At 35.2% G+C, this 288,358-nt stretch overlaps 1 protein-coding gene across 1 annotated transcript; it reads left to right on the forward strand.

The window, feature by feature from the left end:
* The first annotated feature begins 64,158 nt into the window (after nucleotides 1-64,158).
* On the forward strand, nucleotides 64,159-205,195 carry LOC309667758 (zinc finger protein 133-like). Its single transcript, XM_082476691.1, has 2 exons — nucleotides 64,159-75,848; nucleotides 200,851-205,195. Exon 1 carries the CDS (start codon nucleotides 71,514-71,516, stop codon nucleotides 72,678-72,680), a length of 1,167 nt encoding a protein of 388 aa, XP_082332817.1. The 5' UTR covers nucleotides 64,159-71,513; the 3' UTR covers nucleotides 72,681-75,848; nucleotides 200,851-205,195.
* Nucleotides 205,196-288,358: the final 83,163 nt, after the last annotated feature.

Raw genomic sequence — 288,358 nt, forward strand, 5'->3', positions numbered from 1 at the left:
GACACTAACCCAGACTTATCTGGGTGCAAGTGCTCCATATTCTAATCCTTGCTAGAGGTATCAAAATATACGAAAGATAAGCATTCAATTATTTTTAGTTATTTAATTTCCTTTAGGACCACGAGACTTATAAGAAAAGAGTCTTATTTGGAAATTCTCCACATCTTGAAACTGTGAATTAAAAGTAAAAATGTCAATTGTTTAGCAAGATTTCACAATATTTATGTATACACACACACACACATAAACCTTGGAAATGATATACAATATCCATGATTATCTTCAATCAAAACAAATTTCAAACTTGTTCTTTTATCACAGAAGTTTATTCTATAATGATGACATATGACTTCATGTTTGGTATGGGAAGAAGGTAAATAATAACAATTAGTCATTTGGCTTTAGTCTGAATCTTTATGTTTTGTTCATTCCTCTGACAAACTGGTATGCTATCTCCTTGCTAATAATAATTATTTAATTTACTATTCAGTACTTTAACTTTCATGATGAGAAATATGCCTTCTTGATTTTTCATTAGTCCTAGGTTTCTACCTCTAACTCCTTCATTTTAAAACATTTTGAGATTTGTCAAGCACAGAGAAAATATAGAAATTATATAACAAAGAATGAGATACTGAATTTCTATTCTGTTTGCTACTATTATTTCTAAATATATCTTCTTTTCCTTAGAGGGAACTAGTATCCTGAAATATATGTTTATCATAGACATGTATGTTTTCCCACTATTAATCTACATGTATATATGCATAAATATATTATTTTATCAAATATAACACACCAAATATAAGATATACCATCATGTCATGTACTACCTAAAATAAAAACACTCTGAAATTAAATTATGACTTAAAATCTCAGAATTCAGAGATGTCAATGTGAAAAATATATCTTATTTCTATGAAGAATGGAATATATTATGGTCTGTGTGTTTAATTTTTTCATGCTATCTTATATTTTTATCACATCATTTATCATCCTGTTATATGATTTTCAATTTGCATTTTCTCTCTACATTACACTCATGAAATATATTCTTATCTGCGTTCATATACTTAAACGGATTTTATGAAAACATTTATTAATTCCCTTACGAATGAATAGTTAAACATTTCTTGCTTTTTCTCTATTATCAGCAGTGCTTCAACAAAGATGTTCTCTATGCTCCGTTGTACACATATTCAAGATATTTTCTGGAGTACAAACCTAAAAAAAAAACTGCACATTTTCTCCACGGAACTCCCGGACCAAATAAGGTCACATTCTGAGGTACTAAGGATTAGGACTTGAATATGTGAATTTTGATGGGAAACAATTCACCCCATAATAGTGAGACTAGGCTTACTTGTCGTACCTCCTTGCCATCCTCCCTCTCCTATACCAGGGCCCAAACCAGTGGCCTTTGAGCCCTCTTAGAAGGAAAGAACATAGTAGGTTGAGTTTGCAGACATCCACTGTCACAGTGACAGTAGCCTTTATGCTGTAGGTTTGACACCCATTCTGGGATACCTGCCCTTGGGAAGATGCCCAACCAGGTACAAATGAGATCAATAGGCAGGTACACACAAAAAAAGAGCAAAAAAATAAATGCACCTCTTGATTTTTCTAGATACTACACAATTGTTGATCAAAGTACAAAAGTCCTTATTTGTATCTTCACTGATTTTTAAAATCAATCTTGTCAATCTTGATAGAGGTTTGGATATTTTGTAAATAAAACAAATTTTGGATTTGATTTTTAATTTCCAAATATGTGGAGATTTTTAAAAACTTTTTACTCCTCTATGTTTTATAATTTTGATAACACATTTTACATCTTTTTATGCATCCCTTAAATAATTGTTGGAATTTTTAGTTAATTTTACACTTTTGTCTCTTAACCTTCATGCCTGCTTTATAAGTGATTGATCTAAACCTATTATATATTTACCTTTTCCAGTGAGATTTTAATTTTTGTATGTTTTCCTTCTACTAATTAGTGGCATTTCTTTTCAGCTTAAAGAAGTCCCATTAACATTTCTTGTAGAGCCAGTTTAATGTTGGTGAACTTTTTAATCTTTTGATTATCTGGGAAATTCTTAATATTTCCTTCAATTCTGAATGATAACCTTACTTGGTAGAGAATTCTTGGTTGGAAGTATTTTTCTTTTGGCACTTTGAATATGTTATGCCACTCTCTTCTGGCCTGTAAGATTTCTGCTGAAAAATCTGCTGATAGCTTTGTGGTGTTTCCTTTGTATGTAACACATTGTTTTTCTCTTGCTGCACTTAGCGTTCTTTTTTTATCTTTAACTTCTACCACTTTAATTGTAATGTGTCCTGGTATGTGTCCTTTTGGGTTCATCTTATTCAGAACTCTCTGGCCTTCCTGGTTCTGGATACCTGTTTCCTCCCCCACATTAGGGAAATTTTTAGCCACTATTTTTTCAAATAATTTTCTGGCTTTTTATCCCTCTCTTCGGGAACCCCTATAACGTGAATGTCATTCCACTTGATGCTGTCGAAAAGGTCCCTTAAGATATCTTCATTTAAAAAAATAATTTTTATTTCTTTATATTTTATTTTGTTGGTCTGTCTGGGTGAGTTCCATTTCTTTGTCTTCCAGCTCACTGACTTGTTCTTCTACCTCATCCAATCTGTTGTTGAACCTCTGTAGTGTATTTTTCAGTTCAGTTATAACTTCTGTTCGGTATTTTAAAAATATCTTCTATCTTGTTGTTGAAGTTCTCACTGTGTTTGTCCATTCTTCTCCCGAGTTTGGTAAGTATGTTTATAAACCTTACTTTGAACTCTTTAGGAAAAAGAGTGCTTATCTCCATTTCATTTATTTTTCCTCAGGTTTTATCTTATTCTTTTGATTCAAACATATTCCCCTGTCTCCTCATTTTGCCTAATTCTCTATATTTGTTTCTGTAAGCTACCTCTTTTATAAGTCAGCTACCTCTCCCAGTCTTGATGGAGTGGCCTTATATAGGAGATGTCCTATAGGGCTCAGAAGTGCAAACCCACTTGGCCACCAGAGCCAGGAGTTAAAGGGCTGGCCCTTATGTGGGTTGTATATGTTCTCCTGTTGTGTCAGGGCTGCTGCTGTGTGCTGGGGGGTGGGGCTGACCCCTGGAAAGGCTGCAGGCCTGGCTTCAATGGCTGCCAGGCACTAGTGGCAAGGGTTATCACCTGGCCAACTGTGAAGCCTGGCCAAGACCTAGGAGGGAGCAAAGCTCTCACTGGGGTGTGTCCACTGGCAGTAACAGGTTAGATGGAAAGTTCCAAAATAGTGACCACCAGCACAGGTAGTAGCAAGTTAGAGATTTAAAAATGGCTCCTGCCACCATCTCAGTCTCCAGGGAGCGTCCCAACTGGTTCCTGCCTCTTTGTCAGATGCTTCAAGATTAGTAAGTGGATCTCCTTTACCAATGGTCCACGTGCTTTTCAATCCATTGTTCTTGCACAGGTTTTCAGGTCAAGTGAGTGCATGCTTACTCACGCACTTTGAGTGGATTTTCCATTCCCTGTAGTTCTGTAGTTTTCCTGGACTTATTCCCTGTTGGTTTTCAATACCAGATATTATAGAGGCTCATCTCTCCTGTGCCAGATTTAAGGGTTAGGGTGTCTTATGTGGAGCTCGAATCTCTCGCTCCTCAGGAGAAATAACTCTACCTTTGTGATCTTTCCCACGTGTGGATTGCTGAGGCTCGTGTGCAGTTTTTTTTCTTTAGCATGACTATATCTGTTTCTCCTATACATCTCAATGCTGTCGTTTTACCCTTTGTTGTGGAGACTCTGCTCATTCAGTTCGGAGGTTACCTTCAAAGGGAATTATTCCATATGTAGTTGTAAATTTGTTGTGTCCATGGGATGTGAATTTGAGATTTTCCTATGCTGCCATCTTGAATACTCCTTTTACTTCTTCAATCTTTATTAATTTTTGTGGGTATCTATGGATTAAATATGAATATAATTTATTCTTACAAAAATAATTTCAATTCTGGCTCACGCTTTAAAATTTTTCACTTTCAGATATAGCTGTCTATTAAAAGCAATAACATTGACATTTCTACTTTGGATCACTTTTTCCACATTATATTTGCAAAGAATATAGCTTCCTAAAAAAAGGAAACTTATTAAATGTTTATTTATTATCTTAACTGTAGGTTCAATACCTCTTGATGGTTTAAGAAGAGAAACTTTTTATCTTTGTTTTTGAAAGAAGCAATGATTCCATATTTGAATTTATTTTTTAGAATTAACATTTTTGAGGAAAAAAGCAAATCTTTCCCACTGGCTCTGTGGGCCAATTTCATATTCAGAACATTTTACATAGATTGCTCCAGGAATTTTCAATAACTAACTGGGGGATATTTATTGTTCTGCTAAAAATAACCAGATGTTACTCATAATATCTCAGCATTTATTGAGAGCATAAAGGTTATCAAAATTAAGTGCTGAAAACAACTGAATTTGAAAATATTTCTATTGGCAAAATTCAGTAGTTCAATAACTGAACATGAAAGAAATGCCCTATTTTTCTTTCTGAAAGATTATAAACATCCTGACAAAGTAATTTGGAATAAATTTAACCTTAAAAACAAACAATACAAATTCCAAGTCAATATGAAAGCTGATTACAAAATATTTATATTACTCTCTTGCCTATATTTACCTTTTGCTCTTTTGATATTTTTGGAAGGAACTACCTCAAAGTGATTTGCTTTGCAGAAATAATAAACTGTTATGTAAAATACTGTAAAGAATTGCTAATTATATTGATAATGTACTAGTGGTACATATAAAATGGTACATTTGATTTTTTTATGCTGGATGGAGGACTCCTTTGGAGAAAAATAAACTGTCCTTTTCATTTCACTGCTAATATCTTACTGCCCCTTGCAGTATCTATAAAGTGAAAAGCCCAGCACCCTTACATTTACCATTTACCAAGGATTCTATGTGAATGGATGCCTTCTCGATCGTGAGAGGGCTATGGGGCTTTCCAGGCAGGTTACCCTATTCTCCCCATGAAATTCAAATACCACAGATATACTTTTTATGTACTGTAAATCTATCTATTCTTTATATATAAAAGAGTAAAATTGTGTTCACCTCCCTAGGAATCAATTTTTATACCTTTAAGGGAAGATATCACCCCATTGTAAATATAGGGCTTAGAAGGATGTAAAAATATTTAAATCAAGGCTTTTTGCAGTATCATTTTTAGACTTAAACAAGAGGGACCCCCTTCCCTGGTTTCCGAGCTTTAGAGGGTTTTGGTTTAGTTCTCCCCTGGCCATGCCTCTTCTCATGGAATAAGGAATCCAAGAGATTCAGGGATGTGCCATCCAATTTTCCACTTCTGAACTGCACTACAGAATCAGGTAACCACGATTCTCAGCCCAAATGGGCTTGCTACTGCTTCTAGAACCTACTTGAGCCTCTTCCTCAGGTCTATATCTGAATATGTGGCAGCATGTACAACTCTGGGGATAAGTGAAACTTTACAAGGGTCTTTAGATAGAATTTGGATGTGCCAGCTAGGATATCTATATATGTGTGAAAGAGGTCTTTTTTGATGCAGGACAGAGCATGGAGAAGAAAAGTTAGTGGTCCACAGCCCAGAGCATGGCAGTCAGTTTTCCTCTTGTGGCCATTTCTAACACAGATCTCTAAGAAGCTCAAGAATTCTAAATTTGAATGTGGCCTTCAAGAATGTTCTGAAAGATTACTTATTAAAATAGGATAGGCTATATTTTATTTAACAATTTGTTAGCTTGTTTTGTTTCAAATATTGTGACAAGTATTAGGGTATACAGACCTCAGATTATATTTTTATTTTTGAAAAGGAATGAGCTTATCTAACTCCAGAAAATACACATTTCTAATCTTTATGCTGAGTTGCTACTTTAACTCAAAATGGACAAATGTATTGATGAAAATAGCCAAGCACTGAATCTAGCATTCCTGTATTGAAGGGAAAAAATGTCCTCCCTCATCTGCATTTTATTTATCATCTGTTGGGAGAGTCTTTGTAAATTGTATGTGGTCACAATAAATGATGGAATAAAGGGAACTGTAAAGACTGAGGATGGAGTTCCAAGGATGCATGAGGGAATCATTTTTTGAAGTCATCAGTGGTAGCTTTGAGAATGGTGTCCTAAAATGAAGTCCACCTGAGATATTTCTGAGATCTACTGACTATTCTGCTACCCCTACTTTTTTCTGTTACCATCACTATTTTAGATGATTATTATTAGTTTTTTCTGTGCCCATCATGGTTTATTGTTTCTGGAACAGTGGCCACACAGTTGGGGTGTGGCCTATGCAGCTGTTAATGGTTAATTAATTCAGTGATTTTCATTTACTAACTTGCCTTCAAAGTATTATTTGTGAGGTTTGGCAACCATGCCTATGAATTTTTGTTAGTGTATTTTAATGGAAGATATTAGAAATTTTTCTAGATATTCCATCATGTTGAAAATCCATCTTGCTCAAAACCTTGCAGTTAAAAATTAGTACACGGCTACCCTGAAAAATGCTTCCAATTTCCAGCAGAACACAACTTCAAAATATCAATATTATATAAGTTCTGTGGTTAGCAAGAATTTATGAAGAACTGAAAACAAACATAGCAAGAACAGCCAGAGAGAATAAAAAAGAAAAGACATTTATGCAAGGGTGAATTTTCTTAATAAGTAGAGAGCTCCCAACCAAGAAAGAAAAATATTTTCATTAAAAAGTTAATATACCTCAATTTTGAAAAATGCTCTTTGAAACCCTAGTTACACATGAACAGAAACCCAGTTGCCAAATCCTGTGAAGGGAAATTATAAGCTCTGAGAAAAGAAAGTATTAGTATAGAAAATGCTCAGAAATTTTTCATATTCCATTAATAAGTCTTCTACCTGATCATTTTTCATAGCTCTTCTATTACAAGATTGTGATTTTATGAAACTAAATGGAAAGGTTGTTTCTATCTAGGTCTCTGAAAATTATTCTCAGTTATATAGGGGAAGGTCAAAGTGGAATGTTTAATTAGATTTCTGCTTTTTCTTCCCCTAAAGTCGTGGCTCCAGCATGCTGCTAATGCAAGGTCCCACCCATTTCACTATCAAGTCAAAACCTGTTGTAATGATATGGAAATATAACTTGTTTTCCTAAGTCTCAGTCTTTACAACAAGAGATATCATGCATCTTTCTGTATTGTGTAAGAATATATACATTTCAAAGTTCACCTTCTCAAAACAACTCTTTCTATTTTTAGCTTGAGTATTTCTTGATATTTAATACTGCAAACAAAAAGAAAAAAGAAAAAAAAATGAACAAATACCTGTCTGGTCAAGCACAAACATCTGTAGGAGAAAGGGGGAAATGCAACAGTTATTTAGATGGCATGTTCATATTGTCATCAGAATCTGGAAGTTTAGACAAGTGTAACATGATATGCATTTTTCTGCCATATATTATGAAAATATTGACCAAGAAGAAAAGAAAACTACACACATGGTGTAAATAGTAAAAATAATTTTGTTACCTAATTAACATTTAGGAAAACAGATGGTGGTAGAAATGTGGCATACTCTCTAAAAAATTCCAGGTCTCTGAATGCTTCTAATTTGAGTTATATTATTGTTAATCATTTGAAAAGTGAAAAATTCATATAAACTCTAGATATTTTGGCTAACTTTGTATCTCCCCTGAATCAATCAATTTGGGAACTAACTAATATCATTTACAGCAATGCTAAATTGCTGGTGGATAAATGATACTCAAAGGATAGTTGAGGAAATTGTCATCCATTAACCCAAATAGCTGGTTATTGTAGTGTGTAATTTTACACCTGGGAATGGCATAAATACACATGGATGGCAAAAGTCAGGTCTGCTAGGATCCATGGTGAAGAAAGAATAGTTAATGACACTGTAACTTATTTTTATTTCCTTGTTCTTTGCCAGTGACTCATTTCAACAAATCTTTGAGCACTTGGCGGTGTCACTTTTAAATGGTAAATGATATAAATAAGAATAAATTCAGATGTGCTTGAAAATGTAGTTTACTAAGAACAAAAATAATATTTCCCTTTCAGAAATAGTGTCATATTAAATCACAATTCCAACAATCCTAATGTGCACTAACTGCTGGATTCCAAATGTAACAAGATACTGTCCTTGACTTTGAATTCACAATTTATATATTTAATGTAATCATTTTGCTATTTAAACACAATACAGGACACAGAATATTAGCCCCAGCTCATGAAGGTACTGTTTCATAGGCAAATTTCTCATTGTGGGTTAGAGAGTGACATCTGGGCTGGACATATTGATGCCTATATATCTATGTATTTATATATCTGTATATACATATATTCGTATATGTAATGTTTTGACAGTAATGAGTGTGACTATATATTGTAGTGAGACACAGTTAATGTTCATACCTTTATTTCTTCATACTAGACATGACATCCTCATGTCTAGTATTTGGGTTCTTGTATCTAAATTTAAGAATGGAAATTATCCTTAATTACCCCTATCTTTAAATTTACTGCTATTCATAAAAGCAAACACAAATAGATGATGTTTACTATGTGCCAGACACTGCTCTAAGCACTTTAAATATATATACTTATTTAATATTTTTAATAGCCCTATGAGATAGGTAGATCCTGCTATTGTTCTTCATTTTTATAGATAATTCTAATCTATTTTAGTGTAATCAGTTTCTTCATAATTTAATTAATTTATTCCTTTAACAACTACTTATTGAAAACCTATTCTATACCAGGCATTGTACTGAGCAGTGAGGGCACAACAACAAATATACACGTTCTCTTCCTTCACAGAGTGTATAATCTAGTGGAAGAGAGGAAAACAAACCAGAGTCACAGCATAATAAATTCTGTTTAGGTGTAAACAGAGAATGTATTTGAATCAGTAAAGGGACCTTCTAAAGCAAACTCAGGAGGTTTTAGAAAACTTAAGTTAAATCTAAAGGACCAAGTAGGAGTTTATTAGAGGGAGAAGTTGGTGTGAAAGGACAAGGGGTTTAGAGTAGGTGACTCCAAAATATGCCGCTTTGGCAGACTGATTATTTGGAATTAAAGTTACTTAAGAAACAGCCAATGCAAGAGCACTTTGACCCTCCTTTATCCCCCTGGAAGCAAGAAATAAATCTCCCATGTGAAAGGTACCCCGCCATACCAGAAGGTGAAAAGACATCTTTATCTTCAGAAATAGAGAATTTGGAGCTTAGAAGGCTATATAAACAAAGCTTGTTTCTTATTAATTTACTACCCAAAGCCCAAACTTCTTTGTCTTGTTAATTCCTCACAAATTTATTGTTTCTTTGTCTAAAAGGTATAGAAACTGCCTTCTTTGGTCACTTCTTTGGGTCTCATATTCTTATGGGGCTCCTGTATGTACATAATTAAAATTTTCTCCTGTTAATCTGTCTTATGTCAGTTTAATTATTCGTCAGCCAAAGAACCTAGAAGGGAAGAAAGAAAAAGTTTTCCTCCCCTAAAAGACAAAAGGTGTGTGTGTGCAGTGGTGAGTGAAGTGGCCATTCTAGGCAGAGGGAAAAAATATGTACAGAGAGATATTTAATTATTTTTAAACAAATTTTGACTTGTTGAAAACTGTAATTCTGATGAAATTTTAATTGCAAAGTGGTCATCTAGCTACCTAGAAAGCCTAGATAACTGCCTGGCAATGACATCTCAAAAAGGCTTTCTTGCACATTACTTGTCCAGTTCACTCTAAGTTGCATGATGTGATGAAGATTACTTCTAAATGAAGAATGGTAAATGCGAAGAAGACGGTTGTCTTGATAAGTGAGCATATGCCCCCAAAATATAATTCTTGGGGAAAGGAGGAAAGTAAGAAGGTCATTTTGGTAAAGTTGAGAATTTTTTAAAAATTTGAATTGAGGGATTCATAAAGATCATGAAAATTAACATTCTTGAAGGTTCTTTTTGACAATAAATTATCTTCTCCAACTTGCTGTTTTAGGGCCTAACTTGTTCAAGTAGTGTCAGTACAGTGTCTCTTTTCCATACTGTCTTTTGTTACTAAAGGACCTGAAGACATGCTGCCATAGTTAAATAGAACATTTTTTATAGTGATTTACATAAACTGTTGTGCTTATATTACTCTATGACCAGGATTATTGTTTCACACTGAGTACATATAAAGAGGCATATAACCAGAAGTTTAGAAGCACTGGCTTTCTATCTGTAAGTTTTTCCTTGCCCAATTCTGGTAGACCAATATCAACACTGAAGACCTGGCAGGAAACCAAAGCTGAAGCTCCTGGTGACCTCTTTTCTGGCTTTCTAGGTTTCCCCGTGGCTGGTGTCAGATCAAGTGCACAGTAAATTTTAACTTACTTGGGCATGGAAACGGCATTGGTTTTTTGTAATTCTTACTTCAAAAACCATATTTCAAAGCTATCCAAGTGGATCTCTGGAAGCCCCCTCACTAATGATGGAGAGAGAAGCAGCTTCCTCACACCCTTGTCTACATGTGGACTTAGAGCACAGCCACAGCTCTCTCTAGAAACTTCTTCATCAATCTCTCTCTCCACCTCCTTCACTCTCTTATATTCTAGAAGTGAATAAAGATGTTCAAGTGTCATGAAGCAGGTTCCTCTTCACCTCCTTTGCAAAAGATATAAGGACTCCCTTTTCAATTAGCTATATCTTGACTGACTAATCTGGCAGGGCATGCTAATCACAACAGGACAGCCCTCTCCAGAAACCAATAACAAAGCTCTTTGTCATCCCTTCTCTGTCTCATATTCATTTTTGTATGTTGACATTTATTTCCTTAGTGGCATTGTCAGACCTAAGACTAGACAATTCCTATTTTAAAAATCTTACTACATAACAGTTTAAAATTAAATAGGGATCATATTTAAAAATTCCCTTCAGAATTTTCCTTTAGTATATGTTTCTCAGAAACTATCAGGTTATTTTTGTCAAACTAGGGTAAATTATTTCGAAATTATCTTTTATAAATCAGCATTGAGTTCTAGACCCTGTTTCTTTGTACATGCAAGGATAAAACAAACACCAAATTCAATTTTTTCCAGGCAACTGAACTGGAAATTCTTAAAGGAGACATATATTTATGTCATAGGAAATCATCTATGTCCTCTTGTTATAACTTTGCTAAGATAACCCTATAATAATTGTTATTGAAGAGTTATCCATGTTATTCAATGTAACGTCAAGTTACATAGCACTGATATTGAAATGGTTAGACAAACTATAGCCAAAAGAACATTTAATTTGTTACAAAGGAAATATGATTGCATCAATATATCAATAGGAAAATGTTTCTCAGCATCAAACCAACCTGAAAAATAGGGTTCTTTCTTATACAAATTTACAATCTCTTATTTGAAACACTTGGAGTGAGATAGTTTTGGAATTAAGAGTTTTTCTGATTTACAATGTAAGAAGGGGCATATACCATATTTAAGAGAGATCTTGGCTATTACCCTGTAATCAAGCATAAATAATATTAGTGCAATAAAAGGTATGAATATTCTCAATAAATGGGATAAAAATCATAAGTAGCTCATGTAAGTATGTTTCAAAGCTATCCATGAAATGATTTACAAAATCTTTGGTTTTCAGACTTGCAGATTAGAATTGTGAATTTGTTCCATCTTGGGACAGAATACAGAGCCAGCTGACTATAAAACATAGATCATTTATGTCAATTAAGTTTTCTGAGAATCAGACACAAAAATGGGATAGGATGTACAACGTATTTATTGGAGGAGACACCTGTGGAGGATAGAAGGATGGAAGCAGGAGTAGGCAGAGTCTCTAGATGGTAATGTAGGTCTGACACTTGTGAAAAGAGAGAAGGAAGAAAGTGTTGAATAGGAAAATCCTCAGACAACAGTACAATTCTGAGAAAATCTTGGTGAGTCCAATCAGGAATCCCTAAGTCAAAGGTATTCTAGAGAAATACCATCAGGCAGAACAGCATGCTTGTCGTCCTGCACTGCAGTCAGTCACTGGCTGGAAACAGCCCTTAGGACGTGTGGCCTGGTGTGAATACCACAACGGATGCAGAGACATGGCAGGAGGAGGGTGTCAATCAGCTATGTTCCTTGCAGTAACTCCTATGAAGGGAAATCTAAGTGGGGCATTCCCATGGCTACTAGAGCTTATAATTCTGTCTGAGAGAAAGTCCCAGGATCAACATAATATTCCTATAACAGCAGCACTATTATCATCTCCATTTTACAAAAGAGGCAACTGAGGCAGAGAGTTTTTAAGGAATTTACTCAAGTTCACACGTCTAAATGAGTGTCAAAATATGGACCGGACAAAGAAAAGTCCAACATATGCATGAGAAAGAATATCCATGATAGACTGTGAATTATCTTGTGCACCTCTCAAGAAGCTGTTTGGATGCAGATGTATATATTTTACAAAAAACACTCTCCATCATAATTAGAGCAAGTGGGGAACTTCCTTAAAGTATGCAACAAAAGTTAAAAAAAAACTGAAAACTGTTTCCCTATAAGAATGTCCTTTTTAGGAAATAAAATTAATATAAATATCAGGAACAATTCTGAGTTACACAATTGTCTCTCCTTTCCGCCACTGCACCATCTACTGCATCACACCCTCCCTCCAATCCACAAAGATTCTCGATCTCTTGAGATCTAGTGCTTCCACTAGTGCATTAAATTTTCCACCATCCACTCTTTTTTTTTTTTTAAACATCTTTATAAAGATGTTTAAAGAAAATAAAATCACATAATTCTACTCATACACAACTCAATATTTTGAAGTATTATAAATGAGCATATAATCATAATATTTAGAATTTCTTATACAAAATTGGTGAGATTGGTATTCTTCAACATCCCTGCCATATCTGGTTCTGATGCTTGCTTTGTCTCTTCAAATTGTGTTCTTTGCCTTTTGGTATGCCTTGCAATTTTTTCTTGATAGCTGGACATGATGGCATTCTAACTTTCTACCCTGCTCTCAACATTACTGAATTCAGAAAATAAATGGTCTACTTCCAAAATCAATGTAATTATGTTTCTTCCTTTTTAAAAGAATTTTATGAATTGAAAGAACCTTTATTAATTTATATTTGCCTAGTGAACGCAATCAGATCTCACTATCCTTGCATGTAAACCTATCCTCAGTCTGACACTCATATATACTTTCCATCTTTATTTTACAAAATTGCATTTGAGGAACCTATTCTAACCAAGCTGATTCACTTATTTCTCATCACTACCCTAAAATATATCCCCTGATTTTGCTCATGTTTCTGAAATTCCTTTCACTTTCCTCTTTACAAGAATGTCCTGTTGTATAAATCTCATTTGGTTAACAATACACAGGTTATTTTCTTTCCTTTTTATTGAGATCTCAAGCTCCTAGAGGGAAATATTCCCATCCAGTCTTACTAGTGGCCAGAAAGCTGATCAGAAAAGAGTTTGTAATTTGTAATTCGGTTTGATACAGAGCAAATAGTTTCGAAATTATCTCATCTCTTACATACAATGAAAATGTCCTAGAAAATGTCCTAGGTTGACAGTTTGGCAGGGAGTGACCTAAAGCCATTAAACCATAAATGTGTACAAAGTTGACCAAGAAATGCAGAAGGCTGCAAATAATGAAAAAGAGTTTTTTTGGGGTTGTAAGATTGCAATTCAGGAGGTACTAATGCAAGTAGCAACTCAAATGTGCCCTGAGGGAAATAGAAAATGGTGGGGGTTATAAAGGCAACAAAGACATTCCAGAGAAGTTTTATAGGTTATTTTTACAGAACTACCATTGGTGCCCACAGGCATCCAGTCACCTGTCAGTAGCAGATTTTTTGCTAAGCTGCAGTCTCTAGGGAATAAAAAAACAAGTTCCAGGTGGCCTCAGAATGGCTGGGTCAAAAGTTTATATTGTGTCAGGGTGTGGACCTGTGTAGTTTTCACTTCCCTAATGGCCTCCCAGCTTCATTTTAGATTCCTTTGACTTAAGTTACTCCATTTTGTTGTTCATAGGCCACAACAACAAATATTTGTTCAGCACAAATCATGTACCAGGCACAATGTGATGTCCTTAGCTAACAAGGTTGGTAGTGAGGAGAAGTGATGAAGTGCCATCCAGCCCCTAAATATATGGGTTAATTGCTAATCATATAAGAATCCAGGTTGGCGCGACTACATTGAAAATATTATACAGATTTTCCTCATTTTGGAGCTTACAGAGGAAAAACCTATGGATTTCAGCACAATATTGTCATCCTATTTTCAGACAGAAAGAAGAAAATATATGGCAACTTTGAGAATTGTCTCCTTATTTTGTCAGAGTACATTTGCAAAAGGATAGTTACTTTCCATTTATATTGAATTGAATACATTTATTTTATTTGGTAAGTCTCAGATAAAATAATGTATTCTTGTGGCTGAAAATTTAGTATAAAAGATATTTAAGTGGCTATAAAATAGTTCACTTGTAAAAAAGAAAGAAATCATAAAAACTATAGAAAAGGAAATGATTATGGGCAAGACAAAAATGATAAAGGTCTTCAAGCATTCCAGTGAAAGGGAGGAGAAATATGGCTATAAAAAATAGGGTTTATAAGATAGCATAATGTCTGGAAGTTTCTTTATTGTGACTTAAAACCTGCAGTGGGAGGGAGGAGTAAGAAAAGAGAATGCCTTACAATTCATAACAATTTCCCAGTTGTTAGTAGGAGAGAGATGAATGGAGTTCCTTCAAGCCAATGGATCTACGAAAGAGAAGAAATGAATGATTACCAAGGGAGCTTCAAGGAAGTCACCTACTAGGAGCATGGAATTGCCAAGCCTCAAACCTCACAAGGGTTCTGGTTTGGGGGAAAGTAGAAATCTCCCCACTTAGTTTTCATTAATGTTCTGGAATTTTTACAGTGCTATTCATAGACCCAAAGACAATAAGCAATTTGTAAAATTTTTGTATTCAAAAGTAATCAGAGCTTTTTATTCTCTGCTTGATAATTAAAGTTTTATAATCCTGTGTTATATTTTCTTCACTTTAGTGGCTAATCTGTTCCCTATTCCAATGTGTGGAGGTTCTTTCCATACCAGCAAGCAATTCTTGGACACTCCCTGGGTGTCCTCCTATAATTCAACTCAATTCTGATACTATCTACCTGGAGATAGCCTGAGATCCCACAGGCTAAAGGCTCAGTTCCACAAGACTGCCCCCACTTCAGCCATAAGTCAAGGTTGTCACCTGTCCTTCTGACCAATCAGCTATAGATCAGAAGTTCCAATGACCCCCTCCTTGGGTTTGATTAATTTTCAAGAGCCACTCACAAAACTCAGAGAAACATTTTACTTACTAGAGTACCAGTTTATGTTAAAAAGATATAGCTCAGGAACAGCCAGATGGAGGAGATGCCTAGGGCAAGTTATGGTGAAAGGGTTTAGAGCCTCCATGTCTCTCCAGGTACCACTCTCCCCAAGACATGGAAACAACCTTAGTGTCCACTGACAGATAAACAGATGAAGAAAATGTGGTATATAAACAATAGAATATTATTCAGCCATAAAAAGAAGGAAATTCTGATATTTGCGACAACATGGATGGACCTTGAGGGCTTCGTGCTAAGTGAAATAAGTCAAGCAGAGAAAGACAAATACTGTATGATATTACTTACATGTGGAATCTAGAAAAGCCAAACTAAGAAACACAGAGCAGAATCGTATTTGCCAGGGAATACTTTAGTTTGTCATCTTTAAGCCTTACAATAACTCTTAACATTATTTGATGTGATAATTATTAAAACAAAGGGTTAGTTCTGTTAAAGATAAGTAGCTTTCTCAAGGTCACAATTTTAACATGACAGATGGGAACCAGGTCCCAGTCAGAAGCACGTGCCTTTCTCACTGTTCCTGTGAATAATGAACTAATGGTACTTTTAAATCCACTAAGCAAAGACCTATCCAAATTTTTGTTCAATGCCTATTTGTCATTTGGATACCCAATTGTTTTATGTAAATACACAATTACTAGAAGAACTCCATTAAATTATTTGTTTAAATTATTGTGGTTTATATTTCTTATAATCCTAATGCACATCCTATGTATTTCCAAAGAGTTAACATTAATCATCAGAAAACCTTTGTAAATATTACTATATTGTCAGTGAGAAATTATCTGTAAACCGCAGACAGACATTCCAATAAAAGCTGAAATGGAGTATATACCTCCTCTTCATCAAACCAAAAGACAATATTGACTAAACTCCAGGCTGATATTGAAGCTAATGGTGAAAAAGAAGCTGTAATTATTTGCAACCTCATTTATTTGCTTACATAGACATAACTGTATTTCCCATTCCACTCATTAGACTGTAAGTCACTTGAGGACAGGAATTGTCCTTATATCATTTTATCTAGAGTTTAACATATTGTCTCGCACAGGTATTAGAAGTTTAGTAAATTAATTAAATAAATTAATATTATTTTAGATACTTTTATAATTTAACTTGAGGAAAATCTATAATACTCTATGTAATAATAAGTGTTTTCTTTATTGACCCTGCTAATATTAAGATTCAGAAGCAAAGAAGTTACAATTTTAATTTACCTTAGTTTACATTTTCCCTCTATTCAGCTCAACCTTTTTTTAACTGTTATTTCCTGTGCTATGGAAACAACATTTTTTCAGCCCTCTGTCCCGTTCTTACTTTGCCCTTATCAGGACAAGACTTTTAATTCTTCTTTGTTATAATTCTTCTCCCTTTTCTTCCCCCTTGTATCTAGCATTCTCAGAATAAAACATCTATTTTATGCTGGTCCAAAGTATAATAGGTATACTGGCAAACACTGGTTTGTCAGACAGATCTGGATTTGAAGACCAGTTTTACTTCCTCCTGGTTGCATAACCCTGGGAAAATTACATAGAGTTTCACTTTAGTTATTAACCATTAGATATAATACATGAGATTCAAGGTATTTAGCTCACAGGAGGTCAACATTTTAAGGATAAATGGTGAATATTGTATTAATAGCTATTTCACCCAGTCTGGTGGAAAAAAAGTTCAATATATTTTCCTGTATACTATTTCTACTGCTATAATTATCTGTCTTAATACTCAGTTGATACTAACTTTGCCTTGATCATTATATACTGAGATTTTTCAAATGCACCTGTTAAGGATGAAATAAACATGGCGACTCAGGTTCAAGATTCTTTTCTATAACAGATGTTATGACAAAAGAGTGAAAACAAATCACAGAGAAGTTTCTGCTTTGTGGGGATTATTCCAACCCAACCTATTCTGATCACACAGGCAATCGCAAACTGTTACGGGCACAGATGTGGATTGCGGACTTTTAGCACTGTGGTAAATTCTGTTCTAGATGTCTAACCCGAAGTCTTTCAATTAGCAGATATCCCAGCAAATCAGTAACACCTTCTGTAGTGCAATTACAATAGTTTCCAGCTAAATCCTTCTTCTTTTTTAACATTTATTACCATGGCCCATGTGTACATAGGCTCCTCAAGGCTGAGTGGCCCTCACAAGATAAGCTTTACATCTGCCTTTCGATCATCTGACTCCACATGCGTTGTTCACCCTTCACCTGCCGTGATCCAGGAACCTGCAGAAAAATATCATGCCATGATTTATCTCCTTCATGTGTATGTCTCAGCTCTGCTGCTGCTGCCATCACTCCTGTCTTATACAGCATCCCAAATACGATGAAAGAAACAGCTGCAGAGATGTTAGTTGTCACTTCTGAGGCAGACATATCCTAAGTTGAACCCTAATGAGTCACCCCCATCATCAGTCATGTCCCTGTGTATTCCCCACTCCTTGAAGGAGGTCAGTATTTGTGACTTACTACCAGTAAACAGAATATGGCAGAGGTGATGGAATGTCACTTCCATAATTTCATTATATGACTCCACCTTAGTGGAGGAGAGAAAATTCTCCTGCTGGCCTTGAATAAGCAAATGGTCATGTTGTGAACTATTTATGGAGAGGATCACTTGGCAGAAAACTGCGGAGGCCTCTAGGACATGAGGGAAGCCCCTAGCTGAGAGCTACCAAAAAAACCCAAAACCGAAAAGCAACAAAAAAAAACCAGGGACTGGGACTTCCTTGGTGGCACAGTGGTTAAGAATCCACCTGCCAATGCATTGGACACGGGTTAGAGCCCTGGTCCGGGAAGATCCCACATCCTGAGCAGCAACTAAGCCCACGGGCCACAACTACTGAGCCTGCCTGCTGCAACTACTGAAGCCCGCACGCCTAGAGCCCGTGCTCCGTGACAAGAGAAGCCACTGCAATGAGAAGCCCACGCACCACAACGAAGAGTGGCCCCGCTTGAAGCAACTAGAGAAAGCCTGCGTGCAGCAACGAAGACCCGATCAATACAGCCAAAAATAAATAAATAAATAAATTAAAAAACAAAACAAAACAGGGACCTCAGTTCTACTGCCATATTGAAATGAACTCTACCCTTGGGGACTTCCCTGGCGGTCAGCGGTTCCAATGCAGGGGGCGCGGTTTCCATCCCTGGTCTGGGAACTGAGATTCCTGAGTGCTGTGTGGTGTGGCCAAACAAAACAAAACAAAACAAAACAAAAACCTCTGAAATGAACTTTCCCCAAAATTTGAAAGAACTTGGGAGTAGATACACATAAAAATAAAACAAAAGACATTCTTTTTCTTTAAGCTAGCTTTTTCCTTTTAAAGCAATCATGAACTATCCCATTCAGTGTCTATTTCTCTAATGCATCATGAAATAAATATCTATGGTTTTTTTGGGGGGGAGAAAATGTCAATAAAGGGATTGATCAGCCTCTCCAAAGCAGATAAGAGGAACATTCACTTAGACATAAATTATGATTTATCTCCTAATCATTTAGTAAATCTTTAAGATGTTGCAACTGTTGTAATAATTTTCAGGGAAGACATCACATTATTACCCTGGGCATAGGCACAAGATGGCAGACACCATCAACACTGATCTATGGAGCTGCCTCTGGAACTTGCGTATAGTTGCGAACACTTATGTCACTCTTTGAAGAATAGACTATATTGTTTTGGTTTTTTATATCACTAACTTTTGATTCAAATTTTGCAATGCATGTGATTGGAGGAGCCTGGATTTTACTTTTGAGCCTTTGTTTCAAGAGAGCCCAGGAAAGTGAGTACCTGATATTTTCTGCTTCTTTAGTGGGAAACAGACTTCACCTCATGAGATGGATATTTCCTAAATATAAAAAGGGGTTGAATTGTGAGTGGCCAAAACATGATAGATATTCATGCAGTAGACGAAGAGCTTTTTCTGCTATTCTTAATTTTTTCAGAATTTATCACTTGCTTAAATTAACATTTTCTGATTTTTGAGTAAAAACACATGTGAGTATGTAACTGACTTACAATGCACAAGGAAACATATTCAGAGATGTTAATAAGTTGCCTAAGATGAAAAACGATAAGTGGAAAGGTCAGGATCTAATGCAGGCTGACTTCAAAACTCAACCTCTTTCAGTCTTCCACATGTTTCTATTACCCTGTGGGACCAAAGACATACGTTTATGGAAAAAATGGCTATGATTAAATATAAAATCCATATTTAGTACATAATCAATGAGAAATAAGTCCATAATCTTAACTTTATTGCCATCATTATGAAATCAGATGAGCTGAGTGTGTGCTGAATTTGTAGCCCACTCCTTTAGACACTCAGGAATCTCCAAACCCCCTTCCAGCGGAACTCCACTCAGTGCCTTCTATGGAACTGACAGTCACATGTCTTGAGTTGAATAAATAGCCTATTATTGTAGTGTATCCTGTGTCTCCTGGGCCTGGGGTTGGAGAGGATGATGTAGCAATTATGGTATTCATAAAGGCATTCAAACTCCCTTGCAGAAAGATAAGGAAATCCATAAGAATAATTAGTGCCAGAAGTGAAAAAGGTAATGAGGCAGCAAGATCACATTTGAGAAGTCACATGTCACAACTGCTTGGGACTTCTTGGCCCAGTGGGTAATATAAGAGATCATCTTGTTGTGTTTTCATATGCAATTCTGACTACAACATAGCATCTTTGCCTTTTTCTGCTGGTTTAGGGGGAAAAAAAAACTCTTCTCCCCATCCCCACATTATGCTATATTCACTCTTTCAGGCCCAAGATAGCACTTCTTTGTACTCTTATAGTTTTACTTAGATTTTAGTCATTTATTTTTTCACTGTAGCTTCATCTCTCTAGAACTATGGGACATAAGTTCTTAGATTAGTAGGGAAAAGATATGGGGTCTGTCTTAACTCAGGCAGCTATAACAAAATACCAGAAACAGGGTAGCTTATAAACAATAGAAATATATTTCTCACCAATCTGGGGCCTGGAAGTCCAAAGTCAAGGTGCCAGCATGGTTGGTTGAGGTCCCTTTTCTGGGTCACAGGTTTCTCACTGTGTCCTCACCTGGTGGAAGGAGCAAGGGAGTTCTTTTGGGCCTCTTTTATAGGGACATTAATCTCCTAATTACCTCCCAAAGGCCCCACCTCCTAATATCATCACATTGGGCATTAGGATTTCAACATGCAAAATACATTCCATCCTAATGGCAGCAAAAGTCTTAACTCATTCCAGCATCCACTCAAGTGTCTAAAGTCCAAAGTTGAGATATCAACTAAACATCATCTAATCAGATATAGGTGAGACTTAAGTTACAATTCATCATGAGACAAATTCCTCTCCAGCTCTTAATCTTTGAAATTAAACAAGTTATGTGCTTCCAAAATACAATGGTGGGGCAGGCATAGGACAGACATTCCCATTTCAAAAGGTAGAAATTTTTAAGAAGGTATGACATGTCTAAACCTCAATAAGGCAAACAACATCAAATCTTACGGCTCCAGAATAAACTTTGTTAGGTTATCTGATGCTCTGCCCATCAGGCCTATAGGATGGGACCCTAATGTCATCAGCCCTACAATCTGTTGTAAACTAATCATTCTCCTGATAGGCTTGTGCCCTGTGAAGTGATAAAGTGAGTGAATCTACATGGTTGTAACACTGGGAAATGAAGTTAGTTTTTGGTGAGCTAGTCTGAGAGGAAAGAGATTCTCTTCTTGGTACCTTCAAGATCTACCATATCCTGTGGCAAGCACTGCATGATGGGCCATGGCAAGTTTTGAATACTCTAACTTCAATGACAAGGGAGGAGAGATCTGGAATCTTTGAACAAGAGTAAGTACTTGGATTTCTGCTTATATCAGGGGAAAATATTCATTAATTAAGACATACTGGATTCTTTTTGAATCTGAGTATAAGTGAATTACAGGTTCAACTGGAGTTTCCCATCTGAACCAGAGAAGAAGAAAATAATTCATAAGTTCAGAGTTATTTCTCAGTGATTGGCAGAGATTCTGCTCTTCAGACTGACTTTCCCCTCTTCCTTAGTCACAATAAGTGATTGTGTTGGTTTGCAAGGTCTCTGAGCTAAATACTACAAGACAGGCTACGTGACACAAGTTTTAAAGTGCTTCTTAGGAAAAAGCTGAAGAATCATGAGAAAAGTGGTTTCATAAAGGTGTACGGTTCAGTTAAAAACAAAAACAGAGTAATTAAGTGAGAGGTATATCAAAAGCACCACAATCACCTTTAGCCCTCAGACATTTAGCAAACCCATCCCCAGGGAAGAAGGCTCTCAGATCAACAAACTACAGATGATGTTCAACAATGAAGTCTCTAGCCGCATACACTGCTTCCTATCTATATATTTCTTATGTGAATTATATTACACTCAGACACATAGAATACTGAAAAATATTTCAGAATCTTGACTTTGACTCTAATTTGGTACTGGAAGGAAATCACGTTACTTTTTAATTCTAAGTTTTTGTATTTGAAAAATTAAGGAGTAGAAGGAGAAAAGGATGGGTGGAAATAATACAATATACTTTATAGGGTTGTGAGAATTAAATAAAATAATGTATGAAAAGAAATTAGTAGAGCCAGTCATATAATAACATCTTCATAAATGATACATATCACTTTTAAAATCATGGTGGCTATTATGCATCTCCTATGAACAATGCAATCAGTACATAACCACAGGATAAGCTCCATGCCCATAGAACTCACTCATTTATTCATTTTTGAGCACTCACTAGATGCATCTCTAATGGGGATTAATGAATAGAACATGCTTCCTACTACCAATCAGTCTACCAGAGGAGAAAATATTCAAATAAATAATGATAATGTATTGTGATAAAACTACAATCAGGCAAAATATAAAGTTCAATGAAAACACAGACAAAAAGGCATGAAGTGAAACTCTGGAGAGGAGTAGCATCTCGGTATACTCCCACTTTTATACATGAGTTGTGAAATGTTGAGAATATAGGGCAGAAAAATATGGTAGAGAAGCAGTACAATAGCAGATCCTCCTCTCTTTCCTTATCTTTCTCATCTAATTACCCCTTGTTGCCTCTGCTTTTAGTGTTATATCCAAAAACATCATTGCAAAGACCAATGTCAAGAAGCTTTTTTCCTGTGTTTTCTTCTAGTAGTTTTATGGTTTCACATTGGTCTTAGGTTGAAGTCTTTAATTCATTTTAAGTTGATTTTTGTGTATGGTGTGAAATGAGAGTTCAATGTCTTTCTCTTGTATGTGGATATCCAGTTTTTTCCAAAACCATTTATTGAAGAGATTGTCCTTTCCCTATTGATTGTATGTTCCTGGCACCCTTGTCAAAGATCGGTTGACCGTAGATGCGTGAATTTATTTCTGGACTCTATTCTGTTTCATCGATCTACATATGTCTGTTTTTATGTGAGTACCATACTGTTTTAATTACTATAGCTTTATAATATATTTTGAAGTCAGGAGTGTGATATCAGGAAATGTGATACCCTCAGCTTTGTTCTTCTTTTTCAAGATTATTTTAGCTATTCAGTATCTTTTGTGATTCCATATGAAGTTTAGAATTATTTTTTTCTGTTTCTGTAAAGAATCTCATTGGGGTTTTGATAGAAATTACATTGAATCTATAAGTCACTTTGACTAGAATGGGCATTTTAATAATACTCATCCTTCCAACTCATGAACATTGGTTGTCTTTCCATTTATTTGTGTCAATGTTTTGATCACTTTATCATTATATGATATCTTTCTTTTTCTCTTGTGACAGTTTTTGACTTAAAGTCTACTGGGGCTTCCTATTCCACCATCTTGCTGATGTAACCCACCAAAATATTCTAAATTTCTGATCATTTATCTTATTTATTGTTTATATAATTTATTTAGTTTCTTATCTTCATGGTTTAGATGAATAATTATGGAGAAGTACACTGGATAAAATAATTGGTCCACTGATTTTCTTTTTAATGTTTCTTATTAGCTCTCATAGGTGTAGTAAATGACTTCTCTTTAATTTCTTCATTTCTAGATATGCAATAAAAATACAGTAATCCAAATTTAAAAAGCTAAGAAATTAAAAGTCTGTGTGGATAGGTTAGTCATCATTGAAATTAACATTTCTGATTAGTTCAAATAAATTTTTAATTTTGAATTTGTACCTTAAAGAAATAGTTGAGAAGAAATCAACTTCCTTATACACATAGCACTCCTATTAAGCCTTGATGCCTCTGTGTGTGTGTGTGTGTGTGTGCACACACATGCAGTTGTATGTAGAAGTATGTTGAATTTATCTTAGAAAATTAATAGATGCATAGCTGAATTAATCTTTAGCAAGTTAATAGTTATTTAACCTTACCTTTTGCAGATAATATATTCTTATTATCTGATCTTTTAGCCTCTCCCAAACTTACCCTTTTCCTCCAAACGATGAAAATAAAGTTTTTCTTCATGTAAACCATGATAACTCAGAACAAACAACCAATTTATTGAATATTTACCCATGAGGAATCTAAAAAGATTTATTTTCTTGGAGGAAAAAAAGAAGAATACCCTACAATGTACATAAAATTTATATAAGCATGCACACCTGTTATTCAAATTACACTATCAGAATTCAATTTCACAATAGCTTTGAAGACTAATGTCTAGGAATAAACTTGGTGAGACTAAACAATACTATAAACAGTTTTCATTTACTACATGGTATGGAGGGAATTGATGCTTTCCTTTGCCAGTGATGTCTGAGATTAATATGAAGAGTATCAGCTCTGTTCTCAATTGCCTGAAGTCTCTGGATATAGTAAAATAGCATGCTTAAATATTACAGGAAGCAACACTACATTCAAATGCATCACACTAAGTGGAAAGATGTCAAAAGATTGAATGTAATAATTTTGTCTTATCTGAATTAAATGTCCTTTAAAATGACATACATAAGATGCAGTAAGCATGAGTACATTGCATAGACTCAATTTTGCAGGCAAGCTGATTAAGTGCACACTGCCTTTGAACACTGAATAGATTTGAATCCCAATAGTAACTCTTACTAGCTATGTGATTTGGGCACATTTATTTATCCTTTCTGAACTTTTGTTTCCTTAACTCTAAAATGAAAATAGTAACATTGACTCTATAGGGTTGTCATGAATATTCAATAGCATAATGTATACAAATTCCACAGTACAGGTCCCAGTGTTTAGTAGGGGCTCCAATAAATTGCAATTGTTATTTTAATCTGTAAGATAAATATAAGTAAGAGTTAAGTATTTTACAATTCATAAGACATAATAAAATTACTTGGGGAAATAATCTACACCTTAAGCTTCTTTTCCTTGGTATCTGGAAAATCAATTCTCTATTTTGATCATCAGGGTCATGGGAAACCATGAGAGGTTTGCAAAATGAGAGAAGAAAGACCATTCCCTCATGAAACTCAAAATCTGAGTTAGAGTTTTACATAAATTCTCTAATACACCGATCCATAATTGAGGTGTGGTATTTGGATAAATGAATGCTGGCAGAATGATCTGGTATAGTTTTACTTTAACAACACAGAGCCAGCCTGTTGAAAGACCTCTGTGATCGATAAACTCCTGCACTAGAAAAAAAAAGCCTGTTTTACTTACAGGAAAAAAAAAATCAACATAAAGGGATTGCTGTGTTCTGCTAAATATCCATAAAATCTTCAGTGTGTCTTATTTAAGGAGAGTCACGTGTGCTACATTTAACTGCATTTGCTATTCGAAAGACTAAAAAGAAATAAGCTTAAAGAACAGATGACAGATTCGTGCTCCAGTGAAATCAGGCAAAAATCTCAGTCTCATGAATATAGCACCCTAGTAAGAAAAATTGTACTTTGAGGACTTTATATGTTGGAGTTGAAGCACATGATGAGAAAATTTATGTTTGGTGTTAACTGGAATAAATAACAGTTACGTGGCTTTCATTGAAGCTGAAGTGCTTTTTTATTTTTCCAAACCTATAAACATACTGCTCTTCAGAAGCAAAAGATCATGAATTTGGGATTTGAGAATGACATTAATTAACTTAGAGAAAAGAACTAGATAATTTTAGAAGTGTATAATACCAAAATACTTCAAGATTAAAATTTGGACTATAATTTAAAATGAGATGCTTAGCCAAGACTTTCAACTATTGAATTCTTTTTAGTCACTCACCTCAGTTTCAGTCACTTAATAGCTTTGAGCAAATATTAATTCTCTCTTTGAGTTTTAATTTATCATCTGTGAAATGGAAATATATCAGCTCAGTTAAATTCACAATGCTTTTTAAATATCAGAGAAGGTATTAACATCCATTTAGGAGCTGATTGCTATCTTCCTTAAAGATATATAGTCAGTGTGCTCTGTAAGGATTCATGCATCTTGCAGTTTCACAGGGAGACATCAAGATCTGGAGATGGGTTGGGGTGAATGGTGAGCCAAGTCATCTGGAACATATATTAAAATGTTGAATGTACCAATATTGTCCCGGAGGGTTTATGTCACACAAAGTCATCAAGAGTTTTCTATCAATATTCAGAAATTAAATTACTATATCCAGCTTTTTAATCAGCCCTGACTATGTCTGTGACTGGTGGTAAGTAAAGAGCTCATTTTACTTTTTCATCTATATGGATAGCTAATTTTCCTAGTGTCATTATTGGCTAGGCTTTCTCTCTGTTAATGCCATCTTTTTCTTAATCTTAATCCTTTTATGTACTGCTGAAGAGTTCTTTTATCTTGGACATCTCATTTGAATTCTCACAGATCCAGTTTCATCTACAAACTGTGATTTGAGTTATGGTAATCTTTAGGTCATTTATAACATCTAAAATTCAGTAATTCTAACTTCTCTGTATTTGCTCTTTATTTTCAAAATGGAAATGTATGGAAGAGTGGTATAATAGTCTAAAATTGGTCCCCCAAATTCATACGCCCTCAGAACCTCAGAATGTGACTGTATTCAGACACAGAATCTTTAACAAAAATGAGGTTATTAGGGTGGGCCCTAATATAATATGATGCACGTCCTTATAAGAAGAGAAAATTTGAACACAAACATATACAGATGGAAGACCATGTGAGGACACAGGGAGGAGACGGCCATCTACAAGCCAAGGAGATAAGTCTCAGAAGAAATCAACCCTGCCAACACCTTGATCTTGGACTGCTAGCCTACAGAACTGTGAGATAATAAATTCCTATTCTTTAAGCCTTCCAGTCTGTGGTACTCTGTTATGGCAGCCCTAGCAAATTAATATAGGTGGCAGTCTTCAAATATGCTTAAAATGTGTTTTTCAAATTATCAAGTGGTATATAAATGCAAAGCAGATATGTTTAATGCAGTGTTGATAGCAATCATGAAACTACTGCAATATCCGGCCATCTGTTTTGTCTCTTGCTCTATATTTATATACAATAAAAAGGGAATAATTAGATTATGAATATCTTTCCTAAATGGATTCAAAGCATTAGCATATTTTTCCTGAAATGAAGTCTGAAAACTGGAAACTGAATCTCTCCCTTTGGGATTTTGGACTCTTTCCTTCTGATTCATGTCCTCCTATCATTACTGCTGTGCTATAGTCTTGAGCTGCCATAAAGAACCATCTTTCTTTGTTTTCAGGTGATTTCCCTGCTGACTGGAGACACCCTTTATTTGTGGCCTTTGAAAAACCTTCCATCCCTTCCCTTTATAACTCCACTCTGAGTGACATTTGATTAGTGCTCGATTTTATGACTGAAGTCCTGGGCATGTGCAGATCAGGATTGTCTTTGCTGGTGATAGTAAAATGGGTTGGAAGCTCATCTAATAAAGTATTTGTAGAGTTTGGAGGGTCTCCTGAAATGTTCCTGGATTTTAGTCTCAAGAAAACCTGTAGTTTAATGCAAATTCCACCTCTGTAGTGCCTGTAAACCAGTTACTTGGCTTCTCTGAGCCCCAAAGTTCTTATTTGTAAAATGAGAATTAAAAAAATTTCCATTTGGGGGTTATGATGATTAAATTAGAAAATGAATTGGAAAAAACTTAGCTGATTGGTTTTTTATTGTATATGCTTGGTAATTCTAAAAAAAATAATTCCCACTTATCTTCATTCTTTAATCTCTTAAAATTTTAATTTACTTTAAAAATTTTCTTCATAGCTTTCATCAGTAATTAAAATTATATTAATTACATTTTTTAACATACATTATCTCAATCTCCTATGAAACCTCCAAGAGTGGGGACATTGTTTTGTTCTTTGCTATATTCTCAGTAACTTGAAGTGTCATTTATTATCTTCTAAGTAGGTATTTTTAAATAAAATAATAGAAATATCATTCCCTAATTCTTAGAATAACTCTTTGAACCAAAGAATATAATATGATTATAGTTTGACTGTTGTCTCTCTGGTTATTACTAACATATCTAAAAGACCAGAATCTGTGCTGACCCATATTCACAAAACCAAGAATAATGAGGATCCAGAAAGACACTATAATGTCTTATTCTATTTGGCATTCCATATGCACTGGCATACAATTATGAGCTAGTTTAAGAGTTCTCATGTAGGGAAGAATTATACCATGGAAAAGAAACTATAATGTGTTCTAGTTCTCCATTTTGATTTTTCTTATATAATTACACTCTAAAATCATTGAATTTTAAACCTGGAAGGACCATGAATTTTTGTTTTCTCAATATCACCAATATTGTTAACCATTCACATGTTTATTGACCACTTACTTTATACTGATAGAGGAAAATCAAAGAAACACTTTTTTGTTGCCTTATTAAAGTTTATATTCTCTCAGATAGATATAGTTTTCAAGGAAGAAATTTTTCTTTACCTTTCTAGGTTCTTCTGGATGATCTAAGAATTAAATTGATTAACAGGAGAAAATCAAACAAAAGTTTAATAACATGTGTAAATGGGGAGACCCAGGAAAACTGAGTAACTTGCCAAAATGGCTGAAAACTTCACCTTAAATACCATCTTCATCTAAAAACAAAACAAAAAAGATGTTGGAGGTAGTGATTTGGAACTTCAAAAGGGAGGAAGGCAATTCACATAAGAGGAAAAAGCAAATGTTTGGTACATACATGTTTGCTGGGACAAGCAGAGACAACAAGACACAGAGTGGACCCTGATCTCTATGACGTGCTCAGTTTCCCTCACCATACCACCGAGATCGTATTTTTTGCAGATATTTCCAGTTGTAGCTCTATTCTAGGAACAGGCCCTTTATCTAAATTCTTCTAGGCAGTTAAGAGGGAGTAACAAGAAAACTTCCTAAATCTTATGTTTCTTAAAAATAATCAGCCTAAATTAATCTTCATGCCAAAGAGACACATTTTGGGGTGCCAAATTTTGCTCCCCTACATAGTCATTCATTTATCTAATATACATTCATTGAGTTCTTACAAATTTGGAGGCCAGGTTTTTCTGCTAGGTGTTTGAGATATGAAGATAAAAGACACTGTCTCTCTATGCAAAGAGCTCACAGTCTGAAGAAGGAACCATACAAGTAAGCCAGATACTATTCCACCACCAAATGGAAACAATGATAGAATACACTAAGTATTCTATCTGAATAGAACTAAATGGGGAAAGGACATTCCAGACAAAGGAATCACCTTGTATAAGAATGAGTATGGTGTGTTTGTTAAGCTGCAAGTAGCTTTGTAGGACTTTAAAAAAGTCTGTGCTCTAGATAGTGATAGCCGATGAGTCTGGAAAAATAAAGAGACCAGATCTTGGTCAGTCTTGGTGCCAACTGAATCATGATCTTATGGCCTATGCTATGGAGACATGTAGAATGTGACATGATCAAGTTAGTATTTTAGAAAAATCTTAGCAATGTGGGGAGAAGGATGGAACAAGTCATGAAATTACAGGCAAGATGATGACATAAACTCTCAAATAAGTACAGATGATTTAAAAACAAAACCACAGACAAAATAATATTTGAAATTAAATATACATGTTTTAAAAGACCATATTTGGCAAATAAATTATGAAATATATTTTCCATATTTCCCCCTTTGTTATTTCTTTTTCTTTGAATCAATTCAGTTTGATTCCAGAGACAATAATTTCTGTAACATAGTACATGTTCAATTTTTATATTTCCTCATTTAACTTTCAAATGAAATTTAATAGATATTGATGCTATGGCTTTGCTGAAAAATTGACTCAGTTAATAGGAATAAGATCCTGTGCATCTACCAGATTAACAGTGAATCTATATGTAGATGCTAAAATTCCCGTTATGATTCTTTCATTTCACTGTCAAAATGTAGCATGCCGAGGTACATATCATATCTCAAACTTTTATATATGATGTCTGGTGCATAAACATTATATGTGAAGTAACAAATAGTAATAAAGAAGGCCTGCATAGAAGTAGATCATATCTACAACTATTAAAATAGCTAAGGCACCAAATAAACTTCAAATTATACTAACAGACTCCTTTAAAGAATCACTCCTGAAAACATTATTGAATACTTCTGCAAAAATGGAAGAAATCTACAATTAAGTTGGCAACATAATAACAAACTTTTTTTCAAAGTATGCAAAATAATGATCTGCATCACATAGATACTGTATCAACATATAATTTGTGTTATATTACCCAAAGGAATCATCATTAATCTGTGAATGCATTTCTGATTACTTTTATATTATAGTCTTAGAATTATTAGCCTTCACAAAATAGGTTTTTATTAGGATGAAGGAAAAGAGCTAATGAGGTAATATTTTCTATGAATGCTACATAAGCATTTCAGATTTGAAAAAATTCCAGTGCTATAGTAAAGAGTGCACAATATTTTATTGATCAATTTTATAATGTTAGGCAAGTTATTAAACTTGTTTCTCCCACAGTATCTTCATCAGAGAGAGTATAATTTGAGTAGATTTGATTCTTTTTTAGTTGTGATTACATATGAATTTCTAAAATTTATAGTATTACTTAGATACATATTTATTGTGTTCAATATTACATAAGGAAGTTTATAGAATAAAACCGTCCCTTGAAGAAAGCTCAGAGTGGAACTTAGATTTTCATGATTTGCAATTATTTATGTTTTGAAAAAATTACTCTGGAGGTACTGTTGAAGGTGAATTAGATTTGGGATATCTAGAGGTTGAAAGACTGGAGACTAATGAGGAGATTATTAGAATATCCATCTAAGAGTTGATGAATGTCATTCTAATTATATACCCTTAAAGGGTATACCCTCATCCATCACACATAGTCTGAAGAAAAGTAAGAAGAAACAGACATCAAATTTTAAAAACATTAAAAAAATACAGCAGTCAAGAGTAATAGTTCAGAATTGCAAAATATAAACTTAGATGCTGTTGAAAAACATACACAAATTCTAAACCAGTAGCAGTCTGGGTCCCAGAAAGAAACAGATGACAAATTCAAACTGGATTATTTTGGTAAATTTAAAAAATATTATTTTCAATGGTTTGGGAGGTGATGGAAGTAATCATAGAATAAAATCATTGCTCCCAGGCTAGGAGCATGGGTAGAAAGCAGTTACCCGAATTCAGAGGTGGAGCTACATGGATAATGGGACAAAGGACACCTTGCAGGGAAAGGATAAGGGGAATAAATATCCCAATCTCACTTTCTTCGTGTGACTGGACTTTACCAGAAGCTAGACGGCAAGGAGGTCTGATATTGTCCTTAAATGTCAGACTCCTGGAGCACAGAGCAAGGTAGGGAAGGTGGATAATGTGTATTAAGGGTTAAAAGAAAAACATCCAGTGAAAATCATGTAAAATAGTCATGGGAAGTGGATATTATTAGGAGCATAGTCCTCTAGTAATTAAGGAAAGTACAGATGAGCATTTGCTTCTGTTATATTGCATTTTTAAGATCACAGCCATCAATAAATCAGGCTACCACTGAATTCCATGTGCCTGATACTTAGGAGGTGTACAATGAATTTTTCATGAATGAATTAATGGAACTCTTAGGGAGGAAATTTTTTCTTCCACCCTTTTAGGTTCTTTTGGCTGATCTAATAATTAACTTGACATAAGACAGATTAACAGGAGAAAAAGAAATTTAATTTCATACATATGGAGGCTTCACATACACATAAAAGGCTCCCAGACAGTCAGATTTGAGGCTTATATGCCATCCTGAGCTAAGGAGAAGGGGTTAGGGGTCTGGGGCTACAAAGGGAAGAAAGACAATTCACAGGAAGATGGGAAGAGCAAATGTTTGGTAAACAAAGGTCTGTCATGCTGCGCAGAGACAATGGAACACAGAGAAGACTCTGAGCAAACAGGTCTTGCTAAGCTTCCCCCAGCTCACCACAGCTACCTCACACTCTGCGTAATTATTTCTGGTGATAGGTCTCCTTCTGGACCAGGCCCCCTATCTAAATTCTTTCAGTCAGTTAAGAGGGAGAATAAAACTGGGTTTATTTGTTTGCCCAATGAAGGAGAATTCACACCTTGAAGAACTGCAGGAGTGTCTTCCTTAAGAGTATGTCAAACAAGACTGGATTTGAACTTATGTTTTAAGCTATTCTTTGGATTGATGCTGTCAGGCAGTAGGGGTAATTCTATGATTTGATATCTTTGGAATTCTCATCTAGAAGTAAAGAAGCATAAAGTAAATTTAAAGCTGTAATTTATAAAGAAACAGCAGTTACTCATATATGTAATGAATTATGGAGGTTTGGTGCTTTTTTGGGGGGGGTTTAGACAATTTTCCTGTTTTTTGATTGTATTCATACATGATTATTGTGTAGTCTTGCTTTTGTCTTTCTTCATCATGGTCACAAATGGCCTTGACTAACGTGCTATCTTTGACACTGTTACGTACAACAGCAGTCCACAGCCTAACTTGTGTACTAGACCAAGTCCTGGTTGTCAGAAGCTACTTTTCTTGTCACTAGTGAGTGTCAGAGCCAATCCAAATACAGACCTCTATGGAGCACTTGTAATAAAGGAATTTTGGGGGGTGTATGTGAACATGACTATCTCTAACTGCTGTTATCAACATCATCATCATCAGTAGAGATTATTAGTGTACATGTACTAATAATTAGTATGTACGTACTAGCAGTATACTTAGAGATTTGCAATCATTGGCTCATTTAGTCCTCACGGCAACCCTATGGACTAAGTGCTATTATCAACCTCACTTTGCAGACCATGAATCTACCTAATCCAACCACATAGCTAATAAGTGGCACTTTCTTCACTCAATCACCCTAATTTACTCCCTCTCTAAATTCAAATTCTGGCTCCACCAGCTGGGTAAAATCTTGAAGTGCTGTAATTTCTCTGAAATTTCACAAGTGTTAGGAGGCTTAAATTACCTTTAAGATATTTAGGAAATGTGGAGGATTTGGTACACTGCTTACCACAGAGAAGAATTCACATATGTTGATTCACGGTCCTTTCCCTTTAACACAAAATATTTTCAGTAATGCTGAGCATTTATGCTTTCCTAAGACACAACGCCTTAATCAGAATATTATAAAAGTAAAATAATCAAATTAATTAATCTCAATAATACATACTTTTTTGAGGGAATAATTTATTCAGTACTTTGTGCTAATATCTAAGAAAGGATTCAGGAAGAAACTTAAGAGCAAAAAGCAAACAACTCCCTGCCATCCATTATATTGAAGTAATTAAATTATCTAAGTCTGTTGGCACTATGACTCTGAACTCAATTTCACTCTGTATTCTCCGTCTAGAGCTTTTGTAATTTCTCTAGGAAAGAGGTATCTATATTACTAGCATACTGTTTTGAAATCAGCTGTAAAAAAGATCATAGCATTTCTCAAATAGAAATTGAATGAAGAGGAAATTCGAGCCTACTTGTTTAGATTCATTTATAGCTTTTAAAAAATAATTAGTTCATGCTCAAATAAACAAAGAAAGGGGGGAAAACAAAATATTCCAGGTAGCCACTATGTTGTGAGTTGCTACATGTCATTAATTCTTGTAGGCCCCATGACCCCTAGTACAATGCTTAACACACAGGAGAAAGCACTCAATAAAAAGGATGCTGGCAGAAGGGTTACAGTAGTTAGACTAGTAAATTGGATCTCATTGTTCTGTATCACAATCCCAGCTCACTGAACATGATTCAGGGTGACTTTGGGATATTACTTTAACTCCCTGTGCTTCATTTTCCATATACTATAATACTACTTGCTTTTATGTCCTACATACTTTGAGTGTCATAAAGACCAAGTTTTATTGTCAATAACATTTGTATTCAATTTTAACCAAAAGCTCCTTCAATCGGTTCTTTTCATAGAAATACATTCCCTATTTGAACTTTCTGATTTTTCCATGAATTGGCTAGTATCTCAGTATAACCCCAGCTAGCTATTTATAGTCAGCCTGATTTCCTTAGACAGCATGGAAATGAAGTACAGTGGATGTAAATGTAAGACTTATAATCAAATAAAAAATAAAGACCTGATTTAGACACGGACTGAAACGTTACATGGACTTTACAACCACTTGATAGGCTAAAATACAATAAAGGGAAATGTGCCTTTGATAATCCAATGAGGCAATGCATGGAAACATAAGAAACCCCACTGCTTATAGTCTCAAACTAAGATCATAAAAACAAAAACTCAACTGCTAGATAAGACTTAGTATCGTAACTGAACTTTGAGGACTCTAATTGAATGAACACAAGGTTTGCCACGGCAGTGAAATCACAAGTTATAAAGAGTGGAGAAAAAGTGAAATGAATTAGACATTACTTTCAAATTTCACAGAAGCCCGAAAGAATAGAGTAAAATGGAATTTTCAATGTGGTCTGGAAAATCTTCAAAGGCTGATAGGATATCTTACATGGGCCTTTGTATTATAAATCTGCATATATTATATCTCTTCGGATCCTCATAAAAGTCTGTGCCTGACCCTATCTTTGTTGTTTGAGAGAACATCTGCCAACTGGCCAGGCTTGAGACACACATGTACCTCTAAAAATTGGCAGTGATTTTAACCCAATTTAAAACACAAGAGGATCTAATGTACAGCATGGTGTTTATAGTTAATACGGTACTACATATATGAAATTTGCTAAGAAAGTAGATCTTGAGTATTCTCACTACACATACAAAAAAAAATGGTAACTATATAAGGTAATGGATATGTTAATTAACTTGATTGTGGTAATCCTTTCACAATGTGTATGTATATTAAATTGTCACATTATATACCTTTAAAGAATCGCATTTTACAACCTAAATTATACAATTTTTATTTGTCAATCATACCTCAATTAAAGCCACAAGAACAACTAACAAAAACAAAACAAAAAAAAACAAAAAAAAGTAAAAAACACAAGGACTAGGAAAGATGAGGATTATTTTTCCTCAAAGGAAAATCAATGTTTATTTTAGAAGTAAGATAATGGACACTGGACAGGCAAAAGAAAAAAAAAATATTTTAAGTGACCATTACATATATAATTTATATTTATATTTATGTATATAGTGTATATATTTATATATTACGCATATATAAAAACATATAAATATATATATGTTAAAATGTAAATATGTGAATATACACATATATGTATGTATGTACGTATATACCCACACATACAGTACACTAGCTCACTTCTTTCTTTCTCAGCTAAAACTATTTGGGGATCAGGTATTTGGTGACAATGATGTTTTTGTGAATGCACCTTTGGGTTGGACTTTGCTTGAGACTTCAGCTTTCACTTTAATAGTATGTGTAGAGGCGTATTTGGATGATCTGATTTCATGAGTCATATGACTCTCACAGTGTGACTCAAACCCCTTGCATATCTTAGTATGGACCTGTGGAGTAAAGACCACAAAGGTCCATAGCACACATTATTTTATTTCTAGGTTTTGTGAATGTGTAAAAAGAGATGCTGAAGCAATTGTATGACTCAGTGTACCAATGGAAAATTGATACAGTAAGTATTAATGCCTTTTTTAATGCCATTGTCACTGTAGGTTTTTCTGAGTAAATTTAATTAAAACAAAATAAAATAAAAACAAAACACAGATAGTATCTTCAGTAAAACCTGGAAATAGGCAGTTTTAAAGATGAGGAAAGTGGCGAAATGCCATATTTCATTGCAAAAATGCAGAAGAGCTTAAGATAAGCTTAGATAAGGTCTTGATTGTGTAGCTTTATTGTTAGTAGCAAGTATTATAGTTCTAATGCTAGCCACTTATAATATTTGTTGAAGATTAGTATAACTAAGAGGCTTAATGAAATAAGTTTAGCTCGCTAACTATTTATTTTGGTTTATATTAATATAAACATATATCAATGTGTACATATATGTTTTTGCATACATATCTTTGTATATACGCACATGCATGTGTATATATATATGCATGTATGTATAGTGAGTAGTATACATAGAAAGAGTCAGTTATCTAGAAGAAGAGTGATATGTAGAAAAAAATAGGACTGGGCTGAGCACATAGAATAACAACATAAACTTGTTATGTAAACAAAAATGTATACTTTTGGTGTTATTTAATGTTATATGCATTTTCATCTTAAATAATAGTGGTATATCTTTATAGAGAATGCATATCAAATGATTACCTTCTAAACTATCATTTGAAAAAGCTATCATTAAAAAAAATGCATTTTTTTAACCTTAGAGACAAAGTTCTATTTTATGCTTTGCTTTGTTTTTACCTTTTTATTTTGAAATGATGATATTTTTACATCAACTCGAAAGATATTACAAAGAGGTCCTGTGTATGCATCACCCAATTTTCCTTAATGGCTTCATCTAACATAACTGTCCTATAATATCAAGACCAGGAATTTGACATTAGTATAATGTGTGTGTGTGGTTTTGTGGTAGGTTTTTTTAAATTACCACCCAAAGATATATTTAATCCCTAATCCCCAGAATCTAAAGATATTACTATGTAGCAAGAGTTGAATATTAACTTCTGCAGACAGTGTGATTAAGTTAAGGATCTTGAAGGAAGGAGTTTATCCTGGATTACCTGGTGGGCCCTTAATGCCATCACGGTAAAAGAGAGGCCAAGGGTGATTATCTACAGAGAGGAGAAAGCAGTGGTGAAAAAGAAGCAAAAGAAATGTGATCACAAGCCAGCGAATGCTGATAGCCATCAGAAACTGGAATAGACAAGTAATGAATTCTCCCCTTGAACTTCTGGAGGGAGTGCGGCCTTACCAACACCTTCATTTCAGCCCAGCGACACTGAATTTGGACTTCTGTCCTCCAGAACTGGGAGAGAATAGACTTATGGTGTGTTAAGTCTCCCAGTTTGTGATAATTTGTTTCTGCAGCCACAGGAAACTAATACACGTTCCATCTCATTTTAATCACATGGACAGACTGATGTAACTACAACTGCAATCAAGATACAGAACTATCTCATCACAGCAAAGATCTCCCTCATGATAATTCTTTCGTAGTCTCTGCCTTTAAAATGCCTTATGTATCTCTTATGTATAAATTACAGGATTTGTATTTGTATTTAGTGAGAAGAATAGAGAAAATTACATCTAAGTGTAATTTTAAATGTAAACATAAATGAAGATGAAAGTCTCCATCTTCTGGAAGCAGAAGTCTCCAGTCTGTTTTTAACAAAGTGTGCTGCCATTTTTCCTCCCAAATAACATGTAATTCACATGTGATTTCATTTGTACATGCCTAGCTATATGTTACCCAAAAGCAGGTATCCAGCTTGCAAAACGACTCACATACTTTTAATGGTCTAGGTTATTAAAGGCATATGTCTGCTCTGTATTTATGTTTTAAATTGAAATCTCATTAAAAGACTGAATACGATGGTTAACAAAACTGCTCCCCTTCAAAATAAAGCTTTGAAAAGGAGAGGATGTATATTTGCTCTAACAAATAACAACTTGAAAAAAGAGATAAGATTTATTTTTTCAAATTTATTTATTTATTCATTCATTCATTCAAAATAAAGGTCATTGACTGCTGCATTTTTATAGGAAGTTTGGAACAGATAAAACAAGACACAAAACATAATAACCCCAATCCTGCAATTCCACCTCTCTGAGTTAATTGCTGATGTATTTTTGTTCAGTTATTGCTATGTCACGCCTCTCACCTGAGGAAAGGACCCCCAGTTATGGAGTTGGCAAATGTCATTTTGCCTCAGTTTATATTTCTGGATGCTATTCGCTACTGTTCCCCAATTCCCTCACCCTTTAGTGCCTTGATCAAAACAGTATTTTAAATGCTCTCTCTAGAACACTGTACTTCCAAACACTGTGTAATCAGATGAGAGACAACTGCCTGCAACTCTGAGCGTCTGTCTCGCAGTGAATTCAGTCTCACGTCCTGCAGAGTACTTGGCTTCAACTTGGCAGATTAGATCTCTCCTGGCCCCCCATCCCTTCCCCTCACTCTAGCCCTTCATTCCTCCCTATCAGCGGGAATAAATGATCAGCCTCGGGCGGGTGTGCAACCGCGTGACCAGAGCGCAGCCCTGTGAGCCAGGCGCGAGGGGTTTTCGCTGGGGACCCTTTTCATCTCCAGCGCGAGAGACACGCGCCCTCCGGGTTTAGGAGAAGCGGCGCCAAACAATCCAGGGCAAGGCTCTCCTAGGGCTACGGTGACATCACTCCCGCAGCGGATTCCCAGCTCTCAGCTCCTGGTTTCCAGAGGCGTTGGTCGCTTAGTCCGTCTGTGCCCGCCACTGGGAAGGGCGCATCGCCGCCAGGCATAGGGCCGGACACCGAGGAGCGACCCGACCCTCGTTGGAGGAGGAGGAGGGAGACAGAAGACAGAGAGGCAAGCAGGACCCCGGCAGGCGGCAGCGTGCAGCTCAACCCAGCGCACTACCTGCTGCCTCTCCTGCCGGCGCTGGTCCTCAGCACCCGGTGAGTCCAGGACAGTGCGTGACCTGAGCCCAGGGGCGGTCAGTGCGAGGCTGATCCCACCGCAGGTCACTTGTGGGGACCAAAAACACACAGTTCGGCATTATGTATCTTCTTCCTCCGTTAGAGGTTTTCTGTGATTAGGATTCTGATCTACATCAGCAGCAAAGGCCTTTTGGAGGAAGTCTCAGGACTGCTTCCTGTGCAGGGAAAAATAATTTTCCTTACCAAAGACATGTTTCTCTGCTGCCCTAATAGTGGTGAGCACGTGGTCTCTGGGTAACAGAGAGACCAAAGAAGCAGAATGGAATCAAGGTGCAAGGAGGAAATTATGCCCAGGGAATGCCCCTACAACGGCCTCCCAACACAGGTGTCTAATCTTACGGTGTAGGGAGCCAGAGAAAGCAGATACATAGGTTCTGGGATACCTGAAACCTTGTACCAAAGGAAAAACAAAAAACAACCCTGGATCCCTGAAATGACCTGTTTTAACTTCTGCTAAGTGGTGAACTAAACAAATAGCAAACAAGACCACTTATGGTTAGAAACACACCCAGATGCTCCCTCACTGACTCCACATGGGACACTTTAGAGGTATTATTTACAACTAAAAAAAATACACAAATTTTAAGCTACAAACTCAATTACTTTGGGCAAATATATGTAAATTTAGATACGGAATATTTACGTCACTCCAGAAATTCCGAGTGCCCCTTTTCAGGCAACACCCCCTCAAAAGTAAACACTTTTCTCATTTCTACTACCATAGATCAATTTAGTCTGTACTTTAAATTTTTATAAATGGACTCATACAGTATATTTGCTTTGTGTCCAGCTTCTTTCACTTAGTAAAAAGTCTCAGCTTTATCCATGTTTGCTCCTTTTTAGTGCTGAGTGATATTACATTGCATGAATAAACCACAATTTGTGTTATCCTTTTAGTTGTTCATGGGCATTTGAAATGTTTTCAGCCTTTGCCTTTTATAAAGTTGCTAAGAACATTCTTGTAAATCTTTTTTTGGATATTTGGGGTAAAAAAATATATGTATATTTATATTTTTATATATTTTTATTACATATATATAATAGGTATAGTTTAACATTATGAAACACAGGCCACCTGTTTTTTAAAGTGGTTGCACCATTTTTGACTCTGTTTAGGAAGGTATGAATGATCTAGCTGTTCCACATCCTTGACAACACTTGGTATTTCAATCTTTTTAATTTTAGCAACTCTAGCCTGTAGCTTGCCTTTTCATTTTATCTATTGTGCCCTTTGCGAAGCAGATTTTTTTTTCATTTTGATGAAGTCTAATGTATCATCTTTAAATAGTGCTTTTTTCTTCTTTATTTAACAAATTTTTGCATATCATAAGGTCATAAAACTATTTTGTATGTTCACTTCTAGAAACATCACTGTTTTAGCATTTATATTTAGGTCTATGATTCAACTCAAATTAGTTTTATTGTGTTTGATAAGAAATAGGGATCAGGTTTTTGGATTATTTGTTTTGTTTTTTATTTGCATATCCAGTAAGTAATTTCAACATGATTTTCTAAAAAACTATTCTTTTTCCATTGCACTAAAATGGGACCTTTTTGAAAAACACTTGACCATAATTGTGAGGTCTATATCTAGAATTATGATTTTGTATCATTGACCTATTATTTGTTTACTCTTATGATAATTTTTCAGATTATATTTTTAATATAGCTTTACAAAAATGCTGGAAGTCAGGTGGTGTAAGGTCTAAAATTTGTTCTCTCTGAAAATGTTTCAATTTTTCTAACTTATTTGTATATCTACATATATTTTAGTCTATTGGAAATTAATTCAGATAGCAACAGGGAGAGTTTGAGAAGAATTGACACCTTAACAATTATAAATCCTCCAAGTGATGAGCCTATTCGGCTTCCCATTTTCAGAGATAATCTTTAATTTCTCTCTGCAATATTTTATAAATTTTAGTGAATCAGACTTGCACAGATTTATGATTAAATTTAATCCAGTGCATTTTATGTGTTTTGGTGCTATTGCATATGGCATGTTTAAAATTTTATTTTCCAATTGTTTGTTGCCAATTTTTAGAAATACGATAAAATTTTGAATATTTATTTTATATCCTTCAACCTTGCTACATTTGCATATTATTTCAACATATGTTGTTGTTGAATCCTTAAGAATGTCGATATACACAATCATTTTATCTGGTAATAAATATAGTAATGTGTTTTCCTTTCAATTATTATGTTTCTTTTTTTCTTGCCGTATTTCACTGTCCAGGTTCACTAGTACAATGCTGAATAGAAGTGAGGAATATGAATGCCCTTGCCTTTTTCTTAATCTCAGGGGAAAATAATTTAACACATCACTATTAAGTATGTTGTTAGCTGTAAATACCCCTTACCAAACTAAGTTTCTTTCTTTCCTATTTTTGCTGAGTTTTTATGAATGGGTGTTAAATTTTATCATTTATTGCATCTATTATGATAATCATATATATTTCTCATTTATAGTGTTATTATTGTGACTTACACAGATTCATATTTGAGTGTTGAAACAACTTAGCATTCCTGGGATGAACTCAATTTGGTCATAATATCTTGTCATTTTTATATATTGCTAGATTTTATTTCTGGTGCCCTGTTAATAAATTTTGTGTTATGTTAATTAGCGGTATTGGTTTGTAGTTTTATTTTGTTTTAATATCCTTTCATATTTTGGTGTCAGTGTTATAGTGGTCTCAGAAAATAATTTGGAAAGTGATGTATTCTTTTCAATTTTCTGAAAGAATTTTTGTAAGATCAGTATTATTTCTCTATTAATGCTTGACAGAATATAGCAGTGAACCAATTGGCGTATAGTGTTTGCTTTGAAAGATGACTTTGACAACAATTCAATTTTTTAATAGACTTAGATATAGATGTTCTATTTTTTGCTGTATTCATTTTAATATGTTATGTTCATCAAACAAGAGTATCCATTACATCCTAGTTGTTGGATTTTTTAGCATATAATTGTTCTTAATATTTCTTTTTAAAATTGTAATATTTTTATGTACAATAGCCATATCCTCTCATTTATATTTTGAGTAATTTTGTTTTCCTCATCAGTCTTATTGTTGATTTTTCAACCTGTTGTTTTTTTTCTACTATTGGCAATGTTCATTTTCCTTCTTGTTTGTGGTTTATAGCTTATTTACTCCAACTCTTTTGCTTTTTTCTTCTACTTTATTTTGCTCTTCATTTCCTAGCTTCTTAAGGTAGAAGCTTTTAAACTGCTTTCATATTGTTTTACTTTCTAAGCAGTAAATCAAAGTATAAATTTCCTTCTAAACATTGCTTTAACTTTTCCCCATAAATTTTGATATTCCTGTTTGTTTTAATTCAGGTTGAAATATTGTCTATTTTTTTGTGTGCTTTCTCCTTTGACCCATGGTTATTTAGAAGTGTTCAATTTAATTTCCAATCATTTGGGAATTCTTATATCTTTTTGTTATTGATTTTCTAGTTTAATTCATTTTTTTCTACAGAATATATTCTCTATAATTTTAATTATGTAAAATATATTGAGACATATTTTATTCCTCAGCATGTGATCTATCTTGATGTATATTCTTGAAAAAAAAGGGTGTGTGTGTGTGTGTATGTGTGTGTTTTGCATTTAAGTATTCCATAAATTTGTTAAGTATTCCATAAATATGTTAAGTAAATTAGGTCAATTTCTGTGATAGTATAAATCAAAGTTTTTATATTATTATAAAAATATCCAACTATGGATTGAAGGCTTAGTACTGTCAATTTTTTTCTTCATGTTTTTTGAAGCAACTTTTTGAGGGGCATACTTAGGTTTGTCTTCTTGATGAATTGAGCACTTTATCACTATGAAACTTCCCTCATATGGCTGATAATATTCCTTCTTTTGAAGTCTACTTTGTATGACATTAATATAGCCTTTCCAGCTTGCTGCTTTTCTTTTCAAACTGGTAAAACTTTATTTTCAGTTTCTCTTACCAATAATGGTAGGACAGAGACTATTCTTTATCTTCTGCAGTACTTTCCACATGTATTTATTTCAATCATCTCTAGGCATCAAACAGAAAAAAAGTCACATAATGCACCTTTAACTGGACACTTATTGCTTAGAGTTGGTGAGTAGGGGCACTAGGGTAGGATGAAGAGGTTCTTAACCTGCACCTCAGGAATCTAAAAGTCAGAAGAGAGGGGCTGGAATGAGCCCTTTGAAATTGTTTGCAATTTCAAAGATTTTGTATGTGTACCTTTTTCTAGGTAGGAGATATTATCTTTCTCCAGACGACTTCTGACATTCCTAGCTAAGAAAAGGACATACTTGAAGAACATTCTTAAATCTGCAAATATGACTGCTGTGGACTATTTCTTCCAATCAGAACATGTAACTCTAGCTACTTTGCACCTAGTGTTATTCACTAAAAACTAATTTGCACTAATCCCGTAACTGTGCTTTATCATCAAAATTTTTGTTGCTACGGTTTATGCCACAGTTTTTACAGCCTCAATTAGCCTTTTTCTCTGTTATGAAAATTTTAAAATGCATTTCAGCAAGAGAAATTTTTAATAAGGCCATAACTGTCTCATGCTAACAGATACACATTAAAAATAAAATAAATTAGAAAAATACAATAATCGTCACATAGGGAGCAGTTTCTACCAAACAAAGAGCACCCGGGCCCTCTTATTTCATGCCCTTTGTAACTGTATGTTACAGTGTGTGTGCGCACTGAATTGGAAATCCTCCCTGAAGGACAGTATCAAGAGGACCCCTGGTGTGGATGTGGAGTCAGGCGACTAGAATTTGATATCAGCCTTTGCACCATCTTCCCTGGTGACTGTGGACAGGTCATATTACCTCCCAGTTTCCACATCTCTGGGACCAATGCTGTCCACTGGAAATATAGTGTGAGTCACACATGCAAGCACATAAGTAATTTAAAATTTTATAGTAGCCATTAAAAATAGTAAAAAAGTACCAGTGAAATTAATGTTAACACTATATTTTATTTAACCCAATATCAACAATATCATTTCAATATACAATCAATATAAAATACTAATATAAAATTTCATAATATTTTTTAAAACTAAAAGTCTTCAAAACCTATTGTGTACTTTGTGCAGCATATCACAATTTGGACTAGCCACATTTGAAGGGCTTAATTTCCACAAATGACTAGTGGCTACTGGATTGGACATTATAGGCTTGTATAAAATCACTGCTCTAATTCTATGAAAATGGAAGTTGAGAAAAAAAATCATCTTTAGCAGTTTGATTTGTGCCTTTTTTATATATCCTATATCTCTGATTAGTAAGGTCAATTATTCCTCTATATTCTTAAAGATATGAAGTACAACTGTAATAACTAATTTAATATCCTTACCTATTAATTCAATCACCTGTGACATTTCTGGCTCAGTTTGGATTGACTGAATTTCTTCTCATTATGGGTTGTGCTTTCCTGCCTCTTTGAATGCCTGATACTTTTTTATTGGATGGCATGCATTGTGAAGTTTGTGTTGTTGGGTAACAGATTCTTAGATTTCTAAAATTGTCCTTGAGTCTTGTTCTAGAAAGCTGTTAAGTTACTTGGAAACAGATTGACCCTTCCAAGTCCTGCTTTTAGGTTTTATTAGGTTGGGCCAGAAGAGTGTTCAGTCTAGGGTTAATTTTCTGCATTGCCAAGGCAAGTTCTTTCGTAGGATACTACCACGTGAATTATGAGGTTTTCCGCTCTGGCTTATGGGAACTGGTGTTGTTCATGGTCCTGTGTGTGTGCTGGAGACTGTCCCCTGTAGTCCATTTAGTTGATTCTTTCCTCAACATACTGTAGATTTCCAGCGTTCTCTGTGTGTGCAGCTCTCTCCTCTCTGTATTCTGCCCTGGAACTCTAGTAGTCTCAGCTTCCCTAAATTCCCAAGCTGAACTCTTTGATTTAGACAGCCTGCTGGGCTCTGCCTTGGTTTTCTGTCCTTACTCCATGGGGTAGAAGCTTTCTTCTGTGGGGCAATCATAAGACTCATCTTGTGTTTTCCCCTTCTCTCAGGGATCATTAGATTTTGTTGCCTAATATTCACTGTCTTGAGAGTCATCGTTCCTTATATTAAGTCTGGTTATTCAGCTGTTTCAATATGCTAGGATAAATCCAGTGTTTATTAATCCATTTAGGTGGAAGTATAAGAACCTCAGACACAGATTTGAGGGAAGGTTCCATAAGTCTAAGGGCTTCCCCTCTCTGTGGTTGTTTCCAATCCAGGATGCAGCCTCCACTCCACTTCAATTCTCAGCAGCTTTGGAGACCCCAAACTCCATCCTCTCCCTTATCAATCCAATGAGACTTTTCTTTGTGAGTTTGTCCGCTGTGCACTGGGTGGAGGGTGATTTTTGTTATTTGCTGGTATTTTCTTTTAAGTATTTGGTCAAGATTTTATAATTGCTATAATCAGAAAGCTTAGCCCTACGTAAGTTATTCTACAAAGAATGGAAGCTGAGTGTGCTTTGAAATTATTTAAATTCTGAATGCAAATGAGCTATGTTTATTGAAAATTTTAAATTCTATGACTGAAGAGCTTTGTGTTTCTTCACTTTTGATTAAGGACCAAAATTTGTGAGAAGTTTGTTTTCTTATTCAAAAGAAGGCACAGGAATTTGACCTATTTTATTTCCCAGGGCTGAGTCTTTTTGTTTCTGTATACCTTGTTATCAACAGAAATCTCTTTTTTGTGTGGTGCTAATCTGAAACAAACTAATCTTAGACCATAGAACTTGCATGAATAGAAACATTATCTACTTGTGCACTGGAGCGAGGAAGAAGGAAAAAAATAAGGACAGATATAAATATAAAATTTGAAGATAATGAGAAAATTATGTCATCTTTTAAGAAATGAGAATTTACCAGTATTTAATCCTTTCCTAATCCATATACCTGAGAAGAAGCAGAATATGCCTCCCCAAAATGTACCACTTTGGCATGTGGATTGTTTTGAGCTGAAGGCAATTAAGACCCAGTAGACTCAGGAAAGCTTTTTACCTCTTCCTTAACTGCCTAAAGGAATTTAGTTAGGGTGCCTGAACAAGGAAGAGAGCTATTACCGGAGATAACTTTCTTTACCAGAAAGACTTATCTGCATGGCAGGTAAATATTTGGTTACCAAACATTTGCCCTTCTCATTTTCCAGTGCATTGTCTTCTTCCCCTTTGAAGCCCCAGAACCCCATCCCCTTCTTCTTAGCTTAAAACACCTTTTAAAAACTGTCCTCTGCCTACTCATAATTACTGCAACTAAGAATCACCTCGTTTATTTCCACCATATTCTACCTCTCTATATCTATCTTTTTCGTGTCAGTCACACACACACACGGGCACTCTCATCCACACTCACACTCAGACTAATACTTAGGACCAACAAAGATGTTGGACAGAGGCTAAAACAGGAAAAGTCTGGGTCTCAAATTAATTATCTTGGTTCCTAAAAAGTGCTTCAGGAGTTTAGCTAGCCAGTTACATCATTTTCTGCCAAGTGATAGAAATTTTAATTGCTACATTTCATTAGGAAAAAGAATGCAATAAAGAATATTTCAAAATAAAACGCGGTTTGTACAGGCTGCACTTTGTAATTCAAGTCTCTACTACTGACCTATGACACTGACCACACAATAAAATGGAATGAGCCTGAATTAACCGGGTATAGCCCAGCTTGAAGGATGATGTTTGTTCTGTTGAAAATTCAAGCTTTGTTGAAATAGACTTTCAGCAGAGCTTTCCTATACAGACGAGACCTCCTTTACAGAATGATTCTACCCTGTCAACTATTGTGACATCTAGTTTAAAGTTCACTTATTCTATATTTTTGTCCCAATTCAGAAGTTGAATCTTTTATATAGACTCTAAGTAACTAAAGATGAAATGATAATCAATCCTTTTCCTCAGAACCACTGTACACAATGGTAGGGTAATGACACTTTTGTTGAGCAGAAAATAGCATAGTTTTTACTTTAGTTAATTAACTGCTTCATATTCATTGGTTTAGCAGTCAGGGAGGAAGCAAGCTTTCAACTGACATCACAGTTCCAAAATTAAATTTATCTACCATCTTAATTATTCAAGTTATTCAAATTTATCTACCATCTTAATTGTTATTATCATTTTTGAGATTAAAATGATAGGCAGCAAGAAGTTAGCCTTGTGAAAAGAATATGAAAGTCCTGGTCTCAAATATCATGCAATCTAAATGTATTCTTTGTTAATTTGCTGGACCAAAAATGAAGAATTTCATCCTTTTACATTGTTCCAGCGTTATGATCTCAAAGATCATTGAATTTTAGGCGTTTGAACCTAAATAAATGCAGTTTACAAGGCTTATGGAATAAGTTATAAGTCATGGAGCTGGAACAATTAAGTGACCTTGAAAAAGAGTACAGAATCTTCTTGTCTTTGCTAAACTGCAAGAATCCACATCTTAACTTTCAAGATTATTATATGAAGCCACCAATGAATAATAATCTCTGCTTCAGGGAATGTGTCCAAAACAATTGATAAATCAAATTCACCTCTGATTTAAAAGAAGCAATTATTATGATGCCATTTTCTGAATTATCTTAAACAAATGTAGACTCTGAAGGAACTATAAAGGTTAGTGAGCTCATAGAAATTAAGGACAGCTGCAGCTACCAGCAGGGACATCCTCTCCCATTCTTCACTGCCCAAGCAACGCTCATTGTCCGCAGAGCAATTCGACAAGTAATTATTTTTTAAATTTTTATTGGAGTATAGTTGATTTACAATGTTGTGTTAGTTTCAGGTGTACAGCAAAGTGAATCAGTTACACATATACATATATCCACTCTCTTTTTTTTTTATTAGATTCTTTTCCCATATAGGCCATTACAAAGTATTGAGTAGAGTTCCCTGTGCTATATAGCAGGTTCTTATTATTTATCTATTTTATATATAGTAGTGTATATATGTCAGTCCCAATCTCCCAATTTATCCCTCCCCACCTTGTCCCCTGGTAACCGTAAGTTTGTTTTCTACATCCGTGACTCTACTTCTGTTTTGTAAATAAGTTCATTTGTACCCTTTTTTTTAGGTTCCACATATAAGTGATTTTTTTCTTTGCATTTCATCTTGTCCCTATAGTTATGTATTTTATAATATACTTATGTAGTAGATGAACAAAGGCATAGATGGATAGATATATAGATAGATAGGTAAAGTTTGCTAGATGTAGTCCATAAATATGTCTCTAAAAATTATGAAGGCCCTAAAAAGACAGAAACATTTTAAATTGTATAATTCCAGCTCTCAAACAACTAAAATTCTTACTAACTTATTGATAAAATTTACAATCACTTTCCTTAAAATGTAGTGTTATATAATCTGAGCTTTCAAATGTAAAATCGAGAGTTATTTTAATGTAGAAAGTTCAAATATTACAATGGTATCTCACAATTTATTTTGGTTTTTCCTTTTTTGATTTGCAAGCATTTGAAATTACACACACACACACACACACACACACACACACACACACACACACACTGTCTTTTGCACTATTGCTTCCCATGTATTCACCATTATGATTTTTGGCTTTTATTTTTCTTTATAATTACTCAGGTTTTGATTAATATTTCAAAGATTTAACATTTAGAACACTTATTTATAATAATTACAATTCTTAAAGTTTTTAAATTAATGTATGAAATTGGATTTATTTATTCAGAGTTTGTTTTTCCACATGAGCGTAATTTATTAGTACAAATAGCATTTTCCTATTTTCAAGAATACATAGGTTGAAACACTGAACATTTTTTTATCTTTTAGCTTTATTTTATGATTTTAGCTTTATTTAGTCTACATTTTGTTAATCACACTGAGTAAAAGGATTCAGTTCTAGTGATGTCTGATTCCAAGTTGATGCATAATAATTGCTGCTACCCTATCATTATACAAAGAATTATATTACTTATATTTCAGAACTCATTCAGCTTAAGTAAAATGCTTTCAAAATTGTGTTTGACTGAACTGAGCCATTTTCACACCTGAAAGTTCTCCTATATATTAGGTCCTTTTCTTTCTTTGAGTCTTTTATATTTGGACTGTGTTAAGAAGTGGCGACTTCAGTATTGCCTTAAATTGGATTCCCCTCAAAACCTTTATTAGCTTAATAGATTTCAGTTTCATTAAGTCTTACCCAGATCCCGTTTCCCCTTTAGAATACTGTCACAGATAACTGATAATATTCAGAGTATTATCTGTTCTTGTTCCATAATTTTTTCCTGATATATGTATTTTTTTCAAATATAGGAGAATTTCTTCTACTAATCAGTAAAGTAAAATATGAACCTTCAATCTGGATTTCAGACTACTAGAAATGTATTTAAAGAGGCAAATAAAAAAACTTGCACCAACTTGGAAAAAAATCAAACAAAAACAGGAATAATTTAAGTAAAATGGAATATTAGGCAGTATTAAAAATGATGATAGGTACTGAAATGAGATTCCACAGTGTGAAAAGCTAAATAAAAGCATATACAAACATGCATTTTACATATTTTATTGAGCATTAAAAAGGTATATTACAAAAATGCATATGTCCATAATTAGAAAAAAATTCAAAATTGTGTTTATATTCCTGTATATTTCAATTTTCAGTATTAAACTTGTATTTCTGCATAATATAAATAGTAAAGATTAAAAAAATTAAAGTAATTTTCTTTCATTCTGGAAAGCTTGGATTATACAGAAAAATTCAAACAATGAAATTAAAATTAACCTAGTATCTAATAGTATAAGACCTTTTGACTTTCATCCACAATTGAGTTCTAGTTTTTCAATTTTTTCCAGAGTTTAAAAGTAGAAAAATAGGACACACTAAATCAAGACAGGTATCTCTGGGAAAAATCTTAGTCAATGTAGTAATTTTACTTTGTCACACAAACCTGCCAGAATGACTTGTTTTTAAAAATTTTCCTATATATCTTCATTTATAAGAGAGTTGACATACTAGATGGGTGTAGAATAGTTGTCTAAGAAAATTGATTAATCTAATATGAACAAAAAACCTGATGTGGCTTATTTTATTTTTAAGTAACACAGTTCTGAAAAGCTGGTCTTGGATTACTCTGCTTTGAAAACCTGCTAGAAACCACTCCAGGCTATGAAAATATTTGCTAAATACTAAACATACATCTATTTTATTTTCAAATTGGAGTAACTGTGTCCAATTGACCATGCCTTCTGGTAACAGATGTCCCAGCCCTCGAGGACCACCCTAAATCTAGTTGGAAGCATACAGAGCTGGCTTACCATTTCATTTGGAAAACAGACACAGGCATAGACACAACAGAAATAGCAATACTTCTGTAAGCCTTTCCATCTTATATTAAAGTAGATGTCTGTGAATGAGAGCAGTTATAGGACTTTAAAACTTTTGGCTAAAGTAACTGTTTACATTGCTGTTAATGGCAGTTTTATGTGTATCAGTTGGAAAATTCAGAATAATAAAAGAAACAAAATTGCCTCTGCTCAGAAGAGGGAGGATGAGAAGAAATCCAAGCACTGGTTTAGAAAATTCTATGAATACTATTCAATAATTGAACTTCTAAAATTGTGTCTGAATGATTTTTTTAACATTCAAAATATTATATGAAATATTTTCAATGATTTAGGGTTTATGGATACCTGTGAATCAATTGCTTTGATGTGCAATATATCAATCTCATTACACTGACTCATATGTGGTATATCTGCTGCTAATAATTCCTATAAAAGTCACTGTGGAGGAAATGTTTTCAAAAAGAAGCTGCATACATTTTTGATTTAAAAATATAAATCAAAACTATTCTTAAGCTGTCTCATTGAAGAATGCTTTTTGGGTTTTATTTTATATTACAAATTTTAAAACATTTACCAGTATTGAGATAAAAAGTTCACGATTCATATTATTTTTTAGAATTAAATTAATAGAATTATCAGATACTTAATTTTACTAAATAGACAAAATTAAGTATTGAAAACTACTCTATTACAGCAAAGTATTTAGACTCAAACAGTGTTTGAATTCATTGTTCCCCAGCTTCCTACCCATTATGGAGTCCCCTCTATGGAAACCAAAGATCCACGAAGCCTCTATCTGAAACTCTTGGAGAATTTTAAAGTAAGTCGAGTTTTTAATCAGCTACTAATTTGTTCTAATTTTTCATCTGAAGCAGGACAAATACTACTTTACTCCTTACGTGACATTTTTCAGTATACATTCTTAACTGGTACATTGATTTTTTCTTTATAGATATCCCAAAATAAATCTCAGGGTCCATTAATACTTAAAACTCAAAGATCTTTTTTTTCCTCACCCAGTGAGAAAACTGAAGAATAAATTAAAATTTCTTATCACTTCACTTCCCCGTGAGCTTTTGAATACAATTGTCCATGGAAAGTCTCCCTCCAGAATTGTAAGATTACTTTTATTGTGACTTGGTACTTGAATTGATGCCAAAGAATCATATTTAGATCAATTTTAAAAGCTATGAGAAAGATTATCAGTATGTGGTTGTGCCTCTATTGCTTCTACAGATATAAACACTAAGGAAAATTCAAAGATTTTCCACAGTTGTATCATAAGAGTGAGTCATTTGACACCTGCTGTCATACAGCTGAGACTGGCTGATTTTGGCTCTCTCTCCACTTTAAGTCAAAGAAAGATAGTTTGGACATGAGTGACTATGGCAATTGTTGCAATACCAGAAGGTAAATTAAGATTTTTTGACCCAAAGCAACATGAAACTTTTGAAAAGGGTAGATTGCATCTATGTTTATTGTATTGTAAATAAAGAGAATTATTTTAAGGAAGGTTCATGCTAAAGTATTCTTTTCGCTTTTTAAAGCCTTACAAAGGAAAAAAAATAGAACTGTTGATAATGATAAAGTAAAAATGTTGACATCTTATCTCAACTTGAATGGCATGCTAGTTGCTTTCCTATAAGATGAATCATAGGGTAAAAATATTTCTTGTTGGATTCAAATATGCTATTGTGTGTATTTTTTAATGTTTCAGATTGAGGAGGAATAATCAAGGTTGCAGAATGTTTGATTTCTCACAAAGGTAAGTATTATATTGGCAGAGATGAGAAAATGTTTCTTTTATCAGTCAGGTCTTCATAGAAGGAAACAGTGGTCTATTATTTAGGGGATGGACATTACCTCCATATACAGGATTCCTGAATTTAATGAAATTTTACTTATGGATACACTAAATGCAAAAAGATGTGAGTAAAGGCTGACATAACTGGGTGAAAAAACTAGTTATCCCTACTGCTTTATGTTCAGCCAAATTCTCTTTCATGCGTGATTAACGCAATAATATATATATATATATATATATATATATATATATATATATATATATATATAAAATATCTTGAAACTCATATCTGTGTGTATATCTTTGGAAAAAATCATTTGGATAGTAATAAAATATTAATAAACTAAATAATGAGTAAAAGCTTCTATAATGATGGAAAATTTTTAAGTAATAATTTTAAAAAATTTTTATGTCTTTGAGAAACTATGCAAAGGAAAAATTCCAAAATATGTCATGTGCTTAAGATTCATTGAGTTTCATAGATCTGTGGGTTTATAGTTTTTATCAAGTCAGAATATTTTTTGTGTTATTTCTTTAAATATTTTTCCTGATCCCCTTTGCTTGGGAACTCCAATTACGTGTATGTGCATGATGCTGTTTGAAATTGTCCCATGGTGTATTCATGCTGTGTTTATGGTTTTTTCCTAGTCTTATTTTGCTCTGTATTTCATTCTAAATAGTTTCTATTGCTATGTATTCAAGTTCACTAATATTTTCTTCTACAGTGGCTGATCTGCTTTTAATATCATCTATTGTATTTGCTATTTCAGACAGTACTTTTTCCATCTCTACAAGTTTGATTTAGATCATTTTTTATATTTTTATATTCTTTGTTCAACGTGTTCAATCTTTCCTCTAACTTCTTGAACTATATGTAGTTCAGGTTATAGTTGTATTGTTATAATAATTGCTTTCATCTTTCTGTTTACTAGTTCTATCATCTGTGTCATTTCTGGGTCCGTTTCCATTGATTAAATTTTCACCTCCTTATGGACTGCCTGCTTCTTTACATACAAATCATTACATACAGCTGCTGTGAATTTTGTTTTCTTGGTGTTGGGTATTTTCATAACCCTATAAACATCCTCAATCTTGTTCTGAGTCACAGTTAAATTATTTTGAAAAACGTTGAGCCTTTGGAGGTTTGTTTTCAAAATCTGTTACATGAGACCAGAGCAGCCATGAGTTTAGGACTAATTTTGCCAAACTACTGAGTCAAAACCCTTTTGAGTACTGTACTTAATACCTTGTGAATCATGAGGTGTTTTGGTGGGTGTTTTTGGTTTTTTGTTTTTTTACATTTTGGCTTGTAACAAAAATACTAATTTATGATTCTGGTTTTGTTTCAGATTAAGTGGCAATGCAGTTGATCCTTGAACAACCTTGGGGCTAAGGGGGCCAACTTTCTGTAAAGTCAAAAATCTGTGTATAACTTTGCAGTCAGCCCTTCATATCCATCCATGGTTCTGTGGATCCAATCAACTGTAGATCCTATGGTACTATAGCACGTATTTATTGAAAAAAGTCTGATACAAGTGGACCCATGCAATTCAAACCTGTGTTGTTCACGAGTCAACTGTACAATTCTTACCGGCTGTTTCACTGGCCTGGGATGGTTTCCTCACCATTACCTGCTGATCATTTCTCAGCTAAGGGCTCTAAGGTGACGTTTTTGCAGATCTCTGGGGCTCTCTCTGTATAGCCTTCTCTTCTATGGTATTCTGCAAAGCAAACTCTAGTGACCTTGACACCCAGTTCTGACTTTCTCAACTAAGCAAGACCACTAGGATCTACCTAGGTTTCCCCTACCTCTGTTGCAGCCTGAAACTTGCTCCAGGCAATAAAATGGGACAGCATGACTTATTTCATTAGTTTCTGCTCTCTCAGGGATTATTCTCTGCACTACATGATATTCAGTGTCTAAAACACCATTGTTTCATATTTTGGTTTTCAGTTGCTTCAGGTTAGAGTATAAATAAAGTCCCTTTTACTTCGCCTTGGTCTGGAGAGAAAGAATATTAATAGCGACTTGACAATATCTCCTATGATCCCGCCATAATATGAAGCAGTCTTTGTTGAAATTATGTGGTTCTTTAGATTCTAAATAATTACACTTTTACCACAAGAACTTTTAAAATTTCTTTTCTTCATGTTGGTTACATGTCCCTGATATCTTTTAAGTTTAGTTCACTATGGATATTGTCTCTGTTGGGTTCCTGTTACTTTTTAATTCAATGCACTACAGCCACTCTCTTGAAACCTGCATAATCCATAGGTAAAATATCACAAAGAGTTTTCGTAGTTTGTTATTCTGTCCTTCTAAAACTACTGCTTTTCTCTTGCTTCTCCATCACACAGTTATTCCTTGTTACATTATGTTAACATTTTAATTACTTTTTTATGATATTTTAAGCCAAGGGTAGGCAAACTACCACTCAAGAGACCAAATCTGGCCTTCAAACTTTTTTGTAAATAAAGCATTATTGGAACGCAGCCATATTCTTATGTTTACATATTGTTCATGGCTGCTTTCACATTTCAATGGGAACACTGAGTTGCTATGACAGAGAAATTTTCACTTTATAGAAAATGTTTGCTAACCCTGTTTGAATATGTAAGTAGTGTGTGTGTGTGTGTGTATGTGTGTGTGCACACACGTTTGTATTTATTTTTCACATATCAGAGCCAAAATTGTTTTGAGAGTTAGTATCTGAATCCAAATTTCAGCTTTAAAGCTTATCAGCTATTTGATTTTGACCAAATTATTTTACCTGTTTCAAACAACCTAAATTCAAAATGGGAACATTTATACCTTTAATACTTATAATTAAGAATAAATGATAAAATGTGTAGAAAGTGCTTCATTCATAGTACACATTCAATAAAGACTCTTATTACCTCCATTACTAGAACGAACCTCATGAAAAACAAAACAGAAAATATATACGTTTCATCATCATTAGAAGATTGGAAGTTTGTCTTCTTTCCTTTATGTCTAAGTGTATGATGTTAACCTCTGAATTCTTAAATTCTTGTAAGAAGCAAGTTTCTCATAGAAAATATTAAATATGGACCTAATGTTTAGATTGAGACTTTTGGGCAAATTAGATCACTTATAGCTGTGGGGTATTATGAAGAGTCTCCCTATAAGTCCAGATATGATTTATAGCAGGAATCATTTTTCAAAAATCCTTTGTTTAAATGTAGTCTTCTTTCTCCCTCTTTTTTTTGAGGTTTATTTATCATTCAGTGTGCATTGTGTTAGATACCCAGAGACATAACAAGTGAAAATGTCAGTTGTGAGCTGAGCTATATCATATCCATGCCCACACCATTTTCTGTACCATCACCCACCTTCACCTTTTAAGTGCTAAAAATCCATTTTCACGTTTGAGTTATTTAAGCAGGACATTTCCCTTAATGGCACCTTCTCTCTGTGTGAGAAAAGATGGGTAAAACTGCCCTAGTCATGAGTATCCTCTAGCTCCCTTGGGACTCAAAAGACTTTGAAAATATTTCTCTCTACAGTTCTGAAGAAGAAAGGTTTGGGGAAGGCCACACAGGCAACTGTTTTTCCTCCTGGCACGTTTGTTCTGTAGTGCACAGAAGACTGGAAGTTTGATGTTTTCTTTTCTTTGTAAACGTGATGCTCAGGTGCTTATGGCCGAGCTTTTAGCTTCTGTATCCAGTCTAAAGTGCCAACAGGGAGACCATGAAAAGCTAAACTGAGAATTGTAACTTCAGAAAACTTAAATCATTTGGTGGGGAAAGCTTTATTTTCTCCTATGCTGCTTTACTTTCCAATGTTCTAAAACTGTGTGCATGACATGATGTCAGGCATACTCTGCAAAATATATTTGTAGAAATAAAGACAATATTTTAAAATATATATTTATATTGCTCATGTATTTGGATCCAGACTAAGAGAAAACAAGAGAATGAATAGACTGATTTGTTTAGTCATGGGATGGCGACTTTTTTTTCTTATTTTGAAATGCCTTACTATGTTTTGTAATTTTAAAAAAAATATTTTACAAAGTGTACTTTTAAGATGAAATGATAAAATGTGAAATTGTTTTCTAAAGAAACATTGTACTCTATATTGTGCATATAATTTTAAAATACCAATTTAATTTTTATTAATAGAATTTATTTTTAAAGTTTTCTTTTTAAAGTTTTCTCCTCAGTTTCAATTCAGCCTGTTCGTAAATCCTTGGAAAGTAAAATTTGATACCTATTTTTTTTCAATAAAAGACAAAAAAAAAATCTTGACTTTGTTTCTTTAAAATATTTTACCAATTAACTGCTCACTTATTATTGATTTAATGAATGTCTGGGAGGATATCTGGGGTTGTGTACCAAAACCCATAAGCCTCAGCCATGGCTGTTCATTGCTTTCAATCAGGGATTATTAGATTCAGAACCCAAAGGGATGTTAATAGACTAGTAATTCCTTTGTCTTGTGTCTTGTCAGAAAATCAGCAATAATAGCCAAGGTAGAAGATGTGGCTTTGCATGTAGCATATACTGAAAACATCTTAGGCACCTTAACTGTGGATTTAGTTACACTTCAATGCAATTTAGTTGCCAAAAAAAAAAAAAAAAGAATATAATCCAACTGGGAATTAATAGATAAAACAGTATCTCAGAAAAGAAATTGGGACTCACTTGGCCGCCAAAGGTCTGTCTTTAGTATCCTATTCAGCTCTGGCTGATGAGTTTTAAGAATAAAACCAAAGCTGAACCCATTCAGGACAGTGAGGGCATTTTGAAAGTACCATATTGAAAAATAAATGTGGGAACTAGGCATGTCTACCCTGAAAAAGATTAAATGACAGGAGGAATAAGTTGTTGCCTTAGTCTCAAATATTTGAAGGATTACATGTAGCATAAAGTTGAAAACTGTTCTTTCTGGCTTCAAGATGGTATAATCAAGATCATATGGCAGAAGTTTAGGTAAATGAATTGTACTCAATAAGAGTTAGAATTCCTCTGCTAGCCAGGGGCAAAAACTGTAGGCTTTGATAAGTAGTAAGTTCCCCGTTTCTATTAGATCATCTCTTGTCAGGGATATATGTTCAGAAGAACTGAGAGATTGTCAGCTACTTTAGATTCTTTGAGATCCTTTCAAACTCATGGAATATGTAATCTTGAAATTTGTTCATCAAAAAAGAGCAAAAACTTAATTTATTTCTGCATAAAGTCACAGGCCCTGATTCTTCAGGTTTTATGCTTATTCCACCTTCAGTAGTAGAAAGGCACTAAATAAGGACATAATCACAGAATGAATGTCAATCTGATTGGATCTTGATTTTTAAAAATGTAATTTCTTGACTTTTCAAAAAACTCTGTTTTGTGATACAGTAAAGGGTGAAAAGGAAAACTGAAGGGGAGCTGGAGGCTTTAAAGGAGAATACAGGCAGGGGAGCTGGAGGCTTTAAAGGAGAATACAGGCTTGGATAGAGCAGCACCTCTATTCACCCCATGATGCTGTTGAGCCTAAGGTTGCGGCAGATATTGGTAAAGAACTTAGATTCTGAAATCTTAATGATATGAATTCACATTCTAGCTTTGCCTGTTTCTCACCGTGTGTCCTTAAGCAATCTGTCTCAGCAGTCTTAGCCTCAGATTTTATTCGTCTGCAAAATTGAAGAAGAAAATGTACTTCTGTATTGTTATTTTAAAAAAATGAGATATAACTTATAAAGGGCTTGGCACTTTTAGTCCTCAATTATTATTGCTATAGTACTCTTACACATGAACTATACTTGCCTTTATACCAATAAATTCTCAACTTTGATGATACAAATACAGTATTTACATTGGGGAGTGTGTGTGTGTGTGTAGACCAGATCAAAAATTATGAATTTTAGTGCATGTAGAGAGTGGAAATATACATATTTTTTTTTTTTTTGCTGTTGGTAAGGGAACTTGAACCTCTGCTAATCAGCAAGGAATAATCATTATCTAAAAGAATTATCCTATCTAAGTAGAAAATAAAACGATATTTTTCATGTTCCCAAAATATGCTGAATGCTTATTTTCAATTATTTTGAGGCAAAGTGTTCAGATTAAAGAAATGCATTCGTATATATGGCTAACCTCATCTTCCTGAGAAAGAACTGCTGTTTAAAAGTAGATATGATTACTTTTCTTTGAGTTTGTTCTTCCATTCAATCCATCTACAAGCTCCTGTTTCAGTCGTTTACTCAGTGGTGAATGGTGCTCTTTCAACTGACAAAATACATTCTAAATTAGTTTCAGCAGCATCAGCAAAACTGACAATACGAATCAGATGATTGTAAAAAAAAATCTTATATAAATTTCCAACCTCCCCCCTAAAAGGGTTAAAAGTTTGATGAAAAAAAAAAAAAAAAAGTTTGATGAAATAATGTTCTGTTATATGTAAGTCCTAACGAAAAACCATAACATCTGTCTTTTTAAAAAATATTTTCCCCTGTGCCTAATTAAGCAGTGTTGTTTAATTTAATAAATTATGAATGACCATATTACAGGGAATTCTAAAATGGCTAAGACCTGCCCTCAAGAAGCTAGTCTAGAGAGAGGGGAAGATAATTTACAAATATATACAGTTCAAGATATTATATCAGAAGGGGGAAAAACTAAGCAAAGTTATACAGATTCAGAGAAAGGAGGCAATGCACTCACTCAGTTAATTTAATGGAAGACTTCACGGGGGAAGCAGCAGAGGATGGACACATGAAAGAGAGTGTGAAATTTAGAGAGAGATGAAGGAATGCACTCTAGGAAGAGTTGAGTCTGAAAAAAGGCTTTAATGGAGAACTGTGTTTAGGTTACATCAACCATTCTCCTGTGGCTAGAAAGACTTTGGGAAGCCTGGAAAATTAGCAGCCCATACAAAACCCCTCTCCTGATTTAAGTAACGTTCATCTCTCTCATTAACCTTGTTTCCCAGGCCCGTTGAGGTTTTATTTTAGCTCACTACCCACCCTCTTCTCTTACAGCACCCCTCCTGTGCTTACTCTACACAAACATAACCACTCCTCCCTCTCTCCCTCTCTCCCTCTTTCTCTCTCTCTGTCTTATTTATTCTCTCATTTTCTCAATCTCTCTCTCAGGGCATATACTATTAATTTCACTTTCTTTCTGATCCTTCTGCCTGCAATGCTTTATATCCCTATCTATCCCACCAGCCTATCTTTCCCAGTTAATTGCTTTTTATTCTCTATGTTGTATGTTGTAGCTCCCGTTTGCCTGACACCCCATCTTAGATACCTCCTGTGTACTTCAGTCTATCAGGAATTCCATGATAGCATTTATCACACTCTTTTCTGATTTTCTTCTTTCCTGTCTGTATTCTCTATCAGCCTATAAATGCATGAGAGCAGGAACCCTATTTCGCTCTTGTTTCTATATTACCTAGCACTGTAGTTGCCAAGGAGTGTGTAGGTGCAGAGCAGTTTTTCTTAGTTCAGTGAATGGGTGACTAAATGAGTACTAGAGTAATTAGCATCTTAGTGTATTGAGAGTTATTAGCATATAATATGGACTATCCAAGCCCGTGGCGTAGGGACAGCATGGCTAGAGTTCCTGGGGCTGCTGAAATGCTGTCTTGATTACACACTGGTGACTAGTCAGTGAGACAACATCTCTTTGGAATTCACTCAAATGGAAGCAAGTGGTGAGTCTAAAATGTGAGAAAAAAGATTAATAGCAATATAATGAAAGGAAAAATATTTCTTCCATATTTTGTGCCAAATAAAAGTATATATATGGAATGTGATTAAATAAAGAATGAGCCTGTAAATTGCCTGAGTGCAGGGTTCCTGTCTGTTTCATCTTTTGACTCATGTCCTAACATAGAAAGAAAAGGAGTCCTATAAAGAAATGGACTAAAAATGTGCAAATAAAGAGGTTACGGTTAGGGTTAGGGTTTGCAACTGATCTCATAAGTTCAAAACACTTGGCTTGAGCTTCTCCCAAAACTAAGATTCCTTGCATAGACCTTGGTGGTACAAGGCAAAGACACAGGGGCTCTTAGGGAGCTTGCACCTGAGATATCTCTTGGCCTTCAGATAGAAAAAAACCTGCACTCTATTTCTCTTGCTGCACTGTATTACTTGCCTTTAAAAATTTTATACAAGGATGCCCTGAGTTGGTATATCTATGAAGAAGCCAGGCTTCATTTCAAAGACTTCAACAAGATTTTGAAAGTATGATAATCAGTTTATGATAATACTAAATTGGACACAGTTAGTATTTTTCTGAAAGGTAGGGAAAAAAGTCAAGACAGGATTGAAACATGAGAAAAGTAGTCCCATATATGGGGAATGAATTTTGGTGGGAACATAGTCATGATATTATGCTTACAGACAAAAGTGTGTGTGTGTGTGTGTGTGTGTGTGTGTGTGTGTGTATTTGCAATAATTGTCTAGGAATAAAAACAGTAGAAAAACAAACACATAAACACACAAAAAGTCTGAAACCAAAATATATAAAATTGTAAAGCTTTATGACATTTCACAATAATCATAATCTCTGTGAGAAAACCATTTCTGGATAAGAAGCAGAAAAATTATTTGTTCTAGTTGTATTTATAAGCTGTTAGTGCTAGAGTATAAAATTCTGAAAGACTGCTATAACTAGAGAAAATAGGGTAAGAATTGATTGTCACAATGGAAAGATGGAATGGTCCATGTAAAACTAGATGTCAGATAGGAACTCTCTCTCTACAAGTGAATAAGAAACTAGCATAACATTTTTATATACTAACAGGGGATTTGAAGGCACTAAACTTGACCATAATCTTTGTCTTTTTCTTTGTCTGCTTCGGAAAGAGAACACGTTTCAGGACAGACACCGTAGGTGTAAGGAAGGTCTAAAGTGAATGAGCATTCTTTTCATGCCGAGTTATGAGCAAGTGATTAAAGCCTCTTGGTTTCAAGCAGTTCTGAGATTCTAAAGATGAAATCCTGATATCAGTGGGCTTTTCTCCTCCTGAAAAATACATGAGGAAAGTTCAAAATTTCTCCTTCAAGCAGAATAAAGAAAAATCTGGTAGAGAGGGGTTAATGTTCAGTGTGAGAAACGGATGCCTTCAAACTAAGGGATGGAGTTAAAGTCAAACTTCCACTGACTGTGAGTCACCATGTAGGTGCTGGGGATACTGAAGGAATAAGGCACAGTTCATGCCTTCAAGACAGTTGAAGAAAGGTTCAGTTCCCACATCACTATATTTAGGTAAGCAGAAACTACAGTTATCTTAATATCTTTTGATAATTTTTCCATATTTTACAGATGTATCAACTCACATTTGACTCAGTACTAGCTTTCTTTTTTTCTGTAAACCAATACCTTTATTTTACATTATAAAGATTATGGTGACACATTTTAGATTTTGTGCACTGGGTGTCTCGATAAGAATAAGTATCAAATTGGGAAAATTTGAGAATTTGGTGGGGAGAATTCACATTTGAATAAGTCTGTGTCTAATCAATGTCACCAACTGCTGTTTGGAAGTGACTGACAATGTGAAAATTACAAGTGCAAAAATCAAACATGACAACAGCTCAACCAAATAAACCAGGAGAATACTTTTGTTTTTCTGGTGGATAACAGAGAATGAACTTTTTGAGTGAAATCTAGAAAAAGAACTGGCATAGCTGAAAAAGGAGAAAAAATGGTGGCAAATGCAGTTAATTAAGTAGTTGATTAGTTATTTGCACAGAGGTATGGTTTGGTTTGAAATGTTAAATACAAGAATTGTAATAAACATTCTATTTTGAACTTCCGCGGTTTCTTTGAAATGTAAGTGAAAATATAGCTGTTTAAACATAAACTAATTATATAATAGCTCACTAGAAAACAATGATTCAAGTTGAGAAAAGACCACTGAAAGTACAAGGATGAAGCTCTTCACAGAGCATGTGAGAGTCATACTTCAGACTCATTTTTTTCAGTTTGATTTGTTTTCTGAGGAGTCTCTTCAAATCATTAATACATTTACTACAGTAATTCTTTTTAATGCTTTGTTTATCTTAATGGACACTACTTATCCCTTTCTAGAGCCTTGTAAGAAGCCAAATATTCATTTAAAAGTCATGGTAAACTCATAATCTTTTTCCTTCCCTCCTTCCTCCCTCCCTCCATACCGTCCATTCTCTTTCTTTCTTCCTTCCTTCCTTCCTTCCTTCCTTCCTTCCTTCCTTCCTTCCTTCCTTCCTTCCTTCCTTCCTTTCTTTCCTTCTTTCCTTCCTTCCTTCCTTCCTTCCTTCCTTCCTTCCTTCCTTCCTTCCTTCCTTCCTTCCTTCCTTTCTTTCTTTCTTCACTTTCATGATAGCTTCAGCTTATCCAGTTTTAATAAAATTTTTTTTTCATTATTTTGAGATAAACAGGAAGGCTCACTAGAGATTTCTCAAAGGCCAAATTACAGAGCAAGTTTTGGAAAAACAAACTTTAAAAGCAATGCATCATATATGCCTGCCAATGCATCCAGCAAAATAACTTTATAATTCTTATATATTCATGGTTATTTGTATTGTTAGATTTAAGAATAAAAAGACATGTGAAGACACATAATTATACTTATCTTAAAATCAAGTCATTAAATATTTAGTTGCCTGATTTGCTTCTCAGGTGTAACATATCAAGTGGAAAAATTACAAAAAAAAAAGAAACAAAATCACTGCCTTTCAAATAGCACATAACAATAATTATTGTGATTCACAGACTGCAAATTCTGTGACAGGCATTGTGATAAGCCCTCTACATCTCTGTTCTTACTTGATTCTCTCACTTATTAAAATAATTATTGGTTTACTCATTTCATGAATGAAACTTTTCTAATTTTAAACTGAAATTCAGATTGGATTTACTATCAAGCTAATGTATTAATTCACCACTGCATTCAGCTAAAAGGAATAAATGAAGTAGCTTAAAATAAGGATTTCATTTGTTATCATAGAAAAAGAAGTCTGGAAGTAGGCATTTTGGGACTAGTACCGTGGCTCCCTGCTGAAATCAGGATTCGGGGCTTTGATTTTTCTATAAACCCATCCATGACTACTGTGCCCATTGTTTCATAGTCAAAAAAGTATTGCTTAAACTCTAGAATGTAGTCTTCCTTTCAGACAGAAAAAGGAAAGGGCAGAATTTGGCAGTTTCTTGCCAACTGAGTCCATGCCCCCATTTTAAGATCCATTCTCCAGCTCTTTCTAAAAACTTCTACTTAAGTATCAGCAGCCAGAAATGTATCACATAAGTCAGATGTAATTGCGAAGAAGGCTGGGAAATACAACTTTTTATCTGAGCATTTTGCTACTACAGAAAAAATCAGCATTCTAGTAAACATTTTTTAAAAATGAAGGCAAATGATATATTTTGTAGCAACCAGGAATCTATATTTATAAAAGAGCAGAACTAGGATTTGAAGCCAGGTTTTCTAATATCAAACTCAAGGCAGATAATCACCACGTTACAGAACTTCCCTTAGTTGTTCTGGTCTCAGACACATGATAAAACTGGAATGAAATGGAATGGAATGGAATAAAATTCACAATTTTGTGAATCTAATAACTGTCACAAATATCTGTATATCTACAAGTAGGGAGTGGAACAATTGGGGAAAGCTGCATAAATATAGTGGATCATAATGGACATATGAAGAACTTTCTTTTCCATTTTATTCTCCTAGAAGTCTTATAAAATATTTTCTCTTTGCCAGACTGACCTTAGTTAACTGAACTAGTTTTACTGTCAAAGAAGACATGTCAAGAATGAGAGAAATATTCTCTTGTAGGTGAAAGATACAATTTATTTTAGGTCCTTGCATGAAGTCCAAGGCAACTATAGCAATGTTAATTGATTAATATTTCCATTCTCAATTTTTATCAGGCATAGAAGCATATTTCTGCAAAACTATAGGAGCAAGCTTACTATAAATGCTCAAATTGCTCTGGTTTTAGCTTTTGATTCCTTTGCCCTACAAATCCATATTCCTGACCTTGATCAAACCCTAAATCATGGTGGTACTGAAATCATTACAGGATCATTAGGGCTATTTGTTTTTTCTTGGCCCTTGCTTATAAATCAAGCCACTTACATGATGTATTGAAAAAGTACACTAAGTAGCAAAAAAGTCATGTGGAATTAAGTTAGCTAAATGTATCCTAACTGCAGATAAATACATTTAAAAGAAAATAATTTATTTTTTTAAGAAAATCAGTTGTATGTTAGGAATATAGCAGTTTAGAAAATCAACTTCGAATGTTTACTTTAAAAAATATGAAGAATGTGGTCAATAATGAATGTGGTCAATTCCAAAACTAATTTATTTTATTCTAAAAAAAAAGAAAAAAACCTGAGAAATCTCTCAAGCACATGTTAAAAAATTAGAAAGCTATTAGTGGTGTTCATTTAAGCCACTGATATTGGTTTTTTTTTTAATATATTTATTTTATTTATTTTTATTTTTGGCTGCGTTGGGTCTTCGTTGCTTCAGGCAGGCTTTCTCTAGCTGCGGCGAGCGGAGGCTACTCTTCATTGCGGTGCATGGGCTTCTAATTGAGGTAGCTTCTCTTGTTGCGGAGCACGGGCTCTAAGCGTGGGGGCTTCAGCAGTTGTGGCTCATGGGGCCTAGAGCACAGGCTCAGTAGTTGTGGTGCACAGGCTTAGTTGCTCCGCGGCATGTGGGACCAGGGATCGAACCCGTGTCTCCTGCACTGGCAGGCGGATTCTTAACCACTGTGCCACCAGGGAAGCCCGAGCCACTGATATTGTTTAAGCACCATTTTTCTGTCAGGCAATAGACATATCCTAACAGAGACAGATTCTAATTTATAAGTTCATATCTACTCTACTCATCTACTAAATTCTCAAAAATTTTCTATAAAATACATTACAAGGAAAGGTTTGAGGCAAGACACATATGCTGTTCCTCATAGTTATGTTCGTAGCACTTAGCATAGTGGCTGGCGTAAAATAGAAATTCAATAAATATGAATAAATTAATAAATAAAAATATTAAAAGAAATTGGTGACAGGATGTGTGAATGGACATATTAAATGATATTTAAAAGAAGCACAGGATAGCTTAGTTGTTTCCATTTTATGTCTGTTTTATGATTTCAGCTGCCATATATCACCTAACGTTTAATCATGTTTGAGTACAAGTTACATATGCACATATCTTGAAATTTTTTCTTCTTTTTATTTAGTTCAATAAAACTAGTCAACTTATTGAAATGAAACTAACTTTAGGTTTTATTATATTCTTGTTCAGTTTAAGGACAACAGTCTTTATATCTTCTCTCTTTGCTTCAAAACTTCTCAGTAAGACAGAAGTAAGACAGCTGTGTGTCTGTTGCCTACAACATTGGGAAGATTTATTTTCCTTACCCATTAACTGTCATATCAGATAAATAGGCTGAGAGCTTATCCATGATAAATGTACTCTGTTTAATGCAATGAGACAGTCTCTTAATTTGAGCACCTAGCATAGTGTCAGCAAAATCCCCTCTGCTGATTTAATTAGCAAGAGCTCAATGTTAATTAATTTGCATTTAAACATTGGAGTCTCACAGATGAAAAATATATATAATCCACTTGCAAAATGAAAAAAAGTCCAGTAATACAGTTTGCATGGTTTTTAAGAGTGTGTAAATGTGTCAAACAGTTAATGAATTATTCAACACTGTACATTCTTGGAAGATATACAGATTTGAATAAGCCTCTCAAATTTGACTTTCATACCATCTTACATGATTTTATCCCAAGTTGTTTTTATTGAATAGTGTTCATTAGAAAGAAGTATTCATCAGTTTACCATATTTTGCAAATGAAGAAACTTACAATATTTATTTGTCAGGAATTCTTAGTGTAGTTTTTGTTCTAGAAGTCCTTCTATTGATAAAGATTTTTAAAACTAATTCATTTTACTGCCCTATATAAGGTAAGCAAAACATAAGTGGAAATCTCCTCATTTTGATTGTGCTTTTATCCAGAAGCTACTTGTCAAACAATTACATAGAGCCCAATTTCAAATATGTGTCAACACTCTAAGCTATTTTAGTATGCCTCACTTTTGAGCTCCTGGCTTAGACAAAGCTCAGTAAGAAAGAATGCTGGGTGTACAAAACTTTACTTTATCAAATTTTTTTTCAGAATGACAGAAAGCATCTCTTATTCTTTATACTGGCAAAGTGATATTGGGATGTATTTGGATGGTTCTAGCCATTCAATGCCAGGAAGAAAGGTTTTTGTTCTGCTTTTGTTTTTAATTTTGCTTGAAAAAAAAATTAAAGAAGGACAACCTCGAAATAACTGTGTTTAAGTACGTAAAGAGCTGTCACATCTCAGAGGATAGAGATGTACTCTCACATCAAAGGATCTGGAAAGCAATGCACCAAGGGGTTTGCAATGGATGTCTCCAGGTAGGAAGAATTTGGGGTGTCTCCTTGCTTTTTCTTTTTGTGTATCTACATTTTCTGCAATATACATGTTTTGTCTTTTGGAATAATATAGGTTTTCAAAAAGGCATAATCAGAGAATTCTAGAGCTAAAGGGTTGAGGAAGAATAAGTGAGTGTCTAAGAGGTACTATTTCAGAGCACAAGATCTCAGTATATTTTACCCTCAAATCCTCCTTGGTGATTATATCTCTGTGTTGGTTGCCATTTCTAAGTCGACTATTAAAAGGTCAACTGGTAGTGTATATATGTCAATGCTACTCTCTCACTTCGTCCCAGCTTACCCTTCCCCCTCCCTGTGTCCTCAAGTCCATTCTCTATGTCTGCGTCTTTATTCCTGTCCTGCTCCTAGGTTCATCAGAACCTTTTTTTTTTTTTTTACATTCCATATATATGTGTTAGCCCATATTCTACCAAATGTAAAATAGATAGCTAGTGGGAAGCAGCTGCATAGCACAGGGAGATCAGCTTGGTGCTTTGTGACCACCTAGAGGGGTGGGCTAGGGAGAGTGGGAGGGAGACACAAGAGGGAGGGGATATAGGGATACATATATACATGTAGCTGATTCACTTTGTTATACAGCAGAAACTAACACAACATTGTAAAGTGATTATACTCCAATAAAGATGTTAAAAAAATAAAAAAATTTAAAAGGTCAACTGGAACCAGTTAATGTCATAGTCTATCCTGGTGTAGAACATGGACCTGTGGGGAATCAGTACTAAAAACTAGGAGCAGGAATTCAGAGATATCTTCAAGAAAGAAGATACATCTGGGAGGGTGAAGATGGTTTAAGATGGGAAATAAGCAAATGATAAACTTTGTCCACTTAGTTTGGCTGAATTCAAGAGTTTCAAGGAAAGTCAATCCAGTGTACTTAACACTAGCCCAATGCTGTAATACTCCAATTTACTTTATTTTAATTTTGGAATTCACTTTCTTGCAGTAGTTTAAGGTCCCTATTAGGAACACTAACTCACTTTGTATAATGAAAGAATTTATTGTATAAGGGCTATATGAAGCAATGTTATGAAGTTATGAGGTAGCAGGTAACAGATTGATAATCTATGGGTTCAGTGTTTTGGTTCTGACTCTACTACTATAGTAAGGTATACAGCATAAATTTTCTTAAATGTCATTATCTATTATTTATCAGTAAATTTACAAGATGGAAATATAAAGACCATCTATTTCTTTAATCATGAGGAAGTGGAAAAGGAATATTTGAAGCTAGCCCAAATTCTTCCCATAGATTTATGGTTGACAGGTAGTGAGGATGTGAGAGCAGCTGAGAAGGCTGACCACATACGGCCATTTCTCTGATTTGATCAAGGGGGCCTAGGACAATAATGGCATGAAGAGCACTGAGTGTGCGTTCATAGAATCCTCTGTGGCCAGCTCTAGGCCATCTTCCATCCTTGGTTACTGGCCTTATTCTACAATTGGCAGAATAACATGTAAGCAAACCTCCTTAAAAGATACTCACTGTATCTAGATTATATGTTCCTACAGATACAAGATATTACTATGTCAATTCAAAATTAAAGCAAACACATAATCAATCAAACAAGCTGAAATTTCTTAGCTGTTAAGAAATGGTTTACTCTGTCCCCTTATTCTCTGCTCTGCATGGGCTCAGTTTCTTCTTATATAGCGGTTTGGACCCGTATTAGAGGGTTTATGTTGAGAGAGATAGTACATCATTTGATGAAGGTCCAGACACTGGAACCAGATTGCTCTGTTTGAATCTTTAGCCCTGTCTTTTACTCTAAGACTGGAAAGTAACTTAACCTCGTCATGTTTCAGTTCCTCATCCCTCAGATGGAGAAAATAATAGTATTTACTCTATGCATATATGTGTATATATATAATGTATGTATATTTTTATAGAAAATTTAGGACAGCAGATTTCACGCAGAAGGTACTGTGCGTTAGTGTTGCAAGGATCTTTGTCCAGGATCCCTATGATTCATTCTTAAATATGAATAAACTTTATTCCTTTGCAGATATTCTGTTATGAGAACGTGAACACTAGTTTCATTCTGTATTTTTACTTTCTTTCATTTTTATTCATTTCAATTTGACCTAGCTTCCACCTCTTCCCATACCCTCATCTCTCACCAGCCCCACCAGTGATCACTCTGGTCCCCTAGCTGAAATTCTGGTGCAACATCCATATGTCCTCCAGTACCTGAAATATATGTAAGCTGCTCTTTATATTTAATCCTCAAGTCTTGTGCCAAAATTGACATTCATTTATGATTGTTCACCTGCAAAGAAAACCACTAGTCTCTACCCATTCTGTAATGATACATCTGATATGTTGCTCTCTAGGTGGTTAAAGGTGAATAAATATCTTAATTTCTCTTGATCAAGCAGAGAGCCCTCAGTAACCTAAGAGCTGTTGCAGCAGCAGCTTTTCCACAGTTGTTTAGGTCTCATAATTGAAGTTACTAAACTCAAACTACCTCCATATTAGGAAATAAATTGTGCTCCAATATTTTGAGCTCCTTGATAAATGGGCAGTGGTAATAGAAGAGTCCTTATTAGCACTTAGCCTATTGACAGACCATATTTTGTACTTAAAAAATATTTAAGTACCAGAACTGTAGAATACAAAACACACTGATTTGAAAGGGAGCTGGATGAAGTGGTTCAAATACTGTTTATTTTGACGCTCCTCTTTGTTTTATAGGCACGGTTATAGGTGTGGAAAACAGAAGTTATAATAGCTGGTCTTTTCCTTTGTGGAATTCACTGCTTAGATTCATTCAACTTTCTAAAACTCACTCACAACACAGAAACACAGCACTATCACAAAACATCCTGACAAGGGTATGAAGCTTGTTGCACTTTGTGAACATGGGAAGAAAATGTCACTATTTCATTATTTACCTCCCATGATACCAACCAAGGTCAAAGATCAGTCTTTTATGAATGCTCTACTATACACTTTTCTCCATAAATCCTGAGTTCCTCCGATTACTTCTTATCAAATAAATGCTTCAATTATCATCAAAATCTTCAAGGAGCTATGAATGCAATAAAGCATTTCCTTTTGGACAAATTATTTTATTTTTGGATAAAAGGAATTCCAGATCTTGCAGGGCTTTGAAAAAATCATAAGGTTTATTGAAATTAGACCAGATTTTTCTGACGCATGTTTTCAAGGAAATTGAAGATATTCCTGGAAAAAGCATTTCTGAATCAAATAATTTCAGAAACACTACATGCCATGCCCCTACCTTGGAGCTTGAGAGCGAACTTAGACATAAAACATCTGAGAAGAGTTTTAATAAAGAAACGTGTGTAAGATGAATTAGCCAAATGATTCTCAAGCTTACCGGAGCACAGAACTCCCTTTATTCCTTTCCGCTTGTTTGTAGCTTGAGTACCACTGATATTTTGAGAATCATCTTGCTGAACTTATATTAATTCTATGAAACTCAAATGCTGAGAAGATACATTTTACTTTTTCATAATACCCATAGAGGATTCTAGGGTGAACGTTTAGATTCTAAAATAATCTCTAGTATTTAGTACTAGGAATGCTTACTGGCTTGGCTCCTACATAAAATATAAAGAAGATTTTTAAAATTATTTTCAATATTTAATTATGCCCCTCTGTGTGAAGAGTGTTGTCACTGTGTAGTCTGAATGCTAAAACATCACAAGGGGGGTGTAACCATGAGTAAAGAAGTGAAAAACAGGAAAAGAACATAAAAAGACTTTTTTTTCTTCAGATCATCGATTCACTTGACTTTCATACCTTGAAAGACAGTAGGAGCACCACAGTGAATACTATCTTTGAAAAAACAAAAACTGTTTCAAACAATCTGTACATCCAGTGAAACTGTGTTTGACCGGGTCTGTCCAAATGCTATCAGCTAGGATCCAAGACTGAGGCTTACTTGTGAGTCAATAGCCAGTGTCAGGTCCAGATTAATTTTTATTGCTGTGAGCTTCTTGAGTCTTCATTTTAAGTCTCACTGCATCATTTAAACCAACAGAGACAACTTCTCTAACTTACTTTAAAAATTTATCTTATTTCTACAATTCATAATATGTTGTATTCATCACCCTCTTTTCTATTCAAATGGTAAATATCCTGTTCCTTTCAAATTGAGAAACAACAAACAAACTTCTGGCTTTCTGTGTTCCTAGTCTCTGCTGGAAAGGACTTCTCAAGGGTCATTGAGAAAGCCTTTTTGGATAACATAGTCAATAATCAAATAAAAATACGAGGAGGAAAAGTTGCTATGGTGACTCCTGTTCTTTTGATTGTCACATGGACCTATCTCAGCCTGTTTTTCTCCTGCTCACAAAAGGAAGGTAAAACTTTGACATTGTATTCTAAAATAATATTGCTAGTTAAATATTAGATGGTGCTAAAGACTTAAGAATACATTTTAATGGCTGAAGACAAAAACTAGCCGTTTGTGATAGTCATGGTAAAGAGAAGAGAAAAGAATTGGTAGCACAAAAGATTCAAAATGCAAGTTCTTTTATTTATGAACAATTCTAAACTTTCCCTTTATTTTTTTTCCACCAGGAATACTTCTGCTGCCAGTTAGACTATAAAAGAACAGAAAAAAAGCTTTGTTCCAATGGTAACAAGTAAAACAGACAAACGAAAATAAAAACCATACTTTTCTACGAAGGTACAGCAGAGTGGTGGATTTAAGAAGCAAAATAAACTGAATTCCATAGAGAAACAAACCCTTCAGAGAGGAGGAGGGCAGCTGCCACCTCCATCTGGGGGTCATTGCTAAGTTTGGCTTCAGACTCCGATGCCAGGACTGAGGACAGGGCAGGCCAGTGGAATGGACTATAGGTTGGAAGAACTCCAACTCAGCTAAGCAATTATACCTCTCCACCCAGCCCACTCTCGTGTTTAACTAAGAAACCTGGTAAAAAAGCCTGCTATGTAAAGAGAAGTCACCTAGTCTTGGGCATTCTCCAAATGACTGGATTCAAGGACTTTGTGAGATCAAAAGCAGTAATGAAGCAAACCTATCTGAAACTTCAGTCAAGTCTTCCAGCTCAAATGCAGACAATCATATAAAGCTAGCAGAACAGAGCAGAGATCAGAATAGAGTCAAGAAATCGATTCATACTTGTATAACCCATTGGTTTCAACAAAAGTGCCAATGCGATTCAAAAGGGAAAGAAAATCTTCTTGAAGAAATGTTGCAACAACTTGACATCTATATGGAAAAAAATGAACTGACCTCTATCATACACCAAACACAAAAAATGAAGTTGAGACAGAGCATACCCTTAATGGAAAAGTTAAAATTATATAACTTCTAAAAGAAAGATAGGTGATATAGCAGGCTGCTTCTAACTCGGCATCCCTTACCATTGTCACACTTGCCGTGGGATAGACTTTGCAAGCGTGTCCCCAAAACTTTAGCCTCACCTTTCTCCAAGGAGAACATTCAGAGGACCAGAATATTGGCCTTGGGGCTCTTGAAAGCCAGGAGAGAAGAGACATTCGTGTCATTCCATGAGGTGGCTGTGGACTTCACCCAGGAAGAGTGGCAGCTGTTAAGTCATGCTCAGAGGACCTGTACAGGGAAGAGATGCTGCAAAACTACAGCAACCTAGTCTCCTTGGGAATTTCATTTTCCAAACCAACACTTGTCATTCTGCTAGAGTACGGAGAAGAGCCCTGGAAAGAGGAGAGAGGACAGCAGCCCAGCCCCTGTTCAGCAGATCCAAAGCCAGAAGTTCCACCCTATTCCTCCTCCGTTCTGGTCTTCTGTGGTCAGCAATTACATCAACACGTGCTGCATGACCATCACCTTCCGATCTGTCCAGGCTTGTTTGCAGGAACCCCCCAAAGAGCAGATCTCTGCCCAGCAGGTCAGAAGCAGCAGCTGCAGCTATTCTCTTACGAAAGCTTCTGGGGCGACAGAGTGGAAGGTGAAGACAGAGAAGGTGGCTCCAAATCTTTGTTTGGGAGGACAAGGGAGAGAGTTACTTCAAGAACTTTCTCCAGCCCATCTGAAGAACAGCTATTAAGCTCAAGGGAAAGCAAGACAGTGATGGAAACAAGGTTCAGCTCATCTGGGAAGCCAAAACCTTTAGAATCAGACAAAGCATTAAAGTGGGTAGAAATCTCAGGATTTGAGGCAGTCATTTGTGGAAATTGTGGGCTCGGCTTTAACCAGAAATCGACTCTCTTTAGTCGTCAGAGGACTCTCTTAGGAGGAAAGCCTTGTTTCTGCAGTGAGTGTGGCCGAAGCTTTAGCTATAAATCAACTCTCATCACATACAAGAGATCACACACGGGGGAGAAGCCTTACCTCTGCAGAGAGTGTGGGCAAACCTTCAGCCAGAAGTCAAACCTAGTCACACACAAGATGGCACACTCTGGGGAAAAGCCCTTTGCATGTGAGGCTTGTGGGCGAAGCTTTAGCCAGAAGTCAATTCTCATCAGACACCTTCGAACACACTCAGGGGAGAAGCCCCTTGTGTGCCAGGAGTGTGGGCGAGGCTTCAGGAATAAGTCAAACCTTATCACACACCAGAGGACCCACTCCTGGGAGAAGCCTTATGTCTGCAGGGACTGTGGGAGGCTTTTTCGAGATAAATCCACTCTCAGCAACCGCCAGAGGATTCCTTCAGGGGAGAATCCTCATTTGTGCAATGAGTGTGGCTGGAGCTTTAGTCAGAAGTCATATCTTGTTAAACACAAGAGGACACACTCAGGAGAGAAGCCTTTTGTGTGTCGGGAGTGTGGGTGAGGCTTCAGTGATAAGTCAAACCTTACCACACACAGAGGACACACTCAGGAGAGAAGCGTTACGTGTGCTAGGAATGTGGGTGAGAATTTAGGCCTAAGTCTACTCTCATTGCACACCAGAGGACACACTCAGGAGAGAAGCCTTTTGTGTGTGGGGAATGAGGGCAAGGCTTTCGACAGAAGTCACAACTCATCAGTCATCAGAGGACACGCTCTGGGAAGAAGGCTTATGTTTGCACTGAGTGTGGACAAGGTTTTAGCCAGAAAGCAAATCTAGTCAGACACAAGCTGACCCACTCCAGGGAGAAGTCCTTTGAGTGCACTGAGTGTGGGCGAGGCTTTGGCCAGAAGGCAGCCCTCCTAAGACATCAGAGGGCACACTCACGGGAGAAGCCCTATGTATGCAGGGAGTGTGAGCGGGGCTTCACTGATAAGGCGACCCTCAGCACTCATCAGAGGACACACTCGGGGGAGAAGGCTTATATTTGCAGTAAGTGTGGGGAAGGCTTTCGGCTGAAATCACTCCTCATTAGACACAGGAGGACTCACTCGTTGTAGAAAAGTTTCATGCCCAGGGAATGTAGACGAGGCTTTAGCAATAAATCACACCCCATCAAGCAAGAAAGGACAACTTTAGGGGGAATCTTACGTGGACAACGAGTGGTCTTCAGAGATAAGAACTTTCACCAGAAGATAGGAGAAGACCTACATGTATAAAGCAGTGGTTCTCGGCTAGAAGCAACTTTATCCCTTAGGTAACATTGGTGATGTTTAAAGATACTTTTAGGTAATCACAACTGGGAGACTGCTACTGGCATCTACTGGGTAGAGGCCGAGGCTGCTGCTAAGCATTTTACACTTCAAAGGACAGCTCCCCACAACAAAGAACTATCCGACCCTAAAACACTTGGCCCCTCTAAGGCTAGCTCTGGCTCCAGGGCCACCCATTGGCTTGGCGGAAGGTTTCTTAGACTGTGCTTCAGCTGAGAGCCTTCCTCCCCAGCCTTCTTCCTTCCCCTTCTCCCCCATATCTAGATCTGAGGCCTCTCCTTGCCTTCTCCGTCTCCCTTTCCATTTTTTTTCCTCAAATATGATTTTCCCAAAAGTGTCTTGAACATCTAATCCTATCTGCTTTCTCAGAAAACTCCAACTGAAACAATTACAAAGAAAAAAATGGTAAATAGTAATTTTATAGTGAAGCAACTTGGCCTGTATCACCTTAACAAAGTTAGCCACAGTCCTCCTACTAGGATTCATTAGAAAGGACACCATGTCATTTTTTTTTTTTAATATTCCTGCCAAAGAATGTGTAACCTAAATATTGCCATAAGAATTAGACAAACAACACAACACTGTAAATCAACTATACTTCAATAAAAAGACATTTGTTTTTAAAAAATTTCCACACAAAAATGAAATAGACAAACAGAAATTTTAAAATATTCTATGAAACTACTGCCCTGCAAAAATATCAAGGCCAGGAAAGACAAAGAAAGGTTGATAAACTGCTTTATATTTTAGGCAACTACAGACACATGAACACTTAACACAATGCTTGGTATATGATTGGATCGTGGACAGAAAAACATGTAGTTACAAAAGACTATGGATTAGAGAATAGTGTTTAATCAATATTGGGTCAGTGATAAATGCAGTGTAGGGTGGTCATGGAAGTCATGCCCTCAGTCTGGAAGTGCACAGGTGAGTTTTTAGAGGTAAAGGGGCCCAGTGACTCCAGCATATTCACAAATTGCTCAGAAAAAAATGGTCTCAAAGTGTTCATAGAAAACAAAATGTATATAAAATATAAATACATTTTCCAGGAGGAAGGGAGGAGAGAGAGCGAGCGATCAGAGAGAGAGAGAGAGAACAAATGGAACAAATATAAACCATTGGTTAAGTCCAATTAAAAGGTATACAATAATGCCTTCTACTTTTCTTACAATTTTCCTCTACGTGTTTTATTATACCAAAATAAAAATATTAGCACAAAATAAAAAGGAAGGGAGGAAGGAAAGAAGGAAGGAAGAGTAAGGACGAAAGAAAGAAAGGAAGGAAGCTCTTGTGTTGTTAGGTTGGTTGGTAGTTGGAGTACTAATCACAGTTAAAATTGGACTCGCAACACAGCCCAGAATAACTCAACTCCTGCAGAAATTAGAAAGATTAGCTCATATCCTGACTGTCAGATAAAAGAAAGGGCTTGCACTCTCTTGAAATATCCATACAATAGTCTCTAACTGTTCTTTTAAAATACACAGTGTTCTGAATATAATTAAAAATTAACAGATATAGAATAAAGTAGGAAAAATGTAACCTTATTCAAAAGAAAATAATAGAAGTAGACCAAAAGATCACCCAGTTATTGGAAATGGCAGCAAGGGCTTTAAATCAATTATTATAACTAATTTAAAGAATTTGAGGGGGGGAAGGATATTTCAAAAGGAAAATCAGAACTCCAAGAAAAGAACCAAACATGAATACTAATATTAAAATATGCAACATCTGAATTTTTTTCTCCAAATTTGCCAATGCAGTAAAATTAACTGTCATTTTTCTTCCATTTCTTTCTGAAATAACTTTCATGGAGATTCAAATGAGTGATTTAAATGAACCCAAAAATAACATTAGAAGGGAGTTGTTGCTTTGAAAGTTACTCATCACCTCATTCTTTAGAACTGGGAAAACCAGTCACTAAACCCTGATCTAGTCAACAATATTATGAAGAGGCACTAAATTTAAAATTTTTTCTCATATTTTGGACTCTAAATAAAAATTACACTACTGAACTCTGCCACTTGCTTCCAAAGCAGATGTGCTTCTGTGATTCTTATTTAGAAATGTTTTTAGTTCCAAATTTTTTTTTTTTTTTTTTTTTAATTTATTTATTTATTTATTTATTTTTGGCTGTGTTGGGTCTTCGTTTCTGTGTGAGGGCTTTCTCTAGTTGCGGTGAGCGGGGGCCACTCTTCATCGCGGTGCGCGGGCCTCTCACTGTCGCGGCCTCTCTTGTTGCGGAGCACAGGCTCCAGACGTGCAGGCTCAGTAATTGTGGCTCACGGGCCTAGTTGCTCCGTGGCATGTGGGATCTTCCCAGACCAGGGCTCGAACCCGTGTCCCCTGCATTAGCAGGCAGATTCTCAACCACTGCGCCACCAGGGAAGCCCCTTTAGTTCCAAATTTTAAACAGGATATTTGCTTTGTCTTAAGGCGCTTGCCTAAGTAGTTTTCTTTTTCATAAATAATTTTTCTTTTAAACTTACATCATCTTCTAGCTTGGGCAAGAATCTTCTGCCTCTCTTTTTCTGTCTCTCTTTTCTCTGTATCTGTCTGTCTCTTTCTCTCTCTCTAATGTATTTAGACCAACCCTCTCTCCTAATTTAGTAAATATAACATCTTAGTTCTTGCAACTTCAATTTCAAATAAGCAATAAACCACTATAAATTTTCATGGTTGACCCATTCTCATTAATCAGTATTCCCATATTAAATTAATTATGAAAACATTAAACTGGCTAGATGTGATCCACTTATTATTGGGATTAAAATGAGTGAAATTTCTAGGGAATTATTAGCATTTATTATAGAAACTGACCCTGCAATAGATATAATATGATCAAGATGTTTTGGGCAACTATGATTTATGTTCCTTTTCTAGCTTTCTTTGACATCAGAGAATGATCTGAATCAGTCTCAGTTCACTGTGTTAGTGTAAAACAAATAACATTTATTGGTTCGGGGTTATTAAAATTTATGTTTCCCCTTTTGGCAGTGTGAGCTTATTTGACTTTACTATATGACTTTATTTTTTGTATATCTCAAATAAAACTTTTTAGGCAAAGGATTTTACTTGTGATTTCACACACACACACACCCCCCACAAAATCTACAATTTCATATAAGATTCCTGTTAAGAATACTTTCCTTGGAAAAGTTTGGCACTAAATGAGCAGCAAATACTTAAGAACTTACAAGCTTTATGTAATAATTCAACACGTGCAATCTTGGGTCATTCTACGATCTCTGCTCAAGTGCAAACACACAATGCCTTAGGAGTCTAACATTTGGAATTAAAATCAAAATGTGAGAGGAGTGAGCCATAGGTGGTGCTAATCTGGAGTTGTTGTGAGAAGTGGGTAGTAAGTTTGTTCACAATATCTGCTTGTCAAACTTTTCTCTCTGGAGTCTCCTCCAGCAAGAGCAGAAGGAATCTGGGTAGAGGAATTTCTTTCTAGACATTTGGCCCCCAGATAAACGTTTCAATGGATTCCTCATCTGTAAAATCTAGTTTAAGGGACAAGATCCTCTGTCAACTTCAAGATGCCAGCTATGATATACAATGGTAGGGAGGCCATAGGAAAATATTTAGAATAATTAAGGCAAGCTGCCTTTCTGGGATGGGGGAGTATAAATTGATAGATTTGGATATTGATGGATTCAGTTACCTCCTACTTCTCTCACCTTCTTAAACCCAGATAACTTAATCATAATTGCTGTTTCTATGCAGTACCTTGGCAAACAAAGACAAATAAACTGCCATAGTAGTAAAAACAATCTTCAAAATACAGTGGGAACAGCCAAAGGAAAAAAAAAAAAAAAAGACCCAACACAGCCAAAAATTTTAAAAAAATAAAAAAATACAGTGGGAAGATTCATAGGAATCATCTTGGTTCAAATTTTGGCTCTATTTTTAATTTGCTCCACGAGGTTGGACTTCATTGGCTCTCTCTAAAAGTTTAATTTCCTTATCTTCAGTGTTATTAAGATTAAATGATACTATATAAACTAGAATTATGGTAAGCAGTCGTTTAAAAAATACTCTTTTCCCTTTGCTGTCTCCTATTGATAGGTCCCCCTCGTTTAAATAAACAAGAAACTTAATTGGTCCAGGGCAGCTGCAGCTTCAGGTCCTTTTATGACCTTGATCAAGTCATGTAACTTCTCAGAGTTTCTGTCTTGCCACCTGCAAAACCAAGATAATCATAGCTGACACCTGCTCACCATGCTGTGAAGATGAATGTGGTAACATCCACAAAGCAGGCTGCACTCTGGGAGAAGCCAAGTGCCACTTGCAATAAGAATAACAAGTATAACATTCAAAAATATTTATTTCCCAGGTACTCTCTAAAGAGATTTGGGCATCTGTTGCCCAGGACACAATGGCCTTTAATTAAAAACAAATACCTGCCAGTTTTCATTTAAGTCCATTTTAGCAAATTGTTACTGTTTTGTAATATACCTGTTGAGTCCTTGTAGGTTAACAAAAAGCCGCTGGGAAAAAGCACTGTACCGTGCGGGCAGGAAATGGAAAACCCCACCAGGGCAACTCTGTGCACAGTTACCATTCAGCCAGCGGCACTTCTCACTGCGATTTGATAAACCTTGCACTTAGCAAAGACTAAGCATTTTAAATGGGAGATTTTGCAGGAATTTCTGATTACACTCTGTCTGATAGCAGTATGTGCCAAATATACCTGGTGTCATGAATCTCTTAGTGTTACATTTAAACAGATCTATCATTGTCTTGTCTCCTACTAATATCTAGGGGACCTTTTTACATTGAATTTGAGGTTCTGATTTATTACCATACCTCTAGGAAAAGTACTGTCAACATTAGAATGTTTTTTAATGAAATTACTTATTTAAGAGATGAGCAAAACATTGTGTCCAAGTGCATGATATGTGCTTAATAAGGAAGCCAGCAGGTTTTATAATATGTCTTCAGTTTTAAAAATGCCTCAGCTATCATTTTCTAGGTATGGCTTTCTACATATGACTTTTTAAATGATAACTGGAAGCATTTCTCCTAGTCAGACTTGATTTGTGAACATGTTCTACTGAATGCTGAATGACTCAGTGAAACTCATTTAAAGCACAGTCTCTATATTCAGGGGTAGAGAGCTGGAAGAAAATCTTTATCTGAATGTCATTCTCTGGATTGAAAGAGAAAGTGTAATATAAATAACCTTCTAAGTGTGTTTGTTGGTGGTCAAGTTATTACCTAGTGTGTAAAGAGGAAAACTATTATTTCTATTAAAAGTCAGGGCCAAATAATAATAGGAGTAGGAAAAGAGATAGAAAATTAGAGAGAGGAAAAGAGAAAACAGTTTTTCAGTAGAATTCTTTGTGCTTTTAAGAACAGAGTCTATTGAAGATACGTATCAATGATGCGTAATTCAAACAATGCCTGTTCTTCAGTTTTCTGCAGACTCAAATGGACTTTTAACATTTTCTCTGTAAGATTTGAATGTTACTTTACAATAGAATGATTTACCAAAGACTCTGTTTTTCTTACATAAGAAAACAAATTAAGAGGATAAGAGAATAAAAGGGATCCTTACTTATAGGACTGAGCATGTTCAGAATGTTAAAGGCAAGCTCACACTCAGTAAATCTCAGAAGTGCAGTGGTGATGGTCTCCCAGTAGAACCCTCCCCTTCTGTCATGGCTCCTATCCATCCTCCACAGAACTGTTAGGCTACTAATTCTAAAGCATGTTGACTCCCAGCTGTTTTACAAATAAATGCATTCAAAGCCTTCCATGATCTCAACTGCAGTTGATCTTATGATTTTTCTGCTGTTCCATTGTACTTAGTTGACTTTCCAGTCTAAATGACCTACTAATTGAAGCATCTTTAAGCTTCCTGACTTACATCCTTTTTCTCACATTTCCCATGGCATCGACAAAGTTTTGATTTTTTCTGTTTCCAAGTTTAACGTGTGTTATTTTTCTTTAATTATTATTCTGACTACTTCTGCCCCATAAGCCACAGTTAATTTTTCTCTCTTCAGAACTCTCATAGCAATGTATCTGATCTTTCATACAATGTTACATTATATCCTCTACTATACATCACACCATCTATGTAGATGCTTCCTATTCTCCACTAGGCCTGATATTTTTTTCCATATGTTATAAAAATTTCCTGAGGTCAGAAATCAATTTGTGGTTATGCCAGCTCAGGTACATCTACCTCTGAGAGCACATTACATTTAATGAAAGCTGTATAACTCATTGAATAAATACAAAGGGGCATATTTTAATCCTAATTTCATCAATTGTTCTTTCATTTGGTACAATTTTATATTTTATTTTGTTTGCATTTTTCTTCTCTTAGTTTTGTTGAAAACGACAAACTTGCTTTACAGCCCAGAAAGAGGAGATAAAAGAAAGTACAGAAGGCTAGAAAAGTAGGCTTCAGAGTCATCAGGATCCAGGTATTAGGTGATTAGGACCAAAAAGGCAATTTCATAGCAGGAACAACCCAGTTAATATACTGCTGCTTAGAAGAAATGGAAACCAAACAGTTTTCTACTGAATTGTCCAGTTCTGAGAAAGGGGCATCTAATTGGTCTAACTGGTCTGCTAGGCTTGTCTTGGGGAAGATGTAACTACTATCTACAGTGTGTGTCTGAAACACTTCCAGTAGTGAAGACATAGTTGCAGTAAAATAAATGAGAGGGCTATTAGGAAGGAAAAATAGAGGCTGTCAAAGACAGGCACACATCCATTACTGAAGATTCATTACGTGGAGACATTAGGTGAAGTGTGGGAGATGATTGTCGTTATTTTTTATAATCTGTAATTAATGAAGGCGTTCTTGAAGTGTTTTATTATACTTCATTGTGATGCATTAGACTAAGACTGTGTTTACTGCACAAAGGGAATATCTTGCATAATTTTCCACATGATTGCCACAAAATACCCCCAGGTATGATATAACATCATTTACTTTTTCTATAATCAGATTGTGGGTCAGCATATATTCAGAGGTATCAAACTTTCTGACTCTATGTATAATATGCTGGAGGGTTTGGCTTTGAAGATCTTTAAATACAGGCATATTTAAGGATGTAAATAGTAACTGACTCAAAAAGAGGATGAGATATGATGTGCCTCTAAAAGGAGTGATTTTTTCTGACAAAAAGCACATATCTAGTCAAAGCAGCAGACTACGTGAATTCTAGGACTGGCTGGGCTTCATGACAAGAAATCCTATGTTGCATGAAGCAAAATAACATATTTTTCTTGCAATATACACTTGGTTAGCACTCCCTACCACCTTTACTCCAGAAAACAGTTCAGACTGTAAGAAACAGTATTAACACATTTGTTGCCTGGCTAAAAAACTTTCACCAAGTACCTACTCCTTGTTTTGTAGGAACAGGAGTATCTGGCCAGATTCTGAGAATAAAATGAGCAAAACCAGAGTTGCTGCCTCCCAGCGGTAGTGTTTGTAAGAAACAAGTAAATTGGTGATTTCAGTGATTATAATAAGACCCGTTATTTCCAGTGATTTATGAGAACCTGGAAGAGGGCTCCCAAGAAGTAAAGGAGAAGCAGAGTGTGGCATCAATAACTTCTAGAGAAGATGATGCTTGAGTAACTTATTTAAGTACGTTTTGGGATATTTCAGATGAAGAAGGTATGCATGCATGTGGGCAGGGTTGGGAGGAAGTGAGGACAGATAGACACTAGACGTTGAAGTACATGTCTCTCCTTCGTTGATGGAAGGGAAAATAAATTCTGCCACTTTGTCCCTGAAAATGAGCTAAATGAGTTAGAGTCAAGGTTGTCTTTTTAAAAGTAACTCACCGGGTAGGGGTTGGGGGGTTACTATGCTATCTTCAGAAAAAGAGATTTGCCACAGTAAGGAAGCAATCTGGTCTGTGTCCATCTAAAATGAAACTTGATGGGATGCGGGAAGGCTGCCGCTGTTGACAGCACAGTGGAATATTTCTGCCTCTAAAGAAACAATAACCAAGATAGACTTGTTGCCAATACAAAAAAGTCAGGAACAAATAAGAAGTTGGCATAGTAATGATAATGAAATCTTTGAGTCTGCACAAATGGCCAAATGATTGTTTTTTATTCATCCAAGCTAGATTGTTGTCTTTGAAAAAATTTTAATAGTTTATCTAGATAGATAGCTTATAGCCAAAGTTTCTTTGTTTTTATACTGTTTGGGTTCTCAACTAAGGTTTATCGGCCTCATTTAAGACAGAAATGTTTTTCAACCATCAACAAAGAAATGAGGATGGTGAGACAGTCACTCCTTTGTCTTCGAGGCAGTCAAGTGGAAAGAAAGGCACACAGAGTCACCAAAGGCCTGTGCTACAGTTGAACGAGGAAGAAATACCAAGGTTATAATTAACATCTGATGTCAATATCATCACCCCAGATCTGAATTTATCAGTGAATCCATGCCAGACCTTCAGTGCCAGATGGTCAGCTGACCTCTGTGATTGGTTATTTCCCTCTTAGATGATAGCACATTTCATCTTTAGGCCACTTTAATCATTAGGAAATCCTTCCATGTTTTGCTTGCAATTATCTGTTGAACCTACCATTTAATATTTTAATTGCTTAAGATATTGCTTAATTGTTTTTCTGGCTGCTTACCCTTCCAATGCCCATATATGGCAAACATAGTTCATAATTTTTTCCTACCTAGGCTAAACAACTCCCAGTCCCTTCAAATCTTCCGCATGTGACATCATATATGTTCTCTTCACCCGCCTCATTTAGAATATACTACATTTCCTCTATATTTTTCTTAAAATGCAAGATCTTATGAGACTTCCCCTAGTCTGAAATATGTGTCAATGTCCCTTAGTATTTTAGAGACCCTATTAAATTTGGGAAGTAATAAAGATACAAATGTTTCTTTTACTTGTATTGTCTTCATGCAATTGTCATCACCAATAACCCAGATCTTTTCCCAATCACTTGCACACTCAGGTATAGGTTTCTGCTTGTAGACGTGGGAGAGGAGATTCAAATGTTAATGCACTTGACTTCTTTTTCTTGAGATTTTTAGGGTTCACATGTCATGAAATGTTCCCCTGATGTTTGAGTATTGGCATAAGATACCAGAAAACTCAGTCTGCAGAGAGATCCACGTATAAATCCTGTTCTATCACATCACAGCTCTGTGACCTTCAACTAACTATTAACTTCCCTAATTCTCAATGTTTATATCTACTAAATGAAGACCACTTTCAGAAAATTGTGTTAATATTAAATGAAAGGGTGTTTGGAAAATCTGAAGAATAGGTAGTGCCTTGTTCGTAGGAAATGCTCTATGAATGTTACAGTGCTGCAGGGAGGACATCTAATTCACACCTACTTTAAAAATAATGGCTTCTTTCCTAGACAGTAAGTTCTAGCAATCAGAACTTCAAAACTGAAATGTCTTGCTCAAGTTTATTCAGCTACCTAAAATAAGAATAAAATGACAACCCTAATTCCCTGTATCGCATCTTGCTTTCTTTAAATGATACAGATCCATGTATAGGTATAACAGAATCACTTTGCTCTACACCTGAAACTAACACAACATTGTAAATCAACTATAGTCCAATATAAAATAAAAATTAAATAAATAAATAAAGTTACAACCATCTATATGCCCAAAATATAAAAACTAAAAATAAATGACACCAGTCACTATTACAGATTATACCCTTGTTTCTGCTGATATAAATAAATACAAATCAAGGAAAGTAGGTATTGAATTGAGGAACAAGTATATATCATAACAAATATTCTGTTGGACTCATTTCAAAATACCTCTGTGCAATAAAAATCTAAGGTACTACTATCTTAAAAATGCAAATCGTATTTTAAATATTAATATGGGCACAACACTAAACTTGAACTGTGTTTATTTCTAGAAAATCCCAGAGGTAGAGACAGCACCTGAAAGGTTATAAACAGTTTCCCTGTGTCTTAGCCAGATCTGTGAGTCCTTGATAATAAGAGTAATTCCGGGATGTGAGATACAGTTACATACAAACAAACCCACATAAACATGTATCTCTACCCCAGCAGAAAAAAAGATTTAGACACTGTGGGGCTTTATTTATTTAAATATTCCAGGATTGTGGTGATTATATTTTTAAAATGAACTTTGTTATTTTGTGGTTAAAGTTTGAGGAGGAAAATTAGCCACAGCCCTTAAATTCTCCCCATGCTCTAAAGTTGAAATCGATAAAAATATGGAGGCAGGATGTAAATGCTTTATCTCACCTTTCGTTTATGAAATGCTCCTGTTCACTCAGCCTCACTGATTCTCTTTTCTCCAGCTGCCATTTGGCTTCCCAGAGCCAAATGACGGACTTCCAAACAGACACCTGGGAAATTCAGCCTGAGCCATTGTATAACTACAGAGAGTGAGTTTATCGTGTGCCATGTCTTGACACTGTGACCAGCTACTAAAGGACCATTGATTAGCCCTTAGTGTTTGGAGAGCTTGAACTCCACTGTAAACTCTGTCCTGTTGCTCTAAGTTCAGTAAGAGGTCATTAAGAATCTGATATACCAACAGCATCACTAAGGCACCTAACAGTCCATTTCCAGGAACTACAGGACATCTTAAAAGGCTGTCGGCATGGCTTTCTGTTGAAGACTCTAAACTTGACTAAATGGAATTGAAATAAAATATAAAATGGGGAAGCAACTAAAAGGTAATAAATGGCAGATAACAACATATACTTTCTACAAATATCTTGATATTTAGTGCCTTTCCTTGAGAAAGACTTTAGATGTAAGAGCTATTCTTATTTAAGGCCTATCTTCCCTATAGACTCAGATCTCCTTGTAAAACAAGTATGTTCATTTTGTTAGCCACTGTCCCAACACCTAGCACAATGCTTGGCACAGAGTGGGCACACAATAGACATTTGTTTAATGAAAGAATGTTGCTAGGCATCCTGTCTTGGATGGAGACATTTGTTTAGTGTAGCCAATAAAGATTATTCAAAGGTCACAGAATTCAATGATTCTTCTTATGATTATTGAGTTGGTTACTATTACTTCCGGGCTGGACCAGTCTTCTTGTATTCAGACCTTTCAAGTGTTCAGAATTTTAGAGTATTTTGAAGAGGTACACCAGAAGACTTACTTCTGATAGTGGCATTGGGACTTGGACTAATGAATACTTTTTTATAATATTTTGTTACATTTCATGGTTTGTAATAATATTCCTTATTTGACCTACAAGTTCCCCAATGTCTATAAATCTTGATTTTGGGGGGCTATATGTGTAATAAAAAACCTTAATTTGTTTTAATTTTCTAAATCTTGCTCAATTGGAACATTCATTTATAAGTTATTTAACCCTTTTTTCCTAGCTTCATTAGGATATGACTGAGAAGTAAAATAGTATATGATTAAGGTGTCCAACATAATGTTTTGATATTCGTATGTTGTAAAATGGTTACCACAATCAAGTTAATTAACATAACCATCCCCTCACATAGTTGCCTTGTGTGTGGGTGTGGGTGTACGTGTATGGTTAAGAACACTTAACATCTACTCTCTTAGCAAATTTCACATATAAAATACATTATTATTAACTATAGTTAACTATGATACACATTAGATCTTGAAAATTTGTTCACCTTATAACTGAAATTTTGTACCCTTTAACCAACATCCTCCCAACCCCACAACCCCCGTCCCTGTTAACTACATTCTATTCTCTATTTCTATGAGTTTGACTTTTTAAGGTTCCGCATATTAGTAAGATCGTGCTTATTAAGTGCCATTTGTGTTCTGGGAAGTGGAGATGTGATAATAAATAAGGCACAGCCTCCACACCAAGGAACTCAAAATTTAGAAAATAATAAAACAACATCAATAACAAATAACACTTGAATGTTGCTCGTAATGTACCAGGCACTTTTGGAAGAAATTTACATAGATATCTCATTAAGTGTTCATAAAATCCTATGATGTAGAAAATATTATGTTCATTTTACAGATACATGGATTGATACTATATAAATATCATATGCATAAAAAGGCAAGTAAATATGCACAATATAATAGGATATGCTCTGTAGTAGATGTTTGTAAGCTCAGGCAATACTTGTTTTATTTATGTGAAATGTCTATGCCATGAAATATGACTCAGAGTTTGCCAAGCAGAGAACTAGAGTGAAGATTATGTTTCTGGAAAAGAAAACAAACATTTATAAAAATATTGAGATTTGCTTCTGCATCAGCCTCAGTACCATCATCATTATCATTATCATAGCTAATATTTATTGAGAGATCACTGTATTTCATGTTAGTCATTAAATATTTAAGGAGGATGAACCCTTTTATTCTTTACCATAGCTGAAGATGTCAATACCATATTTATCAATACTTTACAGGTAAAGAAATAAAGACACACAAAGAGGACCCTAAGTTACACAGCTAATAAGTGGCAAAGCAGAACTTAAACAAGGATGTCTCTCCCTAGAGAGCCCACACTCTTAACCATTAAATATACTGACTCTCATGAGGGACATAACATATTTGGGAAATGGCAAATAACTATGGTTGTAATGTTAAGATAATCATAGTAGACGAAGAATATAAAAATCTTAGAGTGTACAGTCTTTGTGATGCCATTATATTTAGACTTGTGGAAATATTGAGTCTTTGATGAATCCATGAAATGACATTTGTTTTCAAAAGATCACTCCATGGAGAATTGATTCAGGTAGTGAAGATATTTGAGGAAAAGAAATATACTTGGAGAAAAGAATAGTCTAAGACAAGAAGGATGAGAGTTTGAACCAAGGAGAACAGTTATGGGAAGAGAAAAAAGAAGAAATTTAAGACTTGGTAAACTAAAAATATAGTAGACCAGATGTGATAATCAATTTTCTGTCAACGAGTAGCTAAAAGGAAAAGGAGAAAGTTTCTGACTTGGACAAATTGCGGCGGGAGGGGCCATCAGTAAACACAGGGAACGCAAGGGAAGAAACAGGTTTTAATGGAGGATAGTAATTGCAACTTTGGAACATTAGCAAAATTACATTTCCTGAGCTTCATTTTTTTGGAAAATGACTTCAAATTTCTGACTTCAAATCCACCCTTGCTGTCACTGTGAAATCATTTTGTTATGCTATTTTTTTCTATTAAATATGACCTAACTTTGAAGTAACTCTATTGGTACTAGGTTTCCCATTTCGAAAAATAATTTAGTATGCAGTCCTCAAGTTGGCTTGGAAACGTTATTTTCTTGTGAACGAAACAGTTTTATTTTCCTTTAAAGGGAATCAATGGTTTGTAAAACACGTGCAGCCAGGTGAGTATGGGTCTTACATATTTTGTGTTGGAAATAAACATGTAAATGAGATAAGCATTTCCCTCATCAACTAATCCAATTTTTCTTCAAAAGCATGTTGCAATGTTGAGTTTCCTGTATATAAACAGTTTATCACAGACATCTTATGGCTCTTAGAGCAAAGTCATTTTTTAATTTAAAGGTAATAATATAGCTTAAACATTCTTTTAAGATGAAAAATCCATCCTGTAGGTTCTGTTGCTTTAATTTTCTTCATTGAGGTAGATTTTTCCTTTCCTGTCAGATCCTCTTGTGGTCTGGTTTGGTTTAATTTGCAGAAGTGCCATACCAAATGATTGGCTATAAAGGTGTCTCTTTTCCTTGTCTCTGTTGTGTTAATAGCAATCACACCAGCAGTCTATTCTATTTTCTTTATCTTTGTAAATCTAAAAGGGACTTTTACTTACCATATAAAGTATTTTGTATTTTCCTTCTTTACAATTTCTCCCTTCAAATGGTACAGAAGCTCCAAGAAAGCAGTTGTTTTATTTATTGTACATATGTCTCTACTTGCAGAGCAGAGAACAATTCCTAGCATATAATAAGCCTTAATAATTCTTCATTGAATGAATAAAAAATGAAGTATGGGTGAATCTGTAAGTCCTCTTCCAAGTTTTTGTTTAGTTTCTGGTTATTACTTATTATATAAAAAATAATTTTGGACTTAGAAAAAAGTTGCAAATACAGTAAAGTATCTTAGATACTTCACCCAGATTCTCCAAATGTTATAACTTACACAACCAGAGTACAAATATCAAAATCAGGAAACTTACCTTGATACAATTCTATTAAGTAATCTAATATTAAGTAATATTAACATTAAGTAATCTACACACCTACTCAAATTTAGGAGTGGTCCCATTAATGTCTTTTTTTCTGATATAGGATCTAATTTAAGATCTCAGATAATATTTAGTTTGTCATGTCTTTCTGGTCTTTTTCAGTCTGGGACAGTCCTCAGACTTTGTTTGCATTGATAACCTTGACATCTTTGAAGAGTACTGACTAGTTACTTTGTACAATGTCTACCTATCTGGGTTTGTCTGATGTTTTCTCATGTTCAAATTCAGATAATATGTTTTGGGCTAGATTGCCATGGGAGTGATGCTAAATCCTTCTTAGCGCATAATATCAGAGGATTCATGATATTTAAATTTCTTATTTATTGATGTTAATTTTGATCCCTTATTTAAGAGAGGTGGTGTAAATCAGGTTTCTCCCTTGTAAGGTTGCAATTTTTCCCTTCGTAGTGAACAAATATGTTGGAGTAGATACTTTAAAACTATGAGTATACACTTTTTCTCATCATGTTTGCTCTCTAATTTTGGCATTCATTCAGGAACATTTTCTACAATAAATATTACTCTGGTGTTTGCTGAATGATAATTTCCTTTAGTCCTTCTGCATTTATTAGTTTGAGTTCTAATTAGTTTGAGTTTGAGTTCTGCAATTATTAGTTTGAGTTCTAAATAAGGCTGTCCCTTTATCTCATTTATTAATTCAATTACCAGTATAGACTCACTAATATTTATTTTATTCAATGGGTTTTAATCCATTACTCTACTTTATAATTTTGCTCAAATTGTCCCAGATCCAACCACTGGCTTCTGTGTAATTTCAAATGGCCTGAACATTTTTTAAAGCACTTTCTTGTACCACAAAAATATTAATACTTAGACTTATGCTGTACTTGCCTTGCCCCAACCCTGCAATCTGTCTATTTTCCCAAGGAGTTCTCTCTTATATAACAGTGATATTTAGAAATCAAAACTCTGTGTGTTCATTGCTACTGGAATGTCATTACTTTTAGACCCTTTCAAGCAACATAGCTGGGAAATGTATATGCCATCAACACAGAAATACACACATTTATACTATTCATACACATATTTTTACTATTTCTATATCTGTATCTATATCGATGACATTCTCATATTTCTGACTCTAATCCAACACTGAAAGGTTCATTCAAGTCTTCCTTTTTCTTTATTTGTAAATTCTTTCCTGAATAGCAAGTTCTATACAATATATTTATTTTTTCAAACCTAGAATACACAGTTTCAGAATTGTTAACCTATATTCCTGTAAAAACAAATTTATCAACTAGAGCACAGTATTCGTGTACAGTTATTTTGAATTTCTGTCAAAATCCTGTTTCTAAAATTAACTTCATTTGTTCCACGTCCCCTAGTGAGTTATAAGTATGTAATATATTTAGTGTTATTTGTTGCCACTTGTATTTCATTTTATCTTCCAATTCCTTCCTGGTTGGTTTTAAGTTCTTTATTTTGGTAGTATGTCAAATTATATCATGGTTTGAAAAGTAAACATATATAAAAATGTATGATCAGGGAAGCATTACTTCTCCCATATCGTGTACCCTGTTTCCATTCCCCCATTTTTTTCACCCCATTCCAACCTATGCCCTGTAGGTAATATATTTTTTTAGTTTCTGGGTTTTCCTACTTGTATTTATTTAATTTTTTGCACACATATATGTTATATACATGATGTCATATCATATACATGCACTTCCTTACATGAAAGGAAACATTAAAGATACTATTTTGCACTTTGATTTTTTTTATTTAACAATATATGCTAAAGTTCACTCACATAAGTTTGTAGAGATCTTCCTCCTTCATTTTTATATAGCTGCATAATACTCCATTGTGTAAATGTATTATAGTTTACTCAACCACTCTCTTATGTAGGATATTTAGCTGTTTGCAAAGTTTTGCAATTACAAACAATTGTATAATAAATGATAGTACATATATATGTTTGTATTGTTGAATCTTCAGGATACATTCCCAGAAGTGGATTGCTGGATCAAGTGGCAAGTGCATATGTAGCTTCTAAATGTCCCATGAGAAAGTGTTGTTAACAGGTTTTATTCCCAACAGCAATGCATAAGAACGCTCCTTTGCTCATTGGTTTCCAATAGAATATGTAGCCACTTTAAAATTTTTTGCCAATCTGATATGTGAGAAATGGTGTATCAATAATTTTCTGATTTGAATTTCTTTAACTGAATTTGAATTTCTTTTCATGTGAGTCAGGACCATTTTATTTCCTTTTTTTGTGAATTATCTATTCATGAATTTTTCTATTTTTCCATGTTTCTGTCCATTATTTCTCAATTTTTTTGAAATATTTTGCAAAGATTTTCTCCCTTTGTCAATTGTCTTTTGACGTAGTTTATAGTGCTTCTTCTGGACATATAATTAAACAAATTATATATTCATATTTATCAAAATTGTATTGCCTCTGAATATTAAATCAAGTTTAGAAAGACTTTCTTTACTTATATTTTCCCCCTAGGGCTTTTATGACTTCAATTTCTAACATTTAAATCTCTGACACATTTTGAATTTATTCTTGTGTATGTTATACTAAAGGTGGCATTTCAGATCACAGGAACAAAGATGGAATTTTAAATAAGTGATGCCCAGACAACTGGTATCCTTTTTTAAAGAGATAAAATTAGATCTATACTAATACAATTGAAATTAGTATATTTTTCTATTCATGGACCAGTACTACACTGTTTAATCACAGAGTCTTTGTAATATGTCTTAATATCTGGTTTGTCTGTTTCAATATCCTTATTTTTAGATTTTCTTTTTTCAGTGTTTTACTGGCTATTCTTGACTGTTTATCTCCATGAACTTTTGAGCCATCTAATTGCACATAACATCTTTATTTTTTTTTTTAAAGTTGTATTAAATTTATAAGTCAGCATAGGGAGAAGTGATATCTTCTTAATATGAGTCATTCTAAGAGGAAGGGATGTTTTACTATTTGTTAAAGTCAACTTTTGGTTATTTCAGGAGCACTTTCAAGTTTTTCACATTTGGGTTTTATCTGTAATTCATCTACTTCATGGAACTAATCAACATTTCCTTTGTGGCCAATTATATGATCATTTTCTGTGACTGTTGCATGAGGACCCAAGAAGAGGTTATATCTCTCTTACTAGGGCATAAAGTTTGACTTATCTATAAGAGCTACCCCACTTATATTATTTAGGCTACTTTCTACTGTATCTGATATCAAGATCATTACTAATGCTTTCTCATTTTTTCCACTCACCTTGTCCATAGCGTTAGTATTAGACTTTCTAAATCATTTTGTTTTAGATGTATCTCTTGTGTACAGAGCATAGTTGGACCTTGCTTTGTAAGTCCAATGGAAAAATATGTCTTTCAATGGGTATATTACACTATTTATTTGTGTAACTTATATGTTTCATCTCAATTCAGTCATAATATTTTGTAATTTTGTGCATTGTGTTACATTTGCTATGTTTCTCTAGAAAATGTGTATTCATTGCTATTTAACTTACAAACTTTTTGGGGGGATATTCAGGGAATTTTTGTTCTAGTCCTACTTTTTGTATTTGTACCATTAAAAAAAAATTTCCTTGGTTGTCTGCTATCTTATTTAATGTACTAACTGCTTTGTCAGTTTCAATGTAATCATTTAACTTCTACTTACTGACTAATCAATGAGTTTTTTCTGCTTTCCTCTTTTTCTCTCCCTTTTCTTCTATTTTTCACTTGTGTTATTTCTACTTTTTTACAACACATTATATTGTTTTTACATATAATGTATTGTAGGCACCAATTCCTCCAAAGAAACTGGCCAAACGTACTCAACTAGAAGGCATATTTAGTGAATCTTCTTATTTTTTTACTTTTAAAGGTGTTCTCTCTAATCTGAAATACAATATTTTCCATAATACTCCTGTATATGTATGTGCCATACCAAACATAGTTCTGTATGTACAAGGGTATCTTCTGTATCCTCAGGCCAATAATTATTTAGTGCAATTAATGTTAGTAGTAACTTTCACTGAAAGAATGTTTTTAAAGTTTTACTAAAAGTGGTCATTATTTTACTTGTATTCTTATATTGTTCTCATTTGCAACCTTGCTGTTGCCTCCTGTCATATCAAAAGTATTTTTGTGAATTCTAGTTTCAAGTTTTCACTAAATAGACGTATTTTAGTTACTGAGTCCAAAACCAAATTCTAATTTCTTCAACTCCTTGTAAAAATGGTGTATTGAAAAGCCACTTTTGAGATAGAATCTGGTTCCAAAATTTGTATGCTTTAGAGACCATGGAAGAAAGTAATTTCTAGGTTTTTACTTACTTATAAAGACTGAAATGAGAACATTTGTGAAAGTTCTTTAATTTAACATTTTTATTCCTGTATATATTTCTTCATATATTTCAGTCCAGAGATACCAAGCTCATTTTAGCTGTCAAGATAGATTTTATCTGACAGGTTTCAAGTTCCTCATTTACAAAGTAGAGATACTGATAATACCTGCCCATTTTTGCTCCTGAAAATATTGCAGCAATGAACGTTAACTTGAAGAGTGTTTGTAAATTATTGAAAACCTGATCCATTTTCTTCCCCATATTGTGAGGATTACATTTGATAGTGTGAAAGTGTTTTTAAAAATGGCAAGGTTCTATACAAATGTGATTGTCTGTGATCTGTAGGTCAATTTAGCTGGATGACACAGTCCGTATGGTACCAGAATCACCAATTAAATATCATAAATTTAATTAGGAATTGTAAATTTCATTTACAGTTTAATTCAAATAAACAAGTAATTTTTAAATAAAACCTGATCTATTTATTGATAGCTGGAGTGTATATCCTGTGGAACAATCACACACACACACACACACACACACACACACACACACACACACACACACACAGAGAACAGGAGCAGAATATTAGGCCACATTAACATGACTTCAGAACAAAAATAAATTTAAGCTGTGATTTAATTTACCAGTCTTTAAACCTAAATCTAGAACTGATATTTAGCTGGTACACAAAAGAATGATTATGATGGTTTTCTAAATGCTGAAATTTTTTCATCATAAAGCTACGATGCTGAGTCCTCAAAAGCCCCACCACAATAGCCTGATTCTACCTTCCTAGAATATCCAAGGACCCAGCTTCTAAGGGTTAGACCCTGGACCAGCAGGGTCTTCCTGGCCCCCTTCCAGTGCTAAAGCAGCTATTGTTCTCATTGACTGATATAATTTCCACCTTTTCCTAACTCTTTTTGAGGCAAAAGATGATGGATGAATCAGACTTGGGTTGGTTCTAATCTTGATAATTTGATCTCTCCTCTCCTCTCCAGCTTCTGTATCTCTTATCCACCAGGATCTACTCTTAGAGGCTAGTAGTGGGCTACTGCAATATGTCTTGACGCTGGGCTACTCGCAGTACCTCTAGGTTTAGAATGCTTTTTTGTCTTCATCTGACTAACTCTTTTCATCCTCATCCAGCGTAGACATGCCTCCTCCTGGAAGTTTTTACTGACACTCTGGCATATCTGGAAGATACTCCTGTGTATTCTCCGAACACCATGTATTTCTTCCATCTATATTGCTGTCACCCTACACTGAAATTGCCTAATTTTGTGTGTATCTTTCCTTCTAGATTCATGTTTCTTAGGCAGGAGTTCGTTGTCCAGTGCTTAGCATATGGTGTCACAAAGAAAAGAATAAATATAGTTAATACATGGAGGCAAAGTATATATCAGGCCCTCTGATAGGTTCTTTATAAATTTTACCTTTTGAAATCATTCTTTTGAAGAAAAAATAAAAATTCAGAGAGATGAACTAATTTTCTTCAGTGCATAATCCCTAGACTTGAACTGGAGTCTCTCTGACTCCAATATAATTATTTTTTCAGCAATATCACACTGCCTTTCTAGTGACTTACAAATACATCCTTTTCTATTTAGCTTCTAAAGGCACTGAGCATTTGTGTATGTCTCAATATCCAATTTGCTTTTCTCCATTGAAATCTGAAAAAAACCGTCTAACCATTTGTAAAGTAGTTTATCCTATACTGAATTCTTGGAACACAAATGGCATACTGGATTCAGCAATCAAAATCAAAATTGGCTTAAAGGTTAAAAGTCTCTTTGTCAATAGTTAAAATTCTGAGACTCTTACTCTTGAAAGCTTTGTGTTTCTATATTCACTTATTTTTTTTCTTTACTCCATCTATACAGTAATCTTCTTTAACGGTGTAGCTTTTTAAAAACAGTTTACAATTTTCATGCTCACACAGAAGAGTTACAGTCTCTGCACTTTAATAGAAAACTGTCTTCATAATTTGTCTCCCTATCTTGTCTTTATCAACCTGAATTCTGTGGGAAAAAATATTAAATTAATAGCATAGGGTGGCTTGTGATCTCACTGATTATGTCGTGGTTTCTCCTACTTTTTATAAAGGAAGAGCATGTTGTGAAAACAGTAAAGAAAGCCTCATACACATTAAGCAGGTAGGCATGCAGATTGGGAGACAGTGTGTTCACTCCAAGATCTATATAATTGCATGTTGAATTTGGGTAAGTTATTAATCTTGCTGAGACTTTATTTTCCTCATTGTTAAGAAATATTGGAATAATCAACATATAAATATAAAATTTAAAATACATAAGGTTTTATATAAAATATAAAATAATTAAAATTTAAATATAAAACTCAGGAAGGAAAATATTTATAAAACTCATAAAGGTTAAAAAGATTAATCAAACTTAAACTTAATAAAGCCAGGGTTTGGGGACTAAGGTTTTGCCACTCTAATGCTAACAAGCATTAAAAATGTTCGATTTTTGCTCTCTTTTTTTTTTCCCATCCAGTTTTGTATGTAAAAGAATCATATAAAACACAGTATATAAGGTGTTAGTCTTTAGTAAAAAGTATCACAATGAGTTAAGAAATCACTGTCTCTCCAGTAGAATATAACATAAGCTCAGTGTCATTTGGTCCAGGATGGGTTTGTGTGAACACTGTTATGTCTTCAGCACCACAAACAGGGACATGGCAGGGAAGAGGTAAGTATTTGGTGAATGCTGTTTTCTGTTATTACCTTCAAATAAACTATTTTTTAGAGAAGTTTTAGTTTCACAGCAAACTTAAATGAAGGGTATAGAGATTTCCCATATACTCCCACCCCCAACATGCATGTAGCCCTTCCACTAACAACATCCCCCACCAGAGTGGGACCTTTGTTACATTGATAAACCGACACTGACACATCATAATTGCTCAAAGTCCATAGTTCACATATTAGAGTTAACTCTTGGTGTTGTACATTCTATGAGTTTGGAAATATGTATAATGTATTGCATATAACATTATATTATTGTACAGAATAGTTTCACTGCCCTAAAACTCCTCTGTACTATGTCTTTTTGTTTTTTTTTTAGGGGTCGTTGTGTGTGTGTGTGTGTGTGTGTGTGTGTGTGTGTTAGTTTCTGCTTTATAACAAAGTGAATCAGCTATACATATACATATATCCCCATATCCCCTCCCTCTTGCGTCTCCCTCCCACCTTCCCTATCCCACCCCTCTAGGTGGTCACAAAGCACCAAGCTGATCTCCCTGTGCTATGTGGCTGCTTCCCACCAGCTATCTATTTCACATTTGTAGTGTATATATGTCCATGCCACTCTCTCACTTCGTCCCAGCTTACCCTTCCCCTGCCCCGTGTCCTCAAGTCCATTCTCTACGTCTGCGTCTTTATTCTTGTCCTGCCCCTAGGTTCATCAGAACTTTTTTTTTTTTTTAGATTCCATATATATGTGTTAGCAGACAGTATTTGTTTTTCTCTTTCTGACTTACTTCACTCTGTAGGACAGACTCTAGGTCTTTTTGACCTTCCCTTTCCCCTACGCCCTGGAAATCACTGATCTGTTTACTCTCTCTGTAGTTTTGTCTTTACCAGAAAGCCAAATAGTTTGAATCATATAGCATGTGCCTATTCAGATTGGCTTTTTTCACTTAGTGTTATGCATTTAATTTCCTCCATGTCTCTTCATAGCCTAATAACTCATATCTCTTCAGTGCTGAATACTGTTCTATTTTCTGGATGTATCACAGTGTATTTATCCATTTACTTACTGAAGGGCATCTTGATTACTTCCAAATTTTGGAATTAGAAATAACACTGCTATAAAATCCATGTTCATGTATTTTGTGGATATAAATTTTCAGTTCATTTGCGTATATATTCTGGAGCACAATCAGGATCATATGATAAGAGTACATTTCATTTTGTAAGAAACCATCACACTGTCTTTGAAAGTGGCCGTAGAATTTTGCATCCCCACCAGCAATGAATGAAATTCCTGTTTCTCCACATATTTGACATCTTTGACATCTTCAGTGTTGTCAGTGTTCTGGGTTTTGGCCATTCTATTAAGTGTTTGGTGGTACCTTTTTGTTTTAATTTTCATTTTCTATTGACATATGATGTGGAGCATATTTCCATACGTTTATTTGCCATCTATGTACCTTCTTTGGTATGATGGCTATTAAAGTTTTGGGTCCATCTTTTAATCTGGTTGTTCATTTTCTTATTATTGAGTTGTAAGAGTTCTTTGTATATTTTAGATGATAGCTCTTCATCTCATGTGTCTTTTGCAAATATTTTCTCCTTATCTGTGGCTTGTCTTTTCATTCACTTGACAGTGCCTTTTATGAAGCAGAAATTTTTAACCTTAATAAGTTCAGCTTATCAATTCTTTTTTCATGAATAATGTTTTTGGTGTCAAATCTAAAAATCGATCACCAAACACAAGGTCATCTAGGTTTTGTCTATGTGATATTCTAGGAGTTTCCATTTAGGTCTCTGATTTATTTTGAGTTAATTTTGTAAAATGCGTATGGTCTGTGTCTATCTTCTTTTTTTTTCCTTTGTGCATGTGGACGCTCAGTTGTTCTAGCACTGTTTGTTGAAAAGACTATCTTTGTTCCATTGTATTATCTTTGCTCCTTTGTCAGAGAACAGTTGACTATGTTTACATGGGTCTATTTCTGAGCTCTCTATTCTGTTCCATTAATCTATTTGTCTATTCTTTCTCCTAATACTCCACTGTTTTAATTACTGTAGCTTTACAGTAAGTCTTGAGGTCCGGTAGTGTTAGTCCCTCCAACTTTGCTCTTCTTCAATATTGTGTTGGCTATTCTTGGTATTTTGCCTCTCCATATATATTTTAGAATCCCTTTGCCAATATCCATGAAATAACTCCTTGGATTTTGATTGGTATTGTCTTGAATCTATATATCAAGTTGGGAGGAACTGACATTCAGACAGTATTGAGTCTTCCTATTTGTGAGCATGAAATAGCTCTCCATTTATTTAGTCATCTTTGATTTTGTTCATCAAAGCTCTGTAGTTTTCTTCATATGGATCTTACACACATTTTGTTAGATTTACACCTAAGCATTCTATTTTGGGAGTCATTAAGGTAAATGGTCTTGTGTTTTTAATTTCAGTTTCCAATTGTTCATTGCTGGTATTTAGGAAAGGGATTTGATTTTATATACTGACCTTATACCCTGCAACCTTGCTATAATCGCTTATTAGTTCCAGGATTTTTTGTTGACTCCTTCAGATTTTTACACAGACAATCATGTCATCTGCAAAGAAAAGCAATTTTATTTCCTTCTTCCCAGTCAGCATACCTTTAACTTCCTCTTCTTGTCTTATTAGCTAGGACTTTCAATATGATGTTTAACAGGAGCGGTGAGAGGGGCCATCCTTGTCTTCTTCCTGATCTTAGCAAGAAAACCTTTAGTTTCTCACTATTAAATATAAGGTTAACTGTAGGAGTTTTTGATGTTCTTTATCAAGTTAAAGGCATTCCCCTCTATTCCTAGTGTACTGAAATTGAATGTGGTTTTATTCATCAATATATCAATGCCACAATATAGTAATTGTCAAAGGACAAAATTTGTCAAGTAACAATTCCTAATATTTTGTAACTGTTTACAATTCATAAACATGCTCATATTCATTTTCTTATCTCATCTTGGAGGTACCATTTGCAATATAGTAAACAGATAGTATCATTTCAAATTTAGTCAAGAAGGAAATTAATGGCCAGAGATGAAATATATTTTAATGATTCACAAAGGTTGAAAGATACCAGTTATGAAGTCCAAGTAAAGCCTTTGTATTACAATCTTTAAGCATTCCTTTTTTCCTTCGTCCTCGTCTTTCTTCCTTCTTTCCTCCCTTCTTTTCTCATTCTCTTTCTTTCTTTCACATCTTGCAATAACTGAGTGAGTGTTATTTAATTACCATGTTTGTTTCCAAAGACTTAAGAAAAACATTAATTGAGGGTCTCTGCCTTCAAGGACTCATCATCTTCTGATTGATACAGATAAATGAAATAATAATACCAATATATGTTAATAAAACATCTAGTTAAGGATAGCATATTGAACATACTTTTATTTCTTCTCTATCACAATAAATTTAAGTATTATTAAAGGGATAAAGATATACAAATGCTCATAACTGAAAAGAAAACAAGGAAAGATTACTTAGCACTAAAGGCACTTCTTTTTGTTGATGCTGTTAAGATAGGAAGGAAAATAATTATTCCTATATCAGGGCAGAGGTATCTAGAAAGTATTCCTCTCTGGAATATTCAGAATGTTTTTAGAGAGAGACCTAGAAATGCTCATACAGAGGGATCCAGAAAATAGAAAAGTGGGTTGTTCAGGCAAACTCTGCAGAGGATAAGACTTAGAGACTGAATATCATGCAAGGAAGAGAAAAATGTGAGGTTTAACACATAGGGAAAATCACAGTTTTGTATCTGGCACAATACTCTTTTGCATAACCCTTCTTTTTTGAAACGGAAGACACAAGAGTAAATAGAAATGCTACGTTAGATACTATAGGTTAGCTAACTCTATATTCTTTCTCAACTTTCTTCTTTCTTTCTGCCCCTACTCTGAGGCCTGAAAAACTAGATATTCACCCTTCCAGCCTCTAAAGCAGCATGAGTGGCCACATGAAACAAATCAGACCAATACATTTTAGCCAGTATGACCAAAGTAGAAGTCTGTAGGAGGCTTCTAAAATGATGTGGTTCATGAAGCTGCAGCATCTACACCAGGAGGCAAAGGCCAAAACAATTAAGGAGCTACAGCCTTTGACATTGCTAAGCTACTAAACCAATGACAGCAACTGCTTACTTCCAGAATTTCTGTTATGTAAAAAAAACCTCTATTTGTTTAGGTCACTGATAGTTGTGTTTTCTGTTTCTTGCAGGCAAAGCGTACATAGCATGTGCAATGAGTCAGTGGATACTGGAAAGAAAAAAGAAGATATAATTAATAGAGAAATAGTTTGATGGTGCAAGATACTGAGGTGTCATTTCAGAATACGAATGAAGAGAGATACATTTTCTACTGAGAAAGGAAGAATACTGTGAGCGTGAGTATAGGTTCATATAAGAGGCTGACAAGTAAGGAGGGGCAGACTATTGAGAAATCTCTCACCTGAAACTTCAAATTTCTCCATGAGGAAGGATACAAGATCATTTGATACATATGTGCATCCATGTGTGTGTTCTTACATCTACTTGTTTGCTGAGAAATATAAGAATCGAAGGAATAATAAACTTTGGAGTGTTTAAATAAATGAGAACAGAGTTGACTCGAATAATACAGAGAGATCAAGCACAATATTGGATACATAGCTATAGTTTGAAAACATGACCTGATGGCAGTGTTTTTTTCCACCTCTCTTCTCCCTCTAAGTAGCCTTTTTTAGATTTTTTTTTACTTGCCCTCCTGATAAAATTTAAATATTATTATATACTCTGTATGTACATTATACCTTTTGAAGGGTGAAAAACCATTATAATATCTAATTATTTGCTATTCTCTCTCCCGCCTAGAACCAATTTTCATTGGAGTAAATAATGATTCAGAGGTTGAACTCTGCAAGATAGGTGAGAATAAATATGATCAAAAAGGTGACAGATAATTAAAGGACTGTATCTTTGTTATTGTGGCCGTATGGTGTAGTGAAAGGAACATGACTTTGGAATCACACAGGTGGACATGTTTTTCTATTCTAATTATATAATTTATGTTCTGTTTGAATTTGGGTGCTTTGCTGTACCTCTATAATCCACAGTTGTGATAACATATAAAGTGCCTAGCACATAGTTGTTAAAAAATAATACATGGCATTATTTATTTTTGATGCTATCATTTTGCTATATTGAGATAATGGTTGAAAAAATAACAGATTTAATAGACTGAGATAAAAATAAAGAAGTCGAGACATGAAAGATAATAAAGAAGTAAAGAAGAAAAGTAGTAAAAGTAATAAAGATGAACAATTGGTTGTGTTTTGAGTACAATGTTGGAGTGTAATATTTCCTATGTCAAGCATTTTGGGTTAATGGCCACATTTAGGCACATCCCAGGGTATAGTTTGCAAGAGTGGATGTGCAGGGCATTGGAGAAGTGATTAAGAGACGTTAGTATTAAGAAATAAAGTAGATGGTCAACATGAATATTGAAATCATCCAAGTCCAGGGACAAAGGCTCAGTACAGATAGTGAAATAAACCAGGAGATTTGTGGATGATATTGATAAAATAATGATATACAGAAGCATAGCAGGATGACATGCCATTCAAAAAATCATTTTTACACATGAGGGTGGAGGTATAGTGAATAGGAAGTGGTAATAATGTCCTGGGGAATACTGATGTTTCCTCCACTTAATGGGGTTATGTTATGTAGGGAGAGGAAAAATTAGCAGTTAAGAGCAAGTATTACAGCTCAAATGCTCCTACGCACTATGTATCTAACATCAAACAACTTATTAAAGTCTTCTGAATAACAGGTTCTATAAAATTGGGGTAATAATATCAAAATTAGGAGATTATGGTTCTGATAAAAAAGGCAATTCTATGAAATGCTGAGCAGAGGACTGGACATGGTAATCCCTCAACAAATGGCAGCTATTTCTATTATTATCCTTTACTGGGAAAAGATAGAAAGATACGGTCCTGGAGAAAGGTGAGTTTCAGTTAAAATAAGGAGTAGCTGGAAAGAGTCTATATTCCTCCAATCATATCTGTGGAAAGAAACTTGGAAACTGTCATTGCAGCATCCTGTGGCAATTACCTATGGTTTAAAACACTGGTTTATAAGCAGGAGAAAACAAATGAAATTACCTCTCAACTGTGAAGCTTAAAACAGATTCCCAGGTGGAATTTCACAGTAATCACAATTGCATTTTCTCCCTGTAGACATTTCATCAATACCTTCTATTGCCATGCCTCCTGCTAGACTTTCATCAATGAAGGTAAGTTTTAGCCAGCTATAGAATGATGCAGGAGAGCAGCAATCAATGAATCTTACAGGTTTTGTAAATGGCACAGCCAGTTTCATAATATCTAACCTGCTGCATTTTACTCAATTATTTGTAAAGAAAAGACTACTGTGAAAAAACTCTACTGTTAATATAATAATGATGGCAAGGTAATAACATGATAGAGATGGAGAGAAGACGGATTTTAATTAGGTTTGAACTAAATGAAACTAAATGTTTAAATGAACTGAAGGTTATGATATTGAGTATGTATTTCAATTTGTTATGGCTCACAAATTCAAAGCTTGATTTAAAATCCAAGTTGGCATGTGCAAAAGACCATAGGAAGTCCTTATCATATTATTTAATGTGCTAAATGAAATTTTGCTACAGACCTTAACATTAATTGGTCGGCTAAGGCAAGAAATTTTCATATATATAATGCTGTGGTTTATAATAAGAAATACATGCCTGTTCTTTATCCCTGTTCCTGGCATAGAGCTCCTAAAACCCTTGGAATTTCCTAAGTGATAAAAGTGATAAAGGCTTCTTGATATTCATAACAAACACCTTTGAACCACACCTGAGTTTATGTTAACGAGGTGACTGAGGTGACCTTTGGAAGCACTTAAGAATGGGAGCTAGTTGCCAAGGAAACCAACCAACCAAGTGATTACAGAGTTGGAACTTTCAGACCCACTCCAACCTCCAAGGATGGGAGAGAGGCTGGAGGTTGACTAGATCAACAATGACAACGGCCAGTGATATAATCAATCATGTCTATGTAATGAAGCCTCCAGAAAAATCCAAAAGAAGAAGGTTCAGAGTGCTCCTGGGTTGGTGAATACATGGAGATGCAGGGAGACTAGTGCAGCCAGAGAGAAGATAGATGCTCTGTGCTCCTTCCCACATACCTTGCCCAATGCATCTATTGCTTCCATTTGGCTGTTCCTGAATTACGCCGTTGGTAATAAATTGGTAATATAGTAAGTAACTTGGTTTCCTGAGTTCTGGAGCCGCTTTAGCAAATTAATCAAACCCAGAGAGGGGGTTGTTGGAACCTCCAATCTAAAACTGGTAGTTCAGAAGCACAGGTGACCACCTGGACATGTAATTGGCATCAGAAGTGAGGGTGGGAGGCAGTCTTGTGGGACTGAGCCCTAAACCTTTGAGAACTGAGGCTATCTCCAGGTAGATAGTGTCAGAACTGAGTTGAATTGTAAGACATCCAGCTGGTGTTGGAGAACTGCTTGGTGGTATGAGCCCAGAAGTTGGAGTTGTCAGAATTGCAATATCCAAACTTAAGATACAATATTTTCTAAATGTGAATAGTAAAATAACACATTGTACAAACTACATCCATTAAATATGAGTTTAATTTTACCTCAGAGACAAATAATCGCTTTTTACAAGAAAATCAAATTTGTACTTTTTAATTGAGATGCAGTTGATCAATTTTACTATTACATGCTGACGCTAAAATTTCCCAAAGCAATCTGGTCTCCGAGAAGCACAGAAGCGCAGAAATTCAAAGATTTGAATTAAGTAACTATTAGAGACTTTGGGGTATTTGTGTTGCCTAATAAACATAAAGGGAGAAATATGATAAATCACCACTGTATAGATAATAATACTAAAGTAAGTCAACCATTTAGAAATGTTCCTAATATAAAATTTTAGTATACAGAAGCTACAGACGAATCCTTCAAAATATAAGAAATATGTGAAATTTTGTTATCTGAGAATATGATTTTGTAAAATTATATTTAATGCCTTAGGACAGATTATTAGCAAAAGCAAATGGCTATCATGCTGGCAAGATGTGACCATGATCAGTTAATTGAATATTGGAAGAAAGTGTCCATGAAAAAAAGAAAAATTTTAAGACATGTAAATATGCAAGAGAGGGATTGTATGTAGTCAGAGCTGGCAGTATCCATTAGGTACTCTCCAAGGGTGAAAAGGCTCTTTTTCTTCTCTATTACTAGATCTTTTGGCTTTGGTGGGACAGTATACCCCGATTTAAGGAATGTGGATATTAATCTATTTTTTTGCTGCTATTAAATCAGGGTTTCTCAAACTCAGCATTATTTGCATTTGGGGACCGATACTTTCCTATGGAAGGTGACCCTATACATTATAGGATGCTTAGGTTCATTCCTGGCCTCTACCTAGTCATGAACACCAAAATGCCTGCAGACATTGCCAAATGTCCCCCCGGTGTGACTGATACCCCTTTCTGTGATAATATGCTAATTTTAAGATCAACTTGTCAGTTTGTACAAAGTAGCCTTTTGGGATTTTCATAGGGATTGCATTGAGTTTATACATCAAATTGCAAAAATCCCTATCAATGAGTCTTACAATCCATGAACATGATGTATCTCTGTTTAGTTAGATCTTGTTTAATTTCTCTCAGCAATGTTTTATAATTTTTCATGTACTAATCTTGCACTTTATTTGCTAAATTTATTCTTGAGCATTCTGTTAGTTTTGATGCTATTTCAAATCCAATTGTCTTCTTAATTTCATTTTCAGAATGCATTATTCTAGTTACATAACAACGTAATGATTTTTATATATTGATCTCTTATGCTGTGGTACCACTAAACTCACATATTCATATTCTTATAGAGTCCTTAACATTTTTTGCTTATAAGATTATGACTTCCTTGACAGCTTGAGGGGGCTACTGCACCACAGCTAGCCAGGACGGAGTCCTGGAAAAAGTCTGGACCTGCCGAAGAGGCAAGAGACCATTGTTTTAGGGTGCACAAGGAGAGGGGATTCCTTCCCCATGTGCCCACAGAAGGCAGAGCACTGCCTAAGTGAGGTCCAGAGATGGGCATGAGCCGCAGCTATCAGCTCCCCAGAGACAGGCATGAAATGCTAATGCAGCTGCTGTCACCAAGAATCCTGTGTGCAAGCACAGGTCACTATCCACACCTCCCCTCCTGGGAGCCTGTGCAGCCCGCCACTGCCAGGATCCTGTGATCCAGGGACAACTTCCCCGGGAGAACACACGGCACACCTCAGCCTGTTGCAATATCACGGTGGCCACTGCTGCTGCAGGCTCGCCCTGCATTCCAGTTAGGACTACCATATCCCACCCTCTCCCTGGCCTGACTGAGCAAGAGAGCCCTAATCAGCCGCTGTTTTAACCCCCTCCTGTCTGGGCGGGGAACAGATGTCTGAGGGCGACCTACACACAGAGGCAGGGCCAAAACCAAAGTGTTTTGTTTTGTTTTGTTTAAGAACTAAGTGTTTAGTTCTTAACACTTGTTATCATTGGTGGATTTGTTTACTGGTTTGGGTGCTCTCTTCTTTTATTATTATTTTTTACTTTAATAATTTTAAAAAATTTATTTTATTATTATTATTTTTTTCTTTCTTTTTTTTCTCCATTTTCTTCTGAGCCATGTGGCTGACAGGATCTTGGTGCTCTGGCCTGGTGTCAGGCCTGAGCCTCTGAGGTGGAATAGCTGAATTCAGGACATTGGACCACCAGAGACCTCCCAGCCCCACGTAATATCAATCGGCGAGAGCTCTCCCAGAGATCTCCATCTCAACGCCAAGACCCAGCTCCACCTAATGGTCAGCAAGCTCCAGTGCTGGACGCCCCATGCCAAACAACTAGCAAGACAGGAACACAACCCCACCCATTAGCAGAGAGCCTGCTTAAAGTCATACTAAGTTCACCAACACCCCAAGACACACCACCAGACATGGCCCTGCCCACCAGAAATACAAGATCCAGTCCCACCCACCAGAACACAGGCACCAGTCCCCTCCACCAGGAAGCCTACACAAGCCACTAAACCAAACTCACCCACTGGAGGCAGACACCAAAAATAACGGGAACTACGAACCTGCAGCCTGTGAAAAGGAGACCCCAAACACAGTAAGTTAAGCAAAATGGGAAGACAGAGAAATATGCAGCAGAAGAAGGAGCAAGGTAAAAACCCACCAGACCAAAGAAATGAAGAGGAAATAGGCAGTCTACCTGAAAAAGAGTTCAGAGTAATGAGAGTAAAGATGATCCCAAATCTTGGAAATAGAATGGAGAAAATACAAGAAGCGTTTAACAAGGACCTAGAAGAACTAAAGAGAAAACAAACAATGATGAACAACACAATAAATGAAATTATAAACTCTCTAGAAGGAATCAAGAGCAGAATAACTGAGGCAGAAGAACGGATAATTAACAAGGAAGATAGAATAGTGGAAATAACTACCACAGAGCAGAATAAAGAAAAAAGAATGAAAAGAATTGAGGACAGTCTCAGAGACGTCTGGGACAACATTAAACACACCAACATTCGAATTATAGGGGTCACAGAAGAAGAGGAGACAAAGAAAGTGTCTGAGAAAATATTTGAAGAGATTATAGATGAAAACTTCCCTAACATGGGAAAGGAAATAGTCAAGTCCAGGAAGGGCAGAGAGTCCCATACAGGAAAAATCCAAGGAGAAACACGCCAAGACACCTATTAATCAAACTATCAAAAATTAAATAGAAAGAAATAATATTAAAAGCAGCAAGGGAAAAGCAACAAATAACATTCAAGGGAATCCCCATAAGGTTAACAGCTGATCTTTCAGCAGAAACTCTGCAAGCCTGAAGGGGGTGGCAGGACATATTTAAAGCGATGAAAGGGAAAAAACCTACAACTAAGATTACTCTACCCAGCAAGGATCTCATTCAGATTTGACAGAGAAATTAAAACGTTTACAGACAAGCAACAGCTAAGAGAATTCAGCACCACCAAACCAGCTTTACAACAAATGCTAAAGGAACTTCTCTAGGCAGGAAACACAAGAGAAGGAAAAGACCTACAAAAACAAACCCAAAACAATTAAGAAAATGTAATAAGAACATACATATCGATAATTACCTTAAATGTAAATGGATTAACCAAAAGACATAGACTGGCTGAATGGATACAAAAACAAGACCCATATATATGCTGTCTACAAGAGACCCACTTCAGACCTAGGGACACACACAGACTGAAAATGAGGGGACGGAAAAAGATATTCCATTCAAATGGAAATCAAAAGAAAACTGGAGTAGCAATACTCATATCAGACAAAATAGACTTTAAAATAAAGACTATTACAAGAGACAAAGGACACTTCATAATGATTAAGGGATCAATCCAAGAAGATATAACAATTGAAAATATTTATGCACCCGATATAGGAGCACTTCAATACATAAAGCAAATGATAACACCATAAAAGGGGAAATTGACAGTAACACAATAATAGCAGGGGACTTTAACACCTCATTTTCACCAATGGACAGATCATCCAAAATTAAAATAAATAAGGAATCACAGCGTTAAATGACACATTAAACAAGATGGACATAATTGATATTAATAGGATATTCCATGCAAAAAAAACAGAATGCACTGTCTTCTCAAGTGCTCATGGAACATTCTCCAGGATAGATCATATCTTGGGTCACAAATGAAGCCTTGGTAAATTTAAGAAAATTGAAATCGTATCAAGTATCTTTTCTGACCACAACGCTATGAGACTAGATATTAATTACAGGAAAAAAACTGTAATAAATACAAACACATGGAGGCTAAACAATGCACTATTAAATAACCAAGAGATCACTGAAGAAATCAAAGAGGAAATCAGAAAATACCTAGAAACACATGACAATGAAAACATGACAACCCAAAACCTATGGGATGCAGCAAAAGCAGTTCTAAGAGGGAAGTTTATAGCAATACAATCTTACTTCAAAAAAAAAAAAGAAAATTGCAAATAACCTAACCTTACACCTAAAGCAATTAGAGAAACAAGAACAAAAAAACCCCCAAAGTTAGCAGAGGATCAGAAAAGAAATCATAAAGATTAGATCACAGATAAATGAAAAAGAAATGAAGGAAACAATAGCAAAGATCAATAAAACTAAAAGCTGATTCTTTGAGAAGATAAACAAAATTGATAAACCATTAGCCAGACGCATCAAGAAAAAAAGGGAGAAGACTCAAATCAACAGAATTAGAAATAAAAAAGGGGAAGTAACAACTGACACTGCAGAAATACAAAGGATCAAGAGAGATTACTACCAGCAACTATATGCCAAAAAAATGGACAACCTGGAAGAAATGGACAAATTCTTAGAAAAACACAACCTTCGAAGACTGAATCAGGAAGAAATAGAAAATATAAACAGACCAATCACAAGCACTGAAATTGAAACTGTGATTAAAAATCTTCCAACAAACAGAAGCCCAGGACCAGATGGCTTCACAGACGAATTCTATCAAACATTTAGAGAAGAGCTAACACCTATCCTTCTCAAACTCTTCCAAAATATTGCAGAGGGAGGAACACTCCCAAACTCATTCTACGAGTTCACCATCACTCTGATCCCAAAACCAGACAAAGATGTCACAAAAAAAGAAAACTACAGGCCAGTATCCCTGATGAAGATAGATGAAAAATCCTCAAAAAAATACTAGCAAACAGAATCTAACAGCACATTAAAAGGATCATACACCATGATCAAGTGGGGTTTATCCCAGGAATGCAAGGATTCTTCAATATACACAAATAAATCAACATGATACACCATATTAAAAAACTGAAGGATAAATACCATATGATAATCTTAATAGATGCAGAAAAAGCTTTTGACAGAATTCAACACCCACTTATGATAAAAACTCTCCAGAAAGTAGGCATAGACGAAGCCTACCTCAACATAATAAAGGCCATATATGACAAACCCACAGCCAACATCGTTCCCAATGGTGAAAAACTGAAACCATTTTCTCCAAGATCAGGAACAAGACAAGGCTGCCCACTTTCACCACTATTATTCAATATAGATTTGGAAGTTTTAGCCATGGCAATCAGAGAAGAGGAAGAATTAAAAGGAATCCAAATCAGAAAAGAAGTAAAACCGTCACTGTTTGCAGATGACATGATACTATACATAGAGAATCCTAAAGATGCTACCAGAAAACTACTAGAGCTAATCAATGAATTTGGTAGAGTAGCAGGATACAAAATTAATGCACAGAAATCTCTTGCATTCCTATACAATAATGATGAACAATCAGAAAGAGAAATTAAGGAAACACTCCCATTTACCAGTGCAACAAAAAGAATAAAATACCCAGGAATAAACCTACCTAAGGAGACAAAACACCTGTATGCAAAAAACTAGAAGACACTGATGAAAGAAATTAAAGATGATATAAACAGGTGGAGAGGTATAACCATGTTCTAGGATTGGAAGAATCAACATTGTGATATGTCTATACTACCCAAAGCAATCTACAGAGTCAATGCAATCCCTATCAAACTACCACTGGCATTTTTCACAGAACTAGAACAAAAAATTTCACAGTTTGTATGGAAACACAAAAGACCTCGAATAGCCAAAGCAATCTTTTTTTTTCTTCTATTTATACAGAACAGGCCATTTATTGTTGAACAGTTTATTTATAAAGAAAAAAAGAATTAATATGTTATTATGTAATTTATAGTCAGATATAATTAAATTGAATATATAATTTTGAATCCACAAGAAAAAGCATTTAAAAACAAATGACTTTGACTTAAGAAGCATGTAAATAATAAAATTGATGAATTAAGTTACTTCTTTTGGAATTTGAGACAATTATGCTGTCGGGTTTTTTCCATTTTCTTTCTTTTTTTTTTTTAAACATCTTTAATGGAGTATAATTGCTTTACAATGGTGTGTTGGTTTCTGCTTTATAACAAAGTGAATCAGTTATACATACACATATGTTCCGATATCTCTTCCTTATTGCGTCTCCCTCCCTCCCACTATCCCTATCCCACCCCTCTAGGTGGTCACAAAACACTGAGCTGATCTCCCTGTGCTATGCGGCTGCTTCCCACTAGCTATCTATTTTACGTCTGGTAGTGTATATATGTCCATGCCACTCTCTCACTTTGTCCCAGCTTACCCTTCCCCCTCCCCATATCCTCAAGTCCATTCTCTAGTAGGTCGGTGTCTTTATTCCCATCGTACCCCTAGGTTCTTCATAACTTTTTTTTTCCCTTGGATTCCATATATATGTGTTAGCATATGGTATTTGTTTTTCTCTTTCTGACTTACTTCACTCTGTATGACAGACTCTAGGTCCATCCACCTCACTACAAATAACTCAATTTTGTTCTTTTTATGGCTGAGTAATATTCCATTGTATATCAAAGCAATCTTGAGTAAGAAAAATGCAGCTGGAGGAATCAGGCTCCCTGACTTCACACTCTACTACAAAGCTACAGGAATCAAGACAGTATGGTACTGGCACAAAAACAGAAATATAGATCAATGGAACAGGATAGAAAGCCCAGAGATAAACTCACACACATATGGTCACCTTATCTCTGGTAAAGGAGGAAAAATATACAATGAAGAAAAGACAGCCTCTTCAATAAGTGGTGCTGGGAAAACTGGACAGCTACATGTAAAAGAATGAAGTTAGAATACTTCCTAACACCATACACAAAAATAAACTCAAAATGGATTAAAGACCTAAATGTAAGGCCAGACACTATCAAACTCTTAGAGGAAAACATAGGCAGAACACTCTATGACATAAATCACAGCAAGATCCTAATTGCCCCACATCCTAAAGAAATGAAAATAAAACAAAAATAAACAAATGGTACCTAATGAAACTTAAAAGCTTTTGCACAGCAAAGGAAAACATAAACAAGATGAAAAGACAATGCTCAGAATGGGAGAAAATATTTGCAAATGAGGCAACTGACAAAGTATTAATCTCCAAAATATACAAGCAGCTCAATATCAAAAAAAAACAACCCAATCCAAAAATGGGCAGAAGACCTAAATAGACATTTCTCCAAAGAAGGTATACAGATTGCCAACAAACATATGAAAGGATAATCAACATCACTAATCATTAGAGAAATGCAAATCAAAACTACAATGAGGTATCACGTCACATCAGTCAGAATGGCCATCATAAAAAATCTACAAACAATAAATGCTGGAGAGGGTGTGGAGAAAGGGAAACCCTCTTACATTGTTCGTGGGAATGTAAATTGATATAGCCACTATGGAGAACAGTATGGAGGTTCATTAAAAAACTAAAAATAGAACTACCATATGACCCAGCAATCCCACTACTGGGCATATACCCTGAGAAAACCATAATTCAAAAAGGGACATGTACCACAATGTTCATTGCAGCACTATTTGCAATATCCAGGACATGGAAGCAACCTAAGTGTCCATCAACAGAGGAATGGATAAAGAAGATGTGGTACATATATTCAATGGAATTTTACTCAGCCATACAAAGAAACGAAATTGAGTTATCTCTAGTAAGGTGGACGGACCTAGAGTCTGTCATACAGAGTGAAGTAAGTCAGAAAGAGAAAAACAAATACCGTATGCTAACACATATATATGGAATCTAAAAAAGGAAAGATGGTTCTGATGAACCTAGGGGCAGGACAGGATTAAAGGCACAGACGTAGAGAATGGACTTGAGGACATGGGGAGGGGGAAGGGTAAGCTGGGATGAAGTGAGAGGGTAGCATTGAAATATATACACTACCAAGTGTAAAATAGATAGCTAGTGGGAAGCAGCTGCATCACACAGGGAGATCAGCTCCGTGCTTTGTGACCATCTATTGGGGCGGCATAGAGAGGGTGGGAGGTAGATGCAAGAGGGAGGGGATATGGGGATATATGTATACATACAACTGATTCACTTTGTTTACATCAGAAACTAACAGAACATTGTAAAGCAATTATACTCTAATAAAGGAGTTAAAGAAAAAAAGATTATGTCTTCCTTGAATAGACAGTGTTTTGCCTTTCCTTTCTAATCTTTATGACTTATAACTTTACTTGATGGCCTTAGGGTAGACCTTCTAGTACTAACGTTCAACAGGAGTTGTGAGAGAAGAAATTATTGCTTTGTCCCTGAAGTTAGAGGGAAAACATTCAGTCTCTCACTATTAAGCATGATGTTAGTTGTAGGATTGCTGTAGATGTTTCTTTTTTTAGTTTGAAAAAGTTTCCTTTTATACCTAATGGTTGCTAGTATTTATTATGAATGGATGTTGAGATCTTTCCATTTTTTTCTGGGTTATTTGAGATTTTCATGTGTTTTCTATCTTTTATTCTATTAATATGTTGTAATATATTAATTGACATTCAGATGTTGAATGTACCTTGCATTCCTGGGATCAACTTTACCTGGTCATAGTATGTAATCCTTTTTATATGTTGCTGGATTTGATCTGCTAATGTTTTGTTAAGGGTTTTTGTATCTATGTTCATGAAGTATATAGGTCTGTAGTTTGTCTTATTTTGTGAATTTTCATGTTCTCTTAATATAAATTTTTTAAAATGGTTTCTCCTGAATCTTCTGATATATTTTATATGGGATTCATATTATCTCATCCTTAAATATTTGTTAGAATTCACCAGTGACACAATCCAGGCTTGAACTTTTATTTGTAGGAAGATTTTTAATTACAAATTTAATTTCTTTATTCAAAATATCTATTTCTTCTTCAGATAGCTGTTATGTTTTTCTAGGAATTTATCCATTATATAAGTAGTGTCATGTGTTAAAATGAAGTTGTTCATAACATTCTCTTATAACTTTTGAAATTTTGGTAATGATTTTAGTAAGGCCCTCTTTTCATTGCTGGTTTTAGTGACTTGTATGTTCTCTTTTTTATTTTGGTCAGTCTAGCTAAGGTTTATCAATTTAATTGATCTTTTTAAAAACTGACTTCTAATTTCATTGATTTTCTATATTATTATCTTTTCAAATAAATAGATAATTTTTTTCTTTTTTTGATTTTTGCTCTTATATGTATTATTTTCCTACTTACTTTGGGTTTTTTTTTTTTGCTCTTCTTTTTGTTACTTTCTGAAATGTTAGCGTACATTATTGCTATTAGATACTTCTTTTCTAATATAGGCATTTACAGCTGTGAATTTCCCAACTTCACTTTTCACTTGGTATGTGATCATGAATGAATTAGTTAATACTTTATGTGTCAGTTATCTTGTCTGTATATGTCGTAAGGAGTTTTTGAATTATTAAAGGGCTTAAAATTGTAACTGACACGGAGAGTGTCCTGTATGTGTTAACTTTTAATATTATTTTTGTTTGGAGGATCTGCCATTTAAATTCAGGCAACATAATAAAATAAACTGTTTGGTTGACACGATAGAAGAGTTTCAAAACTAGTTAAAGTTAATTTTTGACACAGTAAAAATAAATATTGAGAAAACACAGTATCATCACTTAAACTTCTGAACTCCTCCTATTATTAAATAAAAGGCACAGCTCTAGCCAGAACTTTTTTTTACATCATTCAAATGAATGTTCTTCAATTTAGTCACCCTCGATAGATGGGGAGTTACTTCAATGATACATGAGACATTTCTAGAACTCTTCAGTAGGATATGTCACTGGAATCTGGAACAAATTGCTTTGAACAAACTCAGTAAATGAACTTTTTCATTCTTCACAGATAGGTGATCAACTTTTAAAAACAGCTAATTGTTCTAGTTGCTATATAAGGCAGATTATGAAGTTCATTGTAATATTTATGGTTTTTAATGAGATGAGATAAAAATAATGATTCATTTTTCTCTCTACGAGATGGTAACTTGTAAGGTGAAGTTTTATAAAATGTCTTGAAGATGCGTAGTCTTGGGAGATGACTAGTTAAGACATTAGTGATCACTTAATTTTATCTGGGTTTGGAGATTTGTTTAAATCAGAATCAAGCAAATAAACTAAAAAATCTAACACTATAGTGAAACAGCTAAATGTGACCCTCATACATTTATGGGCTAATCCTTTAGAAATACACATTATACTGTTTGAGTTCTGTGTGAGTTAAATCCTATTTGACTTCATCCACAGTCAGATATTTATTTATTTTATTTATGGCTGTGTTGGGTCTTCGTTTCTGTGCCAGGGCTTTCTCCAGCTGTGGCAAGTGGGGGCCACTCTTCATCACGGTGCGCGGGCCTCTCACTGTCGCGGCCTCTCTCGTTGCGGAGCACAGGCTCCAGACGCGCAGACTCAGCAATTGTGGCTCACGGGCCCAGTTGCTCCGCGGCATGTGGGATCTTCCCAGACCAGGGCTAGAACCCGTGTCCCCCGCATTGGCAGGCAGATTCCCAACCACTGCGCCACCAGGGAAGCCCCACAGTCAGATATTATTGAGCTATTTTGTCTAGGATTTCTCATGTTAACTGAAATCATGCTGAGTATATGGAAGCCTCAACTGAAAACACAGGATTCCAGGTGAATAGCTGTTGATGGTTTTTTCTGCTCCAAGGCAATCAGAGACACCTCAATAGTGGTGGTTACTTAGAGCTTATGTTCAGGATTTGCCACATGTGGGAATAAGTAACTCTAAATCTGCTTCTTATTCTCTCCTTTTTGATCAGTCTCTTTCGTCTTCTAGTCTACATGTATTTTCTATACATGAGTTGTTATTCATAGTTTCTGCCATTTCTTATCTTTCTCATCTTTTCTCCTCATCATTTCACATCTTTCTCATCTCATCTTTTTTAAAAAATAAGTGATCCCTGGGCTGCTGCAAAACTGGTTAATTTCCAGAGTTCCAAAAAAGTTAATTCTGACAGTTTATGCCACTTCTTTCTTACTTTAATGGAGGAGAAGTAATTCTTTTTTTTAAATTGAAATATAGTTGATATACAATGTTAGGTCAGTTTCAGGTGTGCAACATGATAATTTGACATCTGCATACATTATGAAATGATCACCATAATAAGCCTAGTAACCACCTATTTCGTTCAAAGTTATTACAATATATGTCGGCATTGCTTATGCTGTAATTACATCCCTGTGACTTATTTATTATATAAATGGAGGTTTGTAAATTTTAGTCCCATTCACCTATTTTGCCAATCCTTCAGCCACCCTCCCTTTGACAACCACCCATTTGTTTTTGGTATCTATGAGTCTATTTTCAGTCTGTTTTGTTTGTATGTTTTCTTTTTTAGATTTCACATATAAGTGAGATCATGTGGTATTTGTCTTTCTCTGTCTGACCTACTTCACTTAGCATGATACCCTTCACGTCCATCCATGTTGCTGAAAATGGCAAGATTTCATTCCTTTTTATGGCTAATATGTCATTGTATACATATACCACTTCTTTATCCATTTGTCTGTTGATTGACATTAAGGTTGCTTCATATCTTGGTTATTGTAAATGCTGCAATGAACATCGGGGTGCATATATCTTTTTGAATTAGTGGGGTTTTTTCCTTCTGCTAAATAATCAGAAGCAAAATTGCTGAATCATATGGCAGTTCTATTTTTAATTTTTTGAGGAACCTTCATAATTTTTCCATAGTGGCTGCATCAATTTACAGTCCCACCAGCAATGCATGAGGGTTACCTTTACTCCACATCCTCACCAATACTTGTTATTTGTTGTCTTTCTGATGATAGCTACTGTGTCAGGTGTGAGGTGGCATCTCATTGTGCTTTTATTTTGTAGTTCCGTGGTGATTAGTTATGTTGTGTATCTTTTCATGTACCTATTGGCCATCTGTATGTATTCTTTGGGAAAATATCTACTCAGGACCTCTGCCTATTTTTTAATCCAGTTGTTTGTTTGTTTATGATGAGTTGTATGAGTTCTTTTTATATTTTGGGTATTAACCTTTTATCAGATATATCATTTACAAATATCTTCTCCCATTCAGTACATGACTTTTAAATTGTGTTGATAGTTTTCTTTGCCGTGAAAAAGCTTTTTAGTCTGATGCAGCCCCATTTGTTTATTTTTACTTTTGTTTCCCTTGACTGAGAAGACATATCCAAAAAACAATGCTAAGACATGCCCAAGAGCAAGTTGCTTATGTTCTTGTCTATGAGTTTTATGGTTTCAGGTCTTACATTTAAGGCTTTAATCCACTTTGAGTTTATTCTTGTTTATAGTGTGAGAAAGTAGTCCAGTTTGATTATTTTGCATGTTGCCTTCCAGTTTTCCCAACATCATTTTTTGAAGATGCTGTCTTTTCCCCATTGTGTATTCTTGTCTCCTTTGTCACAGATTAAGTAACCATGCAAGTATGGGTTTATTTCTGGGCTCTCTATTCTATTCCATTGATCTCTGTGTCTGTTTTTGTGCAAGTATCATACTGCTTTGATTATTTTAGCCTTGTAGTATAGTTTGAAATCAGGAAGCATAGTAACTCTAGCTTTGTTCTTCTTTCTCAAGATTATCTTGGCAATTCTGGGTCTTTTGTGTTCCATTACATATTTTACAATTGTTCTCTTGCTATGAAAATTGACATCAGTATTTTGATAAGAATTCCATTGAATCTATAGATTGCCTTGAGTAGTATGGTCATTTTAACAAGATTAATTTTCCAACAAATGGGCATGGTATGTCTTTCCATTTGTTTGTGTCATCTTCAGTTTCTTTTGTCAATGTCTTATAGTTTTCTGAGTAGAAGTTTTTTACCTCTTTGGTTAGACTTATTCCTAGGCATTTTATTCTTTCTGATGCAACTGTAAATGGAATATTTTTCTTAATTTCTTTTTCTGATAGTCCATTGTTAGTGTATAGAAAAACAACAGATTACTGCATATTAATTTCATATCCTGCAACTTTACTGAATTTATTTATTAGTTCTAATGTGTGTTTTTTTTTTTTTTTAGTGACATCTTTAGGATTTTCTATGTATAGTGTCATGTCATCTGAAAACAGCAACAGTTTTACTTCTTCCTTTCCAACTGGAACTCATTTTATTTATTTATTTTTTTGGTCTGATTTCTGTGACTAGAATTTCCAATGCTAGGTTGAATAAACATGTTGAGAGAGGGCATCCCTGTATTGTTTCTTATCTTAGAGGGAATACTTTCAGCTTTTCACCACTGAGTATGTTGTTGGTTGTAGGTTTGTCATGTATGGCCTTTATTATTTTGAGGTATGTTCTCTCTATACTCACTTTGTGGAGAATGTTTTTCCTGTGAACAAAGGCTTTAATTTGTTGAAAGTAGCAATTTTCCCAGTGAAAAACTTGCTATCAATTACTACTGGAAGTAACAGTTTGAGCCAGATCTAGACAATAAAACATCAGCCAAAGTCTTTACTGAGATATTGGAAGTCATCAGAACAGAATTATTTGTCCCCCACATATAGCACCCACATGCCACTTAGTGCTATATTGAACATGGATATGGTGGTGAGAAAAGAAATGGTCATATAACACCCATGGCTAAATGCAGAGGAGCAAATTTAAAAGCCAAAAATACTGAAACTTTAAAATAGAAAATCTTGAGTCTCTAATGGTGTCATTGAGAAACTGAACCGCTGATGCCAGTAGTAACACACCTCATTACCTCATATCATATAAGGAAATGATACCCTCATATGTAAATACACTCATGGCTGGGCTTTTTTCACTTACAATAAACACTTTTGTAATCACTACAACCTTTGATACTTATTTGAAACACAACTATGAAATATTAGATTCATTTTCTTTTTTTCTTTGGTGACACTGTATCCTTGCTGCATCACACATGTGCTCAATCCAGTTACTCTGGGCTTAATGGAGATAAATAAGAAGGGGCCTGTAGTCATTGAGCTCTTAACTATGTGTCTGCCTAAGGTCTTAAAGCCAGTTCTCCTTCATTTATCCCCGAAACCTTGTATTGAATAAATACAGTGTTATAATTTTCAGAGTTTATAGATAGAATCTGAGGTTCAAAATTATGAAGTAGCTAGTCCAAGGTTACGCCACTAATGAGTACAGAATGTAGTACTGAACTCATGTATGTTTTGCTCCTACTTTTAATCATTGTGCAATATTACCTCCTAAAATCAATGATCCATTTTGTTATACAAAAGAGACCGAAATTTAAGTAATGTGCAAGACTTGATTTGCTCAGGATTGATGGAAAAAGAGGGGAAAGTGGAAAAGACTTTTTCTAAGACAATATATGTGTTTATTGTAGGTGGTCAAGTTCATTGTTTATGCATACTTCTATAATTTTCTGTATAATAGCTTCTTTATACTCTCTTGAGAAATAATGGTAACCAAAGTGCCAAAATTTATCCCTAATGGAATTAAAAATGGCCAAGTAATGCATGTTTTAAATTTTTTGGAGGACTACTTCAAGGAAAATACTAACAAGTTGTTAAGAGGCCAATTACCGGGCACTTTGCTAATTAGATTTATTGAAAACAGTGTGTTTCTGTTTGTTTTGAAAAAATAATATTTGTGGAAACATCTGAACATAACGACTGCAGCAATCAAATGTTCTTGAGTTAGAGCTCCCACCATCTTACCTTCCCACCCCCGGAGCTGTGTCCTAATTTCAGGATTTTGTAAACTGCAGAATCTGCATTTCAAAGAAATGTGAGTGGCTGCAGTCTGGCCAGTTCCGCTCCACTCCTTACAATTATGAAAATAACAATTTGATAATAAGAAGCCTTTGCATAAATGAGTTAAATAGCTTCCAATATATTCAAGAGAACTATCTCATGCTCTTCATCTTTAATGAAAAAAAGAGGAAATGCTTGAAAACCTCACAGTGCTATTGTCTGTGTGCTTCTCACCATTCTCCTGACCCTCTCTCTCACTTTCTTTTCCTTTGAAAACATATTTTCTTCTTTCATTATGAAATTGGCAATAGGTAGGTAGGAAAATAGTGAGCTGAGTATTCAAATCATTATTGTACACAATGTCAGCAGGCTTCAGAATAGCTCGTGTTATACTCAAAGAGGAACAAACACAAAAGCATTTTTCTAAGCAGATTTAGACCAATAGCATACTTAGGGAAGGGAGAGAAAATAGAAAAAAGCATTAGAATTAGGGGCATGAAAATTGACTTTCTTTAAATATTTATCACTCCTAACTCTTCAGCCCAATAAGAATAGATATGCTGACTTTTGTCCTTTTTTTTTTTTTTTTTTGTGAGAAGTGTTTTGTTTTTGTTAGGAATTATTTGACAACATCTGCAGTTTTTATTCCTGAAGTTAGTTATACTTCTTAGTTCTGGCAAGAATAAACCAAATAAGAGACAATACTAGTTGCTTTTTATGTCATCGCCTTTGTCTTCAACTCAACTTCATGATGGAAAGAAACTCTGTTTACAGATGATAGAATATAAATATATGTTTAAATACTTTCTCAAGGTTATACAACCAGAAATTGTTGAAGCCAGAATTCAGTTTAGGTCCTGTTGATGTCATTACTCCTTCTCTTTCTACTAGGGGGCATCACGAAAATGTTAAAATACTTGAGTATTACAAGATGCATTTTCATGAACATTAAGAAGCAAGATAATCTTTTAGAAATTGGATTATTTTTTCCCCTTGATCAGATAGATCTGTTGAATGCTTGTTTGATCAGATATTCAAGAGGAAGACCTCTTTTCTATTACTTTCCACAAAAAAATAACAGAGTACAGTAAAAGCTAAATGAACAAAACAAAATCAATTACTATCAGCACTAAATTGTTCGGTGTTAACCAAAGATGGATTAGGTATTCAAGACCCAGAGGAAATTTAAATTGACCTCATACTTGTGTGGGAGTTAGTCAGATAATATAGAAGAGGGAAGCCGTTGTATCATAAATGATGATTCTTTTATTCACGAGAGAAACTCCTAATTTTTTTAAACACTTGATAATTTACTACTTTATCTTGAATGCTTATTGTTTGTATGTATAGTTAGAAACGTATGGAGAAACACATGTTCCATTAAATTGATGTAGCCTTTCACCGACAGAAAAGTGGTTTAATGGGAGGTATGAAATCAGAGTCACAATAGAGTGCACAAGTGGACAAGACCATAGGCGTCAGCTTTGAGTCAGATGAGAGTCAAATCCAGTTCTCTCTGGGTTGGTTTTCTCACTGTGAGCACATTGCTTGGTTTCTCAGCCTCAGTTTATTTTATCTATAAAACAATGGTAATGGTGCCTATAGAAATACTACTGAGAAATAAATTAGAACACACAAGTAAATATTCAAGATCTAGTGCTAAAGTTCTTGAATATAGCCTGTGTATTAGTATAGTATTTAGTAATTGTGGGTGTTCAGTAAGTGTCTGTTTCTTCCATTTAAATGAGACTTTTCTAGAGAACAAAAATTAAAATACATTTATTGGGTATTGAGCAACCTGCTCAGTCAATGATTTGAGGAATTAGAGAAACTATTCAAGAATAATTAGCTTTTAGGGCATAGATAATGCAGGGAATTTCAAGTCTGCTTCCTGGTGCTCGCTGCTTCATGATAAGCACCATCTTAGTCTACTCTAATGAAAAAGAATTATCATGAAATGTATCAGGTGACATAACCTAGCCAAGATTTCCACTTGTTTTCCTTTCTGAGTTAGTTTTCTGTGTTCAAGTGCTTGTTGATCTGGCTGTCTTGAAACCTGGCATGAGTTTTAATGTTGCATATTCAACCCTGCTTGAGTGTGGGTGTACAAAGAAACATGCTAGTATTTTAGCTATTTATTCCAGTTTTTCCCATTTGGTTTGGGTAGCTGTGCATAAAAGGAGGGTTGCAAGTGAGGGAGGGAGGGTGGTGCACTCTTCTTGATGCAGTGAGAACAGGGGGATGGCAGCTGATGTGGCGCTTACCCTTCACTGCACAATTGTATGCAACACCTGAGTGGGTTCCACTGAAGCTCCCAGGGAAAACTGACCATGAGTGACTACCATCATACTGTTCTTACAGCCCTCATCTGAAATTTTCAACTTGATACTGTGCAGGAATGCCCAGCTGCCAGCAAATGACATGATAGAAACACAAGGCAGAGCCAAGGAACATCTACTCTAGCAGCACCATGGGACTGTAGGATAGGTCTGAATTTTTCATAAAATGCTACAAGAGTTGAGAGTTGCAGACACATTGTAGCACACTCAAGGGACAATTGCCAGGATTAGAATCATATCATGTGAGAAATCAATGCAGGGACTTAGAAATAAGGATATTTAATCTACAGAAGTGATTATTAGTCAGGGATGTAAGTATGAAAATTGCCTGCATATTTGGAAGCAGTAGAAAATCAAAGAGAAATTAGAATTTGTTCTCTGTGGCCCCAGACTGTAGATAAATCCAGCATTACTTGTTGAAAGGTAAGGTAATTCTAGTTTGAATCAAGAGAGAGCATCCTAATGTTTAGCATTATCCAAATTAAAGTGTGTAGTCACAGGAAACAGAGGAATTCTCCATTACTGGAAGTATTCAAGAAGCACCAACACAATGATATAGAGCATATTCAGTCTTAGATGAGTACCCTCCAATAATTAGTCATTAATTAGCCAACTAATGATGAAGTTAGGACAGTACACCTAGTCGGCCTGCTTCCATTTGCCTTACAGTAAATCCTCAGGCTTCAGGATCAGTTGTTCATTCCATATGTGTTCCTAGTTCAATGGGACATTGTATAGGCTCTGTGTTGCTGCCATGAGGTAGAAAGAGAATTATAGGTGAGACCAAAATCTTCACTGAGATGGTGGGAATATTAACACTACTCTTGCACCACTCCCAGGAGACTAACAACTACTACGTTTTTCGATTTAGTGAGAAGAATATGTTCTTAGTCCTGGTTCTTCCCATGGTTAATCATATGACCAGTCTTGGCAATAATGAAGCCTTATCATTATAGAACAGAATATATTTTTGTTCCTCACTTCCAATTAACAAAAACATCTTGATTTCATTCCCGAAATAATTCTGAATCCATCTGGGTTATTTCCCTCTTCTCAATCTCTATTACCACCCTTCAAAATTTAGCTTTTTAATCACTATGTTCTGCAATTTTATAATAGGGTTCTGATTGTCCTCCCTGCTTCCCATTGTACCCAGCTTATTAGATTTTTCACTGTGCAGCCTTAAGGAGCTATCTAAATTCAAATATAATTCTTTGCAAAACCCTTCAGTGGTTCTATATTTTTCATAATAGTGATTTCCAAAATTTCTAGCTGAGGAATCATTTATTCCACACATAGTTACATGCGAGACTCTAATATTTAAATAATGACATTTTTCTATGTAATTAAATGTTTATATACCATAAAATGTTAACATTTGCTTATTATAAAACTAGTTACTAATTTACTTTTAAATCATTTTAATTTTAATAAAATTTTTAAACTGGCTATTCCAGATAACGGTTGTATTTTATATCAATTTATTTCTCTATTTTAAATTGGATATATACCATCTAGAAAACCTTGATTACCAGACATTGTGAATCATATTTCCATTGTAAAATGGGATACTAAAATGCATTCTAATCATAAATATTATGAATGTAATACTTATGTAATGTCTAAGCTTGCAATGCTCAGCTTGCTTGGGCCAGAAATATGAAAATAAAAATAAAATGTCATTTATTTTAAAAATTAAAGTAGAAAGTACTTTCTTGAATTAGTCAATTTTTCATTTAGAGGGAGTTGATGAGTAGATTAACAGCAATTGTAGTTTATTTTTCAGGTTGGATGTACCTCTCCAAATATATCATATAACATTTTTGCATTCCCAAGAATATAATTTAAAAATCTCTGAGACTGTATTGCTTATTTTTTAAATTAATGCACTCAAAATTGTAAAAGTCAAATCGTTAAATGAGCCCACACCTTGCTCGAATTTTCTCATTGAATTCTGAATCAATGAGAATTGAATTCAAGGTGGTATCTTTGCAACACAGAATTATCTAATCAAGTTTACTCAGCTTGTTAAAAATAGCAAAGCATGCAAGTTGGTATAATCATGTTACATCAGATAAGTATTCCAATAATGAATTTTCTTTGTCATGAAAAAATAGTGATTTCTTGTCTCATTAGAAAAATTTGCACCATCACCTTCCCTCAGGACAGCCAATGAAATTAAGTATAAAAATGGACATTCTGCAAACCACTTCCTATTTCATTAAAAATGAATTTGGAATGTCAGCAATTTAAAAACTTAATCAATTCACATTTGTATGGCATAATTTGACATGTTTTTGGTTAATGCTGTCATCACCTTAATTTACTAATGCTTATCTATCTAACGTCCCATGACAGTCTGAACACATTTCAATAGCAGATTTAATATGAGCTGACACTTCTTTAAATTTCTGCCATTGTTTTTACACCATCAATACAATTGTCCTATGATTTTCCATTACTTAGTTGAGAGTGTATTCAAAATTTATCTAAATACTCAGAAATATTTTCTCTTGTATAAGTGCCAAATCCTATGAATAGACATCTCTCATGAAAATAAACTAGAAATATTTTGCTTGAACTACATTCCCCAAGCTATTTCATAAAATATATTAGATGCACAAATCATTTCATTTAGGTCTCTTTGAAAAGCAACACACCCAATTAGCCAACTATATCTCTCTATCCTTTGTTCTACCTCATTCTTCTTCATGGAGTCTCCAGTTGTATTGCATATTTATTTGTCTACTTATATCAATATATTGTCTATCGCCTCCTCTAGCATGTAAGACTTTGCCTCATTTTCTGCTGTATACTTTGAATCTAGAAAACTTCTGTACTTGCGATGGAAGCTCAGTAGGTATATTTTTGAAAGAATTAATGAATATTTATTTCTAACTTCTTCTTTGAACTAAATGATGCTAATTGATTTTAATCTTGATTTTTAACTGACTTCCTTATCTATAACATTTGTAAACAATGTCAACATCATAGAATCTAGTCAACATTTGTTTCTGAAGATATATGTCTCTTCCTTACACATGTGCATATATAACATTAAATTTTCTTTGCATTGTTATTTTTATAACATAGAGTAACTGAATTTAAGCTGAAAGCAAAAGAATTATTTTATGCTTATTATGTTTTGTTTCGATATAGCATAATTTGGCAAGGATCATATGATTATTTTGCAAAATCACTGTAAAATTTCACCTTGTAAACATGGGCAATATATATATTGTAATAATAATTAAATCTATATAAAATAATTCTTTTAATTCTTCATATGTTTTTGTGATCTTTTGTGATTACAGCTACTATAAGGGTAAATATTTTAAATGAATAAAAAAATCCAACTGCTTCTTAAGTAAGTAGGTGTCCTGGTTCCACAAGCTGAATTGGGAATATAGTGCAAACTCCAACAATATCCCCCCATAGAAGTGGGATGTATAATTTGTATTTGATGGAGAACATTTGACAAGACATCTACCAAAATGTCATAGAAAAACAAACAAACAAACCTAGAACCATTTCCTTCAATAAAGTATTCACAGTATTCTTACCGAGTTCTCCCTCTCTTTGGTTACACCCACACACAAAAACAAAGGACATTTAGATTACAGTTTGGTGAAGAAGACAAACAGGTTTCAGGTAAGGTAAAATTAGTGACAGAAGATTTCCATATAATAAAATAAGGAAAATAGATTACATTAAATCTCTTTTAAAAATCATCTAGGTAAAGAAAATTAGGAACAAATAAAAGGAGTAGAGTTTACATGCAGAAGAACAGTAAAAAATACTAAGACAGAAAATTAAATCCTCTAAGAAGAGTATAACATTTCACAGACTCATAAAGAATTGCTGTAGAAAAATTTGCTGAGAAAATTAATTCAATATGACAAGATCTCAAAGACTTGAGGATGAAACAACAGAGAGAAATATAAATTGCAGAACTAAAGAAATAAATTGATGAACAAAATAAATCTATCAAGAACTTATATATAAATGGATGAGATAATTCAAGATTGAAAATCATGTTTCTTCTGTAGAAGAAAAGATTGGTTTTTTCATTAAATGAAGAAAAAATTCACTTAGAACAGTGGAAAAGAGAATGAAAGATATACATGGTCCAAAATACTCCCACAGAAATATAATTAATAAAAAATAATATTAGAAAGATAAAGAAGATATTATGATTAAAAAATGGTTTCCTGAACAAGAATTGGATCTGAATATTTAAAGGACTAGCTTGTGTTAGACAGAAAAAAATGATCCAGAATGAAAAAATCAAGCCATGCTTTGTCACATTGTTGAATGTCAAACATAAAAGAAAAACAAACAAAAAAGAACCAAAGAAGTACAATTTAATCAACTTTAATGAGGAAGAAAACATGGCTGGACTTTCACTTCTAACACAGCAACGGTGTAATGACTATAGATAGTAGAAATGTCTACAGCATTCTGAGTGGGGTACAAAGAGCATCCTGATGACATTAAACCTGTTGTATGTGTCTGTACATACTTGTTACATCTCTGTATTGTACTTGTATTATATCTGTTGTATAAAGACAACAGATGAGCATTTGTCGATTTCAAAGCAACCTCCAAAATTGACTTAGTGACAAAATCCAGCCAATAGACAGTGAAAAACCTACAATCAAAGGCCTAACTATATTCAGAGGGAGAAGCCAAAGACCAATATCTCAATATCTGAGAAAAAGTGTGGCAACCCTTTTGTACCTGCCATAGTCAATTAAGAAGAAGGAATGTGATAAATCAAGGACTGCAACTCCTCTGATCCCTTCCTAATGGGCATAGAGGATGAGGTTTTGGTTAAGTCCAAAGAACAATACATTTATGTTAAGAATTTAGTTTGGAGGAACTGGTTTATAAAGAATGGTGTGAACATTTAACACATTTACATGTAAAACAAAGAACATAATATATTGTTGGAGAAATATGTTTACAGAGGAAAATAAAAATGGTCTAAATCTCAACAGTCTAAAGAAATAGAATAACTCAATTGGAGGCCGGGAGAAAGGAAGAGAATAAAGAGAGAATTCTTATAGCAAAGAGTTAAAACATGTAATAATGAATCACATAGGTAATTGTGACTTCTCTTAAAATTCTTCAGAATCTTAAATTATAGAATGGTCACTTTGAAATAAAATATTCCATTTGAGATGAAAAATTATCTAAATCTGTACTTCCCAGTACAGAACGACACATGGCTACTAAGTAGCTGAACTGTGGCTGGTCTGAAATGAGATGTCTTGTAAGTGTAAAATACACACTAGATTTCAAAAGCCTATAAAAAAAGGACAAAAAATATCTCATTAAACACTTTTATATTGATTAAATATTGAAATGATAGTATTTTGGATATATTAGGTTAGTACAATATATTAAAATTAATTTCACCTCTTATTTTTTTATACTGTTAATATGTGGTTACTAGAAAATCTACAATTATATATGTTCCTCACATTATATTTCTATTGGGCAGCACTGACTTAAAACATTTGATTTACTTTATAAAATATATTTTTTAGCTGGTAGGTCTGCATTTAAAATTTTTTGGATACATTATTCAACATAAATATAATAAAATAAAATAAATAGTAATAATGTTAATTCTTTTCTTTTTGAATGTTTATTTGAAATTCAATTGTTTTCAAACTTAATATGATTGTTCTGTAATACTATGCCAACATTTTAGTGATTGAATACCACTTAGAAATCTATTGGTGAGAAACAAAATTAACAGTACTTTAAATCTGTGTCATATTCTTATTTAACTTTTTGAATTTCTTTACTGATTTCAGAATGCTTATTGATCTACTTCTTTGTTTTCTGTATTTTATTTCAAAGAAAATGGTTCCCATCATTTTTATCTCATTATTTCTGAGATACTGGCTGTATTAAAATCTCGTTACCATTTACAACTATGGTTTGAACTCTTTCTCTCAGCCAAATTCTCAAAGAAAAAAAATATCTATTTTTATATCACTTATCCTTTCCTTAGAACCCTGTGGTTGAAGTGCTGTGAACCTCCCTTCCTTCCACCCAACACTTTAATAAAGCAATTGCTTTAAGGTCATGATCAAAGTAATTATCCTCATTTTCTTTGATGCTCATTAAGGTCTTATTGTTTTAATATTTTGTTTCCTACATTTTGTGCCAGCCTTTTTCTGCAAGAATCCATTCTCGTCTATGCTGTTTCCCCAGCACAAGTCCCATAGTTTTAGTTTCACTCATCTCATCTAAGATAATGACCTGTAAATCTCTGTCCCAGCCCTGAACGCCATCCATCAACTCATGTGACACAGTTATGGAAAGAGTTAAGGTACCAGGCTAGAAAATGTATTTCCTTTGCTGGATTTCAAGCTTTACTACAAATAGATATGGCAAGGTATTACATTTAAAATTTTACTTTGTACATTTCCCTCCCCTAATTTTAAAATGAAAGACAGATTTTAATCTCCACTGACTTAGGGAAAGTGCTTCGCAAAGAGGAGAGCAGATCCTTCAAGGTCATCAAGTTGTTGCCCATAAGCTGCTCTCACAATCCTCAGAATTTTGCAGAAATAATTAAGATATAATTAAGATCCTATATTGTGGATGTGAGAAAACCATTTAGCCTTCCAGACTGGGGTATAATTTCTAACTAGACACATGACTAGGGGTTAGATCATACAAAGAGCTAAACTAGAGGGTGCCTAACAACTAGAAGATTCTAAAAAAATATAGATTCAGAAGTCTTTTTCTGAGATCTCTAAGAAAACAGATGAAACTTTAAAGTTACAAGGGGAAAAAAATTTAGAAGAGCCAACACTAGTGACTAAATTTCAAACACTGAATCTTTGCTTTTGACACTGCACACAGGCATGTTTCCTCTTGGGATTTCCCACATAACATACAAACTCTGCACTCATTTTCTTAGAGTCATCTTTGAAAGCCTCATATTTTACCTTTCATTTTTATCAATTTTTATACTATTGCCTTTTATAATGCTTTCTTAAGTATCTCCGGTCTAAGGCAATTATGATCTGTAGGACCTGAATATTCAACACTACCTTGCAATCCATCACTCTCAATTCATTTCCAGATCATAATCCAAAATAGTCTCACCGGTTCTAATTATTCCTAAAAGGAGGGGGTTTGGAGAGCTTCCAGGTTGAGGAAACAGAACACTTCCATATGGCACTGCACTGGGCCCCAAACTCCATGAGGACAGAAACTTCTTTATTTAGGACCTCGGCCTACATATCTCTTCGTGATTGTATCCTTTAATGGTCTTTTTAATAAATTGGTAATCTAGTAAGTAAAATGTTTCTCTGAGTTCTGTGAGCTGCTCTAGCAAATTAATCAAAACTGAAGAGAGGGCCATGGGAACATCTGATTTATAGCCAGTCATTCATAAGTACAGGTAAAAACCTGGGCTTGTGGTTGGGGTCTGAACTGGTGTCCCACTGAGCCCTTCACTGGGTAAACAGTATCAGAATTGAGTTGAATTGTAGGACACCCAGCTGGTGTGAAAAATTGTTGGTGATGGAGAAACCTCCCTCAGGCATTGGAAATTGGGTGCAGAACCCTTTCAGAAGTTATAAAAAGTACTTTAATTAAGAAGACCAAGCAATGGAATCAGTACTATAATTTCAAAGTTATGACATGTAAAAAAGATACTTTGAGGTGTCTGCTACAACAAAGATATTTTATATGAGAATTTCTCTGATTTCTATTGAGGATAGAATCATAATACTGCTCATGCAGTTGTGATTTTTGCTGTACTAATGGAAGGAAATTCTAAATATGAATTAAAGGTTAGTAAAAATAAAGATATAAAAATATCTTTATCCGAATTCATGGGTCTCCTGATTCTTATGCAAGGATCCTGTGTTAAGAACGTCTGTTCTTGAGTGCTGTGGTAAAGTAAGAAGTTTCACTAACATTCTGTACACACTGCCTCAATTGTAACTGAAATGGTCTTACTTTGTCAGTTAGCCAGAAAAAAATCAATTAAAGAAGGCAGCAATTTCAGTTAGCACATGTTTACTGTGCTCTTTAATACCACTAGAACATTGATATTATGATTCCAAATTTCATTATTTTTACTCAGACTGTTTTCAAAAAGAAATTAGGGTTATTTAAGCTTATGATGAGAGACATGAAACTGTACTGTTTAAATGAAGACCTGAATTGAAAATCCATACGACCAGGTGTGATATTGTGATTTATAGGACATATATACTTGGTCCTCTTCTGCAGTTCCTGGCTCACAGCTTTTAAAACCCTTAGAATTTCCTGAGTGATAAGAGCAATGGAAGCATTCTTTGTCATAATATATAGTCTTATTCTCAGCTTCTAAAATCTGCTTCAGAGCCATAAAAATGAAATGGATAACTTGTTACTCATAATAAGTCCTTTCCATGACTGAGTTTATGTTAATGAGGTAAGGTGACTTTTGGAGAGCATTTAAGGGTGGGCCTGGTTGCCAGGGAAACCAACAATGAATAGAGATGTAGAACGTTAAGTTCCACCACTTGATTTCCTGGAAGGGGAGAGGGGCTAGAGGTGAAATCAGTCACCAATGACCAATGATTTAATCTTGTCTATGTAATAAAACCTCTATAAAAACCCAAAGGGGGATGTTTGGAGAGCTTCCAAATTGGTGAACAGGTGGAGATTTGGGGAGAGTGGCTCAGAGAGAGCATAGTAGCTCTGAGCCATTTCCTCATATATTGCTCTGTGCATGTCTTCCATCTGCCTTTCCTGAGTTGTATCCTTTTACAATAAGCAAGTAATCTATTTCTCTGCATTCTGTGAGCCAATTCTAACAAATTAATCAAACTTAAGGAAGGGGTCATGGGAGCCTCTGATCTGTAGCTAGTTGGTCAGAAGTACAGGTAACAAACAACCTGGACCTGTAGTTGGCATCCTGAGGTTGGTGGGGGGGTCTTTGGAACCTCTTATTTGTAGTCTGCTGGTTAGAAGAACAGGTAATAACTTGGACTTGTGACAAGGATGTGAAGCGGAGGTGGGGGGCAGTCTTGTGGACTGAACCCTTAACCTATGGAATCTGATGCTATCTCTGGGTAGATACTGTCAGAACTGAGTTGAATTCTTGAACACCCTGCTGATGTACTGAGAATTGCTTGCTGTTTGTGTGGAGACCCCCCCCCCAACCCCAACATTGGAATTGGCTCCAAGAACCTAATTTACCAGGGGATCATGAATAGAAAACTTTATCAAAAGCCTAAATATGTTCCTAGTAATTTCTATATTCTTTTATGTTATAGAAGTAAGTTCTACTCTTTTAGGCTATGACAAATAAAAACTTATTTTTCATAGATTATATTTGCATTGTTGTTCTCAGACACAGTTTCTTTTTCACAATCACATATTTTAACTAAAGCATTGAATTCATCACTCCTCAAGGGAAAAAATATGAATCTGCGAGATAGCACAGATCTTAATCACCAAGTCATATTTTTACATGTTATAAAATCATAAAAATTTACTTCATTTGTTTCAGATTTTTGAATGACCTAACAGAAGAATTTGATGCTGTGATACACTAAAAATGCAATATTCTTTGTTACCTTAATCTTTCAGCAATTCTTGCCAATCTGTAGACAATACTGAATATTGAATCCCAGGAAAATTTCAACTTGAGCTACTCTGCTTCATTGTAGAGTGATTGCCTATTAGGAGAAAAATCTTGCACATGTTGGCATATGAATTTAAATGAAACTTCCTGATGATTGTTGCAAGTTAGAAGCAACACCTGCTACCTTTTTGAAATAATTTGCATCTTTTCTTGGTTTTCTGTGGGCCCTGCCTGTTTAATGAGCTACAAACAGATGCTTGGATCAGATGTCACCTTGTACAGCTGGGGCTGTTGAGTCAACAAGCATATTTCTGCTCCATTTGTCTCTCCTTGTTGGCACAGCTGTCCTTTTCAGTACACTGAGTTTGAGGTTATGGTGTTGATGATTCCACTGAGCTCGGTTTTCTTTGGGGTTGAAATCTCACCATATGCAGACAGACCATCAGCCTCTTTTCTTGGGCTGATGAGACTGGTTCACACACTCCTGGGACTCTGTACTTACATATCTCAGTAACAGAGCTCATGAAAGATAATACTTTCTCACATAAGGCAAAATACTAACAATTAGAGGCAATAGATAAAGGGCTTTCATGAGTTCATTGTATATATCTTTCAAATTTATCAGTGATATCATCAAAAGAGGAGACCCATAGATAGGGACTGGAGCTGTAGGGAGAAAAACAATCTCCATAAGCACTGTTTCAACCCAAGAGTGTCTACTGGACCCAAACTCACTAGCACCAAGTCATTTTTTTTTTAACTAAAAAAGCTATGAAAAGCATAAGTAATCCAGAACAAATTTATTTCAGAGACATGTAAATTTCCAAATGGAAAACCACTTTTGTGTTGGTCCTTTTCCCCTCAGGCAAAGAAGGAAAGAGAGGAACAGTCGAAAACTCATTGAAATCAATCACTGTATTTTACATTCAAACATAAAGCTAAAAAGGATGTTGGTACTTTTCTGAGATGATTTAATTTTCAGCATTATATACAAATCCTATGAAATAAAGAGAAAGTTATATAAATATATCTGTTCTTACGACCTAGAAGAAAGTTTACGCTCAGATATAGATTCCCATTTGAATGAATGATTAGTGAAGTAGATGTAGGAGAAGGATTAATTTTCAAAAAAGAAAATCCCTTGTTTTCTAAGTTTGGAAGCCAAAATGCTTTTTAATATAAATCCTAAATAATGGATGAAAAAATTAATGAAGAAGCCAAAAGGATCCTGTTAAGAAATTTGGGAAAGGAGCAGAACACAGTAGAAAAAAATATTTGAGCCAATATCTTAAGACAGTGTTTCAGGCCCTTTATTCCAATACTCACTTTTTTTAGGGCTTTATAAAAATCACTTAACCTCTCTTTTGAGTCCCCTCAGTTGGCTTTGTAGAGATAAAAGGAGATAAATTATGGAAATCTGCTTTGAAAATTGCAAGGTACCATAAGTATATTGAATGTCATTATGAACACTGACCAAGAGAAGTTCCTTATTTATTCATGTTTCTTTTCCCAAAATAAACACGTATCTCTCAGCTCCCCACCCCCAAATATATAAGTGCTGCTTGAATGAAAAAAAAAGTGCATTTATTGAATGCCTACTAAGTTAACGAAATTGTAGTAGGTATTTTCTTGGGGAGAGGGGAGAATTGGTGAAGGCTAAGACAGAGACAGCATATATCTTTAAATGATTCAATTGCTGTCACCAGATTTCTTGATTTGCTCCTTCCCCTGCAGTCCAAGGTCCCAAGAACAATTTACCTCAACAATCTAAGGACCTGTGTGGGGGCCAAGTGAGCAAACACAGTAGGTGATAAATAGATTTAGTCAAAAATATAAAATACACCATACGAGAAGTCCAGATTTTGTGACCCTGTGTATCACCATGACTTTGAAAATGTTCCCAAATGAGTTGGCAGACTAGAAATGGCCTTTCAGCAATCCATGAGCCCTAAAACTGAAGTCTTCTGGTGTACTTCAGGATTTTTGAGCTGTAATACTGCCAGTCAACAACTCTGGTTAAACTATAGAATACGTGAGTTTAGAGGACATCTGCAAAGCATTAATAACTAATTTTAAAAGAAAGTAATAATGGCAGGGGAAAAATGTTCTAAAGAGGAAAATAAACAATAATAACACCAATATCAAAAAGCAATCCCATAGAGTCATACAAATTAGAGGAAACTAATGTCAAAATCGCAGATGGCATCAGGCTGAGAAAAACTGAAAAATATTAATGAACAACCAAAAACCTTAAGTGATAAGAGTGCCTTGGCGGAACCTTCAAGATGGCAGAGGAGTAAGACATGGAAATCACCTTCCTCCCCACAAATACATCAAAAATACATCTACATGTGGAACAACTCCTACAGAACACCTACTGAATGCTGGCAGAAGACCTCAGACCTCCCAAAAGGAACAGATGCCTAAGGGCGATCTACACGCAGAGGTGGAGCCAAAACCAAAGCTGAACCCCAGGAGCTGTGCGAACAAAGAAGAGAGAGGGACATTTCTCCCAGCAGCCTCAGGAGCAGCAGATTGAAGCCCCACAGTCAACTTTATGTACCCTGCATCTGTGGAATACCTGAATAGACAGCGAATCGTCTCAAAATTGAGGTGGTGGACTTTGGGAGCAACTGTAAACTTGGGGTTTGCTGTCTGTGACTGATTTTTTTCTGATTTTTATGCTTATCTTAGTTTAGTTTTTAGCGCTTGTTATCACTGGTGGATTTGTTTATTGGTTGGGTTGCTCTCTTCTTTTTTTATTATTATTTTTTAAATTTAATATACTTTAAAAATTTATTTTATTATTATTATTTTTTTCATTATTTTTTTCCCCCTTTTCTTCTGAGCTGTGTGGCTGACAGGGTCTTGGTGCTCCGGCCTGGTGTCAGGCCTGAACCTCTGAGGTGGGAGAGCCGAGTTCAGGACATTGGACCACCAGAGACCTCCCAGCCCCACGTAATATCGATCAGCAAGAGCTCTCCCAGAGAACTCTGTCTCAGCGCTAAGACTCAGCTCCACCTAATGGCCAGCAAGCTCCAGTGCTGGATGCCCCATGCCAAACAACTAGTAAGACAGGAACACAACCCCACCCACTAGCAGAGAGGCTGCCTAAAGTCATACTAAGTTCACAAACACCCCAAAACACACCATCAGATGCGGCCCTGCCCACCAGAAAGACAAGATCCAGCCCCACCCACCAGAACACAGGCACCAGTTCCATCCACCAGGAAGCCTACACAAGCCACTAAACCAACCTTAGCTACTGGGGGCAGACACCATAAATAATGGGAACTAAGAACCTGCAGCCTGTGAAAAGAAGACCCCAAACACAGTAAGTTAAGCAAAATGAGAAGACAGAGAAATATGCAGCAGATGAAGGAGCAAGGTAAAAACCCACCAGACCAAAGAAATGAAGAGGAAATAGGCAGTCTACCTGAAAAAGAGTTCAGAGTAATGAGAGTAAAGATGATGCAAAATCTTGGAAATAGAATGGAGAAAATACAAGAAACGTTTAAGAAGGACCTAGAAGAGCTAAAGAGCAAACAAACAGTGATGAAAAACACAAGAAATGAAATTAAAAACTCTCTAAGGAATCAAGAGCAGAATAACTGAGGCAGAAGAACGGATAAGTGACCTAGAAGATAAAATAGTGGAAATAACTACCACAGAGCAGAATAAAGAAAAAAGAATGGAAAGAATTGAGGACAGTCTCAGAGACCTCTGGGACAACATGAAATGCACCAACATTTGAACTATAGGGGTCCCAGAAGAAGAATAGAAAAAGAAAGGGACTGAGAAAATATTTGAAGAGATTATAGTTGAAAACTTCCCTAATATGGGAAAGGAAATAGCCAGTCAAGTCCAGGAAGGGCAGAGAGTCCCATACAGGATAAATCCAAGGAGAAACATGCCAAGACTCATATTAATTAAACTATCAAAAATTAAATACAAAGAAAAAATATTAAAAGCAGCAAGGGAAAAGCAACAAATAACATTCAAGGGAATCCCCATAAGGTTAACAGCTGATCTTTCAGCAGAAACTCTGCAAGCCTGAAGGGAGTGGCAGAACATATTTAAAGTGATGAAAGGGAAAAATCTACAACCAAGATTACCAGCAAGGTAATCAACAACCCAGCAAGGATCTCATTCAGATTTGACAGAGAAATTAAAACCTTTACAGACAAGCAAAAGCTAAGAGAATTCAGCACCACCAAACCAGCTTTACAACAAATGCTAAAGGAACATCTCTAGGCAGGGAACACAAGAGAAGGAAAAGACCCACAACAATAAACCCAAAACAATTAAGAAAATGGTCATAGGAACATACATATTGATAATTACCTTAAATGTAAATGGATTAAATGCTCCCACCAAAAGACATAGACTGGCTGAATGGATACCAAAACAAGACCTGCATATATGCTGTCTACAAGAGACCCACTTGAGACCTAGGGACACATACAGACTGAAAGTGAGGGGATGGAAAAAGATATTCTATGCAAATGGAAATCAAAAGAAAGCTGGAGTAGCAATTTTCATATCAGACAAGATAGACTTTAAGATAAAGACTATTATAAGAGACAAAGAAGGACATTACATAATGATCAAGGGATATTCATTTTTAAGATTTAAAACTATCTGACATGTTTGCCTTCTAAGCAAGCTTAGTGCTGCTATATAAGCAGCACAGGGAAGCTGGAAGCAGCTTTAGAAATGTGGAAATAATGAGCCTTAATCCATTTCTGCCATAAGGGTATCAGGGAATCTTTACCTCCCTTTTGCATGACTGGAGGAAAGAATTTCATCTGGCACTATTAAATTTCTTTTATGTCTTCTCTTCTTTTCCTGGTTCCTCTTTCCTTTTCCTTTTTTCTTGTTTCTCTACTTCAAGCCAACCATTGTATCCCGTAACATCTTACAGAAAAACCCGAACAAAATTTTTGGTCAACCCAATATCACAGTTATCTATTGTTAGGAATACTTAGTGGGGCCAAGCCATACAATTCATGAAAAGTGAATTGCCCCTTTGTCTGCTATCAGATATCTTTCTGTAATAGTGGTGCATTTCCATGGAATTGGGCTTCATCTCTCAGTACTGCATAATACATTCTGTTGGCTCTAGTTAGAAAGAGATTGGTTTGTCTTTTCTTATTTACATATTATTCATTTTTCCCCATTGGCATCTGCTTTTCTCAGACACATACCTTACCTGACCAGCAATGCCAACTTTGTTCACTATTCTCCTTTAGGTAAACCATTTCACTTCTTTCAATAGGTCTAACATGACTCACCTTACGACAACTGAAATTTGACCTTTCTTGGCATGTGTATTATTTTTCTGGATTTCCAAGTGACATTTAAAAGTCAATTCATCCAAAAGAAGACCCATCATCTCTTTATTGTCACCCCCATTCCGTGCCAAGATTAGTATTTTAAATTCTTGATTTCAACTGGCAATAACATTAGGGAGTCATGCCTGATCCCTCTTTTTCTTTTTTTGTTATGTTTTCTATAGCCAAACTTCAAGTCCCAGAAATTCTACCTTCCTAATATTTCTCCTACCTTCTCCTCTTCTCTCTTTCCACTGACTTTTTGTCTAAAGCAAATCATCAAAACTTTGTGATTCTTGAAATGCCTCCTAAATCTCTTTCCTTTCTCTAATTTTTTCTCCCTTTCAACCCATCCTAAACATGATTACCAAACTCATCTTTCTGAAGCTTAGTTTTGCTCTCATCCTTTCATCTGCTCCTTGTTGCCTATAGGAAAAAGAAACAACCAAAAAAGAAATGCTCCACAACCTTACACCTGAATCTAACCACCATCTCCCACAGTATTTCCGGGGTTCTAAGGGCTTATGTTTTCTTATTTAACCTTGCTCTGTTGTCTCATCCTTTTATTTAGCTGTTCTCTCTTCTCAGACCCAGATTAACCCAAATAGAACAGTTACTTTCCCCTTAACTGCCTCTTTCCCAAAGTTTCCCTTCCATAAAGCATTATGTTACTGAAGTTTGCAAAGGATTATTGAAATAAGAAGTAATAGCATATTTAATTAAATGACATATTGCTATAGTTTGAATACTTGTGTCCCCCCAAAATGCATATGTTGAAATCTTAATGCTCATGTGATGGTATTAGGAGGTGGGGCCTTTGCGAGGTGCTTAGATCTTGAGAGTGGATCCCTTGTGAAGGGGATTAGTGCTCTCATAAAAGACCCCACGGAGCTCCCTAGTCCCCTTTCACCATGAGGACACAGCAAGAAGGCCCTGGCTATGAAGACAGTCCTCACCAGAGTGTGACTGGTGAGGACTGGAACCTTGATCTTGGACTTCCCAGCTTCTAGAGCTGTAAGAAAGAAATTTCTGTTGTTTATAAGCTACCTAGTCTGTGGTATTTTGTTGTAGCAGCCTGAATGAACTAAGACACATATCAAATTATCTTTTCGAGGCACCACAAATGATTTATTGAATAGCTTTGTTCCTAGTAACCTGGCCTCGTGTTGCATTTCTGAGACCATATCTAAGTTAATCTGACATCTCTGTTCTCTAAGCCTTACCAGCCCTCTCAAAAATAAAATTCCTCACATTCTCTTCTAAGTATAAATTTAGCCTTCCTAGACTGTTGTCCAGATGGGACCAATGGGCAGGGTAAGCAGGTACCCATCATTTTCACAGTAGAATTCAAGTTCCCTAGTCCTTCATGATCCAGCATCCACCTACCTATCAACTCTTTTCTTCTCTCAGCAACCCTCTCATATGGCCCTCCTACAGTGAATACTAAAATGGCTGCATTTTTCTGAAAGCATCATGCTTCCTTTCCTCTGTGCATTTACACTTGCCATGCCTTCTACCTGTAACATGATACACAGTTTCCTTTCTCATGTTGTAACCAGCTCAAATATCATCTCCTAAAAGACTTTCCTGATCACCTACCCATTCTGACTCTGCTTGACTATCTATCCTCTCTGTACCCGTAGTCCCCTGGTCATGCATCAACTCTAATTAATGTCTTCTTGCTTATATTCTGTTAAATAATGTAGACTGTGATTGTCCCTGGGAGATGAAACTATGTTTTTTATTTTATTGATGTGACTCCTCAGTTCCTACCTAACAGAGAATAGACAATCAATACATGTTTTTGAATGAACGGTTATTAGGGTTTTGATTTGCCTAATAGATGGGACCACCTAAAGCACTTTGATGACCTATTCCCAAATATTTGTGAAAGAGAATTAAAGCATGTATTATACTATACTACTTCATACTTGAACAGAATGTGAGGACTTATTCTCTCATGTTTGGCTGACACTATCATATATGTACTATTCACTCCTGACATATTTTTTAAATTGTGCATCATAATATTGAAATAGTAGGTAAATCGATCGTATTAATGGTTACTGAGGTTGGCAAACATCATCTTATGCCTTTTTTTTCACTATGAAATAAGCAAGTGTGAAAAGTTGCTTTATAAAACATAGGAAGTTAGGTTTTTAGCAACATTTCGGAAGAAAAAAAGTGTGGTTTGCAAAGTGACAATTCACTGAGTTGATTTCGTTGTCATTTGAATACCTTATTGTTGCAGCTTTTAATTTCCCTTCACAAAGCCATATTCTCTGCTTAACAGTGGTATCATTTAGTGCTTGGAACAGTTGCTCCCTAGACATTTGTTTCAACATAAACAATTAAAAGGCAGCTTTGGAATGTTCCCAAGCTAGTTATAGGATGTACTGGGAAAGGAGTTTAGTATGTTCTATGAAGTCCCTTTCCCCTTCGTAAAGTTACACAACCCAGCATATATGCTTTACAAAATCATTTTTCCACTCAGAGATCTAAGTGCATCTGTCCAACATACATTTGCATTTTCCTCTCATTGAATTTGTTCTAGAGGCTCATCCAAATAGCATCTCATCTGGTATCTATAGGAAACAATCCAATACTTCTTAGGAGTTTGGCTTCCCAAATGCTGGCTTCTAGCTCTTTTGGCAGTAATATGATGGTCCAGTGCTTATGAGCACAGTGACATCCAAAATTCTGCTTCTGTTAGGTAGACACTTGTTAATTCTCCCTAATATATCTGGGTTTCAACCTCCTTACATCACAACTGGAGCCCTTGATGTTTTTATGCTGATGGCCTGACCCTAGTCTTGCTGTTCCTTCTGTCCTCCACAGAAATGTCAAGGAACTTGACATGGAGATCAAACTTGGAAACTTCACAAAATAAGTTTTATTAACATATTAACACTTGCATGGCCAAAGGATCCACTGGGTTGTGCCTCATAAATTGTTCTATGATGAGGGTTTAATGTGTCTGAGAAAAAGTAAAGAAAAGAAAAGAAAAACAATGTACCCCAGAGTCTTCAATTAAGCTGATTTGTCAATTTAATGGATGTCCTTTCATTCTGAGATAATGTCTTCTCCTACACTCTTTGTGTTAAAATATCCTTTGTCCTATGAAATGATGATGACAGTAGACGGGAGTTAATAAATTTTAAATGTCTTTACTTGGAAAAAATCAAAATTTAAAAAGCTTGTTTTTCTCCCCAAAAATCTATTTTGGAGATATTTACTTGTCTGTGAGATTCAGAAGATTAACAATCACTATAAAAAGTTGCAAGAAATCTGGTAAGAAAGCTAACATTTACTGTATTTTGGGCACTTTCTCTCTAGCAGTTTACATATTTAATATACATTAACTCCTCTAATCTTCACAATGTTCCTGGAGATACTATTTTATAGATGAGGAAACTGAGGATTAGAGGAGTCCCACTATAGCTAATTTAGCCAAATATCTACTTCTTGACCCCCTAATAAGTTTCTTCCCAGTATTTTAGAAACTTCAGTAATTAGAGTGATTAATGTTAAAGAATATCTAGTCTAGATTTTTCATCTTACACATAAATAACTGGAGACACAGAGATGCTAGGGCCTGGCCTGAGGTGAGAAATGGAGATAGAGATAGAAGCAGAACCAGAGTTCCATTGTCCATGGTGTCAACTCACCTGGTGTCATGGCCTGAAGTGCAGGTTCAGAGGTCTGAACACAGGAAATATGAGGGCAGTAGAAAAGAAATAATGTTTGAAATATACAGAAAGAGAATCTGGTACATGGAAAATTCCATAAGCATCCAGAGTGTGAACTTTGAAGCAGAGGATTTAATTCACATGGTGGCCCGTTCAAAATGGAAGTTCAGGTTTGCTAAGAATATATCCAGTGATGATGATGAAGCATATACAGTTATAAACATAGTATACTTTCGTTGGAATACCCTGAAACAAAATTAACCAGAATCCCTCTATTTCTTGCAATACACAGTGTGTGTACCTGTGTGTGAAGTCGTATTTTATCCAGTCCATCTTACAGTATCTGATGCATCTTGTTCTGATAAAATAGTGTGATTCTAGTAAAAAGGCAGGCAATATTACCAGGGTGTAGTGAAATAACCTAAATTGAAGTGTTCCTGGGATAAGCTCCTGTGCATATCCATCAATAAATCAATGTGATTATTATAAGAGGTATGTCAGGTAATTTATTAATAAAATAATATGTTATGTTTTTCTGAATATTGTAATAGTTTTGGCATTTCTCATTTAAAAAATATATTTTATTTAGTATTCATAAAATTCCTTAAAAAGAGAATGAGCAGTTGTAAAAGTTTCAGGTCTATAAATCTGGATCTATTCCTAAAGGAGAAAATGGAAGATAAAGTATACAGTTTCCTCCCTTGTGGATTAGCAAGGGGCAAGAAAGTGCCTTGTCATTATAGACACATTGAAGAACAAGGTAACTCCTCTTAGATAGAAGGGAATAGTTTTCACTTACATAGAAGGACGAATTGGAAACAGTGGATACAGACTTGGGAAGTTCTAATTTTGGAGCTTATAAATTTGTAAGAAAATCTCTCTCTGTGTTGGGCTTCCTCAAGTAGCACATAACTTGTTATCAATGGCACGGGGTATTCCATGGACCAATAAAGCCCAGTGAAATTCAGCCAGCCAAATGGGACTTTCTCTTGATTATGGTTTCCCAGGAACCATGATGTGTACTAGTAACAGGAATTGAGAATACAAAGATTGATTCCATGGGTTGATTTTAGAACAATAATTCTATCACATCAATTGAAATATCATATACAGGAAAAATAATATACTGCACCTTCCGAAATTTTCAGTAAAATTATGTTAATCAGGTCATTTAAACATAATTTATACTGGTACTGGCACAAAAAGAGACTTATAGATCAATGGAAAAGGATAGAAAGCCCAGAAATAAATCCATGTGCCTATGGTCAATTAATCTATGATAAAGGAGGCAAGAATATACAGTGGAGAAAAGACAGTCTGTTCAACAAGTGGTGCTGGGAAAACTGGACAGCTACATGTAAAAGAATGAAATTAGAACCCTCCCTAATACCATACACAAAAATAAACTCAAAATGGATTAAAGACCTAAATGTAAGACCGGACACTATAAAACTCTTAGAGGAAAACATAGGCAGAACACTCTTATAAATCACACAAGATCTTTTAGGATCCACCTCCTAGAGAAATGAAAATAAAACAAAAATAAACAGATGGGACTTAATTAAACTTAAAAGTTTTTTGCACAGCAAAGGAAACCATAAACAAAACAAAAAGGCAACCCACAGAATGGGAGAAAATATTTGCAAACGATGCGACCAACAAGGAATTAATCTTCAAAATACACAAATAGCTCATGCAGCACAATAAAAAAAAAGAAACCAATAAAAAAATGGGCAAAAGATCTAAATAGACAGTTCTCCAAAGAAGACATACAGATGGCCAAAAAGCACATGAAAAGATGCTCAGCATTGCTGATTATTAGAGAAATTCAAATCAAAACTACAGCGAGGTATCACCTCACACTGGTCAGGATGGTCATCATCAAAAAGTCTATAAACAATAAAGGCTGGAGAGGGTGTGAAGAAAAGGGAACCCTCCTGCACTGTTGGTGGAATGTAAATTGATGCAGCCACTATGGAGAACAGTAGGGGGGTTCCTTACAAAACTAAAAACAGAGCTACAATATGATCCAGCAATCCCACTGAGATATATCCAGAGAAAACCATAATATGAAAAGCTACATGCACCCCAATGTTCATTGCAGCGCTATTTACAATAGGCAAGACATGGAAGCAACCTAAATGTCCACTGACAGATGAATGGATAAAGAAGATGTGGTATACATATATATACACTACTATATATAAAATAGATAATCAACAAGGACCTACTGTATAGCACAGGGAACTCTACTAAATATTCTGTAATAACCTAAATGGGAAAAGAATCTTAGAAAGAATTGATATATGAAAATAAATTTATAGCCATACACACTTACTTCAGAAGCCTTTTGTTTTCCCTTGTGGTCTCTATATTTACTTGAACCCAGTGATTTCTTCAATATCTCCTTTCAGAATTGATAGAATCTCAGGACAATTTACCCTTCTTGAAAAATTAGAAAATTTTTAGTAGTGAATCTACAGTTTTTAGCCCACACTATACAAGTTACTAAACTAGTTTCATCTCAAGGCTCTCAAGCAGAAGTACAAAGTACTATAAGTTGGCTTCAAGCATTTTATTGTTGACTGCTCCTTGATGTTTTGTGTTGTCGTTGACCATGAAAATGAAACAAAACAACACAAGCAGAAATTTGACTTTCATATTCACTGTATCACTCTTTACACAACCAAAAATGGGAACACATTTTTAAAAAAAAATTTTATTGGAGTATAGTTGATTTACAATGTGTGTTAGTTTCAGGTGTACAGCAAAGTGAATCAGTTATACATATACATATATCCACTCTTTTTTAGATTCCTTTCTCATATAGGCCATTACAGAGTACTGAATAGAGTTCCCTGTGCTATAGAATAAGTCCTTATTAGTTACCTATTTTGTATATAGTAGTGTGTATATGTCAATCCCAATATCCCAATTTATCCCTCCCCCCCTTTCTCCCTGGTAACCATGAGTTTGTTTTCTACAGCTGTGCAGCAACATGGACAGACCTAGAGACTGTCATACTGAGCGAAGTAAGTCAGACAGTGAAAGACAAATATCATATGATATCGTTTATATGTGGAATCTAAAAAAAGGTACAAATGAATTTATCTCCAAAACAGAAATAGAGTCACAGATGTAGAAATGGGAACATCTTAATGTCTGAGCCTTAATCTCTACAATATATTTTTTCTGCATGTTATAACATTATTTCATGTTTCATCTTAAATGAAGTATATGCTCATAGCTTGACATGGAAAGAATACACTTTATATTGATAAAAGTCATAAATAATATGCATTTCTTATAAAATGAAAGTTGAATAATAATATTTCTATGAAAGAGATAATTTTGAATTAAGCTAATAATAGGGCTTACACTTATTTGCCCTTTTATCAAATGCACAATTTTCATGCACTATATTTATAGGATACTTTGACTTTTAATGTGACAAAACAGAGCCAAAAGATACATTTACTTTTCAATTGAAATTGTAGTGAGAATGTTAGATGGGTACACATAAATAAAAATAAAAACTCAAATGGCAAATGAGCACAAATGGGCAATAGATATATGATAAATACTTGTACTCACTGATTACTATACTATAAAATAAAGTATAAATCATATATGCTTTTTACTGATCAGATTAGCCAAATTTAAGAGGATTGGCAGCCAGTTATGGTTAAAAAGCTGGGAGAAATAGAAACTTGCAAACACTTCTGGTTTGCTGGTAATGTAATACAAAACTTAGAGAGGGTAATTGGGCAGTATGTATAAAATTTTAAATGGGCACACCTCTACCACAGTAATTCCATGTGTTGGTAATTATTCTGACATAGTAGCCACAGTGAGGTTTTATTTGCACTATGCAACTTACAAGTTATCACTGTATATTCAGAAAATGTCAGGTTTTTAATTTCCTCCCTCTGTGAAGGAAAAAGTGAAATCAATTTAGTTTTGATATAAGCCACCCATCCAAGCTTTAATTTTCAAGGGCAAGGATTACTTTAAAACTTTATATTTTTGAAAAAATATATTTCCTTCTGCCTAAACTTTTATAGTTAAAGTAGGTTATGCTTTTTCCTTGAATATAATAAAACAGCAGAAGAGATGATGGAAGAAAGGACTAGGAGAAAAAAATCTTAAGAGGATTTGTGGGAGGGATTTTAGTCATGTTTTATTTTCCCTAACAGTTCTCCAAATCCATCTCTTTATAGCTAACATGTCATTATTTGCCAGAACAAACCCAACCTGGATTTGAAGACCAATGGGCCAGTTTACAAAATTTAGGGCATCCAGAACTAGGTAGAGTGTTCTCTGAAGATATGAAGCTAAACAATTGTGAAGCTCTAGGTTTCAGCATGTACGGAAAGTAAATTCTTCAGCAGATATTCATTGCGGACGGTAATAAACAGCTGTGCCTGTTGGACACCATTTGAAGGTAGCAACCTGGTAACAAGATAACATGTGAATTGCTCATTTTTAAAACAATAAGTTTGGGACTGAAGCTAAACAATTACAACTAAAATGTTGCAGATGGTCTCCACTGATTGAAATAATGTCAATTGCTACTACTGTTCACCTTGATTAATAGGTGTCTGTTATGCCACCTGGACCTTTAAAAAAGGATCTTTTATGTTTTTAGTGTGGCTATTAATGTAATCGGTGCATACATATATTCAATAATTTATCATATTGATGCATAATTCCAAATAAATATGACATATTCACATGGGAATATGATAAACTTCCTAGTTAACATTCCAAAAATCTTTTAAACTGAAACATGTGCTAACAATACTAAAATAAATAAATAGATAAATAAGTGTCCTGAGGCTGCTGATGGCTTTTTTAGAAAGTGCTGAGGGACAGGTGGACCAGAGAATGTAACCTTCAGGGTGAGACTACCTCCTAAAGCCACGGGGACCTTTTCCTTGTGAGTCGTACAGCCAATTGTTCTTGACAAACCCTTTCAGAGGGGTGAAGAAATAGTCATATTTTGAGGCCCCCAAAACTTGACTATATGGCTCATGTGCCTGTCATGTTCAATGTTTGTGTTAAAATGATATGATGGTGATGTTGACAATGAAATGATGATGACAATCCTTTTAAAAATTACCATATATTTTTATATATTGAGAGGGAAATATAAAAAGAGGTGAAAAAATATTTACTGAATGCCAAGTGATTTTCACATACATGATTTCTTTAAGAGAAATACAGCTTGGGTATCCCCAATAATCCAAATTTATTTTTTAAAAATTTATTTTTAAAACTGTCTTGATCCCCAGTCCCATGCTATATGCAGACAGAAATCTAGTGTCCTCTTATCAGTAACGTTAAGAATTTTCTGAGCTCTTCCTTTGGTCCTAAGAAGCTCCTGCTTAGATTTCTTACTTCCATTTATGCTTGATTGCTCTCCTCTGTGTTTCTTTTCTTGTCTATTCTCTTATCTATATCTCATATGAACCCCAAAGTAAAGTGAAGCTCTCCCTTTCCTTTAAAGGCTCCCAACACTCAACAGACACATGACAATTACTGAAATATTGGATAATCAGGGAACAGCATAGTTCAGAAACTGATGTAAAATTTAATAGCTTAAAAGATATATTTGTACCTGAATGTTTATTAGCCCTTCCTCTTATAGGCAATTTTGCAGGGCCCAAGTTTTCTGCCTGGCCCTGCTCTTCTACCACTTGTTGAGTTGTCTCTCTCCCTCCTTACAACTCTTCCTTTTCTCCTTCTTTCCACCCCTATCCAATACTACCTCTTTAGGGTGTGCCTCACTTTCCCTGTCTTCCCTCACAGAAATATAATTCTTCTTACTTCTTTCACAGATCAATCAGCCATCCATTTATCTATTCATCAGCTTCCACATCTTGAGATTCAACCTCTACGTTTACACAAAAATGACCTATGGAGGTTCCTTAGAAAAACAAAAATAGAACTACCATATGACCCAGCAATTTCACTACTGGGCACATAACCTGAGAAAACCATAATTCAAAAAGACACATGCACCCCAATGTTCATTGCAGCACTGTTTACAATAGCCAGGACATGGAAGCAACCAAAATGTCCATTGACAGATGAATGGATAAAGAAGATGTGGTACACATATACAATGGAATTATTACTCAGCCATAAAAAAGGAACGAAATTGGGTCATTTGTAGAGATGTGGATGGACTTAGAGACTGTCATACAGAGTGAAGTAAGTCAGAAAGAGAAAAACAAATATTGTATGTCAATGCATATATGTGGAATCTAGAAAAATGGTACTGATGAACCTATTTGCAGGGCACCAATAGAGACGCAGATGTAGAAAACAGACGTGTGGACGTGGGGTGGGAAGGGGAGGGTAGGATGAATTGGGAGATTGGGATTGACATTTATACACTACCATGTGTAAAATAGATAGCTAGTGGGTACCAGCTATATAGCAGGGAGCTCAGCTTGGTGTTCTGTGGTGACCTAGATGGTTGGGATGGGGGGGGATGGGAGGGAGGTTCAAGAGGGAGGGGATATATGTATACATACAGCTGATTCACTTCGTTGTACAGCAGAAACTAGCACAACACTGTAAAGCAAATATGCCCCAATTTTTTTAAAAAGTACAAAAAAATGACCAATGTATTTTACTAACTAAAAGAACAAACACAAAATCTTTATCTAAAAGGTATTTTGTATTACAAACATACACTTTATTCAAAAAAGGTGTTTATGGTCTCACTTTTAAAATAAGAATACTGAGACTCAGAGATTAATTAGCCTGTCCAAGTCACACAGCTGGTGAGAGTTAGGGTTTGTATATACATCAGTACGCCTGTTGGTATGGACACTTGCCCTGGATGTTTTGTTTGCTTTATGACATTGTTTTATATATATCTATATATATAAACACACACACACACACATATATATATATATATATATATATATATATATATATATATATATATATGGCATTTAGTCCTTTAGGACATAGCCAGCATTTAGTCCAACAGTTAGAACAAGCAGATTCAATGACATCAACTGGAATTCAGGAAAGCTTCTTGGTATCTAAGATGGTAGTAAGTACCAAAGAAATACGGAGAGACTTGAGGCCAATAAGGCAATGAATGTTAAATAAACTTTAACAAAACAAGAAAAAGTCTCTAAGTAAACAATCTACTGAATGGGAGAAAATATTTGCAAATGATATGACTGATAAGGGGTTAATATCCAACATATTTAAACAGCTTGTACAACTCAACATCAAAAAAACAAACATCCCAATTAAAAAATGGGCAGAAGAACTGAAAAGACATTTTTTTCAAAGAAGAAGTGCAGATGGACAACAGGCACATGAATAGATGCTCAACATCAATAATTATCAGGGAAATGCAAATCAAAACCACAGTGAGATATTACCTCACACCTGTCCAAATTGCTATCATCAAAAAGAACACAAATGACAAATGTTGGCGAGGACATGGAGAAAAGGGAACCCTTGTACACTGCTGGTGGGAATGTAAATTGGTACAACTACTAGGGAAAACAGTATGGTAGTTTCCTGAAAAACTAAAAATAGAACTATCACATGACCCAGCAATTCCACTCCTGGATATATATCCAAAAAAAAAAATGAAAACACTAATTCTAAAAGATACATGCACCCCAATGTTCATAGCAGCATTATTTACAATTGCCAAGATATGGAAGCAAGCTAAGTGTCCATCAACAGATGACATATATATAGATTTAATATATCTATATATTAAAAAAAATGAATTTTTGCCATTTGCAGCAACATGGATGGACTTGGAGGGCATTATGCTAAATGAAATAAGTCAGACAGAGAAAGATAAATACTGTATGATAGCATTAACATAAAAGAACAGACTCACAGTTACAGAGAACAAACTAGTGGTTACCAGTGGGGAGAGGGAAGGGGGGAGGGACAATATAGGGATAGGGGGGTAAGATGTACAAATTATTAGGTATAAAATCAAACTCTATACAGTTATATCAGAGGTTCCAGTAATTCAAGTATCTAAAAGGATGTTTTTAAACAGATGTGATATTTTAAATGGACATATATATATTTGCAGGAAAATTTATAAAGTATGTGTAGGATACTTTATCAATTAATATCTTTGCCTACAGGTCTTTTGTTGAATCTGTTAGGCATTTATTATCTCCCTGTTTAAACAACTCCTGTGCAAACACTTGTGCTTTGAAACCTATGTATTCTTTCAGAAGATACCTTGGAAAGTCTCACGTTTTATTTCTGTGCTATCTCTGCTGGAGGTAGTCTGAAAGCATTTTAATTAAGTCATTTTGGATATAACATTTTTTATCAGCTTGGATATAATTATCAGGTACTGCATTATTAGGTCTTCAAGTAAATAACATTTGAGGAGTTGTGGGAGGAAAGAATATATTTTACAAAATGTTACAATTAAGTTCACAACTGACCTTTGACTATTAGGAGGTTATGTTTGTTGTTAAAAACATATAATGGATAATGCAGAAATAGAGACACAGATGTAGAGAACAAACATATGGACACCAAGGGGGGAAAGTGGCGGGGGGCAGGGTGGTGGTGGGATGAATTAGGAGATTGGGATTGACATATATACACTAATATGTATAAAATAACTAATAAGAACCTGCTGTATAAAAAATAAATAAAATAAAATTCAAAAAAATATGTATATATAATGGACAGTTAAGGAAATTACCAGAAAGTAAGAAAAACTGTGAGGTCCTCATATAAAGATTTCAGTGTAGATTTTGTAAAGGAGTATGCTATACTTAAAGATAAAATGGAAGAGGCAGCCGTGGTTGTTTCCTACTGTTGTTCTTCATTACACACCCTTATTGGATTCCCAACCTAAATGCATCATAAGCTTTTTACCAGGTATATGTTGAACACTTCTGTTTCAGAGTAAAGATAGATACAGAGACCATGAATACAGAGAACTTACGTGTCTATTCTCTTCTACCTTCCCCCATTACTGTATCTACTTCTGTCTTAGTCTGCTTGAGCTGCCATAACCGAATACTAGAAATTGGGTGGCTTCAAAAATATAAATGTATGTTCTCACAGTTTTGGAGCTTGGAAAGTCCAAGACCGAGTTACCAGCAGGGTTTGCGGATGGCTGCCTTCTTGCTGTGTCCTCACACTGCAAAGAGAAAAAGCTCTGCTGCCTTTTTCTCTTCTTATAAGGGCATTAGCCCCATCAGATCAGGGCCCCACTCTTATCATTTCACCTAACCTTAATTACATTTTATCCCCAAATATAATCATATTGGGAATTAGGGCTTCGACACTGGATTTTAGGGGGTACACACAGTCCATAGCAACTCTTTGGTCTTGATATATAAGCAAAGTGAGAAAATAAACTTTGCAAAATGTGTTGCCTTCTGATTAACTTTGTGTGTTTATATAAAAAACACATTTCACTAGTAGAGGATGTACCCATGACTGTTTGATTTATAAAATAAACCTTCGGCAGCATGTATGTGACTGATAGAGCTATATTGATTCGGCAATCCTGGTATGCTGCGTGGTTTTCAGATCTGTCATTCTGCACCTCGTATCTGGTTAGGAAAAGACTCTAAATGAGAAAATGAAAGGCACAAGGCCTGCATGATCCCTCTGCTTGTACATGTGGAAATCTTCAAAGCCACCTTTACAGTAATGAAAGCATCACTTTTCATATACATAAATCCTTTCGTTTCAGGAGCTGAGTGGTTCAGAAATGCCTTCCCACTGATCCTCGCAGTTGCTCATGAAGTCACTGACATTGGCCTATTAAAATGTTAAGTGGGTCTGGACCAAGCAAATGATAATAACAGTTAACCTGGGGGCAAAGAAAATTGTTCTCGCCAGAGGAATGAATTTGTATTATTTCCCAAGGTGGGAACGTTTAACTGGAGATCAGACTCTGGCACATGGTTACTGCAATTGTCTCATGATCTAGGGTCTGATTAAACCAGCAGCTGAGAGAAGCCAGACACCACAGCAGCTATTTAATCCATGAGCTCCTCTAGGAAACTCAATTTGCTGCTGAACAGAAGTCTGATTTAAATTCTTCTACCCTTCTCTTTTCCCCCTCTCTGACTGTGCTTGATGCCAAAAGATATAAACATGTCTAAATATATAAATAACATAGACGTAAATAAAAGCAGTGGTTGTATTTACACCTCCTTATTAGTAGCTATCAGATGAATCAAACCGTGATTTACCTTTTGAAACTCATCTAGAAAGACTCTAAATATTTAAAGGACTTCAACCGGCCAGGTTTTGTTTTTTGTTTTAGTTTGTTTGTTGGTCTGTTTTCATTATTTTTAAGAAAGAGCCTATGGCTTGATAGTGGGTTCCTACATTAATTATAGGGGATTCACAGAAAGGTTTCAAGGGTTTGGGTATCTGTGATTTTTTGTTGAATTTTAGATGTGTATGAGTACATTTTTCTTCTGGGTAGAATGTTCATACCTTCAACAGATTCTCAAGGAAGCTTGTAAGTCTCAAAGTTTAATAACCACTGCTCTTGAGCTATCACAGAATGGAGTCAATCAGTTAAGTTCTAAGGTCAAAATGCATTTGTCTGCTTGGGCTGCCATAACAAAAATATCACAGACTGTGTAGCTTAAATAACAGAAATTTATTTTCTCACAGTCCTGGAGACTAGAAGTCCAAGATTAACGTGCTATCAGGGTGGGTATCTTGTGAAGTCTCTCTTCCTGGTTTGATAGCCTTCTTGCTGTGAACTCATATGGCCTTTCTTCTCTGCAGGAGTGGAGAGAGAGATCTCTGGTGGCTCTTATTCTTTTTATAAGTATATTAGTTCTATTGGATTAGGGGCCCACACTTATGACCTCATTCTACCTTTGTTACCTGGTTTCTCCAAATACATTCATATTGGAAGCTGGGACTTCAGCATGTGAATATTGGAGCAAACACAGTTCAGTCCATAGCAGTCAGTAAAATAAAAATAACCCTTTAGATTGAGCCATGTCAAAAGCACACAGAGCCAACCTGAAAGAGCTCCCAATAGTCAAAACTGGAATTATCTGAGCAACAAAAAATGATGCTAATATTGGATTATAATCAAAGAACAGAAATATGAACCTATACTGATATAAATAATTGATTGTACAAAGGGTGGATAAGGGACAAGTCTTCCTTACAGAAGACTCTCAAAGCATAACTGCAGATACACACCCATTCAGGTGGTGAAGCCTAATCTGCCCCCTCCTCATTGAGTATAGGCTGAACTTAGTGATATATTTCCAAAGAATAGAGTATGGAAGCTAACAGTAACTTCACACTGGAGAAATCTGGCGGACATCATTTAACAAGCAATCAATAATGTAACCAGTGATAAATCATGTATGTTTTCACATCATATAAAGAAAACGGTAGGCACAAAACTTTACAGTTACGATGAGTTTGATTAAGAGCAGATATTACAACTATTTCCCAGGAAATAGATTCCTATGGTCACTATTTCATTACCTTGGACAAACCAATAAATGAAAGTCACTCATATCCATTCTTTTGCCAATGAATAAATGAGAAATAATCAGCAATTTGAAAGAAATAGTCTTTGTAAGCAAAGGAAAGAGTAATTCATATCTTTCTACTTTTTAATATATCTTGGTAAAAATTCTGATAAATATCTGATACCCACATGCATACACACACACGCACACACACACACACACTCGCACACACACACAAATTCAAGCATGCTCCCTTACTGGAAGTCCCTTTTCCTCTTAGCAAATGTAATCTTGTGCACCATTCAAGGCCCATCTCAGACGGATTTTTTTTGAATGAAATTATTCATGATCTTTCAAATAGAAAGACATTTCCTCTATTGTCATACTTCCATCATTTTTGTTATTTATATTTCTATATTTTCTCCATTTTACCTTTATATTATAAGCTACTTAATTAAAGACAGCTGTGAAAAGTGTTGTATACCTTTATTTTCTTAAGTGTCAGGACTCCTCTTTCTATTGGATAGAGTCCCAAGAATGGGATTGGTGCCAAAAGGATACTCACAGTTTTAATTTTAAAATATGTTACCAGATTGTTTAATACGTTTGTAATACCTAAAATTTTCTCTCACTAACTTTGTACCATTATATTTTCACAGATCTTTACATAAAGGGGAACTCAGAAAATACTGCTTATCCTTTTATTTTAGGAAAGTAGCATAATGCATTAAATTGGCACCAGAGAAATCTTGATTTGAAGATTATTACCTCCACAATTTATTACCTGTGTGAAATTGGAGAAATTAAAATTACTAAACCTCATTTTTCCTGTTTGTAGAATGGGTACACTACTTACATTTGAGACAGTTATGAGAATTAAATGACCAAATATATGAAACAGTTTCTATTATACATGACTGCCATAAAAATACTTCTTTTAGAATTGCCAAAAATTTTATAAAATGCTTGAAAATGTCCGTATTATAACATTTTGTTGTAGCCTTTGAAATAATATGAATTTTATGTCTTTTCATGCTATCTTTAGGGTAATACATACAAATTTAAAAGATAAACTAAGGCACATTAAAATTTTCCAGAGTCTTAGTTTATCTGAGCAAACATCAATTTGAATTGTGCATTGCCAAAGCAAAAGTGGTTAGGAACACTTCACCAACAGGAGCTACAGGAAAGGCTTTTCTAGAGCTTATGTAGAAGCAAAGCAAGGAAATTATATGATTGGCTATGGCTTAAGCAGTTCCCTTATTTGAGGAAGCCTAGTTGACTGTATGTAACTGGTTGTTCTTAAATTCTGTTTTCTTGGATATGAGTGCATTTATAGGAACTGACTCTAGCTTAGTTTTCCATGTGCTTTTATAGGCTCCCAAAGCATTCGAGCCACCTCAGTCTAATGGCCTCCTTGTATTACTTTAATAATACAAACATAAACAATTTAAAAATACTTTTTAGAGAAAATCAGCATTGATTATTCTGTGTCTGCATTCTGAATATATTTTCAGACACTTGTGGCAGAAGGACACAGGAACAACAACAAGAATGTCAACAATAGAATTTCTATTATTTTGTATTTTCCACAATATGACACTCTCTCATATGTAATCCATCAATAGTGGTTCAGTCAGCAACTATATGTCACTAGCACTATAATAGCAGCTTTAGGGCAGTAATTTTCCATCTGTAATTTGTGACTCAGTTAACGTATTATAAAATCAAATTTCAGCGTTATGGCCAGTTTTAAAAATTACAGAGACATAAAGTAAAATAAAATAGAAAATGCCAGAATATAACTCATGGTATTGAGGATAAGAATTTTTCTATGAATATTTTAAAGTCATAAGCAAATATGCATGTTCAGATACATACATGTCTCTCTTTGTGGGTCAGTTATTTGAAAGGTATTTTTCACAGAGGGTAGTTGTAAAACAAATTTGAAAAACATTACTGTAAAAGATGGGATGGAAGACTATAGCACAATCATTTATTAAAAAGTACAAATCTTAAATTATTAATCACGAAATGGTGTAGTGGAGAACATATAGGACACAGGATCAAAAGAGGGAAAGATGATATGGAAGAGACTTGAAGAAGGAAGTGATGCGACCTAGTGTTTCCACCTAGATTGACAGATAGTACATTAGGGCACATCATCCTGTTTAAAAACAAGGCATAGGATTTTATTCAGTTAATTAATGCTTTTCAGGCATCTTACTGTGTGCCAAGTACTCTGTAGAAAATGGTGCTACGTAGTCAGTTTTTGCAGTGTAAAACCTCATTGTTTTGTGGTTCAATAGTGAAATAGTTAGGTGGCACAATTGGTCCAATATTTCAGTAAGACTCATAAGAATCGGGGATCTTTCCCAAGATCATTCTTTGCTAATGACTTCAAGGACACAGAGGCTCACAGATAAAGGCGAAGCAAGAATTCAAAACTGTCAATGTTGCTTCTTGTTACTTTAAATTCTCCCTGGCCCAAATTTAACGTAAGACCACTGTAACTGATACATGTGTGGCATTATTAACAAAGGGGAGAGATTTTTTGTCATGGAATATATCTTCCTTTTATACTATAGAAGTCAGAGTGCTTGTATGACATTTTCTAAAGAGCCATTCCCCATTCCATCCATTCCAAGTTTATTTGTAATAAGCAACGTATATAAGCAAGGCACTTCATACTAAAACCACTTAATGATAAGAATTTTTCCTATTTTAAATATCATTATTATGTTTGCCAGGAAGTCTGTTATTAGCATGTTTATGAAGTATATTATTGAGGCATGTTTCTGTTTTTCTTGAACATCATTGCAGAAGGTGAATATAGACTATAGACTTGATTTTAACTATCTCATTTATAGCCTAACCCCAGTCAATATATCCTTATCAAATATTACTCAGGTATCTCTTAATAATTCATCTTACTTCAATCTTTCATTAAAAATAATAATAACAAGCCCACTGACACCTCATGTGACCACCAGGATTTAAATCACCCAATAAGGGAATAGAGATTCCCTCTATAAAGCATGTTAATTGTTATAATATCCCTATAGGGATCTTTTGATCTTATCCTAATCACTTAATTGCTCTTTTTTTCATCATTCAAAGTCATTTGTACCTTTTCATGTGTTAGTGGAGGCATTTAATTGTAAAATTCAATTTTTAAGACCAAATTCATCAATTTTTGTGGCCAATCACTTTCCATCATTATTATATTATTTGGGAACTTCAAATCAAAACCTCTTCAATTTTCTCACCTGAGGACATCATCACATAATTTTTTTTTAATTCTACTAGTGAACTTACAAACCCTTTAATACACCTTGGATCTGTAGCAGAGAGACTGAAATGATATTTAATGTATCATCCATCTAATAAAACTAGAGCACCATTCCCTATTTCTTCCTAACAGAATTGACCCTTTCCTATGGGCCACATACTCCCAGTGACTGGAATTGTGACTAGGAGCCATTGTTCAGTAGAATATTATTTCATATAGTTTGTGATCATAACCATATCTCATGTATTATAGTGTTTTACAGACACAGCTTCCTAGTAATACTTAGATAATGCTGTCAATCTAATTTCTACAAAGGTGACATTCTCTATCCAATCTTTGACTAGTTTCCTTTTTGTCTCTGGTAACCAGACTATTATAGAACAATGGGTAAAGGCCAAAATGTCCAATGATGCCCTATCATAATTTAGGTGTATTTTAATGTTCCCATAGATACACACCCTTCATCTGGACCTCAAGCACACTAGACAATAAAGACTCAGATTCTATAGCAATTAAAATATCCAGTAGCCTTTGGTGAAAGGACGAGTCATCTCCCAGGGTTACTGACTGAAGTAATTACTTGATTAGCCAAGTTACTTAGACCTTTACTGACCTCCCAGGCTGATTGACAGCCACAGTCACTCTTCTGGAAGAGAGCTCTTATTAGCGTCACTATTTGGATAGATTAGCAAGCCTTTTTCATCATGGCGAGACTTTAGCATTGCCTTTCAGTTGGCTTCAGTAGTATCCCCACCAAAGCAGCACTTAAAATCCCCACAAAGCATCTGGCAAAATTTGGCCTTTACAGACCAAACCTTTACATGTATTGTTCTCATTGAAACTATCAGGTTCATGCCTTTTGGAATAATGGCATGCAACCCCAAATATTATACGCCAATGGGACTTTCATTTGTATTTATATATTCTACCCTCAAATACCTCTCCATGCAGCTGGACAATAAGGCTTCACATAAATGTTCTTGGTCTACCTCTGGAAAGGAGTTCTATGTGTATTGGGTCACCAAATTGCACCCAATTTACTTCTATTGAGGTTATCTGGGGTCCATTTCCACTTTTCTTATATGAATTTCACCTGTACTCACTTTTGATAGAGTCAAATGGGAAAGTCAAGCTAGAACATACCATTGTCTGGGTTCAATTCTGAGATACCACTTATTGCTAGAAGTGTTACCTTGGGTGGGTAACATTCTCCCTGTGCTTCAAATTTCTCAACTGTAGGACAAAACTAATGTTAATCTTACCTCACAGAGTTGTTTTGAAGATTAAATGAATTAGTGTGCTAATGTAATAAGAATATGATGTAGCACATAGTATGTGTTCAATAAATTACATTCACCTCTATAATAAATTACAATCACTTAAAATAACTTTGGAGATGTACTTATTGTCACAGACATTTGGGATAAATAAACTGGGGCATGAACTGAAGTTGTACAATTGGAAGAAAAGGAAAATGTGCTTCCCCATTTATTATGTGACTTTGCTAATAAGATTGAAAGGAAACCTGGAAGCATTAATAACAGTCTGATTACTGGCTGATTACTCTTAGTCAGTGAAAAGTACGTCAGGAAGAAATACTGTGGTTCTTAGCAATGAACCATTCCAGTTCCTCTCAAAGGAGATAGATGTGATCAGTTCCAGAGACCTACATCAAGAAAGGTGAGAAGAAGGAATTATAATAGAAACTCATTGTAGATGGGAATGGGGTGCATTTATTAGTCAGTACTACAGCATTTGGCTGTATTAACCACATTTTCTAGTTTCTGTATGTGATGTTTTGGCATCTGAGGTCTTGCTGAGTAGGGAAGGACTGCCTTTCCCAGGATTAGCAGTTTCCTAGAGATAGCAAACAACTCTCCCAATATGCAAACTAACCCCCACTCTCCTGTGTTATCAGGCTCTTAAACTCATGAGACACAATTCTTCTTCCATAATCACGCTGGGGCCAAGCATCAGGCAATTAGGGGCTGCCCCTACACCCCAGAGTCCACTGAAATTATTCAAACTAACCATTCCTAAAACCTGCCAGCCCACTTACCCTACCTCACCCATTTCTTCCCATAAAAATCACAATAAAGGCTTTTTTGCAGTTCCCCTGGATCTCTTTCCACCTTTGACTGGGCTCAGTGTTCTCTTGTGAGGCTCTGCGTGGTCATGTTGTGCCCCTTTCTCTTAGAAACTGTGAGTAATAAACTATCTTTTCTTCTGTTCTGTTGGAGTCACCATACACGAATAAAAACAAAATCCCAGATACCTTTTAAAACATTGGTAGATACAGCTTCTTTTAATTCTGTAGAAAAGTTGTGAAGCATGCCAAACTCCTTAGAAATAGTGATTATATCTTTTCTTTATTAGGTGGCTACTGTGGGATTACACGGTTTTGTTATAAACTTACTTTATTTTTAACTATTTTTAGGAGAAAAAATAAGAAAACCCCATAGTCAATTAAGGCATCCACTGATCTAGATTCTACTAAAAATGCCAGGGATAATTATTATGATGAAAGTAATTGCTTGCAATAAGTAAAGTTTCAGGTTAAAAAAAAAAAAGCCAAGGGCTAGCAAGTATCTGATGCAATATATCACCTTCAAAATAACTAGTATGTTTTGAGCATTACTGTTGTCCTAAGAGTTTTGTCAGCCATTATTTCATTTAATTCTAATGACAAATTTTAAAAGTATATACTATTATGATTTTCCACCAAGTTATTGGTGAGAAAACAGGTTTAAATTGAACAAGTCACTTGCTGAACTACATAGAGATAATAAAAGAAGTTAAACTCAGTCTGACTTCAGAATCTCTAATTTTAACTTGTGATAAACTGGGTTTGAACCATAGCAGTCACCATCATTTACCATTTTCCACATTCTCCTTAGTTGTCTTTGCATTCATGGGATGATAGTAATGAAGGTGCCAACATCTTTAATTTGTTAAATATCTACAAGACCCTGTGATAGGGACTTCACTGCTCTAATACATGCAATTGTCACAGAAAGGCTATTATTGTTACCTCGTGTTAGAGGTGAAGACACTGACGTCCAAAAAGGTATAGTGATTTCCCCAGTGACACAGAGTGAGTCAGTTTCAGAGACAGGATTTAAAGAAGAGTTTGTTTCCTTTCTATTGCCACTATCCCTACATGTCTCAGCATACTACACTATCTCAGTTTTCAACTTCTAATATAATAGAAATAATAATGTAATGGAAATTGATAGTTATGAGAATTGGAGTGTTCAACTAACAAACCTCTTAGAGAATGCTTGGTAAGACAGTGCATTTGCTATATAACAAATACCCCAAAATATTGTGGCTTAAAACAACGTTTACTATTGTTTCTCTGGGTCAGGAACCTGAGTGTGGCTTAGTTGTAATTCTGGATCAGGGTTACTCACAAAACTGCAACTAAAGTGTCAGCCAAAGTTACAATAGTCTTAAGGTATGATATGGGAAGATTTATGTCCAAGCTCATTCGAGGTTCTCATAGGCTATTGTCAGAGACATAAGTTTCATGCCACATGGGTCCCTCCACACAGTAGCTAACAGTATGTTAGCCTGCTACTCTCAGAGTGAGGATTTCCAGAGAGAAAAAGAGAGAGAGATGTGCACACAAAACGCCACAATCTCAGAAGTGACATTTCATTACTTGTGCTATATTCTATATTGAATAGAAGTCAGTAGGTCCAGCCCACATTCCAAGTGTGGGAATTACATACACAAGGGAATGCATATTAAGAGATGGGGATCATCGGTAGTCCTTTTAGAGGCTGGCTCCCATAGAAAAGGATTGGTGATTTTTTTATGTTTAAATCATTGTCTGCTAATGTTGACTTTTTCAGATTAAATAATTACTGATTAAGGTATTATATTAACAGTTTTTCTTAGTACCCTATCTTTACAGACTAATTTTTTTTTAAAACATGGATTCCAGATTCCTGTGGACTTAATGCATAAATCATAAATAGAAAGGACCAAACAGCTACTTATTTTTGACTTCTTTGATTATGACCTGTCTAATGTTTGGGTTTATGTAGGGGCACTATTTATTCCCCCTCGTATTTGTAGAAACTAAGCTGGACACCGTATTATCATATCTTCAGAGAGCACAGGAAGACTTCAAAGAGAGAGAAGAGACACTATTTTTATATTCTGTTATAAAAAGAAACCTAGATACACTGAAGTGCATCAGTTGGTGTCATAAATTCCTGTGTGTGTTCTTAGAGCTTTACCTACTAGCACGGTTTGTTTGCACATTACTGTTTCTGAGGGTAAGTGCTGGCATATCATGGTCCATAGAGCTAAAAGTAGTATAAGCCTCCATTTTTCACCGAAGAAAATCTCTTCCTCACCCCACCTCCACTTTTTTTAAAAGTCTTTGGAAAACCACAAGGTAACAACCAACAGTAATGTCCAGAATCTTCTAAAATCTAGAATTACGCAGCCCTTTTCATTCTCCTATGTTTTTATTCTTTCTTCCTAACCCCTAAACCCAGATCTGCTTGCCATAGTGGCTATGAAATTATACATTTTTATTTTTCCAAGATAAACTGTGAAACATACCACAGTTATGGAGACAGGAAGTCATGGACAACAGTTAAAAAGAGTTTTAAAAAAATTCCATATTGTTTGAGCCACATATAAAGAATTTTTTGATGCTTTCTAGTCTTCAATAAGAATCTGAGAGTTCAGAAGACCACTGGATATATAAATGTATAATAAACAAATTCTAGTAAAATTATTGAATATAGTTTGATCTCCTGGTTTTCTACTGTACTTTCCTCTATATACCTCAGTCAGATAGACCCTAATAAGTGTCTGCCTATCCACAGGTATACAAAATTACACTGACTGCAATGGAATATATATAATGGTACCACAATTCAAGCAATGAGAATTTAGCATCCTGTAGTTGTGAAGTAGCTTGGCTGAATTAACACTCACACAGATAAAAATTATGAAGTTTAGATAAAATGTTATTTTTTTACAAACTAATGGAATGTAGATTTACCAAAAGTACTCAGAAACTAGAAGGAAATCAACTCTTAAAGATGGGAATGACACTGGGTGAGATTTGACTATTTCTGGTTTTTCCTCTGAGGGTGATATTGAAAGCTTAATTTTTACTGGCTGGATATGTCAGAAGACAATTTTCTGGACTAGTGTATCTGTAGAAAATCATAAAGTAGAGTCCTAGAAAGGAGGGAGTCTCAGGGAGTGTAAGCTTCAGAATTTGTACGTAAACCTTTCCAAATGCTTCCCTAAACACTGACCTACATGTGCATGGAAGATACTCCAGAGCATTGGGCAAAGACAGCAATTGGAAGCTGAGAGGAGTGAGCAAAGATTTCAGATGTTTCCTGGCATAAGTGAGAGAAGGATTGGAGTTTAAGTCTAACCAAGTTAAGATGCTATTGGAGTTTAAGTCTAACCAAGTTAAGATGCTACTAAATAAAATAAATAAATAAAATTTTTAGAGAAATTTAACTTAATCTAGTCTGTACAATGTGTTAATCATAATCTATAAAAATATTTAATCACTACGTTTTATACCTGAAACTAATATAATATTGTAAATCAACCGTACTTCAATAAAAAAATAAAAATAAATAAAATGACAATTTCTGGACATGTTTTATATTTTGTTGTTGAGATTCTTTGTTCTGTTATATTTTTCCAAAGAGTGTTGATGTTTTTGTTTTATCAGGTTACACTCAAACTGCTAACTCTATATTATCTGCATTGAATAACATTTCTAATCTGTTTAGTTCTTTTGGTCTTGATTACAAGTTGCATTGAGACTGCCCAGTATATGCATGTTTCAGGAATCAGCCTGTCAATTCTGTAGAGCTTATACATAGAATTAGTGTTTATACACAGAATAATTGTGGTTGTCCTGAGCTCTCTTCTCTTGTTCTTCAGACCACAAAGATGAGTTTTCCATCAGGAATATAGCTGCGCTGCACTGCACTGCAAATGCCCCTTCAAGCTAAAGCTAGAAAATTGAGGAATTTATGCAGTGCCAGTCCCTATTCCAAGTTTTGACTCACTGCCAAAATCTGACTGCTCTTGTTCATCCTCCAGAGACTCTGCATTTGCTCAGAGTTTATAGTTATTACTTTGCGGAGAGTCATGTGATAGGAGCTGACTCCATGGCACTGGAAACAGAAACCCCATGTCCGTGACTCCTGAGAACTAGAGAGGGCATTCTAACAAAAATTATAAAGTTTCTTTTCTTTTTTTTCTAAATTATTTGATTCTTATCCCTTTTTCTTAGCATTTAGAATTTTCTCTATCTTTTTATTCTTATATTTTAGTATAATGTGTGGATTTTTCTTTCTTCCTCCTCTTTGGCATTGTAGGCACTTTCAATCTTAGGCCTGTTACCTTTTAAGAAATCTGGGACATTAGTCTACATTATTTCTTCAGATATTTACCTCTCTTTTTAAATTTTCTTTTTTTCTGTGATTTCTATTATTTGGAGCTTAGCACGTCTGTTTCTATTCTTTTATACCTGTTGACTTTTATATTTTTCATTTTGTTTCCTTTTCTTCTTTTCTCAGCGATGTCTTTTTAAAATGTATCCTTGTTTTTTGTTTGTTTCCTTATCAATAATTATTTGCTTTCTTCTGGCTTTATTAAGATATAATTGACATACAGTACTGTATAAGTTTAAGTTGTAGAGCATAATGACTTGACTTACATGCATCATGAAACGATGACTGCCATACATTTAGTGAACATACACCATCACACACACATACAAAATAAAAGAAAAAGAAAACAAAATTTCCTTGTGATGAGAACTCCTAGGATTTACTCTCTTAACTTTCATACATAACATGTTGTACAATACTTGTCATGTTGTACATTGCATCCCTAGCACTTATTTATCTTATACCTGGAAGTTTATACCTTTTGACTACATTTTTTGAATTCTCTCTCTCTCCACCTATTGCCTCTGGTAACCACAAATCTGATTTGTTTTTCTATGAGTTCCTTTGTTTTTGAAGTATAATTGACCTACAACACTATGTTAGTTCCTGTTACACAAGACAATGACTTGATACTTCTATACATATCAAACTGATCACCATGGTATGTGCAGTTACCATCTGTCATCATCCTTACAAAGATATTACATAGTTAGTGACTGTATTCCTCACCCTGTACATTTCACACCCGTGACTCCTTTATTCTGTAACTGGAAGTTTGTACCTCTTAATCTCCCTCACCTATTTTGTTCTTATTTTTGTCTGTGTTCAGACATAATTACAGAGTGGTCTTGTTTTTGTCTCCGTCTGTTACAGTCAGAGAATGGCTATGTCTTGTGTTGGAGTTCTCTGACATTGTTTAGGTTTTGTGTGGCATAGTCATTACAGCCAGATTATCGCCAAGCTGACAGCAATCAGGGCTACTTTTTTTCTTTTTCAGTAAGGTTGTGACACATAAAAAGTGTCATAAAAATAGTGATATAGTTTTCTTTTTTAAACAAAAAGTTACTTGTGAAAGCATCTGTTGTAAATGGCAAACTTGTAGAGCAAAGAATATTTGGTGGATTTTTTTTTCCATTTTCAACAAGTGAAGCAAAGCCCAGGCTTATAAGAACATTGTTACCCAAAGGGGAATAGGGCTTCTGGCATATGCTTCTTTACTGTGTCCCCTGTCAAAAAGGCCACTCTAAAGTTCAAATAGAGAACATTTCTTTCTTAATTTTCACAAAGACTCAGGCCTCATAAAGAATTTTTGTTACCTCTTAGCTCCAAGTAAGCAGGAATTAATCAGTCAGGAGCAGCAGAGGGGAACAGAGATTTTACTCTATTAGCAAGGCTTGAGTAATTTTTTTCTAGCTGGTAACTTCACACCCCGGTATGCAGTCAATGGTAATAGCTCTCCAGTCTTATTATATTAATTGTGCCTCTCTTCTTTTCTCTCTTTTCTATTAAAGTAAGGAATCAATTAAGTCTCTTCCAGAGGTCATTCAAAGTCAGCTCAGACAAAGAGACATTTGAGAAGGAAATATATTTTTTTGAAGACATGAGAAGCAGAAGGAATTTATCAATAGTATTTCTTCTATTCAATAAATATTGAGGGAAATTCTTCAGGAAGAAGAAAATAAATCTACATGAAAGTAGGGAATTATAGGAAGAATAAACATTACTAGAAACAAAAACTATGTGAGGAAAGATAAAGAATATTAAAAAGTAAAAGACTATTGGCTGTTTAAAGCACAAAAAAGGCAATTTATTGCAGAATGTCTACATATGTAGTATACATATAGAGAAAACAGATAGATAGATACAGGTATATAGATATGTAAATTTAAAACTTCCACTCATCAAATGATAACAATAAGCAAATAAAAGTCACAACTGGAAGAAAATATTTTCAATACATATATGCAACAAAAGCCTTGTATCCTTCAAGTATGAATATCTTGTACAGCAGAATAAGAAAAAGACAAACAGCCCAATACAATGATAAGCAGAAGACTTCAACTGGCATTTCACAAAACATATCCAAATGGCCATGAAGCATATGAAAATGTGCCAAGCACCCCTACTCATCAAGGAAATGCAAACTAAAATCACAACTAACTACTATTACATATCTCCCAGAATGGCTAAACTTTAACATATAACAAATCCAAGTGATGATAAAGATATGGAGCAACTGGGACCTCTATACATTGCAGCTGGGAGTGCAGTATGGTGCAAACGCTTGGGAATATTCTATGTTACTTCATAAAAAAATTAAACTTACATGTATCTAGTAACCAAGTGATACTACTCCTAGGTAAACATTTGAAAGAAACAGTGCAAATGTCCACAAAAAGCTTATTATATTAATGTTTATGAGCACTTTTTCTTAAGTAGCCCAATGTGAAAACAATCCAAATGTCCATCTAGAAAGAAGTAGATAAACATGGGCATAGGCATATATAAGAACATTACACAGAAAAAAAAGAGAGACAGCCTGTTGCAAACCACGGATGAAGGGAATAATTGATAGTGCAGAAAAGTATGAAAATGGAAGGAAAGAAAATATCAAGAACCTATGGTTCCCACACTTTGAGATGCTAACAAAGAATTTTAAAAGGGGCCGCTCTTCTAACAGCAGAATTGTTTTTCAAATATGTAGGATGTTATGGTGTGTAACAACAATGCACACCATATGTACACATATGAATTAGAATATGTCTTCTTTCCTATCTTATATAATAGTTAATTTTTCAATTAAAAAGAGAGTATTTCTTTAGTGGTTATAAAATACTTAATTATCTCAACTTGATCATCTAAACATTAATTAAGAACACTTTAATTCTATTTCTGATAAAGATATTAAAAGCTTTTCTGTATTATTTCTTAGAATTTATTATGATTATTTATTATCATTATTATTATTAGATCATTATGCCTTTAGTTCTTTGAAAGAAAAAAAAGTATGTATGATTTATGCAAAAATGTTTTAAACACCCACCAATTTTATCAGTAAATCGGTAGATAAACATTATAACACATAAAGATGGTGTTAGATGGTATATCATAAAATATAGAAAAAGACAATTTTTTAAAAGGCAGGAAACTTGTTTTGGTCTAATTCTGTTCACAAATACTATTTCCTGAGATCTACACTTTTTCCCCCTAAGCAAATTAGCAAAGTGGTAAATCTATCGAAACCTATGTCCCTAATAGAAAACCTTTATAGACTTCCAAAGCAAATGTGCTGTCATGTGTGGCCAAAGAGAGTATTTAAATATATCGAAGTGCACTTGATGCATTTCACTGGTTCGGATTATTTTTATGGCTTTGCTTGGTCTAAATGAAACATAATTTGTCTTAAAGTAAGATTCAGTTTTAACCTTTGACTTTCATTAAGAATAAAGACTCACTATGTTTTCCCATTCTTTATTCAAAGTGAAAAACTAAGTATTATCTTTCTGAAGCTTATTTTATAACCATTTTCTAACAGTATTTTTTCAGTAGGGTTAAAACCTGCTGGAATTCTATCTAGGCCAATAGTTCCAAAATGCTAATACTTTTGAAATTATCTAGATATATTTTAAAGCTCTGAATATTTGAGTATTGCATTCTCATAGAAACAGTAACCATCCTGTTTCAAAATGAAGTGAGCAAAATTTTGACCTTACAGTACATTTTTATTAAACTTTTCATTAAAATTAGTTGTTAAATAGGAACAATTGATATTGAACATGAGCAATTTATCAGAATTTGGTGGAAATAATTTGCACTAGTAAATAAACAGATTAATGTAAGAGGTTAACTTATAATTTTAAGAGGTAAAATCAAGACTCATTTGAATATAAAATGATTTTAGTTAATTCATTAATAAATGAGAGGCATTAAGATGTTCAGCAAGTCTAAAGTCCACCTAAAAACTTAGGCACATAGAGACAATTTAAAAAACAGGATAAGAATGCTGAGTTAGATACAAAAAAGTTTAATGTCTAATAGTGTTATGAAATACAATCTCTGTGGTTATCTGTTCTAGTGGACAGAAATTATTTGTATCTCCAACAGACAAAAAGCAGCAAGTAAATCTCTGCCCCTACAGAGTTGTAAATTGCCAAGTCGATATAAAGTCAAACTGAGCACTGAGCTGAAAGAAAACATTTCGCCAGAACTGCTTGGTACCATTCACCAACTGAGCTTGTAGGAAGTACTATAAAGTTCCTCTAAATATGCAAATTTCATGTCAATTTCCACCGAAAAACCTAATTATTAGCAGAAGTTTTTCTTATGGTACAAATAGATTCTTTCTTAATTAAGGTCACAATTTACTTATATAATTGCTTTATCAGAAAAAAAATACAAAATTTGGAAACAGGTAGATGATTACCCTGTGGCCATCAGATTTAGGGTGCTGAACTTCAGTGCTTTAAAGGGTTGGAAAAGTTAACTATTCGTCTATCCCAAACAAAAGGTATAAGATGGTTTCTCAGCATTTCTTTCAAAGTCTTCTGGTTAATATTTCTAGCTTGACCAGCTAAGCTTGTTCTTAGGCCAACTGCCTTCTCACTTAAGCATCATCTCAGAAAATGTGTAGACGACTGTCACTAGCAAAGGGAAGAAGGAATAAGTAAGCAGAGAAGTCTCAAATTAAAGGGAGAAGGGTGAGGAGAATCCGAGTTTTAAAATCATGACTTAAAAAAGTTATTTGAACATAACTACTTTACCTGGATATTTCTGGAGGCAAATAAGCATGAAGGGGAGATAGGGGTGGTAACTGGGGAGACTATATAATCAAGGGTAGGGGTCTTAACAACTCCTGTCTATCAGGATTCCTTCATTGCTACCATGCAGTGACTACTGTATGTTCCCCACCCCCACCATCCATTTTATGTGGGAGTTCTTTACTGTAGTTATGATGCTTCCACTCTGCCATTATCTATGGGGAGGTTAAACTTTCTATGGAGAGGACTGCTCGTCATCCCAAATTCTTGTAATTAGAGCTCATGCAGAACTGTATTGGTCCCATATGTGTACATGGATACCTAGGAATCCAGTGGGGTAGATTCCGACAGATACTATTAATTGACTCCCACTATTTTCTCCTTTCCTTAACTAGTAGGAGCGCATACCCCCAAGTTCAATCACCCAGCGAGATACAGCATTCCCAGTCTCCCTTTGCGGTTAACTGAGGCTATGTGACTATGGGTCCACAGACAGAATCCGAGAAAAAATGAAGTGTACGATTTGATGCTCATCTCCTTAAAAATTCAAACTCTTTCCTTGAACTTTCTCACCCTGTCCTCCCAGCCCCCTCAGCCATATAGGATATAGCAAAGACTAGAACAACCTTAAAGTAATGAGCTCAGGTTGGCAAAGCTAATCTCTCACCCTGGGCCACTCTGTTTTGGACACTAGAGATAAATAAATTTCCATTTTATTTAATCCACTATGTTTTTGGTTTATTTGTTAGGAAAACCTAGGGTCTTCCCTAGATAATATAGATGTCATCTCACACTTATTCAATCAGGAAAAAAAAAAAAAAACACCCACTAGGATAAAGTGTTGATGAAAATATGGGCAAAGAGTATAAACAGGAATAATCACTCTGGGAAGCAATCTGGCAAAATCTAGTAAAGCTGGCGATTCCCATTCTTGTATTATCCAGCAATTGTACACCTTGGGTCTCCTCTTGAAACTTATCTTTATACTTGTGCACAAGAAGACCTGTGCAAAAATGTTCAATGCTTCCTTGCCTGTGATAGCAAAACATAGAAAGAAACGTACTAGCAAGAGTGGTTGAAAGAGGTAAATCATCTGTGATAGAAAGTTTATAATAGTGATTTCGATGGAGAGAATTTGGAGGAAATTTTCAGGTAAAAAACCAAAGCTTACTTAGCTTATTAGGAGAAAATAGATGGTGATAGGAGGGTGATGGTACGCCAGGAAAGCAGGCATGAAACATAGTAATGCAGTCATGCCAAGAATGGATTAGTGAAGATGATGATTCTTCACTCGCTGGAATGATAATACAACAGTTACAATGACTGCTTTGACTCAGTAGAAACATTAGTGAATCTTAAAAATGTAAAGTTGAATTTAATAGTTTATACAAACTATTTACATATTTGAATTATGCAAATCTTAACACAAAACCATAATATATGTAATTAGTATCCTATTGCTGCTATAACAAATGTAACACACATTCAGCTACTTAAAACAACATAAAGTTGTTCTTGTCCAGTTCTAGAGGTCAAGAGTCCAAAATGAGTTTTATGGGGCTACAATCAAGGTATCAACAGAGCTTCCCCCTCCTCAGCCTTCCAGAGGAGAATATGCTCTTTCTCTTTTTTTTCTACTAGAGGCTGCTGGCATTCCTTGGCTCCTACTCACATCACTTCAATCTCTGCTCCTGTGGTCACATTACCTTCTCCTATACTGTATTCAAATCTTCTGTCTCTCTTTTATCACAAACAAAGGACGTTTGTGATAACAGTTTGGGCATCATGATAATCCAGGATAATCTCCCCATCTCAAGATCTTTAACTTAGTCACATCTGCAAAATCTCTTTTTTGCCATATAAGGTAACATTCAAATTCAAACAATCCAAATTGGGGATTAGGCTGTGGGCATTTGGGGGATGATTAGTCAGACTACCATAGTATGTATAGCTTATGTATATACATACACAAGTGATAAAAATATGCATGGGACTGATACTTGCCAACTTTAGGATGGTAAAATCTGGGAAGGGAGGGAAAACAAAGATAGGTGGGGCTTTACCATTTTTTGAAACACATTTATTTTAATTACAAAAATGTCAGTGTAAATTGAACAAAATGTTTGCATCTACCTAATCATGGTGTGTTATACATAAGTATCTGGGTATTATTTTTGTATCTTTCTCTACACTTGAAATGTTTTAAATCTATATTGTGAACTAACCGGCTATTTTGTGGAATGTCCCTCAATATGGATTGGTCTCGGGACTTCCCTGGTGGCACAGTCATTAAGAATCAGCCTGCCAATGCAGGGGACACGGGTTGGAGCCCTGGTCGGGGAAGATCCCACATGCCGCGGAGCAACGAAGCCCGTGCGCCACAACTACTGAGCCCGTGTGCTGCAAATACTGAAGCCCGCGCACCTAGAGCTCCTGCTCTGCAACAAGAGAAGCCACCTCAATGAAAAGCCCTCGCACCCCAACAAAGAGTAGCCCCCACTCGCCGCAACTAGAGAAAGCCTGGGTGAAGCAACGAAGACCTGAGGCGGCCAAAAATAAATTTTAAAATTTAAAAATAAATAAATAATTAAAAAAATATATGGGTTGGACTCATGATGCTTCCTCAGCATTAAATTCAGGTTATATGTTTTTGACAAAAATAGCACTGAAATGGTGTTAGCCCCTTCTCAATGCATCATATCGAGACATGTGTTGCAATGTCTCATTATTGTTAATACTAACTTTGATCACCTGGTTAAAATGGTGTCTGCCAGGCTTCTCCACTATAAAATGATCCTCCCCTTTGTAACTTACAACTATCTGTGGGAAATAGCTGGAAACTATAAAAATATCCTGCTTCTCATCATACTTTTTCCCACTAATTTTAGCATCCATTGATGATTATTGACCTAAAATAATTATTACTGGAGTCTTTGCCATTTACTGGTTTTCTATTTTCACCATTTTTCTGTACTTATTATTTGGAATTACACTATTAAGCAGAACACTACCCAATACTTAGAATGGGGTCATACATATTTATTTTATTCTACGGACATCATATAAAATAGCTACTATTATTCTACAAGTGTGCCAAGGTCATGAAACACAAAGAAAAACTAAGGTGTCCCAAATTGGGGTAGACTAATGAGACATGAGAGCTTAAATATGTATGATTCGGTATTGAATTCTAACAACAACAAAAAAAGAGACATAGGTAGAGTAATTGGCAAAAACTGAATAATTTTTATCAATGTTAATTTCTAGTTTTGATAATTTTTCTGTAATTATTAAAAGTTAACATTTGGTGAAGCTGGGTGATATGTATTCAATAATTCTTTTTTACAACTTTTGCAAATTTTATGTCAAAATTATTTCAAAATAGAAAGTTAAAAATGTCAACAAATCCTTTTTTTTAAAACTGTAAAGTAAAATTTAGCCTTTATATCACTAAAACCCAGACTCTTCTCATTATATTGCATAACTTCACATACTCTTAAAAATAAAATTAAGGAACATCTGCTAACCTACCATAGTCAGTACTTATGATGAACATACTAGGAAGCACTTGTCCAGTCTTCCCTTGTGAGGTGGTGTTGTGTTGCCCAGTCTGTTCTCAGGCAGCTGTATGACCTGAACCTCTTTCTTAATATCTCTAATCCTCATTTACAAAATGAGGATAACTGTACTTACTTCTTAATGTCATCATAAATATCAAAAGAAATCACTCATTTGAAGTGGTCAACACTGTTTCTGGAACTTAATATAGCTAGAGTTGCCAGATTTAACAAATAAAAATAGAGGACACCCAGTTAAATTTGAATTTCAGATGAACAATATTTTTTTAATATGAGCATGTCCCAAAGTATAGGACATGTTCATACTCATACTAAAGAAATATATCCTATACTTCATTGGCTGACCCAAAATAAAATAGCAATAACTGGCAACTATTTTTATTAGTAAATATTTTACAACCTAAGATTTGATTAAAATATACCTCCAGGGGCATGGCAAGGAGATTTCAAAAGCACAAAGGAGTTGAGTTGGGAGAAAGATAGTCCTAGACTGGGGAAACAATATTTTCATAGCAGCGGTGGATAAGACCCCAACCCTGGCAAAGTCCCTTCTTTCTATAAGGAGGAAAACAAAAAAGGAGACAAAGTTACGTAAAGTGAGAAACAGGAAAAAAAAAAAAAAAAGAAGTCTTGGTTCTATGGAGCAGAACTAGGGGTACTGAAAAATCAGGATTCCTGTTCTTCCTCACTTTCCATGACATGTAGCATTGTTTAGCTCATTTGCTAAATTAACTAAGGACTTGCAACTAAAAGTCACCTTGACTGTAGCAATCAATCAATCATCATGGCTGTCCTAGCGCCTTAACTATGGAGAACGTGAAATTTTTATTAACTCTTTCCAGGCACACACACACAAAATGTCTACAGAAGCATTATTTTGGTATCCTAAGTCCCTTTGCCAGAAACTCTGCTTAGCAACAACTATAAAATAGATATTATTATTTTCATCATTCCAAGAATGAGCAAACATGCTTATATCTTTGATATTTTACCATAGTCATAAAGCTAGTGACAGACCTAATATTTGAAGCTACTTCTGCTTTTTCTAATCAGCATCTAAGCCACTTATCAAAACTCCTTGAATAGTACACTTAAAAAGGGACAGTTTTACTGTATGCAATTATATCTTAAAAAATCTGAAGTTTAAAAAAATGTAAAAGGAAATTAGGGTTATATAGGGAATGAAAATGTGAGTCATTTTTGTTCTTTTTGTATTAAAAGCACACTAATAAATGTTGTTTAAAATGCAAAAAACAAAACAAAACAAAACAAAACCCAAAAAACTAAACACCTCAGGAAGCAATATAGTATTGAGTTTATGAGATGAACTTTGGCATCCTTCATGCTTCATTTAGAAACTTGGCTCTGCCCCTACATAGCTGTATGACTTTGAGAAGAGTTACCTAAGCTCCCTGCAAGTCCATTTCTTCATCTTCAAAATGGCCTACCAATATTTACTATGGCTTCTTTGATGATCTGATGAAATCATATACATCTGTTGATGAAAAATTAATCAGTCGATCTAAGAAATAAATGGAGAAATTTTTTCAAGTCAATTTGAGGAGTATAACCCAGAAACAACATCTCAGTTCTGAGAATCATTCCACCTGTTGTAAGTCAAAACACAGTTATATAAGTTTTTTGAGACAGAGGGCTGTACATTAGATGACGTATTACTGACAGTCTACACAATCCAGATATGTGTCATGTGGCCCCTTACAAGATTAAGAAGGAATGTTATCTTTTAAGGAGTTGTCTTGTTGATGCTAGGAGAATGTTGTTGTTTTTGGTTGAGCAGGTATTTCTGCCAATGGAGGAGGTTTGGTGGATACATAATGCAGAAACACAATGCACAGTGGGGGGAAGAGAGGAGGCCAGAGGGCAGAGAAAATTTTTTATGTTTAAATATTTCTTTTCTTACCATAAAATATGATTTTATTTCACATATCAATATTTAATTGATCTAATGAAAGCACCATATGGATATAGTCTACCATAGTGTACATAGTAGGCTCTCAAAAAAGGGCATTAATATTGGATTTAAAGAGTTCCTTCTCCACCATTTGTCAAAGATGAATTGCAAGAACATAGAGTGAAAAAGAATTTCGTATGTATTCAACAAGCTGAAAGTGTGAAGAGGGAAGGAAAGGGTACTGAGACATTGCATTACTGGAGATAAGTGCTACAGGACAGACAGAGTTCAGAGATACTGGCAGATCAGGGAGGCGGTGGAAAAACAGCCAGGACAGAGCCTGTATGTCCATTAAGTCTCCCAAAAGATAGGAAGGTTAAAAGTGCTGTCCTCTGAGTTCATGCTTTTTCCTTTGCAAAGACCTATGGTATTGCCCTCTGGAGAAATTGATTTATTCAGGAAACATTTAGTAAGTGACTCATAGAAGCCAGGTACTGGTAGCTTGTGTCCTGAATCTTTCAGAAATAATCTCAGTATATTTGGGTCATTGAAAAACAGAGCTGGGAATAGTCATTAAGATACTGAAGCACACTAATGTCCAAATATGTGTCTTAACTTAGATTCTCCCCTTCCTCCAAGGAGACCCTGAGTGGAAGGAAATAGCTTATTTGGGATGCAAAGCAAACATCAGAAAAGAAGGACAAGGAAGAATGTCATCGAAGGGTACATTATGGTGCCAGATTCTAAGCTTTGTCTTTGGGGAAACTGGAAGCCAGTGTTATACCTCAGAGTGTGAGAAACCAGAGTACCTCAGCACATCAACTCCTGCAGAGGAATGCTGGGGTGTGGGTGGAGCTAATTTATCAGTATTTCTGGTCCCCTTATGGGCACGCAAAACACTGGTGGGAGGGACAGAGAAAATCCCTCAGGCAAAATGAAGCAAGTACTGACAGACTGAAGTTAGGCAGATTTGTACTAAAATACTAAGAGGAAGGGGATCTGGGTGGACTAAAGACTTTAAATACTTAGACATTACTTTGATAAAAGGTAGGTTAAGCAAACAAAGTAGGGTCTTTTTTTTTTTTTTTTTTTACTCCAAGTCTTCTCAGGTCTGTTAGCATGTGAATGTAAATGTACACTGTAGCTTTAAGATAGGGGCATATTATCAGTGTTTCCCAAACTGTTTAACAAAGACTCCTTTTATTTCCCAAATATCTTATAATATCAGACTTTCTTAGAAATACTTTAGGGCTTTAAGATGGAATCCAATTGCCTATATTTTACAACTGAGGAAAATGAGGTCTAGGTAAGTGGTAATATATTCGTAAGGACAAAAAGTATGGAAATGTAGAAAAAGGAGGTGCTTATCTGCCAAGGGTTAAGGCAGTGGTGTGATACGGACTTGCTGTTAAACATATCATTATGGTTACTTTCCTCATTCAGATTCCAGCTATTCTGCACGTAGCCTTTAATACTGTCTTTATTTTCTGAGATCAAAACTTGCGCTAGGGCTTCCCTGGTGGCGCAGTGGTTGAGAATCTGCCTGCCAATGCAGGGGACACGGGTTCGAGCCCTGGTCTGGGAAGATCCCACATGCCGCAGAGCAACTAAGCCCGTGAGCCACAACTACTGAATCTGCGCGTCTGGAGCCTGCGCTCCGCAAGAAGAGAGGCCGCGATAGTGAGAGGCCCGTGCACCGCGATGAAGAGTGGCCCCCACTTGCCGCAACTAGAGAAAGCCCTCGCACAGAAACGAAGACCCAACACAGCCAAAAAATATAAATAAATAAATAAATTAATTAATTAAAAAAAAAAAGAGTTCAGTGGTACATTCTTAAAAAAAAAAAAAAAAAACTTGCGCTAGCACAGTGACCTGTGCTAAAATATACATTTTATTATAACTCATATAAATTATGATTATTTAATAAAATGTACATTAAGTATTAGATAATATAATTACATTTTAATATTAGTTCATATATTGGTATATTGATACCAATGCATTAGTATTATGCAATTGTTATAAGGAAAATTTCACCTCCCCTTAACAGAGAACTTCTAACTTCTATTTTCTATTTATTATTCCTATGAGAAGATTATGCATGTCGGGTTATTCTTTTTTAGGTGAGGAGGCTTAGACCTAGAAATGTTGTCAATTTCTAAAAGTGATAAAATAATTTATGTTCAGAACCAAGATTCAGGATCAAAAATCTTCTGACCAGCTGAAGCCTGGTGCTTGTTCCACCAATTTCAGTCACTTCTCAAAGTTCTTGAGTTAATGTTTTAGAATATTTTAGTCAGCATTATAATGGTCTGATGTAGAGTCATTTTCTCTAAAACACTTTTCATAAACTGGTGGCTCTCAGGCATGCATTTTACACGTCAACAGACTAAGTTGCCTCAATGCACAACTAGGCTTTAATTGGGCTCTAATGTAAACATATACATATACATATATATACATACAATGAAATTATTTCTCTGAGTTTGTTATTTGTATATGTATTGACCCTACATTGTTTCTAGTCCTAAAGATCAGCAACCTCTAGAAAACTGGTGGATAAAGTCAAACAAATCTACTTGAGCGTGGACTAAGGCTCCTGAGAAGAAAATGATGCTGAGAACACCCAGTCCAGGAAAACTTTAAAGTAACAGCAAAGACATCGTCTACCTGTCAGAGGGGACATCTAAAAATGTCACCTTCTTGTTTGAAGAAGCTCCTTGCACAGATCTCTATGGAATAATGTATGAGTTATTTGGTGGTAGAGAAATGCCTAGTTAAGGAGGAAAAGACAAAAATAGGCACTTCATTTAAAAGATTGCTAAACAAGTTGAGGTTCAAACAGCACTATTTAAGATTCATCAGAAACAGCAAAGGGGGGAAAAGGGAAATAAATGATCTGGACATTTCACACCCAGGCAGTGTCTGTTCTTATATACTGTTCTACTGTATGGAAACTGGAAAGAGACTGTGTAGCCAATAGTCACAGTCATCAAAATACAAATGTTGAAGGAGGTCAGAAGTGAAATAAAAGTATGTTCATTAAAAGGAACCCATGCTTCTCCAGAAATACTTGGGGTGACTATTTTGCTGGAAGCTGTGGTACTACATTATTAAATCAGTAAAGGACACCTAACACAGAAGTCGTGATGATAGAAATAGAAGTAAAACAACAATGCATATTTTATCGCTGTTTATAGACGTCTATATGATCATCTTTAATTTCAAATGATTTGAGTTACTTCAGGAAAACCAAGGAGATCCATATTGCTACTGTGGCCAAATCCTTGAGCCCAAAACATGTTATTTTTTTTTTTTGAATTTTTATTTATTTTTTTATAGAGCAGGTTCTTATTAGTTATCCATTTTATACATATCAGTGTATACATGTCAATCCCAATCGCCCAATTCATCCCACTCCCACCCCCACCCCCCTGCCGCTTTCCCCCCTTGATGTCCATATGTTTGTTCTCTACATCTGTGTCACTATTTCTGCTCGGCAAACCAGTTCATCTGTACCATCTTTCTAGGCTCCACTATATGCGTTAGTATACAATATTTGTTTTTCTCTTTCTGACTTACTTCACTCTGTATGACAGTCTCTAGATCCATCCACGTCTCTACAAATGACCCAATTTCATTCCTTATTAGGGCTGAGTAATATTCCATTGTATATATGTACCTCATCTTCTTTATCCATTCGTCTGTTGATGGGCATTTAGGTTGCTTCCATGACCAGGCTATTGTAAATAGTGCTGCAATGAGCATTGTGCTACATGACTCTTTTTGAATAATGGTTTTCTCAAGGTATATGCCCAGTAGTGGGATTGCTGGGTCATATGGTAGTTCTATTTTCAGTTTTTTTAAGGAAGCTCCATACTGTTCTCCATAGTGGCTGTATCAATTTACATTCCCACCAACAGGGCAAGAGGGTTCCCTTTTCTCCACACCCTCTCCAGCATTTGTTGTTTGTAGATTTTCTGATGATGGCCATTCTAACCGGTGTGAGGTGATACCTCATTGTAGTTTTGATTTGCATTTCTCTAATAATTAGTGATGTTGAGCAGCTTTTCATGTGCCTCTTGGCCATCTGTATGTCTTCTTTGGAGAAATGTCTATTTAGGTCTTCTGCCCATTTTTTGATGGGTTGTTTGTTTTTTTAATATTGAGCTGCATGAGCTGTTTATATATTTTGGAGATTAATCCTTTGTCCGTTGATTCGTTTGCAAATATTTTCTCCCATTCTGAAGGTTATCTTTCATCTTGTTTGTAGTTTCCTTTGCTTTGCAAGAGCTTTTAAGTTTCATCAGGTCCCATTTGTTCATTTTTGTTTTCATTTCCATTACTCTAGGAGGTGGGTCAAAAAAGATCTTGCTGTGATTTATGTCAGTGTTCTTCCTATGATTTCCTCTAAGAGTTTTATACTGTCCAATCTTACATTTAGGTCTCTAATCCATTTTGAGTTTATTTTTGGGTATGGTGTTAGGGAGTGTTCTAATTTCATTCTTTTAACATGTAGCCGTCCAGTTTTCCCAGCACCACTTATTGAAGAGACGTCTTTTCTCCATTGTATATCCTTGTCTCCTTTGTCATAGATTAGTTGACCATAGGTGCATGGGTTTATCTCTGGGCTTTCTATCCTATTCCATTGATCTATATTTCTGTTTTTGTTTCAGTACCATACTGTCTTGATTACTGTAGCTTTGTAGTATAGTGTGAAGTCAGGGAGTCTGATTCCTCTAGTTCCATTTTTCTCCCTCAGGACTGCTTTGGCAATTTGGGGTCTTTTGTGTCTCCATACAAATTTTAAGATTTTTTGTTCTAGCTCTGTAAAAAATGCCACTGGTAATTTGATAGGGATTGCATTGAATCTGTAGATTGCTTTGGGTAGTATAGTCATTTTCACAATATTGATTCTTCCAGTCCAAGAACATGGTGTATCTCTCCATATGTTTGTATCATCTCTAATTTCTTTCATCAGTGTCTTACAGTTTTCTGCATACAGGTCTTTTGTCTCCCTAGGTAGGTTTATTCCTAGGTATATTATTCTTTTTGTTGCAGTGGTGAATGGGACTGTTTCCTTAATTTCTCTTTCTGAATTTTTGTTGTTAGTGCATAGGAATGCAAGAGATTTCTGTGCATTAATTTTGTATCCTGCTAAATTTCCAAATTCATTGATTAGCTCTAGTAGTTTTCTGGTGGCATCTTTAGGATTCTCTATGCATAGTATCATGTCATCTGCAAACAGTGACAGTTTTACTTCTTCTTTTCCCATTTGTATTCCTTTTATCTCTTTTTCTTCTCTGACTGCCATGGCTAGGACTTCCAAAAGTATGTTGAATAATAGTGGCGAGAGTGGACATCCTTGTCTTTTTCCTGATCTTAGAGGAAATGCTTTCAGTTTTTCACCACTGAGAATGATGTTTGCTGTGGGTTTGTCATATATGGCTTTTATTTTTTTTGAGAACTCTCCATGCTCTTTTCCAAAGTGGCTGCCCCAGTTTACATTCCCACCCACAGTGTACGAGGGTTCCCATTTCTCCACATTGTCTCCAACATTTTGACTAGAAGAGATTAGAGTGATGCCACTATAAGCCAAGAAATGCTAAGAATTGCCAGGAGCCCCTAGAAACAGGAAGAGAAAAGGGAGGATTCTGCCCGTATCTTTGAGAGGGAACATGGCTCTGCCAACACCTTGATTTTGGACTTCTGGCCTCCAGAACTGTGAGAGAGTAAGTCTCTATTGTTTTAAGCCAAAAAAAAAAAAAAAAAACCAAAATTAAAATGCAGTTTAAAAGCAATAACTTCTTAGTTTTTCATAGTTTTTTCCCTAACCCAGAAAACTGGTATTGTTTGTGGTAAAGAAAAATTATCTAATATTCTACAATTCCTTCAAATTTACTGTTATGTTATTAAATTAAAATTAAATTTAGCACTAAAACAGTAGATTGTACAGTGATGTCATTTTTATAAAATTACATCCATTAATTTATGTAATCTATCAAATATATCTTTCCACATACAGGTTACAGCTATATGGAATAATGTTCTGATATTTATCTAATGTTAATCATTAAAATATCTAGATTGCAATATAAAATAAAATAAAATAAAAGTAATGAACCACATATTCAACAACATGGATGAATTTGAAAATAATTATGTTGAGTGAAAGATACTAGTTAAAAAAGACTACATGTGATTCCACTTATACAAGATTCTTGAAAATGAAGCCTTTTCTGTAGTAGTAAGAGATAGCAAATAGTTATTGCTTGAAGGTGAGGTAGAGGCAGGAGAGAGGTATTACAAAGGAGCATGGGGAAATTTTTGAGGGTCACATGTACGTTCATAATCTCAACTGGGAATGTTTTCATGAGTGTATACAAGTGGCAAATATATTTAATTGTATTTCTTAAATGTATGCAGTATACTGTATGTCCATTTTTTAAAAGGCATATGCAGATGTTTTGCCCAGCTTTATTAAACTTATTGAGATACCTCCATACATTAAAGTACCCAGCATTAAATGTGAATAAACTATAAGCAATAGTATACATTTCATATCAAAAGCATTGTGTTGGGTAAAGAAGCTACATACGATACAATTTCATTAAGAAGACATTTTGGAAAAGGCAGAAATGTTGGGAAAGAAAACAGAGTAGTGGTTTCTAGGGTGGAAGGAGAGGGAGTAGACTACAAAGAAGCATGAGGGAACGCTTGAGGTGATGGAAATAATTCCATATCTTCTCTGTAGTAGTGTTTGTTTGACTGTATACATTTGACAAAGTTCCTAGAACAATGCTCCCAGAAAAGTTGAATTTTATCTATGTAAATTATACCTCAATAAACCTGCCTTAATGACATGTTCTAAGTATGCATTAACAATTGCCTTTCTTATCCCTTCAACTGATGACATTCATATAACCAACAATCCTTCACTACGTTAAGTGCAAGCTGCGTGGGATGCAGGTTTAGTGCATAAGAATTTTAAAGACACATTCATGCATTTTCTTCCATCTTAATGCCAGTCTCTTACATAAAAACATTTTATCTTGATGCACTTGTCTCAGAGACTCTGGAGCACTGCTGTATTTAAAATGATGTGTTATAACTTTTCCTAATATGCTTAATAATTAAAAGAAGACAAATATAACCACATATGAAAGCTTTTCATCAAACTATATATATATGTGTATATATATATATATATATATATATATATATTTGATTAAGCATACACATTCTCTAAAGAAGTGTTTGCCAACCATTTTAACCCCAAATTCTCAACTCATGAAAATTTCCCTGAGCTGTGCATTTTGTAATTTATATTATGAGAACAATGGTACCTTTTTAAGTTTCTCAGATATAAAATGGTATTCTTACAGCACATATAATTTTTCAAATACATATATTCCTCTACCCTATCTTCTCCCAGAATTCCTGCCATCCCCTTTCCTCTTTCCACTCCCTCTCCTCTTTAAGAGCCTCTACTCTAACACCAGGAAACAAACACACTGTGGCCATGGCTCTTCTCCCAGTTGTCAGGACCAGGACTTAGTCTTCCCTCAAGTTGTGCCTCCACATCTGTTCCACCTTGTGATGAATCTTATGGAGATTTTGCTAATATAAATAAAGGACAGTTTTTTATAATTTCATTCTGTCTCCTGACTGGCAGCCTTTGATAGTTATTTTAGTTATTAGAGGTGAAGTAGATAATAAAAATAAACCTCCCAACAAAGCTCACACATTCAAACCCTACTCTCTACACAATTCTTTCTCAAAGGAAATTAGCAACAAGCCTGCTGAGGCCTGTTCATTCTAATCCTATCCTAGTGAACCTTGATACCATGTCATTTCAAGAAGCTGCATTAAGAAAAAAAAAAATAGCAAAGGAAACTCCATTGCTTTGCTTGCCTTTGCAGAAAGTAGCTTTAACAGACCTTAATTTTGCAAGACCTGTCTCGTACAAATAAGTGTTAACAACTGAGGTAGACAGAATAATGGTCTCTCCAGAATGTCCAGGCTCACCAGAACCTGTGACTATGCAACTTATATGGAAAAATTGACTTTGTGTATGTGATTAAGTTTTTAAAAAATCTACTCCAAGCCAAATAGCTACTGAGGATGACTGAGCATTTTAACTGTCTTCCTGCTACTAAATTAGTCTTTATTGTTTCAAACTAGCTATCTTGTTTCTTGAATATGCTAGGTATGTCCTCCACTTAGGGCTTATATTAGTTATCTATTGTGGCATAACAGATTACCCAAAACTTAGTGACTTATAACAACAAATTTACAAAACCTCTCAGATTTTGTGGGTCAGGAACTTGAGAATGGCTTAGGTGGGTAGCTCTAGTGAGGGGTTCCTATCATCTTGCAGTCAATATGTTGGCCAAGGCTGCAGTCATCTGAAAGATTGACTGGGCCTGGAAGATATACTTGAAGATGGCACACTCACATGGCTACAGGCAGGAGGCCTAAGTCTTCACCAGAGGGCCTTAGGGAGGTTTGATATGTCCTTAGCACATGGCAGCTGGCTTCAGTCAGAGTGATCCAAGAGAAGGAGACCAAGAATAAGCTTCAATGCTTTTTATGATCTAGTTTCAGATGTCACATACCATCACTTCTGTTTTATAGATTCATGAGAAGCAAATTACAAAGTCCAGTCCATGCTAAAGAGGAAGCGGATTTGAATATAATTTTTGAAGAAAGTATCAAAGAATTTGTGGACTTATTTAAATAATGATTTTGCTTTGACTTTCCCCACTGTTGAAATGCTCTCCTCTGACTTCTGCTGGGCTAACTCTCTTAACTTTCAAGTCTTTGCACAAATCTGCTTTGTCAGTGAAACTTACCATGACTATTGCAGACACCATTGGTACTCTGCCCAGATCTCCTCATATTCATTTTACTATTTCCGTATGCTCTTTCCCCAGCTTTCCTCCTGAAACCTGCATCTGGGACACTCTGGAGGATTGTCCCTATGTTACTGAAGCTGCTTAACCTTTTGCAGAGATCCAGAAGTTCCCGGGAGTTTATGTTCCACCTTATTTCCACCAGAGGTGGCCTTTAGCCAATGACTGTCTGATATGGAAGTATAATAGCACAGTCCTCTTTTCTCTTGCTAAGATAGAAACTGATATACACTTCAGAGCAACTCTACAGTACGAGGCTGAGGCCAATCATTTGCTTGAGACTGAACCTTTGTTTGTTTTCTTCCTCATCATTATCCTGCTTACCCCAATCTATTACCATTTTCTCTTGAAAACATTATTTATACACACAAATAAATTATTTGTACACTAGCCTGGACCTCTGGATCAGCTTCTTGAGAATCTGACTTAATAGAACTACCCAATTTAATCCTGTAAAATGCCTACCACCTACACATACATCTCTGATATCCCTTATTTTTTTCTATTATTCCACAGTACTTACCTTCTAATGTACAACACAATTTACTTACTCATTTATTAATTACTGCATGTCTCCCACAACTAATAAGTAAGTTCAACTAAGTAGAATCATTATCTGATTTATTTTCTATGAGTTTTGTTCTTTTCATTATTTTGAGAATGTTAGAAATTTCCCTGTCGGGGTGATGCTTAGTGGCCAAGTAAAAATGGACAACACGTTAATTATCTTGGAAGTCTCACGAGCCCAATCACAGTCTAAAAAGCAGCTGGTCCTAGATGATGCCTAAGCTTTGAAAATTTGTACAATTTTAAAGCAAATAGGGTCTTTGGGAGAAATTAATGTGGACAAGCATCAGCCCTAGGCAATCAATGGTGCAGAGTTAAAAACTGGTAGTCAAGTCTTTCCCAGCATCACACTGATGACTGAAGTTGTAAACTTATAGCCCCTGTTATTCTTCTTTGCAGAGTAGAATCTGATCATAAATAACAAGAGATACTGAAGGTTCTGTTACTACCTCCACCCTAAACATCCTACTTCAGAGTACAGAAATTTGGATCCAGGAGTTTGGAGCAGTGTGTGTGTGTGTGTGTGTGTGTGTGTGTGTGTGACTATGTAAGTGAATACAGTATACTTGCATTCCCTGTTAGAAATGTTCAGAAGTCTTCTCTTGTCATTTCCAAGTTTTGGGGTATTTATTTCTTACTTTTGACAGAGGATATCAAAATGACTGTTTCACCCACATGGCATTTACTAGACTATATCAGAGAACCAGCATGTAATGAAAATCTGTTTCACCCTGTTTTTTGTGGCCCTGGCTTATGAAATCTTTCTTATTCCAATCTCCCACCTGTGTGCAGCAATAGACATTTTATATTTTTGATCTTCCCTTTCCTTTCCCCTTCCCCTATGGCTGTCAAAGATGATAGGGTATAGTTTGAAAGAATGTGAATGTAAAAAAATAAAATTTATAGCTTATTATTCTTGATTTTTTACTCTTCCAACTATGTTTATAGTCATAAACAATCACTAAGTTCTGTGTGTTGATTTTATCTATTATTTGACAGAATATAGTTAAGTGTCTCATTCACTGTGCTAATGTCAGGGAGACCTATATTTAAAATGTTTAAGGCATCTACCTTGGGCCAGTTGCATTCTCCTAATATTTTTAATGGATGATTTTACTCATTTATTCATTTACTAAATAATTTATTGAATGTCTACTATATGTCAAGCATTGTTCTAGGATCTGAAGATATGGTAGGGAACAAAATAGACAACAATCTTTACCTTTGTGTATGTTACAATTTACTGGGCTTCAAAGGCTATGCCTACAGCTTTACCAAGGATGTCATTCACATAGACTATAATATGTATATTACACAGTGTGGCAGCTTTAGTAGGTAGAGATATACTAAACAAAATGAACACGTAAAATGTAGTGAATTTATTTATGCAGCATATCTTTTTGACTACTTCCATGGACTACTTATTTCCCTGTTCAACTTACTTGGAATAACCTGAAGAATAAAATAAGCAAAGATTCCAAATTTCATAGAGCCTCTGTATTCTATTGGGAGGAGGCAGACATTTAAAAAGTTAAAAATGAAATTATAGTCATTGCTAAAAGGTGACGAGTCCTATTAAAAAAAAAAAAAACAATAAAAATAGAAAACAAGGTGAGGGGACCTGAGTTGGTATTGCTAACAGTAGACACATTTTGAAGCAGCAGTATATAGGGCTGTCAGGGTAAATATTACTTGAAGAAGGTGAGGGATTTTGCCAGAGTCCAAGAAATAAAAAATAGTGTATTCCAGGAAGTGGGAGCAACTAGACCAAAACTGCTAAAATGTTCAGAAGGATAATGGGGAAATCAGTAATACAAGGTCTTGTGGGCCATTGCAAGGACTTTGATTTACATAATCTGAGTAAAACTCAGAGACACTCAGGTTTTTGAGAAGTGAAGTAAAATAGTCTGACTTATGTCTTAAAATCATCACTCTGGCTACTCTTTTTTGACAACAGAAGCAAAGAAACCAGAGAAAGGTCATAGACCAGATGAGAGCTGATGGTGGCTTGAACTGGCGGTAACAATGGGTGTGCTGAGGAGTGGTGAATTTGTGAATATATTTTAAATAATGAGCTAATAGAATTTTCTGAAAGACTGGACCTGGGCTTTAACAAAAGACAGAAGTAAAGTTGACTTTAAGGTTTTTGACCTGAGCAATTGAATTTAAGTGCGGAGCTGCCATCAGCTGAGAGAGAAAGCAGGTTTGGGGGTAAAATTAGCAGTTCAGTTTGGGATGTGTTGAGTTGAATGTCTATTAGACATCTACATGGAAAAGTAAAGTTGGTGGATATGGAATTGGAGAGAGTTCTGGGCTGGAGGTATATATTTTGAGGCAGATTAAAAGGTACTAACTGCAATGGTGACGCATGAATCACAAAAATTTAAATTCCGATGGGGGCTATCCTCACTGAGAGGATAGCATTTGCACAAAACTTGAGATAGGCAAGGGAAAGAATCAATCAGATATAAATGGGAAGACTATTTCAGGTCATAGTGAAAGTACAAAATCCCTGGCTGATGGAATTGGCGGAAGACTGTGCCACTCTGTGGAAGAACAGCATGGAGAGCAGTGTGACTGTCGCAGAGTGAGCAGGAACAGGAGGAGAAAGAGAGGCCATAGAGGAGTCGGACCCTGTAGGGCCTTCCACATCCTTTAATGTCAATAAATGAGGGGTGTAATGAGCGTTCTGATCAGGGAAGAGACATGGTCTGACAAGTTTGCAAGGAACATTCTAACCGCATTCTAATTTTCTGAAGTCAGAAAACTTTGTAGGGGCTGCAAATTTGAAAGCAAGAAGAAAATTGCAAAAATTATTTTAAAAGTCCAAATAAGAGATATTGGTGGTTTGGACAAGAATGTAGCAGTAGAGGTGCAATCTTTATCTGTGTTCTTCCAGAAGCAGATGTTGAGGTAAGTATTTCAGGGCAAATAGAAGGGAGATAGAGGTAGGCAACTGGAATAGAGAAGAGTTATTCCAGCTAAGGGGTCAGAAAGCTGCAAAAGATTTCTATCAAATTCTTGTCAATCAGTGGTTGAGGGCTGTTTGAAGGGACACTTCTGGCTTGCCCTCCTCTGGTCAAGAATGCTGCTATAGCAAGTCCATAGTCCTTAGGGAGAGATTCACATTTGTCGTAATAACTAGACTTCAGCATGTAGAGGTGGGTGCTGAGAGGATGTGGATGGGTCTGTGAAAGCAGCTGCTTCAGGTAGTGAGAAGTGCTTGTATTCTGGATTTATTTTGATGCTAAAGCCTGAACACAGAAACACAGACGTGTGATATATGCACACATACACATATATATAATGAACTATATTTCTGTAAAAGATACTTATTATTTTAAGCTTCTAATTTCACTACATTTCACAAACATTTACTGATAATCTATACAGTGCCAGGTATTTCTGAGGGACTCTGGGATATATCAAGAGGAATGAAGCATAAATATTGACCTCAAGGGACTCATAGTTGAGTAGCAAATTTAAGTTTTTTTTCGTTAATTAGGACACACACTAAAATATGAAGAATGTCATAAAATAAATAGAAACTAAGTTTTACAGTACTTATCTTAGGAAAATAATAGTAAGTGCCTAGATTAATGAAGTGACCCTGGAAATGGAGACTGGAACCCTTTCCCATTGTATTCCACCATGAGTTCCCTGGTCCAAGCCCAAAGCCTGGCACGTGGAAGGTGCTCACATGTAGTCACGTGGCTCTCTTACCACATGGAAGCTTATTTCTTCAAAGCCAGTGAGGGAGCCTCTCCCTTTTCAGCAAAAGCCTCATTCTTCTTTGAGGATTTCACCTGATTAGGCCAGGCCCACCCAGGGTGGTGTCTACTTTTACTTAACTCAAAATTAACTGATTTGGGACATTAATTACATTAAAAAGAATCCTCCACCTTTGCCAGGTAATTTAATCTAATCACAGGAGTAACATTACATCAGATTTGCAGGTCCTGCCCACACTCATGAAAAAGGATTTTACAGGGTACGTACAGCAGAGGGCAGGGATCTTGGGGATTGTTTTATAATTTTGCTTGCCATATCCCCAGATGTGCAAAACTCAATTTTTATTAGCCACTTACCCATCCTACTCCCATATTATTAACTCCTTCTCCTCATTCCCTGGTTTATGTAACACTATTATCATCTACCAGTTGTTCTCACTAAAAATATATGCATTTTGCTAAGTTCCACTTTTTCCTCACCACTCCCCATACCTCTTATCAGTGTCTCTATGCTGAAGTTACCTATTTAGTAACCATGTATTAGGCATACTCTGTGTGCCAGGCAGTGAGCTTAGACCTAGTGATTCAAGGTAGAATAAAATAAGCAATGCACCAACCTTTATTTCCAGGACCCCTGCATTAATCAAGATTATATTCAGTATTTTCCTGTTACAATAACTTTTAACCTGATCTTTCTGGCTTCAGTCTCTCACTCCAAACTCTGCTGTAAACTAGCATCAGAATATCAGTGGTCTATATTTAAAATACAATCATATCTTATGTTATAAAATATAACCATATTAAATCCTTGTTCTTTTGTCTGTTTGTTTTGGTTGCAGATGAAAGAATCTCAATTCAAACTAGCTTGAGCAAAATGTTTTTTTTTAAAAAATTGCCTTACAAACTGAAAATTTCAGGGGCATTTATGGCTTTAGATTAGGCTCTGGCTTTAGTTTCTCTTGTTTAATCATCACAGCGATGTTTCTGAAATGTATTTTTAGTGGACCAACACAGGACATATCCATTCTTGAACTAACGACAGTAGTCAAGAGAAGGAATACACAGCCTTGCAGGCCTAGGTTACCTTCTCGTTCCTGGTTGGGGGATGGAGGGGTGGAGTCATCTCTAGCCAAATGATATTGACTGAATATAGGAGGGAATTAGGTCTTTAAAATAAATTGTAATTATTTTATTAGGAAAAAAATGGAGGAGGAAGGAGTCAGGCACTGGGCAAACAAAATTATGTTATGTCCAGAAGTCTGTGTTAAAAATTAGCATGGGTCACCATATCCATATTCCTTAGTTTGACATATAAATTTTTTAAGACATTGTCTCTATCTAATTCATTAGCTTTTCCATAATACTTCTTTTGGTTAGGCTTATGTTCCAACAACATCAAATTATCACTTATTCTCTAACTGTATCTATTGGCTTTCCCGTCTTTATGTCTCTGCTCCAGTTGTTCTATCTAGAATGCTTCCTCTGCTCTTCCCTCCAAGGAAACTCCCACTATTTATGGGGGAAATCTCTTATTCAACAAAACCAGTTTCATTGTGAAATTGTCCTTCTCCCTCAAACAGAATTAATTGCCACCTGTTCTCTGTTCTCAGTTACACCTTGTGAAATCCTCTATTTTGGCCTTAATTGTGTTTGGTAATTTTCTATTTAGAGTCCTGCTTCTTTCACTGTAGACTGAACTTGAACTAAAAACACCTACTTTATTCAACCTTGTATGTCTAGTGCCTAAGTATGATATCTATGTATATTTGACATCAATAAATTTGTTGAATTAATAACATTAAGAAAAAGAACAAGATGCTACATTCAAACTTCATCTTGCTAACCAAAATAATGGAACACGCTCTCAGATATTTTGTAAAAATAGATTAAATATTTGTGGGAGAAAAAAAAAGAAACTGCTAGAGTGGTCTCTTGCCAAAAATAATTTTTATTCTTGATTAACTATGTTTTTAGCTATTACTTCCCAATGATTAAATATATTTTCCTGTTTTTGTAACAGGGCTTCCAATGGTGATGATGAGGGCTTATCTTTAAATAATTTCACAACAAGTAGAAAGAAATTTCTTTAAAGGCCTTCAAATACAGTCTGAAAATATACTTTTTTATTCAGCCAGGTAGGTGATTGTGATCTACCCCCTCAATGACCTGAAAAGTCATTAAGGAAATAATCAAAGACCAACACATACCACAAGTTTCATGCATAAAGAGTCCCAGCCTTGGTCACAACATAGAATAGTCTGTCCTACATTCATTTCTGCTTGAATTTGGTTGGGTGGAAGTGGAGGATTGTGGACGGAGCAGTAGAATTTGGGAATAGGATGTGGGCAGTGGGCAGTGAGAAAAGGGTCTTCCACGTTGCTATAAGTCTACAGAAGATGGCTATTTACCATTTTATGCTAGATTACGGAATGTCAAAGTTGATGGGCTAACAGAGATCATCTGTTTCATTATCTTGAATGAAGCTCACAGCACAAAGACATTAAACAAAAACCTCTTGTCACACACCAAATGACTGCTAAAACTGACATGAGACTTTTGACTCCCAGGCTAGTCCACGTACTTTCTCATAATTTATATCCAGAGTACTTCCTAGAAGGCTTTTTAGTGACATACAATACAATTCACTTGAATTAAGATTAATAAAATAGAAATAGAAGGATGTCATTTGAAGTATTACATGCAGAAAATTTTTCGATCTAATACTCGCTGGGCTAGCTGATCTAACATCCTTGTCTTTGAGGTTTCTCAGGCTGCTGGCAATAGCTTACAGACCATCCTCCAATGAGTTGAAAAGCATGGAGAATATGGGGAAGACCTAAGGTTTAAGCAAGGGTCATACCACTCCTGCCTTTGCCCACTAGATATTTTGCATATAGAATTGAAATAACTGGTTAAGACAAAGTGACGAGATCAATTTTCTATAGGTGACATGTTCCCTCTGTTCTTTCCTTAGAATGATACACATACATATACGCATACACATTAAAAAATGAAACCAAGTGTAGACTAAACCTGGATAAAAACAAAAGGCAGTATGATACAATAAAAAGAACCAGGAATGTATGAACTTGTTAACTTGGCTAAGTCTCTGGACCTCAGTTTCTCCACCTGTGTAAAAAAGAATTCTTGACTAGATGACTACTTTGGCCTCTTTCTCCAGGAGGGCAAGTCCTGTGAGCATGAAGGCAGCAGACAGTGCAGCTCTGCTCTGCCCAGGCCTATGTATTTCTTGGTCTCACTAATCTCTTTGATCATGATGCTGGTGTGCTCTTTATTTCAAGCACATCTTTCACTTACTCCTGAGAAATACCTCTTTTCTTGACTCCTCACACTTTCTCCTGCTTTGCTCAAAAGTTCGAGAAAAAAAAATGAACTAGTAGAAATGGAGCTCTAGGTTTTCTCATATTTAAGATGTGATGAATCATTTAGCTGCACCTATTCTTTTAGAGGAATTTAACTGTTTAATGATAAGCAGATGAATTTCTGATCACCAAGCCCTTACTGATTATCATGAGAGATGAGCTGATTTATTCCATCAAACATTTGACTCTCTCTCTGGCCACAGTTATAAACACTGTTGTGCAGTCACAAGCATTAAAAGCTCCCTGTCCTCATAGGGCTTTATGATCACACTCTTATCTCATTTGAGGAATAAGACACTGCTCAGTATAAGTCCAGCTGTATCTTATAAACATTATAGGTTTAGAGTAAATCTAAGGAAGTAAAGTTCCAGAAGTGTTCACTTTAACAGAGCTTTTCCAAAGCCCTAGAGAAGCCCTGAAAAATGTATTCACATGGCCATAATGGTTTTTACAGCTTTATTATTGAGGAATAATTGACACACAATGAATTGGCACAAAATGTGAACGTAGGTAAACACAATGAAACAATCTCCATTTTAAAGAAAATTAACATATCCATCAGCAGAAAAACTGTTCTAATGATTCTTTGTAATTCCTCCCTCTGGCCCCTTCTAGCCTCCCGCCAGGCAACATTTAGCTGTTCTCTTCCTCTAAATTAGTTTGCACTTGCTAGAGTTCTGTATAAGTGAAATTATATGATATTATGTTCCTCATTGAAGAGTATTTTGTTTGTTTGTTTTTTAAGAACAAGTTTTCTTGCCCTTTTCTACTCTGTATTCAGAGCCCTGAGATTACAGAATGTATTCAGTAAACTTTTTTTTCAATTGAATTGCTAGAAAGATGACCACCAGTAAAACTCAAGATGACCATTTCTCAAGAGGGACATTTGGAAACAGATTAAAAAGGGTTAAAGAGTGAGGGGTTGTGAGCAAGTAGGAGCAGTAAGCTATACTCACACTTTTTACAGTGTGTGGAGCTGTAATTTTGAAGTGAAAAGTTTCCATGACCACTGCTGTGATAACTAGCATTAGTGCTGTATATTCTTGGCATTTTAAACGAAAATTACTTCTTGGTTCATACTCCCACTGTTGTACTAAAAAGCTCAGATCCCACCTGACTTAGAGCTCTTAGTTCCAAAAAATACATTCAAATCCTCTGGTTGAACTAGTTTGTTCAATTTTCCTATTCGTCGTCTTAAATTTTCCGTTATTCTTGCCTTTTCAAGTAGTCTTTTAGAATCTGGTGGAGACCCCTAACATTTTAGGCAGTATTCATTCTCTGTATCATATAAGGGGAACAACTTAGGTAAAGTTACCTTGTTACCTTATGGCTGTCACTGGCAACTCCTGTAAGGTAGGAGGAATTGTGTTACCTACCTACCAACCAAAACCAGACTTACATAATCTATACATATGTTTCAAATTGGTAGGATGTGTTTAAGATAGTTTGACTTAACATATGAACTATATGGAAATGTATGTGGATTTATGGGAGGGTCCATAGGGAGTTCTTAAAATATATACATATATTTAATATATATATACATATATAAAACATTTATTTATAAATATATGATGGATTATATATAAACATATATCTTTTTTTCAATAGCTCTTTATTGGAGTATAATTGCTTCACAATACTGTGTTAGTTTCTGTTGTACACCAAAGTGAATCAGCCATATGCATACATATGTCCCCATATCCCCTCCCTCTTGAACCTCCCTATTCCACACCTCTAGGTCATCTCAAAGCACCGAGCTGATCTCCCTGTGCTATGCTGCTGCTTCCCACTAGCTAACTATTTTACATTCGGTAGTGTATATATGTCGATGCTACTCTCACTTTGCCCCAGCTTCCCCCTCCCACCCCATGTTCTCAAGTCCATCTCTATGTCTATGTCTTTATTTCTGCCCTGCAACTAGGTTCATCAGTACCATTTATTTTTTTTTTTAGATTCCATATATATGCGTTGGCATACAGTATTGTTTTTCTCTTTCTGACTTACTTCACTCTGTATGACAGACTCTAGGTCCATCCACATCACGACAAATACCTCAACTTCATTTCTTTTTATGGCTGAGTAATATTCCATTGTATATATGTACCACATCTTCTTTATCCATTCCTCTGTCGATGGACATTTAGGTTGCTTCCATGTCCTGGCTATTGTAAATAGTGCTGCAATGAACATTGTGGTACATGTTTCTTTTTGAATTATGGTTTTCTCAGGGTATATTCCCAGTAGTTGGATTGCTGGGTCATATGGTAGTTCTATTTTTAGTTTTTTAAGGAACCGCCATACTGTTTTCCATAGTGGTTGTATCAATTTACATTCCCACATCTTTTTAAAAGTATATAATGATATACACAGATATTAAATACAGTCATCCCTCGGTATCCATGAGGGTTTGGTTCCAGGACCCCCTCAGATACTAAAATTTGTGGACACTCAAGTCCCTTATATGAAATGGCATAGTGTTTGCATAACTTATGCACATACTCCTATATACTTTAAATTGTCTCTAGATTACTTATAATACTTAATAAAATATAAATGCTGTGTAAATAGTTGTGAATACAATGTAAATGTTATGTAAATAATTGCCAGTACATGGCAAATTCAAGCTTTACTTTTGGAACTTTCTGAAATTTTTATGAATATTTTTAATTCACAGTAAGTTGAATCTGCAGGGGCAGAACTTGTGGATACAGAGGGATGACTATTTAAAGGAGATATGTGTATATATATATATATATATATATATATATATATATATATATACACACACATATATAAAATACATATATAATATATATACAGTTTATAATATATTCTTTATCCTTTAAATATATATCCTTTAAAAATATAATTTATATATATTCTTATCAGATAGATAGATAGATAGAGAGGTTGATAGATAAATTCAAGACAATATGGAATTGCGGCAGGAATGTACTTTCTCAATGGCAAAAGACTTTAAGAAAAGTATAGACACCTAAAGAAAGAAGCTATTATTTCCAGAGAAGCTAACCCGGAAGTAAAATGAATAAACTGTTGAACTGTCTACTGAACGTGATATGTTCTAGCTTTAGAAAGTGAAAATTAGTCCAAAGAGAGCAATGTCCAGGAAATAATTGGAAGAGGCTGGTCAACAGTATCAGGATGTTCTGAATGCAAGAAACTCTGATGATTTCAAATAATATTTCAAATATATTAATGGACTGGTCAAGTGGTTCACTATTGAAATATTCCATTAATGTAAGTTCTGACATGAAAATGGCAATTTTATAGGTATCAGGTAGATCACTGGTAAGAGCATGTTTAAATTAATTTCTGTGACCTCAGTAAAAATTTTCATTAAGGCAGAAACTTCGTGAACCCAGACACAGGAAAACAAAACAAAAGAACATGACATTGAGTTTACAATAGTGCATATGAACAAGTGTTAAAAAAGAAAGGATGAATATTTATCACCCAGATATAACTAAATTCCTCAAAATAGGAAATCATTTTAAAATTTCTTTAGATTTTAATGAGCTTCACCAACAAAGATCTATATTGTAGGCTTTAGTTTTGATTAGGCTGCTTCTTACATGGAAATTTTTCAATCTATGGCCCAGAGTGATCAGCAGAGTGAATGTATTTATATGTGCTCTGGATAATGTAAAATATGGAGTATTAGATTTTATTATAAAATTGAAAATTAATACAATTCTTTATTAATTGTTACAATTATAGAAATTCTTTACAAGTACAGTTTTTCTATTAAACTAATGGTTAATTATTCTCTCAAAGAATATTTTAAAATATAGTTAGTAATAAAATGTTTTAATACTTCCTATTTAGTGAGTGCCTACCATATGTCAAACATTTTATATATTTTATCTCTTGTCCTAATACAAACTTTGCCAAATATGTTTTATAATTCCTGTTTCACAGATATGTAAATTGAGGCTCAGATAATTTAAAAAACTAGCCCATATCACACATATCAAATAATTACCATTATTATACTGATGATTAATAATTTACTAATTATTTATATAATGTGTGTCTCTTCTGCTAAACTTTGAACTCTTTGAAAGTAGGGACTCTGTCATGTTTGCTATTTAGACCTTTTTCTTGGAACAGCAAGAATAAGTAAATGTTCTTTTGGGCTGGATTTTCAGAGGTTTGAGATTGCTCAAAGCAACTGGATAAGTAGGTTCTTGCTGCATTTATGTTAATTTTCCTATGTACATATACTTCTGAACTTAACTATCCATATGAGTAATGTCATTTTGGCTCAAAGTATTTTTGGAATTTCCCTTTTACTTGTTTTGGGGTTGAATTTGAATCTTGTTCATAAGAGTTTTCTGGGTTGTGTTATATATTTGTTAGTTGTGGGTGGGTTTGGTGTTAGGATTATGCAAACCATTATTCAAAGTTAACTACAGAGTCTATAGTTTGTGATTAAAATAGAAAATGAAGTACGCAATGAAGTAAGGGAAAAAAACTTTACTGGGCATAAATAACACTGTGTTTAAAATACACCCAAAGGTTCTAAAAAAGAAATGCATGCATGAACTCCAAAGTGGATTACTTGAATATAGTCAATATTTACTTATTTTTTAATGAAATCTTGATTTAAAAATCAAGCCAAGTGATCACTAGCCATTATCTGAATATGTGTAATCTTCAAACATTTAGGGTCTGTGGTTGTAAATGTTAATTTTTAAAATTTCTTTCATTCCCACAGTACACCAAACACTTAACCAAGAAGGAATTTGAAAATTTTCTGTATTTTGCCAACATGATATACTGTGGCAAATGCCAATTACTTATAGAGATAGTAAACAAATAGTGTCAACTTAGTGGCAATAAAATAATGTACATTGTGGATTAAGCTATGGAACTTGGACCCTTTAAAATACTTGTAGTAGGGAGAATTCTAAACTTGACCCCACTAACTTTGCCATCTTGTGTTATTCCAGTGATTATGTTACATATATAGTAAAACTGATTTTTTGATACAATTAAATTTACTAATCTGTTTAGTAAGATTATGTTGGTGGAAGTAAGATAAGTAAGAGAGTAAGCTAGGAGGTAGGAAGGTTATATCTAGGTTGGTCTAACTTTCACAGGAGCCCTTTAGCAGTGGAGCATTTTCCTTGGGTGCTAGTAGAAGGGGAAGTCAGACTGAATAAAGCGATTCAATATGAGGGAGTTTCTGCTTTGCTGAGATGGAGGGGGCACAAAGCAAGGACCTGGAACCGTCGCTAGAGAGTGAGAGCAGTCCTAGGTCAACACTCAGCAAGAACATGGAACTGAATTCTGCCAACAACCTGAATGAGCTTAGAAGTACATTCTTCCCCAGAGCCTCAAGATAACTACCCAACCCAGCCGACTGACACCCTAAGCAGAGAACCCAGTCAAGTCCACCTGGAATTCTGAACTATTGAACTGTGAGATAGCATATGAGTGTTGTGTTAAACCACAAGTTTGCGGTCATTTGTTACACAGCAGTAGAAACCTAATACAATAAGGTCTCTACACACAATTCAAGTTGTTTTCATGGGAATTTCCTTGGAGTGCTTTAGGCAGACACTGAATAGAAATCGTAAGTACTCTCCAGACTCAGCTTAATGTTTTTCTCAAGGTCTTAAGTTTATCTTTCATGACTCCTGGGTGAATACAGGCACATCTGAAATGTAGGGTAAATTCTGACACCTAAGTACAAAGTGTGTACGTGGGGAGCAATGTGAGAAATGACTATTTAAACAGTCTGCTTTACTTGATTAAAATTGCAACATTAGGTGAAGCTGCTGTCTTCAAAACATAACAGTTACAATACGATTCGATTCAAAAATGGATAGACTATGCTATACCTGGCTTTGTGCTATCCAAACTAGATTCAATAAGACAGTGTAAACAATAACATAGCAGTGAAAGAAGGGTAGCTTAAAGGGGTTTGGGGTAAAAATTGTGGAATGATTCAGAAAAGCAAGAATCAGAGTGACCAGGATAAAGATAAATGTGACTCAACTAGTGAGAAAACTATCTTTTGAGGTAAACCAGTTGTTAGTTTCCAGGATTTTATTAATTTTATACTCTTGGGACCATCAGTATCTACTGAAATTGGCTTAAATACCCAATACTTTACGTGGTAGGGAATTGGAAATTTTTCCTAACAATTCCTAACTTTGGGTGTTTATCTTCCTCTAATTCTCTGCTTCTGATGAGTTCTTGAGAGAGCATCTGTGCTTTGCCTCCTGTACCTCTCATTCTTTTTCAGTTCAAGTTGCTGAGCTGAATCCTCCTTTTCTTAAATACTACTCTCATAAGGCCTGTGTGGAACGGTAATACTTCAATAGTTTGGGGCAAATAAAGAGGACCTATATTAACATGTGATATAATCAATAACTGAAAATTCAATTAGCCAATAAGTCATCCTTAATTTTGAGTCCCTCAGCATTTTCTCCAATAGGTATTTTACCTAGAGCCCTATAATTTAACTCCTTTAGTATTTCCTTAACCTTTGCCTCTTTCCTAATTCAAATTCTTACCAACTTCTTATCTAAAGTATGTTAAATATTGTGCTGCCTAACCTCTAGATTATGACTATATGCACAGTGCTTTAACTTGTAAGCAACATACTCAAAAGGGATCCCATTCCTATGAAGTTTTAAAACAGGCAAAAGTAGCCAGAGTGATGGACGTAGAACAGAAGTTGCCTGAGAACCTGCAAGGGGCTCAGGTAACTTTCTGGGATGATGGAAATGTTCTGTGAATTGACAGGAGTGTGGGTTATATGGGTATCTGCACTTATCAAAACTCATCACATTGTATACTTAAGATTTATACATTTCACTGTGTGTAAATCCTTCCACAGTAAGGTATGTAAAAGATATATACTAAAAAGGAAACAAAAAAGGAACTATGATGAAACATAAAACAAATCAGATTTACTGGGGAATTTTGGGAAGGCTTTAGGACCAGAGTGAAATTTGAGTTGGGCACTTAAGGATAGGGAAGAATAAGACAGATATTTATGGGAGAGGGACTAGTAAAACCAAAATATAGAGAATATGATGTGGAAGAACTCCTAAGGAAAGAGGAACTTTGTCATAGTTAGAGAGTGGGTAAATCTCTAGGAACAAAAATAAAAGGGAACAATTGTACCAAGGCTTTTGCAAGTTAGGCTGAGAAGTTTAAATGTCTCAATAGCTGAGAACCATGGAAGGTTTACAGACATCAAGGCTTTATCTGAGAATCTATTTGCATAAATTAGTATATCAAGTTAATTATTAACAAGATTAATGGGAGAAATGGAACATTTTTTAAAAGGAGGAAAGCAAACAATTCATGCCGATAGTAATGAAAGAGAGCATTTATGTGTATATGTGTGTGCGTGAACTGAGTAATAGTAATAGCAAATCCTCACATAAAAGTATAGAATGCAACACACCATTTTAAGCACTTCATATTTATTAAATGATTTGCATACCATCCTATGAGGTAAACATTATTATTTCCATTTTACAAGGGAGAAAACAGTGGCACAGAGAACTTATGCACCTTCCCCAGATTCACATGCCTATTAAGTAGTTGTAGTAGTCTCTGAACTCAGGTAGTGGAAGCACAAACTTTTCTTCCAGTAGAGATTTGGCCTAAATCCACCACTCCATGAAGGAACATAGGCCAATCTCTAATTTGAAAAAATTCTCAGGACAAATTTTGCTGACTTCATAATTTGTTTTGGAGTTCTGTTGTAATCAATAAATGAGAACAAGGACACTCAAGACTTACTCTATTCTGAAAATTTGAAATCCAGCGTATGCTGTAAATAGAGCTTGTATAACTGCCTGAAAAGTGGTTCACAGGGGAAATTGGGAAACAATTCACTACCGAGTAATTTACTACCTTTCTGAGTGTTCAAAAGAAGGGTAGAAATGAATATATTGGAGACAGTTTTAGCCTTGTTGGTGATTAGCTCACCTCTCTCAATTCTAAAAAAGTAAATGAAATTGAAAGAACTCTGGGTAAACAGTATATCTGGTGTCATTGCAATGAGCCTAAGCCCGTAGTGTGTTAGCTTTGTGTTTTGGACAGTTTTAGAGGACGGTTGCGTTGCTATTGAGTTTGGTCGGAGGAGACATCTATCTGTTAGAGGGTGAAACTTTTTTTATTTGCTGCTTTAGAGATCTCAAGGTTGCTGTATTACAAATTCTGCTTTTAACCAACTGAATTGTTGACAGTTCTGTATTCATAGAATACAGCAAATTTAATATTGAAATTTAGAATTCCTTTAAATGGGGATCATAATTATTTTAAAACAGGAAAACCGGGAATAAACTTGCAAGGACAAAATAAGGTAGTTGAAAGTAAGAAAATAATACTCATTTTCAATTGCTTCTCTTGAATGTTCATTAAGGAAAATGTCAATTAAATGGATTGCTGTGATAGTAGGTGTCAAGCAAATAAAAGATGAACTGAAATAATTTAGGAGAATTAATTGACGAGTGATCAAGCATAAAAGAAATCTTCTGAAATTTTTATTAGTTCTGTGAGCTGTTGAGCTTTCGAGGAGCTTTAATGAATCCTGTAGGGTCTTGCATGCACCACTCATGTTATGGCTAGCTGTAAAAGTGCTAGTCTCTTTTTAAAAGTTAATGATTCTGAGTTCTTTTCAGATTTCTCTGTATATCATACAGTTTTTTCTAAATTCTAGGTTTTGTTGGATTTTCTCTGGTTGTATCTACTTATCAACCTCATTTGAGTGAGAACAGGCTATTAACAAGCACCACGTAAACTTAAGCTTTGGAGGCACCAAAATGAAGGTAGCAAAGGTGCAGGGATTTTGCTGTTTACCGTGTGTACTTTAATCAAGCCAAGAGGCCCTCTGATTTTGCTTTCTCATCAAAATTATGCTTGTGCCATGCTTGCCTCTCACAATTGTTTCATATTTCAATTAAGCATTAAATATTTGAAAGGTTTAATTGTAGGTACTAAGGTTACATGGTGAATAAGACATAAAATTATTTGCCCTCATGAGCTGTATTCAAGTGGAAAAGATGTTAATGTATAAAAAGTCATGTATTATGAATAAAAATACGGCAGAACAAAGGATAGAAAATATGATTTCACTACACAGGGTGATCAAGGAACATGTCTCTAAGGAAATGATACATGCACCAAGTATTAAATATGATTAGAGGAAAAAAAAATCCTTGAATATTGGAACTACGTATATATACAGATAAAAATACCATTACCCTATTATTTATCTGAGAAATGCTGAAAGCAAAAGAGGGTTCACTTGGAATTCAATCTTAAGCTCACTCAGCTAGGATAGACTGACAGGACACTAGGTAACAGCTCAAATATAGCCCCTGGAAATTTTTAAAGCCAAACCAAAAGTTGGCTCAAGGTCTTGTTGGAATAATGTTATCTCTCTTCCAGAACATTTCAGAGAGATTGCAAACTAAGACAGAATCTTTCCACCATACCAGAAAGCACAGTTACCTCAAGAGAAATAGAGAAAAGCTTTGTTCCACTCCACACAGGGAGCCTGACGGCTGGTGGTGACAGCTTGGGAGCAGTTTATTGGAAAGGGGAAGTTATGTATGTGGGCTCTATTAGAAATGTCTGCCTTGGGTGTTAGGGAGAGGAGTGGTGCCTGCCCGCCTTTACTTCCTATCACTGCCTTATAAAATCTGTTTAATGCCTATGCTGTCTCCCAAGCAAAAAAAAAAAATTGAGCTTCCTAACTCAATTCCACATATTAAACATGATCGATGTGAAAAAAAAAATCTCTATCACACATCAGCATCTTGATTTTTTTTCCCTCTAAAGACTTTCATTCCCACTCTCCACATTATAAAAGCCTCTTCTGTGACAGCAACAGACAATGGTAGCATCTTAGTGGGATTAAACAGTACCCTTCAGCTGCTCACGGTCAAGCAGTTTTACTGATGGATCTATTGTAATTGTTTGCTTCCCTCCCTCATCACTGGGCTGGGCTCCTTGACAAATGAGGATCTGTCCATCTGTCTTCCCAGTGGCCAGCATAGCATCATAGGCACTCAGTAAATATTTGATGAATGGACAAATAAAGAGGAACTGTCATAACAGTTATCCAACTGAATGTAAGGTGGTTGTGGTGGGAATAGGTGCTTTTAGTCCTTGATCTAAATGTAACTGCAGCTTCTACAAGAAGATCAGTCCAGGAATGTGATTTGTCAGACAAGTCCAGGCAAGAAAACCTTTCTTTAATCTTCTCCTATTCAGACAGGCTGAGTATAGCTGGCAAACACAAACTCAGGATGTGATACCCCATAGGCATCACAGTTGTGCATCCAAGCAGTTTCAAACAAGCATCTAGCTGTCAGCAGGCTGCCTTGTCCATTTCAGGAAAAAATGTAGGGCTCCTTGGGCAGTTTGTCTAGATTTTTGGATCCATATGCCCAAAGAAGTGTCAGAATGAGGACAAATGGGCTCAGATGCAAAGTCTAATGTCGTCTCCTCTGAATTTAAAATCCTTTCCCCTTTAATGTCAGTTAAGAGATTTAATACATTTGTTCCTGTTCTCACAAAATATGAAGTTAGTGTTGCGCTTTCCTTTTAAAAAAATCTTTTGTTCATGCTTTAGCTGTCATACTTTCATTTTGGCACGTGAATTTTCATTTTAAATGAATAATTCTAGAATGACCCAATTTTAGGGACTCAGTTTTTTATAATACGAAACTTATATCAACTATTTTATCAGTTTAATGGTTTTTTTTATTGTTTTTCATAAACTAAATTATTATTACTACATTCCTTCCCCCTGCTTTACTGTGGGGAGTCTTGTCTTGCTGGTTACTTATATGTTCCCACAGCGACCTGTTAAGTACCTCTTGGATTAACAGGAGGATGCTCCCATCTGTCACAAGCCTGTCCTGGGGATGGGGCCCTCTGCTCCAATGGCTGCTGCATACTTTCTCCATAGGCCTTTGCTCTTTTCATGGGACTTGTTTTCTAAAGTTCCTGGACACCTATCTTTCCTCAGGCTGCTACCAAGTAGGTCACAGACCTTTGATTTAATTACTCACAATAACAGCTAAGACCTGATGGTAAATTGCGATGAGATGTTATTACAGATTTAAATATAAGGAAAGAAGTATAACACAGAAGAGGAGTAATTTACAGTGCCTACTGAAGCCCACACGTCCAGTGCCACTGCCATGGTGATCCTGTTGAGAACAGGGCTGTCTCTTCATAGATTTTGTCCAACTTTTTTCTACCTCCAGTGTCAATGTCAGTGTCAGTGCTTTATAAGAGAGTGTTTTTCTTCCTGCCTTCCTCAGTTCTTGTGTTTTGGCCCCTGATCTCTTCCTAGAATACATAATTAACAGCAGAAATATCCACTTTTTCAGAGAAACCCATTAATCACCCACAAGAGTTTGATCTTGTCTAATGACCCCTAAGAGAGATCAATTTCTTCCAAAAAAAATAAGCCAACAGTAGTATCTTCTAGAATTTCTAGTCTTATATACCATTTAGTGTACAGTACATGAAAAAAATATGAATAGTCCAACCCTGTTTGAGATTAATGAGGCCAGTTTATTTTTTGTATGTGATTTCCCTGTCTTTATATATATCTACATATCATCTCTGCATTGTTCTCTCAGCTCTGCATCTCTTAAGAGTTTCCTAACATCTTGTAAGATTCCAGCTCATGCTTGTGGATTCCAGTCTGCCCTTGATCTACCCCACATTACAGCCATCATCGCTTCCTGATTGCCTGCCCAGTGAAGTTCAAGCTCCATCATCAGACAAAAGCCCTACAGAGACGGCTTAGCTGAGCTCCCACAATCTCATAGGACTCATTCCTTGTAACTGAATCGAGTTTTCAATTTACTTTCCCACATTCGGCTCTGCACGATTTATTTAGCAGATGCTCTGTACAGCTGCCTTGACAACTGCACATTTCTAAACATTGGGTCATGAAGAACAAAAGTAGCTAAGCTTTTTGACAAAATGTAGCTTTGATCATAATAAACTCTCATTTCTGTGCACATTTCTGACCATCTCCAGATCATTAATTATCATATGTGTTTCTTTGGAATAAACTTATACTAACTGTTGTTACCAAAGAGGACAGCATTGCTGATTCTTTTGTATCAGGGACATATGACAAAATCCACTTCCAGCATTTTGTCAGCTTTGTAACATTGGCTGGTCTAGAAAGAACTACTCTCATGACCTTTCCGATTGTTGCGCTGGATGGAGTAGAATGAAAAAAAAATTACACAGCCAGAAATCTAATCATGAAAGCACTTTTACCACAATAGATGGGTGTTTCATCAAGTAATTTCCAACCCTCTCTAATGTGGTTAAAAAAGAGTTACTAATGTAGAACAAGTAAGACAGATAACAAAGGAAGAACAGTGTTAAAAATCTCATTAAAACTGTGAAAAACTCTTAGCTGTTCCCCATAGCTAAAGCAGTGATTAGCTCACATTTCTCTACTTAAATTTCTTCACATTTCCTTTGAAAACAATGGTCAAAAGTTTGCTCCCTTACATTAAGTGGGTCATTTGCATGAGTGTCCTTGGCCTAGGGAGACACAGAGCCTCGGGATCACTGGCAGCAAGGAAGCTTGAAAATGGCAAAGTGTCAAACATCTTGACAACTACCACCTGAGGAATCGACTGTGAACGTTCAGATTTCTAGGTCTAATGCACCATACTCTTCAGCTCAATTACCTAAATGCACTTTAAGGGTTTGCAATTTTCCTGGAGTGTAATTTTATATTAACAGATCTTAGTTCTTGCCTCAGCTCTGCAACATGACATCTCTGTAAACTCTGGTGGGTTATTTCATCTCTTCAAGTCCCACTTTCCTTCTCTTTAAAAGAACTTTAACAACTTGAATAACTTCTACATTTATTTATCATTCAAATCCATAATGATAATAGATTTTCAAAGGATTTTGTAGACATTTAATGTTATAAAGGATTTTATCATTCTTAAAAGATTCTGTGGGAGTTCTGAGGGATCCAAATGGAGAAACAGAGGAAGGATCTAAGGATCAAGATGGTTGTTGCTGTGATTTACCTGGAGAATTTAACAAGATTCAGGGACAAAATGGACTTTTGACAGCTCCTCTATTGAATTGAAATTATCTACATACACATACACAGAGCAGAGTCAAGACTCTGCTGCAAAAAAAGCCCAAGTGGGCTTTCTCCATGAATCACTGGAGGATGATTTCAGGCTGAAAAACAGGAAGATACCAAAAAATAGACCCAAAAGTAAGCTACAACACATATGTGTCATGACGATTTTTTCTCCGGATTTTACAATCAAATAAATATGACTGGAAAACAAGAGGTCAAGATAGAAGTTTTCTTCTCAGCATTTCCAAAAGGATGGAAATTTCTATTTTTTTTTAAACCAAGGTACAAATACCGGGAGAAAGAATAAAATGTCCTAAGCCCTGACTGAGATTGTAGGACTTTTAAAAAAATTTAAATATAGTAGACATACAACGTTACTGATATATTATTATTTTCTAGTGCATAATATAGTGTTTTGACGCTTATATACATTATAAAATGGTCACCATGATAAGTCTAGTAAGCATCTGTTACCATACAAAGTTATTACTATATATATATATCACATCTTTATCCATTCATCTATTGATGGGCACTTAGGTTGTTTCCATATCCTGGCTATTATAAACAATGCTGTGATGAACACAGAGGTGCATACATCTTTTGAATTAGTGTTTTTATTTCCTTTGAAATATATAACCAGAAGTGCAATTGCTGGATCTGATGGTAGTCCCATTTTTAATTTTTTGAGGAACCCTGATACCATTTTCCATAATGTCTATACCAGGTTACACTTCCACCAACAGTATACTAGTGTTCCTTTTATTCCACAACCTCACCAACACTTGTTATTTGCTGTCTTTTTCATAATAACAATTCTGACAGATATGAGGTGATATGTCATTGTGGTTTTGATTGGAATTTCCCTGATAATTAGTGACATTTAGCATTTTTCATGGGAATATTGGTCATCTCTATGTCTTCCTTGGAAAAATGTCTATTCACGTTCTCTACACACTTTTTAAAATTTATTTATTTATTTATTCATTTATTCATTTTTGACTGCGTTGGGTTATTGCTGCTGCGCGCAGGCCTCTCTCTAGCTGCGGTGAGCGGGGGCCACTCCCTGCTGCAGCGTGCTTCTCATTGCAGTGGCCTCTCCCACTGCAGAGCACAGGCTCCAGGCGCACGGGCCCCAGCGGTTGTGGTGCACGAGCTTAGTTGCTCTGCAGCATGTGGGATCCTCCCCGACAAGAGATTGAACCTGTGTCCCCTGAACTGGGAGGCAGACTCCCCACCACTACACCACCAGGGAAGTCCCATCTGCCCATTTTTTAATCAGGTTTTTTTTTTAATGTTGAGTTGTAGGAGTTCTTTGTATATTTTGGATGCTAACCCCTTATTGGATATATTATTTGCAAATATCTTTTCCCATTCAGTAGGTTGTTTTTTTGTTTTGTTGTTCCTTCACTGTGCAAAAGATTTTTAGTTTGGTGTAGTCCCATTTGTTTATTTGTGTTTTTGTTGCCCTTGCTTAAAGAGACAGATTCAAAAAGATATTGCTAAGACAAATCTTTGTTTCAATATCTATTTTATCTGATATAAGTATTGCTATTCCAGATTTCTTTTTGTTTCCACTTGCATGGGATTTTTTTCCATCCCTTCAGTTTCAGTCTGTGTGTGTCTTTGGATCTAATGTGAGTCCCTTGCAGGCAGCATATATATGGGTCTTGCTTTTAACTGTCATCCAACCTATGTCTTTTGATTGGAATGTTTAGTCTGTTTACATTTAAAGTACTTACTGCCTTTTTGTTAATTGTTCTCTGGTTGTTTCTGTAGTTCTTTTTTTCCTTTTTCTTCTCTTTCTTCCTTTGTGATTGGATGAATATCTTTAGTTTTATGTTTGGATGTCTTTCTCTTTTTTGTGTGTGTATCTGTTATAGATTTCTGTTTTATGGTTATCACAAGGTTCATATGTCATATGTAACTATATAACTATATATCTATATCTATTTATATATCTATATATAGATATATAGGTTGATAATCTCTTAAATTTGAATGCATTCTAACAACATTGCATTTTTACACTCCCCAATAATGTTTTATATTTTTGACATCATAGTTTACATCTTCTTATTTTTGTATCCCTTAACTATTTATTGTAGATATAGATGATTTTACTACTTTTGTCTTTTAACCTTTGTGCTAGCTTTATACGTGGTTGATTCACCACCTTTATTAATGTTTGCCTTTACCAGTGAGATTTTTTTTTTCTTTCATAATTTTTTATTTGTAGCTGTGACCTTTTCTTTCTGCTTAGAGAAGTCCATTTAACATTTCTGGTAAGATCGGTTTGGTGTTAATAAACTCCTTTGCAGGACTGATTATGATTTTAATAACACAAAAGTGATGGGCTATGTCAGTGAAAAGAAAAAGAGAACCAACTGTTCTTATTTTACAGAATATAATTTATTTTCTTCGATTGAGAAATAAATAAACCTGAGTGAAATTACTAACACAAAATATAAAATGGCCAATTTAAATTTTGTGCCTGTGATTCTCTCTCTCTAGGAATCTAGTTTGCTCAATGAGTAAGTAGAATAGTATGAAAAATGTTTTAGTCTTAGAATCAAAAATAGGAATAATGAATGAATACAAAAAAGAAAGGAAGAAAGGAAAGATGGATAGGACAGAAAGAAGCAGGGAGGGGGTATTCCCTGGTGGTCCAGTGGTTAGGACTCCACTTTCACTGCCAAAGGCTTGGGTTCACTCTCTGGTCAGGGAACTAAGTTCCCACAAGCCACGTGGTGTGGCCAAAAAAAATTTTTTTTAATTAAAAAAAAAAAGAAACAAAGAAGCAGGGAGGGAGGAAAGAAGGAAAGAAGGAAGAATGAGAGAGGTCAGTTGATCTGGTGAGCCATAAAGCATTTTTAAAATACAAACATCTCATTTTTAATTTTTTAAGGAACCTCCATACTGTTCCCCATAGTGGCTGTATCAATTTACATTCCCACCAACAGTGCAGGAGGGTTCCCTTTTCAGCACACCCTTTCCAGCATTTATTGTTTCTAGACTTTTTGATAAGTGAAGTAAGTCAGAAAGAGAAAAACAAATATCATATGTTAACACATATATATGGAATCAAAAAAAAAATGGTACCTAGTTGCAGGGCAGGAATAAAGACATAGACATAGAGAATGGACTTGAGGACACAGGGTGGGAGGGGGAAGCTGGGGGGAAGTGAGATTAGCAATGACATATATACACTACCGAACATAAAATAGTTAGCTAGTGGGAAGCAGCAGCATAGAACAAGGAGATCAGCTTGGTGCTTTGCGATGACCTAGAGGTGTGGGATAGGGAGGATGGGAGGGAGGTTCAAGAGGGAGGGGATATGGGGACATGTGTATGCATATGGCTGATTCACTTTGTTGTACAACAGAAACTAACACAGTATTGTGTTAACACAGTATTGTGAAGCAATTATACTCCAATAAAATCTATTAAAAAGTAAAACAAAATACAAACATCTCAGAGATTAAGGGAACCAAAAATAAAAAAGATAATGAGGTATATTTAAAACCAACTACTATTTGACATGGAACCAAAAAAATGGAAGCTAATCCAATTGTCACTAGGGTTTCTGGGAGTCAAAGTGATTAAATGGAAGAAAATAGATGAGAGTTTAAAAATCACGTAGAGTACTTAGCCCCGGAGGTAAACAAGAACCAGGGGGATATTGAGAGTTTGCCTCTTAAATTTGTAACTAACGAGTTAACAGGAATAATTGAGAAATCTGGAATAGCAATAGTCTATTGTTACATAAAACTTTGAGAAATTTGAAAGATAGATAAAATATATCAAGCTTTATCAGGTGAGATTCAAGGGTGATACTTATTTCTGCTGGTGTGTAGATAAGGCAATTCATGACTTTCATCCCCAACATATATATCAAATTAAGTCTCTAAGTGAAACTCAGAAAAGATAAGCCATATGGAAGAAAGTCTAGGGGAGGAATAGGAATAAATGGAGATACTTCCAGAGTGGAATTATACTGCTTTAGGAGGTGGAAGTGAGCCAAATTTTTTGAACAAATGAACCTTCATTCACTTCATTTTTCTTACTTTTGAGGCTATCCATAAATCCAAATATAGAGAAGTACATAATCAAAACAAATAGCTTGGCCTTAAACAGGCAAATAAACAAAATGTAAAATAAATGAAGACATGCTGCTCTGATCCAATCGCAGTGATAACATTACACAAAGGAGAAAAGCAAAAAAGCCAGCATAAGCAGGTTTAAATGTTACAAACTAAAGAAAGCTGCCTGAATAAAAATGGAGGGAGATAGAGAGAAGTGGAAAATGAGGGCTATATGCCATACTTCAGGAAAATATGTGGTCCAAAGCAATGCTTTTGATGACCTCAAGGTGATATTGGTTACTGAAGGGAACCATATTGGTCTTCATTGGGCTCCTAAAGACATAAAACTTCAAAAAGCTAAATGTAGCTTAAATGTAAGAAACTACTACAGGTAATTCTTCTATAAAAGCAAATATGGGGATAACAAACAGGGATTTGTAGTCCCCCAAATTTCCATAAATAAGATAATGATAGTCAAAGGCCTAGCCACAGATCATACGGAAAGATCTGTGTTATAATAATATATAATATAATATAATATAAATACATAGGTTGGAGACTAGGAACGTGGTGAATGCAAAGCTAAGATATGAGCTTAAAAAGTTTTCTATACCAAATATATATTAATATAATGGGATGGAGTTAAAGCTTTTAGAGCCTTCATCAAATTCAGAATTAAAATGGATTGCCAAAGACACAAGGCTCAAATATCAAAACCAGTGCTTCTAATCCTGTAACAATTTATATGTTCAGATAAATCAATTCAATTCTAATATAGCATCCCTAAAAATGCAGTATATAATAGAAAATATTGCTTTTAAAATGCATGCTTGAGCTGATGTTCCATGAAAGGCAAAAGTTGCCAAACAGATTCAATCCAGGGGTTTAGGTTATAACTGGATCCAGCTTTTGGCTTTGAGGCCTCTGCTGATCCTAGAGCTTGACTCTCTTTAGTAAAGACACTTCAGCAAACAGTGATGGGCATCTACTGTGGGTGGGTCATTGAACTCAGGACAGTTAAAATGCAGGTGGGAAGCCTGTGCAATTGGATAAAAAGATACAAAATCTGAGGCCAATAGGATGGTGGGCAGATCAGAGGCAACTGTGAAAATCAGAGACACCTAATATAGTGATACCCTTGGGGGTATAATGGAGAAGAAGGAGGAGTTAAAGAAGAAGGAGGTGGAAGAGGAGGGGAAGAAGAAGAATGCTAATTGAAGACTCCCAAACTCAGGCCTTTTACTCATGTGGGTTTGGGTCTAGAATTCATGCACTTTTATAATTAACCCCAACCCAAAAAAAATAAGCAGAAAATTTAGTTAACTTTTCATGGTGGTTAAAGTTGTAGAGGCATGACAAACAAATATAATTCCTCTTTAAGACATTGGCCTTAAATAATTTCAGGAAAATAAGGTTATAGAAAAGTATGATTAAGCCCTTAAAGGAACTAATCATGAAAGAGAGTCAGCAAATAAAAAAATCTATTGAAACATATCAGCAAAGTAGATGACCTCTCCCCTATCATATATACAAATTAAATACATTTAATATGGCTAATAAATAAAAATACAAAAAGAATTATAAAAATAATATGAGGCTATTGAAATTGAGGCGGCATATCAGAAAAAGAACAAATTAAATATTAAAAAATAAAGTATATTAATAATTAGAAATCTATAAATATATAGAATATACTAAAATATACATTAATATTGGAATTCAATGAACAGATTAAATTGGTTGAACTAATAGCTTAACAGCTGAAGAGAGAAATATGGAATATCAAAAGAAATTTCTGGGCTTCCCTGGTGGCGCAGTGGTTGAGAATCTGCCTGCCAATGCAGGGGACACGGGTTCGAGCCCTGGTCTGGGAAGATCCTACATGCCACGGAGCAGCTGGGCCCGTGAGCCACAATTACTGAGCCTGCGCGTCTGGAGCCTGTGCTCCGCAACAAGAGAGACCGTGATAGTGAGAAGCCTGCGCACCGCGATGAAGAGTGGCCCCCACTTGCCACAACTAGAGAAAGCCCTCGCACAGAAACAAAGACCCAACACAGCCATAAATAAATAAATAAATAAAAATTTAAAAAAGACTAGTAACCCAAGAGAGAGTGAGGAAGAACCGTCCAAATCGAAAATTAGAAATCATTCCCATCTCTAAAAAAAAAAAAAAAAAATTAAAAAAAAAAAGAAATTTCTCACAGAAGTCACAAGAAAAATCCCATAATACATTTCACAAAGATAAGAAAAATATATGAAATGAAGAATTGCAATATGGAATATAGAGTGAGAAAATGTAACATAAATCTAATGAGAGAATTTAAAGTAGAAGTTAAAAACAACTTGGGGAAGATAATATGAAAAGAGATAATGGCTGAAAGTTTCCCAGAATTAATAAAAGCTACTAATACTTACATTTAGGAAGCCCAATAAAGTCAAAGTAGAATTGTCTAAAACAGGATATTGATAGACACTTCACAACAAAATTATAGAATAGCAAAGATGAAGAGAGGAACATATAAGTAGAGACGAGCAACCAAAGTTTCTGGCAATAGATTATTCAAGGTCAGCAATAAAAACCAATACAGAAATCAATAATAGAACACCAAAACAGCAGAATAGTATCTTCAAAGCTCTGAGGAAAAAATAACTGTGATTCTGGAATTTTATGTTTACCACATTTTCTTTAAAGTATGAGAATTACATAAATATTTTCAGGCAAATTAAGTCTGAGAGTCCATTACCAACAGACAGTTATTTACTAAAGATAATTCTAAAGGTGGTCTTTAGAAGGAAGATAAATGACCCAGGAAGAAAAATTTTTGATGAAATCTTGACAATAATGTATAATTTAGAAGCAGATTAGATGTATGACATACTGTATTTCAAAAAATATTTCTGGACCCCTATGCTCTTCTAAAATTTTGCCACTCCCTTGTCAAGACATGGTTCCTATTTCTTCTCATCTTCAACTTGGACAGGCTTTGCGACTGCTTCAACAAATAGAATGTGGTGGATGTTATAATTAATGTCTTCTGATATTAGGTTATAAAAGTTGATGTGGTTTCTATCTGGCTCTGGAGAGATCATATAGAAAGACCATATAAAGACCTAGAGAAGAGCTCAAGCAGACCCCAGTATTCCTGTCCTCAACTCATTTTGAGTTTCCTAGCTGGGACAATTAATGTGTAATTGAGAGAGATTTCAGAAGATTTCAGGCCCAGACATTGTCTGACTACAGCTTTCTGAGAGGATCTAAAAACCACCTAGCTAACCCAGCCAATCTTCAAAATCATGACAGATAATAATTAAATATGTGGTTGTTTTGATTCACTAAGGTTTGTGCTGGTATGCTGTATATCAATAGTAACTGGAAGCTGTTTTGGTACCTGATAGAGAAGTAATGTTAATGGCCTTAAAGAAACTTGGCAAAAGCTTGACGGCCCTTAAGGAGGCAATAAATAAGAGCTAAAAGGAAAGTGAGTACAGTGGTATTAGGAGCTGTAGGAAACTGGCTTTTGTCCTATAGTAACAGAAAGTTTAGCAACACTATTACCTGCAGTGACATGGAAAAAAGAAAAAGTACCTATTAATCTAAGAGATCTAGTTAAGATATTTCTAGGCAGACTGTTGAAGTTGCTGATTGTCTTCTTGTCTAATAAAATATGAGAAAAGAGATAAGCTAGTGAGATAACTGGTAAATATAAAGGCACCAGGATCTGCATGGATCTAAAATAAAACTGATTCTTATTCTGATTATCTTTTCTATGTTAAAATTGAGACATAGCTTTGGGCATAAATAAAATTCAGTGCACTGTCAAGGGAAATTGTTTAAATATGTTGTCTGACAAGGATGTGACTTTATAATCTTTTGTTAACACCTCAGAAAGATTTAAGGCGGTGGCACAGACAGAACTCCATTTAAGCATCTTAAGAGCATGCTATACAAATCTTTCCTGTTAAACAACAGAACTTCTAAGAATCTTAAGAATGCTGCCAATAGCTACATTATAGGAAATTCTAGACAGAAAAGGCTTATTTTGAAGAGATTTGGGGATAGGGCTTTTGTCTAATGAAGTGAACCACAATAAGGTTTATAGTTGCCACACAATGCTTTAAAAAGAATTATATTGGCAGAACACCATCAACTAGGTCTAAAATGGACAGAGACCATGCAAAGTCAGAAAAGGTATTTGGAACCTAGAATTATGATTAACAGAAGCCAGCTCAGCTTCAAATACTTGTTATTTCTTATGCAAAACAAAGGATGACTTAAAAGAAAGAACCAAGAATCCAGAGGTTGAAGCTAAGAGCCGTTGCAAATCAGTCCCAAACAATGGGGCTGACTTCTATTCAAGGAAATTCCAAAATGCTGTATTTTGGAATTACTATAGATCGGTGACATCTGGAACCTTGTCTTTTCACTATTTTAATTGGAATGGTCTATAATTGCTATCATATGACTGTTCCACTATTGTAGGTTGTGTGTGTATGTAGGGAGGAGGGATGCAGATAATGTATTTCTTTAGTTCACAGGTGTTTAGATCAATTAGCTGACAAAGTTAACTGTAGCAGAGGAATTTCATCCACACAAAAACCTTATCTGTATTGTGACATCCTGAACCTCAAGGCTGAGTTTGATGTTGCAAAGAGATGAGGTATCCTGGGGAAGGGTTGATTTTAATCTGATGATGGAAGAAAGATGTAAATTTTTTGGGCCAAAAGAAGAGTTGTGACATATTATATTTTCCAAAATAGCCATGGAACTATATTTGGCCCCATAAGGTCTTCCTTTTTACTCACTATCATTATGTAGAACCAACTTCTTCTCCTCTTGATGATGGATGGACTTTTGTAACTGCCTCTAATACAGCAGAATTGACATTGCTTGATTTCCAAGGCTACGTCATAAAGGACAATACAATCTGGGCTTGACATTCTCTGTTTAAGGACAGATGTCTTTGAAGACTGAGACTTAATTAAGAAAATCTGGTTCCCTTGACACAGACATGCTAGAAAGGACATGTGGAAACACCACTTAGAGACAGAGAGATGCCCAAAGAGCTCCAGCTCTTTCAGTTCCAAGCTCTTTAAGTTTGCCCTTCCAAGGCACCAGACATGTAACTGAATGAACTTTCAAATGATTACAGACCCCGCCTGTCTGATAGCATGTGGATCAGAAATCACAAAAGAAATTATCTGGCTGAATAATAATAAAACATTAAAGATTTTTAAGCAACTAAATTTACAATGACTGTTATTCAGCAACAATTAACTGGCATAGATACAATTAAAGCATAAATCCCCCTATGGTTTAAGAATGGAGTCAAAGTACTATTAAACACATATGTTTGTTAAGTGAAGTATGCAGGGTAAAATTCCTATGTTAACATCTAAAAGCATCAAAATAAAATTTATATGTACAGTGCATATATTTATTGATGGTAAAATCACAAATAAAAGCCAGAAAATAATTAACACAAAATTCAAGATAGTGCTTACCTCTTAGAGGAGGTATATGCAATCAGAGAGGTTTACAGAGGACTTTAAAGTATGATGGTTTTCAGTTCATGAAGCTTATTGAAGGGAACAGATTCCTTAAACACTTTACATGTGTTTCATGTACAATTTTTGATATGTATACCATTATGCAATTAAAATACAAAACATTACAAAATAAAAATTCCCTGCAAAATAAAAATCTCAGTAAAAACAAAATAATAATCATTGTGATGTACCAGTTGGTCTTTCCAGCAAAGTAGGACTTAAGTAGGACTTAATAAGTCCTACTTACAATAAGTAGGACTTATTGGTATAAGAGAGAGAAATCCTCATATAACATGGCAGGCAGTAAACAAAAAATATCTAAATGTCCAAAATTAATTATTTCAGAAATAACATTGCTATCATAGACCTATCAGAAGAAATAGTTAAGGGTCAAAAAGGTGGCTGTCTTAGGAAGTAGAAATGGGATGTGCTGGTAAGTGGGGCAGAAAATCTCATAAGCTCTTCTCCATATTTGAATCTTTAATATCCATTAAATTGCTTTTAAAATACAATAAATACATAGTAACTCTAACAAGAGTACATGGACATGAAAGAAAAAAAAGGGGGGTTTCAATAAAATGCAGTAAGGGTGGGTGGGTTCTAGAAAATCAAATTCAAAGATTCATTCTATGAGAAAGGAGGTGCTATGGGTAAGTAGAGTGTTAACCTAGACTCTGTAAACATATGGCACAACAATTGGTCTCTGGCTGAAAGATTTTTTTTTTTTTCCCCAATCTGGTTTAAGAAGTTGAACTTCCAAAAAGTTGGAATTCTAAAAAGCTATCAAAGACCTGTTGTCTGGTATCTTGGCTAGACTGACCCAAGAAATTTTATCTTTGTTCTTAATGATTTTTCTGAATGCCTTTATTCTTGGATACATTAAGCTGTTATATAGTAATTGACTACCAAAAGCAGTAATGTGACTTTAAATTATAGTATGTCTTAGGTTTGGGAAACATCATTTTCTTGGGATGACTATTGTAGAGGTTAATGATTTGCTTTTTTTTTTTTCTAGCTTTTCTTTTGGTAAAGATATGTCTTATTTTGACAACTTGTACTCATTTAAAAACTGAGAGCAACTTTAAAACACAATAAAATTCCTGGACTAGAGCATATCACACATGAAAGAGAATAGCTTAAAATATGTCAGGAAAGTATTGAATTTTTCACTTTTTTCTGTGTTGATTGAAATTATCATGTGGTTTCTACCTTTTATCCTAATGATACTGTGTATTACATTAATTGATTTTCAGACATCAAACATACCTTGTAATCTTGGGATAAACCTCACTTGGTCATGGTCAAAAAGATTTAATATTGCTGACTTTGAGAAGAAAGATTACTAGCCTAGAAATGTAGGCATCCTCTAGAAGCTAAAAAAGGCAAGTAAATTGGTTATTTTTTTGAGCATACAAATAAAGGAACTTAGCCCTGCTGGCATCTTGATTTTATCCAGTGAGAACCATGTCAGACTTCTGAAGTACAAAACTGTAGATAATAAATTTGTGTTAAGTCACTAAATTTATGGTAATTTGTTACTGTGACAATAGAAAACAAACAATATTAGTAACAAATATTTTTCAGGCAAATGGCAATGATACAAAATTATAATATCCCAATATAAGGGGAAATAAAATAATAGAAAGTATTATGCCTAAATGTAGCTCTTTTCATGGCATTTCAGGTAAGTTCTCACTGGGAAATTTACTATGAGCTAAGCATGATCACCTTGAAAAATATGACAGTGAACACAATACTATATATACCTTTTAATTTTCTATGTGTATTCACTTGGCATTAAGCTTGTATTCGTAGTCTAAATAAGAATAAAATTCAAGCATATCCTCAGCAATTTATAGAGCACTACAACATAGGCATTTTAAACATGATTTAAAATGATTAAGCATTTCTCTCACTCTTTTTAGTTTGTTACATGATAGTATTATTAAAGATGACTGGATAAGTAGAGTGTCAGATTTAAGGGATTTAAGGGATACATATTGCCTTGTACATTTTCAGCTAATGTATTGTTTTAGGGGGTACAGGGTATATCATAATGGTATGCTCATATTTTAAAATGTTACTGAGCTCTTACTATGTGCTAGACCTTGAGAGTACAAAGATAAATAAGATAAAGTCTTAGCCATCAAATAATTCAGTCTGTTCTAATAGGTGAGAGAAAAATAGACCAAATACAAGTGCGTTATGATAGTATGTATACAGCACATACACATATAAAAAATGGAAATAATAAAGGAGTAGTGTAGGCAGCAAGATGAAAAATGATAGGGACTGAAACAGGTAAAGTAGTCAAGTTTTGAGAGAAAGTTATGAAATGACCTCACAACCTGTGCCACAGACTTGGATTTTACCCTGTAAGCCATGTTTCCCAAGTGTTAGTAACTTGTGTGCAATTTTCAGGATGTGTATTGTTTCCACACATCAACTAAACAAAAAGCCTTTAATCCATGATATCTCTGTAGAATATACATAATGGATCCATTTCTGTCTCATTCTAAGAAAAAAAAATATTCATGTGCTCAAATATAACACCCATATGTATCACACACACATATGCACATACATGTATAAACAATGAGTGGGACTCATGTTGAATGAAATTTTTATATGCTTTTATGTGTATAAATCACAATACAGACATTATTATTACTCTGGTTCTTTTTTGTCATTTTCTAAGATTTTCAAATCTATTTTTAATATTATGGTAATATACATATAGTTTTGTAATCTCTCTAAAGATATTTTATAAGTTGGGAAATATATATACACCGAAGCTTCAGTTCTTTATTCTCCTCACTGACTGCACTGCTTTCTACACCATCTGATAAAATAGTGATGAAGCTATAGAGGCTGAAAGTCAGGTGACTGAAACACTGGGATGGACTTTTCTGAGCAAAGACGGCAGACAAAGGATGTCACTGGAGGAAAGAGATGGAGCCACATAGACACAGAAGACTAGTAACCTATCCAGATGTAAGAGGAAGCCAAAGAAGTGTCCATGCGTAAGGCACAGGTTTATTCATGGTCAGGAGAAGCATTTCTTAGAAGTGCATCAGGGTTTCATCACACACAGATTCCTTTCCTTTAGCCCCTGGGAATGTTTATAAAATTTCTTGGTGGAATTTATTGCAAAGGAAAGGAGCCTAGCCAATAGTCAGGATCAGAAAAAGAATTTACCACTGACTGGGTCAAAGTGGCCAATTGACCTGAAAATAGAAGAGGACTATGGGAACAAACAAAAGTGTGAGTGGTAAGGCAGGAAACCAGAGGCATAAGGGATAACAATGTCTATGAAGAAGTGGGGAAAAGGAGCTTCCAGGAAGTAGAGAGACAACTTTGATGAAGCAGCATATGTTCAGCATCACCAAAAAGAGACGATGATATTTGGGAAAAGGGAAATTAAGAAGATAAAGATAGATGATAGCATAGGGCAAATACAGATCTCATGGTAGAAAGCCCTGTACCTGGTTAAAAGTGTGGCTATGATCTGGATTCAAATCCCTGATTTTCTACCTACAAGCTGTGGGTAGTAGTTCAATGTTGCATCTCTCAAAATCATTGCTAGAAACAACGGTCATAATGACAGATGGGGAAAGCATAAAATCTCAGAATAATAATTATACTTAATACATAACATTTTCTAGATCTCAGGTATCTTTCTCAATTCTTTATGTTTACTAATTCATTTAATCTATACAACACTTCTGTAGTAGTTGCAGTTACCTATTTAATGTATAACAGAACTAAGGAACAGGAGAGCTTGAGTAGCTGAAATTGGTGCTGGTAATTGATAGAGGTCGATTTCATATTTAGGCTGCTTATTTACACTGTTCATACAACTATCCATGGTGGTGAACTGCCTTCATAGAATCCATGTTGAGTGGGAACTTAAAGACAAAAATTTGGTGATTTATTACTAAATTTATAAATCACTATGTATTATTATTTTTAAGTATGATGAAACTTGAAGAAATAGGGTTAGAAGAAGTTTCTAAAGAGATGAATCACTTCAGAAATGTGGGCAAAGTTTTTAAAAACCACAAACCACAGAAGTTTTCAAAAAAAAAATTACAGGATTCAATAGATTATCCACTATAAATCTCTCAACAATACGCACAGGATCCAGCCAGCTATCCTACACTTATTCAGTGATTTATTATTCTGAAACACAGAAATTAATTTTATATTAAATTAAATCAAAATTAAAATTGAATGGAAATTGAGGCTTAAAAATTATTGTATAAAGGAAGCTAAAATGAACAAAGTTCATTTTATTAAGAATTCCATATTTATGTATGCATTTTCATACTTTATTCTCAGAAGACAGGACAGAAGCAGCAAGATTACAGCAGAGTTAATTTTAGCAACAGATTCTTCACAAAGGAAAATAAATGAATTGGGTCTCTAGAGAACATTTTCTCTCCCTTTCTATGAAGTGAATTTCAAGTCTTGAAAAAAAAAAAGTATAAAAATCACGGGAAAAGTCCTTTATTCAAACATATACCAAGAAATCTAAAATCATTATTTTTCCACATATCATTGTTCTGAAAGTAATATTATTTTAGTGATCCTAGATTTACATTAGCTTTTGGAAATAAAATTATTTAAATAAAATTATATGAGAATCCCCAATATATAAAACAGGCATAAAAAGGGCTTCCCTATTTAAAGTAGTAGTGTAGATCCTGAATCCCTCCCTTTTACAACTTCTCACCCAGTAGGTCACAGAAAGAAGAACACAGATGGATTTTTCAAAATAATCAAGTTCTAATTAAAATAAATACAATGAATTTACATGTTCTGACATGGAAAATTTTATCCAACATGTGAAGTGAACATGTATTTTGTATAACAATATGTATTGATAATATGTTTTTTAAAAAATAAAGATAGCATATGTAAGGGTATGTGTGTGTGTGTGTGTGTGTGTGTGTGTGTGTGTAAAAATGTCTGACAGAATATTTATTACAATGTTAACATTGGTTACTTTAGTTACAAAATCCAAACAGCACACTTTTGTATTGTTCCAACTGTTTACAATGGAAAATGTATCATTTTACAGTAAATACATAGTTTTAAAAGAAAACACTGCTACATGCTGTCACAATGATAAGTTAAAAGTAGAGATTTACTTGCACACTTGTTCAATATAAGCCAAATTCAAATAAGCCCTTTAGGTCTTGGAGAGGAATGTTATGTAAATCCCAGGCATGTTTTTCAGTTGGCAAAATACTCAGCCTTTTTAGACAACAGTGCTCAAATCTAGGTTCAGCTGTTTGCCTTTAGAAATAAGACTTTTAGTGAAGATGACAATTCTTTAGATCAATCATTATCACTTTGCTCATGGGGAGAACATTACCCTTAAGAATTATGTGTTATAATTTACAGAACATATTTAAGTAAAGGTAAGAACATTTTGTAAAACTACATTTCTCTGATAATTTCACTTTATAATTACCAGCTTATTAGATCTCACTGAAATAAGAAATATAGGATCTGGCACAAAAATCCCCTTTATCTCTGGATGTTCATTCCTTAGCTTCAAGCCACAGAACAACTTGGAAAAAGTGTGAGTACAGCTATCTTATATCTACAAAAGCATGATATTATACTTATGCTACAGACAGAATGCTAATGTTTTGCTTGAAATAATGTCTAATTTACTTATAAACTTATATCCCCTTCCAACTCAGTTGTAAATTGTATCTTAGCAAAAGTAATATAAAGCAAGATGGAAGCATCACAGCTGACATTAAGATAGCTTTGATACAAATCTGTCTAAGCAAAACAAATGGGCTGATACTCATTCACACAATTCACAAATTCAAGTATTCCTTTCTGGTCATTCGTCAACTAGATATGATACACTATGCTAGTTATTGAGTTTACCTGCAGTAGATGTCCAAATCCAATAATAACCTTCCTTTTATTTCTGTGTCTTCAGTATCTTAATCATGTGCCTAATGCTTAGTATTTGGTACGATATTTTTTTGTTTTACACTGAATTAAATTCAACTAAATTTGCCTGAATTAAATGCATATATCATGGTTACTGGTCTGCAGTATCTCAAAACATAGATAATCAAAAATGTTTTTAAAACACAAATAAGAAGTCCCAAATAAGCAAGTTTGGGCACCAGATCTCAGAAAATCAGACTGTGAAACTGATGATGTATGCCTGTTACCACTCTCCTTGTCTAGATTACCAGCAGTAATTGGTCACACCTTTGATGAGGCTCATACCACTTTGTTTCCTAGCATCAAAAATTAGGTAATTAGTTGAAACCCAGTGACTAAATCCATAGACTTCCTATGTATCCAAGACTGTGGTTCTCATCTATTTCTTTCTGCAATAGCTCATAGATTTTTTGGCCACTGACTGACTTCCTGCAGAGTGTCCAAGCAGACACCAATCTAATATTCTAATTCTGGTTGCATAGCTGTCATGATAGACTTGGGATTTGGAGGATAAAAGGAGAAGTTGGAAACTTTTCCATCAACACAAGAAGAAGAAACAAGAAAGCAGAAGGCAAATGAGGTAACATTTTGCCCTACTTAGCTTGAGAGACTGATTTGGAGACACATTAGAAGAGGAAAATCACTACTGGAAGCTCAAGGAGATGAACTAATGAAAAGTTTTTTGAGACTCATTACCAACTGTGCTACCATTTCATACTAGCTTTACCCTACAGAGCAAAACTTCCACAAGACACTTTCAGCAAAGGCAGTAATCATTGGCACGGCTCATGACTGGACCAGAGAAAGGAAATTTGAGCTGACTTGTTCTTAGCTTCTGTGATTCTAACTCCCTAGATCTTCCTGACATAACCAACAAAGAATGCGGATTTTGGTGAGGTGGGAAAGCTGAGGCCCAGACTGAGCAGGTGAGAGCCAAATGTTAATGTGATCTAATCGTGACCACAGGCTGGAGGTACAGATCAGGGACTTTTATATTACCCATATGTTCCTGCTTCCCCTGCAGACTTGTTACTCCTAGAGTCCTAGTTCATCTGTCATACAGGGTTCAGTTCCTGCTCATGTCTTCTGCATATTTATTTTGAGCAAAAATATCCCTTGGGAAAAATAAGATTTAGAAGTATTATTGAAAAAAAAAGATAAGTCAATTTTATTGCTTAGTAGGTTTGAGTTCTGGTTTCTTTATATCCTGAGCTTTTGCAATAAGAGGAAAATGTAGTGTCTTTGGGGTCTAGAGAGACCCCAAACACAGGTATTTAAATGACTTCTAATAAACATTATTTTGCAAAATCCTGAGGGGTAATAAATTTCACGTTGATGGAATCCAACTGTTACAAGAAAAATGACCATAATGAAAGCCAACTTAAAAGTGGGTTTCAGTACGTTTATTTAGCAGTTCTATCTTTCTTTTTATTGAAAAAAATATATAATTAGTCAATGAAAACTATATGGGATAAAATTCTATGTAAAGAAATAGGAATAAATTTTATTTTCTGAGAATAGAAACAGAGATTATGTTGTACAAATTTGTGAGTTGGCTACATTTGGCACACTCAAATCTGCTACAATGCTACCTCTCCAGTTGATTCATTTATATATTTAAAAAATATTTTGGTGGCTATATTTTAGTCATGCATCATGGTAGGAAGAACAAAACATTCTCCTCTACATGTAGAATTTATAAACCAAAGAGAAAGCTAAACTTTAAAGAAATAGCCACATATGAATTGTAATATTCGAACTGTGTTTTAAAAAGGTAAGATTCATAGTGTTCTAGGTTATGGTAGGGAAATTTGACTTCTTCATGGAGATAGAGGAAAGGTAATGGAAGGAATGTGCTATTTGGGCTGAAATGCAAAGGCATTGATTACTACTGATTGAAAAGAAGAAAAAAAGAGCATGCCTGGCAGATGATATGAATGTGCAAATGCCCTGTAGATGTAATGGGCAAAGCGCCTGTGGATGTAATTAAGGTAATTGACATAAAGAAGACTAGAGTGGGTCAGCTGAGACATTGATTCCAGAATTATTCTCCCACCATGGCCGGAGACTTGAGTAGTTGGTGTTATAAAGAAGCTACTGTACAGAATATCAGCTCAGCCTTTTGAGCTTCCTGGACACATTTTGTGACCTTGACGGTTTCAGTAATCTTTTTGTTAATCGTCTTAATGGCACTCACAGCAAAGTCTGCTTTATGTCACAAACAGGAAAATAATCCAAGGAAGGAAAAAGTGAATGATACCGCTTTGTATGAACTTTGTAAGAATCATATAAACAATATAAAGAACGGAGCATCACCAGATTTCAAAAATATGAGGGCATCTTTCTTTTCTTTCTTCCTCCCTTCATCTCTCTTCCTTTCTTTTTCCCTCCCTCCCTCCCTTCCATCCTTCCTCCCTCCCTCCCTCCTTCCCTCCCTTCCTTCCTTCCTTTCTTTCTTTCTCTAGAATAATGATTAACTTTCTTCCTCAGCTCTGAAAACTTTCAAGCAATACGAGAAAGATGACAATCCAACAAAGTTGCATAGCCAGCACTGATGAGATTCCATGAGGATCATCTCCACAGTAAAGTGGAGGTTTTATGAGCCATATCTTCTTTTAAATTCCCTTAGTGTTCTAAAGGATCAGAGGTATGGACAAGGTAGATCCTGAAATTCAAAATCCACCAACTCATCTAAATTTGTTCAATATTTCTGGCATTTCCCACAGAGCTTTGATAAACTCAATTTCATTGATTCAAAACCACTACTAGAAAGTTCCTAGGGTCTCACATGAATGTTCAGGCAAAATAAAAATGAACTCTTATCTTATGTCTTTTTCTAAATATAAAGTCTTGAAACAGAAAAAAAGATGTATTTTTCTATCCCTCCTCCATCCATTTCCTTTCAATGGATTCTTTTATTTCACAGAAAGTAAAATGATAGATGGTATTATATGATCATGTATTGAGATGACCCTGTTACCCATCCTGACAACTTTTGATTACTTCCTCATCCATGAGCTGCTCATATATACATGCTTATGGGCAAGTGAAAAAGATTATCACACATTTTACATTTTGGAATTAATATTTATATATTATAGTTTCAATACAAATATGCTCTCTCATCTTGGGATATATATTACACACAGAATATCTACTCTGTACAAAGACAAATGTATCATAGCTGAATTTAAAAATATATAAAAGTAAATTAAGAAAAGGGGCAGTGAATTTAAACACTGTTCAGACACATGACCCCACTAGCAGCTGTCCAGATGGCAAACTTAGTTTTAGTAGAGTAGAAAAAGAAGAAAATTCAGATATAATCGTGACTTACTGAAGCACTAAGACACCATAAACTGAAAAATTGATATGGAGTTTCCATTGAATAATTTCTTTTCCAATCCTAAGGCTTATTTTTATTTTTTGAATTTTATTTTATCTATTTTTTTTACAGCAGGTTCTTATTAGTTATCTATTTTATACATATTAGTGTATATATGTCAATCCCAATCCCCCAATTTATCCCACCCCCCCACTTCCCCCTTGGTGGTCATACATTTGTTCTCTACAGCTGTGTCTCTATTTCTGCCTTGCAAACTGGTTCATCTATACCATTTTTCTAGATTCCAAATATATGCATTAATATATGATATTTGTTTTTCTCTTTCTGACTTAACTTCACTCTGTATGACAGTCTCTAGATCCATCCATATCTCTACAAATGACCCAATTTCATCCCTTTTTATGGCTGAGTAATATTCCATTGTATATATGTACCACATCTTCTTTATCCATTCGTCTGTCGATGGGCATTTAGGTTGCTTCCATGATCTGGCTATTGTCACTAGTGCTGCAGTGAACACTGGGGTGCATGTGTCTTTTTGAATTATGGTTTTCTCTGGGTATATGCCCAATAGTGGGATTGCTGGGTCATATGGTAGTTTTATTTTTAGTTTTATAAGGACCCTCCATACTGTTCTCCATAGTGGCTGTATCAATTTACATTCCCACCAACAGTGCAAGAGGGTTCCCTTTTCTCCACACCCTCTCCAGCATTTGTTGTTTGTAGATTTTCTGATGATGCCCATTCTAACCAGTGGAGGGCAGAAAAGATAGTAACTGGAAAGTGTCAGAGAACTTTTTTTTTTAATATAAAAGACATGGAAGTGAATAGATATGATGTGGATAAGAAATGATGATCCAAGGAACAGATGGAACAACTGAAGAAGCAATGTTTTGCTGAAGAGTGGATGGTGGGTGCTGGGAAAACTGGACAGCTACATGTCAAAGAATGAAATTAGAACACTCCCTAACACCATACACAAGAATAAATTCAAAATGGATTGAATACCTGAATGTAAGGCCAGACACTATAAAACTCTTTGAGGAAAACATAGGCAGAATGATCTTGATTAATCACAGCAAGATCTTTTTTGACCCACTTCCTAGAGAAATGAAAATAAAAACAAAAATAAACAAATGGGAACTAATTAAACTTAAAATCTTTTGAACAGCAAAAGAAACCATAAAGAAGATAAAAAGACAACACTCAGAATGGGAGAAAATATTTGCAAATGAAGCAACAGACAAAGAATTAATCTCCAAAATATATAAACAACTCCTGTAGCTCAATATCAAAAAAACAAACAACCCAATCAAAAAATGGTCTGGAGACCTAAATAGACATTTCTCCAAAGAATACACACAGATGGCCAACAAACACATGAACACATGTTCAACATCACTAATTATTAGAGAAATGCAAATCAAAACTACAATGAGGTATCACCTCACACTGGTCAGAAAATGGCCATCATTAAAAAATCTACCAATGATAAATGCTGGAGAGAGTGTGGAGCAAAGGGAACTCTCTTGCACTGTTGGTGGGAATGTAAATTGATACAGCCACTATGGAGAACAGTATGGAGGTTCCTTAAAAAACTAAAAATAAAACTACCATATGACCCTGCAATCCCACTACTGGGCATATACCCAGAGAAAACCATAATTCAAAAAGACACATGCACCCCAATGTTCACTGCAGCACTATTTACAATAGGCAAGACATGGAACAACCTAAATTTCCATCAACAGAGGAATGGATAAAGAAGATGTGGTACATATATACAATGGCATATTACTCAGCTATAGAAAGGAACGAAATCGGGTCATTTGTAGACATGCGGATGGACCTAGAGATTGCCATACAGAGTGAAGTAAGTCAGAAAGAGAAAAACAAATATTGTATATTAACGCATATATGTGGAATCTAGAAAAATGGTATAGATGATCTTATTTGCAGAGCAGAAATGAGACACAGATGTAGAGAACAAACATATGAACACCAAGGGGGAAATGGGGGGGGATAAATTGGGAGATTGCGATTGACATATATGCACTTTTGATTCCATGTATAAAATAGATAACAGATGAGAACCTACAGTATGGCTCAGGGAACTCAGTGTTCTGTGGTGACTTAAATGGGAAAGAAATCCAAAAAAGAGGGGATATATGTATATGTATAGCTGATTCACCCTGCTGTACAGTAGAAACTAACACAGCATTTTAAAGCAACTATACTCCAATAAAAATAAATTTAAAAAACACAATGAGGTATCACCTCATACCACTTAGAAGGGCCATCATGTACAAATAATAAATGCTGAGGAAGGTGTGAAGAAAAAGAAACCCTTCTACACTGTTGGTGGGAATGTAAATTGGTGTAGCCATTATAGAATGCAGTATGGAGGTTCCTTAAAAAACTAAACATAGAGCTACCATATGATATAGCAATCCCACTCCTGGGTATATATCTGGAAAAGATGAAAACTCTATTTTGAAATGATACATGCACCCCAATTTTCATAGCAGCACTATTTACAAAAGCTAAGACCTGGTAACAACCCAAGTGCCCATCAACAGACAACTGGCTTAAGAAGATGTGGTATAAATATATATACAATGGAATATTATTCAGCCATAAAAAGAATGAAATATTGCCATTTGCAGCGACATGAATGGACCTAGAGAATATTATACTTAGTGAGGTAAGTCAGAGACAAATATTATATGATACCACTTATATGTAGAATCAAAAAAATAATACTTACAAATGAATCTATATACAAAACAGAAATACACTCACAGACATAGAAAACAAACTTGTGGTTACCAAAGGGGAAAGGGAGAGGGGTATGGGATTAACAGATACAAACTACTATATATAAAATAGATTTGCTGGATTTACTGTATAGCACAGGAAATTATACTCAATATCTTGTGATAACCTATAATGGAAAATAATCTGTATATATATATATGTATATATATATATACATATATATATACATATATATATATATATAAACAAAATCCCTTAGCTGTACACATGAATCTAACCCAATATTGTAAATAAACTATTCTTCAATTAAAAAAATAAAGAAGGCTTAAATTCTCAGATCAGAGTCACAGTAATCACAGCTCTTAACTAGAACCAAATGTATTAGTAATCCAAAGTCCAGAGAAAATGTCAAAACACAGGAAAAATAGATAAAATTATGGAACCATTCTGAAACCAAGGTTGCTCTTCAGGTCTTTTTTCCTACATTCAGATGCATGCTGGTTCAGATAGGATACCACTAATGATTCAGGTGAGATGATATTTACCTCATTATTTCATTTATATTTCTTACATACCCCATCAAATCCATAGCTTGTATAAGCTTTTCTGGGGATTTATAAATCCATAAATTCCTGGTTAATTTACAATAGCAACTTAGACCAGGTTCATCCTCATGAAATCATTCATTAGATAAAATCTCCCTAGCCAGTAAGTTTGACAGGTGATCTCTCATTAGCATGTTTGAAAGAGACTAGATCCTTTCTTCTTTTCTCTCTTGGTAAAGAGAGATACTAGATTTCAGAACTGATAATATTCATTCCTTTCTACTATCACTCCCCCAAATGAAGAATAATACCTGCAGACAGAAGCACTGGTAAACCAAAGTCATTGGCCAAATTATGAAGACCCCCTTACTGATTTTTAGCACATTTGTTACTGAAGTTAAAATTATTTGTTAAAACTTTACAAGAATAGCATGAACACCAATGATATTTTACACATATCAAATTAGCAAAATATATCTATATGCTATCCTTTGTGCGTTAGATAATGCTCAGGGTCCTCTTTCCATAATGTCAGGAAGATATTCTGATATGTTTGATTTTAGAAAATTTGAAAATTAAGAGGTATTTTTCTTATGGGTGTTTCTTCAACCAGGTAGTTATTTTAAAAACAATTTAGATAGATTGGAAGTTCTAACTATTGTAAAAGGTGCATACAAATATATTTATATATGGTAAATATTTTATAATAAAATATCTCACTTATGAGGTAACAGCATAATTATATTTGTTTTCATTTTCTCTCTGTTATTATAAAGTTACTAAAATGCACTAATGTTTCCCTCTTCCTTAGTTCCCACATGTGTCCCACACTACTATGTTTGTGCCACGTGCTTGAGGAATAAAATGTGTGCAAGACCAAAGAAAGGTGGTGATAGCTTAATAACTGAAATGAATATTAGTCCTTGTATCTTGCTAGGAAATTATGGAATCTACTGCTAGGAAAAACTAATATGAACACTAAATATTTGATCAGAAACACTCTAACTTTTATTACTACACTGTCAAATCTGTTACTTATATGCTGACTCAGATTCAATATCAAATGAAATAACAGCTTCATCATTCTCTATTCTTTGAGTTAATGAAATATCTTGATTTCTGAAGAAGGCAAGTATTCCTGGAACAAGTGCTGACCAGCTTTCTAACTGGGCAATAACAAGTACTTATTATGTACTAAATAGTCTGCTAAGTACTCAATATATTCTGTTTATGAAGTTATCTCAGTTACCATTCATATTGGGAGATAGATGTTATCAATACTCTTTCATAGATATTAAGGCTTGTATCTTTCATATTTTAAGATCGCTAAAATCAGGGTTGATCTTACAAGCAATGATATTTTGCTATCAGTGTTGGCCTGGGGTCAGCTATCATGTGGTTGTTGATGCCTAAGCATTAAAAATTATCAAGAAAAAGCAATATCAAAATTTGCAGATTTGGAGTAAAAAGTTTGGAAGAAAATTCTAGTAGCAGTTAATAGTGAAGCATTGTTTTAACTCTGAGGAGCCAAGGGATTGTGGAAAGGGGAGATGGTGAATCAAACATTGTTTATAAACATTTTTAAAGTTGAAGTAAAACATTTTTCTATGTTTACTTAATTTCAAAGTCAATTTAAGAGCTCAGTACCATTATGTTTTAAAATATTTTATACATTATCTTAAGAGATAAATCGCCAATGCTATTTAAGGCACGAAGGATGGAGTTACATGTAAAAACAAGAAAATTAATCACTGAGTTGAAAATTCAGTTGGAAACATTAGACTCAATGTGAAAAGACTGAGGAAAATTTAATCAATAAGTTGCTTATATTTTTCTTTTTATATATCGATGAGTGTTTTAGTAATAAAATCTCTAATAAGGATTAAAAGAGTTCTTCCAATAAATATAAAATAAAAATTTACTAAAAATTAATTTGAATTGGTAGATTTTTTTCTTAGAGGTACAGCAAAGGATGGAGTATCTTATAATCAAAGGCGTTTCTGAATAGATAAAATAATGTGCTCCCATTTATTGATGAGGGAATTAGAGCTTTGTAAACCTAAGTCACTTGCACCATGTTCCATTACTAGCAAAGCCGAGATTTGAACATAAATAGAGAATAGTTAATATAAACAAACTGTAAAAACCCAACTGTTGATCCACAAATGAACATAATTAAACCATCTTGGCATGAAGATTTAGTTACCATAGCAGACAAATTATTTTAGATAGCTGAGGTTTGCTCCTGGGGAAGAGATTCTCTGATTCAGTTACACTGCAGCCGGAGGATAAAGAACAGACAAATAAATAGTCTGGGCTAAAAGTGCTTGCACTGTCCTTTGACCTTTGACATTAAACTCAATTTAGGGCTTGTGGAAAAAGTGTGAAACTACCTCCAAATCTTCTTTATCTGCCATATGTTTCCTTGGTCTACTTCATTCTTCCCTGTCTTACCAGAAATGTATATTATATATCCTATTCTAAGTGAAAAATCGATTGCATTTGACTGGATTTGATTTTAAAATACAAAATGTCATATTTAAGAAAGTTTTCAATTCAAATTATTTTCTATGCATGCTATTCACTTTCACTGGGCCTTCACATCTTCTAGTCACCCTACCAAGAGTCCTTTTCCTCTGATTCTCTCCTTTCAGGGCAAGCCTCACCTCAAAAGAATGTTTCCTTGATCTAGAAGTCTTCCTTGTCATGCCTCCTGCTCACCTTGATATGATTACTTTTCCTCTCTGTGTTTATATTATACTAATGTAATGGCAATACAAGTCTTATATTTAAGCATTTCTGCTCCTATGTTAACTAGTGAGCTCTATTATATGACCCTATATGTCCAGCATATCGTAGGCCCTCCAAAAGTCATCAGTGAATATTAAATGAAAAGGAAAATGTTAAAGGGGAATTTGATCTATAAATTTACTCTGCAATATTTTGTGTAGTTGAATAAATCATCTAATACTAAACATAATATGAATCTTAAAACAAATTGGGAAAAAAAAAATCCTTGATGAAGTACTAAGGAAGAAAAATGGTCTTATCCTGCACAAAGCAGAAATTCAGGGACTTAGCAGGGAGATAAGGACATGCATTTATCCACTGAAGCAATTTCTGGTAAAAGTGGAAAGATTTTTTATTTCTTTAAAAATATTAGGCCAAGACTGCAATTTAGTCACCTTGGTTAAGTCCTCTTAGTAGAGGTTCCTGAGGGTCTAGGATTCACTTTAGATTTTTACGGTAGCTTGATTAAAAATATATTAGAGAACTGAGAGTGATAAAAATGTTTCTTTTCCTTCATTCACTATATAATAAATGTTTACTGGAGAGACTGAGATATTTCCTTCAGGAGCAAAGTGATGGAAATAATCAGTTGGCTTACTACAGTTCTTCAAATGGGTTTCTGGTTGAACTCCACACAGTCTCTTGTTCTTTGTCAGCAGTACATAAGGAATAGTGAGATGGTTCACAGGACCTCAGAGATAAAGAAAATAGAGTTGACCTCTGAGATTTAAACTAATCAAACCTGCAGACAATGGGATGAGACAGAAAGTTTGCTAACCCTGCTAGAACCACTATCTAGATTATTAAATTGAAAGAAACATGGTCTCAAGAGAAGGACGTGACAAACTTAGAAAATTAAGTTTAGATTATCCCCCATTTCTGAATTTTCTCTAATTCTCTACTCACCACAAATGCATCATCTTTCTATTTTGGCTTTCCAAGAACTTTAATTGAATGAAAGTCTATGTGTATGAGAGTGTGGATGGATCCTGTGATCCTAGGATCCGCTTAGGTCCTAGTCATCTCATTCCAGTAGAAGAATAAAGATCATGGGAGACTTGGTAAATCCATCAAGTTAAAGTCCAGCTGTGCGGACTCCTTGAATTGACATTTCTTGGTGGAAACACCCCCTCTAATACACCACTGCTGTATCTGCTTTACCAACATCAGTTTTTCCTTTGATGTTTACCTTGAAATTTTATGTAATTATATCCTGTATTTTTTGTTCTTTCTCTTTCAAGGCACAAAAATTAGGAGCAATCTACAAACAGCGATCAAGATTACCTCATCCTCCTAGAATGCAAGTGATATTACAAGTGGGCTGAAATTCAGCTATCACCATGTCTCCAAAGTGGTAAGAGTACAATTTTCCACATTCCCCTCATCAACTGAGAGCTTACATGTTACTAATCGTCACATCATTCAAAAAATTCACTTATCAGAATCACAGAATCAAAAGTTAAAAGGGAACCATACAGTTTATCTAATTTAACTTTCCACCCGAATATTTAATCCCATACAATATCTTCAAGTTGTAAAGTGAGGCTTGACTACCTTGAGAAGCTAATTACTGAGTCACCTCTCTGAGGTAGCTCTGATTGTAAAAATGTGTATCTCTCTAGAGCTTCCAAAACCAGTTACCAGGTCATGATTTAAGTTATACAGAGTCTTAGACCTCTTTCTGCAGATGTACTTCCCCAGGCTTAACTTTACCTGTCTTTCAATTTGTTCCTTAAACAGTTTTTACGTAAGTCCAGCCTAACTGGTTTCCATTGAATAAATTTCATTTTATCTATACAGCTCTTAAAGAGTAGTTCTCTCTAAAGATTGTGTTATCCCAAGGATATTCTGGTAACTGGTACAGAGTAGAGTGGTACCTATTTTTATGTAATATTCCCACCTACTATGATGGCATTTATTATTTTTTTTTGGTGGGTGGGCAAGGTTGGCACATCACACCATTGACAGATACTGCATTTACTGCCAGCTTGAAACTCCTAAATGTTTTTCACTTCCTAATGTAAAGTATGTGAGTCCTATCTCCTGCATCTATGGTTATGTGGCACTTAGATTGAATGAGGGATCTTGTCTTTCCCCATTAACTTTGAATGATTAATTAACTTTTTATTGAAGTAGAGTTGATTTACAATGTTGTGTTAATTACTGCTGTACAGCAAAGTGATTCAGTTATACATATATATATACACATTCTTTTTTAAAATATTCTTTTTCATATGGTTTATCATAGGATATTGATTATAGTTCTCTGTGCTATACAGTAGGACCTTGTTGTCTTCCCCATTAACTTTGTTTAACCTTAATGTGAGGAGAAAAATGGCATTTCTTGACTCCCTTTCTGAAAATTATCCATACTGTCAATTCTGTTTTGTTAAATTATCTGTATAGGGCTTCCCTGGTGGCGCAGTGGTTGAGAATCTGCCTGCTAATGCAGGGGACACGGGTTCAAGCCCTGGTCTGGGAAGATACCACATGCCGCGGAGCAACTAGGCCCGTGAGCCACAACTACTGAGCCTGCGCGTCTGGAGCTTGTGCTCCGCAACAAGAGAGGCTGCGACAATGACAGGCCCGCGCACCGCGATGAAGAGTGGCCCCCGCTTGCCGCAACTAGAGAAAGCTCTCACACAGAAACGAAGACCCAACACAGCCAAAATTAAATAGATAAATTAACTAAAAAAAAAAAAAAAAAAAAAAAAATTAAATTATCTGTATAGTCTCAAGAAGCCATAAACATGTAAACCACTGAGATAATCCTAATTAAGGAGTGTTTTTATGCTATTTGACTTGTTCTCCTTGTGACCTCTGGGTTAGACTATTACAATACCCAATTTTGGAATAACTCCCTGAAACAACTTAGTCCAGCAGCAGCTGTGCGTGCAGGCCCTGCTTCACAATGGAAATGCTAACCAGATCCTACGGATCCTTCACCATGTTCTTGTCTTCTGACTAGAGGTTTAATTATCTCTGTAGATAAAATTTCATTTAGAGTTCATTTTTCAGAGAGGTCTGCAGTTTATTTTGAGTTATTCTAAGCTAATCAAGGACAATTAGAGCTCCATACAAACTCCAGAATCAGATGGATGCATGTCTCAGTAGGTTTTGTGGTCTCTGCGTGGTACTTGGTGAAGGTACTGTGTGCATGGAATAAAGAGAGACAGAGTGGCATAAAGATTAAATGCTCAGATTCTAGAGGTAAACTGCTGGGATTTCAAATCCCAGTTGTGTCAGTTATTAACTCGTTGGCCTTGAGGAATTTACTAACCTCTTTGTGCCTTGTTTTTCCTACCTTTGAAATAAATTAGAAACCTCCCTGTGTCTCAGTTTTCTCTTCCAGAGTGTATAATGTGGGTCAATGTTCACGTTGTAAGTTAGTGATATGTTTGTTGGAAAAAAATAAAAGAATAAATATCCAAAAAGTGCTTATAAACTGCTTGTCACATAATGTGAATATTTTCTCTTTTAATCCCTGCTGCTCTATTTTAGCATCTATGCTAAACCTATCTCCTTGTAGTTATTCCATTTTGTCTCTTCATGTACAGACAGACTAAAAGCAAGGTGTTAAGTTATTGAAGAGAAGCAAAGATGTCACTCATGCAAATCAACAGAATTTTATAATGTATTTGGGAATCAGAAAATATATATACACACACACACACACATACAATATTGTGTATGCAGATACAGATATGCAACTTTGAGAAAAAAAAAAAAGGAAAATGACTCCGTGACTCAGTCTAAAATAGTTTTGATGTTTACCTTTAAAACAGCAAGGTATATATACATACATACGTATTTTTTCCAGAAGCAAGGTAATTGTTCCTATAATATAATAATACTGGAACGGAAGTGAGGTAGGAGATAGATGGGCCCTTGGGCAGAGCAGCTGGAGTTTGTCAAGCAGAGTAAAGCTGAAGGTTTGTTTTCCCTGACACTCCAAGGACAAAGTTAATGGCAGGAGCTGAGCTCTGCTGGAGTAAAGAGATAAGATGACCACTCCTGAGGTCAAGGAAACCTCCCTGTCTGCACCTGCGCAGGAAGGCTCCCTGGGGGTAGAAAAAGGAGGGGGTGCCACCCCATAGAGGTGATGCCAAGCCTCCCACAGGCCTCTGCGCTGGAATCCATGTTGGCAAAAAGTTGCGCACGCATGTTGGGGAGGGCCCTAGGGCAGGTCAGGTGTGGAAAAAGAAACAAAATAATTGACCAAAGGTAACAAAGACCGCGGGAAGAACTATTCTATATTAGTAATTTAAATCACCTCTCTGGGCAGTCCTCATTAGGGAGGATGCCCGCACACTTTCTCTCCAGGTGTGTATTTCTGCCTTGCTTCTGTCTTAAATAAACAAACTGCTTCTCTCTGTGCTCTCGCACATGTTATGCTGTGTCTCTGATAATAAACTTTGTACCTGTTTTTACAGTTTTTGCCTCTTTGAGAAATTTGTTTTTCAAATGGGGCAAAAGCCAGGGAAAGTTTGCTTCTAGCCTCTAGCCCCTGGTGCACTAGTGGCTAGGATTCCTGGTTTTTCATCCAGGCTACCCAGTTTCAATTCCTGGGCAGGGAACTAAGATCTCTTTTCAGGCACTCACTGCTGCCCCTCTGAGATCAGAAGCATAGGCTTAATGATTCAGAAACTGAGGCCTTAAGACATCAAAGCAAAAATTACACAAGACAAAGTCAGACAGGTAAGGGAAGACTTTACGCAATGAGGGAGAGAGGCCAGACACACTTGGAACTCATTTCCACTGAAAGAGCAGGAAGATTTCTAAGAGTTGGCGTGGGGGCAATTGTAGGTCATTTGTGTTTGCTAATTGGCCTTAACCAAAGGTAAATTAAACTTTATCTATTCACGGCAGGTGGTAGTTTTATAACTTGGGGCAAGGCACACAACAAAGTTAGGCTCCTACCCTCCCATAGAGACTGGGAGACAGGGCACTGTCTTCCTTGATGGTTATACTTCAAGGGAATGGCTCCCAGGTCCTTGAGAAAGTCCTGGGTTGTAAATGACAAGAGGCTTTAAAAAAAGATATATTTCAAAAGGGCAGACAAAGAATTTACAATGAAAGTTTTCCTAAAGTAAATGCTCTAAGAAAAGGGAATTCAGGGCCTAGAGGCAGGAAGAAGGCTGCCAGAAGTTTAGTCAAGCTGAGGGTAATGTTAAGGTTTTCTTTGTCAACATTCAGTTTCTAAGTCTGATTATTAAAAACAACAACAACAAAAAAAAACCAGGATTATCTTGGGTAAACTCCTTAACCTTTCCTTATCTCAGCACTCTCATCTTGAAATGGAGATTTTAATAACTGATTTTAATATGTTGTGAGGTTTTAATAAAATAATGTAGATAAAACATTTAATTTAACTCCCTGGAAGATTATTTTCCACTCAATACTACAGCTGTATTTTTTTTTTTTTGATTACTGTCAATGTTTTTACTCCATGATACGATTTTATTTGCTTTATACAATGTAGACCTACCACTGAAATGTTTACTCTATGGATATTTTAAAACAAAATGAAAAGAGAAATCAACCAGGTGCTTGGCATTAAAGCAACACAGCTATTATCTTCTTGCTAGTTAATCACTAGCAAGACACAGTTGACGTTCTGCCATGAAAAAACTTTTGACCTGCTCAATAACATTGAAATGTTTTGACCATGAGTATAAAAACATAATTTTCACTTTTAAATGTGTGTTTTCATTCTAATGAATATGTAACCTTGTGTTTTAATACATAATTGTTGTTTTTCCTTATTATATTTTTGGCACTGGGAAACAGTATATCAAATCCTATAATTGTTAAGGGACATTAGAAGTTTCTATATCATCATCTGCTGTTTGCAAGGTTCATAGTTCCAAAGTTAATAGTCTAATTCATTAAACAAAATACAATCAAGGTAAATATGGTGTTAAGTTAATGGTCACAGTCTTATGAGGTAACTAGATAAGTAAAATATGTTCTCTTTTTCAAAAACAGTGCTAGTTTTTTGCTGTACATGACCCCTTTTAAGAAGCCAGATGATGAGTGGGATAAATAATTGAAATTTAAAGGTATAAAATGTATTTCAATATAGGATTGGGGCCAATGCATGTGGCCCCTATATATATATGATTGCATAGTCCCATGAGCTTTTACACTACTTCTATGTGAAAAATTCATTAGAAGGAACTGAGTAGGAAATATAATAAGGATGTCCAAACCATATAGATCTGACTGTTTCTTAAGCCTAGAGTTCAAGGACCAATCTAGCCCAGAGTATAGATCTATATGAACAAATAATAAAATCTTATTATGCTCAATTGGAAATCTTCCATCTCTGAACATATTTTATATGCTTATTTTTATAGACCCATTAGCGATATAATTTCTCAGTATGTCAAATATGATTCAATTATTCCTATATGAAATGGGTCATTGATGATTGCTCATGATTTATTCAGGAATTTAGTAGTTAATATTTGACAACCATCAGTCTATTTCAGTGAATATTTTCTAAGTAATTTCCAAGTATCCAAGTATTAGACTTTAAAGATTGTTCCAGTGAGCCAACTGATATCTTCTGAGCACCTTATTCTTTTCAGAATGGTTTATTAGTTGATTTAAGAGGAATGTAAAATAACTTGTATACTAAGTTGTAGGCAGAATAATGGCCTCCCAAGTATGTCCATGTCCTAATCCCCTAAATGTGTGAATATGTTACTTTAAATGGAAAAAGGAACTTTGCTCATGGAATTAAGGATCTTGCGGTGAAGAGATTATTTCTAATTATCTGGGAAGACAATGTAATCATAAGGGTCCCTATAAGAGGGAGTCACAGGGGTCAGAATCAGAGAAAGACATGTAACAATGGAAGCAGAGGTCAGAGTGATACAGGACCATGAGCCAAGCAAGGAAAAAAGTTGACCTCTAGGAGTTGGAAAAGGAAAGAAAATACATTTTCATTTAGAACTTCTAGAAGGAACACAGCCCTGTTGACACCTTGATTTTAGGCCAGTGATACTTCTGACCTACAAAGCTGTAAGATAATAAATTTGTGTTGTTTTAAGTCACTAAATTTGTGGCAATTTGCTAGAGAAACAATGGGACAAGAATACATACAGCATCCAACCCCAGGACCTATGAGCTAATCATATAGACAGAAATTATACCTAAAAAAAATGTATGAAACAAATTCTAATGCATTTAAAGAGGAAACAAGTGTGTCCAGAGACCACCAAGATCTTTTATGATATACTGCTTGAATGAGATAGACTTTAAGTCAAAATAAGAAAAATTAAAATTAAAAATATGTAAATAGAATATGTCTTCATCTCATAACATTTCACTAATCCTGCTACTTTCCAGGCCACTTCATTCCCCACTAGCCTGCTGGCATCCCAAACTGTATCTCTCAAGTACTCATAGACTTTCTCATCATACATTTGTTTTCAGTATTCTCTTAGAGGCCTTCTGTCTAAAACACCACTTGAATCCTGAGTTATGCTGTTACCATGGCTGCTGTTTTCCTGCAGGACAACCCTGATGCCATGGCTCAGGATGCTGGTTCCCAGTACTACCTAAGCTAAAACAAATAATTGGGTAGCAAAAGTGATGCTGTCTTCTTCTGAGACCTCACAGTGCCAGAGCCACATAGTTTTTCTATTAAGATACAGCAAACTTCCCCTCTTTGTTAACTCCTGAATAGTGTCAGTTGTCAAAAACTGAGTGAAAATATCTCTTTCAACTTCTGGCTTCTATCCCTATCTGTACATGATTAGGTTGGAGCCAGAAAGAAAGGGACTATCTAACACAGATACCATCTTGTTCAGCCCACTCTAATCTAGGTCCAAATTTAGCACTAGAAAGCAATAAAACCTCCATTCATTCTTGAACCAATATTTTTCCTATAAATTAAATTCTTGGGTCTTCCATTTTCTTGCAGAAAATGAACATTTCTTAGAAGAAAAAAAAAAGCTGAATACAAAACAAAACAAAAATATCATGCTTTAAGGCAACAGGGGGCTTTTGAGACAATCAGAACTTAAGGATAGAAGATCCTAGAGAAAAGGCAACTTGGGAGATGGAATATGCCATTCCAAAGGCCCATTCTTAGGAAAGGGAGAGATGATGAAAATATTTCAGTGAGAGGATTTCAGCTAAGAAGTAAAGAAGCTAGCATAGCTTTTGGCTGTCTCACAGGGCTGGATAAACAAAAATTAGACTTTGGAGCTATCAAGATATACAGGAGGTAGGGAGCACAGATTTTCAACAGAAGTGCAATTATGTAAGCCGAACCCCATATTTTCTGCCATTTGAGGCATTTGCTGAAGTTTTAATTTGCACCAGGAAAGAGGTCAAGACATCAGGCAAAAAGCTGCTAAAAATGAGCAGTGGATTTTAATATTGCAGAAGAAAAAATGTGAGATGGAGAGCCCACCAAGACAGAGAGTCCCTAGTAAATAAAACAAGTTCTCAGTTGGAGAGGGCAAACAGGAGATGGTCATTGACTTTAAAATAACTGTGGCCAACTATAGCTTATTTTTTTTTCTAAATTGGATTAAAGTGATGACCTCATTCATGCTGTCTGCCAGAGAATAGTATAAACTCACGTGCAAGGAATATATTATCAAACAGACTTCCACAGTTTTTATAAATAATTTCCACTTTTCAATCATGAATTTCGAAACATAACAACCATAACAAATTGAACAACAAATTGAACTAAGAGAGAGGAAACAAAAAAGACAATACATAGACAGATGAGCCAGTTATTGCAATTTTCAGAAATGAATATTAAAGTATCTACGGTTAAATGTTCCATGAAAATGTATTGCACAGTTGAGAACTTCCCAAAGAATATGTTATGTTTAAAAAAAAAAAAAACTGAAAAAACATAATAGTTGAAATTAAAGACTTTAAACAGATGAGTTTAAAAGCAAGCTAGACACTGGACTTCCTTGGTGGTGCAGTGGTTAAGAATCCGTCTGCCCATAGCACAGGGAGATCAGCTCCATGCTTTGTGACCACCTAGAGGGGTGGGATCGGGAGAGTGGGAGGGAGATGCAAGAGGGAGGGGATATGGGGATATATGTATACGTATAGCTGATTCACTTTGTTGTACAGCAGAAACTAACACAACATTGTAAAGCAATTATACTCCAATAAAGATGTTAAAAAAAAAAAAAAAGAATCCACCTGCTAATGCAGGGGACACGGGTTCGAGCCCTAGTCTGGGAAGCTCCCACATGCCACGGAGCAACTAAGCCCGTGGGCCACAACTACTGAGCCTGCACTCTAGAGCCCACAAGCCACAACTACTGAGACCGTGGGCCACAATTACTGAAGCCCGCACGTCTAGAGCCCGTGCTCTGCAACAAGAGATGCCACGGCAATGAGAAGACCGCACACCACAACAAAGAGTAGTTCCCGCTCGCTGCAACTAGAGAAAGCCCATGAGCAGCAACGAAGACCCAATGCAGCCAAAAATAAATAAATAATTAATTTAATTTTAAAAAAAGTAAACTAGACACGACAGAGAAGAGGAACAGTGAAAAACTGGTTAGAAAAACACAGCCAGGATAATATACAGAGGTAGCAAAAAAGATGGGAAAAATTCATAAAAGGCTTATATCTTATGGGCAAAAGGCCTGACCAAGTATATCTATGGTGCCATAAGGAGAGCGAAGAAAGGAGGCAGAAACAATATTTGAAGAGATACAGAATAATTTTCCAAAACATACAAAATACTTCAAGCTAGGTATTCATAAATCTACAACAAACACAAGTAATGTAAATTAAAAGAAATCAATAATCAGATCCACAATAACAGACATGCTAAAGATAAAAATTCAAAGAGAAAATTTTCAAAGCATTTAAACACAAAAGACACATTACCTTCAAAGAGCAATGTAAGATAAGTGACTGATCAAAAGAAATGATGGAAAACAGAAGGCATCTTTCAAATTATAAAAGAATAAACCTCTAATATAAAATCTTATAGTCTTCAAAAAGAATCTTCAGTAGTGGAAAGAATATTGATCTCTTTAATGTACTTTGAAATACATCAGAATAAATAAAATGAATAGGGTTTGAATGAATGGAGAGATAATGTAATAAATCAAATATAGTGAAATATTAATGGTCATATATAGGTAGTAGCTATACTTATTTTTATCGTGAAAATCTGTCCACATTGTTCTCTGTTTGAAATTTTTCATAATAAAGTGTTGAGAAAAAAATGAAAGCATAAAAATCCTCCTAATAGATGAAAACATATGAGTATGAAAACATCTGATATGAAAAGATGTTCAGTTACCAGGGAAATACTGTTCAGAATTCCAATGAGATACCACTATAGTTCCCAAAGAATGGCTAAAATTAATTGGACCTAAAAAAAGAAAACTGATAATACCAAGTGTTGGCATGAACGTTCACCAATAGAAACACTCTAATACTGCTAGTGGGAGTTTAAACTGATACAACCAGTAGTAATATCTACTAAAGTCAGAGTTATGCCTACTTCACAAATTGTGCTGGTGGTAATATAAATTAGAGATGAGGAAGCTGAGATAAAAGAAATATTTTCAAAATTAAATAAAAACTATTTACAAGTTAAAATACATTTAAATTTGTAAGTACTTGAGTCTAAACTTGTAACAATCTAGCTTATTTTTTAAAATTCTGAAAAATATATTTTAAAGCTGTACAAATAAATTCTATTGCATCTCTGTAGCTCGATGATTACTCAGTAATTGGGGATAAACATTCCAGGACCAAAAACCATATTGGTATTGGGCTCTATAGCTATGCAGCATACAACTGGCAGCTGATGAACTTAGTGTAAATCAAATCAAATTGGAAAAGCAAAACACAAATACAAACATGAGAGCCAACTGACAGTTTGAAGCAGGTAACAGCATTTTGGCTCTTCTATAGTGCTGAGTGGGTGGAAGCCACATATGTGCTTTTCTCCACTATCTCTGCTACCTTGCATAATGCTTGCAACAAAACAGACTTAAATATTATTTATGACAAAATAGTTCAATTTTCTCTGTAACTCTGCTCAATTCAAATTTTCATTAGAAGGAAAAGTAAAACTGCCACTTAGGCTATTAAGGATTTTAAGTTTAGCATTATTTTCTGATGATTTTGAGAAACAATATATGCCTTGGGGCTCCTAAGTTCTGGTCTTCTTTGGCCTTGAACATAATAAAATGTCTAGTAAAGAATCAAGAAAAATAAAGTTTCCACATGAAAATTTGTTTTCCAGAGTTTTAAGGACTTATTATCAATTCCATTTGTAATCTATTGAAAATTCAAAATATCTCAGCAAGTTGCATGTGGACGATAGCAAGAGCTTTTTGTTGTGAAATGTCTAATGGGAACACAGAACTCTGATGGTACCCAAGTTACTATGTCACTCTCTGTCCTCATATTTTGACTAATAATTAGATTCTATCTTAAGATGTGATGTTTGTAATATAAATGTCTTGACCTCAGTAGTCCCAGGAAATTTCAGGACTCTGTGATGTCAGAGGGTGTAGTCTTGTCATAAACCTGGAGTTTTCAAATAAGTTTCATAGATCCTTAGACATCACTTAGAAAATCCTCAAATTTCATGGCAGAGAACAAGGAGCTGGGCATTCAGTGACGTGAGCCTCCAATTGTACTTCAAGTAAACAAGCTCTGTTTATTTTTTTCAGTTTTTACATATTAATTCTCTATGCACTACTTCTTTTAAATAAGATTTTCTGTAGCTAAAAAAGACTACAGTATGAATTGGAGGTTGCCAAATGATTTTAAACAAATAGCAAAATCAGCTTTTAATTTTAAGATGACACTGGTGACCATGTGAAGAATAGAGGGAGAGTCCATGTGTAACAGAGAAACCAGATCTTACACCATTATAGTGATCCAGATAAGACATGAGAGAGGAGAAAAGGTAATGTAATTTTTAAAATATTGAGAGGAAATTATTATATATTATTAACAAGGAAATAAAAGTTCAGCTTGGCCGTATCACTTTACCTTTGCCATATAATGTAACATAATCAAATGAGTGATATATCATCCTATTCACAGTTACTACTCACACTCAAGGGAGAAGATTACAGAAGGTCAAGGGTCATTGAGGCTAGTCTTTGAATTCAGCCTAGCCCACCACTTTACTTCTGACTTTTAAGACCTACATTATCTTCCCCATAATGCTATCTATTATTTCACAGTAACAAATCATACCACCAGCTAAGAGATATAGGGTCAATGCTACTACACAACTACCAACTCCATGGGTAATAATTGCTAGGCTGGGATTGAGGAGTCTGTGAGGATATTTCCCTTGGCTTCACAAGGGTCAAGATGTCAATGGTCAAGGTTCCAAGTTGTCTTCTGAGAGTGACATTCTGCAAATGATCCCCTATTGGGAATGAAGTATATTACATCTACCATCCCCATTCTAGAACCATGCTTCCAGGCTCTGCTGTATCTATGGTCTCCAGTTGGGAATCTCATCTGCATTATATGAGAATCTTTATAAAGAATAAAAGTGCAATTTGATAAGAGATAAAAAAAAATTTACAGTAGCAAAACTGTCAAAGGAAGCCCCCAGCTTGGTTGAGAGGTCAGGGTGAGCTGCACAAAGAAGGAAACTTTTGAGCTGTAATTTGTAGGACGAGGAAGTTCTAGTGTATAGACAAGGGTAACTGAACTCAAATGTATTTTGAGATTGGCAACAAATTTAATTTAGCTAGAGGGCATGACATGGCAGTTGATGGCCCATTAAAGTTAGTAAGATAACAGATAATCATTAATTTTATATATTCCAATGGACATCATTCTGTAAGGAACATGGAGATTTTGTAAAGTAATGGTCAAATTTCCCATTTAGAAATATGTCTTTGTCATCAGTGTGGATAATAGATTTGAAATAAAAAGAATAGTGGAAGGAAGACTAATCAGGAGGTTATTAAAATTGTACAGATAAAAGGTAGTGATGAACATTACCAGGACAGTTTGGTGGCAATAAAGAGATATAAATGGTTACGTTTGAGAACTATTTCATTATAGCTTCTCTCCTAATCAACTTAATATTAACTGGGATACATTATATTTCTACTGATATGGTGCCTTCTGAGTACTGATATTTCTTCTTTATTTGCTTTTGAACATGTAAAAACAAAATTATAAAAAGCTATCATTTTGGAACCAAAATTATGAAATATACTTAGAAGAAAATCATGATGAGCTATTATTATTCTGACACCTTTGATTAGGTCCTGAAAATTGTGACTAGTTATTCAATTTTTATTGTAAAATAAGATTTTGTTTGTGATTTGAAGGGTAAAAAATAACAAATACCTCTCAAATATGACAAAATTCTGGTATTTTAAATAATTCAAAGTTTCTAAAATTCTGTAAGGAAATTTGTCTAAGAGAAATAATTTTTCTTCTCACTAAGAGCAAAACAGGAAATGCCTTTTCATGAATGAAAATCTTATTTTCTACTTTCATCCCAGACACCAATTAGTAATATGAGTTGACCTTGAGCTTCAAAGTAGAAAGCAATCAGTTATACATAGTTTCATAAAACAAAGTATAAGCCAAGCAAAGACAAAATTAACAGCACTATCAGCCTAATTCAAAGCTGTGATAATCTCATGACAAGATATGTGTCCTTAGAAAAGTAAAGAAAGACAGTGATTTATAATAGAACTTTTAATTTTATTGAGTTAGAAACCATCAGAGTCCTGAGGTCTTCTAGTTAATTGATTCTATCATTTGAATGTGTTGTGCATCCTGGCATGAATTGATATTCTTCTTCTCCAAAGGCAGATCCTAAATTGACCTCCATATTAAGTAACTATGCACATTAAAAATCCCAATGCTGTTTGAAAGCCACTTCCTTATACAAAATTTGTTTAGTTCGCACATATGGAAATTTATCTGTAAATTTACATGTAATTCTAGGACCCACTTACTTAGAAGAAAAAGAAATTCTAAAATGTCTATGGATGTTAAAAATATCTGAGAACTTATAAGTTAGTGTATTAAGCAACACGTAAGCCTATGACATGGAAATATTACTCATTAAATTGATTGGTATAAAGATTTGGCATTAAACTGTTTTTCATAAAACTATAGCTAGTCATTTTAAATGGTTGAATCTAATATAATATTTTACAATAGCAACAAGCTGACATTATTAATACTGTTTGGTATTTTTATTTCAACTTGAAGAAGAGTCAATTTCTTTTTTTTTTTTTGGCAGTCCTATGATTATTTATTAGGAAAGAAACTTAACTTAGTTCTTGTTATAGAATAATTTGAAAGACTGGTATAAAATATACTTAAGTAAATATTTATCTACCTTTCTATTTTTATATTTTGCCACTTAATTTACACCCACTCTGAATTCATAGAGGATTTTCTGCCTTTCTGCCTTTCTCTGATCTTCTGACCAAAGGATGTCCATGCTTTTATTTTACTCATGTAGTTTTCTGTCTCCAGTGCCCTCCCCATTCCTTTATTTTAAGAGGGGCAAGAGAGGACACCTAGAATTTTATCTCATATGTGAAGCCTTCCTAGAATTGTTCACTCAGAACTGATAGTCTCGTCTTTGTGCTCTCACATTAAGACTTGATTTAACTGTGATTGGATATATCTTACCTGTACCAGTGGAGGGCAAGTTCCTTGAGGTGAGAGATCATGTCAATTTATTTGTATGTAATTTTCATGGTCAGCATATGGCTGTATGCACACACAAAGTGCTCACTGAATTGGATATTGCTACTAAACTACAGTGCATTCCAAATACTAGAAGTACTGTAGCACATCTCCCAAAGGCATTTTGTTTACACATAGAATGTTCAGTTATCTGCTGGTGTTTTTTTTCATTTTTCTACCACACATTTCCTATTACAGTCGGCCCTCTGTATTTGCCTTTCCACATCTGTGGACTCAACCAAGAGGAGACTGAAAATATTGGGGTGTGGTGTAATTCCAGAAAGTTTCTTTTTTTTATATACATGTATTTTTTATTTAATTTAATTTATTTATTTACGTATTTACTTATTTTGGCTGTGTTGGGTCTTCGCTGCTGCTCACGGGCTTTTCTCTACTTGTGGTGAGTGGGGGCTACTCTTCGTTGAGGTGAGCAGGTTTCTCATTGCAGTGGCTTCTCTTGTTGCAGAGCACGGGTTCTAGATGCGCTGGCTTCAGTAGTTGTAGCACGCAAGCTCAGTAGTTGTGGCTCACAGGCTCTAGAGCACAGGCTCAGTAGTTGGAGCGCATGGGCTTAGTTGCTCCGCAGCATGTGGGATCTTCCCGGACCAGGGCTCGATCCCATGTTCCCTGCACTGGCAGGTGGATTCTTAACCACTGCGCCACCAGGGAAGTGCTCCAGAAACTTTCAAAAAATAAAACTTGAACTTGCTGTGCACCAGCAACTATGTACATAGCATTTACACTATACTTACAACTATTTACATTGCATTTACATTGTAATAGCTATTATAAGTCATCTAGAGATGATTTAGAGTATATAGGAGAATGTGTGTAGTTTATATGCAAATACTATGCCATTTTATCTAAGGAACTTGAGCATCTGCAGATTTTAATATCCTCAGGAACCAATCCAGCAGCTACGTATCTTGCCAATTTGTGTCAGAAAATGTTAAAACGTTGCCTTCTTAGTGGTGAACTAAACTGTAGGGATGTTAAATACTTACTGTGAAAACAGAAGTGAGGGAAACTAAAAGGGACAGATTAATTCCATTGGAGGGATGAGAGGGCTGGATCTCCCAACAGAGGTGACCTGATATAGTCCCTAAGGCCAAGTGCTTCTCCTCTTCTAGTTTAGAAACTTCAGGTTCTTTGTGATCAGAAGACTATCCTGACTCTGCCCGAAAGGATGAGTACAACACTCTACTAACTGAATCAGTCTATGCTGATTTACTCAGCAGATTATGTGGCTCCTTCCTAGACTGTTCCTCTTGCACCAGAAGATGAGACAATAGAACTTTAACCATTCAAAGCATACCCTGAAAATAAAGATCTTCTGATCAACTGCAGCAAGCCACTTTCAGTTGCTCTTGAATTTATTGGCAATTCGTCTCCAAGGTGACAAGGTTTGAAACTGATACTTCACAGGAATTTGAATTCTATTACTTTCAAGATCAATAACAATTCAAATTTGTACAGCTGGGTTGGAATTCCCTCTGCCAGAGTGTCTAGAGTGTTGTGAAGAGAGGCAAGACAATAATGTACCATATCCTTGAGAAAATGCTGAAGGCAACTTAATGGTAAGAGTATATAAAACAGACTAGGCAATTATGTTATCTTTCCCTGAAAATTTGTTCTTCCTCTTGCCTTAACGAGATAAAAAGAAATTTCTCCTTTTTGCTCATTTCCAACTATCATTTGGTAATTAAATTTTACATATGTTTTTCATGCCTTTGTCTTAGGTTTTTTGAATTGAAGTTAATTCGAAAGGTTTGGTCACTTTGCAGTAATTCATTGATCTGTATCTTTATGATATGTATATTTGTGTGTACTTATGGAATAATTAAACAAGAATTTTTCAAAATGATATATAATTTTTATATATCAGTAGATTTACATATAGATAGATCATTTATACTGACAAGGGTTATATGTTATCTAACAAAGAAAAACAAGTGCAGTAAGTATAAATTAATCCCATTCTTGAAAATTATTATATTATATTATATTATATTACATTATATGTATTCATCTATATATACATTTATCTACAAGGAAACAAAGGAATTTTTAACAGTTATATTTTGGAGTGGAATTGAGAGAATTCAGGTAGAGGATCTTTCTTGGAATTTAATATATATTTACAATTAGTGTAATTACTGATGTAGTTGTATTTTAGCTTCCTACTATTGATTCCCATTTGTGTGATTTGGTCTATGTTACCTTTTTTCTCTTATCTTTTGAATTAATCATATATGTATATACATATATATGATTATATATGTTTCTTATATATATGTACATATATTTTTAAAACTTCTATTAAATTATTACTTATGCATTGTTTTACTTTTCTTTAAGTGATTATGTAAAGGGCTATAACATCAACCATTATTTTATTACTGCCTAATAAAAATCATATTTACATCTTTCCCACTGTTGCTAGAGCGCTAAGATTATTAAATTATATCCACCTTGGCATCTTTATTGCCTTTAGTTTAACATAAGGTTAAACTCATAAGAGCAATATAAATAAAGTTTGTGTTTGTTCAGTCAATACTTATTTATATTTGCCTATTTATTTACCATTTTTAGTTTTCTTCATTTTCTCCTCTGTACCCATGTTTCCACTGGTATTTCTTGAAAATCCTCTGAATAAAGTCCTTTCTTTATGTGTAAGCTTGCTTCACATTTCCTGTTTTTCTTTATTTGAAAACATCTATTTTTCTTTATTTTTAAATATTGTTTTCTCAGTATAGATTGCTAGGTTGGCTGTTATTTGTTTTTAGCACATTAAATATTTCATACCATTGCCTTCTGTATTCCACTGTTCCTACTGAGATGTCAACATCAAATATTTCTTTATTCAGTAATTTTTTTCCTTCCCTGTGTATTTTCAAGATTTTCACTCTGTATTAATTTTCAGCAGTTTTATTATTATGTGTAGAAGTAGTGTGTGTGAGTGTGTGTGTATTGATACCGCTTTGAATTTGTCGAGCTTTTTGAATCTGTGTATTACATCTTTGATCAATTTTAGAAAACTGCTCAGCCATTATATTTTCAAATATTGCTTTTTCTCCACTCTCTCACTTTTCTCCCAAAAAACTTGAAAAGCATGTATGTTAACACATTTGACTGTGTCCCACATGTCTCTTACACTATTTATTCAACTGTCTCTTTATGTTGTAGGTTGAGTATTTACCTCTGAACTTCAATATCAATTTCATTTGTAGGTCTGCTTTTGTTGTCCATTTTTCTCATTATTAGCCACATTTTATTATCTCTTTTATTAATTTTTAGAAAGAGGCAGTCTACATCAAGTTTATCCCTATTTTCTCTGCATGTTTCTTTCAGGTCTAAGAGCTTCTTTTCTCTCAGTCCTCTTATTATATGTCTGAGTCATTCTTGGGATCCCAAGTTAGCCCTTGAGCTTTCTAGCCCATGCAATTTTAAATTTTATAAATATCTCTAAGGACGACAGTACTTAAGATTGAGGCAGGATCTCTCCCCATGTGTATCTATTTTCCCCTAAGAATGGGGAGCCTGCAAGATAGTGAACTTTCTTATTGTTAAGCTTTTGGCTTAGTTTCCCAGCCTTGTATGCAGCTCTACAGCTCAGAATTAACTTCGAATTTGAGGCCACTGAAAGATTCACATGTCATTCTAGCCCCAAGTTTCTGCAAAATGCATTGCTGGATTATCTTCCTCCTTGTGAAATGTATCTGTTTGGGACAAGCTTGATCCTCAGTCCACATGCAGAACCAGCAAATGTCCCAAGGAAAGCAAAACAGCTGGCCATCCTCAATTCATCTCAAAGTAGTTTTCTTTTCTCTGAATTGTAGCTCATCTAGGCCTTATTGCCTACAAACGCCTCTGATACCTTTAAAAATATGATTTTGTAATTTATCTGGCTTTCCTATTTGCTGTAACAGTAGCATTACCCTGCCACAAACTACTGTATCTTACCTGGAAATGTTCCTGTTGAGTTTTTAGACTAATATGTAGATAAAAATTATATAGCTCATTGGTATCTCTGTAGATACGTTCTAGATAAGATTTGCTTTTCAGGCTAGGTTAGGATTAGATTACCTAGAGGATTAGATTAATCCTCTCAGAAATTAGATGCTTCAGATTTATTTTTAGTGACAGCTGGTTTATCTCCAGTTTAGCATTACTTCTTGGATTATAGTATTTTGGATTCTAGAAGAAAATCCTGGATGTTTACCAGAGCCTCTATAACGTGACAGCCTCTAATTTTTATTCTATCTGTCTCGTGGTATGATGAAAGTATACTTTGGACCCTCAGATGGTCAGTGTCAGATTTCTGCTTAGCTTCTCATCTCAGGAACACTTTTTTTTTTTTTTTTAAAGTAAATTGGAAAAATACTTCAATAGGAAAAGTGTTTCCAAATATCTGACTCATTTTGCATAGCTTCCTTACTCTCTGAGAATTATAATTACAATATGTCTTTGCTGTTCTTCTGTGCCATCAAACTTATTTTATCTTAATTTTTTCCCAGCTTGGCTGGTTGCTCTCAGTGAATGAATTTGTCCAACACAAATTACTGTGCTGCTTCCAAATTGATTATCATGTATTTTAATTCTATTTCTACTTTCAACCACACAATACATTATAAATAAAGTCAATGTGTATTTTTTACCTTATTCTACACATTTATATTTTCTCTTTTATTCCCATTTCTTCTATTCAACTGTGTTTTATTTTTCCTTAAAAAAGTCTCTAAAATTTCCTTTAGCTTAATCATACTGTTAACTAATTCTTTGCAAATGAAAGAGTATGCACATACAATTCTCTGCAATTATTCAGAACAACCCATGGGAAAAAATGACTGCTGCTAAATTCAGCCAAAAATTATATTTTTAAACAACAGAACAAAATACTAATTTTTTTGTTTATACATGATGTCTAACATTTATAATTATTAATCTGTAAAATTATTACATCTTAGGATAATGGAAATAAACCTATAATTCATTTGATTAAAGAGATTTCTAGAAATCTTTGAAACATGATTATGTGATTCCTTTGTCTCAAATAGGAAAACATTTTTTTACAGAACTAGAACAAAAAATCTTAAAATTTGTATGGAGTACAAAAGACCCCAAATAGTCAAAGCAATCTTGAGGGAAAAAAATGGAGCTGGAGGAATCAGACTCCCTGATTTCAGACTATACTACAAAGCTACAGTAACTGAGACAATATGGTACTCACACAGTAACAGAAATATAGATCAATGGAACAGGATAGAAAGCCCAGAGATAAACCCATGCACCTATGGTCAACTAATCTATGACAAAGGAGGCAAGGACATACAATTGAGAAAAGACAGTCTCTTCAATAAATGGTGCTGGGAAAACTGGACAGCTACATGTAAAAGAATGAAATTAGGACACTCCCTAACACCATACACAAAAAGAAACTCAAAATTGATTAAAGACCTAAATTTAAGACCAGATCGTTTCAAACTCTTAGAGGAAAACATAGGAAGAACACTCTTGGAAATAAATCACAGCAAGACCTTTTTTGACCCACCTCCTAGAGTAATGGAAATAAAAACAAAAATAAACAAATGGGACCTAATGAAACTTAAAAGCTTTGCACAGCAAAGGAAATTACAAACAAGACAAAAAACAACCCTCAGAATGGGAGAAAATATTTGCAAATGAAGCAACTGACAAAGGATTAATCTCCAAAATATATAAACAGCTCATGCAGCTCAATATTAAAAAAAACAAACAACCCAATCCAAAAATGGGCAGAACACCTAAATAGACATTTCTCCAAAGAAGATATACAGATGGCCAAGAAGCACATGAAAAGCTGCTCAACATCTTTAATTATTATAGAAATGCAAATCAAAACTACAATGAGGTATCACTTCACACTGGTCAGAATGGCCATCATCAAAAAATCTAGGAAAAATAAATCCTGGAGAGGGTGTGGAAAAAAGGGAACCCTCTTGCACTGTTGGTGGGAATGTAAATTGATACAGCCACTATGGAGAACAGTATGGAGATTCCTTATAAAACTAAAAATAGAATTACCATATGATCCAGCAATCCCACTCCTGGGCATATACCCAGAGAAAACCATAATTCAAAAAGACACATGCACCTCAATGTTCAATGCAGCACTATTTACAATAGCCAGGTCATGGAAGCAACCTAAATGCCCATCGACAGATGAAGGGATAAAGAAGATGTGGTACATATATACAACAGAATGTTACTCAGCCATAAAAAGGAACAAAACTGGGTCATTTGCAGAGATGTTGACAGACCTAGAGACTGTCATACAGAGTGAAGTAGGTCAGAAAGAGAAAAACAAATACCGTATGTTAATGCATATATGTGGAATCTAGAAACATGGTACAGATGAACCGGTTTGCAAGGCAGAAATAGAGACACAGATGTAGAGAACAAACATATGGCTACCAAGGGGGGAAAGCGGTGGGGTGGGGTGGGATGAATTGGGAGACTGGGGTTGACATATATACACTAATATGTATAAAATAGATAACTAATAAGAACCTGATGTGTAAAAAAAAATCAGATCAGTATTTGCCTTAAAAATGATGGAAATGTTCAAAATTTTGTTTGTGGTGGTGCTTACACAAGTATATACAAATGCCAAAATTCATCAAACTGAAAACTTAAGATAGCTGCATTTTATTTCATGAAATTTATACCTTAATAAAGTTGATTTTTATGAAAGGAAAAAATAAACCCGTGGGAAAGAGAGAGATCCAGATAAAATCAGGGAAGAAAATAATTTCACAGTGCATACAACTCGTATAACTCCAAGCCCCATTTGTAATTATTTATAATGCCAAGTTCCTTTATCAAATGTGATTTTCCCTTAAATGTTCTGAGAAAACATTTTAAAAAGTTACTAAAGCAGAGAATTTTCAACTAGGTTCTCTAATACTACTACTAATAATAAATCTAGTAAAATAATTGGATGCAGTTTCTTCAGGCATACACTTTTGTTTGTGTGTTTGTGTGACAAATGTGTGAAATTCAGATGTCTGCCAAGAAGAGCAATGCAGCAACTATTTCCTCATCTCAGCTGGAGCCATAATCTAAGGTACTTGAGAGGTACAGAGATGAAAGAAGCAATCCTTAGGAAGAGCTTTATGATAAACTATCTTTAGTCTCAAAACTCCTTTTGTACCTACCTTTGCAAACTTATATGGGTTCATCTGATGCATTTTTGTTGTGCTTCTACTCTGGGCTAAATACTATGCTCAATTCTTTGGATAAAGTGAAAACAGAATAAAGGTCATCCTTTCCAAAAGCCCATAAACCAGTTCAGGACATGGTTTTCAAATTGCTTGTGAGCACCAGACTGAAAAGTGTAATAACATGGCTTCCATCCAGGGTCTAGGCCAATTACAGAGCCAGTAGCTGGGAAGACGTATAAAAACTGTCATTTTACTTAATTGCTATTACAAACTTTGTTATTTTTTAATTGATTTTTAATTGAAGCATCAACTTCCTTTGAATTCTGATCAGAAGCACAGTGAAATTATTTTTCCTAAACACCTTGGTACTCAGTCAGTCTACAAAGAAAACAGAAAGAATAAAGCTGATGTCTTTTCTCTCTGGAGACATCTGCCTGCACATTTGAGGTTCTTAAATACTCCTTTTTTTACTTCTAGCTTTCACTTTCCATTATAGATTATCTTCAGGGCATGTTAAATAAAGGAATGAAGGTTCATTACATTATCCTCCAAATCTGCACTGTTTTTATTTATTCAGATGAGAGCAATATTGAGAGAAGAGGTCTTTGGCTCATTTTACAGGGTTGCTTATATACCGCACCATGGGGTTTTGTTCTCTCACAAATATTCTGAGATATTCACTTAAAATTGTGACATTCCCTAAAAATTCCTTTCCAGAAAATCTTCTAGTATTGTGAGATTGGGGTTTCCAAGTTCACCTAATTGTGAGGATAACTGTCACAATTTAAAGGCACTTTTAAAAATAAAGATTTTTACTATTGCTGAGAATTTTAACACAGTTTTAGATAGAAGTTTACTTGCATGCAAATTCAACTTCTGATTCTAGTCTTCAGAGTGTTATGGGGACCAGAAATATTCAGTATCATTCGTTTGAAACTGTAGCTTTTTAAAAAGAAACTTAAGCAGCCTCTTTTTTAAAAAATTAATTATTTTTGGCTGTGTTGGGTCTTCGTTGCTGTGCGTGGGTCTTCTCTAGTTGTGGCAACTGGGGGCTACTCTTTGTTGCAGTGCACAGGTTTCTCATTGCAGTGGCTTCTCTTGTTGCGGAGCACGGGCTCTAGGCGTGCAAGCTTCAGTAGTTGTGGCACGCGGGGTCAGTAGTTGTGACGCATGGGCTTAGTTGCTCCGTGGTATGTGGGATCTTCCTGGACCAGGGCTCGAACCCATGTCCCTTGCATTGGCAGGCAGATTCTTAGCCACTGCGCCACCAGGGAAGTCCCTAAGCAGCCTCTTATATAACATTTTTTCTTTATGTCACTTTGTTATGTATAATATAGATAGCTATAGTAGTGAATTTTCAAATTTTTCACTTAATTGTAAAAATAACTCCCTTTTTTTTTTACTTATACCTTCCATCCATATGACAGCTGACACAGCAGGTAAGTTACGGTTTCAAATTATTTTTGCCTATATACTAATGCTCATTCCAGTGCATCTCAGAAAGGTCCTGTTTTCCTTATTTCTTTTAAGCCTTTAAATACATAAAATCTCTGCAAAGAACACTCTCTTAATGAATACATCTGTCTGCCATTAAGAGCATGAAATGCGTCCCCACAGCTGACACTGATACTTCAAATAGCCAAGGGGTATGAAGAACCATAAGCTGTAAGGGAAGAAAAGGGGATGATGTTGACAAAACTGCTAGGTGCCCCTAGTAGAGCTCAAGAAGGTCAAGTGTTGAGCTGTGGAGCTCGCTTTGTGCTGATTCCTTTTTATGAACTACAGTAGTACTTCACTTTGTATACAGGGTCCCCATTTTTATGCAAATAAATTTGTACCATCTGCTTTGTTTACTCCTAGACACATAAGAAGAGGTTTTACTCTCTCACTCAACATACAGAAAGCTGCTCAAACAGCTAGGCTGGTCAATAACCTCAAGTGTGGATTTAAATACTTTATGTCACACACACACAGCTCAACCTGAATCATGATATCATTGGATATACAAGAGACACATGCTTTTTGCTTTTTTCAGGTCTCATTAGACTGTGATTCCTTGGTCGATGTGGCCGGAATGGTTGAAAGAAATATATAATCAATACACTGGGAGCCTCCACACGGCATGAGTGATGAAAGAAGACACTTGCAGCTTGGCAGTCCCCAGAAGCATCATGCTGTGCCCAAAGAACAGGAAGAGGGAATGGTGACTGTGATGATTTTGGACAGCCAGGAATATCCTGGCATCATAAACATACAAGGACGCTGCCCCTGGAAAGAATATTAAAAGGGCCTCCATTAGGCAGCAGAGTGAGGAGAGAGCGGGAAGCACTGCCAAGGTAAGTACTGCCAGAGGCAGTGATTTCAGAAGAACCAGAAGGTAAGGGTAAGCTATTGAGTGAGAATGAAAACATATAATGTCAAGGAAGCGGATGTAAGCAGAGAAAACAGCATGATTAGCAAAAATAGCAAGGAAACAAGTGGAAAAGACAATGACATTGTTCTCAAGACTGCCTATTTGAAGCCACGAATTTAAATTACCTAGAGCAGTTGCAATGAGAGTAGTAAGCTCTCCATGAAATTCTTGTAATTACTGGCTGACCAGAGCCTATCAATACATGCAGGCAGCTGAAATGAAGAATGATTTGCCATGTAAATTAAATTTTTGGTCACTCATTTATTCAATATATATTATTTGAAAGCCTATAAATATGCCATTGAGATTTCAAAGTTTTATATCAGCTAGGATTATCATGATTAATGCAACCTTGCTCTCTAGAGTCCTACCTCCTCATCTTCGATGTTGAGCATCTGTCTTCCTCCCTACAGCTGCACTGAGAGTTCAACTATTAAACCACAGGTTGAGCTGAAGTTAAAAGGCTCCACCATAATCATCTGAAATCTCCCATCTCATTGAAAGAAAATAATTCAGTCATTAAATCACAATATTAGGTCATCCCCCCAATTTTATTAATTCCTAAGTATTAATTACTGCATATGGTTTTCAATGATACAAATAGGTCTGGAATAGGAAATAGGAAATATATGCTTAATAAACAAATAGATTACAAATAACTAAATTGTATAGATTTTTCAGAGGGCTGAAACAATTACAATATAGCTTTATAAAAATACAGTGAAATGAGAATCCAGTTCCAACAAGCATAATTCCAACAAGCCTAAGCTTTTTTACGCCAAATGCTATTTGTAAAAAAAATTTAGTGGGAGATATGACAGGGCTACTATATGGTAAATTTAGATTTATGAAGTTTTTCCTAATATGTAGACACAAAACAAAAAAGTGCCTAGTTACTCGGCTCATTAAAATTCTCATGAACTATATTAACCAATGTGCAAAGGAAAGAGATCAACTACATTTGCCTCAAGTGAGGGTAAAATTAAATTAAAATAAAGAGTATCTAGTAATCATTTTCAAAGAGACTAAATGATTACACAGTGGAATTGCAGTTAGGAAACAAAAATATTCTTGGGCATTTCCACAGGACAAAAAAGACATAGGGAATTCTCTATCCGGGTGATGAGAATTTTACGCTTTATGATACAGAACACAGTTGGCTAAGGATGAAGATGGTTGGGAAAACAAACCACAGTTGACCAGCAACCAGTGGCTCCTAACAGTGTACCACACCACAGTGCACTAGGTAGAGAAGGGACTCGAAGACACCCCTGAGACGCTTTCTAATGCTGAGTTTCTATGATTCAATGAAATAAATCTTCATAAAATAATAAAGTAATATCATTTTTCCCAAGATGTATTATGGTATTCTGGTTAACATAAGATGTGTACCCTGAATGTGTAACATCTCCTTTACTCTATAATTGACATAAATTGAGAAAAAAGGTATAATGTCAGAAATTATTAAAAAGATGTTTTCTTACTCGACTTTTTCAGATATATTCTCCAATTTTCTGTCCTTACTCAAACTTGCTAATATATTGTACAAGGATATGTAGATACACATTATATCGATTTTTAAAAATTGAAATTTAAAAATTGAAGATTCTGTCATTTTTGAGTAGAGTTATTTGTTTAGCAATCTGACGACAAAAGATGATGCTCCGCCAGAGAGATGAATGGATCAGGATACTAGGGGCTTCACTACAGGACGCTAAATTTATAGCAGATTCCACAGGGCCTAGAATTCAGTAGGGTTCTCTAAGTATAATCCTCCAAAGAGAATAAGAGATTTCAATAAATCTCTACTAAGCCTAGAGGGTTATTCTGAGTCTCCACTTTTTTTAAGAAGAATTTTTTAAAAAACCTATGCAAGTATAGACTTTCTAGGGGTGTTCCGTCTACTGAACTCTCTGGGGGATATTTACTTCTTATAGAAAGAAGAAACCCATCTTTCAAGTGCAACCCATCTCTGATTTATTTTCCTTGTTAATACAACATTACCACCACTCTGGATACCTGTCATCACATTTCCTAGTTTGTATAAGTTATTGAAGAATAATGTAGTATTTGACCTGGCAGAAACACAATTGCCTCATTATGCAAACAATATGGTATTAATAAAACGTAAAATTGAACTGTCTAATGTCCAAGGTAACAGGAAAATTCAGAATTTGTCCCCAGAAGAAGGCTTTTCTTTTTATACCATAATCTTCCATGTTTTATTTGTTTTTTTCTCTAACAGCTTTAATAATAGTATGGGGAAAATTGCATTTTCTCTTGCCAGATAAATTCTGCCATATCAATACCAAATGCATATGTATATATATTATATATAATAAGATTCATAGGATATATACTGTAGTATCCCTCTTGAGTTCTCTTCTTTAACTTATTAAATGTTCTAAAACTATGATTACACTTACATGTGTTGCTTCTAAAATCTTCTTCATATTTCTTTGTTTATGACGTACTCAGTTCTATAAATCATTCCATGGACTTTTTAAAAAACAAAATGTTTCTGTATTTAATTTATAGTACATGTTTCTTTTCCTCCAGTATATGTGTCCTTTGATATGTGGAAATATACTTGCTTATAAACCACTCGATTTTGGCCAAGAAGAGTTATTCATTTAAAAGATTTCTATTTACATGTCTCATTAGAAAAGAAGTAGAAGTTTTAAACACAGAATACTGAAAGATATTTCCAAAAAGAATACATTCATATACTAGAACTGCTTTTGCATCCGTTCAAAAGAACTGATTGTTATTTTAATAAGCAAACATGAAACCCTGTGATTCAGAAATGTGGTTGGTATGTTTAATTCACTTTCCAAATGTCTGTTTTGATGAATTATGGATGTGCACATTCACACATATACTACAGAAAAAAAATCTCTTACTAGCATCTTTCAACAAAAGACATACGCACACATTCACCACCAGTAGACAAGCTCAGAAAACTATCAGAATCACATAACGGCCTTAGGAGTCTATTCTTCCAGAGTGGAAAAAACACAGTGTGAAGGTCACAGTTTTTACATAGGGAGGAACAGAATATTTGGTCTTGAAACATTTACAAGTTTGACCTTCCACTGAAATGTTTTCCACATAGCCATACCATTGAAAGCTCAAAATATATTTTTACCCATTTTCTAATTGTGAATTAATCCTTAATTCCTAGTACACTATCAAATAAACAGTATTACTTTTTAAGTTCTGCAGCCCCATTCAGTGTAGTGAGAAAATGTTCCTTCCTGAATTTTTCAGCATTTATTTGCACAAACTGTTTATGAAATATTGTGGAAATGGGTTAAATTAACAGGCAATATCAGCATCAACTGTTTGTCGTTCAGCTTCTATATGATGCCAGCAGTCCTATAATACCTTGGGCTTATTTCTATATCTTGTTAATACTTCTGAGTCCACAGCAAGCTAACTTCTAGTGCTGGACCAAGAATACAACCAGTGACAAAAACAGAATGAGATATTTTTACTGAAACACTCACTGTCATTGCTCTTGGGAACATTATTTTAGGTTCTAGATTTTGCATTGGAATGACCAATAGAACAATTTTGTTTCTTCTGTTATTTGTCAAAGGAGAAAAAAGCAGTTAGCAGAAGGAAAGAAATCACAAAGATCAGATCAGAAATAAATGAAAGAGAAATGAAGGAAACAAGAGCAAAGATAAATAAAACTAAAAGCTGGTTCTTTGAGAAAAGCAGCAAAATTGATAAACCATTAGCCAGACTCATCAAGAAAAAAAGGGAGAACACTCAAATCAATAGAATTAGAAATGAAAAAGAAGAAGTAACAACTGACACTGCAGAAATACAAACGATCATGAGAGATTACTAAAAGCAACTATATACCAATAAAATGGCCAACCTGGAAGAAATGGACAAATTCTTAGAAATGCACAGCCTTCCAAGACTGAACCAGGAAGAAATAGAAAATATAAACAGACCAATCACAAGCACTGAAATTGAAACTGTGATTAAAAATTTTCCAACAAACAAAAGCTCAGGACCAGATGGCTTCACAGGCGAATTCTATCAAACATTTAGAGAAGAGCTAACACCTATGGTTCTCAATCTCTTCCAAAATCTAGCAGAGGGAGGAACACTCCCAAACTCATTCTACGAGGCCACCATCACCCTGAGACCAAAACCAGACAAAGATGTCACAAAGAAAGAAAACTACAGGCCAATATCACTGATGATCATACATGCAAAAATCCTCAACAGAATACTAGCAAACAGAATCCAACAGCACATTAAAAGGATCATACACCATGATCAAGTGGGGTTTATCCCAGGAGTGCAAGGATTCTTCAATATACGCAAATCAATCAATGTGATACACCACATTAACAAATTGAAGGAGAAAAACCATATGATCATCTCAATAGATGCAGAGATAACTTCTGACAAAATTCAAAACGCATTTATGATAAAAACCCTCCAGAAAGTAGGAATAGAGGGAACTTTCCTCAACATAATAAAGGCCATATATGACAAACCCACAGCCAATATCGTCCTCAATGGTGAAACACTGAAACCATTTCCACTAAGATCAGGAACAAGGCAAGGTTGCCCACTCTCACCACTATTATTCAACAAAGTTTTCAAAGTTTTAGCCACAGCAATCAGAGAAGAAAAAGAAATAAAAGGAATACAAATCGGAAAAGAAGAAGTAAAGCTGTCACTGTTTGCAGATGACATGATACTATACACAGAGAATCCTAAAGATGCTACCAGAAAACTACTAGAGCTAATCAATGAATTTGGTAAAGTAGCAGGATACAAAATTAATGCACAGATATCTCTTGCATGCCTATATACTAATGATGAAAAATCTGAAAGTGAAATTAAGAAAACACTCCCATTTACCATTGCAACAAAAAGAATAAAATATCTAGGAATAAACCTACCTAAGGAGACAAAAGACCTGTATGCAGAAAATTACAAGACACTGATGAAAGAAATTAAAGATGATACAAATAAAACAGATGGAGAGATATACCATGTTCTTGGACTAGAAGAATCAACACTGTTAAAATGATTATACTACCCAAAGCAATCTACAGATTCAATGCAGTCCCTATGAAACTACCATTGGCATTTTTCACAGAACTAGAACAAAAAATTTCACAATTTGTATGGAAACAAAAAAGACACTGAATATCCAAAGCAATCTTGAGAAAGGAAAATGGAGCTGGAGGAATCAGACTCCCTGATTTCAGACTATACTACAAAGCTACAGTAATTGAGACACTATGGTACTCGCACAGTAACAGAAATATAGATCAATGGAACAGGATAGAAAGCCCAGAGATAAACCCAGGCACAAATGGTCACCTTATCTTTGATAAAGGAGGCAAGAATATACAGTGGAGAAAAGACAGCCTCTTCAATAAGTGGTGCTGGGAAATCTGGACAGCTACATGTAAAAGAATGAAATTAGAACACTCCCTAACACCATACACAAAAATAAACTCAAAATGGATTAAAGACCTAAATGTAAGGCCAGACACTATCAAACTCTTAGAGGAAAACATAGGCAGAACACTCTATGACATAAATCACAGCAAGATCCTTTTTGACCCACCTCCTAGAGAAATGGAAATAAATACAAAAATAAACAAATGGGACCTAATGAAACTTAAAAGCTTTTGCACAGCAAAGGAAACCATAAACAAGACGAAAAGACAACCATCAGAATGGGAGAAAATATTTGCCAGTGAAGCAACTGACAAAGGATTATTCTCCAAAATTTACAAGCAGCTCATGCAGCCCAATATCAAAAAAACAAACAACCCAATCCAAAAATGGGCAGAAGACCTAAATAGACATTTCTCTAAAGAAGATAGACAGATTGCCAACAAACACATGAAAGAATGCTTAACATCATTAATAATTAGAGAAATTCAAATCAAAACTACAATGAGATATCATCTCACACCAGTCAGAATGGCCATCATCAAAAAATCTACAAACAATAAATGCTGGAGAGGGTGTGGAGAAAAGGGAACCCTCTTGCACTGTTGGTGGGAATGTAAATTGATACAGCCACTATGGAGAACAGTATGGAGGTTCCTTAAAAACTAAAAATAGAACTACCATATGACCCGGCAATCCCACTCCTGGGCATATAGCCTGAGAAAACCATAATTCAAAAAGAGTCATGTACCAAAATGTTCATTGCAGCTCTATTTACAGTAGCGAGGACATGGAAGCAACCTAAGTGTCCATCAACAGATGAATGGATAAAGAAGATGTGGTACATATATAGAATGGAATATTACTCAGCCATAAAAAGAAACGAAATTGAGTTATTTGTAGTGAGGTGGATGGACCTAGAGTCTGTCATACAGAGTGAAGTAAGTCAGAAAGAGAAAAACATATACCGTATGCTAACACATATATATGGAATCTAAAAAAAAATAAGATGGTCATGAAGAACCTAGGGGCAAGACAAGAATAAAGACACAGACCCACTAGAGAATGGACTTGAGGATATGGTGAGGGGGAAGGGTAAGCTAGGACAAAGTGAGAGAGTGGCATGGACATATATACACTACCAAACGTAAAATAGACAGCTAGTGGGAAGCAGCCACATAGCACAGGGAGATCAGCTCGGTGCTTTGTGACCACATAGAGGTGTGGGATTAGGGAGGGTGGGAGGGAGGGAGATGCAAGACGGAAGAGATATGGGGACATATGTAAATGTATAACTGATTCACTTGGTTATAAAGCAGAAAGTAATACACTACTGTAAAGTAATTATACTCCAATAAAGATGTTTAAAAAAAAAAATCTGAGGGAGTGAGATGACTGAGTACTTCTGTATGGGATGAAAGCCAAAAGGAATAAACAAGAAAGTACCAGGTGGAGAATAACGGACTAGAGCAGCTAGAGCCATTTATTTCTTAGAAACAGCTTTGTATGCTTTGATACTCTTACAACGTTCTTGCTGCACTCTCACAGATGCACCATAGTCTAACATGCAGCTCTCAGGGTCCAGTATTATCAGTAATTATTGCCAAATCACAACAATCATATCAAGCACATAGCCCCATTATGAAGAAATAATATACTCTTGCTATTAATACAACTCTGTATTTAATTGAAAAAAAAAGCAATAATGTCTAAAACCAAGTTGTGAAAAAAAATCCAAATGTTTACAACAGTGGGTTATATGTTTTTTTTTAATTTGTTAGTTTATTTTTGCTTATCAAGATATATTGGCAACACAGGGGTGAGGGAGTAGGAGGTTTAAACTAAACAGGAGTGTAAGATAGGCTAAAGGATTTGTTGTACAAAAGGGAAAATATAGCCATTATTTTGTAGTAACTATAAATGGAAATCAACTTTTAACAGTGTATAAAAATAAAACTAATTAATAAATAAAGAGCACTGAAGAAAAGGGAGATTGCACACACTGTTGGTGTTGGTTACATATGGAGATTTTCCAACAAAAACACTCATTTATTTACAAAATATAAAAACTAAGGTTTTCTTAAAAGTTTTTTTCTTGGTTGTTGTTGTGTTTAGAAGATATTCAATACTTAAGGGATTAGGATACTATAGACTAAAAAGTAGTACCTGAACATAAGAATGTGGAGTGAGGTAAAAGAAGATCTATATTACATGCATGGGTGAGTTGTCTGTTATTACAAATAAATTATACTACTGTAAAAGGAAGATTTCTAATTTACTGGAGCAAGGTCATACTTAGAGTGACCCTGAAAGCCAGTGGTGTAGGGAAGTTCTCCCAGTGGGCAGAAGTTTGGGCAATATAAGGAGAAATGGCCCAAGATAAGCATGTACAGAGACTTATGAGAAGTGGAAAACAGCTTAGCAAGTTGGTCAGGTCATTTAGCCTCTCCACTGCTTGACTGCGCTAGAGCTTGGCACGGAGAGCTGCTGAATGAAGTACCCATGGTGTCAGAGATGAAGGCTACTCATGAGCCCAACTACATGGAATCCCTCTCACCAAAGAGAATTTAGCTACTGCCATGGTTGAATGTCTGACTAGTCAACAAAGGAGATCAATGCTGAGCCACCAATGGGGAACCATTCCTTAGAAGATTACCAGGTACCTGTTGTCAAATTGATCTCCTCAGACTCCTTCCATCCTTCAGAGGTGTTTCATTAATCCTGACATATATTCCAGGAATAAGTTTGCCTTTCTTGTCTTCAGGGTCTCTCCCAAAACCACCATCTGTGAGCCCTCACAGTATCTGATTCACCTACATGAAATCCCACATAACATCATTTCATAACAAAGGACCCTTTATGGCAAAGAAGATGCAATCAAAGCCATGGAATTCACTGGTCCTTTCACATACCACACCAACTAGTAGGTGCTGGTCTATTAGAGAAGTGAGATAGCCTCATAAAGATGCAGCTAAAACATCAGCTTGACAATGACACCACTACGAATTAGGTAGTAATCTTCCTGGTTGTGTTTATACACTATAAACGAAGAGCCATTAGATGATAGTTTGGACTCAATAGGTAGAATTCATAGGTGAAAGGACCAAGGAGTGGAAGTAGTACTGGCATGGCTTCCCATCACTTCCAATGACTCAAGGAATTTGTACTTTTTTCACTTGGCCAGAAAATTCTGATTCTTATGAAGGAAAATTTCTACTAGGTGTGGGTAGTAGGATTTCCATTAACTTAAAGTTATGGATATTGCCCGGTCACTAACCTTGAGTTAGTAGACCAACAAGTAAGGAAAAGAAAGTAATGACCATTATCAAAAAAGTTAGTACCACTGCCAAGGGTAATTAGCCTTGATAATCATGAAAAGATAGGACTGTTGCTATGTAATGGGGTTAGAGGGAAATACGTCACTGTGATCCACCAAGGCATCTCTTTTTACTCCCGTGTCCAATTTTTAACTGTAAATTGGCAAGTATAGCAACATGATATGATAAGTGTATGGTAACCAAGGTCTCTAACGCTTCAGAGAAAAGGGGCTGGGTCACTCCATCAGGCAAGCCCCCTAGACCAGAGGTGCTAGCCAAGGGAGTGGCAGAGCGGAGCTGAAAATGGTTATGTACACTCTTCCGTTTCCATTATATTACCTTATATTTGAATACAGCATGTGGCAGGTTGTATTTTCCAAAGACAGCTGCAAAAATACCTCCCATTCCATATGACCTTCTTAAAATGTGACCTTAACACTCCTCTCATGTAGTGGTGTTTTCTAGAGTTACTTACCTTAAACCTGTTTTGTTGTTGTTGTTATTGTTGTTACTTTAAAAGTGATGTATGTGACTTCTGAGGCTCTATCATAAAGATGCCAGGATTTCACTTTAATGTATCTGGATACTCACTCTTGGAACTGAACCAGCCTGCCATGTGAAATCTCAAATAGACTACACACAGAGATGACATAAAATGCTCCAGCCAACTTCCCAGTGGGAGTCCTAGCTCACAACCAGCATCAAATACTAGACATGTGTGAAGCTTCCAGTGGCTACAGTCCCAGCCATTGAATCATCCCAGGCCTTCAGATATTCCCTGCTGAGGCTCCAGACCCCCGAGGAGCAAAAATAAACTATTCTTGCTGTGACAAGCCCACATTCCTGTCCCACAGAGAGTGAGAGTAATAAAATTATTGCTTTATGCAACTGATTTTTTTTTACATAGCACTAATAAATAGAATTCCGTATAATTATACAGTAGTGAAAATTAGCAGTGAAGACGAGTAGCATGGATGGGTCTCACATAACATTGAGTGAAAAATACATATAATATTAAGTAAAAAAGGGCAGGATATACACACTGTGAGATCCCACTGCAAATATTAAGAACAGGTAAAACTAATCTATGCTATTATAAATCAGAGTAGTAGTTACCATCGGGGAAAAAGGGAAGGGTGGTGATGTGAGCTGGCAAGAGGGATGTCTGGGATAACTGATAAAATTCTACTTCCTGACTTAAGCAGTGGTTACACAGTTGTGTTCACTGTGAGACAGTTCATCAAGCTCTGCAATAAATGTTCTTTTTTAAAATTCTGCATGAATTATACAGATTAAAATGAATTTTTTCTTAATGAATGCAGAAATTGAACTTTAATTTTTGATATTTTAGATTATTTATCTGTTATACCATTTCCTTAGGTAATTTGAGTTTCTCAAATTATTTTCTTCCAAAATAAGTAACTGACTAGTACACTTTTCTCTGGTAATAAAATGACACATTTCTTTCATAAGTAAAAGTAATAAAAAATTATTTGTAAATGCTAATAACTTTAATATTTATAGTGCAAGAGTTTTCATTTTTAAATGGTTCAGCACTCTAGACCTAGAATTCTCAAATAGGTGTATAAATGTATTATTATTTAAAATCTATATACCATTTATTGAGCATTTACTAAGTCCTGAATTAAAACTAGGTATTAATTATTTATAGGTACTTAAGTATCCTATCAAAAAGTAAGTGGTGATTAGGAGCTCTATGGAATATCCAAGAGCAAAAGAGTAAAATTATATAGTATATATCAAGCTTAAATCAAGGAAAAAAAAATCTCTATGAATAATTTCTTATATCTGCAAAGTCCATGAAAGTTTTCTGTTGAATGGAAAGTGAAATCTTGCTAAGTAGGAATAATTCCACATGATCTCCTATGTCCTAGAAATAATTATCTCTAATATTATATGTTCTTTTTACTTGACGAGAATAGCCTCAGACCAATATCTATGCTATTCTTTGAAAGAAGCAGCTCCTCCAAATAGTTATTTCAGTACTATCCCTGTTTAGGGATATCTCTCAATTTTAATTAAATCAGTTCCTTTTTGATCAGATAACTGAGTGTGAATTTGAATAGCAAGATCTGACTAGGTTAAGGATCATGGTGCACCAAAATAAATAAATAATGGAATTGGGCTTCCCTGGTGGCGCAGTGGTTGAGAATCTGCCTGCCAATGCAGGGGACACGGGTTCGAGCCCTGGTCTGGGAAGATCCCACGTGCCGTGGAGCAGCTGGGCCCGTGAGCTACAATTACTGAGCCTGCGCGTCTGGAGCTTGTGCTCCGCAACAAGAGAGGCTGCGATAGTGAGACGCCCGCGCACCGCGATGAAGAGTGGCCCCCGCTTGCCACAACTAGAGAAAGCCCTCACAGAGAAACGAAAACCCAACACAGCCATAAATAAATAAATAAACAAATACTTAAAAAAATAATAATAATGGAATTGGAATCTGTTGAACTGAGATTCCTGAACTTTTACCAAACTAAGACCACTAAAAGCAGAAGTTATGCTCCTCTGAACACAGATGAATTTCAAGATAAATATTTCTCACATGTAACACAGTTGGTTAAATAGAAAAAAAAATTTTTTTTCAAATAAACAGATTGTTATACAATCCAATATCATATGTATAAAATATGCTTAGATGACAATGTAAAAATATTCATGAGGCAGACCAAAGAATTAATTAATTAAAATTACACCAGCTGATTGCAGGTACGGATTACCAAACATTAAAAATTAGCACTCTTATTGTAAAATAAATTTCTGGACCTTGAAATAAACCAAGGAATGATATGGCGTGAAGATTAAATCTCCTAATATGCTGATTCTTGGTCATGTATTTCATTAGAAACCATCTGTTCTTTGCAACAACAACTGAAAACCCTTGAAAACATTTCAGTTTCTTACTGAGTATTTTTATACCCTCTTAGATATGAGAATCTTCTTAGGCATTTTGAAACTCATACACTAAAAAGTTTTATCTCTGTATAGTTCATGTTTAAGAATTTTTTAAAAAATCAGGCTTAAGAACTGGCTTAGTGCGATGGGAAGACTAAATTTGTAATCTATCATCCTAGGTTTGAGTGTTAACTACGATTTACCATCTGAGCAAACTTCAGCAATTCATTTAGTCTCTCTGAGTTGTAATTCCTTCCTCTGTAAAAGGTAATGCACGCTCTTTGTTTCAAAAATCTGCTTTTATTATTAAATAATACATTGAGTTTAAATTAAGCCCTTATGCATTAGCTGAAAAAGAACTTTTTAAAAGTCCATCATCTGCTTAGTGCACCAAATTTCAAAATATGAAAGAGATTTTTGAACATCAAAGTCCAATTCTAATCCTGCAGAATAGCATTTTGATATTGGAAAATAATCATATTCTTCAGTTTCTAAAATTAAAAAAAATATTTTTTACTATTTTATTCATTTCCCTCTATATTATCACAAAGATATTGAAATAAATCTCACAGATACATTACTTCAGTGTTCCAAATCTTGTTGTATGGTTTGTCGTATGGTGTTGAAGAATCAAAGTATCAACAATTAGCTTGTTTTATTATCTCATTTGAAAAACTCCTCTATCTCATTACTCAGTCAGAGTCATAGAAACTGAGCTAGAAGAGATTTAACAGGTATCAATTCCAACCATTCCTTCTTCTAAAATGTTAAAATGTCTGCAGAAATTAAAAAAAAAAAAATAATGGATATTCTTTGGGCAATAAAATTCATACTTTTCTTACTTCTTCCTATAGTAAATACAGACCATGTAGTTACTCTAATTATATTTTTTCTTTTATCTTGAAAGTAGAAAAGATCAATGACATCCTTCACAATGACAAAGAAACTCAAAGGTTTTCTAATTTCAAAGACTAAACTTTTCCTAATACAAGACTAAGTCATCTATTATAATAGAGAAACAAATTGTGTTTCTATGCTTTCTGTGCTTCTTTTACTTCTGTGAATTAATTTCCTCCTTTAGAGTCAGACGTTATCACTGGGGAGACATTAAGATCCTAGGGAGTAGATAAGGTCAAGCCACAGTATATTTTTAAACATTTTTTTAGCCTTTCTGGATTGGCTTTAAGGGGGGAAGAAAAGATAACCCATGGTGCCCACTCTTAATACAGTGGAGGAGGACAGCATGTACAAAAATACTAAAGAATGTCTCAGTCCTGGAATTCCATTTTAGAATATTTACACTGTGATGTGGGAGAGAGAACATTTAAATCTAGTTCAGACCTTAAGGTTAATATTAGAAAATCTTCCTAGATGTGAAAAAAGAAAAAAAAAAAAAGGAAACAAAGTAACTGGAGAGATGTTTTACAAGGATTGCATTTTTATCTCTATTCCAAACCCTGAAATTGATGAAAAGATGCCTCCATTGCTAGATTTTCCAATAGAAAAACAAAACTTACGCTTGTCATCATTAAATCATGAGCACCCCAAATTTTTTTGAAATGATATGATACTTGGTGTGTGTGCATGTGAACACATCAATCTAGGCGTTAGAAGAAATTCAAAGCTTTGCTCTGTGTCATTAATTTTTAAAGTAAAATATCATTGTTTTATTTTGAATAGCATATGGTTGGGTGCTATATTTTTACATAACTTGAACTTCTAAAAATCTTCAATTTTATATCAGCTATCAACTTTTTGACTCTCAGCTCGAACTCCACCCATTTCTCCCATTTCATGGTGCTGTAGCTGCACTCTAAACATTTCTGCTTTGACAATTGCCATACTATCAAGCTATTAAAGAACCACTGCAAGTAGAAGGGACTATTTTACCTGGTCTGGAACTTTTCTTACAGCTTCCTGGCTAGTGGTGTATGAGCGATCCCACAGTACACAACCCCAGAAAGTTCTACCTGCAGCAAAGAAGGCACTTTCCCAGTGAGTTTTACATGCACCCTAGTAGGTTGGTTTGTTGACCAGCTTCGATCTATGGTATCTCAGGGAATTTTTCTACTATCCAGTGAGCCTCAGACATAACTTCTCCAATGAGGTATATATATTAGGCTTGGCATAGGGTAGGACTCTTTCCTAATTTGTTTTTTCCTTAGATTCTCTCAGTTCTAAATGTAGTAGCTGCTCCCTACATCTGCCATTCCAGTGTATTCTTTAGAGGTCTCTTTACCTCTTACAAATTAATACCCTCTTTATATAGTTCTTTATGTGAATGTCTCCCTGCTCAATTTACTGGTGTGATTTGTATTCTGACCGGACACTAATATTTACATGCCCCTGCAATCTTCTGTCTCTTGTTTTCAAGGAATCTTATTTCACATTTCACAGAGTTTGTTAAAAATCAAAGGCATAGCAATCATATTGCCCAGGTTTGAATTCTGGTTCTGATACTTAATTTTTTGGTGATGTTTTGGGAAGATTACTCTACCTCCCTGAGCCTCCGATTCCTCACGTGCGAAATGGAAGTGATGAAAACAGTACTTACTTCGTAGCACTGTTGTGAGGATTAAATAAATTAATTCACACAAAGTCCATACAACTGTGCCAGGTAAATAGGAAACAATGTCAGTTATCATTATTAATGTTATTACTTTAATCTCCTCTTCATGGATATACAGTCACAGAAAAACATAATATATACATTCTTTCATAAATTTAAAGTATTATATAAAAATCAAAATGGAGAAGCTAACAAATATTCACTTCTTTTAAGATCTTTATTGGAGTATAATTGCTTTATAATGTTGTGTTAGTTTCTGCTGTATACAAAGTGAATCAGTTGTATGTATACATATATCGCCATATACCCTCCCTCTTGTGTCTCCCTCCCACCCTCCCTATCCCACCCCTCTAGGCGGTCACAAATCAACGAGCGGATCTCCCCGTCTATGCAGCTGCTTCCCACTAGCTATCTATTTTGCATTTGGTAGTTTATATATGTCAGTGCTACTCTCTTACTTCGTCCCAACTTACCCGTCCCCTCCCTGTGTCCTCAAGTCCATTTTCTACGCCTGTGTCTTTATTCCTGTCCTGCACCCTAGGTTCTTCAGAACCTTTTATTTATTTATTTTTTTTAGATTCCATAGATATGTGTTAGCATACGGTATTTGTTTTTCTCTTTCTGACTTACTTCACTCTGTATGACAGACTCTAGGTCCATCCACCTCACTACAAATAACTCAACTTTGTTTCTTTTTATGGCTGAGCAATATTCCATTGTATGTATGTGCCACATCTTCCTTATCCATTCATCTGTTGATGGACAGTTAGGTTGCCTCCATGTCCTGGCTATTGTAAATAGTGCTGCAATGAACATTGTGGTACATGTCACTTTTTGAATTATGGTTTTCTCAGGGTATATGCCCAGGAGTGGGATTGCTGGGCCATATGGTAGTTCTATTTTCAGCTTTTTAAGGAACCTCCATACTGTTCTCCATAGTGGCTGTATCAATTTACATTCCCACCAACAGTGCAAGAGGGTTCCCTTTTCTCCACACCCTCTCCAGCATTTATTGTTTGTAGATTTTTTGATGATGGTCATTCTGACCAGTGTGAGGTGATACCTCATTGTAGTTTTGATCCTTGGCTGTGCAAAAGCTTTTAAGTTTCATTAGGTCCCAATTGTTTATTTTTGTTTTTATTTCCATTTCTCTAGGAGGTGGGTCAAAAAGGATCTTGCTGTGATTTATGTCATAGAGTGTTCTATGTTTTCCTCTAAGAGTTTTTAGTGTCTGGCCTTACATTTAGGTCTTTAATCCATTTTGAGTTTATTTTTGTATACAGTGTTAGGGAGTGTTCTAATTTCATTCTTTTACATGTAGCTGTCCAGTTTTCCCAGCACCACTTACTGAAGAGGCTTTTTCTCCATTGTATATTCTTGCCTCCTTTATCAAAGATAAGGTGACCATATGTGCATGGGCTAATCTCTGGGCTTTCTATCCTGTTCCATGGATCTATATTTCTGTTTTTGTGCCAGTACCATACTGTCTTGATTATTGTAGCTTTGTAGTATAGTCTGAAGTCAGGGAGCCTGATTCCTCCAGCTCCATTTTTCTTTCTCAAGATAGCTTTGGCTATTCGGGGTCTTTTGTGTTTCCATACAAATTGTGAAATTTTTTGTTCTAGTTCTGTGAAAAATGCCATTGGTAGTTTGATAGAGATTGCACTGAATCTGTAGATTGCTTTGGGTAGTATAGTCATTTTCACAACATTGATTCTTCCAACACAAAAACATGGTATATCTCGCCATCTGTTTGTATCATCTTTAATTTCTTTCATCAGTGTTTTATAGTTTTCTGCATACAGGTCTTTTGTCTCCTTAGGTAGGTTTAATCCTAAGTATTTTATTCTTTTTGTTGCAATGGTAAATGGGAGTGTTTCCTTAATTTCTCTTTCAGAGTTTGCATTATTAGTGTGTAGGAATGCAAGAGATTTCTGTGCATTAATTTTGTATCCTGCTACTTTACCAAATTCATTGATTAGCTCTAGTAGTTTTCTGGTAGCATCTTTAGGATTCTCTATGTATAGCATCATGACATCTGCAAACAGTGACAGCTTTAGTTCTTCTTTTCTGATTTGGATTCCTTTTATTTCTTTTTCTTCTCTGATTGCTGTGGCTAAAACTTCCAAAACTCTGTTGAATAATAGTGGTGACAGTGGGCATCCTTGTCTTGTTCCTGATTTTAGAGGAAGTGGTTTCACTTTTTCACCACTGAGAACAATGTTTGCTGTCGGTTTGTCATATATGGCCTTCATTATTTTGAGGTAAGCTCCCTCTATGTATACATTATGACTGTGCCACGAGGGAAGCCCATGGAGAATTTTTATCATAAATGGGTGTTGAATTTTGTTGAAAGCTATTTCTGCATCTATTGAGAGTATCGTATGGTTTTTATCCTTAAGTTTGGTACTATGGTGAAAACATTGATTGATTTGTGTATATTGAAGAATCATTGCATTCCTGGGATAAACCCCACTTGATCATGGTTTATGATCCTTTTAATGTGCTGTTGGATTCTGTTTGCTACTATTTTGCTGAGGATTTTTGCATCTATGTTCATCAGTGATACTGGTCTGTAGTTTTCTTTTTTTGTGACATATTTGTCTGGTTTTGGTATCAGGGTGATGGTGGCCTCGTAGAATGAGTTTGGGAGTGTTCCTCCCTCTGCTATATTTTGGAAGATTTTGAGAAGGATAGGTGTTAAATCTTCTCTAAATATTTGATGGCTTCGCCTGTGAAGCCATTTGGTCCTGGGCTTTTGTTTGTTGGAAGATTTTTAATCACAGTTTCAATTTCAGTGTTTGTGATTTATCTGTTTATATTTTCTATTTGTTCCTGGTTCAGTCTCGGAAGGTTGTGCTTTTCTAAGAATTTGCCCATTTCTTCCAGGTTGTCCATTTTATTGGCATATAGTTGCTTGTAGTAATCTCTCATGATTCTTTGTATTTCTGCAGTGTCAGTTGTTACTTCTCCTTTTTCATTTCTAATTCTATTTTTTTGAGTCTTCTCCCTTTTTTGCTTGATGAGTCTGGCTAATGGTTTATCAATTTTGTTTATCTTCTCAAAGAACCAGCTTGTAGTTTTATTGATCTTTGCTACTGTTTTCTTCATTTCTTTTTCATTTATTTCTGATCTGATATTTATGATTTCTTTCCTTCTGCTAACTTAGGGTTTTTTTTTGCTCTTTTCTAATTGCTCTAGGTGTAAGGTTAGGTTGTTTGAGATTTTTCTTGTTCCTTGAGGTAGGCTTGTATAGCTATAAACTTCCCTCTTAGAACTGCTTTTTCTGCATCATATAGGTTTTGAGTCGTAGTGTTTTCATTGTCATTTTTTTCTAGGTATTTTTTGATTTCATCTTTGATTTCTTAGTCATCTCTTGGCTATTTAGTAGCGTATTGTTTAGCCTCCATGTGTATGTATTTTTTACAGTTTTTTTCTTGTAATTGATATCTAGTCTCATAGTGTTGTGGTCAGAAGATACTTGATTCGATTTCAATTTTCTTAAATGTACCGAGGCTTGATTTGTGACCCAAGATATGATCTATCCAGGAGAATATTCCATGAGCACTTGAGAAGAAAGTGTATTCTGTTGTTTTTGGATGGAATGTCCTATAAATATCAGTTAAGGCCATCTTTTTTAATGTGTCATTTAAAGCTTGTTTTCCCTTATTCATTTTCATCTTGGATGATCTATCTGTTAGTGAAAGTGGGGTGTTAAAGTCCCTTACTATTATTGTTTTGCTGTCAATTTCCTCTTTTATGGATGTTAGCATTTGCCTTATGTATTGAGGTATTCCTATGTTGAGTGCATAAATATTTACAATTTTTATATCTTCTTCTTGGATTGATCCCTTGATCATTATGTAGTGTCCTTCTTTGTCTCTTGTAATAGTCTTTATTTTAAAGTCTATTTTGTCTGATATGAGAATTGCTACTCCAGCTTTCTTTTGATTTCCATTTGCATGGAATATCTTTTTCCTTTCCTTCACTTTCAGTCTCTATGGGTTCCTAGGTCTGAAGTGGGTCTCTTGTAGACAGCATATATGCAGGTCTTGTTTTTGTATCCATTCAGCCAGGCTGTGTCTTTTGGTCGGAGCATTTAATCCATTTACATTTAAGGTAATTATCAATATGTATGTTCCTATTACCATTTTCTTAAATGTTTTGGGTTTGTTATTGTAGGTCTTTTCCTTCTCTTGTGTTTCCTGCCTAGAGAAGTTCTTTTAGCAGTTGTTGTAAAGCTGGTTTGGTGGTACTGAATTCTCTTAGCTTTTGCTTGTCTGTTAAGGTTTTAATATTCTGTCGCATCTGAATGAGAACCTTGCTGGACAGGTTAATCTTGGTTTTAGGTTTTTCCCTTTCATTACTTTAAATATGTCCTGCCACTCCCTTCTGGCTTGCAGAGTTTCTGCTGAAAGATAAGCTGTTAACCTTATGGGGATTCCCTTGTATATTATTTGTTGTTTTTCCCTTGTTGCTTTTAGTATTTTTTGTTTGTATTTAACTTTTGATAGTTTGACTCGTATGTTTTTTGGCATGTTTCTCCTTGGATTTATCCTGTATGGGACTCTCTGTGCTTCCTGGACTTGATTGACTATTTCCTTTCCCATGTTAGGGACATTTTCAACTATAATCTCTTCAAATATTTTCTCAGTCCCTTTCTTTTTCTCTTCTTCTTCCGGGACCCCTGTAATTCGAATGTTGGTGTGTTTAATGTTGTCCCAGAGGTGACTGAGACTGTCGTAAATTCTTTTCATTCTTTTCTCTTTATTCAGCTCTTTGGTAGTTATTTCCACTATTTTATCTTCCAGGTCACTTATCCGTTCTTCTGCTTCAGTTATTCTCCTCTTGATTCCTTCGAGGGAGTTTTTAGTTTCATTCATTGTGTTGTTCATCATTGTTTGTTTGCTCTTTAGTTCTTCTAGGTCCTTGTTAAACGTTTCTTGTATTTACTCCATTCTATTTCCAAGATACTGGATCATCTTTACTATCATTACTCTGAATTCTTTTTCAGGTAGACTGCCTATTTCCTCTCATTTCTTTGGTCTGGTCAGTTTTTACCTTGCTCCTTCATCTGTTGCATATTTCTCTGTCTTCCCATTTTGCTTAACTTACTGTGTTTAGGGTCTCCTTTTCACAGGCTGCAGATTCGTAGTTCCTGCTGTTTTTGGTGTCTGCCCAGAGTGGCTAAGGCTGGTTCAGTGGGTTGTGTAGGCTTCCTGGTGGAGGGGATTGATGCCTGTGTTCTGATGAGTGCGGCTGGATTTTGTCTTTCTGGTGGGCAGGGCTGAGTCTGGTGGTGTGTTTTGGAGTGTCTGTGAACTTAGTATGACTTTAGGCAGCGTCTCTGCTCATGGGTGGGGTTGTGTTCCTGTCTTGCTAGTTGTTTGGCATGGGGCATCCAGCACTGGAGCTTCCTAGTCGTTGGGTGGAGCTGGGTCTTAGCGTTGAGATGGAGCTCTCTGGGAGAGCTTTCACCAATTGATATTATGTGGGGTTGGAAGGTCTCTGCTGGTCCAATGTCCTGAACTCAGCTCTCCCACCTCATAGGCTCAGGCCTGACACCAGTCCGGAGCACTAAGACCCGGTCAGCCACACAGCTCAGAAGAAAAGGGAGAAAAAAACTGAAAGAAAAAAAGATTAGTTAAACAAAATTAAAACAAAAGATAAAATAAAATTACTAAAATAAAAAAATTAAAAAGTAATAAAATAAAAACGAAGAGAGCAACCAAACCAATAAACAAATCCACCAATGATAACAAGTGCTAAAAACTACACTAATATAAACATAAAAATCAGAAACAAGTGAGTTGCAGACAGCAAACCCCAAGTGTACAGCTGCTCCCAAAGCCCACCGCTTCAATTTTGGGTTGATTCATTGTCTATTCAGGTATTCCACAGATGCAGGGTACCTCAAGTTGATTGTGGGGATTTAATTCGCTGCTCCTGAGGCTGCACAGAGAAATTTCCATTTGCCTTCTTTGTTCGCACAGCTCCTGGTGTTCAGCTTTGGTTTTGGCCCAAACTCTTCGTGTAGGTCGCCCTCAGGCCTCTGTTCCCACCCAGACAGGACAGGGTTAAAGCAGCAGCTAATTAGGGGTCTCTGGCTCATTCAGGCCGAGAGGAGGGAGGGGTACGGTAGTTATAATTGGAATGCAGGGTAAGTCTGCGGCGGCAGAGGCCCACCAGTTGTTGCAACAGCCTGAAGCCACTGTGTGTTCTCCCGGGGAAGTTGTCCCTGGATCACAGGATCCTGACAGCGGCGGGCTGCACAAGCTCCCGGTGTGGGGTGGGGAGCATGTTGACAGTGACCTGTGCTTGCACACAGGATTCTTGGTGGCGGCAGCAGCACCATTTCATGCCTGTCTCCGGGGTCTGAGCTGAGAGCTGCTGCTCGTGCCCATCTCTGGAGCTCATTTTACGTGGTGCTCTGCCTTCTGTGGGCAGACAAGAAAGGAATCCCCTCTCCTCACGCTCCCTGAAACAATGGTCTCTTGCCTCTTAGGCAGTTCCAGACTTTTTCCCAGACTCCCTCCCGGCTAGCTGTGGCGCACTAACCCCTTCAGGCTGTGTTCACGCAGCCAGCCCCAGTCCTCTCCCTGCGATCCGACCGAAGCCCGAGCTTCAGCTCCCAGCCCCCATCAGCCCCGGTGGGTGAGCAGACAAGCCTCTCGGGCTGGTGAGTGCTGGTCGGCACCGATCCTCCGTGCGGGAATCTCTCCGCTTTACCCTCTGCACCCCTGTTGCTGCACTCTCCTCCGTGGCTCCGAAGCTCCCCGCCTCCGCCACCCACAGTCTCCACCCAAGAAGGGTCTTCCTAGTGTGTGGAAACTTTCTCTTCTTCACAGCTCCCTCCCAGAGGTGCAGGTCTCGTCCCTATTCTTTTGTCTCTGTTTTTCTTTTTTCTTTTGCCCTACCCAGGTATGTGGGGAGTTTCTTGCCTTTTGGGAAGTCTAAGGTCTTCTGCCAGCGTTCAGTAGGTGTTCTGTAGGAGTTGTCCCACGTGTAGATATATTTTTGATATATTTGTGGGGAGGAAGGTGATCTCTGCGTCTTACTCCTCCACCATCTTGAAGGTCCCCCTCACCTTTTATAGGAAGCCTTTCTTAACCGTCTTCTCATCTCCCCAATTCTAGGTGTTATACATGACTTTGTCCTTGCAATTATCATACTGAACTGTAAATAGCTTCTTTGGAAATCTATCTTCCAAACTAAAATGAGAGTCACATGCTACATCACACTCATGCCTCACACACAGTAAACAATTATGAAATGTTTAAGGATGGAGAGCAAAAGGTAAAGAATGAATTTAATTTTTCTCTCTCATCCCCCTCAATTTTCAAGACAGAAAACTAACATGAAATACAAAACTGAGCCAACCCTTCCAATCAGGGAAACTATTTTATTTTCTGTGACACAGAAGGGAGAGAGAGAAGTACAAACCTAATAGAGTCAGGTGTAGAAAGAGGTTAAGCAGAGGCCTGATTTGTGCTTAATGTTAAGAGATCTATGGGCTCTGCTACTGCATGATGACTAGAGTTAGCAATCCCGAATCACCTCTCTTTACTTTTCCTTAATTAGGCTGTTAATGAGCTAATGTCTCCAATGGACTGTGAAATTAAAACAATATTCTTTCTACTGTGATTGCTAAACATTTTCACTGAACATAAAATGTGTTTCACCCTCAATGGGATTTTCTTTTTTCTATTTATAAACGAATCAAAAAGACAGCATCAAAGAGGTACAGGTGTCTGGTGGATGAATAAACACCCCCAGCATGTGGAACAATTAAATAATCTCAAACAAAATGAGATCAGAGGCAGATGTATACACCACAGGAATGACACTTGACAGACAAAGGGGAAAATTCCAAATGAATCTTCCACAGAGGAGCTTGGCTCAACAGCCAAGGCAATCTTGTGTCTGTCCCTTTGGCAATAAAGAGAACTCTGGACATTCTGTATGCACTTGGGAGCTCTTCAGGAAGTTTTGAGGGAAGGAGGATGCAGTTTAACATTGCCACGTAATCAGATAACATCGAAGTGGATTCACAAACACAGGCTCTCCTGGCAAAACAAGAACACTCAATATTCTTTAAATAAGCACCAAACTTTCTTGCTCTGTGCCCTACTCCCTCTACCAGGGATCTTTTTTTCTTGCTTATAACACACATATTTTGGTGTTTAAATAATATTCAATCTAAAATTCTTTAAAGGTCATTCACTTCATGAAGCACTACCAAATCACTCTATAGATGTGTACATTAAGATAGCACTCCTGTTTTTAAAAATCTTGTTTCTAACAAAAATTACTATACAACTAAGTGGGCTTTTCTGCGGAATACTTATTGAATTTTGTTTCAAGACAGAGACAGAACATCTATACAAATTTATAGGCAGAATATAATGAGCAGAAGAGACAGAAATGGCAGCAGTTTGGGAGGGGACAATTAATATCATGTCTTGGTGATGAGACAATTTACATGAAGAAGTTGATTTGAATCTTGACGAATGAAAAGAATTACAATAAGCAGAGATGATGACAAGATGTTTCATACAGGAGTGGACCCAGTAAGAAATGCAGAATAAGGGAAATCATACTGAATTTGGGGATTAGAAATTGAACCATTTTGATACTTGCGTTCAGTAGATTTGGATAAGTAGAATAAGTTAAGGCTAAACAAGGAGATTAAGTCAAGAGAGGAAAAAAATTGAATATTAAGCATGTGCTTTTGAACTTGGTCTATTAAATATTTTAGGACAGCTTAAGGTTTTTAAGATTTGAAGAGATTAATCTGACTGTGTATTTACTTTTAAGTTTGGGGAAAATGAAAGTTTTATACTTTACTGAAAAAATACATAGGGAAATATTTTAAGAATGAAAGAACTGGTAAAAAGAAAAATTCTACTTGTAGTTTAATAGGCAACTGAACTGCATTGTCAAACTCTAGAAAAGATGTTTAAGATAGCTTATGAAAAGCAACCATTGTGCATGTGGAAAAAATGGCACTGCTCAGATTTACATAAAAACACACTTAAATGTAAAGAATTCTACAATGACCCACTTAAACAGTTGGAGGAAACTTGCCCACAGCAGTTAAGTCATTGAGAAATGAATTGATCTGATGTGGGAAAATAATAACAAAGATGGAAATCTGTATGAACATACGTATTAAAACTTTTAAAAGTCATATGGAAAAGCAGTTTTTGTAATCCTGTTGTCATTATCTTATGGAATTTAAACTCTCTAAGGCAAGACATTATCCAGACCTTAGAAAGGGACAAGACACTGCCTGAAAGGAGAGAAATAGTTTACATCAGTTTAATAGCATGTATTGAGTGCTTACAGTGGAGACAAAGGAAAACAGGATATGTTTCCTAACTCCAACTGTATATTGCAGTTGTAGGCAAAAGAAAACACAAAGATACACTTTTTGTGGTATGTGATAGCCTATGGTGAGAATTTCATATTTGAGAGACTATTGCCTTGATTATTGAAACAAATTGCACAACCATTGTTTTACTCTGGTTGGACATGCCATTGGTTTGGGGATAGAGTTTAATTGTCCTTGTACCCCCCACCCCTCAAGAGCCCTGTGCATTGACCTCTCTGCCTTAAGACTGTGTTAAAGGGAAGAAAGTGAGCCCTTTTTTTCTCAGGCTTGGGCCAGGGAGCTCAGCAGGTCCCTGTCTTTTGGGGTGACCCCTTAGGAACTTCACTGTTTCTTTTTGACTTAAACTTATTAAGGGAATCCTTTTTGTTACTCTTCAAAGAAATTGTTCTTTGGTTTATAACTTGGTCATTTTTTCCATGGATTAGTTTTCCTCTCTTGATTTCACTAGAATTTAAGCTCCAGGCACTCCATAAGGGCAGGGATTTTTTTCTGTTTTGTCTTCTGCTGTATCACCAGTGCCTAGATCAGTGTCTGGTATACATAGTAGGTGCTCAATAAAAATGTGTTCATTGAATTTCTTTTTTAAAAATTGGGGCCAGGGAAGGCTTCCTGGAGAGGATGGTTTATATATTGAGTTTCAGAGGACAAGTGGGAGCTCATGGAGTGTTTAAAAAGGCATTCCAGGCTGAGAACAGCATGGACAAATGCACAGAAGTGGGAAATGGCACAGGGTGTGGTACCACAACCAGTTTGCTATTTTATACCATCATCTAAAGGGCACAGAAACCCAATGGTTAAGAAGGAAGATTTTAGAATGAAACAGACCTGGATTCACATCCCAGCTCTGTTCTTTATATTTTGAATCAAATATCATAGAAATGCTATCTAGGAAGTGGCTGTTGAGAGCCCCAACCCTCAAGTCTTGTTTTCTGTGGAGAAACTTAAAGCAAAGTTATGTCCCTGGGAGACAATTAGTTCTCTGCAAAGGAGACTGTTAACCAGGAAACCTGCTTCTAGGAAAGGTTTGTAGAAACTGCATTTGAGAGAGAGGTAAAAGGGTGAGAAAGAAAATAGTACGTATAAATGATCAGAAAGATGAATACAGTATTCAGTGATGATTTACTTAAGAGACAGTTATTCTTCTAACTAAGTATTCCCTTTGACAGAGTCATCAGCTTATAATAAAACACCTAATTGTTCATTATGAAATAATATATTTGATATATATTATTTTAAAATAATTAATACATTTGAATTATTCTATCAAGACCACTTTGCAACTCCATTTTGCAGTGAGAAGGTTTAAATTATGATGCAAATGGATACAAAATCAGTATTATTATTTTATTACTTCACTTTGATTTTCATCTAAAATTACATTTCTTAGATTTGTTATTCATCATATTTACTAGGTTCAGACAATTATTTGCTTTTTGGATGTTAAGAGTAGTTACACAGTTTGGGGGTGTTTTCTTAAAACATATTTATTTTCCCTTACTTATCTGCATGTAGAGGCAGAGAAGAGAAAGAAATTGGGAAAGAAATCAGACCCAAAGAGGAAAATAATAAAATATCTACTGAAATAAATGTAATTTAAAAGAATTACTGAGTTACTTCAGCTAATATTTGTGATGATGACACAAGTTTGGATGGGCTCTTACCCCATTTGCTAATATGTTTTTTTCTTTTAGTTGAATCTGTCAGATAAGATAAGAGCTATTACTATTCCATATGCTGTATTATTGTTACCATTTCAAACCCTGTTAAGATTTTTTTTTCTTCTCTCACAGCCATCCAAATAAATTACTCAAGATAAATAATTAGATAATTTTCTCAGAAGAAGAGGGAAAAAAAACTTGAATCAAGAGAAAATGAAGGTATAACAAAGGTGACACAGCTTAGTAAAAACTTAACTAGCACCAGAAATTCAGCTTTATAACTCTCAGGTCATTGACCTTTCTACTGCAAAGATAAAGAGAATTATGCTACACTATTTTCTTCCTCCCTTCCTTCCTTCCTTATTTTTTTTTCTTTTCTTGTTATTTAAGGTTTGTCAAACAAAGCGTCTGCCAAATAATCCCTTTAATTTAATTTTATTTGCTTTTTATATCATATCTGCTTAATCCCAATTAATCATATTCTTCATAATATGTATAAAATATATGTATATGTTATAGCAGTTGTTGCTTTCTAACACCAAAACCAATTTTCAAGTAACATATGTAAAATTGATTTTATTAAACTTTAAGTAGTGGAGAGAGGCATACATCATGCAGTCCACTGTATATAAAATATCCCTGGCTGAGTGTTTTAGTCCCTGGACAGGTGTAAAATTAATTCAACCCAGGGACATGGTTCAAAGTGTGATTCTGAGGCTATAGCTGGCTATAGTGGAGGGCTGCTCAACCTGAAACTTGAAGGACTTCTTGGTAATGAGATTATTTTTAATTGTTAATGGAGAAGGTCCTCCTCATTTACAGAGGCATGGGTACTGGAAGAGGGATATATTGGTAAATATCCACAGGCCAACATCAAGGTTAGCCAGGATCATTCAAGTAAACTCAGAGATTAGATATTACTTTTTGAGAAGCAAATAAATAGTTTAAGTGAGCTATACTTTAGGTTAAGATATCTATTATGTAATGATAATCATTATATATTCACAAACCATCCTCTTAAAAAACTGTCATAGTTTGGCCCTGGATATACATCCATTTCTTTAACACTGCTTTCATCTTTCAGCCTTTAAAATAGCTCCTTTGCTAGTTTTCTTTTTAATCAGTCTACTCCCAGTCTCTTCCAATACATTTTCCACTCTTTTGCTACACTAGGCTGTATTGTGTTTTCCTGTTATATATGGTGATCAAAGGATTGGATTTGGAAATCAGACAAGAGGAATCTAAGCAAAGGTGTTATTTCAAGCAAAATCTTAGCCTCAGGTTCATCGTACTGGGGACTTCTGGGGGCAAGCTTTGCCTTAGATTTAGTCCCAAGTGGGGACACTTGAACTAAGCTTTATTACTTCTGCACTAGTCATCTATTGGCTAAGAGCCTCTCCAGATTAGTGAAAACTCAGGCACTTTTAGATCTCTGTATGTGAAGAAAAATGTGACTAGAGCAGCTGAAGAGCTGTCACCTGAGGATAGCCAAACTCTTGGACCACTACAGTCCACCCCTTGCATCTCTCTGATCCACTTCCATCTCACATTGAAGAGCTGCCCTAGAGGATAGCCACAGCCTGGTCCACTACAGTCCACCCCTTGCATCTCTCTGATCCACTTCCACCTCACATTAAGTTCACTGTATCCTGTCAGAGCTTCTTCAAAATGATGGTTACTCACATTTCCTGGGGGAAACTTTATAATAGGTAGTTTAGGAAGATAAGTTATCCCTGCCTACTACAGTTTATCCTGAAATTGCAACTGATAGTCATTATGTTCCTCCTCTACTGACTATTCTTGATTCCATTCATCCTACTCTGGCTCTCCTGCTATTGAGGAAGTTTTCCTGATGAGAAGCATTTCAACTCCTGAATATATACCCCAATGAAAGCTGTGAAGGGGCTAGGTATTGAAGAATATTCACATTAGCACCACTCAATAGCAAAAAAAAAAAAAAAAAAGGAAAAAAGAAAAATGAAAATATAAAAAAAAAAAGAAAAGAAAGAGGGAAAGTAACAAATAAGACTGTGAAAATGTCCATAGATGAAAAAAAATGTGGTATATTTACTGTGGTATATTTATTCAATGGAATAATTTAGGCCAGTAAAAATGAATTGCTACATGTAATAGCATGAATAAATTTAATAATATAGTGATAAGTGAGAAAAAATATATACATAACTGTCTTTTTATAAAGTTCAAAAGCAAACAAAAATGCATTATTTAAGCAAATAAATGTACACATATGTGGAAAGTCCAGAATAGTGGTTTCATCCTTGGGGAGAAAGGGAATTAGTATAAGAAAGGCCTACATATACAAGGGTAAGTAAGGGGTTGAATGGTGAGTTTAGTAATGCTCATTAAATAAATAAATGTGGGCCAAAGATAACCATGTATCAAGTACCAAGGATCACTGCTAATCCATCTGCACACCTGAGTTCCAATAAAAAATGAAGCTTCCAAGTTGACTGATTTGAACGTGCTGCTAAGATTGAGAATCACTGCACTAAATTATCTGTGTTGTCGCTCTCTGTTTCTTTTTTTTAATAAGCTGAGGCAAAAATTAAAGGGCAGAGACTTTACTTACAAAAGTACTGGGATATGATCTCTCCTGTTTAATTTTTGCCTCAGCTTATTAAAAATAATTGAGGGTGACAGTTTTTAATCATTTTTAAAATAGGTTTTAACCATTTTATTTAGATGTATAATAAAAAACATGAAACAAAACATACCAAATTTAAATTTGATCTCATTATACCCATTCAAATACTAAATAAAGAACTTCTTCAATAGGAGAGATAAACCATCTATGAGTAGAATGATTCTAACAGTCCTGAAACACAGAAATTGCTCCACAAACTCACAAAACCCAAGTAGTTCAATTTTTATATACCTAATAGAGAGAATTTAGAAATATAACATTTCAGTTTAAAAAACAATGGAAAATCACAGGAAGTTCTTAACAAACTTTAAGCTTCATTTTAATGCCCTTATTTCAACAATGTGAGAACCTTATAAACTGTTTATTCACATGGACACTCTGACCACTGTAACACAAAGAAGAGCAATAGTATAATAACGAATGACATGAAGATAAATGACTCCAATTAGCTTCCTCATTAGTTTTAACTAAGATTATTTTTTTAGTCATGACTGATTTATCTCCATTTCACTTCTCTAGTGTTTCAGGAAGTTGCCTGTCAGACTAAAGCCAAGTAAAGAGAGTTAATTTAAACTCTAGGCAGCAACCTTCTATTTTCCTTTGGATTGATGTGTGACTGGCACTCAAAAAAAGGATTCACATTCTTATGCTTTTGCCATTATTCCTACAGGAAAACGATCAATAATATTAAAGGCCATAACCCATAAAATACAATAATGAGTGTGTAATACATGTCCATATTTCATATGATGAAAAAAGCTAAACATTTTAAAACAAATGTCTAGAGAATTCTTGAAAAATATTGGATTGAATTTATATTTCTGACTTTGTCTTGCTCTCAGTTTCACATTTGTCATAATACCAGAGAGTGGTGACTGAGAATGGGGATAAGCACATTGGTGGAATAAACTAAAAGTATTCACCAAAAGCTTAAGATTCTTCCTAGGTGACTGGGTTGCCAAGCTGGGAACAAATATGAAACTGTATTCTTCAGGTTTACAGAAAATCATAGGCCAGCAGCACAAGGAAGACTTTGAAATTCCTTATGTCTCATGTGACAACTAACATTTTGTGCTTTCCCGATGAAGACTCAGCCTATAGAAACCTGTAAGTCCCTTCTGAGAAATTCTGTGTCCACGCCCAAAGTATGCTCCAGGGAGGAATTGTCCAGTTCCTCGGCCTCATACTTCCACTGAGGTTTATGTGGTATGGTAATGGTGTGATGAAGTACTCTCAAACTTTAATGGTTAATGTTGGAAAAGGTGCTTTCACTCAGAAACCTGAGATCATAGATGCCCTCTTTCCATGCTCAAGTGGAAGAAAAATGGTTCGCTCATCAGATTATTAACTGATTATTCATTCAAAAGCCATCAGAGTAGAAACTTCTGTGTCATGCATCACTTGTTTTTTTGTTAGAACTCAAGATACTTTAGCACCTAAGTTCAGGAGTTGAAGAAATACTGAAACGTAGCAGGCAAAACAGGACTAAACAGTAACAGCAAAAATCCACTTAGACTCAGAGCCCAACAATGTAAAACCAAGATGACTGTTTAGGCCAAGGGGTCCTCTTTAAAATAGAACTGATGAAAGTGTCACATCTAGAATCAGACATTTCTCTAAGGAATTCTGGTTACTATTAGCAGAAGGCATTAGAGGAGAAAATTGTGGGGTTGGAGATGTTGGTTCTACTGGAATGACACTGCTTCCAGGCCATTTTACTGGAAAGGAGCTTGAAGAAATGTATATTTTAAAATGTTGAGTCCAACTTGATATTTCCGATTCAATTTGGATACTACAGTTTTCACCTCAATTTCTTTGATTATAGTTATGTTCTCCTTGGCAATAGAAATTATTCATTTTGAAAACCATAACATAATTTCACTTGTTTTATTCTGCTATATAAAGAAAATAATTTCAAAATAATGATGCTCATGAGAATATTAAGCACTTCATATAGCTGTATAAATGTTATTGTGATTATTTGCACCTTGCATAATGTTGGTTTAGTAGAAAATAAAATCTGTCATGTTCTTAGCAATAATATTTATTAAGAAAGGAAAGGAAGGACAAACCAAAGGTAGGGAAGAAGAAAGGTATGATCCTGCATTGAAGTAACATGCCTCCTAATGACAAAGACAGATTTGTGCACAAAGTATTGTACAAGGCAGAATGCAATAAAGGGGAATGCATCAATATACACACAGGCTATGGAAGTACTGAACCAAAAACAAATGATTGTGCCTCATTGTTTGAGAAAGTTTTCACAGCATAAGGGGATTAGCACTATAGAATGAGAGGCATTTCAAAGAGCAAGAATAGCTGAGAAGTCATTCTAAACTGAGAAGATTAATTTTACTATCAACCTTAGCCAAACTAAATACTGTAATTAGAAAACTAAATATAATGGGACAGTATATCACTTTTATCTTGATATTAAGCATGAATTACAGTGAAACTATGCTAGCCTCACCTCCACTTAATTGGATATCTAGATGGTGATTGTATTTAATTCTAATACCTGATGAAAGAACATATTTTGCACATAGGATTCTTGGAAACAATTTGATACTGCTTTATCTGATTGTTTTGTTTCCATCACTCTATTGATAGCTCTATAATTGTTATTTCTTACTTCTCTTCATTAAAACTATTATATTTAAGGTTGCAAAAATTAATGGTTATACTTCTTAGAACCAATATTTTATAAGAGAAGTTAAATCATACTTTGAAAGTACAAAGTTGTAGACAAGATACTGGGAAGGGTATGCAAGTTAGTGTGTTCAGAATATATTTCAAAAGTGTGAAGCTAAAATGTATACATCATAAAAAAATTAAGTAAATTATTGTTTTTTAAGGTACAGACATTAATGACTCACAATGTGCTCTATAACTTACAGGACTCAATGATATGCAGAAAACAAATGTATGCAAGTATATCATTTCTTCTTTATGAAACATAAGACAGATATATAAAAATGACAAATTACAATAGAGAATATTTCATTATCTCCAAGTATAATGTAGGTTTTCTAAGATCTTTTTAATCTTTGACAAATATACATTCAGCAGCAAATTAAAAGTGTGAAGTTTTATGTATAACAACAGTATTTCAATTATTTCTCTAAATCTAAAACTAAAGCAACAACTATCTTTTTTTTTTTTTAATTCTAAACTACACTTCCATGAATAGGCTCTTTAGACCTACTCTTGTATAACATAATAGAATGATATTGGACAGTTATTCCTTATTCTTTCTTTTACATATCAATAAATGGTACCACCGGTTCTCTAGAAGCATGTCTGAAATTTTGGCTGCATGTAACAGAAAAATCTGCCCACAGAGGCTTAGACAAATGGAGCTTTAGGTGGCCATATACAAGAAATAGGAAAAAGGCAGACAACTTTGAGACAATGACTCACTAATTTTATTAGGAACCTAAATTCATTTTGTTTTTCTCTTTAACCATTCTTAGTATATTGACTTAACCTTCAACATCTCACGCTAGTTAGTGACCACCACGCATTCAGTATTCTCATGTGGTGAAGGGTAACAGGCATACAAAGCAAAGGGGAAGAGCCCTGATGACTGCTTTTATCTTTTTTTTTTTTTTAATCAGTAAAGCCAGAGCTTTTCTAGAAGACACTCCTAGACACCCAATATATGTCTTTGCAAAAATCATGCCAATTTGCTACAGCTACATAAATGGGAGTCTTGGAAATCAGTTCTTTAGTTGGCACATTACTATCTGAAACAAATCCAGGTTATGTAAGAAAAGAAGGAAAATAGGGATACTTGGTAGACCCAAAACACAATACCCAAGTCAGTAACCTGAGAATTACCATTGATTACATCAAGTTTTCATAAATATAGTGATATACCAGATTTATAGATAAAAATAGTCATGTCATGAATATATGACTTCTCCTCAATTTGAACTATAGAAATGGCCCAATCCTAATAGAAATGTCAGTAGAATTTTTTTTTGGTAGAAATTGACAAGTTAATTCTAAAATCTATATGGAAAATAAAAGAATTTAAATTTCCTAAATTAAAAAAAAAAAACAAAATATGGATGACCCATACTCCCTCATGTCAAGAGTAATCAAGTGTGGGTAATATTAGTGACATAAATATTACATGAATCAATAAAACAAACTAAAGGTCAATAACTGAAACTCCATATATAGTTAATTGATTTTTGACAAGGATGTCAAGGTTGACAGGAAAGGGGAATGTTTTAAATAAATGATACTTGGAAAATTGGACATAAATGTACCAAAAGAATTGACTTGATCTCTATCTTGCACCAAATAAAAAAATAACACAAAATGGATGATAGACCTAAATATAAGAGTTAAAACTGTAATACTTCTGGAAATAAGCAGAAAAAAAAGTACAAGATCTTGTTAGGCAAAGAATTCTTAGACATGACACAAAAAGACACTGTAAAAAGAAAAAAAATGATAAACTACACTTCATCAAAATGTAAAAATTCACTGTTAAGAAAATGAGGAGAAAGCCACAGAGTGGGAGAAAATATTTCCAAGTCATATACAATCCAGAATGCAAAAGAAACTCTCATTTCCCTTCTCCTACTTCTGTCCTTCCAGGCCCTGCAGAAGCTCTATTGTATTACTCTCTAGAACAGAAAGATAAAATGGGATTGGAAAATCATTCAGAGAACTTGGCCAATTGAGAAAAGCAGAATTAATTTAACCTTTATTTAATAAAATTCACTGAACTATAACCTACAAGATCCTTTAAGTTGACTCCTACTTACTTCTAAAGCCTCATTTCTCACTATCTCTCTATCAAACTACATGTGAGGAATTGCCATTAGTAAAATGATTTCAACAGCAATTTTAGCTCTGGATGCAAAATTCACCTACAAGCCAGTCTGTTGAGTGCTTAAATTCTCAGTAGGGCTGGGAAATACTTAATGTTATTTGTGAACCTTCAATCTCATTTAAGACTCTTTGGTCCTTCTGATACCAAAAACATACAATCAAATTTAGTCAATTTTGATCAGCATCCTGCAGACAAAGACATGTGACTGATTGTCTGAAATGACTAAATGGTTTGGGATATGCAATCACTGTCAAGACTGGTAATAGGATCAAAGAGCTATTAAAATGCCAAGAAGGGATGCATTAAAAAAAATCGTGAGCTGTTCACATCTGTAAGTGAAACTGTAATCATCTTACATTAGAAGGGAAAGGATTAAGCACCTACTACATATGAACCATCTTGCTGTTTAACTTGCAAACATTATCTCATCCACAGAAAAGCTCTTTGAAGTAAGCAATAAAATCTTCACTTTAAGCATGTGGAAATGTAGATTTCAGAGAACTAAAAAACACTTGACAAGGTCAGATAGTTATTATGGGGATAATCTTGGACTTGAACCCAAATATATCCAAAGACTCCTTTATTTCTGATAAAAATTACTTTTACTTTTCTTTAAAAGAGAACTATGAATTATCTGACAAAGTCAATTCCAAGAAAGAAAAATAAAACAATTGGAGATAGCGTTAAGAATTTAATATCTTAGACGTTATCGCATCTTGAAAATATAATTTGTCAATTGATATATTGATTATTCATATTTTAGTGACTATTATTTATAACTTTCTCATGTTCCTATTTTAGTAAAAAATGTATAGCTTTTGTTTATCAAAGAAAATACAACTCGTTCTTTTGGAATTTATTGTTGTGTATATAAATCATAGTGAAACAAGCTCTTAAAGTTGTATAATAATTCATTCTTATGGAAAAGTTTTATAGAAACCTCATGTATAAAAATTTCATTTATTTTCCATGGAAGAGTTTAAATGACATATATTCTGAAGTATTTTTCTCTAGAGGACAAGTGAACATACACAATTTATTTGTGTCTGAGCATGATTAAGATAATGTGATCTTTGAGACACACATATAAGGAAGCCAAGAAAAATTAATTTCAGCACTAGCTAAATAAACTACACTAGGACTAACATAGCACACTCTTCAGAATAACCCTCACTATACCTATATGAAAAAAAATTTCCGCAAGTTTTAACTAAAATCTGTTAAAGTCAATGGACATTATAAAGCTTATAAACAGCATGAAAAGAAAATTATACAGAAACTCTATCATAGTGAAAATTATTCTAATTTTTGAAAGTGTCCTATAGCAGTTTTTGAAAAACTCAGCGCTAGATAGGAACTACATTAGAGAAGGGCAAAAGCCAAAGTCACTAATGAGTAGGCCACCTTAAAACATTACCAAATTCTTATAGCGCACAGGGGCTACATTTGGTACTGGGCTAGAAGCCTTTCACACCTCTGCTGCCTCAGACAATAACGCATTTTGCTACATATAGAATAAACTCCTAAATTTATTTGCAAATTTGCTTCATTCTTAATAGCTGAAATAATATGTATCTATTCAAGGCTTTACATTTTAATAACATTACACATAAGTCAATATGAAATTTATCTGCCTTTAATTTAGCTCTAGAACTTATCTGACATTTACATTTGTGGAATATTAATATACAGAAGCTAGGAAACTGTTGTGATGAACAACAGAAGTGCAAATAACATGGGATAATGGCTATGCTAGTTGTTTCTCCTTCTTGCAGTCAGAGTTACTTTGTGTTTTACATTTCATATATAGAAGCAATGACTTTATTAATCATTCTGAAATAAAACTGGCATATTTCTTCCTACTTACCTGTTCTTTTGCCACTTGAAAAAAAATCTATACATAAAAGAACAGGAAGTTTCAACATAAATAACGACTTAACAGCAACTGTTGCATTTACTCCCACTTACAGGCTTATACTTTTACAGCCAACTCTCAAGATGCAGTAGATGTGTCAGTGAAGAGTTAAACAGTTGCTGATGTAGTACATATTAATGCAATACTTTTGACAAATGGAAAAATCAATTCGAGACAGCCTCATCCACCAGAGGGCAGACAACAGAAGCAAGAAGAACTACAATCCTGCATCCTGTGGAACAAAAACCACATTCACAGAAACATAGACAAGATGAAAAGGCAGAGGGCTATGTACCAGATGAAGGAACAAGATAAAACCCCAAAAAGCAACTAAATCAAGTGGAGACAGGCAATATTCCAGAAAAAGAATTCAGAATAATGATCGTGAAGATGATCCGGGACCTTGGAAAAAGAATGGAGGCAAAGATAGAGAAGATGAAAGAAATGTTTAACAAAGACCTAGAAGAATTAAAGAACAAACAAACTAGATGAATAACACAATAACTGAAACGAAAAATACACTAGAAGGAGTCAATAGCAGAATAACTGAGGCAGAAGAACGGATACGTGACCTGGAAGATAGAATGGTGGAATTCACTGCTGTGGAACAGAATAAAGAAAAAAGAATGAAAAGAAATGAAGACAGCCTAAGAGACCTCTGGGACAACATTAAATGCAACAACATTAACACTATAGGGATCCCAGAAGGAGAAGAGAGAGAGAAAGGACCAGAGAAAATATCTGAAGAGATTAGAGTCAAAAACTTCCCTAACATGGGAAAGGAAATAGGCACCCAAGTCCAGGAAGTGGAAAGAGTCCCATACAGGATAAACCCAAGGAGAAACACGCCGAGACACATAGTAATCAAATTGGCAAAAATTAAAGACAAAGAAAAATTATTGAAAGAAGCAAGGGAAAAACGACAAATAACATACAAGGGAACTCCCATAAGGTTAGCCGCTGATTTCTCAGCAGAAACTCTACAAGCCAGAAGGGAGTGGCATGATAAAATTAAAGTGATGAAAAGGAAGAACCTACAACCAAGATTACTCTACCCGGCAAGGATCTCATTCAGATTCAGCACCACCAAACCAGTGCAACAACAAATGCTAAAGGAACTTCTCTAAGGGGGAAACACAAGAGAAGAAAAGGACCTACAAAAACAAACCCAAAACAATTAAGAAAATGGTCATAGGAACATACATATTGATAATTACCTTAAATGTGAATGGATTAAATGCTCCCACCAAAAGACACAGGCTTGCTGAATGGATATAAAAACAAGACCCATATATATGCTGTCTACAAGAAACTCACTTCAGACCTAGGGACACATACGACTGAAAGTGAGGGGATGGAAAAAGATATTCCATGCAAAAGGAAATCAAAAGAAAGCTGGAGTAGCAATACTCATATCAGATAAAATAGACTTTAAAATAAAGAATGGTACAAGAGACAAGGAAGGACACTACATAATGATCAGGGGATCAATCCAAGAAGAAGATATAACAATTATAAATATATATGCACCCAAGATAGGAGCACCTCAATACATAAGGCAACTGCTAACAGCTATAAAAGACGAAACTGACAGTAACACAATAATAGTGGGGGACTTTAACACCTCACTTACACCAATGGACAGACGATCCAAACAGAAAATTAATAAGGAAACACAAGCTTTAAATGACACAAAAGACCAGATACATTTAATTGATATTTATAGGACATTCCATCCAAGAACAGCAGATTACACTTTCTTCTCAAGGGCGCACGGAACATTCTCCAGGATAGATCACATCTTGCATCACAAATCAAGCCTCAGTAAATTTAAGAAAATTGAAATCATATCAAGCATCTTTTCTGACCACAAGGCTTTGAGATTAGAAATCAATTACAGGGGAAAAAAACGTAAAAAAAACAAACAGATGGAGGTTAAACAATACGTTACTAAATAACCAATTTCATATTATCACTGAATAATCAAAGAGGAAATCAAAAAATACCTAGAGACAAATGACAATGAAAACACGATGATCCAAAACCAATGGGATGCAGCAAAAGCAATTCTAAGAGGGAAGTTTATAGCTATACAAGCCTACCTCAAGAAAGAAGAAAAATCTCAAATAAACAATCTAAACTTACACCTAAAGGAACTAGAGAAAGAAGAACAAACAGAACCCAAAGTTAGCAGAAGGAAAGAAATCATCAAGATCAGAGAAGAAATAAATGAAATAGGAACAAAGAAAACAATAGCAAAGATCAATAAAACTAAAAGCTGGTTCTTTGAGAACATAAACAAAATTGATAAACCATTAGCCAGACTCATCAAGAAAAAGAGGGAGAGGACTCAAATCAATAAAATTAGAAATGAAAAAGGAGAAGTTACAGCAGACACCACAGAAATAGAAAGCCTCCTAAGAGACTACTACAAGCAACTCTATGCCAATAAAATGGACAACCTGGAAGAAATGGACAAATTCTTAGAAAGGTATAACCTTCCAAGACGGAACCAGGAAGAAACAGAAAATATGAACAGACCAAGCACAACTAATGAAATTGAAACTGTGATTAATAATCTTCCAAAAAACAAAAGTCCAGGACCAGATGGCTTCACAGGTGAATTCTATCAAACATTTAGAGAAGAGCTAACACCCATCCTTCTCGAACTCTTCCAAAAAACTGCAGAGGAAGGAACACTCCCAGACTCATTGTATGAGGCCACCATCACCCTGATACCAAAACCAGACAAATATACTCCAAAAAAAGAAAATTACAGACCAATATCACTGATGAATATAGATGCAAAAATCCTCAACAAAATACTAGCAAACAGAATCCAACAACACATTAAAAGGATCATACACCATGATCAAGTGGGATTTAACCCAGGGATGCAAGGCTTCTTCAATATACACAAATCAATCAATGTGATACACCATACTAACAAATTGAAGAAGAAAAACCATATGATCATCTCAATAGATGCAGAAAAAGTTTTTGACAAAATTCCACACGCATTTATGATAAAAACTGTCCAGAAAGTGGGCATAGAGGGAACCTACCTCAACATAATAAAAGCCATATATGACAAACCCACAGCAAACATCATTCTCAATGGTGAAAAACTGAAAGCATTTCCTCTAAGATCAGGAACAAGACAAGGATGCCCACTCTAACCAGTATTATTCAACATAGTTTTGGAAGTCCTAGCCATGGCAATCAGAGAAGAAAAAGAAATAAAAGGAATACAAATTGGAAAAGAAGAATTAAAACTGTCACTGTTTGCAGATGACATGATACTATACATAGAGAATCCTAAAGATGCCACCAGAAAACTACTAGAGCTAATCAATGAATTTGGTAAAGTTGCAGGACACAAAATTAATGCACAGAAATCTCTTGCATTCCTATACACTAATGATGAAAAACCTGAAAGAGAAAGAGAAATTAAGGAAACACTCCCATTTACCATTGCAACAAAAAGAATAAAATACCTAGGAATAAACCTACCTAGGGAGAGAAAAGACCTGTATGCAGAAAACTATAAGACACTGATGAAAGAAATTAAAGATGATACCAACAGATGGAGAGATATAACATATTCTTGGATTGGAAGAATCAACATTGTGAAAATGAGTATACTACCCAAAGCAATCTACAGATTCAATGCAATCCCTATCAAATTACCAAATTACCAAATTACCAATTTTTTACAGAACTAGAACAAAAAATCTTAAAATTTGTATGGAGACACAAAAGACCCCGAATAGCGAAATCAGTCTTGAGGGAAAAATACGGAGCTGGAGGAATCAGCCTCCCTGACTTCAGACTATACTACAAAGCTACAGTAATCAAGACAGTATGGTACTGGCACAGAAACAGAAATACAGATCAATGGAACAGGATAGAAAGCCCAGAGATAAACCCACACACCTATGGTCAACTAATCTATGACAAAGGAGGCAACGATATACAATGGAGAGAAGACAGCCTCTTCAATAAGTGGTGCTGGGAAAACTGGACAGCTACATGCAAAAGAATGAAATTAGAACACTCCCTAACACCATATACAAAAATAAACTCAATATGGATTAGAGGTCTAAATGTAAGACCAGACACTATAAAACTCTTAGAGGAAAACATAGGAAGAACACTCTTTGACATAAATCACAGCAAGATCTTTTCTGATCCACCTCCTAGAGGAATGGAAATAAAAACAAAAATAAACAAATGGGACCTAACGAAACTTAAAACTTTTGCAAAGCAAAGGAAACTACAAACAAGACGAAAAGAGAACCCTCAGAATGGGAAAAAATATTTGCAATCGAGTCAAAGGACAAATGATTAATCTCCAAAATATATAAACAGCTCATGCAGCTCAATATTAAAGAAACAAACAACCCAATCCAAAAATGGGTAGAAGACCTAAATAGACATTTCTCCAAAGAGGACATACAGATGGCTTAGAAGCACATGAAAAGCTGCTCAACATCACTAATTATTAGAGAAATGCAAATCAAAACTACAATCAGGTATCACCTCACACCAGTTAGAATGGGCATCATCAGAAAATCTACAAACAACAAATGCTGTAGAGGATGTGGAGAAAAGGGAACCCTCTTGCACTGTTGGTGGGAATGTAAATTGATACAGCCAGTATGGAGAACAGT

This window comes from Balaenoptera physalus, assembly GCF_965194825.1.
Source record: "Balaenoptera physalus genome assembly, chromosome: 10".
In the NCBI taxonomy this organism is placed as follows: Eukaryota; Metazoa; Chordata; class Mammalia; order Artiodactyla; family Balaenopteridae; genus Balaenoptera; species Balaenoptera physalus.

What these genes read in the sequence shown, in the direction of transcription:
- LOC309667758 (XM_082476691.1), top strand. Translation starts at nt 71,514, where the DNA reads ATGCTGCAAAACTACAGCAACCTAGTCTCCTTGGGAATTTCATTTTCC.